Source organism: Anas platyrhynchos, chromosome 24 (genome assembly GCF_047663525.1).
Source record: "Anas platyrhynchos isolate ZD024472 breed Pekin duck chromosome 24, IASCAAS_PekinDuck_T2T, whole genome shotgun sequence".
Taxonomy (NCBI): Eukaryota; Metazoa; Chordata; class Aves; order Anseriformes; family Anatidae; genus Anas; species Anas platyrhynchos.
Genome location: NC_092610.1, coordinates 455447 through 706955, shown reverse-complemented (window position 1 = coordinate 706955; position 251509 = coordinate 455447). Strand labels below are relative to the sequence as shown.

Below are 251509 nucleotides of genomic sequence, written 5' to 3'. Positions count from 1 at the left end.
GAGGACGAAAAGGCTGAGTTTCTTTGTGCACCTGACAGCACTTTGTTGGCTTTCTGACCGTGACAATGCAATGAGACCTCTGCTCTAGTAACCAGGGGAGTTTGGGGTAAATATGGACACATAAGGGGCTTTAGCAGAACTCAAAGGTTTGGGTAAAACCAAAACTGCTCCATCCCGTCTGGGAACAGCTTCCCATTGCTGATGGGCTCAGCTCAGGCACGGGATCTGCACATCACCTCCAAAAAAAAACACTTTAACCATCCTGCGTGCCTTCAGCATGAACAGAAAAAGCAAACCTCTCTGAAAACCGTACTGGGTGGGTGAGCTAGAGCCGAAACAAGGCACCGGGCTGCGAGTCGCAGCGCACACACCACGGAACTGAAGGGCCGGGTACATCGGGGCTTTGTTTCCTGCTCACGGGCGAGGTGTCAGATTTAGGTCACCCTGCTCGGTGCTGAAGCTGCAGCTCCCACGAGCACCTTTCAGTACAGCTCTAACACGCTCTGACATGGCACGATGCAACGCGCAGAGAGCGTGAAACATCGCAGGAAGCGAAGGGAGCGGGCATCCACGAGCTGCTGTGCAGAACCGCTGTGTTTTAGGGCTGGTTTCCCCTGGGGGACCGCGGCTCCTGCAGCAACCTTCCCAACGTCTCAGCGGTAACAGGATCCCGGGTCCCTCCTGCACTTAGAGCAAGACTTTTGCCGCCAGCATGAATAAAACCCCGAAGCATGGAGCCCAGGGAAGGGGGGAGCACACACACACACACATATATATAATTTCACCCACTCGGCAGATCCAGCTGTACGAAGTTCTCCCAGGCCCCTGGAAGCGAGGGGGTCGCCTTCCCCTCCCGGCTCACCTCTAGGGTTACGCAGCCCCAGCAGCGAGCACCAAGCCGGCCCCGAGCCCATTAGAGGGGTGTACAGTTACAGCAAGGCCCCCAAGCCCAACGCAGGATAAACCCACTTAAAAGGAGGAAAAAAGCCAGGTGTTTCGTCACCCCAGCCCCACCACCACAGCCACTCATTTCAATAGCCAGGAGAAAGCCGGGACACATCTCAGCGGGGCTGCCAAGCCCTGGTGCAAACCCCTCTGTGGGTTTGTGTGGGTGAGCAGTGGGACCCCCCGCAGCACAGCACCCCCCCCCAGCACAATGCATGGAAACCCGCAGCCACCTGCACGGAAAAAGCCAACCCGGGCTGTCTTTGCAACTTATTTATTTATGAAGTGTGAGGTAATGAAGAAAGTGCTAAATCCGACCACAGTGTTAACTCTAACGGTTCTCAGCAGGTCAGCGGGACCCGGCGGGGCCGTCCCTGCCAGCACCCCGGGGTGCCCCCCCGTCAGGCACAGCCAGGGATTTTAAGCCGCTGCTGGCCAGGGGGTGCTCACAAGGATGGGGGGAAACGAGGAAAAACCCCGGTTATTGCAAGAGGGTGGGATGGAGAGCTGCAAGGTGGGAAGCAGCCCCTGCCAGGACTCGGCTCAAGGGTCCAGCAGGAACGAGCCCCTTCCTGATCTCCATAAAGTGCAGCAGGACGGAGCCTTCCCCGACAGCAGGAGCCCCCCACCCCTCCAAAAAAGTTTTTTATATATATATAAAAAGCAAACTCTTTACCAATACTTCTCAAAAAGTGGTACAAAAATACAGTATAAAAACACAGCCTCCAGTATAAGACTCGCAGTTACAGCAGCAGGTTCTAGAACACAAAAATCCAAGACAAGCTACTGCACCAAGTGGTAGGAGAGTGAGGTACGGTCCAGCCGAGCCACGGGCACACCACGAGCAAGGGGATCATGGCTGGGACACTGCTCAGAGCGGGTCACATCTCGCTGGGACCCACCGAAGCAGATCGTGGTGCTTTGGGGTGTTTAGGCAGGGTGGGGGCCTGGTGCAGCTCCCAGCAGGGCTGTTAGTGACCAACAGCTGGGGGCTGCCAGCGAGGTGGAAGAGTGGAGCCCCTGAATCAGAGAAGTCACTCGAGGAAGCTTCACCAGGAGATGTCTCCCAGCTCCCAGTGCCCACAGGCAGCCTCTGGCAGGGGGGTGCCCCGGGGGGGCCCCACCTCCACCAGCAGCGCCGCAGCCACCCCCTGTGCAGCGGCCACCACGCGCTCCTGCCCCCAGGAGCGAGAGTTCGACAGCTAACCAAAAATCAAAAATGTGCAAATTGAGAGGGACGCGGGGCTGGTGCGAGGGCCAGGGTGGGGGCGGGTTCATGCTAGTGCCCCTTGAGGTGAGCAATCCGTCTGAGCAGCTGGCTCTGCTGCAGCCGCAGCTGCTGCTTCTCGGCCGCCATCCTCCTCTCGGCACTGATGAGCGACTGCAGGTACTCGGAGGACTTGCTCAGGATCACCACCTTGGGCGTCTTGGGGCAGCTGGCCAGCCCGGGCACCTGGTCCCGCAGCGCCAGGAAGCGCGAGCGCAGGTCGTTGCGCCGCTTGCGCTCCAGGTAGTTGTGGTTTTTCCTCTTGGCCACGTCCTCGCTGTCGGAGCCGGGGCTGGTGCCGGCTTTTGGCAAGCCGGGCTCGGGCAGCGTGCCAGGAGGGGTCGGCTCCGTGGTGCTGAGCGGCTCCTCCTCATCCTGCTGGGGTGGCTCCGGCTGGGGACAGGCGTCCGGCGGCGAGCGGGCGGCGTAGTTGTGCTGCTGCTGGTGGATGGAGATGTGGAAGCGTTTCATGCAGGGGTCCAAGGGGTCGGCGCGCAGCGTGATGGTGACCGGCTGCCTCAGGCTGAGCGACTGCCTCTTCTCCACCGTCACCACGTCGATCTCCTCGCCTTCTGCTCAGAAGGGACATGGCAAAGAAATCCCCGTGAGTTGGGAGCCCTTTGTAGGCTCCCCACAGCACCATTCACCCACCCCACCAAAATTCAGTGATGCTCTGCAAAAGAATCCAACAACCTCCGGCAGGGATTGCACGACTTGGGGGCTCTCGCAGTGCCCCCACACCGTAGGATTTCCCTGCACATCCCTGCACCCAGACCCCAAACCCAGGCTGGGGCCTCGCTTCTGCACCAGGAGCAGCGCGTGCAAAGCAGCAACAGGCGAGAAGTGCCCGAGCCCACCCGCGGGAGGGGTCAGCGGGATGCTGGGGGCCAGGACGGGCCCTAACCCCATGAGCAGCCCCCTCTGAGGCCCCCCCGTCCCATCGGGGCCGTGGGGCAGCGCTGCCCTTTGTTCCCCCGGCTCCTGCGACCCCCCCGGGGCCCTCCCAAGCCGCGAGCCCCCTCGCAGCCGGGGCCAAGCCCCCCGGGAGGCCAAGGGGAGCCCTTGTGGAGGGGGCAGCGGCGAGGCCCGAACACCCCCATGCCCCCAACCCGTCCCCGCGCGGCCCCGCCACGTGCGCGCCCCCGTGCCCCCCATTCCATTAATAAAAGTCGGGCCGCGAGGCCCCGCCCCCGGGCGGCTCCCATTGGCTGCCCGGCGGTGCCGGCCCCACCCCGCTGGCCCCCCATTGGCCCCCGCGCCCGCCCATCAGCGGGCATTGTTCGCACGCTGTTGCTTTTTGTTCGGCGCCCACGTGGCGAGGCCGGGCCGGGACCCCCGGCACCGGGACCTCCGCGCCCCCGGCCCCTGCCCCCGCCGGGCCGGGCTAAGCCTCTTAGAGCCGACCCGCTTACGGCCCGCGGGCCCCTAATGCCATTAGTGCCCGCCCCGCGCGGGGCGCCGCCGCCGGCAGATTTCTTAACGGGGTCACGGCACGGCGGGGCCGCGCTACCGGGCGGCTAACGGCGGGGGGGGGGCGGAACAGGACCGGTGCGCATCCCCCCCGGCCTCGGGAGGGGGCGTAGGAACGTCGGAGCTGGGGGCCCCGCACAGCCCCGGGGGTGCCGCAGCCGTCGGGGAGGTCCCGCCCCCCCCGAGCAGCCCGGGGCAGCCTCGCCTTTTGGCCCGGGGGGGCTGCGGCGGCTCCCACCGGCTGCTGAGCCCCCCCCGCAGGGCCGGGGAAAACTTTCCCGAGCGAGGCGTGAGCTCGCCCCTCGCCAGCGGGGACGGCGAGCGGGGGGCCGGGGGGAGCACGGAGCCGCCGAGCGGGATCCCCCGGGCAGGGGAGCGGCCGAAGGACCCCGCGTGGGGGGAGCCGGGCCCGGGGCTCGCCCGCAGCCCCCCGAAGGCGCTGCCCCGCTCCTTACCGGAGTCGCTCTGCCCCTCGGATCCCGAGGATGCGGGGACCTTGCTGTCAGCCAGCGGGCAGAGGAAGACGGCGGCGGGGTCCACGCAGTCGCTCACCGAGCTGCTGAAGCCCAAATCCTGGCCGAAGGAGGGTTTGTGGGGGGCCGCCCTGGGCGGGCCCGGGGCGAGTTTCTCCGTCATGGCCTTCTCCAGGCGCTCCCGGGCCGAGAAGCCGCTCCACATGCAGTCCCGCAGGATGAAGGCGCTCAGGTTGCCGAAGATGGGGCCGGGGCCGAGCAGGTACTCGGGCTCCTCGGCGGCCGGGCCGTGCCGTGCCGGGCCACCCGCCCGCTCCTCCGCGCCCCCTCCCCAGCCTTTATCGCCGGGGGAGCCCAGGGGCGAGCGGGGGGGCGTGGGGACGAGCTCGAACTTCTTCCAGATGTCCTCGCTGGGCGCCGTGGAGCGGTGGAAATCCTCCCCGGCGTCGTGGTCGTAGAAGTAGTGCGGGGACGGGTCCCGCTCCATCTCGGCATGGGGGGGGGGGTGGGGGGGCGGAACGGGGGCACCCCCGGGGCTCCCCCAGCCCAGCTCAGGCCGGGGGCGGCCCCCCCGCACCCAGCTCGCCCGGCGCTGCGGGTGGCGGCGGCGGCGCCGGCAGCGGGCACCGAGCCGGGACGGCGGGGCATTGTTCCCCCCCCTCTCTTATAGCCTGTCTGCGGCCGGCGGCCCCGCCCCTCGTCCAATCACCGCGCTCAGATTTGCATAAGGGGCGTGGCATCGCGGCTCGCCCCCCGCCCCCCCGGCGGCCGTGCCTCAGTTTCCCCGGGCGCGGGGCGCGGCGGAGCCCCCGGTGCGGCGGGGCCGGGCGCAGCTCGCTGGGGGGCAGATTCTTGCCCTGGACGTAAATTTGCCCGATTCCCAACCAAATCGCGGCGCGGGGCGTGGCAATGGAGCAGGGCGGGCCTGAGGGGAGCGAGAGCATCACCGCGAGCCGCGGGGCTCCTGCATCCCATGGACCCCCCCGGGGCAATGAGCTGCACCGGGCAGCACCGGGCGGGCTGCGGGGCGCTGGGGGGGCCGGGGCTGTCCCGCTGAGTGCAGCTCCCCTCCCGGCCCCGGGACAGGTTGGGGTTTGGGGACCCCCTTACCAGCACTGCGGAGCTGGGATCCCTGCACGGAACATCGGGGCTGGGGGCACCCGGGCCGGGGGGGGGCGTGCAGCCCTGCCACCAACCCGGAGCTGGGGACAAGTCGTGGGAGGCTTCGCCCGCTGCCGGACAGCCCCGGGGGCCCCTTCCTGCCCACCTCGTACCTGCGCAGGCTGAGCCGGGAGCTTCGCCACCAGCTCCCACAGAGAGGAGGCCAAAATAATGGGGGGGGGGGGGGGGGGCACGGGAATGCCAGAAAACTGTCACTGGGAGCCGCAGAGATCGGCTGGAACCTGAGAGGCAGCGCTGGGCACTCTCTGCCTCCTGGGGACACCCCCGCCGGCAGCAGGGGGGGCACAGAGCCGGGAGCCGGGGGCTGCGCAGGGTGCAGCAGAGCTCTCTCCACTTGCAGCTCCCCCAGTTTGTGCCTCTCCAGCACCGAAGTCCTTCTAGAAAGGGCTACGAGCACCACGGAACGACAGCAGCATTGTCACAGGTGTCACCGCACAGCCTGGGATGAGCAGCTCCCACCAGCACGCCCCCCCCACCCCCTGTCCCCGCAGCGTCCCGGTCCCACTGGACCCAGCCCCATGCAGGGGGCGGCTGGCAGTGCCCTGCTCAGCACCCAGGGGTGTCAGGGCTGCAGGATCGGTCCCAGCCAGCACCGCTAGGAGCCGTGGGGCTGGGGACGCGTCCCTGGCTGCATCCCTGGCCCCACAGGGAGCCATCGCCCCTGTCCAGGACCAGCACGGACCAGTGAGACCAGCCCAAGTGCGGCCCCGCGTTGTCCTGCGTGGCCCGGTACAGCCCAAAACGGACCGGCAGAGCTCAGCGCTGCCCAGAATAGACCACAATGGTCCAGCACAGGTCGGCATCAGCCAGTACAGCCCAGGCCAACCCCACACGGACCTCCCCATCCCTCCCCGTCCCGTCCCGCCCCGTCCCGGTCCGTCCCGGCCCGTCCCCGCGGGGCTCAGCAGCCGCCAGCGGCGGGCGCCGGGCGCCACCTGCCGGGACCGGGGCTCGGCTCCAGCCCCCAGAGCCCAGCTCCAGCCCCCAGAGCCCAGCTCCAGCTCCCAGCGCCCAGCTTCAGCTCCCAGCTCGGGCTCTGGGTGCCCCCAGCTGAGCAGGAGCAGGGTCTCGGGGGCTACGCACGGCTCCGTGCCTCAGTTTCCCCGCTGCCAAACCGGGGGACAGCCGGGGGGAGGCGGGGAGCAGGGCCTGCAGTGGGCACAGGGCTGGTGCCTGTCCCACTGCCCCAAGCATGGGGGATGCCCCAGAGCTGCCCCGGCCCCTTCCAGGCTGGGTTGGGGTGCAGCTGCACCTACAAAGCTTGGCCAGCCCCAAGCACCTGGCCGGCACAGTAAGGGGGTGCTGAGCCTGGCAGGAAGGGGCTGGCAGAGGGAGAGACCCCACACACTGTGCTATGGTGTCCCCATGATGGCCCCAGCACCCCACATACCCTCTCACCCATGCAGAGCAGCCCTGAGCATCCCGATCCCCCCCACAGGCCCCGCAGAGCCCAGGGAGCGCAGGGGAAGCCCCCCCTTTCTCTCCTAAACACGTCTCCTTCAGCAGGCACTGAGCTGCCAGGGGGCTGCGGAGCCTCCTCCTGCCCCTGTGCCACGGGGGCAAGCTGGGGATGGGGGCTCAGGGCTGGGGACAGAGCTGGCACTGCCCGGAGGCACCAGCAAGGCTCCTCCGTCCTACAGCTCACGGCCACGTCTCCGTCCCCCTCCCATCTCCTTCCCCTCCCCGGTGGCCTCGGGACCCCTCCAGGTTTTCCCAGGGCGCGGCAGGAGCTCGGCCCAGCTTCAAGGAGCTGCGGATGCTTTGAGGGTGCGGAAGCACCGCTGGAGAGGGGCTGGAGGGGCCACGCAGCCCTTTGAGCCCGGCCTCACCAGGTGCTCAGCAAACACGATCTGAGAGCTTCTCGTGGCGCCAGCCCTGTGCCAGCTGTGCAAACAGGGGCGGGCGGGCGGGCGGGCGCTCCGGGGCATCCAGCAGGGTCAGGAGCTGCCATGGGCTGTGCTGGCTTCTCACCACGCTGCCCTGGGTTGGCACGGCTCTGTGGGGGCTGCTGCAGCCCAGCTGGCAGCTGGCACGGCTCCAGCGTGCAACACAGGTCCTCGGTGCCCTTTGGATCCCCGCTGACAGCAGGGCTGGACTTTGAAGCTCTGGACACCAGCGTTTCCCTGCAGGGCACCCCAGTGGGCACCCTGAGCTCCAGGCTCTGCCTCTGGCCAGCCCCATCCTGAAGCAGCCTTCGAGCCACCCTGCTGTCCCCATGGGGCTCCCAGGTCCCCAGGGGCAGTGAGGCTTTCAGCTCCCTGCTAACGTGCACCCCCAGCCCCCTCCTGTCCCCCCAGGGTTGCGACACGCTCCCCGGGTCCTGCGGGAGAGGTTTGGGCAGCGCAGGACGAGAGCTGCGTGCTGCCGTGCACCACATCCCCTTTGTCCCCGTGGCTGTGGGGGCTGGCCAGGCCCTTGCGAAACGCCTGTCTGAGGCCCTGCGGGGTGCAGGAGCACCACAAAACACAGCCCATGAAACACGGCCTGGCTGCACGGGGCCAGCACTCAGAGCCCCGGGGAGCTGGGGCTGGGGCACAGCAACGCGCCCTGAATCCTGCAGGCAGCAAAGTCCAGTGAGCATGGAGGAAACACGGCCTCAGCCCTGGCTCTGGCACCTCTTTGCCCCCCCAGGACACATCGTGCCCATGGCACACCCTGCCCCATGCCAAGAGGTGCCCCAAGCTCTGGGGGTGCCCCGCAGCTTGGCTGGGCTGTGCCCGAGCAGGGGAGCAGTGCCACTGCCAGCAGCAGCCTGTGCCCCCCGAGTGGCTCCAGGCTTGCTGCGTCTGTCCCCAGCCACCCTTCCTGTCCCCTGTCCCCTGTCCCATCCCGTCCCTGTCTGGTTTCGGGTGTGCTCACACTTGCTCAGCCCGGCTCTGAGCCGTGCCAGACCCGTGACACACGCAGGCAGGGCGGCAGGCGTGGTGGCAGAGCCAGCACCCGGCAGAGCAGCCCTCAGCCCCATTCTTGTCCCCATCCCTGTCCCCATCCCCGTCCCCGTCCCTGTCCCTGCTGCAGCCACATTCCTCAGGGCTGGCCCTCAGCAGCTCCTTTATTGTTGTGAGGATTCCCCAGAGCATCAGCCTGGGAGGAAGGTTCAGCATCCCCCCTCCCAGATATTGTGCGGGAGAAAATCCTCCTAATCCCGGGAAATCCTGCTCTTTCTGCCTCTCCTGCTTCAGACACGAGGCAGGGCTGCGCCCACCTGGCAATCCCCCACAAAAGGGCCGCTCATTGTTCTCCGGCACTTAGCTCAAGGACAGGAATGCCGAAAGTGTTGGGAGTGCTCGGCCCCTCCAGGCCCCCCGTGAGTGCCCTGTGCTCCCCCGAAAGGCGCTGTGGTGAGGGAAACTGAGGCACGGAGCAGGGTGCTGCAGGTCCTGGCTGATCACCCCCCAGAGCAGATCCCTGCTTACACACGGCCGGGGAGCAGAGCACCCCTGGCATTGATCAGGCCATGGTGCTGCTGTGCTGGGTGCTGTGCCAGGTGCCACGCTGGGTGCTGTGCCGGGTGTCACCTTGGGTGCTGCTCTGGGTGCCACGCCAGCTCTGCTGTGTGGCCCCATCCCATGGCGCGGCTCAGCGCGATCTTTGGACCCGGATGGCCTGAGCAGAGCAGGGCTGGCAGCTGCCACAGAGGTGACACGGCGCCGGCACTTTGGTTTTTTGGAAGGGGCCACCAGAGGCCACGTCTGAGCCCCTGCCCTCGGCCTTCCCCTCGTGGGACGCCGCAGCCCCCCGGGGCTCCTGGTCCCTGCTGCTGGCACCTCTGTGACTCCCAGTGCCAAGGCTGCTTCTGGAGCTCTCAATGTCTGAAAGTGTTTTAAACAAACAAACCACAAAGCCAAGTTCCTCACAGCCAGGCCACTCCAGGAACTGGGTTTTTAAGAGAATGAACTAACTGGGGGCTTCATGGCAAAATCGGGGTCCCGGATCACACTCACTGGTTTGGGAGGAGGGCACCTTATTTAAGTGAGTGCCTGTGTCTGCGCGGGGGCTTCGTCCTGCTGCTTCTGAAGCGCCCCCACAGCACCATTTCCCCTCTTGTTTCCGCCGTTTCCTTACAAAACGCCGAATTCGGGGCAATTCGAGCTGGAGGGGGCTTCTGAGGGGCAACCCCTGCAAGGGACGGGGACAAAGGGGGGCACAGGGGCTGAGCGGGGGGGGGGCAGCAGGAGGGGACTGGGGGCTGGAGGAGGAGGAGGAGGAGGAGGCAGGGCCGGGGCGGGGCGGTCCTCTAGAAGCCGGCCGGGCGGGGCGGCCGAGCTCCATTCATCGCTCTCGGCATGGCCGGGGGCGGCGGCGCGGAGCGGGCCGGGGTCGCGGTGGCCGCCGCGGGGCTCCTGGCGCCCGCCCGCCGCCAGCCCCGCCGCAGGGTGAGCCCCGTCCCGTCCCCGTCCCCTCCCCGTCCCTTCCTCCCTTCCCCGTCCCCGTCCCTTCCTTCCCGGTCCTTTCCCTCCCCGTCCCGTCCGGTCCCGGTCCCGGTGCCGGTGCCGCTGACCCCGCCGCGTTGCAGGAGTGCCGGGAGCGGCTGTCGGTGTGCAGCAAGCTGTGCTACGCCGTCGGGGGGGCCCCGTACCAGACCACGGGCTGCGCGCTCGGCTTCTTCCTGCAGATCTACCTCCTGGACGTGGCGCAGGTACGGGGGGGCTGGGGGCTGCGGGGGGCTGGGGGCGAGCGGTCCCGGTCCTGGTCCCGGTCCCGGTCCGGTCCCGGTCCCGCCCGCGGCCGCCCCGTGCCTCAGTTTCCCTGGGCTGGGCCCGGGACACGGCCCCCGGGGAGCTGCGGGACCGGGGGGGGGGGGCCTGGGAGCCCCAGTACCAGCTGCTGGGACCCACCACGGGGCTGTGGGAGCGGGGAGGGCCCACGCTGGTGCCCCCGGCCCCACGGGGGGAGGGACGGAGGCCCCGGGATGTGACCCTGCTCCCCAACGGCCACCGGGTCCCACAGGGGGGCGGCCGGGGGGGTCTCGGAGCTCGGTGGGGGCAGCCCGGGGGCTCTGCCCTCACGCAGGAACTCGTCCCTGCAGCTGGACCCCTTCTATGCCTCCATCATCCTGTTCGTGGGGCGAGCCTGGGACGCCATCACGGACCCCTTGGTGGGCTTCTTCATCAGCAAAACCCCATGGACCCGCTTCGGCCGCCTCATGCCCTGGTAAGAGCCCCCTGCAGCGCCCGCTGCCCCTGCCCAGCGCCGCCAGGTCCGTGTGGGGCAGCCCCTGCCCGCAGCCCCCTCACCCCGGTGGGGTGCTGAGTGCCCCACAGAGCCCGAGGGGCTGCCAGCAGCGGGGGGTTGCTGTGCCCTGTTATCCCCCCCGGCCCCATATGAGCTGCACGGGGTTTTCCTCTGTTCCACTACTCCTGGAGCTGCTCCAGCCCCCTGGAGCTGCCCCGGTGCTGTGCTCGGGCCCTGGGCTTGGCTCGTGTGGCAGCCACCGACCCGTGCCCGGTGGCAGGGACACGTTGCCAGCAGAGCAGGTGGCATCGTGGCCGTGGGGAGGAGGGACAGGGGTGTGTGTGCCGACGTGGGGTGCTGGGGCACCAGCTGATGGTCACGAGGACGCGGCTCCAGCAGGAACAGCAGCGGTCCGGCCCCGGTGTCTGCACGTGGGTGCTCACACCACCACTGGGAGCTAACAGGGGGCTAAGGGGGGGTCGGGGCGGCTGGGGGTGTTCACAAAGCCCCAAAGGGACGAGGCAGGACGTCCCCAAACACCTGCCCTGTGCGGGACAGCGAGCGTTGCGGTCCCAGGAGCAGGAGAAGGGCTGCAGGGCACTACTGCCCGAGTGCGGACCTGGTGGCGCGTCCCGGGCCGAAATAACGCCCGCGGGATCGCCGAGATCCAGCGCAGCGAAGGGGCTGGGCACGGGGGGTGCAATTGGAGCCCTTTCCCCCGCAGATTATACCCTCTGCTTCCAGGGCTCCCAGGAATAGCTCCGGGCAGCGGTGCCGGCTGTTGTTGGAGGCAGGCTGGGCGCGTGGCCCGAAATAGCTTCCCCCCAGCCGCACGGGTCTGGGGCCGGAGATTAGCGCGGGGCTGGGCGTGCAGGATAGCCGCGCTCGGCCGCGGCTCCGCGCTCCCTAATCTCAAGGAGGGGGTGGGGACGGAGCCGCCGCATTCCTCCAAATGGCTCTCGCCTCGTTAAAATTAGCCAGAGCCTTCGCTGAGCGCCGGGCCCCTCGGCGGAGCCGGGCGAGGAGCGTGCAGGTGGTGGTCGGGGCTGAGGCCGACCTGGATGGGGCTGAGCTGCCCCCAGCCGGGTGGGTTTGGGGTCCCCCAGCCGTGTGGGGACGGGGCCGCCCTGGCCGCAGCCCTGCCTCAGTTTCCCTGTGTGTGAAGCCAGGAGCGTGGTGCTGTGGGACGTGGCTGTGGGACGGCCTCAGAGGCTGCTGCCTGTCCCCGAACCCTCGGTGTGACCCGGTGTGGGTTTGCTGCCCGGTGTCCTGCTGGGCTGCCCGGTGAGGCTGAGCCCGGCCAGGTCCCAGTGGCTCTGGCTCAAGGCACGGGGCTGCTCAAGATGGAGAGCGAGCCTCAATCGCCTCCCAGCCCTGCAGCTTTCTTCAGAAGTTTTCTCATCGTGTTTCCTGCCGGAAGCTCATCTCCTGGCTTTGCTCTCCCCTGCCCCATTCCCGGTGCCTTTTCCTGCTCCCCGACCCCCTCCCCGGCTTCCTGGTGACCAAACTTTCCCTTGACGTGGAGGTGACCTCAGAGTTTTCCCGTCAGCTTTGACCCCCTGCCAGCTCCCCCCTCCTCGTTTACAAACGGTTAAGCGGTTAAGCGCCAAGAAAGGGGCGGCAAAGGGGCGGCGTGCGAGCACCACAAAGGAACACGCCATCACACGCGGCCAATGAGCGGGCGAACGCGCCGGGGCTGCCTCCTCCGAGCCACCCAGCCCGGCCAGGGGTAACTCGCAGTCACTCGCCCCCGCGCCCTCCGGGGCTCAGCCGTGGCTCAGTGCCCTGGTCCCAGCGCTGGGGGCCCACCAGGAGGTCCCGTGGGGGCTCAGGGCCGTGCGCCCGCCAGCAGCGTGGCAGCCGTGACGTGGTTCCCACGTGTGGGGTGACTCACCGAGACCCTCCCCATGGCTGCGAGCGCGGGAGAGGTGTGGCTGGGGCTGCTTCGCCCCTGTCCTCCCCCCAAGGGTGACGTGCACGTAAAAAAATGTGCATGTGTTGGGTCCTGTCAGGTCCTGTGCCTGCTCTCCATCCATGGAGATTTGGTTTCGCACCACCCCCCCACACCCCCTCCAGCTTTAAATTTAAACTTTGCGTCCCGTACGTCAGCGGGGTGGAAAGATCTGCCTGTACGAGGGAGAGCCCTGACCTCGCGCAGCCCTGTCCCGCATCTGCTGGCTTAATGCTTGGACACAGCCTCCCTTCAGCAGTTTGTGGGGCACAGGGTGCTGGCAAATCCGCGAGCAAAACCGGCCTCCTAAACCGATCTGGACGCGGCCTCAAGGCTTGGATCAGTTCCTCAGGAGGAGGAGGAGGGATTCCTCCCACCCCAGCGCCGGGGGACCCGGGAGCTTTCCCTGAGCCTTCCCCATCTGGGCTGCAGCAGGACGGGGGCTGTGGGATGCTCCGGGCGGCTTCTCGCTGCCACCCCCCCCGCTGGCTGCCCCGCCAGGGCTGCCAAAAGCTCGGTGCTTGAGCAATCCCCCGCGAGCCCCAGCTGCACTTTGCAAGGAGGGAGGAGGCAGCTCGCTGCTCGCCCCGTCCAGGGCAATGGGGTGACGGGGGGGATGCGGGCTCAGGGTCCCCAGCCCTGCGGGCAGCAGGAGGCGATTCCGTCCCGCTGCCTGCGGGAAGGGCCGGGGCCGGGCTGGAAGCTGAGGGCAGGAGCACGCTGATCCCCTCGGCTGCGGGGGGGAGGCTGCCCCGGCAGAGGCTGCTCTTCCCTGGAAGTCTGAGTCAGCCCCTTCCCCTCCCAGCCCCTGGGACCTGGGGTGCTGCCCGCAGCCGGGCTGCGTCACCCCCTGGCACCCGCCTCCTACTGCGGGTTAGAGCGAGGGGGGCTGCCCGGGGCAGCTCGAGGACCCCCAAAATCAGGTGCCCGAGCCCCCACTGTTGGTGCAGTGGTGGGGGGGGCTGGGCTGATGGGTTTGCCGTGCGCTGGTGCGGCTGACGCTGTGTCCTCCCCAAGGATCATCTTCTCCACGCCGTTCGCTGTCATCTCCTACTTCCTCATCTGGTTCGTGCCGGACATCTCCAGGGGCCAGGTGCTGTGGTACCTCGTCTTCTACTGCCTCTTCCAGACCCTCGTGACGGTGAGTCGGGCTCTGCGCCTGCTGGAGCGGACGGGGCACACGGAGGACACCCCCTGAGCCCCGCGGTGCCCCCCGCTCCTGCCCTGAGCTGTCCCCGTGCCGCCGCAGTGCTTCCACGTGCCCTACTCGGCGCTCACCATGTTCATCAGCAGGGAGCAGAGCGAGAGGGACTCGGCCACCGCTTACCGTAAGCATTTCCTTCCCCTCCCCAACCTGCCCGGGGGGCAGCTGCTGGGGGCTGCCCTCGGCCAGGAGCTGGCAGGGGTCCCCTATCGCACCCCCACCCCGAGCTCTGGGGGGGACCAGCATCACCCAGGGCTGCTCCAGCCCTCCCCGCTCCCCTGTCCCAGCTCCTCCTGCTCGCAGCCAAGTGCCCGGAGCAGGGGGCGGCAGCCCCGAGCCCCTGAGATTTTCCTGCTGCTCTGCCCCGTGGCAGAGCCGGGCCCTGCTTCACCTCCCTGCCTCAGTTTCCCAGCAGCTGCTCTCCCGCCCTGCACACGCGGGGCCTTTCCCTCGGGTTCGGATGGGGCTGCAGGAGCGCTGTGCTGGCTCGGCCCCGCTGGCACGGGGCAGCAAATTGGGGAGGGGGCAGCTGGGGGGGACTGGGAGCCCTGCGCTCAGTCCCGCTGCCTCTCCCCAGGCATGACGGTGGAGGTGCTGGGCACCGTGGTGGGCACCGCCATCCAGGGCCAGATCGTGGGCAAGGTGGTCACCCCCTGCATCCAGAGCCCCCTCTTCGTCAGTGAGAGCAACGCCTCGGCCTCCATGGGGGACGTGAACATGACGCACTACAGCGGCTCGCTGACGGACATGGTGAGCCCAGGGCCCTGCCCTGCTCCCGGGCAGTGCCGGCTGCCGGCACGAGCCCCCCCTCACCGCTCCCCTTCTTGCACAGAGGAACGCCTACATGGTCGCCGCGGGGGTCATCGGGGGGCTCTACATCCTCTGCGCCGTCATCCTGTCGGTGGGCGTGCGGGAGAAGAGAGGTGAGGCTACAGGGGTGCGGGGAGGCACGGGGCTCCTGGAGGAGGGCGTCTGCACCAACCCGGCAGGAGAGGCAAAGCCTGGAGCCTCTCATTCAGGGTCCCTCGGCCCCAGGGGGGGGGGGACAGGCAGCGCTGGGGTCTGCCAGGAGACCTGGGGAGGCTCTGCAGAGTGGCAGCGCTGCGGGCAGGAGCACAGAGCATCCCCGGCATGTTGCAGCATGGCCCCGAGGACTTAGCTCTGTGTGCTGGCAGATAAAGCTTATCTCGCACAGCTTCAGCTGGCCAAGGTCGCTGGTGCCAGCTGGGGCATCCCCGAGTGAGGTGGGGTCCAAAGTCCAGAACTTTGTTCCTGATGCCTCTGCTCTGCGCCTGCTGCTTGTCCTGGGCAAATCAGCCCGGCCACCCCACGCCCCCTGGGGCCGAGGGACCCTGTGTGAGGGCGGGGGGTCCCTTCCCACGTTGCAGGGAACTCAGCCACGTGGGGTGCTCTGCGAGCTCGGGGTGCTGCACCCCAGGGTGCCGTGCCCGTGGGTCTAACGCTGGGCTCGCTCCGCTCCCCAGAGTCCTCCGAGCTGCAGTCGGACGAGCCCGTCTCCTTCTTCCGGGGGCTGAAGCTGGTGATGAACCATGGCGCCTACATCAAGCTCATCACCGGCTTCCTCTTCACCTCGCTGGCCTTCATGGTGAGCGCCGCGGGGCTCAGGGGGCAGGGGGAGCCCAGTGGGAGGCTGGTGGGAGCCCGGTGGGCCGGGGATGTGGGGGGGGAGCAGCCGCTGGGCTCTGCTCGGGGCCGGGGGTCTCCCCCTGACCGCTCTGTGCCTCCTTTGCAGCTGCTGGAGGGCAACTTCGCCCTCTTCTGCACCTACACCCTGGGCTTCCGCAACGAGTTCCAGAACATTCTCCTGGTCATCATGGTGCGTACGCTCCCCCCGGAGCCCCCTGGCTGGGGCTGTGTCCGTGGTGGCATCCAGCATCTCCCCGGGGGCTGGCACGGGGAGGGAGGCCGGGGGCTGCGGGGACAGCGACCGAAGGTCCCCCGGGAGCAGGGGAGGGAGAAGGAGCCGCCGAGTGTCCTGCGAAGGCCGTGCTGGCTGGCAGGAACAGCATCGCCTTTGTTCCCGCATAAAGGCGGCCAGAGATGGGGAGAACAGGAGCCGTGGGGGCCTTTTGTCTGAATCTGGCCACTTATCTCCCTCCCCCCCCGCCTGAGAACAGGAGCTCGGTGCTGGTGCCAGGACAGGGCACAGCAGCTCCCCGGAGCCCTTTCCACCCTCCCGGCCCCGTGGGGTGGGGAGGTGCGAGGTGCCAGAGCCCTGCGGGACCTGGCTCCTGGCCACGCCGTGTGCGCGGCGGTGGCCAGGTCGGGCCCCTTCCCACGCCCGGGATCAGCCGAGCCCTCGCCCGTCCCTGCGGGCTGGTGCTGGCCTCGTGCCCATGCCAATCCCCGGCTCTCCTGACCCTGCATGGGGCAGGCGAGGGATGGGGTGAGGGATGGGGTGAGCACGGAGCAGGCGGTGCAGCCACATGCCAGCACCTGGAACCCGGGGTGCTGGGTGGGGGTGGGCCCGGGAGCTGTGCCCCTGGGGGGACCCAGGCGAGTGGGTGACCCCCCGGCCCCTCTTCTGTAGCTCTCGGCCACCTTGACCATCCCCTTCTGGCAGTGGTTCCTCACCCGCTACGGGAAGAAGACTGCTGTCTACGCGGGCATCGCGGTGAGTGGGCGCCCTCCAGCACGGCTGCGGCCCAGTGCCTGCCCCTTGTCCCGTGCTGTCACGGACGGGGCTGAGGCCGGTGGAGGTGGCTGCAGGCTCCGGCAGCACCGCTGCTCCTTGGCCGTGCCTGGGCCGGGTGCCATGGAGGCTGACCTGGGATCTGTCCCCCCCCCGCAGCCTGCCATCCCCTTCCTCATCCTGGTGGTTACCCTGCCCCGTAACCTCGTCGTCACCTACATCGTGGCCGTGGCGGCTGGGATCAGCGTGGCAGCCACCTTCCTCCTGCCCTGGTGAGTGTGGGTCCCGGTGCCGCTCTGTGCCAGGAGCGGGGCAGGCGCTCCCCGGTCCTCGGGGGGATTTGGGGACGGTTTCAGCCCCAGAGGGGGGGGTCTTGGAGGGGGATGCTCCTGGCAGGGACGGGCAGAGCGCTGTGCTCAGCACCCTGCCCTGCGCAGGTCCATGCTCCCAGATGTCGTAGATGACTTCAAGCTGCAGCACCCCGAGTCCCGCGGCCACGAAGCCATCTTCTTCTCCTTCTACGTCTTCTTCACCAAGTTCACCTCGGGGGTCTCCCTGGGCATCTCCACGCTCAGCCTCGAGTGAGTTCTTGTGCCGAGGGGCAGGGAGGTCGGTCTCGTGCCCCCACCCAGGGGTCCCTGCTCCCCAAAGGGGGTGTGTGTGTGTGTCGGGGTTGTGTAAATCCCACGGAGCTCCCCGCAGGGATCAGGCTGCCTCCTGCAAGCCTTCTTCCTGAAGACCCCTTTGTGCACAGCTTCGCAGGGTACCAGACCCGGGGCTGCTCCCAGCCCAACGAGGTCAACATCACGCTGAAGATGCTGGTGTCGGCCGCGCCCGTGGGCCTGATCCTGCTGGGCCTGCTCCTCTTCAGCCTGTACCCCATCAACGAGGAGAAGCGGATGGAGAACAAGAAAGCCCTGCAGGACCTGAGGTGAGCGGCGGCTCCGGGACCCGGTGTGGGGTGTGCGGGGGCAGGTTCAGGCCCGGACCGGTCGGGAATGCTGCGGGAGCCGTGGGCGGTGGGGTGAGCGGCGCTGCCTCTCCCAATCCTGGCCTGCAGAGAGGTGGCGTGAAGGGCTCGGACCAGTGCGGCGCCCGCCCCGCTTGTGAAGGGCTGCACGGGGCCGTGAGGCAGCGCCAGGCCTTGCTTCACGCCCCCATCCCCATGATTTCTCCCCACAGGGAGGAGAGCAACAGCAGCTCCGAGTCGGACAACACAGAGCTACCCAGCGTCGTGTGACGGCACCGTGGTGACACCAGAGCCACGCGGGGCACCCGCGGCCCCGCCAGCTCTGCGCCCGTCTGGGCCTGGGCCTGCAGAGAGCCGGTAGTGTACATTACACAGAGACCCCGGGGGGCTCCCCTGCCCTATGGACGGTGCTGGTCCCACAGACGGTGCTGGTCCCAAGGGACGGCCCCGGTCCCGGGGGGCACGGGGCGGCGTGAGGCCGCGGCCGGGGGATGGTTGGTGTACATTACACTGTCGGTGTGACCGCGCCGAGGACGTGGGCTCACCTCTGCTGTCTGTACATACGACACTAATTTAGAAAACTGTTTTTTTTATGGAGCTGAATTAACTTAATGATGTAAATATTAAACTGGTTTCTATTTGTACGTGTCTGTGCAGAATCTGAACTCCAGGGGCTGTTAATATGGGTTCACACAAACGGGGGGGGAGGCTGCAGGCTGTGGGGAGGGGTCTGGCTCCTGTTCTGGGGGTGTCAGCCCCAGCCGGGTCCCGGTGCAGGGATTGGGGTCGGTGGCTGTGCCCGGCAGCCCCTTGCCCCCCTGCAGCTCCTTGCGTGGTGCCTGGCCGAGCAGCCCAACAAAGGCCCTATTATTTTCCCTCTTTCAGGAGGGAAGGGGGGCGGAGGGAGGGATGGTATCAAAGTGCTGGCTGCGGGATCGGGGACCTGGGGCTGGAAGCAGCTGGGGAGCAGGGAGCAGGGCCTGCGGGTGACACCCAACACTTCCTCCCCGGCACTGATCGCTGTGGGTATTTATACCTTGCTCTCACATTCCCCTCTCCAAGCAGAAATCCCAGCCCCGCCGTCCCCTCAGCAGGGGCAGGGAAGGGCCCAGCAGGGCTGGGTGAGGACAGCTGGGAGCTGGGTGCTGGGGCTGTTGCCTTGAGACATGTCACCAACGGGGAACGAGTGGGGTCAGCGCCCAAGTCCCTCCACAGGGCCCTGGGGCTCGGGGCTCGGGATTCCTTCCACTTGTGGGTACCGGGATGGAGCCGGGGCTGTGAAAGAGGGAAAGGGCGACAGGGCTGGGAGTGCTGAAAGGGGGCCTGGGCCAGGGGAAGGAGCTGGAGGGGACAGGTCCCAGGGAACCAGGGGAGGCTCCAGGGCCCGGGTCGGGTGTGCGCGGAGCCGAGCTGCCCCTTGGCACGGCTGCTGCCGGGGGCTGCGCGGTGCCACCGTCCCCGGGGGTTTGAAAAATCGCCGCTGCTTTGCTCATTCCGAGTGTTCTGACAGAAAGCAGGGACGTGCCGTTCTTTGCCTCCTATGTTCTGTCTCTGTGGGATTCTCGAGGAGTTTCTGCTCGGGATTTTTTTTTAAAATATTTTTGCAGCCAGCTGAAAGGACCGAAAGCATCCCGAGCTTGAACCCGGGCCCGGACATTCCTGGCTGAGCCTCCTCCTCCCGGGGCTTGTAAGAAAATGGATGGGGAGGAACAAAACGGCCCCGGGAGGTGCCAGCACCGAGCCCTGGCAGCTCCCCAGCCCCGAGGCCAAGCCCCCGCCTGGCCGTGAGCACCGCGGGCACCCCCGGGCAGCGCCCCCGGGGCCGGGGCTGGGCTGGGGGGAGGCGGCCGCGAGCGCCCCCCGCGGGCCGGGCCCGGCCCTGCCGCCACCGCGAGGCCCCGCCCCCAAACCGAGGCCCCGCCCCCGGCCCCGCCCCTCTCCCCCACCCGCCAATGGCGAGGCGCGGACCGCCGGGGCCCCGCCCCTCCGCTCGCGCCGCGCCGGGCCGTGCGCACTTCCGGCGCGCGGGGCGGGGGCCGGAAGCGGCGGGCGAGGGGGGCGCTGGGCGGCGGCGGCGGCGGAGCGGCAGCGGCGGGAGGTGAGCGGGGGGGGGGCGGGGGGAGAGCCCCGGGCAGGCCCCGAGCGGGCCCCGGCGGCGGGCGCGGAGCGGGGCGGATCCCCGGGGCCGTACCGGGGGGGCGCCGAGCCCCTCCTGGGCCCGGGGGCGGCGGCCGGGCCCCGCCTCGCCCCCGGCAGCGCCTCCGCGGGGAGCGGAGGGGCGGCCCCGGGGCCCGACGGGGTCGGTGCGGGCGGCGGCAGCAGCCCCGGGGGCAGCTCGGCCTCGGAGCTGCACCGGGGGCATTTAACGGGTCCCCCCCCTGCAGACCGCCCGGCCTTGGAGCCGCCCGGTGCCCGTGCTGTGATTTTTTTCCCCGCTCGGTGCCGGTCCCGGGTCGCAGGCCCCGGTTGGCGGCGTCAGCGGGGCTCCGGCCCGGCCCCGGCCCCTTCCTGCTCCGCCCGGGCGGGGTCCGCAGCTGGGAGCGGGGCAAAGAGCGCGGGGAGGGCGAGGCGGGGGGGAGCGGGGCTGGTGTCAGCTGCGGGGCCGGCACTGCCCTGCCCCCGGTGCCCGTTTCCCCGGTGACTCTCCTGGCACCTCGTCCCGGTGCTGCCCGCTAACCAGAGACGAATCCCCCGGGCGGCAGCAGGCTCGCACCCAGCCCTGGGCTCGCTGCTTCCGCCAGGGGAACCCCCGGGGGCCCAGGAAGGACGCGTGGGGGGGTGGGGGAAGGAGCCGGGGGCTGCAGGGTCGCTTCCTCTTCTGAAGGCACCGATCCCGCGGCACGGCCGGCCCCGGGGCTGCGCTCACGGCAATCCCGGGCTCACGGCAGCCCCTCTGCCAGCCCTGGGAGCTGCCCCACGCTGGGCGTTGTGCTCCCTGTAACCCCCCCCCGCGGTGTGCAGCTCGTGACCAGCCCCGGGGCTGATTAGATTAGAGCCCGGCGGGGATCAGCAGAGCAGAAAGCAGCTCCCTGCGCCCCGCTGGCCTTCCCCATGGCCCCGGGGAGCTCCCTGTGCCCTGCCGTGCTCCGGGGGCACGCGGGAGCTTCCCCAGCGGGCGGCTCTTTGGGGACAAAATGCCTCCTTTAGTGAGTGGGGGGGGGCAGAGCCCTGCTCTTGGCTGCGCTCCCGTTGTGGACGTGGGCCCCGCTCCGGATGCGTCCCCGGCTGCAGCAGAGCGCTGACGATCCTGCGGTCGGGGTTTCTACACTGTGCGGAGCCAAAAAAAGAGACTTTCATTGCTGCTGATCGCACGGGCGGCCGCCCACGAGGTCCGGCCCCTCCGAGCTCGCAGCTCCTGGAAGCTGCTGCTGCCCAGTTCCGTGCAGGGCAGGGAAGCGGAGCCTTCCCCCCGGAGCCTTCCCCCCGGGGCCTCGCCGCTGCCGTGGGCGGGCAGGGCTGAGAACGGCTCCTTTGGTGCCGCTCGTGCCTAACACCAGGCTGGGCTGAGGGGGCTTGGGAGGGAGAGCCAAGCAGCAGCAGGAGCCACGGGCACAGCTCGTGAGGGAGAGCTGCTCTCAGCTCCTTGTGCCAAAGCAGCTTTCCTGCTCGGTTCGGATCCCCCGGCTGGTGGCGGGGAGGCCGAGCAGGGGCAGCACATCTCGGTGCGTGCCAGCGCTCTGTGCCGAGCTACAAACACCCCGGGGAGGCTCCGGGAGGTCCCCGCGGGCTCCTTTGCAGAATGAAAGCACCTCGGCCCCGCAGAGCCCCGGGCTCCTCCCAGCGGAGCGCTGCTGTGTGATTTGCTGGGCGCTCACAACCGGGGCTTTGCCCAGAAAGCAGCTGCGGGAGGCTGGGCGCAGACCTTTGTTTCCCTGCGCGGTGTCAGCTCAGAGCTCCCGCAGCCTTATAAGGGTAACGAGCAGTGGGACGGGGAGGATGTGGCCTTTAAGCAGCGCCTGCAGCAACACCAAACGGCCGCGTGCATGGCTGCTCACGGCCAAACAGCCCTGCCAACGCCCTGCTGCGTCACCGGGGCTCAGGGCCGGGTGGGATCCCTTCTGGGGCTGGCAGGGCTGGTAGCTGGCAGCTGACAAACACCGGGCACGCGGCTCTCCTGCTGCTGGAAGATGCGAACACGTTGTGTGCCTGCAGGTCGTGGACAGAGCAGGCATGGAGAGGCTGGTGGAGCGGCTGGAGAAGGCCGTGCAGCGCCTGGAGACGGTGTGCCAAGGCCCCGGCATGTGCGGAGACGGCTCCCCCCAGGGTAAGGCACCGCGGGGCTGCTGCGCGGGGGGAGCACACGAGTGCAGCGGGGCTGCGGCTGCTGCCTGAGAGGAGAACTTCCTGCAGGTGCAGCGCTTCCCCTGCTGCGCTCACTGTGCCTCGGGGGGCGTGCTGGTACCCACATGGTGATGCCCGTGCTCTGTGTCCCTCCCCGCAGGTGTGGCTCAGTACGTGCAGGCGTTCGATGCCCTTCTGGCCGGCCCGGTGGCTGAGTACATGAAGATCAGCAAAGAAGTTGGCGGGGATGTGCAGAAGCACGTAAGGAATCGCTCTCTTCTCCCTCCACTCTGACCTTGCTGCTTGCCCCTCGGGGCTGGGTTTGCTGTCCGTGCCCGCATTCTTTTAGCGCTGTGTTGAGGGATGCCAATAACCGTTGGGGAGTTGGGCACCTGGCCCTCTCCTTGCAGGCCTTGGTGTGTTGTAGGCAGCCTGCACACTGCCCAGCCACCGCTGCTGAATTCCCCTTAGCACTCCCCGAGAGGTGCCTCCAGGACGTGCTGCTGTCAGACAGACACATCACACGTGCCTTCACTACCAGAAATCCAGAGGCCAGAAGAACAATCTGGCCCAGCAGCGTGATGTGTGTGGGGTTAATGGTGGCAGCTCTGCACTGCTGGCTGCTAACCTCACCTGCCCAGCATGCCCGGGGTCTGGGATCAGCACAGCCGCTTCCCTGTAGGCAAGGAGCGAGGGGCAGCAGGAGCTCGAGTGACTGCTGGTGTTAGGCTGGGTACGAGGGAAGCTCTGTCACGTTTCTTTGTTCTCAGGCTGAGATGGTTCACGCAGGCTTGATGAGCGAGAGGTCTGTGCTGGTGACGGCATCGCAGCACCAGCAGCCAGCAGAGGTAAGTGGGAAATCACCTCAGGAAACTTGGGTGCCCCTACCTGAGGGTGGGGGGTGGCTGCGGTTTGGGGGCGATCTGGGGCATTTTGGTTGCTCCAAAAGAGGAACCAGAGGCTCGGAGATGCCTGGATCCATGCGGCACTTGCTGAAGGTGTGAACTGCTGTGGGTGCTCGCCCAGTGCTGGGCAGGATTCCAGAGGCTGCTGCTGAGAGCTGCAGAACTGGCATTTCCCAGCCATTAAAGCACGAGGCTCTGTCTTGTCAGCAGCTTGGGAACATCACCTCGCAGCTTCCATCCCTCTCAGGTTCCACCTGGCACCAGGCAATCTCTGCTCCCTAGGATGCAGAGCAGCCAGGAGCCAGCGGGGTCTGAGAGGTGCTGCTCGTTCTGTGGCACTCACAGACTTTGAGGTGTGAAGCTCCTGAAGCAGAACAGGCTCCTGTCTCTCTCAGTGTCTGGATGACAGCCAGGCTTCTAGGGTTCGTTTGTCCTCAGCAAATAATTTAACGCTGCCCTAGGCTGCCACCTCAGCAGGATGTGTGACCAAGCCTCTGATTCTGCCTGCGTTGGCTTTTCCCTGCTGGGAATTGTTTCTCCATGAGCTGCAGGATCCCACCTTGCTTTTCTTTGCAGTCATTGCCTGGCTCAGTCACGGCTTCTTGATCACTTGGTAGTGGTGCTAGGCTGGAGCTAGTTAAAGCTGCTCAAAGTGTAGCCTGGCCAAGGGTTCCTGGGACCTCTCTGTGTTTTCATCTGAGCAGCACGACAGATAGCAAAGAGGAAGTCGAAGCTCACAAAGCAAGTTTTGCCCAAATTTGGCCCTCACTGCTGCCACCGCAAGGACACTTCCTGATCTTAAAGGAAAGAAAAGTCGCCTAAAAGGCAGCTCTGGAAACGTGTAGCTGTTTGCCCTCAAAAGACTTCTGAGCACTCGCATCCATCATTCTGAGTGAACAGCATGTAAACAATTCTTACCGTTCAAATATTAAAGGCTTGGATCGACTTGAGAAGTAATTTGGATCCTGAAGTCTGGCCTGAGAGGTTTGTGGAGAATCTCCTGTGACTCTGACTAATGCAGGCTGCAGGTCTCAAACTGCCTGCAGAGCACCCCCTGCTCTAAGGGCTTAGGAAGGAGAGGGAAAATTTGACAAACTGTCTTAGAAGAAAAGAATACAGGAAGGCAAATGCTATTTCTGTCCTTGTTACTAACGAGCTTTGTCAGTGTTTCTTGGATTGCACATGAGTCACAGTTCTTGGCGTTCTCCCATGGTGCCAACCCAGCTGGGAGCTGTGACTTCAGCCCTGGAGGGGCTGGGCCGTGGGACCATGCTGGGCTCAGGGGAGGGCCAGGCCTGGGCAGGAGCCGTGGCAGCACCGTGGCCCAGTTGGAGTCTTCCTCTGAATGACCAGCAGCCTGGCTGGGCCGCCCGTGAACACATGGAACTGCTCCAGAGCAGCACTGATGTTCTTAATTGTCCCTCTTGTTGTGCAGAATGTGTTCTCGACACTTCTGAAGCCGATTTCGGAGCAAATCCAGGCGGTGCAGAATTTCAGGGAGAAGAACCGTGGTAGCAAACTGTTCAACCACTTGTCGGCAGTCAGCGAGAGCATCCCAGCACTGGGCTGGGTGGCCATGGTAAGGGCTGCGCTGGGAGCTGCTCTCCTGGGGCGGGTGGGAAGAGTGGCTCCCTGCTGAGCCAGCCCCCTCAGCTGCTTGGTGCCAACGTCTTCGTTCTTCTTTAGGCTCCGAAGCCTGGTCCTTACGTAAAAGAAATGACTGATGCTGCCATGTTCTACACCAACCGGATCCTTAAGGAGTACAAGGATGTGTAAGTTCTCCTTTTCTCTTACAGACATCACTGAAACAGCTACGGGCTGTACGGGGTTCACTGCAGTACCTAACCACAGCTGCCTTGGGCTTCAGTCCATTCCTCTTGCTTTAAGGGCAGGGTGTGTTTATAAAGCCTCCTTCAGCGGTTCTCTCCTGATCCTTAGGGCCAAGATTCCTTGTGTTCACATTGCAGCTGGAATCTCAGCAGCAGCCGTACTGCTCTTCTTGCCTCAGCATCATCTGGTGGCTGAGCTGCTCCCCAGGGCAGTGAGCTCGGGGCAGTCTCGTTAGGATTACCAGAGCCCTCAATTAAAATACGCCACAGTGCAGAGCCAGGCCTCTGGCCTCCTGCCTGCAGGAGTGAGATTAATCCTGAACCTAGAACTCAGTGCTCAGGTGTGAGGTATCTGTGCCAGTCCAGCTGGGTCCTGCCTGCAGCCCGAGAGGGAGGGATGTAAAGATCCCTGTATAGCCCGTGGGTTCTGATGGTAAACGTGCCTGCTGCCTCCTCACGATCTCCTTGCATCCTAGAGATAAAAAGCAAGTGGACTGGGTGAAAGCTTACCTGAGTATCTGGACAGAGCTGCAGGCCTACATCAAAGAGTATCACACCACGGGGCTGACCTGGAGCAAAACAGTAAGTGCTGCCTGCGTCTGCAGGGCTCCCCGGGCGGCTGTTGCGTGGTTATTGCAGCAGACGTGGAGCTTGTGCAACGGCCTTTCCTCTTGCTGGCCTCTTACAGGGTCCTGTAGCAACAGAAGGGGCTAAAGCGCCATCCGCTCCCCCCGCAGGGGCTGCGCCGCCCCCCCCGGGCCCTCCTCCCCCTCCTGCTCCTGCCCCCACGGGCTCCAGCAGCGACGACTCTGCCTCCCGCTCGGCGCTCTTCGCCCAGATCAACCGGGGGGAAGGCATCACGGCTGGTGAGTGGCGCAGGGCAGGGCAGGGCGGCCACCAGCAGGACGCTGCTGTGCTGAGGGTCCGACCAGGCTGGCCTTTCGGATCCCTGTTTTGCTGCTGGCCCTGAACACACCTGCATCTGGGAGGGAGGCTGAAAACAAAAGGCCATCTGCTCTGAGCGGGAGGCTGGGAGCCAGGAGCGGCCCTGAGGCAACTCACAAGGACAAAGGGAGCCCGGCTGAGTTGTTCTCAGCTTCATCTGTCAAGGGGAGCAAGAGATTAATTGCTATTTGGGATGGGGGGGGCTCTCCAGTTGCATACCTGTCCTGTGTCCAGCACCAAAGGTGCAGTTTCACACCTCACATCTGCACAAACCTCCCCTTGGTGTGCTGCCTGGCTGGCATCAGGACAGATGTGGCACAAAGGTGAGCTGCTTGGCTCAAGGCTTCTTCCAGCTGCAGAGTGGAACAGCAGGGGGCCTTCTGGTCCCACACAACGTCCTCATCAACGTGCCTCAGGGTTTCTGGCTTCCTCTTTCACTTGTCACTTGTGGCTGGGCTCAGCTTAGGCCCAAACTCAAGAATTTATCTGCCATCTGAAAAATGTCGTCATGCTGCTTACTGATCTCTGGTGTTTGGGAAACTGCACTACCAGTGGAGAGCTGGAGCTGAGGCTTGATTTCTTTTGCAGGCTTAAGACATGTTTCAGATGACATGAAGACCCACAAGAATCCAGCACTGAAGAACCAAGGAGGTCCCATAAGAAGCGGACCCAAACCTTTCACTGCTCCCAAACCAGCCTGTAGTGCTAATCCTTCCCAAAAAGCCTCTCCGAAGCAACCTGCATTGCTAGAATTAGAGGGCAAAAAGTGGAGAGTGGTGAGTGCCAGGCATTGGTATGTGCGGGTGGGAGGGATGGGAGCTTACAGCAGGGAAGGGGGCTCCTGAAGACCTTTTGTGTAAGATTCATCAGCCCGCTGTTGCATGCAATGAATTCCCTTTTAAAAGGGCTCCACTACCCTGCTGTGCTTATGGATGAATTGGTCTCTTCTAAAAATAAAGCACGTTTTCCTCTCCTTTTCAGGAAAACCATGAGAATGCCACTAACCTGGTAATCAGCGATACAGAACTGAAGCAAGTAGCTTACGTCTTCAAGTGCACGAATAGTACACTCCAAATCAAAGGCAAGATCAACTCCATCACCCTTGGTAAGCAGAGCAACCCTGAAAACTGCTGCTCCGTGCTGGTCTGTTTGCAGAAGGCTGAATCTCCCCAACCTTTTTGTGAGCTGCTCTGTCTTGTCTTTGCAGATAACTGCAAGAAGCTAGGTCTGGTGTTCGATGATGTGGTGGGCATCGTAGAGATCATAAACAGCAGGGACGTTAAAGTTCAGGTGAGCATCTGCGTCCTGCTCTCTGCCCGGGGAGTGATGCTGCACTGCACAGCAGGGCTCTGGTAGCATCTGCTGCTCTCGGTAGCTGAATTTCCAGAACAGGAATATGCACCTGTGGAGAAGGCTCATGAAATGCCTTCTGTCCTCCTGCTCTGCAGCTGAGCCTGCCCAGCCCTCGGGAAAAGGGCTGAGATTTGTCTCAATGAGCTGCTTCAGGGATCTAAATAAAAGATCTGTCTCTGTGAGGCAGGCAGCAGGATCTGGCTGCCAGAGTAGGAGGCGAGCAGGAGAATGAATGTGTTCTGATTCCAGTTTTGGTATCTGATTTGGGATGGGCAGCTTGCCCAGCCTTTCCTTTGGTTTTGTTCTTAAAAGACCAGAACAAGAAATAACCCTGGGTTACTGCCAGAAGTGTGGGTACTTGAGCTCAGTGTGACGCTGGTGGGGAACTGGAGTCAGACCTCTTGCCTTGAAAACCGCTGCAAAAAGAAAAATGTGGCTGCCCACTTCCTGCTGGTGCTCCTCTCACTGCTGCTTTGTTCGCCGCTAGGTAATGGGTAAAGTGCCAACAATCTCCATCAACAAAACCGACGGCTGCCACGTGTACCTGAGCAAGAACTCCCTAGACTGCGAAATCGTCAGTGCCAAGTCATCGGAGATGAACGTCCTTATTCCCACGGAGGGCGGTGACTTTGTAAGTGTTATTTGTGCACTTGCTGGGGATGGGGGGCTGCTAGAGGAGGGGGAAGGCATGATGCTTTGAGACCTGAGGGGAATAGCAGCTGCAGTGAGGTCTGGAGGGTACAGTTCTAGCCTTGGGGGGTTGTGGATGGTGATTGGAGGCTAAAATAGCAAATCAAGCTGTTTGTCTGTACGCTGGGACTCCTGCTGTTTGGTGAGGGTTTCCTCTGCCTCAAGATCCCTGGGGGGCAGAACAGGAAGCGTTTGGTGCAGGAGGGGATGTGGCATAGACATAGAAGTGCCTAAAACAGTGGGACCGGCTGCTAGTTTCGGTCCCAAAGGAGATGTGTGACCACAGATTTCTGTTTTCACCCTCCAGACTGAATTCCCTGTCCCAGAACAGTTCAAGACGGTGTGGAACGGTCAGAAGCTGGTTACCACTGTGACGGAAATTGCTGGCTAAGCAGAACGGCTCCAAGGCTCACGCCCTCCCCTGGCCCTGCTGTGGGACAAATCTGCTTTCAGATGATTCTCTTAGATTTCTTGTACCTTTCTGCTCTCAAACTGCTTCTCTTCTACCCGAGAGACACAGCTACCTGCCGTCACTGAGATACCTCTGGCTGGGATGTGGTACAGGTGGCGGGTCAGTTATTGTCCACATCTATTAGCAGGAAGGTGTATTTCCCCCCTCCCCTCGTCTGATCTAACTGCACCAATTGATCGTGTCAGATTTTGGGTGAACTTCACAGCCAGTACTGGCGGTTGGCTTTCAGAGTGTTGTTCGGGTTTTGTTTTAATTTTTGTATTGCCTTTAAGCAAACTGTTCACGTGAGAGAGGAGTGTTGTCCCCTTTTTAACAAATACTCTTGTCTGTTGGGGTCCAGAAGTACGCGGTTGCCATTGCAAATGTCTGAAGCTCCTGGAAGCTGCTGCTTCCAGCCCTACCTACTCATCAGTGGCATTACAGGACATGGCAATGGCTTTGTTGGACCAAAGGCTGAGGACTTGGGCCATAGCATTCTACCTTGGTTTCCCTTTCATCATTCCTACTAGCTCAGTGCGTTTCTGACGGTGCCATGACAGGAGGCTTTTTATTCACCAGTGCCACAGGAAGGCTGCGGTGGAGCCGCTGCAGTTTTCCCCCCCGGCAATCTGGCTGGTAGCTTGGAGCTGAGCTCTCACCTCTTCCCATGAGCCCTCCACCCTCAAGGGAATCTTTACCCCAGGGCTTCCTGCTGGGAGCAGCTGGACTCAGGTTCAGCGTTCCAGGACGGTTCCGATCCCGGCCCCTCCTGCGGGGGCAGGGTCTCCTCCATTCCAGGTCAGTAGTGCAGTGTTACCCGCACCCAGGTTGGATCACGGTTCATCGCTCTCCTCCTCCTCTGCAATCAGTCACCACTGCGTGACTCCCCCCAGCCTCCCCTCCCCCCTTGCTTGGCTCTTTCCGTTGGTGGAAGCTCGCAGCCTCTGTTCCAGGGCCCTGGAGCAGAGTGATGGATCCACCCCACAGTACTGTACTGACCCACAAAGGGAGCTGCACGTGCTTTGACCTTCATTTTTCCAATGCCTCGGGTGGCATAAGCATATCGTAAATGCATTTCCTTGGTAAAGTGTCAATGTTCTTTTTCTCTAGGACAAAACTTACAAAAAAAAATATGCAATTTTTTATTTTAAGACTGTCCTGTGACTTGTACTCGTCTTCTCCTGAGGCTTGTGAAAAATAAAAACCTTTCTTATGTACTTAAGATTATACAGAAGATAGAATAAAGTTAATGCCAACTTGCTCATTACAGCGTCTCCTGCTTGCTCTTCTTGGAGGCAGAAGATGACTCGGGGGGATGCAATGCCCCTTGCTGCCCGGCCCTGCCTGGGTTGCCCCGGGGGGTCCCGGCCTTTCCTCAGCTCTCCTTGACTCAGGGCAGCAGTTGTCACACTGCACCTCTTGTGTCAGGTGGTTAGAAGTAAAGTTCTTTATTGATTTCAGTCGTACAAAAGTGCATAAAAGAAGCCATTAGTTGAAAATGGTTCAAGCTGTTAATACCCACTTAAAACTCCCCTTTCCCCAGAACCCATAAATGTGGTCTCTTTCCCCAGCCTGACTGATCTCTCCCCTGTGTACAGCTACATGTGTTGGGTTCTCCCCTCAGGAGGGGCTGCGTTCCTGCACTAGTGCCTGGTTAATACTGACAGTGCTTCTGGAGAGGAGCAGGGAGCTGGGACTTAAACCTCTCAAGCAGCTCGGTTCTGTCACTGTCACCACCTGCCCAGCCCGACCACTGCTCCGGTTGGGGCACTGAGTGCTTCAGCAGCAGTGCGGGGCTCAGCCCTGAGATTCATTTCCCCACCCCCCCACCCCTTCCCCCATCTCCCTGCAGCCTTGTCCAGCAGTGCTCGTGCACAGCAGCAGCTGCATTAACTACGGAGAGCCCCCCAGGGCGCTCCCCTGCGGTGCCTCCCCCCAGGCTCACTGGAGGAAGGGGAGGATGGTGGCGCAGAACCACTGCTCCGAGAACTGCAGGTGCTCCCCCTCCACCCCCAGGAACAGCAGCTTCCCAGCTTTGTCCATCTCCTGCAGCCCGAGGCGGTCCTGAAAAGAGAAATGGGCTGAGAGCATCCCGAGGGCTGCAGCAGCAGCTGGGGAGCCCCTTGGGGAGCCCCTCAGGGAGCAGCGCTGCCAGCCACAGGCTGCTGCAGCACGAGGGGCTGGCCGGCTGGAGCAGCTTCCACCTCTGAGCTTAAAGTTTCTCCTCAGAGAGGGGAAAAGGTCACTTCTGATTTACAACAAGGCTTGAAAAAGGAGCAAAGCTCATTAAACACATGTGGAAAGGGAGCTTGAGCCAGGTGTGAAACCACCACCAGGGACCGGCCTGGAGGGAAACAGCTCCTGGCAAGGGGAGGCCGTGCCCCAGGATCAGCGGAGATGTGAGAGGAGCAGGACTGGGGGGTTCAGAGCTCCTGAAGGCCCTGGGGACACCGTTCCTGGGGAATCGAGTGGCACCTTCAGAAAGCTCTGCCCCAGCAGAACCTACCTCTGTGTACAGCGACGTCTCCCTCAGCGGAATCGTCTCCTTGGCTTGGCCACTTTTGTAAAACCCAAACCACTGCCAGGAGAAACAGAGGGAAACAGTCACCAAAGGGCTCCCGGAAGGCAAAACGGACTTCCTGGCTTCCTCTGCGCTCAGCCTGCCCCTCAGAGCTCTGCCACTGAAGGGCAGAGCAGAGCTGAGCAAGCAAGAACCAAAACCCGCCTGAAAGCAGCCCCCGCCCTGCTGCCTCACCTCAGAGATCGGCGGGTCGACCATCGTGTCGTTGAGAAATTTCACCATCACAAACCTCTTCAGAGCCATCAGGTTCTTCTTGTACGTCTCATTGATGCCCTGGGTGAGAGCAGCACAGAAGGGCCCGAGTCACCGAGCAGCCCCCGCGAGGGACAGCGGCGGGGAACCCGCCTGCTCCAACTCGCACTGCAGCAGCAAAGGGAGCCCTGGCCCGCACCATCCCAGGAGGCAGGGAGGTGCTGTGCTGTGCTCTGCCTCTGCTCTGCTCGTGGCGTTCAGCCCCGTCCCCAGGCTGTAAGGGGCCGGTGCTCTGCTGCCTGCCAGGGGAGGGGTCGCCCCGGGAAAGGTGCCGGGTGGGCCGGGCACTTGGTGCGTCCTCCCAGCCAGCAGTGCCAGGAGCTGCTCTGGCTCTGGTTTCTGTCACAGGGCAGGGCAAAAAACGCTCCCTCTGAACTCTGTGGAGAACACCAAGGAGCTCGCTGCTGCTGCTGCCCTGCTGGGGTTAACGCACGGGGCAGCTGCGTACCCTCTCCTGGTTAATGTCAGCCAAGAAGATGCTGCTCTTCCTGTAGTCCTCCTCCCTCAAAGGGTCATGCCAGTACTCCGCCTGCACCAAACTGGGAAGAGAAAGCAGAGATCAGGCCAGGAACCCGGAGCTTCTCACGCCCCTGCAGCCCAATGAGCGTACTCACTGCTCCTGCACAGCCGGCGTGTAGGCGCCCAGATCCAGCGTCTTCCGGATCCAGTCGCAGATGTGGGAGCTCTCCCCAGGGCAGCGCGGAAAGCCGAACACGCCTGGGGGACGGGGACATCACGTAACAGCCCGCTGAGCCGGGCTGCAATCCCTTAATCCCCCCGGCTGGTAAAGAACCGGCCTCTTACGGAGGGGTGGCAGGAATTAGCAGGGGATCAGGAGGCCGTTAATCCTCCGATCTCATTAGACAGCCCTCCTGCCCCGGGCACTAACGAGCAGAGGCAGTGGCTGATGTGCTTGGGCTGAGGTTACTGCTCTGGAGGCTGGGGGCATGCAGGGGGGCAGAACATTCTCCAGCTTCCCTGGGGGTGTGGGGATGGTTCCCTACAACACCCCCGCCCCACGCTACAGAGAAACAGACCCAAGCCACGGAATGTCCCAGGGGAGACCACGTGAGATCTATCACCAGCTACCCTTACCTGCACACTCCCTAAATACGCCTCACGCTGCCCTTCCCCGGGGCTTCAGCCTTGCACGTGCCAGTTTTAGAATACGCCGAGACCCAACAGGTTTAGGGGCACCAAGGCTTCACTGTGTACCCAGACATTTCTCCAGGCACAACTAACCCCACGTGCTTCCAAAGCATGTGGGAATCCTCCTGAGCAGCCATCCCCTTACAAACGTCCCTGCTCATCGCCACTCAAGCCAGAAGATGACAACTGAGCCAAAGGCGGCCACTGTGTTTGGAGAGCAAAGGGACAGCCTGATTCCGGAGGGCTGCTTCTCAGGAGGAGGTCACACACCTCGCTCCTGCTGCCAACAAGAGCCCCCCGCCCCCCAGCAGACAGGGTAAGAGGACGCTACCTTGGTGCTGCCCCCCAACGGAGATCAGATTGAGCATGGGAGGGGAAGGACACCTCTGGGCCACCGCCCTCCTGCGGAGAAAGGAGGAGCCGAGTCAGCGCCGTGAGCACCCCGGCCAGGATCACTGCTCAGCGTGGGCTCAGGCACCCCGGCCATGTCTGCCTGGGGAATCACGCCTTGCTGCAGTCTCCTTCTGGAGTCTCCCCTCCTTTAGAGGGCTCCTGCCTTTAGGAAGGGATTTGCCCATCTACATCCACTCAGTAGTTCAGGAGAATTCAAAATCAAAACCGAAACCCCACCCCAAACTCCATCACTGGAGGCAGAACAGAAACGTCAGCTTACAGGAACTGCCCTCCTTGGGAGAAGCCGATGGCGTTGTAGCCTCCTTTCAGGTGAGGGTCTGCGGCGAGCTGCCCGCACACCTCCCTCACTTGGTCGTTGGCGTTCATGAAGAAGCTGTTCTCCACGTCCTGGCAGCCAGATGAGGAAGCACAGCTGGTACCTTTACCATGGCTTAGGCTATTTTCATTTCTGCAAACTGAGCACTAAAAGCTCCAGTTCTGAAAGAGCCCTTCACCTTCACGAGATGATGGAAAGGAAATTCGGGACTTCCCATCAGCACAGCGTTCTTCCTGCTCTGCCTGCAAAACTGCCTCCTCCAGAGCAGGGGCACTTCCCCAGACTTCTTCCCAATTTCAGTTCCTTCAGATCGTGTCTTACACACGTCATGTACAGATCAACCCCCACCTGCCCCTTCCAGGTCCCAGTGAATAGCACACACTGCTCCTTATTCTGACAGACCACGTAAAGGAATTCAGTGAGGCTCCGCAGAACGGACACAGAGGCGCAGAGCCCGTGTCTGTCACACTGGAGCTGTGCAGTGAGCCCCTTGGGATCAGACGGGTGCCGGGACGAGGCTGTAACCGGGGCGTTCCCCACGCCCTGCACTGCCTGGGCCGGTTCCAATCGGGCCGGTTCCCTCGCGAGGCGCCCAATTACCGGGGGTACCCAATTACCAACAATCACCGGGCCTCCCCTGCAGCCCCCCCCGGGGCCGGGTCTCGGCCTGCACCCACCCCCCACCCCCAGCCCCCCCCCCCCCGCTACCTGCAGGACCGAGGCGCCGATGCGCAGGGACAGCACGTAGGTACCGGGCAGGCGGCGCTGCAGCAGCCCGCGGATGTAGCCCATGCTGCGGGGGTTGCAGCAGCTGTCACCTGCAAGGGAACGGCGCTGTCACGGCCCGGCTCGGCCCGGTGCCGTGCCCACCCCCCCGCGCCGTGCCCACCCACCCATGCCGTGCCACAGCACCACGGGCGGGGCCGCGTGGCCCAGGCCCAGGCCCAGCCCCAGCCCCAGCAGCAGCGGCACCGCCGCACCGAGCGCCGCCATCTTGAATGGTCACGTGACACGCGCGGCGCGCTGGTCATGCGGCGGTGGGCGGGGTCTGAGCAGGGCGGGGGGGCGTGGTCTGAGGAGATGGGCGGGGCTTGAGAACGGGGGCGTGGTTTGAGCGGGTGGGCGGGGTCTGAGCGGATCGAGGGCGGGGCCTGTGCCGGTGGGCGGGGCCTGCAGCGGCTGCACGTGGCAGCTCCCGGCCCCAGCCCCGCCCCCAGCCCCGCCCCGCCCCGCCCGGGGGCGCGGAGCCCGGAGCGCCGCGGGGGGGGGCACCGGGAGCACCGGGAGCACCGGGAGCATGGAGCGGCCCGGGGGGAGCGCGGAGGCCCCGGACGAGGCCGCCCCCCTCCTCCCCCGGCCGCCACCGCCCCCCAGCTCCGGTACGGCCGGCAGCCCCGGGGGGAAGGGGCCAGGGGGAGCCAGGGGGGTCCCGGTGCCGTCCCGGTGTCCCGGTGCCCCCCGGTGACGCCGGCTCCCCGCAGGGCTGTGCTCGGCGCGCTGCTCCCTGGCCCTGCTGGCTCACGGCTCCCTGCTCGTGGCGTACGCGCTGCGGGCCGCGCTCAGCATCGCCATCATCGCCATCACCGGCGGCCCTCCCAGCGCCAACCGCAGCGCCCCCGGCCCGCGGCTGCCTCAGGTGGGAGCGGGGGCGGCCAGGGAGCAGCCGGACCCCCCCTGCCACGGCACGGCCGTGCTTCAGGGCAGGCTCGGGAGCAGCCGAGGGAAGCCTCGTGCGGTGGCCTCGGTGGCCTTGGGGCCGGCTTCGTGCTGGCTTCTCCCTCCCGGCACCGTCCGTGCCCGGCAAGGAGAGCCCTGCCCGACTCCTGCTCCTCGTCCCCACCAGGCCCCTGCCTACAACTGGAGCGCCGAGACCCAGGGGATCGTCCTCAGCTCCTTCTTCTATGGCTACGGCCTCACGCAGGCGCTGGGCGGCTACGGCGCGGGGCTCCTCGGGGGGAAGCTGGTGCTGGGCAGCGGGCTGCTGCTGTCCTCCGCCCTCACCCTGCTCGTGCCGCGAGCTGCGGAGCTCGGCGCGGGTTTCCTCGTGGGGCTGCAGGCGCTGCTGGGCTTGGCGCAGGTCGGTCGTGGCGCTGGTCGGCCCTTGGTGCCGCTCCCCATGCCCCTTCCCTGCACGCTCCCCGTTCTCCGTTGCAGGGGGTGATATTTCCAGCCCAGTACACGCTCTGGGCAAAGTGGGCCCCTCCGCTGGAACGCAGCCGGCTCATGAATATCGCTGATGCTGGTAAGGCGTGAGGACGTTCCCAACCAATTCGGTCAGCGCAGGCCCTTCCCTCACCCGCTTCTTCCCTTTTTAAAGCCCCTTTAAAACACCTTTTCTGGTGTCTGGTCCCTAGGATGCACTTTTGGAACTTTCTCTGCTCTTCTCGTGGCTGGATTCATCTGCCAGAGCCTGGGCTGGCCTCTTGTCTTCTACATCTTTGGTGAGTGGTGACCCACCCCACCCTGTCCCTCTTCCAGCCCCGCCGCAGGGCATTTGCAGGCAGAGCTCCCAGGGCTTCCCCCCTGAGCCCTGCAGAACCAGCCTCTCCCTTTGACCTCCCACACAACCCCAGGCTCCCCTCTCACCCGCCAGGCCAGGATGAAGCCCTTTTTGCTGGGGTTCTGTAAGGAAACATGCGGAACCCATCGTGCCACTGAGCCAGCCCCTTCCTCCACAGGCAGTGGGTTCGGGGGAGTTTGTCCCTTTCCATCCTTTGCGCCCCGTTTCACTGACACCAGCCTCCCCCAGCGGCGCTCAGCTCTGCTTCATCGTACCCACCGAGAGCCCCACTCCCCACAGGTGGCGTGGGCTGTGCCTGGTGCCTCTGCTGGTTCCTCCTCGTGTACGAGGACCCCGCGAGTCACCCGTGGATCAGTGCCGGGGAGCGGGAGTACATCGTGGCGTCGCTGGCTCACCAGGTACACACAGACCCTTTGGGCACACTGCAGACACCGGTAAGGGGACTGCTGTGGTGCTGCTGGGCTTCACACACAGCCAGAGCTGGTCCCAGCCTCAGCAGCAGGTGGAGAGGCCGAGGAGAGCCTGGGCAGCCCACCTGTAGGGGACGGGAGAAGGGGAAGCCCTGAGCGATGGCTGTCCTTCCAGGGCAGCTCTCATGGCCTCTCCCTCCCGCTCGGGGCCATGGCCAAGTCGCTGCCTCTTTGGGCGATTGCCATTGCCTGCTTCTGCACAGACTGGTTGTTCTACATGCTGCTCACCTCCATGCCCACGTTCATGAGCAGCGTCCTCCACTTCGACCTCAGCGAGGTGAGTGCTGCCCTGAGGCTGGTCTCCGCAGCAGCCATGGGTCTTGGTTGCTCCCTAGGCTGGAAATACGCAGTTTCCTCAGGGATATTTCTTCCCGAGGACCTGTGGCTCTGGGACCAGCAGTGCCGCAGCCTCCAAGCCCCTGGCTGTGTCGTTTTGCTCCCTGCTGTGCAGAACGGGCTCCTCTCCTCCCTGCCCTACATTGGGAACGGGCTGGGGCACATCCTGGCGGGGCTGCTGGCCGATTTCCTCCTGGCCCGGCGGGTGCTCGGAACAGCAGCTGTCAGGAAGCTCTTCTCAGCACTGGGTAGGAACAGGCTTTCATCTGCTGTGCAGCCTTCCCAATGTGCCCATGTGGCACATAATAAAACATGTTCCCTTCTCTGCAGGGATGCTGCTCCCCTCCATCTTCCTGGTGGCTGTGCCTTACATCGGCTGCAGCTCCACGGCTGCGGTGGTCCTCCTAACGCTGGCGTTGACGATAATCAGCATGACAGGGGCAGGCATCAACATTAACCACATCGATATAGCCCCCAGGTAAACGGGGCTGTCCTTCGTCCCCTCCCCGGCTTTGTGTTCTGCCTGTGCCCAGTCCCCCAAAGCTTCTGCAGCTCCTCCTTGCTTCTCTCATCTCCTGCAGTGAGTCACTTTGTAAGCCAGGGAGTAAAATAATGGCTTTAAATCCCCCAGACTTGCAAGGAAGATGTTAGCGTTGCTCATCCTGGCAGGCGCTGCTCATGCAGATGAGTTTAAGATGTTTCTGCTGGCTGAGGATCTCGGTGGCCTTGTTCACTGCAGGGAAGGGGCTGGCAGCACCTGCTCCTCTTTCCAGTTTCTTCTCTGTCCCGCTCAGGAAATCTTTGCTTCCTCCCTCCAGGTACGCAGGGTTCCTGCTAGGAGTCACAAATACCCTTGGCATAATCTCAGGGATTATTGCACCTACTGCAGTCGGGCTTCTCGTCAGCCAGGTAATTTGGGGCCACCACCCACAGGCATATCCCTGGAAGAAAGTGCAGCTTTGCTCTCACAGACTGCTTCCTTTGCACTGCATCAGAATTTAGCCCCAGCCAGCCCCCTCACAGCACACGCACACCCCGCAGCCCCCTGCAAGCCAGAGCCCCGTTATGGGGACGTGGGATGAGTCGAGCAGGCGGAACGGCCCCACATGGCCCCGTCCGGGTGTATTCGGGGATGGGGTGAGGGCAGAGCTCTGCGCCGAGCAGGAACACTTCCTAAATCCAGCCCGGCACATGATGTTTCCAAAGCTGCCGAGGCAGGAGCTGCAGGAGATGTGTCCGCAGGCAGCGGCTCTGCGTACGCCCGGCGCTGTGGTGTCGGTGGCAGCAGGGATGGAGCTGAGCGTGGTGCCGGCCGTCTGGGGGGCAGCCGCTGGGTGATCGCTGTGGGGAGGTGACAGTGGGGTGATGGCATCGGGGCTTTTTTGGGCTCCCCCAGGATCCCCGTGCCGGCTGGAGGAACGCCTTCATCGTGGCTGCAGCCCTCAACGTCTTCGGCCTCGTCTTCTACGCGGCGTTTGGCAGCGGCAGCCTGCAGCCCTGGGCTGGGGGGGAGCCCCCAGAGCCAGCAGGGCCGCCCGCTGGGGGGCTGCCGGGGGGGCCGGAGAGAGGGGTGGGGGGCGGCGGGGGGACGGGGCGGGGGTGTTAGTGCTTTGTCACGGCCACACAATAAATTTTCTCCACAACAACACGGGGAGGGCGTGCGGGTCCCTTCTCGGGGGGGGTGCGGGTGCCCTGCTGGGGGGGGGGTGCCCAGTGCCAGGTCCTGAGGATCCCGGCGGCCCCGCGGGGTAGGAGGGTGCTGGGGGGGGGCACAAAGCGCCCCCAGGACCCTGCGGGACCCCCCCGAGCCCCCCAGGACCCTGCGGGACTCCCCCAGCTCCCCCGGGACCCTCAGGGCCCCCTCCCGGGGCGCGTCCCCGCGCCGCCGCCTCACGAAATGGCGGCGGGGGCGCGCGGTTGCCGGGCAACGAGCCGGGGGGGGGGGGGGGGGGGGGGGGCGCGGGGCGGGGCCGGCCTCCGGCCGCCAGGGGGCGCTGCCGCCCCATAAGGCCCCGCGGCGGGGCGGGGTCCGCCTCTTCCCCGCCTCCGCCATGGCGGTGAGTAGCGGCCGCCGCGGGCCGGGCCGGGCCGGCAGCCGCCATCCGCCGCCATCCGCACTCGGCGGGGCCTCTCCGTGCCGCCGCCCGACGGGAGGGAGCGGGGGGAGCCGCGGGGACGGAGCGGGGAGGGAAGGGGCTGGTGGAGAGCCCCGCGGGGCCGGCCGCCATGGGTAGGCCGCGGGGGCGGGGAGCGGCCGGGCCCTGTGCCCGGTGCCCGGTGCCGGTGCCCGGCCTCACCCCGGCGCCGTTTCTCCGTAGCAAGACCAGGGTGAGAAGGAGAACCCCATGCGCGAGCTGCGCATCCGCAAGCTGTGCCTCAACATCTGCGTCGGGGAGAGCGGCGACCGCCTCACCCGCGCCGCCAAGGTGCTGGAGCAGCTGACCGGGCAGACCCCCGTCTTCTCCAAGGGTGAGCGGGCACCGGGGGGCGCCGCCACGGCGGGGGGGGCTGAGCCGGGAGGGGAGCCCCGCTCCCAGGCCTGCCGGGGGGAGCTGGGGGCCGGGCAGCTGGGGGCTGTGCCCGTCAGGCCGGGGCTGGCTGCAGCTCTGCCCCCGTCGCACAGGATTTCCCGTTCTCGTGGCGCTTTTTGCCTCTCAGTGGTTTTCCAGGTGCCTGTGAGCCAGCTCCGAGTCCCCGGGTGGGGATTCTCGGAGCAGCCTCTGAGTGTGGTTGTTGCTGCCCGCAGCGCGGTACACCGTCAGGTCCTTCGGCATCAGGAGGAACGAGAAGATTGCCGTTCACTGCACGGTTCGTGGGGCCAAAGCAGAGGAGATTCTGGAGAAGGGGTTAAAGGTGAGGAGTGGGGCCGGGTCTTTGGGTTGTGAAAGAACAAAACTTAAACTGTTATTGGCTGAAAAGAGGCTTTGAAATGCTGCAGCTGGTCTGGTTACGGGGCAGTCGTGGGTTTAAGGGTTGGGGTGGCATCTCTGATCCCCAGGCTGCTGCGTTTGTGCTGGTTCTCTGCTTGGCTGTTGTTCCTTATTAAAGAGCGGGTTGGTGCAGTTGCTGTTATCTGTGGAGATTTTGTCTTTGCTGCTGTGCTTCCTGAGCAGGCTGTGGGATAAAAATCTTGGGGGTGAAGGTTTAACAGCATGTAAGCAAGCTGTTGGTCCGGTAGCAGTTAGAACGTGCAGGACTTGTGTCTGCAGTCAATAACAAAACGCTGACCGGTAACGTGTGTTTCAGGTGCGAGAATATGAGTTGAGAAAAAACAACTTCTCAGACACTGGGAACTTTGGCTTTGGCATACAGGAGCACATCGACCTGGGCATCAAATACGATCCCAGTATCGGTATCTACGGCTTGGACTTCTACGTGGTGCGTATTACCCACATCCTTGTGTTCACCGGGTTTGTGTGAAAGCTGCTGACAGAACCTGGGCTGGAAGTTGGCTCTTGTTAACGCTGCTGGATCGTTAGCCCTGTGGGTGTGGAGCAGCGCGTCTGCCCCGTGCACGCTGGGTTAGCCGTGTCTGTGTGCGGGGCTGTCCGGCTGAGGAGCTGCCCCCATGGGCTCAGCTGCCTGCTCGGAGTTACTCACACTTCAGTTTATGTTGGGGGTGGGGAAGATGATGCTTTATGTCCTGAACATGACCCAGAGAGCGAGACGTTGCAGGTTTGGGAGCTCTGGGCTTCCTTCCTAGCACTGTTTGTGTTAATGAAGCAAATCAATGCCAGAATGACGCGGTGCCGCTGCTCTCCTGGCAGGTGCTGGGCAGGCCCGGTTTCAGCATCGCTGACAAGAAGCGCAGAACCGGCAACATCGGAGCCAAGCACAGGATCGGGAAGGAGGAAGCCATGCGCTGGTTCCAGCAGAAGGTAGGGCCCGGCCTCGTGGCTTTCAGCCCAAGAGATCCCAGCGAGTGTCAGCAAAACGTGTGGCTGCTCTGCCTTTCCCTGCGGAAGGGGTGCAGCGAGGCTCTGGGCAGGGCGCTGATCGCTGCTGAATGATTTGGATGGAGCAATCCAATAAAACCCGCGCTGGGGTTTGGCTGCCCACAGCCCTCCCTGCCTGGATTGTGAGTGGGGGATGCCAAAAGGTTGAGATTTGTGGAAATGGGCCGCTGGTGGCTTTTTTCCTTTTTTTGAAGAGGTGGAAGGGGTGAGCAGCCGGTGTGGTAGCTCTTCATGAGCCACGCTGCTCCGACCTGCGCTGGTCCTGCCCTGCAGAGGGGGAGCCCAGCCCGCTCCTGCTGAGCCACCAGATGAGGAGCTGTAACGGGGCTGAGTTAATTCTGCTCAGAGCCACCTCACTTGGCTGGCCCGGTGAGCGGGGTCAGTGCTCTTCTGAACAAAGCTCCCCTGAGAAACTCACAGTGGAGAGAGCTGGTGCTGAACCTCCAGGCTGCCTGCTTGTGGTGAGGCTGGTGCCCATTTTTCCTGGGGGTCCCGTGCCTCTCCCTGCCTCACGTGGTTCTTTCTCCTTTCCTCGCAGTACGATGGCATCATCCTTCCCGGCAAATGAAGAGCTCCTGTTACCAAAAAGCAAATAAAGTTTTATAACTCCCAAACTTTTGTTATGCACTTTGTGGGGGCTCTTCTGACCTGGGAAGCTGCTGAAGGGGCAGCAGGACAATAGGGACTGCGACACCCAGTGCTTGAGGGAGCCTCCTGGTCCCGAGGAGCGGTTGTTGGGCTTCCGCTAGATGTGCTCTCTGCTGCTGTACTGCCCTGCGGCACGGGCACTGCAGAGAAATGCCCCAAGAAAGGTAAAAGGGGAGAAAATTGACTACAAAAAAAACCACATCCAACTCTTGAGTGTTCCTAGATCCCGGTCTGATGCTTGGCAGTGGCCTCAGCCCCAACGCGTGGGGTAACCGAGCACCCCGCGGGTATTTGAGGCTGGGCACAGAGGGGGGGGCACCGCGTGCTCCTCTAGGCCTTCAGAGGCCTCCACAAAACCACGGAGAAAGAAGGAAATTCGGTAAAAGCCCCGTGCAGGAGGGGTGTGGAGGGAGCAGGGGCACGGAGCTGCCGGCGGGCCCCGCGCAGGACCCGGGGGGGGCAGGAGGGGCCCCGTGGGGTGGGGGCGGCAGCTCCGGGACCCCCCTGTCTGCCCCCAGCGCCCCCCGTGCCCAGGCCCCGCCCCCCGCCCAGGCCCCGCCCCTCGGCGCTGTTGGGGGCGGGGCCGGGCTCTCCCCGCCGTGGCGCCAGGCCCCAAGATGGCGCCGTGGCGGCTCTGCCCTCAGCCGCCATGGCCGCCGCCGCCGGGCAGCGCGACGCCACTTCCGCTCCCTGCCCGCACCCAAGATGGCGGCGGCGGCCGGGAGGCGCCGTGTGGCGAGCGGGCGGTGAAGCCGCTTCCGGCGCCGCGGCCCGGCCAGCAGTCAACATGGCGGAGTCGGTGCTGGAAGTCGTGGGCCGGCTGCAGTCGCGGCTCGCGGGGAGCTCCGAGCCCAAGAAGGTGCCGGGGGAGGGGGCCGGGGGGGGCCGGGGGCGGCGGGCGGTGACACGGGGGGGCGGCGGGGCCGAGCCCGGTGCGCGGCGGGGCCGGGGGCCGCGGGAGGCGGCGGCCCCGGGCGGAGCGGGGCCGGGCCCCGGCTGGGGGGAGGGTCCCGGGAGGCCCCGGGGGTGCTGCTGGGCCCCTCCCGGAGCCCCGCTCCCGGAGCCCCGCGGCCGCCCCTGGGGCCCTGCGAGCCGTGGGGCCGGGCCGGTCGCCCCCCGCCTCCCCCCAGTGCCCCCGGGCCCGTCTGTGCTCGGGGGGGGCCCGGCCCGGCCCGGTCCCGGCCTCCCGCGGCGCTGCCGGAGCTGTGCCCGGTGCCGAGCGGGGTCTGTGGGGGAAAAGAACGCACGGAGCTGGGGAAGCACCGCCGGGCGCTGCCAACGCGGCTCCGAGGGGGTGCCCGGGGGGCTGGGGCTCCCCGGGGTGGTCTCTGCCCACAGCGGGGCGGTGCCGCGGGGCTGCGGGGGGGGGGCAGAGGCAGCACGGGCAGGGGGGTGGCGGCATGGGGGTGGGATTGGGGACCGGCCCCTGTGAGAGGAGTGCTGAGAGCAGTGCCGGGGGCTGATCGAGGGGAACCGATGTGCCCAGCATAAAGCTCTGTCGGAGCTGGCATTAACTGCGTGAAGTTTTCACAGCTTCAGTTTTTGGCTGATTGACCGGAGCTTTACCCCACGCTGGGTTTCGGAGCCCCTCGTGTGTGCGGTGAGCTGCCAGCTGTGCTGCGTTTTGCCTCCCAGCTGCAGGGGCTGCACTGCCCAGCTGGGCACGGGGTTTGCTCTGGGTGCAGCTGCGGGCAGGGCTGTGCCCGTGGGCAGGCAGCGGGAGGCAGCTCGGCTCTGCAGCACCCTCACGGCTCCCTTTGGGGGCCTCGTGCGCCTGCAGCCAAGGATTTGCTGCGCTGGGTGAGTGCCGCTCCCAACCCCGTCCCTGCCTGGTGCTGCCGGGCTGGGCTCCTGCACGGTGCCAGGGCAGGTCCGGTGTCACGGCCGTTAGCTCGGTGCCATACGGGCGATGCAGGCACCAGGAGCCTGGTTTCCTGCGGCAGCCCCAGGTTTGCAGCCTGGCCGAGAGCTCTGCCAGCTCCCAGCTGTGTGAGCACTCGTGGTGCAGGTGTGAGTGCTTGGCACTGACATGGAGGCAGCGGCTTTATTCCGTTCCCATCACAGTTTGTGGCTCTGTGACAAGCCTGAACCCTTCCCTTCTTGTCTCTGCAGCTGCTGAAAAGTCTGAAGAGGCTGTCGGAGCTGCCCATCACGGTTGATATCCTCGTGGTAAGAGCTGTGAAACCCCTCCTGCTCTCACTGTGTCAGCCGGGTGCCGGTAGCTGCGCTCCTGGAGCAGGGCGTGCTGCACGAGCCTCCTGCTGCACCGTGGGGTCCCAGAGCTGCTGCTGCTCGGGTTCTCAGGATGCCAGGCACAAAGCGAGTGCGGGGCCACAGGGGGCAGGGCGTGGTTCTGGTCTCCCAAAAGCTGGATTGGGGTGTGGGGGGCAGAGCAGTCCCTAACTCCGTGCCACTCCGGTCACAGGTAGGAGCTGCCAAGCCCTGGAAGCATCGATGCCTTCAGTTACGGGAAATAGAAAGGTAGCTTATTAAAACTAAGTCATGAGCGTTTGATTGAGGCAGACTTGTTTTCTTTACAGAACTGTAGTAAAGTGTACAATGTCTGCTGAAACCGTAACGCGTTGCGTGCTGCCTGTGCTGCTCCTGCAGGGAAGCTCGGTTCTGCCTCGCGGGGATGGGTAGCGCTTGGGAGGACGCTCAGCAGAGGTGAGGATGGGTTGTGCCGGGGTGAATTCACGTCTTGGCTCTCTCTGAAGGAGACGGGCGTGGGGAAGACAGTGAACGGCCTGCGGAAACACGAGCTGGTGGGAGACTTCGCCAAGAACCTGGTGGCCAGGTGGAAGAAGCTGGTGCCGGTCCCCCAGGAGGCAGACAGGTGGGTGAGCCCGCTCGGTTGGCTCGACGGGGGAGCTCTGTAGGGGCTTTGCAGTGGAGGTTACAAACTGCTCTGGAACAGCTTGTAGTGTGCAAGCTCTGCGGGCCCTTCTGCCTGGGCTCAGGGTACAGCTCCTGCCTGCGGCAGCCACGGGGCGCTGGGTTCTGGCAGCTGCAGCTCGGGGTGAAGGCAGGGCCCCAATTTCACGTGGGAGCAGTTTGATGGGGAGATTAACGGTGAGGCCGAGAGAGGCCCTCACTGGGGCAGGAGGTGCAGTCAGCTCGCTGCCCACTTCGCCGTGCCCAGGAGAGGGGAGGGAGTTCCAGGCCCAGGCTGGCTCTGGGAGCAGGCTCCTGTGTGCCCGAATCCCGTGGAAAAGGAAAGCTGAGGCCAGCAGCCACGCCGCGGTAACAAAGCCGTGCTGAAAGCTGCAGTGGGATCGTTGTGTGGCTGATAAAGAGCCGGTTACGGTGGCTTGGGCGGCTCCGGTGTCCCTGCAGGCTTTCACTGGTGACCTGGAGGCCGTGCTCTGTGCGTGCAGCCAGGGCTGTGTGGGCGCTGAGAGGTCTCCTGCACGTTTGTCTCTGGCCCTAATAAAAGTGCTTCCCCAGCTCCTGCTCCAGACGTGTAGTTCCTAAAGCCCTGAGCGCTGCCGTGACGGGGACAGGAATGCTCCTGCCACAGAAGTGCCAAACACAATTTTAGTCCCCTAGAACAGATTCCCAGCCCTGCTGTCCGTGGTGTAGCTCTTTTTGTTCACACTGGGACCTTTCCCTCACTCGTTTGTTCTCCCGTCCCTTTAGGAATAACCTGGATTCTGAAGACCGTGACTACGAGAGGAACAGCTCAAGGAAAAAACGAGAACCTTCCCCCAGGGAGGATGAGGAACATGACCAGGACTATTCAGAGCCTTTCCAGCCCTCCTGCAGCCAGTCCTATAGCCCAGACCACAGGGAAAAGAAGTCCAAAAGGTATTCGGGGCCTGAGAGGGCCCACGAGACTTATGACTATAGCAGCCAGGAGGATAAGGGATGGAGCAGATCTTCCCCAGTGCTCTCTTCAGATCAAGAGTACTCAGACTATGGGCACGCTGTGTCTCCTGCGCCCAGCGAAAGCCCTCAGGACATGGACACGGACCCGTACGGCTCCGAGGAGCAGGAAGAACCTGCGGGATTTCATCAGAAGGCTGGGAAAGGCCACGGCTTTCAGGAGAAGCTTGGGGGAGGCCGAGAGAGGAACCCGGGGGAGTTCCACGACAAAGGGAGCGTGAGTCGGAACAAAGAGCACAAGGCTTCTCACAAGGAGAAGCAGCGACTCGACGGCCGGCTGGAGGACAGGACCTCTGCCTTCAGCCCCGAAAGGTCGCACAAGGCTGCCTTTAAAGAGCAGCTCCGAGAGAGCCCCGTGGCGGGGTGCAGCAAGGAGAAGCAGAGGACGTCAGATGGCACCAGGAAGGAGAAGGGCCGAGAAAGCAGCTCCTCCAGGAAGGAGAAGCTGCACGTGCAGCCGCACCTGGAGGAGTCCCCGGACAACCACGTGAAGAAGAGAAAGCATCAGGACCCCGAGAAAAGCAAGGTGGAAAAATCCAAGCCAGGCCTGGAGACATCGAGCAGAGAGCGGGAGAAACGGAAAGCTGAGAGTGACTCCTCAAACAGGGTGAAGGAGAAGGGGGGTTCTGGGAGCTTAAAAACTTCCGAGGGGAAGCACAAAGCCTCTGAGGCGGACAAAAAATCTGTGGGCTTTTCCTCAAGTTTTGGGGAAGGGGAAGCGGAGGATGAGTTTGAACAACCCACGATGTCCTTTGAGTCGTACCTCAGTTACGACCAGCCCCAAAAAAAGAAAAAGAAAGTGGCCAAGCCCTCTGTGCCAGCCGGGGAGAAAGACCAAGGGCACAGCAAACAGAACGGATCCAAAGCCAGTACCAAGAGCTCGAGCTCGAGTCGGAAGAGCCCAAGCCACAAACGGACGAGTGAGAAAAAGGCAGAGAAGAAACAACCTGAGGCTCCTAAACCCAACAGGGTAAGGCTCGGAAGGGTCCCAGAGTGAGGGTGGGGTCGGCTGTCCTCGGCCCTCTGCTATCTGGGGCTCGTTATCTCCCCCCGAGGTGCTGGGCAGCGTCGTGCATCGGGCTCAAACTGTCAGTTTGTGTTATCTTGGTCAGTGCTGCAGTTTTGTTAACTAAATCTGTTGGTCCGAAGAAATGGGAGAATTGGTGTTACAGTGCAGCTGGTTCTAGAAGCCTGAGCCTGTGTGAGAACCTGACAAAGGTGTGATTCTGTGTTCCTTGCCTCCTGGATGCCAAGGCTGTGTATAGAAGCACGGGTTAGAGTGTAAAACCAGTACTACTTAACCTTTTTACTCAACTTTGAAACTTTTTGGAGTAAACTCCTCCAGAAGTGTTAATCTTAGCAGCATTTTACAATCCTCCCTTGCTGTTCGCTCTAACAAGCACTCAGTGCAGAGGCTCCAGCTTTTCCCCTGGTGCGTGAGGTTCCCCCCCCTCCGTCACTGCTGAACCTTCTGCAGGAGGGGAGGAGGAAGGAAAGAGACGGGACAGGTGAGTGAGTGCTTGGGTCAGGAGCTTTTGGCAGCTTCTCTTCTGTGTTTCTGTTGTGTTTTTTTTTAACCTTTGCATCGTTAATCTGACCGGGGCTCTCGTCAGAGTCCTTCAGTGCTGAATTCAGCAGGTGGGGCTGTTACCAGAGGGGTGGTTCCTGTCCTGCACTTTGGCTCCGTGTGGCAGCGCAGGCAGTCACAGCGATGTGGCAGAAGCACAGCCCGCCCGGGCTGCTCCCTGGAGCCGGCTGAGCAGCTCCGTGCTTACCTGGGGCACCGAACTGAGTGCGGGTCCCGCTGGTGTGCAAGGCCTAACGCTCACAGCTTACTGCGTGTCCGTCCTCTCCTCCCAGATCCTCATAGACGTGGTGCCAACGCTGCCGGACATCCCGCTGCCCCCCATCCAGGCCAACTACCGCCCTCTCCCCTCAATCGAGTCCATCACCTGCTCCCAGACGAAAAGGAAAGGTACGGTGGGAGGAAAATGGGTTTGGGACGGGCTGCAGGCAGGGGGAGGGTGGCAGCTGGGCTCGGCTCGTGCTGGGTCCGGTGCCCTGTCTGATGCCCGGAGCCTGGGCTGGAGCAGTCGAACGCCTCAGAGGGGCCTTCAGAGCTCCCCCTGCCCGACCACCTCAGGGAGGTGTTTGCTGACCCTTCCTGGGGATTTGGCCTCGCTCTCCCTGAACTGGTGGCAGGGCTCCTGGAGGACCCGGTCCTTGTTTGGCCCCAGTCTGCTTCTGGCTGGCTCTGGCTCGTCCCCTGAGCCGTTCATCAGGGTGGGAGCTTCGTTCCTCTGAGCCCTCCTCACCCCGAGCCTTGCTCCTTCCAGCAGTGTCCTCGCCAGTGGAGGAGAGCGAGGCGGGCTTTACGGGCCGACGGCTGAATTCCAAGATGCAGGTGTACTCGGGCTCCAAAACCGCCTACCTCCCGAAGATGATGACTCTGCACGAGCAGTGCATCAGGGTCCTCAGCAACAACATCGACTGTGAGTATGGTTCCTGCTCTGTGCTCCTCACCCTGCCCTGCACACACCCTGCCCTCGTGCCCCACTGAAGTCCCGGTGCCTCGCGTGTGTCACACCTGCAGTTCCTTTTCCCTCCCCCCGTGCTGGGTGGCAGCGTGCAGCGCTGCTGGCTTTTCTACTGCATTTCAGGGTATCGAGCCCTTTCCTTAGCAAGGAAGGAGTGGGATAAATACTGTGTGCGTCTTGCTTCTCTCTAGCTATCTATGAAGTGGGTGGTGTCCCCTTCTCCGTGCTGGAGCCAGTGTTGGAGAGATGCACCCCAGAGCAACTGTACCGCATCGAGGAATGCAATCATGTGAGTGCCTTGGCCTGGGGCAGGGATGCTGACACGCGGACGAGCTGTTCTGTCTGTCTGTGGTAGCAGAATGGCAAAGAACAACGTGCTCCAAACATGTGAATTCTGCTCGAGTCACAACTTCCCAGATTCGCCATCTGCTGTGGGCTGGCCCCAAGCCCCCCGCCTGCTGTGGTGCTCCAGTGGTGCTGAGGGAGGGGAGGGGTGGCGGGGACAGGGAAGCGGAGGTGTCAGGAAGGATCCCGGGTTACCTGTGGGTGTGTTTCAGGTTCTCATCGAGGATACGGATCAGCTGTGGCACAATCACTGTCTCCGAGACTTCAAGAACGAGAAGCCAGAGGAGTTTGAGACCTGGCGGGAGATGTACCTCCGCCTGCACGACGCACGAGAGCAGCGGCTGCTCATGCTGGCACGGAACATCGGCTCAGCTCACGCCAACAAGCCCAAAGGTGGTGTGGGGCTGGAGGGCCTGGGGAACAGTCGGGTGCCTGGGAATGCTGCTGGGGGGTCCTTTGTGGGGAAGGTCTCTCAGGGTGGCTGCTTTGAATCTAGTCCAAGTCAGGAGTTGCTTAACTCCTGTTCAACATGTGGCGGCCCTTGCTTAATGGCTTAGGTTCCAGAGCTCTCCCATGGTGTGGGCAGGGCAGTGTTTTACAGCAAGGACAAATGTGTTTTGGTGAACAGAATGAGAACGAGTGGCCTCCTCGGTCTGACCCGTCACAGCAGGCAGTGTGACTGCAAGGGTGCAGACCTGAGGAGGAGGCTCTCAGCTGAGCTTGGGGATGGACGAGCTGGGGAAAGGTGCTGGGAGCTCGCTGCAGTAAGACAGATACCAAAGAGCCTCCTTTGTGTCAGGCTGGATCTCAGCACTGTTTCCTTCTGGACGCCTGTAGGTAGAGTGGCCAAAATGGCCTTTGTGAACTCCGCGGTGAAGCCACCTCGGGACGTGCGGAGACGACAGGAGAAGTTTGGAACCGGAGGGGCTCTTGTGCCGGAGAAGACCAAGTGAGTGTTTCCCAGTTTCGGGGCCTTTTCTCCTCTGGGCTTCTGCCAGCTTCCCCCTGAGCCCCTGCCTCTTGGCAAGAAAGGAAATTGTGTGTTTGGGGGATCCTTCTGCAGTAAGCTTGTGACTGTAACAGCCTCTTTCTTGCTGGGAAGGGCTGAGGTCCTGATTGGTGCTGGCTCCACGCCGTAGCAGCCTTGCTGCTGTCAGCCATGGGGCTGGTGTGTGAACAGCTGCAGCAAATCCCAGGAACACCTCCACTGAGATGTCCTGTCTCTGCGTTTCAGAATAAAACCAGTCTTCTACACCTCTGGCAAAAGCCACGCTCGTGTGAGCGAGGAGCAGTCCTACGACGGGCCCAGCACCAGCAGTGCCCATTCTGTCCCGTCGTCAGGGAGCACCTTCTCCTCCTACGACCCCAGGAAGCCACCAGTGAAGAGTGAGTACCAGCCACGGGACGTCCCTGGTGTCTGCAGCTCCTCCCTTAGGCGTGCAGGAAGCTGCTGCAGGGAAATGCAGGCTGTGCCGGGGGTTGGTGCTGGGAGCCTCCCCTCTCCACGAGGGGGAGCAGGGTGAAGTCTGTTCAAACTTCATTCACAAGAAGCGTAGGGAAACAGCTGGAGTCAGGGTGTGGAGGTTTGGGTTTGCTTTTGGGCTCTCCAGAAGTCCTGGCAGCACCTAAGGAAGCCGATGCTCCCGTGTGTGTCTGCCTTACTCACCTGCTTGCCCCCGATGGCTGCATCAGCCTGTCCCTAAGGGTCCCAGTGAGCCAGGAGCCCGCACGTTCCCCTGTGCTTTGTGTCCATGCAGCTCTTTGTAATAAGGACACTGTGGAGAGGCTCCTCTGGGGAGGCAGCAGCGAGTTTAACCAAGGCTCTGTTGCTGCGGTGCAGAAAGCAGCGTGGGCCCTCCTGGGTCTGAGACCCGAAAATAGGATGGGAGCCGTCAGGGCACAGCGCTGCACGCCTCACCTCTGCTTTCCTCGCCTCACCTCCGCTTTAACGTTGGTTTCCTTTTCTTTTGTTTTGCAGAAATTGCACCCATGATGGCAAAGACTATCAAAGCTTTTAAAAATAGATTCTCTCGGAGATAAGTTTGCAGCGCAGAGCTGGGAAATTCCCTCTCGTGGGGAAGTGGCACTGAAGGGGAAGCAGGTACCCGAACAGCCCAGGTCCCTTGAACTCTGCGGAGGCTGCAGCTGCTGGGAGAGGCTTCGATCTGCACAAGATGACAGCACAGTATTTTATCTTTTATTCTTGTCCCTTCCTCTGTGTCAAGCCCACTTCCCTTCTCCCTGACATCCCGTTTCTGGCCTTGTCTTCTGTCAAAAGAAGGGTGTACAGAATCTCCAGACATGAGAAAATGTGAAGTCTTGGCACCTGCTGAGAGTGGGAAATCCAGAGACTATTTACTATTTAACCTCTTAATAAATTATGAAAAGGTTTTAATTAATCCCTTGCCCCCCTAGCCCACCGGTACTATTTATGTTGCTCCCAGTAGTCTCCCCCCTCCCGCCCCAGTCCAAGGGCCGCCCTTCCTGGCCAGCGGGCAGGAATCGGCCGGGTGGGCGCTGGGAGCCGCGGGGAGCCGCTCCCCAGGGCCTTTCCCCGCAGCCCCGTACCTGCAGGGCCCCGGCTGCCCCCGGGCCCTCCGGGACAGGTGGCACTGGTGGCACTGGTGGCACTGGTGGCCCTTTGCTCATCGCTCCTTTGGCAAGCGCATCAAGTCCCGAGGCTTTGCTCTCTGATCGTATATCTTAATAAACTCGTAGCTCTCCACCTTCTCTCTGCTGGTCCTGTAGATCTCGTACAGAGCTCCCGGTGCTGCGCAGGGGGCCGGCAGCCCCCGGGGCTCCTCCTCTGCTGCTGTCGTCTCCTGCCGGCTGCCGGGAATAAAACCTGGAGGGGCTGGGGAGAAATCTCTGTGCACCGATGAACATTTTAACTTTTTTAATTTGGAGGGAGTGGACTTTGTCTGCCTCTGGAACTGAAAATGTTTTTAAAATATTACCGCAGGCATTGTTTGCCTCTTTTAATGAAAGAAGGAATAAATTTATCTTGTTTTCTGTGTGGGACTGGGCAGGATTCATTGTCAGGGTGGGAGCTGGCGCTTACAGCCCCTGGGAGCAGCGAGGGGCTGGGGGGGCTCAGCCTGAACCGAGCCCCGCTGGGGGGGGCTGGGGGTGGGGAACGGGGAGGTGGGGGGGGGGGTGGGGGGGGTGCCTCTGGGCGGGGCCTCGGGAGGGGGCGGGGAAATTGGGGTGGGCGGGGCGTGGATGGGGTGGGCGGGGCTTTGGGGGGTGGGCGGGGCTTGTGGGCGGGGCGTGGCCATGGCGCAGGGTCCCGCGCACGGCCCCGGGCGCTGCTGCTGCTGCGGGGCGGGGGGCGTTGGGGCGGGGGGCGCGGGCTGGGGGCTGCACCTGCGGATCGACCGGCAGCGCCTGCACTGCCTCAACGAGCGGCGCGACGGCAGCGGGGCCCTCGTCTTCCGCGCATGGGAGGAGCGCGGAGACCGCGACAAGGTGCGGCCGGGCCGGGAGGGGGGGGCCCGGGAGGGGGGGCCCGGGGCTGCGCCGTGCCCGGGTCCCGGTGTGAGCCCCCCCCCGCCCCGCTCCTGTCCCCGCAGTTCGTGGAGAGCGATGAGGACGCGGAGCTGCTCTTCAACGTGCCGTGAGTGCGGGCCCGGCAGGACCGGGCCGGGGAAGGGCAGGGTGGGGGGCACGGGGGGGGCAGCGCCGAGACCCCCCCGCGTCCCCCCCCAGGTTCACCGGCAGCGTCAAGCTGAAGGGCGTCATCGTCATGGGTGAGGACGACGGCTCGCACCCGGCGGAGATGCGGCTGTAAGTCCTGCGGGTGGGTGCTGCCAGGGAGCCCCCCGGCACGGGGGGGCTGAGAACGGAGCCAGGACCTGCACGGGGTGACTGTGGCTGCTCGCTGAGCACTGCTCCAGAAACGGAGCGCTAATTGGGATTAGAAATCAATGGGCATAACATTAGAAATCGATAGGTGTAACGCTGCCTGCGTGCCCCAAGGGGACCAGCTGCTGGGCTGCAGGAGGGTGAATGGGCCGGGGAGGGGAAGGGTCGTGCTGCAGGAGGGAGGGCCGTGGCAGTGTCCTGCCCCAGGTGAGGCCTGCGGGGCTCTGCCCAGCCCTGCAGCCCTGCCTCAGTTCCTGCAGGGGGGGGCTCCTCACTGCTGCTTGTTTTTTTTCCCTATGAACGAGCACTGAGCATGCAGTTCTTGCTTGGGTTGGGGGGGGAGCCACCACTGTCAAGTTGTTGCCCTCACTGTGCCATGAACATGGATGTGAAGCGCCGTCAGGGCTTGTTTTGCACATGGGAACGGAGCAAGAGGCTCCTGGTCCTGCTCTGGGTCTCTTTTACTCCTTTGTAACAACCAAAAATGCCCCCACTGCGCTCGGCTGTAACTCGCTACCAGCTGAGGAGCAGGAACTGGTGCCCAGCCCCGTACTGGGGTGGCCGCTGCCCCGTACCAGAGCCTGGGCTCCTTCAGGGTCCCGCGTGTGCTGACATCTGCGTCTCCTCAGCTGTGCTCCTCGCTCTCTAGCTGGGTATCTCTGCAGGGCAGTGAGTGTTCTGGAACATGATGATGCATTGTGGTGGCGTTGGTAATTTCTCCTGTAGTAGGCAGAGCAAGTCCGGCGGGTTACTGCTGAGAAGAGTCCGGGTAGTGCTAATGAACGGGGAGGAAACCAATTAGTTGATGTGCACTTAATAACTTCCTGGCCTTCCTTCCTCTCTTCCCAGGTTCAAGAACATTCCTCACATGTCCTTCGATGATGCAGGCAGGGAACCGGACCAGATGTTCAGCCTGAACCGGGACCCCACGGGCGAGCTGGAGTACCCCACCAAGTACGGGGGGGGTGGGCGGGTGTTGCCCCCTTGCAGCCCGCTGCCGAGTCGCTGGGCTTCAGCAAAGTGTCAGTGGGGGTAGTTCCCTCCCTTGCAGAACTGCCCCAGTGTCCTGCCCCCAGTGACAGCTCATCGCTGCCCGGGGTGACACCTGCACAGCCCAAGGACGGGGGAAGCTGCTCCCTCCTCCTGCCCCCTCCCTCATTTGCCCCCAGGTCTGACTTGGATGTTTTAGGAGTGATGCTCAGAGCCCAGCTGGGGCCAGGGCCTCACGCTGGGAGGAGGCAATAGCACAGCACACGGCACTGTGCCTGTGCCCGTACCTGTGCCTGTGCCCGTACCTGCAGGCAGAGCTTTTCAGGCCGCTTTTCCTCGCAGAGTTGCCCGGTTCTCCAGCGTGAGCCACCTCTCCATCCACTTCCCGAAGAACTTCGGGGCAGAGACAACAAAAATATTTTATATAGGCCTCAAGGGAGAGTGGACAGAGGTAGGTGTGGGCAGGGCAGGGCTGGGCTCGGGGTGTAAGGGGGGAGCCTTAAGGGGGATACTGGGGTAAAGGGGGAGCCTTAATGGTGGTTACTGGGATAAAGGGGGACCCGTAAGGGGGCTCCTGGTGTAAGGGGAGCTTGAAGTCACAGCGGGCTCTGGCTGAGGAGGGGGCGGGTGGCACGGTGAGGGGTGCAGGCCGGGGGTGGGCAGCGGGTGGGGGGCAGCGCCGGGTGCCGGTGGGTGCTGGTGTGCCCGCTGTGTCGGTGCCTCCCGGCCGTGTCCCCGCAGGCGGCCCGGCAGGAGGTGACGATCTGCAGCTACGAGGCGGCGCCCAACCCGGCCGACCACCGGCTGCAGCAGGTCACCCCCCAGGCGCACCTCATCTCCTAGCGGCCGGGCTGGGGGGGGGCCCGGTACCGGCCCCGGTGCCGCCCCCCCCTCGCTGCCAATAAAGGAACCGGGCTCGGAGCCGCCGCTGTGGCCTCGTCTCCCAAGCGCGGGGGGGCCGGGAGAGGGGGGGGGGGGGCAGGGGCAGGGGACCGGGGGGGGGGTCCCGGTGCCGGCCGGGGGCGGGGCCCGGAGGCCAAGATGGCCGCGCCCAGGGGGGGTCGGTGCGTCGTTTCCGCCGCGCTGCGGGCGGAAGTTCCGGTGGGAGCGCGGCGGCGGAGCCGGGAGCGCGGCGGGGCCCGGGCCGAGGTGCGGGGGGCGGGGGGGGGGGCACCGGGGGGCGGCGGGCACGGGAGCGGCGCTGCCCCCTCCCCCCCCCCATCCCCAACCCCCCCACAACGGGCCCGGGGCGCCTCGAGCAGGGCCGGGAGCTGCGGCAGGGCCGGGCCGGGCCCCCCCCGGGGCTGGGCCCTGCCGGGACCGGGGAGCCCCGGGCGGGGGGAGGAAGGAAAAAGAGGGGGGGGGCGGCGCTGCCGGGGCCCGGCCGGGAGCGGGGGGGGGGGCTCCGGGGCTCGGGGCCGTGCTGCGGGGGGCGCGGCCGGAGCGGGGCCGTCCCGGGGCCGTTCCCCGGCCTCAGCCGCGGCCCCGTCCCCGTCCCGCAGGTGCCGGTGTGGCCGCGCGTCTCGGTGTATGTGCGGCAACAACATGTCTGTCCCCCTGCTCGCCGACGCCGTCACTGTCTCCGGGGCAGAGCGGGAGACGGCCGCGGTGAGCGGGGCGCTGCGGGGGGCGCGGGAGGGGGGGGGGTCGGAGCCTCCGGGAGCTGCCGAGAGGGGCCCGGGGGGAGCGGGGAGGGGGGGGCCGACCCCTGGGTGGGAACTGGGGCCCAGCCCAGTGCAGAGGCAGCACTGGGAGCACTGGGGGCACTGGAGGAGGGGCTCTGTGGGGTTGGGGTGGGCGGGGGGGGGGCGCGGTGCTGGTGCTGCTGTGCCAGTTCCGCCCGTAAGGCTCAGAGCTGCCCGGACGTGTCAGCAGCTCCGGCTAATTGCTGCCTGAGCCTCTGCTAATTAGTGACTGCGTGGCCTTTTGCCACATCCTGCAGCACCCCTGCCTCTCTCCCGGCACGCCAGCTCATTTTGTTTTCCTGCTTAATTTTCAGGTCATTTTCCTACACGGCCTGGGAGACACGGGGTGAGTGCTGCTGGAGCCGCGGCGTGCTGGGGGTGGGACGGGGGCAGCTCGGGGCCGGGGATCTCAGCCTCTGCAGCCCAAACGATCCCTAATGGGGACCCTCTGCCCGGCGGCTGCCTGCACTCAGCTGGAACATTTACGATGCCGGCAGCCCCCCTGTGGGGACTTTCTGTGCCCGTTAGGACAAGCAGATAACTCTGTGGTGTCCCCATCCCTGGAAGGGCTGGGAGCTGGCAGGACCAAAAGGCTGCTCCCTGCACGGGGGGGTTCTCCCCGCTCCTCCCTCGCTGATGGCAGCCCCTCTGCCTCCAGCTGCTGGGCTCTGCCTCTGCCCTGCTGCTGAGGGCTGGGCTGGGGGCTTCTGAGGGCTCCGGGCTGTTGGGGGAGGTTGGAGCCACTACAGCAGTGTCAGAGCCGGGCGTTGGCAGCTTTGGAGAAAAGCTGTCCTGGGGGAAACCCCTCAAATTCGCCAGTGTCCTCCGGAGTGCTCAGGCCAGCCCTGATCTCCCTTCTCTTCTCTCTCCCCCCAGGCACAGCTGGGCCGATGCTCTCTCCTCCATCCGCCTCCCCTACGTGAAATACATCTGCCCGCATGCGTGAGTGCTTGGCCAGGGGCTCGGGGGGCTTGAGGGTCCCAGCTGGGATCCCCCAGGGACCTGCGGGTGCCCCCCATAGCCCCCACCTGCTGCAGGCCCCTGGGGCAGACGTCCTGCGGCCCCTGCCCCCGTTTGTTTCTCTGACCTTGGAGCTGACCCCCCCCAACTTCTGTCCCTGCAGGCCCCGGATCCCCGTAACCCTCAACATGAAGATGGTGATGCCCTCCTGGTCAGTGCTGGGGGGGTCTCCCGGGGCGGGAGGGAGCCTTTGGGGGTGTTTTGGGGAGTGAGGGGTGGGACTGAAGAGCCGAAGCCCAGCAAGGGCAGAGCCCCAGCTCCCTCCTGCCCCGTGCTGGTGGCTGGGTTCGGGGCTGACCCCGCTGCTCCCCCCAGGTTTGACCTGATGGGTCTGACTCCAGATGCGCCCGAGGATGAAGCTGGGATCAAGAAAGCTGCAGAAAACAGTAAGAGGTTTGGGGGGGGGGAGCAGGGGGGTGCCCCTCAGCACCTCCCCCATTTACCTCTCCTTTATCTCTCTGCCGTACCCAGTTAAAGCAATCATTGAGCACGAGATGAAGAACGGGATCCCAGCCAACCGCATCATCCTGGGGGGCTTCTCGCAGGTGAGCGGGGCTGCGGGGGGGGAGCTCGGCCCCCTCCTCCCCCCTTCCCGGAGCCCTGGGGGGTCACTGACACCCCCGTCCCGCTGCAGGGCGGCGCACTGTCCCTCTACACGGCGCTCACCTGCCAGCACCAGCTGGCCGGCATCGTGGCGCTCAGCTGCTGGCTCCCGCTGCACAAAGCCTTCCCGCAGGTACCTGCACTGCCCCCCGGCTCTGTTTTGGGGTGGGGGGGCTCCCCTCGGCTCTCCAGAGCGGGAGGCGCGAGCTGCCCGCAGCGGGGGCTTCGTCTCACCCCCTCTTTCCCTCTCTCCCCCCTGGCGGCAGGCGGCGAGCAGCGGGGTGAACAAGGACATCGCCATCCTGCAGTGCCACGGGGAGCTGGACCCCATGATCCCCGTGCGCTTCGGGGCCCTCACGGCCGAGAAGCTGAAATCTGTCGTCACCCCCGCCAAGGTGCAGTTCAAAACCTACCCCGGGGTGATGCACAGCTCCTGCCCGCAGGTCAGTGCCCAGGGGACGGGAGGGGGCGGGAGGGGGCTGCCGGGGGTGGGGGAAGGCCCCCGGCAGCCCCCAGCCCGGGCTGTGCGCTCGCAGGAGATGCTGGCGGTGAAGGAGTTCATCGAGAAGCTGCTGCCCCGGATCTGAGCGGAGCCGCCCCAGCCCGGTCGCAGGGGAGGCCGCCGAGGCCACTGCTCTGCCCCCCGGGACCCGACCGCTGCACACGGAAGCCATGGCCCCCCCCGGCACCCCCCCGAGCCCCCCGGCCCCGCTCCTGGTGCCCGGGGGTGCCCGTCCCTCCCTGCCGAGCCCGGAGCTCTTTGAGGTGCGGTTCCCGTGGCCTCCCCTCTGCTCCTCTCGCTGCCGGTGGTGTCGGGGGGGGGTTCCCGTTCAGGCACTGCCGGGCAGGGGCCGGGTGCGTTTTTTTTGTTATTTGTTTTCTTTTGTACCAGTGTTAGGGGCAGCGGGGGCACGGGGCAGGGCCGGGCACCCTCGGGGGCTCCTCCTCTGCCCTCGGCCTCCCTCAGGTGACTCCGCGGGTTTTCGGTCAGAGCTCAGGAACCCGGGACTCCCCTGCCAGCGCCCCCAGGCCCAGGGAGAGGCCCTGCCCCGGGCTGGCAGGGGGGTGTCTGGGGGGCTCCGGCCCCGGCCCTGTCGCACACGCACACTGCCCCGGGCTCACCCTGCAGCCCTGCAGATAATCACCTCCCTCCTCCTCCTCCTCTCGTTGCTTTTACAATCTTCTCCTCAGCCCAGGGGGGGGTCTGGGGGCTTCTCCCCCTCCCTGTGCCCAGCTCGGTGCCCCCGGCCAGCTCCCTGCCCTCTCTTGCTGCTACTTCTCCTTCTCCTTCCCCTCGCAGCCGGGCTGGCTGGGGGCAGGGGAGAGGCGAGGGGGGGCTCCCGGCCATGGCTCCCAGCCCTCCCGGGGGGCTGCCCCGTGCCCGGGCCGAGGCCGTGGCCCCGTCGGCTCCCCGCAAACAATCAGGGGCTGCCCGGGGCCGAGCCCCTCACCCAGCTGGCTGGGAGCGGCCGCCCGGGCTGGGGGGCCGTGGCAGCCCTTGGGGGGCTCCGGGGGGGCTCCCGGCTGCCCCCTGCCCTCCCTCTGGCTGCTGAGCAGTGCTGCCCCTCACCTCTCCTCTCACCTCCCCTCCCTGGGCTGAGCCCACGGCACCGCTGGGCCCCGCGGGGCTGGAAATGTCTTTTAACAAAAATAAAAAGAGAAAAAAGCCCCCCGGGGCTGGGGGCCGCAGCTCTGCTGTGCCCCCCAGCTCTGGGGGGCGATGCCCGGGCCCTGTCAGGACCAGGCAGGCACCTCCCGGGGGGGTGAGGGCTGTGGGGGGGCTCCAGCCCTGCCCTCCCCGCCCGGGAGGTGCGAAGCAATCCCCCCCCAGTCTGGGGAGCCGGCTCTGCCCGACCCCCCCCCAATTTCCTGGGTTGTTTTGGGCTTCGTTTCCCTGGGGAAGTCTCAAACCAGCAAAGCTGCTGCTGGCAGCGGGGGGAGCACGGCCCCTCCCCGTGCTGGGGCTGGGGGCTGGGGGCTGGCGCCTCCTCAGCTTTGTGTGGAGCTGCTGCAGCCCCGGGGCGGGGGTAGCGAGGGGCTGGCAGGGACGGGACCACAGCTCCCCCCCCCCCCCCAAAACCCACCTGGGACCTGGAGCCGTGCTGGGACCACGGGAGGGGGGCGGCTCCTCCATTTCTCACCACCGCTTTCTTCTCCCCTCCTGCCCCCCCCCCCCTTTTTTTTTTCCCCCCTCTCCTCCTTGTCTTCCTTGTACATGTTTGGGGTTTTTGTGTGTGTTCCACAGCGTCAGACACGGTTCAATAAACCAGAAACCTCTCCCAGCTCCGTGCCCTTTGTCCCCCGCGCCCTCTCGGTGCCCCTCCCGCCGCTCCCCCCATGCCCCCCGGCACTGAACTGCCTCAGAAAGTAAGAAAGTTTATTTAGCAACAAATCAAAAGCTGGACTCATAATTTACCATAAGTTATTAATTGAAGGGGCAGCGCGCCAGGCTGGCCACTGCCCTAATAAATAGGATCCGGATTTGCCCGCAGAGCTCAGCCTCGTCCCTTTGGCACCGTGATTCCTGCAGAAGCAGAAGGAGCCCCCGGAGCCCCCCCGGCCGTGGGCAGGGGCTCCCCCCGGCCCCACCACAGCACCTGGGAGGCGAGAGTTGGTCCCCAACACCACAGGGGAGGGCAGGAGGAGGACGGGGAGGCCCCCGGCAGCCAGCAGGGCCCCGGGGCAGGAGGAGGAAGAGGAGGAAGGGGGGAGCCCGCGGCCGCTCCTGCCCCCCTGCCCCGGGTGTGGGGCGTTTGGGGGGGGCAGGACCCGCAGCCGGGCTGGGGGAGCCCCGCGGCAGGGCTCAGTTCTTGCTGAAGCCTGTGGGGTTCTGCAGCTGCCACCGCCACAGGTCCTCACCTGCACCGGGGGGAGAGAGGCAGTGAGAGAAGGGGAGGGGGGCACAGTGCAGTGGGGAGGGGGGCGCAGTGAGGGGGGGGGGGGGGTCTCTTACACATCTTGTCCAGGCCAAAGGCCGCCTTCCAGCCCAGCTCGCGCTCGGCTAGCTCGGGGTTGGCGTAGCACGAGGCCACGTCGCCCTCCCGCCGGGCCGTGATCTTGTACTTGATCTGCAGGGAGGGACAGCAGCGCCGTGGGGCTGGGGGCTCTGCGGGGGGGGCACTGCTGCACGCAGGGGGGGGCTGGGGGTGGCGAGGGAGCCCCCCAGGCTGTGCTCAGCCCTTACCTCCCTCCCCGAGGCTTTCTCCATGGCGCGGACCATCTGCAGCACCGAGTAGCCGGTGCCGGTGCCGAGGTTGTAGACCTGGCAGGAGGATGGGGGGGGCTCATCAGCTCCCGCCGGGGGGGCCGGGCCCCTCTCCTCTCACCCAGGGCCGAGAGCCCGGCCCAGGCCCAGCCCCGCTGCCGGTACCTTGCAGCCGCAGTTCTCCTTCAGCTTCTGCAGCGCGGCGATATGGCCCTTGGCCAAATCCACGACGTGGATGTAATCCCGGACACCTGCCGGGACAGGCGGTGAGCGCGAGGCTCTGCCCCGGGAGGGGTTGGCTCTGCCCCCCCCCCCCCCCCCTACGGGGACGCACCGGTCCCGTCGATGGTCTCGTAGTCGTTCCCAAAGACGCTCAGGAACTCGCGGCGCCCCACTGCCACCTGCGCCACGTAGGGCATGAGGTTGTTGGGGATGCCCTGAGGATCCTCCCCGATCATGCCGGACTCGTGGGCACCGATCGGGTTGAAGTAGCGCAGGATCACGGCGTTCCAGTCCTGGGGGAGCACAGACGGGGCTGCAGGTCTCCGGGCAGCCCCTTTTGGGGTAGAAACCCCCCAGGTCGCAGCCCCGGGCTCCCTGCAGCAGCCCCTCACCTTGTCTGCCTTGCAGAGGTCTCGAATCATCTCCTCGATGAAGTACTTGGATTTGCCGTAGGGGTTGGTGCAGCCCCCCACCGGGTGGTTCTCATCCAGGGGCAGGTACTTGGGGTCCCCGTAGACGGTGGCGGAGCTGCTGAACACGATGTTCTTCACGCCGTGAGCTTTCATGGCCTGTGGGGGGGCACCGGCCGCTGCTGAGGCTGCCGGCCCCACGCCCGGCCCGGCCACGTGGCGCTGCCCCCGCTCACCTCCAGCAGGCGGATGGTGCCGGTCAGGTTCACCCGGTAATACTCCAGCGGCTGCTGCACCGACTCGCCCACGGCCTTCAGCCCCGCGAAGTGCACCACAGCCGAGAAGCGGTGCTGGGGGGGGGGGGAGGCACCGCCTGAGGGCCGTGGGGCAGCCCCCAGGGGGGGTCCCACTGTGGCCCCACGGCTGGGGGATGTGGGGAGGGGTCTGCCCCACCGGGACAAAGCCCCCCCCGAGGCAGCGGCCACCCGGTGCCCCCCCCCCAGAGCCTCCCCCAGCAGTCGCAGGGGCCATTTGGTGCCCGCAGCCCCCCGAGCCCCCCAGGCCCCAGCCCCACCTTGCTGAAGAGCTCCTGCAGCGCGGCCCCGTCGGTGACATCGAGCTGCTGGAAGGCGATGGGGCGGCGGGCCAGGACCTGCACGCGGCGAAGGCTCTCGGGGAGCCCATCCGGGCCTGGGGGGGGCGGGAGGTAACGGGGGGGGCGATGGGGGGAGTAATGGGGTAACGGGGGGATAACAGGGGGAAATGGGGGGGTAATGGGAAGGTAACGGGGTAGCAGAGGGGCACCGGGGGGGTAACGGGGAGGTAATGGGGGGATGGGGGGGGTACAGGGTGGTAATGGGGGGGTAGCGGGGGGGTAATGGAGGGGTAATGGGGGATAAGGGGGGGTTAATGGGGGGGTAATGGGAAGGTAATGGGGTAACAGAGGGTAACGGGGGGGACTGGGGAGGAGTGGGGGTAACGGGGGGAACAGTGGGGGGAGGTAACACGGGGGGGTGAGGGGGGGACGGGGGGGTAATGGCGGTACCGGGGGGGTACCGGGGGTAACGGGAAGAGGAGGCAACACGGGGGGGTACCGGGAGGTACCGGGGGGTGCCGGGGTCCCGGCCCGCGCCGCACCTGCGATGGCGTTGTGCAGGTTGTCCACCACCACGGGCTCGTACCCCGCCTGTGCGAGTTGCAGCACGCAGTGGCTGCCGATGAAGCCGGCGCCGCCGGTGACCAGCACGGGGCCCGCCATGGCCGCGGGGCTGGGGCTGGGGCGGGGCCGCCACGTCCCGACCCCACCGGCACCGAGCGGGGCGGGGCCGGGGGCGGAGCGGGGCCACCCACGGCGCTGCACGGAGCCCCCCGCCCCTCCCCAACCCCCTCCGCGCCCCCCGGGGCCGGCCCCGGCCCGTTCCCCTTCCCCGTTCCCGTCCCCCCCCCCCCGGTGCCGGGCGCGGCCCCTTTAAGGCCCCCCCCGTTCTCCATGGCAACGTGGCACCGCCACGGGTTGCGCATGCGCAGATGACCCAGCCCGGCGGTGGCAGCGCGGCCCCGCAGCGCCCCCTGGCGGCCGGAACCGGAAACGGTCCCGCCCCCCCCCCCTCAGACAGCAGCAGCCGGAGCCGGGCCGGGGGCGGCCCCGCGGGGATCCCGGGGCTTTTTATTGCCACAAACACCGCGCACAGCGGGGCCCTGCCCCAACCCCCCCGGTCCTTCCCGTGCAGCCTGAGGGAGGCCGCGGGGGGCCCGGGCCCGGAGGCGCCTCAGCAGGGCTCGGCCCCGCGCTGCGGGCACCAGAGGCTGCCTGGGGCCGGGCCCTGGGCCCTGCTCCCCCCCCTGAGGCAGGGCGGGGCCGTCCCGGCCCACCGGGCGTGCTGAGGGCGCAGCGGGGCAGTGCCCGTGCCCGTGTCCATGTCCATGCCCGTGCCCGTTCCGTCGCAGCGCCCAGCGGCTGCTCTCTGCTGAGTCCAAGGCACACGGAGGAGAGGTAGCGGCACACACGGGAGGCTCGGCCGGCTCCGGGGCCACGCCGGGTCCCGCCTCACAGCCTGCAGGACGCCTGGGACACCTTGGAGTTGGTTCTCCTGTTGAGCGCGTTGCAAATGAACGTTCCCGTGTCCATCAGCTTCTGCAGGTCCACACCCTTCAGGGAACACGAGGCAGCAGGGGGTTGGTGCCAGCGCTGCCCCCTGACGCTGCCCAGTAAGGACTGGCACCACTGGGACAGAGCAGCAGGGGCCAAGGGAGGCTGCAGGGCGCCAAGGCGAGGCCCTCGCTGTGAGTCTGACAGATCAGATGGCACAGCACGGGAAAGGGGCCAGGATGCACTCCCAGCATGGAGCCAGGCTCTGCAGCCCCGCTCCAACCCCCACAACCACCAGGCAAGAGGCCCTCGCTTACCGTGTGGATGCCCAGGCCGTTCAGCATGTACACCAGGTCCTCTGTAGCAACGTTTCCCGATGCTCCCTTGGCATAGGGGCAGCCTCCAAGGCCAGCAACAGAAGCATCGACCACGCTCACACCCATCTGCAGGCAAAACCATTCTCAGGAAACTCCCCTCGACTAAAGGGCAAATCAGTTCTGCTCCTGAATCCTCTGGCTCAGAAGCAAGCACAGAAGAATCCTGAAGGAGGATGCAATGCTGCAAGGTGAGGAGCTCACCTGAAGTGCTACCAAGATGTTGGCAAGAGCCTGCCCGTAGGTATCGTGGCAGTGGACAGCGAGGGCCCCCACTGGCACCTCCTTCATGACCGCCGTCAGCATCTCCCTCATGCTCCCCGGGGTCCCGATGCCAATGGTGTCACCGAGGGAGATCTCGTAGCACCCCATCGAGTACATCTTCTTGGAGACCTGTCCCAAAGCCGAGACTCGTACTGAGAGGGCAGCTTGTTGTGACTTTCCCCCAGGCTGGATGCCCACCATGCAGAGCATGCTCCTCTGGAGCACAACAGCTGAGGTTCCTCTGGGAACTGCACACTCCGGGTCCACCTCCCGGAATTCCCCGTCCGCATCAGCCAGACCACCCTTCTGTGTGGCAGCACAGACTGGGGGCATTCACAGCTTCCTCCCATCTTTGGTTAAATGGCTCAATGCATTCCCCAGCCCCCAGGGTCCCATCCACGTCTTTATAACTGAGTCAAAAATCTCACGGAAATTCTGGTTCGATTTATCAGCTCACCTCTGCAACTTTAGCTGCAGAAATCTTCCCTTCATAGGGACACCCAAGGACACAGGAAACATATCTATAGTTAAAAAAAAAAAAAAGTAACTTTTAACCAGAGAACTGAAGTGAGATTACACCTCATAGCCACGTGCAGCACAAACTGTGAAGCATTTTGGGCTCTCAATGCACAGCGGGACTCCTCACCCCCGGACGGGAATGCTGGCAGCTCTAGCAGCACTCATCACTTCACTGAACCTCTCCAGGCTCTCCTCTATGGAGCAGTTGATGTTCTTCTTGGTGAAGAGCTCAGACGCTGCTCCAAAGATGGACACCTCCTTGGCCCCTGCTGCCACCTGCCAGCAGAAAGCATTAACGTGAGATGATTTCTCTTTCAAGAGAAGTCACCAGCACGACCAGCGCTGCAGTTCTCCCGTTTTATAAATAAGTTTCTCCTCCCAGTTCTTCCCTGGACAACCTAATTCGTTCCTCAGCTCGTTCCACACCAAACACACGAGACAGCCTGGTTTTTACAATGACTTCAAGGAAAACGTCCTGAGGTATCCTCTACCACAGCCAACAGGTTTCTAGTTCCCCAGCGGAGCAATTCCTCGCTCAAGGAACTGTAAGATGAAACTGCTGCCTACGGGAATGCAAGGGGCTGCCCAGCCTCCACCCCAGCTGAAATGTTCCTGCACAGGGAGCCCTGCACAGGACGCTGCCAGCGGTAACGCTGTGAGCTCTTACCGCTGCCTGAAATCCTTTCAGGTTCGGGGTCAGCACAGGGTAACTGACACCAGGCAACTTCTTGATCCCCTGCATGACTTCAGTGTGGTCGGCCATCTGCAAAGGGAACGCCGACAGATCTCTAAGGGTGTCAACACGCTTGTCAGCCACTTGCACAGGTTAGAAAACACTTTCTGAAATTCATTTTTTAAGAACGGGAACAGCGATACGCAGAACGGGGGGAATTTGGCCTCTAGCGAGCCCACAGCACTGCGCACTTGGACGGGCCAAAGGGCAGCCACCGGCACGGCCAGGGTCAACATGCGGCTGTGTGAGAGCCTGCGCTGCTCCCCTGGGAGCAAAGGGAAGGGGCACAACACCACATTTTTTTGGCCTTTTTAAGCCTTTATCTGGCTTTTCTGCTCCTTTCTTGTCACAAGACGCGGTGCTGAAGGTCCGAGGGGCAGGGGGTGTCTGCTCCCCGCGCTGCCGCCCCCCCGGGGCACTGACCTGGGGCACCCAGCGCGGCGACACGAAGCTGGTGGCCTCGATGACCGGCAGCCCGGTGTGGGACAGCATGTCGATCAGCCCGATCTTCACCGCCGTGGGCACGATGCTCTGCGGGGAAACGGGGGGGTCAGCGGGGGGGGGGTCAGCCCCGGGGGGGGGTCAGCGCCGTGCCCGGTGCCCGCCATTACCTGCTCGTTCTGCAGCCCGTCGCGGGGCCCGACCTCCACCACCTTCACACGGGCCGGGAGGGCGCCGGCGGCCGCGGCGCTGATCTGGGGGCAGGGACGGGAGCGGCGTGAGCGGAGCGGGGCCCCGGGGCTCGTCCCCGTCCCGGTGCCCGGTCCCTGTCCCCCTCCCTCCCTCCCGGTTCCAGGTCCCCGGTCCCCGTCCCATTCCCCTGTGCTTGTCCCAGTCTCGTTCCCGTTCCCGGTGCCGCCCCCGCCCCGCACCGGCCGCACGGCCCCTGCCCATCGGGGCAGCAGCAGCCTCCGCGCCGCCGCCATGGTTGCCGCCCCCCACGTGACCGCGCCGTCACGTGTCCCAGCTCGGGGGGCGGGGCGGTCACGTGGCGGCGGCGCGCTCCGCTCCCCGCCCCTCCCAGTCCCGCCCCGCCCGTACCTGGCCCCGGGCGGCTTCGCGGGGCGGCGGCGGCACCGGGCAGAGCGGCATGGGGGGGGCAGCGGAGAACGGGACCGGAGAACGGGAGGGCTGGGGGCTGGGAGCCGGGACCCGCTGTGGCTGTGGCTGCTGCCGCCGTGTGCTCGGGGTCCGGCCGTGCCGCTCCCGGTCTGCCCCCGCCGCCCGCAGCCGCCCCTTTATAGGCGGCCCCGGTGCCGGCGGCGCTGAGCAAACAGCCCCGTGTTTGCACGGCCACGGCCCCCGCCCCCCGCCCGGGCAGCGGCCCCGCTGCGCCCACCCCGCGCCCGCCCTCCCCCTTCACGGCTCGGCCCCCCCCGGAGCGGGCACGGCGGCGGGGCCCTGGCAGCTGCCGGGGGGCTCGGCTGCAACCCGACAGCCCCCCCCTGATCCCCACCCGCTGCCCCCCGCCAGCAGCACGCTGCAGAAGGCAGCCCAGACAGAGTGACTGACGGACTGACAGACAGACAGAGCGGGTAGAAGCGCAGTTCTCTCCAGAGAAAAGCAATTTATTCAACAGTGAATGAAAAAACAGCTTAGACTTAACCCAAAAGGCAGGCGGGGGGGAGCTGCGGGCAGGACGCGGCCGTCACTGCACCCCCTGGAGCCTGAGGGCCCAGCCCGGCTGTGTGGATAGGGGAGATGGGGCCAGGGGCGGCAGCTTTACGAGCAGTCCTTTACCCGGGGCCTTCTGCCACTGCAGAGCCCCTGCAAAACCCAACATCGACACCTGCAGAGAAGGGCAGGGCACACACTCAGCTGGGGCTCCCACAGGCGCTCCCCATTTGGTCATCCCGGTACCCCCAGCGCGTGGTTCAGGCCGTGTCACACTCCCCATGTGTTAGAAGCAGCCTGCACACTGCCACCCGTCGCTCACTGTGTACAAAGGCAACACGAAGGGTGTTTGGGGGCCAAACCTTTGACTGTAGTTTGTTTGGTTTTGGGTGTTGTGTTGTGTTTTTTTTCCTTTCACCTGCGAGGCTTCACCTCTGTTTGTCTAGGGCAAAGGGCACCCTGGCATTTGCGTCACTCCCACACTCACAGCTCAGGGGTCAGTGTACCCGATCCCAATTGGGGATGTAATGCCCGTGATCCCTGCTATGTGTGAGGCTTCTCACTGACCTCATCTCCCGAAGGGGAGAGGTGTTCCTACCTGTTCCATGGCAGGGCACAAGCCTCTCCTGCCCGGTCCTACCCACTGCTCCGTGCTGCACAGTGACAAACCCTGCATGGCCCGGGATGCTGCAAGAATCTGGGTGAAGCCATCCCAGAGCAAGGAGTAAGGGATGCCACATGCCGTGTTCTCCCCAGTTTCCCAATGAAGTCAGGCTGGGCCTTCCCACCCCACAGCTTCCCAAGAAGGGCTCTCAAAGTGCACTCTCTCTCGTTTCCTCAGGTTCCTTACTTGTGTGGCTGGGGATGGAGTGGGTGAGGACAGCTGCAGCACGTTGTCCTGAGGCCAGACCAGAAAAATGGCATAGACAACTGGTCCTTTCGAAGTGTACCTAGGAGAGCAAGAGTTCAGCTAGGTGAAAAGTCTGCAGGGGAGAGAGCCCCACAAGCCTGACCTTTCCCCACAGCACAAGAACAGCAGCTCACCTCCTGGCACCATGCAGGGGTCACCTACTTTCCCCTCGTTCCAAAATCTGTCGCTTTGAACCCAACACTTAGCCAGCAAGCACTGGCTGATGAAACCTAAACAAAGTCCATGCACGCTTCCTAAAAGCGAGTGTCATCTGTCCTTTCATCAGACTGAGGTCAGCAGAGCAGACGTGCTGTCGTGTGCTGATCTTTTCATTGCTCTGCATTTCTAGGCTGAACACACTTGAGCACACTCAGAACTAACAGCTCCGTTCTGTAGCACCTCTGGCTCTTGATTCGCTCACTGTGCTCTTCTCGGCAAGCACAACAGTTGGGTAACAGTACGCAGTACTATTATATAACAACCTAAAAGCAAATATCACTGCATTTACGGACTACATGCATTTAAACAAACCACATTTGTGCAATTCCAGCTAGCCACGAGCGCTACTTAAACAGTCCTGACAGCAACAGTGTAGGAGTTTTTTTCAAGGGAACAATTGTTTTGTAAAATCATGTAAGATGGCTGAAGCCCTGATTTTCATCCTTTCCAGCAAGATATTTCTTAGGCAACACCCTGGGGCAGTAACCCTGGGGCAGTAAGTGCGCACCCCAGCTGCAGGACATTACCTAAAAGCCATCTGCACCTGATGGCAATGCTTCAGCAAGTGCCAAGTTTAATGACCAATAAAGAAAGCCCAGCTTCTGTAACCCGAGCTGGAGCAGCTGCAGGATGGTCCTGAGCAATGCAGTCCTTACCAGACAGTGCCTGTGTCCTCCACCTGTACTCTCCATGGCTTCGATTCATAAATTGCCTCCCCGTTAGTGTCCAGCCACCTCCCGAGGGCCAGAAGCCTTTCTTCGAAGATGGGAGCTATCACTCCTTCCTTTGTCGGGCCCACATTGAGAAGGTAGTTGCCTCCAAAACTCACAGTTTTCACTAGCTCCTGTGGCAGATAAACAAAGGTAACAAACTGAATTATCTTCACTTCTGACAGCAAAGAAACCTGAGGAGTGCTTTGTCCTCCTCCAGCACTCCTTTATCTCCACCTGCTTGTACGAAACACGGCAACTCCTTCTGTGAGTAACAGGATGAAGAAAATCTGCAATTCTCAGTGACTTCCCTACACACACGATTTTAATTTCAGGTTTCTTACCTCGATGATACTTGCTTCATCCATTAACTCATCAATGTGCATGTTGCTTCGATAGCCCCAGGAAAGCTTGTCAATGGAGGAGCACATCTCCCACTTGTGAGCCGGCAAGGTCCCTGGTTTGTATTTGTCAGCACAATTGTAGTAGCCTCCATGGTGGCAAGAGCAGTTATTACACCAACGGTCGTTCACAACAACAGTGTCCTAGAAGAAGGAAACACAACTCAGCAGGAAGAATGTTTTGTCTTGGATGTTCCAGTTTGCCTTTATCCCTCCCAAGTTACTTTAGGCATCTAAGCTAGGAGCCTAAGTACTTAACATACACACGTGCATAAGTGATCAAGAGAGAGTGAGAGAGGATCCTCCAGAAGGCTGAATGCCTCTCTGGAAGAATGTCTCTCTATTCACTCAAGCAGAAATCAAGGGAATAAGGTTCCTGGTCTCTGAGCCTTCCACACGTGCTGTAAAAGAAAAGGCTTGTGTTTTCTGCTTCAGGTTATGATTTGGATCCAAGAGGCTTCTCTTGGGAGCAGTGTGGACTTTCTACTTTTGGCGAAAGAATAAAAGAGGTTTGGCACCTGTCAAGAAGGTTTCTGATCGCATTCATATCTCACTGCTGCCAGGCCTTCCATACCTATAGAATACCACAGGCAGCTGAAAGAAGTACCTTGACAGGACTGTCATTGTAAAGCCAGGCAAGGAAAGAGGTAGAATTCCAGTACGAGTCCGGAGCTTCCCAGTCTCCATCTGACCAAATCAAATCTGGTTTATACCTGACAGAGAGATGAACATCACTTCAGAACGGCTTATTTGCTCCTACCCCAAAGGAAGTGTGTCACAGCACGGTGTTTCTTGCCTCTGGAGTCTGCTTTCACTTCCTATTGTCTGACATTACCAGGAGGTTCATGCTGTCACTTCCTGCTTCAGAAAAAGCTTTAAGTGAAGCTTTTGCAGCAGCACAGAAAGATAATCACAGCTCAAAGTACAGGATGCAGTTCTTCCAAAACGAGAAGAGTGCATCTCAAAGGCAATTATGAGGCACGTTCTCTACTTGGTACAATGGGTACTGTGAGCAACAGGTGTCCAAGCCGGGTATTCTAATCAGCATGGGGAAGCAAAGCAAGGACGTAAACTCACAGTGAAATCGCTCTCCTACTCTAACAAATAGCTTGCTCCACTTTCAAAGCTACTCTGCAAAAGGTAGTATGAAAGGGCATTTCTCTTGCACAAAAATTTGCCCCTACCTTACTGTAAGTCAGACTGCCAAAGAGCAAATGTAAACCCTTTTTCTAATTACCTCAAATCATCGCTGCTAAGTAAATAGATTTGCCTTGGCAAAAACTAACATTTGTCAACAATCTTCTCCGCATCCACTTTGCAACTTTCTCTACAGAACGGAAACCAGGAAATGTTCTTGAATCCTGACTGGTTACAGCTCTTACTTTAGGACAAGATCATAAAGTTCTGGCATTGTCTTCTTCAAAACGAAGTTCTGGGTCTTGAAGCCACTTTCTTTGTCAGCTAGGTAGAGTGGATTAAACCACTCTAACAGAGAATGATACAGTCCGTAGCGTATGTTGCTGAAGAATAGAAAACAGAGAGGAAAGAGTTAGTCTGGCAGTAAGGACTGAGAACCAGCGGCAGATATATGATATAGTGGCAGTAAGAATAATTACCGTCAATATTATTTCAGTTTCATGACTTTGCAAGCACTGTTTTCATATTAAACATATCATTTTCAGCTGTTTGCTGAGAACAGCCATGAGAATTCAGTGCAGACAGACGACAAGAACAGCAAAGCTTGGCTCTACCTCTCCCTGAGGGCTTGTCCCAGCTCTCCCACAAGGTCACGGTGGGGCCCCGTATCCACAGAATTCCAGTTCCAGGACACGGGTGACCCCCAGTTGGTGAAGCCTTCATGATGCTTCGTGGTCAGCACCACGTACCTGGGGGGAAATGGCAGCTGATCACGGTGACAAAGGAGCTATCTCAGACATTTCCAGGCCTCACAGGCAAATCTGATACCTATACAGGCAAGGGACGGAATAACCGTGCTGTGAGGAGTGCTCTTTACAAGTCCCTTTCATTGCCCTTAACATGTAGGAGAAACGACAAGAACAGGAGATGTTTTAAATGGATTGTGATGCTGGAAAAGGCTGAACAATGAAACTTGGCAAGTTTCAACTTGCAACGCCTCCGCACCCTGGGCACGACCTGCCCGGGTGCTGCTCTGGGCCCCCGTCCCCTCAGGGTGTTCAGACACAGCCCCCACGCCCTCGGGGACCCCCAGACACAGCCCCCACCCCCTCAGGGACCCCTGGCCCCATCCCCTCAAGACCCCCCATCCCCGGCCCCATCCCCTCAGGGACCCTCGGCCCCATCCCCTCATGGCCCGCAGCCGGTCCCGGCGCTGACCTGGCCCCCGCCCGCTGGAAGAGCCGTGCCCAGCGGCGGGGCTGGAAGTCGTGTGCGGTGAAGCGGGGGGCGAAGTCGGCGTAGTCGGTGCGGGGCGGGTAGCGCTGCCTCACGAAGCGCTCGTAGTCGGCGCGGTGCTCGCCCCGCCAGTGCCACCAGAACCACTCGGAGCCCCAGGCGGGCACGGAGAAGACCCCCCAGTGCACGAACACCCCCACCTTGGCCCGGTCGAACCAGGCGGGCAGCGGCCTCGCGTCCAGGCTGCCCCAGTCGGGGCTGTAGCGCCCCGCGGCCGCCGCCGGGCCCAGCGCCGCCGCCAGCCACAGCAGCGGCCCCGCCGCCATCCCCATCCCCGCCCCGGGACGCGGCTCCGAGGCGGCGGCCGGCCGCGGGGTGGCGGCCGCCTTCCCCTTCCCCTTCCCTTCCCCTTCCTTCGCTTCCCTCCTCTTCAATTCTCGGCCCGGCCCCCTCAGCGCGCCCCCTCCTCGGCCCGGCCGCGAGCCCCCCGCCCCCCGGGCAGAGCCCAACGGCCCCGGGGCTGGGCCCGGCCCGGTGGCGGCCCCGGCGGTTCCGCGGCCCCGGCTGCGCCTCGAGGAGCCGGCCCGGGCCTCCCCCAGCTCCTCCTGCTGGGTGGAAGCCCCCGGGGCTCCGCGCCGCAGCTCGGGGAGGTTGGGACGAGGCTGCAGGGCTCGAGCAGGGTCTCAGGTTTAATCACACAGCAGCCAACGCTGCGAGGCACAGGTCGGCTTCGTCAGCTGCCTGCAGGAAACGTGCCCGCAGCATCCCGGCGGTGTCACGACTTCACGGACAGTCCCCGAGCCCGCTGTTCCCTCCTGCCTCTGCAGGGACACCAAGGCCTCTTGTCACCTTTTGCCACCCGTTGTCACTTTTTGCCACCTCTTGTCACCGTGCTGCTACCACCGAGTGCCCCGGCACAGCACACGAGGCTGTTTCCACAGCTGCTGGGCTCCCAGCGAGGTGCTGTGAGTGCTTTGCTGGTGGCACTTGGACAAATCACCCAGGGGCACTCAGAGGTGTTTGTTGCGGCTGGGGACCGCTGGAGAACCTGGAGGTGTGCGGAGTGTTGCACCTGAATACAGCTACATTTTAAGGGAGATATCACTGAATGTAAGAAAAATGGGTTAGGAGGCTACTGGTGGACAGATTGGGGGCCGGGCAGGACAAGCAGCCACCAAACACCTGGATTTGCTGTTTTGGGGTCTGGCGTTACCCACTGCCTCGCTGCTCTCACTGTAGTGCGGCACCAGCAGCCCAGGGACTGGCAGTCCGAGCACTTCATGTCCCAGTGTCCCAGAATAACATCAGCAGGAGCTGGGGCCATGCCAGGCACCCCCCAGGACCTCCATAAGAAGAGAAAAGAAAAGCAATCCAAGAGAAAAATGATGCAGAGGCTCCCCCCAGCCTGAGCGCTGACTTCCCCCTGCTGCCTCCCTACGTTACGTGCACGTCATCCTCGCAGACGGTCTCTGCCACGGAGGACTTGTGGCCACTGTCCCCTTCTGGGCTGTCGTCCGTGCCCCTCAGCCGCCTCTTGAAGCGGAAAAAGACCGCCCTGAGGGAGGAGAACAGCTCCTTGCTCCGCAGGGCATAAATGATGGGGTTCACCATGGAATTGAGCAGGCAGAGAGTGCTGCAGAAGGCAAACACCTTGCGCAGGTGATTGGTAAGCTTGGTGAAGATGCTGTAGATCATGAGAATGAGGACCGGCGACCAGCACAGCACAAGGACGGTCAGCACCATGACGAGGGTCTTGGCCAGCATGACATCCATCCTCATCCTGCTGTTCTGCTTTCCCACCTGCGCCTGGTGCTTCCCCATGTAGGCCACGTGCTGGTGAGCCCTCCACAGCACGTGCGCGTAGGCGTAGACGATGCACCCCAGCAGGGCCATGACGAGGCAGACCCAGCTGGACAGGTAGTTGTCATCCACAAAGGGGAACAGCTCGGAGCAGGTGGAGTTGAGCGTGCAGCAGTTCCAGCCCAGGATGGGCAGGGAGGCGGTGGTCACGCACATCGCCCACAGCACCCCCAGGGCTGCCCACGCTCTCTTCCTCGTCACAAGGAGCTTGTATTCGGAGGGCCGGCTGATGGAGACGTAGCGGTCCAGGGCTGTCAGCAGCAGGCTGCTCAGGGAGGCTGTGAAGGACGTGTTGACCCCTCCCAGCTTCAGCAGGAACAGCTCTTTAGAGGAATCGGTTCCATTAAGGACGTGGAAGTTAACAAAACTGCTGACAAAGATGATGCTGGCCAGGAGGTCAGCCAAGGCCAGGCTGCTGATAAAGATGTAGGAAGGCTTCCTCCTGGTCCCAGGGGAGGAGAAGATCAGGTACAGCACCACAGAGTTCTCAAAGATGCACAGCGTCCCAAAGAGGCCGCAAAGCGTGGCGATGCTTATCTTCTGTGCCTGGGTGCTGAGGACCATGAAGCACTCCATGGGCGTGCCGTTCACACTGCATTTGGAGGCGTTTTCAAATGTTTTACAGATATCCATTGTAGTCAGCTGGAGCCAGGAGCTTGCAGGGAGCGTTTCAGCTTCCTTCTGCACTTCAGGTGCTCTGGAAAAGACCAAGGGCAAGGTGAGGGACAACACCTACAGGAGCACAACGAGCAATAAGCTCAGCCCCCAGTGACATCCCTCTGTTTATGCAGGAGAAGAGCCTGGTGCAAGATGCTTTCAGGTCCCCAGACCAAATGTGGGAGATGACTTCCAGCCATTCCCAGCTGAGATTTGGGCTTTGTCCCGCTGGGTGCAGCCACCACAGCTCTGGGCACTGCATCTGTCTCCTCACCGCAGGAGGCAGGCGGTGGTGCTGAGAGCTGCTGGTGCCCTGGGCCAGCTCTGAGCGGGGCTCCGGGGCTCGGGGCTGGCAGCACGGGAAGGGGCTCCCGGTGGTGCTGGGCTGTGGCCGGGACAGGCTGGCTATGAGACATGCTATGGAGGTGGCTCTGGGACACGCTGCCACTGCCTGGTTAGCAGCGCGGGGTGCTGTGTGCTGATGTGCTGCCAGCTCGTACCCCGGCGGTGTAAAAGCCCTCGGGACAGAAACCCCAACAGCACCCGGCTGGCTTCCCACAGCCAGGATCCCAAATCCAGGCCGAGAGGTCAGGAGTTGCCACTGCTGGAGGACAGCACCGCGCTGGCAGTGTTCCCCTCCTCCCAAGGCAGAAAAGGCACCGTCACTGCCTGCCCTCGGCTCTTTCAGAAGGGAAAATGTCCAAACAGCGCGAGGCAGCGCAGGCCGGCCGTGGGACAGCGGCTGCCGGGCTCCAGGCAGCGGTAACCAACCGCCTGCGGCTGCTCCGCGTGGTGGCCGGGGTTCAGCAGTGACGGCAGCCGCCCCTGGAGGCTACAACCACCAGCAAATGACCACCGTGCTGGAAAACCCTGCCTGCAGCGCAGCGGAGTGCCAGGTGTGGTGTTTTTGCTACTTCCTTCCCCTTGGTTAGCCGGTCCCTGACCGCCACCACTGTTCCTGTGCTGCAAACCCCTGCGAGGCTGCCTGGGGCTCGCTCAGAAGAGCCCAGCCTCGCACGTCAGGGCTCGGACATCAGCGGCTGCAGGGCCTTCGGTCGCACGTTGCAGCCGGAACATTTCAGTCCTGATGTGCATTTCTTGGCACATCGGAGCAGGGGGGGCCTGGACTTTGGGCAGCCGTGTCGCCCCGCATTGCAGCAAACCTCCCTGTGCTTACGTCAGGCCCTGCCATGGGGCAATCGCACGGGAGCAGAGATGTTGCACTCCAACCCAGCGCTCCTGCTTCCTGCAGCTCTTCTCAGAAACGTTACAAGCGCAGCAGTAATTAGTAGTTGCTGGTGTTAAAGCTGAGCACCAGAGAGATGCTGCACAGCCAGAGGCACTGCGATGTATCTCGGGGCTCACCGGGGCAGCAGCTGCCTCCCCGAGTACTCCAAACTCCCCCGGCCAAACCCCAGCATCCAAACCAGGACAGCTCTTAATTAAGCAAACTCCGGCATCACCGTGCCACCTGTTCACTGCAGCCAGCACTCCCAGGACTACCTTAAGCTCCCAGCCTCTGCACTTATTCAGTGTCCAAAGAACACACCGAGGAGCTTGGAAACAAGCGAACATTGGGCAAGGGATGGAAGGAGAGCAAAATGCTGCCCCTCGTGTCACGGCGCTTAGGGAGGGAATTTGGTTGTAATGGCAAACCAACTCCTGCTCTGCCTGTCCTGCACAGCTCTGCCACTGAGCTGACATAATGCAGGTAAGCCCCTAGGTTCAAAACGCAGGTACTGTGCTGGGCTCGTAGCAACCGGCCCCGCAGCCTGGACCTCCTCTTCCCACATCTGTTGTGTCTCAGGCTGAATGACAAGGACGAGGCTCTGCACTTCTGTCTGAGCTCCCGTGTCTGTGAGGGAAAGCACAGGGCTTTGCTCCAGCACAAGGTCTGCTTGCTGGCAGAGGCTCCACGACCTCAGAACATGGCCGAGCCAGAGCCCATCTCCTTGTGCGGTCTGGCCCTTTTTCCATCACCAGTATTTCTGAGAGAGTTGGTCTTTACAACAAAATGCAGCACTCACATCGTATGAACAAGTGAAGTGATTTATCTGAAAACCTCTGAAATTAATTTCTTTCACATTTCACTTGCTGAAAAAGCAAAATATTGTTTGCTTTACAAATATTCCCACTTGTATACAATTTCTTGTTTTAGTGGCAGAAGTTTTGGCACGGTAGCTGCTCACCCCGGCTTGTCCCTCTGCCCGCACCGAGCAATGCCCCCAGCTCCCTGCCTGAAGCCAGGAACTCTCTGGCTCAGGTGCCGCACCGAGGACTATTTGCTTTGTTTTCAGAGTCACGATTTGTTCACGTGTGACTGCACAGTGACAGCGTTCAAAGCACACAGGTGCACGGCCACAGAGCAATGACACGAGTGCCAGCGCCGGTACCAAGCATGGCAAAGCTGCTGCTGCCCTGCTGAAACCACCCCGCGCGGAGCCACCACCACCAGCCAGCGCTGAGCGCTCAGCCCAGGAGCTCAGAACCAGACTCAGATTTGGGAGGCAAGCCTCTGGCATAGCCAACGTGAACGTGTCCTAAAACCAGCTCTAAAGAGTCAGTCTGCAACCCGCTGTTTAAACACTTACCTTCCTTGTTCTTGTTAAGAAAGCATTCATCCAAAAACCGTTTTTGCGCTCTGTGTTGTGCATGGCACTGCGGTTCATCCCCGGTATCAGCGGGAATCTCCCCGACAAGCCCTCGGTGGCAGAGCCTCCCCAGGCTGCGTGCGTGCGTCAGCACTGCGGGCTCCCAGGTAGGGTGCCTGTCACCGTGAGAAAGAGGATCCTGGGCTGCAGGATGTCCCTTGGGGCAGTGAGTGCAGCCACTCACCTCCTCACGCCTACGCCTCGGCTGCAGACGGCCGGGGGCTTCCCACCCTCGGGCTCCCAGGGCAGCTCGTGCAGCTGCGGACGGTGCCTGCTTCCCCCTCCCGTCACATCGCTTCTGGTTTCATCTGGGCTCCTGGGCACCATCCCCTCTGATCCCCCCGGGCTGCGAATCCATCAGTGCAAACCCTGGGTCTGGTTCTTGCTCTCTCTCTCTCACCCTGTTGCTGTAAGTGTGTTTCTCTCCTTCCCACTTCCCCTCTGGGTCTGGTGTTCTGCCTCTGCCTGGCAGCACCTCGCGGCCCCGGTTTGCTCAGCCCCCAGGTCCCCGTGCACACTCTCTGAGGAGAGCGCCTTCCAGCATCTTTCCCTGATTTCTAAGGGAAGGTGGGAGAGGAGGGGAAGGACGAGAGCCTGGAAGCAGACATGGCACAGGCGGTGTGCGTGTGGGTGCGCGGGGCTGCGGGCAGGCTGGGGAAGCCGCGGGCCCGGCCCCACCGGCAGCCGGAGCCCCCCCGGGCCACAGCCGCTGCTCCGTGCCCGCCGCCGGGATGCGCTCCGGGGGGGTTTCTCTCTGCAAACACCTGGGCGAGGAACCGGGCTCCGCCGCACCGCCACGGCCCGCGGACCCCCGGGGGACCCCCCCGGACCCCCCCCGGCTGCGGAGGGCGAGCCCCGGCCCCGGCCGCCCCCGCGCCCCCCGCAGCCCCGGGCGCGCTCCGCGGCGCTCGGCTGCCCCCGCCCGGCGGAGCGGGGAGCACCGGGCCCCTCCGGCCCCCCCCGGGCCCCTCCGGCCCCCCCGGCCCTTCCCTTTCTGCCCCCAGCAGCGCTCAGGGCTCCTTGGAGCGGCCCCGGGCTCCTGACCCCCGCTCGGGGGCCGCAGGGACTCCCCGAGGCAGAGCCGTGGGGGCAGCGCAGCTCCAGCAGCCTGGGGGGGGGGGGGGGGGGGGGCGCTGCCCCAGCCCAAGAGGCCGCTTAGGGTCGCACAGCGCTCTTCACGGTGACTGGAAGGAGATTATTGCTGTTCCACAGCGAGCTTCCCACTCCTCGCAGCCCCAGGGCGATTTGTTTGCCTGCACCCTCTGCCCACGGAGCTGGGGGGCTGGGGGGCTGGGGGGCACCGCACGGCCCCCCGCGTGCCCCGGTGCTGCCATGGGGCTGTGAGCTGGGTCTGGCTCGGCAGCCCAGCCACTTGTGGAGCACCACAGGTTTTTATTTCGCAGAATCTGGTGTGTGCCAAATGTGGGAAACGAAGAGCAGCTCATGGCTGGGGGGAGAGGCAGCGCTAGCACTGATAAGGGGTCAGAGAGATGGGGTGGCTTCGTGCTGCACCCCAAGAGGAAACGCTTAGAGGAAAAACCAAATTACTGCCTTCTGCGTGTTGTGGCTCACACGAGTGGTGTGGCTTCTCTGCTCTGGCCATGCAAGCAGAGCCTGTGCTGAGAACCACCTGTGTGTGTGTTGTGAGGTGGGCTGGGGGTGAGAACGCTTTTCCTGCTGATGGGACGTGAGAGCCGGATTGATTTAACCGGGCCGGGGCCTCTCCGGGCCTTGGTGACTCGCTGCCGGTGTGGGTTTCGGCAGGGAGCTGTCAGGCAGCGAGTGGGACGGGTGGGACTGGGGAGGCACCCCTGGCTGTGCCTGTACAAAGCTCCGACACCAAGCCATCACGAAGCTGCTTCAGAGCAGCCTTTTTAACCTCCCTGGGCACCAAACCTCAGGGCCTCAGCGAGCGGGGTGTGTGCGGTGCTGCTGCTCGGGGGCTCGGGTAGTGCTGGACATGGACCTGGGTCACATCCACAGCAGCTTGTACAGAAAGTACCTTTAGGTATCCTGCCTCTGCTTTCCTTAAAAACTCACAAGGAGCTTTGAGCTATTGGAGTAAAAGGTTTCGTTAGACTGTTGGGCTGCTTGCCTTGTACCTCCCAATAGCTCTCTGGAGAAATTCAAATACCCGTCTAGTTCCCGTGGATTGCTTTGAGAACCAAAGGTCCTCTGCCCAAATAGAATACAGGGTATTGTAAACGTTACCCCGTGTTTAATATTTTCATGTGGAATTTTAAGAAAAGATAAACTGAGCAATTCCCACACGAAAAAACAAACAAACAAACCAACCCCTTAGGTTGTCACCCTGGTTAACGTTTGCCTCAGGTGACACCAATGGGGACGTGGCCCGGTTCCAGGTGTGTCACCGGACACTTCACAACCCCCAGATCTGTTCTTTTTGGGGCACTTTTAAAGCCAAGCGCCAGCGGCAGCCGTCACCCGTGGGGTGAAACCGGGGCAATGGCTCTCCGGGCACACAACAAATGATTCATCCGCCTGTTCCGCCCCCGGGGAAGCTTTTTTGACGGTTTTTGATGTTTTTGACACTGAAAATCCCCCAAACCCCTTCTGAGGGGCCGGGGAAGGCGCGCAGGGGAGCGCAGCTGCAGCCCCCGCCCGGGACCGCCCCGTGAGGCGCCCTCAGCTCCCGCCCTGCCCCGCGGCGGGGGGATTCAAAGGGGGCCCCGCCCCGCCCCGCCCGGCTCCCCTCTGCCCCCGTCGCCCCGGCAACGGGCGGGGCGGGGCCCGCATTGGCTGAGGGCGGACGTCGCGCGCTGCCATTGGCTGGCGCGGGAGGGGCGGGAGGGGCGGGGGGAGCAGGGCGCGGCGCAGGGCCGCGGCCGCCATTTTGTGTGGCAGAGCGAGCAGCGGCCGGGCCGGCGGAGCGGCGCTGCTGGGGGGGGCGGGACGGGACGGGACGGGACCGGGACGTGGCGGCGGGCGAGCGGAGGAAGCGGTTCCGAGAGGCCCGCGGTGTGCGCGGACGAGGCGGACAGAAGTCGGTAAGGGCCGGGGGCGGCGCGGCTGGGCCGGGCGCTGCAGCCGCCATGTTGTGTGCGCCGCGGGGCCGGGGCCGGGGCCGGGGAGCGCCGGGACCGGCGGCACCGGGGTCTGGGGGGGCGGGGGGAGGTGCCCCCTTCCCGCGGGGCTGCCCGAGGCCCCGGGTGGCCACACGGCAGCGGGGGGCGGCGGGGCGTGTGGGATGAGCGGGAGGGGAGGTAACGGCGGGGCCGGCGGGGAGCCGGGTGGGGGCCGAAACCGGGAAACAGCGCGGGGAGAGGCGGGGGGGGGCTGCAGGGGGCCGGGGCCGGGCGTTCCGGGGGTTCCTTTCCCCTCGAGCCATGCTGAAGGGCCGGCCCACAAGGATTTCATCCCCAAGTGGTTTTCGTTGTACTTCACTTTTTTTTTTTTTTTTTTTTCCGCACATACCAGGAAGAGGGTAAGGTTACTGCTTGCCTCCCCTTAATATTTATTAGCAGTTACCTAGAGCGTGATTGAAATGTTGTTTTCTGGGGGATGTGAAGCACAATGGTGAGGTTAACTTACATAGATGAATATTACTGTGTTTTTTTTTAAAAAAAAACAAGTGTTTTAAACATATGGTCAGCTTTAACAATGAAGGTGCAACTGACTGTTAATTCTGTGAATTTCAGCTGCTTTTGATAACTTTCACCAGGGAAAACAGTTTTCTCCTAATCTGATACCAACTCCTTTCTCATTTATGCAGTTGGACTTCTTCCCTTGGAGCTTCAGTGCCGAGAATCCGATGTTGGGCTCGGCTCCCTGGCTGAATACAGCAGATCATCCCATGAAAACTTCTATTCCTAGCCAAAGGAAGGAGTCCAGTGAAAGGCACCACCTACTTTTTCAGGCTTGGAAGCAAGAAAGGGGGCAAGAGTTGGACGGTGTGGAATCTGAGAAAGCCACTGAAAGGTAAATGGGGCTTGGAGGAAATAGTATGTTGTAGGAGAGTCAGCATGAAGGTGCCATGTGTGATAGCATCTGTCTGTCTGCTTCACAAGTCCAGTTCTGACCGGCTGCTTTCCATTTGAGCTTGTTTTCAATCTGTCTTCCCCAAGCACGCTCAAGTCTGTCTCTGGACATTACCCTCTACACTACTGCCCCCATCTCCCTCCAGAAGAAGTTGTTTGGGAAGTGGATTTCCCCCCTTCCTTGCTGCGATTTCATCACCTTGCTGTGGTTTGCTGTGTAATGCCTAAGTGAGTATCAGGAGTCATCACGGTCTCTCTTGGATTTACCAGAAAGACCGGGGAGTGGCTTTATCAGTGCAGACTTCATTCAGATCTTCAGGCACAACAAAAGCTTGGTTTGAATGTCTTCAGGATTTAACACCAGTGCCTTACATCTGCTGCTGTGTTTTGTGAGCAATGTTTCTTTCACATTCTCCCAGCAGCATCTCTTGCTGTGGAGAAGAGCAGCATTATGTTCAGCTGCACTGTCTGGAAGCAGCTTTTCCATAGCCAGGTGGTCTGCAAGTGCTGCCGAAGGGAACTGGTGTACACAGGGTTCCTGAAGGTTTGATTCACGATGTGCTGGTCAGCTGGTAGCAGCAGAATTGTCAAGACAAGCCCTTGTAGCCACTTGGTGTCTTCCGCTGGGAAGATGTGCTACACTGTAGTTTTTTTTTTTTTTCCTTAAAATTTATCAGTTTTGAAAAACAAAAATCCAAACTTTTCCTTGTTTTTTTGCAGGTGACATTTAAGTTGAAGATGGGTGGTGGAGAGAGATTCAACATTCCAGCTCCCCAGTCCAGAAATATTACCAAGAACCATCAACAACTTAAAAACAGGCAGAAGAGTAAAGACCAGAATTCGCAAATGAAGATGAACCACATGAAGAAAGAAAGAGGACATGGATGCAATTCATCATCTGGTGCATGGCAGGCCATGCAGAAAGGGGGAAAGAACAATGCTCATTTCCCCAAAAATCAAAATCGGAGTCCTAATTTATCAAATCGTAACCTGTTTTTCACTCCTCAGACCAATCAGAACTATGCTGGAGCAAAGTTTAGTGAGCCACCCTCACCAAGTGTTCTTCCCAAGCCACCAAGTCACTGGGTACCTGTTTCTTTTAAACCTTCTGATAAAGAAATGATGACATTTCAGCTTAAAACATTACTTAAAGTCCAGGCTTGAGATGGAAATCTTCATATTTTAAAGTTATTTAAAGTTATTTAAATTTACAGGGTTTCACATTTGAGAATAGTTATTTGTAAATGTAGAGGCACAGGTAAGCAGAATTAGATGTTCTTGTTACATATAGTTAGTTGCAACGGAAGGGACTGGGTAGGGAAGTTTACATTATTCTAGTGTTTTACCTCAAAAGTTAAGTGCTCTGCAATAGGCATTTTCCCTAGAATCACTTAAACCAAATCCTGAGCTGTCACATTTATTACATTTACTGTAAATGGGACTGTCTCCCAAAATTGGAATTATGACTCCTTTTTGTTTAGGGCATTAGAAAACCAGCTTGTACCTAACTTAATGCAGCATTAACTGAAAAAAAAAAATGCACTGAAAGCTTTAGTCAGGTATTTTGCCATTCAGACTTGTGTCAAATTTGCTAGTTAAAACTGCAGAGCAGAATTTCCTAGCAGAGGGGAGTGAAAATAACTACTAGTACCGGTGATTATTGTTCTTTCAGTAATACCTGTGAGCTTTATTTGGCACTCAAGCCTGTGACTGAAATTTAGATCTAGGAATCTCAAGCATGTTCTCAAAAAGATGGAAGAACACAAGTAGCAGATGTGTATTTCAGTCTCTCTCCAGCTGTAGCTGTACTTCATTGGAATCTCGAGTCAGACTGTGCCAATTAGGAACATACTTTGCTTTGCCAGATGACTGCCAAAAAAGTCCAAAAAAAATTGTTCATACTGATTGCACTGCTAAGTTCTAAAATATGTTTTTGTATCATTTTCTAATTGTGAAAAAGCTGGAGCAATTCTTAAGTGAGTCTTCAATGGGTTGTCCTTAACAATTGCTTTCAGTTGCCGTATCTTGTGGCAGGTATAAGATGTTCTCATAGGGAAAAAAGAGCCATGTAAATAAATGTAAAACGTTGTAGCATATGTAAATTTATGCTGGGCTTTCCTGCACAGAAGTATTTTTAGTATAAAACCACTGAATGTAAGATGACCATGCTGAGTACATGGCCTGATTTAAAAAAAAAATATTTTGTTAAAAAGAAATACAAACTGTAAAAGGACATTTCTTCACTTGATACACAGTGAATGCATACATTTTATTTTGTTGTGAGCTCATTTTTAAAGTAACTCAGTGCTAAAGAGGCTTATTTTTAGTTTTGTAGTAAAATTAAAAAAGCTCACTTTTCAGATACTGATTTTTGAATGCATAGGAGAAGTACTGTTAAAACGTTAAAAAAAATGTTTAAAATGTTAAGGTGCTGTTAAAACGTTCATTTCTAAAGTTAATGCTACAACATTTTATAATAGTATTTACTAAAACTTGTGAAGTTTGAATGTCAACATGCAGATTTCAGTGCTGTCACAATTCAGTTGATCTTGTAATAGAAATAAACTGAACTGTGCTAGTCTGAGGTTCTGCAACAATCCAGAAAGTGGTTTAGTTTGAAAGGGAGCTCTGCAGATCGTGAAATGTTACTGAAGATGTTTTCCTATGCATTCAAAATGTATTGGCAGCTGGTTGAATGTTTACAAATCTATTCTTTCATTGGCAGTCTTTAAACTTTGTGACCTGGACCTTCACCAGTGTAAGAGCTGTATCCCAGTTAGATTGTGTATGCTCTATTTCAAATTGTCAATTACTGTGTATGTACAAATTGGTAACAAAAAAAATAAATAAATTCTTCTTCCCCCACCCTCCCAAGCATTTATTTTCAGACAGTAGTAGAGAAATGGGATTGCATTGTTCTGGCATTCAAAGAGCTCTATAAAGCACTGACGTTTAAGAATACCAATTAATGTACCCAATGCCACCACTCTTACTGGTAAGCGGCCCCAAACCAGAGGATTGCAAAAAGCATCAGCAACCTTAGAAACCCCAGGTGAGCGTTCCATGTGTCTCTTTAGGCTATGACTGTCTGAAGAACCTGGAAATTACTTAACAATGAAGGAGGTTTCTTCAGTGCCAGGCCTCTCATCCATTCCTGCCAGCAATTGGCAAGCAACAGGCTTGAGAATTACTGCCCAGGAAAGCTGCACTCAGGAGCAAGAGGCGCTACTCTGAGAGTGCAACTGAGGCACAGCTGAGTACAGCTGCAGTCCTGCTCTGCTGCCTCCAGTCACTGGCTCAAGCCCTCTGAGCTAGAGGAAACACCCTTGGTTATTTCAGTGCTTGGTTGACAATCTGCAACAGACTACAGCTGTATTAATTAAGTCAGAAGGTGCTCTCAAGATATAGTCAAAACTTGTACATTTTATTCCCAATTCACAGGGTTATTTGCACAGATGGAACACAAAACTCAAGAAGAAAGGATGTGTATGAATAAAACAGCATCTTTTGATCAAACACACTACAGGGTACATAGTCTTCCCTTCCTATAATAGTCTCATCAGTAAGAGCATCTGTAGACAATTATTATAGCAATGGACTACAAACTTTTTAAGCAAGTTACAAGATAAATGGAGAAAACCAGCAATTATTAATGGGTGATTATGTCCTAAAAATGTGTAAATTTATTCCTTTGTATTTCAAAAATGCTATCTGCAACATTCCTGCCAAAAATTACGTAGCAGTGCTGCAATGTGTATCAATCCAATTACCCTTCTCTGAACAGACTTCAAGCTGTTACCCCAGACTAAACAAGGAAAAAGAAAAAGCTCTTTCCAAGAGCAGAGCTCAAAATAACATTTAAATTGAAGATTTCCACTTTGAATAAAGCCATTATACTGTACATTTAAACATCTTTAGAAGACAGAAAGGATAACATTTAGCTTTCAGAGACCAGTCTATCATAGTCCCTAATTTAAACACCCAGCTACTTAACCACTAAATTTAAGATTTTTAATTATCAGTTGGGTGCGTGGACTTTTAGTGAAAAAGAAGTTCCAATAGAGCCTTCTATTACTGCTGAGATAAATCAATACGCTGCAGACACTTTGGAGCACAGCATTACTTTCAGCAGAATTTGTACATACTACTTCAATTCTACAAATTTTGCAGGAATGACAAAATCTAGTTTACCACAGAAAAACATAATTCCCACCATTCTTGAGACTCCAAAAGAAAGATGCCTATACATGATCTTTTGTAGCCTGCTTATGTTCTTGCATTCCAGCTGTGCATAACCTGCGGGTAGCTTGCACAAGACAGGCTACTGCTGTTTTAGAGCAGGCACAGGATACCTGCATCAAGGAAGGGAGATGTTATCTAGATGGGCTGTGGCTTGACTTGCGTGAATGCGTAAACATTCCCTGCCCTTTTGGCCACATCCTGCTAACTCGTCCCCAACTGAAAGGCCCACAGAACAGCTTCTTCACAATTTTTCCATGGGAGCAAGAACTAGGACAACATCTTTATTCATGCACTCTTGAAACATCGTGGGTTTGTGTTCGGCTTTTCTGGCTTGTTCATATACACAAGTCAAGTCAAAGTTTAGTCCTACCTCTGGGAGAGAAAGAAAGAACCATCAGAACTGTCAGATACTACATTATACTTGCAATGAATTGGATTTTTAAAACAAAAAATAAACTGTGCTATACACAAATGTTGAGGCACACAATATAAGGACATGCTGACACAATAGTTAAGGTATGTCACTGTTACTCTTCAGTCACAAATCAGAACCTCAGCCTGGACCACAAAGATGTTCTTCCTCCCCACCGATCCAGCTGCAGTTCTGGCTGGACTAACATGGGAACCCTGATTACAGCAACCCCCTGCAGGTTGCTGACTAAAGCATTACCACACACTCCCAAGAGATCGGTGGACCACTTCTAAGTGGAATTTTAGTTCCGAAGACTGTATTAATTCACAGAAGCCTAAAGAGTGTGGGTTTTCTGCTGTTACAAGACACTTCTATGCACAGCTACAAGAAAATCACAGCTCAGCTTCGGAAACGTAAGAGTGGGCTTACCAAAGCATTTAAGTGTTCCTCAGAATTGTTTTATTCAGTGGCTCAAGAAGGACTAGCTGTATGTACCACAGGTGCCAAGAGGCAACTCGAGTTCTAAATGTCAAAGTTTTACAACTTTGTAGAGAACCATTGCTGGCACTTTTTTAGGCAGCGTGTAAAATGATGAGCTGTTACTAGAAATTTGATTCTAAATGAATCTTCAATCATTGACTTCTAGTAATTCATAACCTGTCTGTTAACATCTGAATTATAACCATAGGGAAGTTCATCCAGCAATAATGGAAGTTAATGGAAAAAGAAACGTCAATATATTAGACTGAAACATTTGCTTGTTGTTCTTATTTTGTCTAACACCCCTTTAAAAATATGAAATATTTATTCAGACATCAAACAAATTCCTGACTTTACTGAAATACCATAGTAAGGATTTTACTCCGTAAGGGATGCACAGATCTATGCCTAACCATGCTCTGGAGTCAAATTCTAAAGCTACAATAATTCCAGTGGATCAGCATTTCCTTCATTTTTTTATTACAGCATGTTTGCTAAATTTACAGCAAGCAGAAAATAAGCTAGGTCTTTAGTTATTTTGATCAAAACATTGATGTTTTAAAGGTAGTACACAATATTTGTTAAAAAGAACATATAAAAATACCTTTTTAGAAGCCTCTATAAGAAAGGAAATACAAAGTTTAATCCCACAACTTTCCTCTGCTAGAGCTGCACACTACTGCTACAGTTTTAAATAGACTTTATGCTGTTTTTAAACTATACATCCAGGAAAGTCTACAAAATTAAAGGAACGTGCATATAAATGATTGCATAGCAGAACATGAACATTAACTGCAAACAGTAAAGAAAAAAGTTAGAAATACTATCAAACGTACAAAGGTTCCTAGAATCAATTCCCTAAGCACGTTCCACTGCTAATATTTAAAAGCCATCTGCATTTCTTCAAAGGCCCTGCTGAACACACTAGAACCAAACCCTAAAACATTTCTCTAAAAAGGAACTTTTTAAAATCAATGTCATTATATGCTACTACACAGACAGCACAGAACACTAGGTGTTTGATGCTGGCTTTTGAAGGTAAATAGAAAAAAATGCCAAAAGCCATTTTCATAACAAAATATCTTGCCTTCTAGAGAAATACTGGTAAGATTACACACTGGTTTTGTTATTTTTCACATTCAATTTACTAAATATACTGTATTAGTGAAACTAAATATCTAGAGATGCAGCTCTTGTTCATATCCAACCTTAAACACTTGTTCTTAAGTAAAACGAAACCTTGTAACCAGTCCACTAGTCGTTCTGAGGAAGAAGTGATTTAGACTTGCTCAACTAAATACTTTTTGATGTGTAAAAGCAAGCCTTTGTTACCCAAGAAGAGAGATGGCTACAGCTTCATACCTATGAATACACCAACTAACCACAGGAGTCATTGGCATAGAAGTTTAGTTCTTATATACTGTACACACACAACTTGAAACAATCTACTTGTATCTAACAGCAGGAAAACTAAGCAATTTCATGGTTAACTGCTCACTAAAATTTAGAATAGATACAAAAACTGCTTAAAATGTACACACAACCTAATATTTAGTTGCTCTGTCATTTGCTGAAATCTGAATTTAATTTTCCATTTCGAGGTGTTTTTCCCCCCTTACACGCTTAGCAGCCAGGCCCAAAGCAGTGAAGCCTCTATGCTGACAAGTCACAACACTGCACGCTCTCTGAACGAGCTTCCGAGACTAACTCTCTCCTTGTGTAGTCTATGCAACGTTAGTACCATCTCTCCAGATGGCAGGGTTGAAGAGAAATTTCAAAAATCTCTCTCCACAGAGCTCCATTTACCAACCTACTTGTGTCACTGGGCATGGAGAACACAGAAACCTGCCTTTGAACAATGGAAACATAAAATTACCAGTCTGCATTTCACAGCAGTCAGTGTTGCACTACAGCTGTCCAGTTTTCCATTTCACCACAAAGTTCAGCATTAAAGAACAAGTTAAACAGTTGGTTTAACTGTTCAGCACAACTGGTACCAATTTCTACGGGTAGGACATTTTCAATAGGACAATGTTGCAAATTACGATCAATCAAGTCATCACCAATATCTAAGCATTAAAAATGCAAATCTTTACAAAAATATACATAGAGACACCACAATCAATTCAGTAGCTGCCCATAACATGTAACCAGGACATTCTTTCTCTCTCTCTCTCTCTCTCCTTCTCTCTCTCCCCCTCTGTCTCAGTGGCTTCTCAACACTGTTTCAATTTTAACCATTGTCTGCTACAGGGAAAACTGACAAAAAGTTTTTTCTTGTTGTTGTTTTAGCACTGTTGCAACATTGTATTCCTGATAATTTAAGTAAACTGAACTGTGTGTAAATGAATCTTACATGCCTAAAACCAACATGGATACAGTTAGTGGCCACTGGACTTGGGACTAGTCCAAGACCTTGATCTGGATTTTGACCTAGATCTAGAATGTGATCTTGACTGTGATTTGGATCTAGCTGGTTCTTTTTTTCTCGACTCCTTTTCATATCTTGAGCTGGACTTATAGTGTGTTTTAGAATCTGTTTTAGAGGTGCCTCTAGATTTGGTGTGAGATGCAGACCTAGACCGTGATTTAGCCTTCATTTCTTTCTTGGGCTGTGACTTGGATCGTGATCTTGAATTGGACTTAGATCTTGAAAAAGATCGATTGCGGTGTTTGAACCTATCAGAATAAAGGGGAGAGAGGAGATTTGAATGTAAAAACACTATTCTTAGACATCTAGTACATTAAAAATTGTTTACCATTTTTTGCAGGAGAAACTTTTTTTAAACCTACAGTTAAAGGAATACAGTGCTCTAGTTTTCAATTTAAATGGTGTAAAAATTATTTTACCTATCATTGTCCGAATGGCTCCTGCTACGACGAGGTCTTCCAGTAGGTCTACTGCTAGAAAGGTATATCAGAAAAAGTAAACGGTGACAAATACCTATGTATGTATGCATGCAAGTGATTAATATATATTTTTTGAAATGTGCATTTGCTTTTAGTTATTCTTCAATGAAGCAGAAAATAATTTCATTCAATTATTCTGATTTGATGTAGCATGCAAGTGTGCAACTCCCACAAGCAATTTACAAAGGGAATACAGAAAAAGAATATTAAAATTTTAATGACTATTTAATATAATATTCAGTGTGTTGGTTCTCCTCCAACAGACTGCCGTGTAGTTGAAGCTGAACACACACTGCACTTACTTTCTGGGACTATATGATCTTCTATAGCTGTAATCAAAAGAACGACTCCTAGATCGTCTCCTTTCGTAACTCCGACTTCTGGATCGCCTGTATCTGTCATAGTCATCGTAACGAGAAGAACTGTACAGATTTCTCCCTTCCTTGGCTTTCATTTGATTTGGTGCTGTAAAAAATAGCAATATTTAAAGTTTCAAGTTATAGTACCCTGTTTTCCCTTGAACGACAGTACTAATGCTATTCATATACACTTTATGTTTAGTAAAAATCCTCATTCACGTCTCTAGAAAAGATGATTGTAAAAGGAACAGGAAAAAACAGATGAGAATGCTGTACAGCACTTGGATTTTGCTGCTTTAAATGCTGCAGCTTTGTGAGTATTATCAACCTAAGAGGGGAAAAACAAACAAAAAAACACAAAACATCCACCGAACTCAAACCAGAACAAAACCCAGCAAAAGCAGCAAGAGAGCAGTGCTCCACACTGCCAGAACACAGACTTGACTGAAGTGATTTGAGGCCACCTGACAAACCAAACCCACGACTGAAACATTCTAGCATTCCTGAATTTCCTTAAGTGGCAGCTACCAGTGAGTTAAACGCCCGTTTTTTTGACTACACAGTGCCATGCATTACACTTGACCCAGCCTTCTTTAATTATTGAAAGCCAACTTATACCGAGGCAGCAATCGATGCCACACAAAGGAGCTGGATTCTAAAAGTAGCCCTCTTCCCTATACAACACTGCACATTCACTCTGTAGCTTGAATATTAAAATAATCAGAATTAATTAAATTAGAAGTCTTCTATTTTCTCAAAGCAGCACAGCTTTTCTTTTGTCTGTATTAAATCTGATTTTCATTCAATTGCAAAAGCCACAGTCAATGTATTTTAAATACATCATGCTATAATAAACATTACCTGCCCTATCAGCTAAAGTTTTTATGTTTGAACTGTTCCAGTTGACAACAGGAAAGTAGATTTAATTATTTTTTTGTTTAGAAACTTAAAAGAAATCCCAGTGTTTACATATAGGACAGAAGTTTCTTCTTCAGAGCATGATTTCCACTGAGTTCAATAAAAGTTGAAATGGTACGTTCAAGGACTACCTTGACAGTTTTAACTGAAAGATCTTTATGGCACTCTTATTCCTGAGCTGAACATGAATATTACAGTCCTGTTTTAGACCAACAGGTATCTGTTATATAAAAAACAAACACGCTTTTGGTAAATATATGTATCTATCTCTATATTAAGAATACATACATGAATAACAGATAAAAGATGTAAACTGCCTTTACAATTAACTTCAGAAAATAAGACTTCTCTTCCAAGTTGAAATGAGATACCTTGTCTTTTTTTTTTTTTTTTTTTTTTTTTAAAATATCCTGAAGCCAAATGAAAATGAAGACATTACCTCAATCCTGGAAACTGGACTGCACTGGGAAACGTCAAAGAATCACGAACACACTTCAACACAATATAAACATCACAACACATTACAATTGAGCTACTCATTTTGACAGGGAGTTTTTGACAGCGTGTTCCTGCAAAATAGCTTGACAAAGCTGCACAGAGAGTTAAGTATCTTCAGCTAGCAAGAATCATACTGCGTTGACTGCTGTACTTAGTTATCTGTTTTTAATTAAAACGAAAGACGTTAATAAGGTCCTTTTAAATCCAAACCATCTTATGATTCTATAACAGTTATTGGATAAAAAGCAAAACCATCTACACACTATTTATATGCAAGTAGAAACTTTTCCCAGCAATTACTAACACGTGTAATGTCATCTGGCACTAAACACATCCTGATGAAATACGCACGAGGAGGCACTTACTCTTCCGATCACCCTGCGCAAACTGGATTTCTATCTGTCGACCACAAATCCACTTTCGGTCCAAATTATGAAGAGCATCTTCTGCATCGCGGACATCTTCAAATGTGGTGAGTGTTAAGGTACTTGGGAATTTGAGTAGTTTACAGATTTGGTATTCAAAAAAAAGTCAGATATCTTCTAGTTTTGCAGCCCATTATTTCTGGCTATTTTGTTCATACTAGCCCACACTGTAGCAATTTTTAAATTAGCCACCAATGATTGAGAACTACAATAAAAAAACCCCTCACAATATGGCCATGGACTTATCCATCAGCAAGCAATTGCTATGCAATATCCACATGTAAGGAAGAAAGAGAATCCTTCCCAAGATACATTATTTGTTAATGGTTATTCAGTTCTCTGTACTACATCCACTTTATGGAAGAAAATAGTTCTGAAATTGGTAGGCATGCTAACAGGAAGCAAATCGATACATGTCTATTCATTTTAGAATTGTGAGGAAGCTTTTCTTTTTAGCCACCAGTTGATTTTTAGGTTCAAGTTACATAATACCAAGGACATATATACAGACTTCCAGCAGCTTGAGATAAAAGCATGTAACAGAACTACCAACTGCTCTACCAATCAGGCCCAAAGCTCAGTAACACGATCATTACTAATTTTGGTCTGTGCGATTGATCACTACTTCAATTCACACAACTTCTAGCAATGTGGTCTGGAAGAATGAATTGCCTTCCTCCTGATAGCCACTCCGCTCATGATCAGCATCATCTGTGCAGAACACAAACTGTAGGAACACGCATCTGGATAAACCAAAACGAACGCATTTTCAGTCAAGACCACAGTTACAACAGTACCCACCAGAGAAATATTACAGGTTTTGTCAACGGACTAAACCAGAATCATTCAAATTACTGCTTACGTGACAAACAGAAGAAAAACTGTTATTCTGTAGGATACATCAGGTATGACTCCTTTAATCTTGGCCACCATTCAACTTCATCTTGACCTTTAACTCTTTAAGGGCTTGTCAGAAGGACTTGTCATGAGATGCTTGGCCAAAAATGACAGATGGCTTTATCTTTAACTTTGAAAAACAACCTTTTCCCCCTTTTGCAGATAAAGCGAAGCTTTGTCTCCCATTATGGCTTGTCCTTCTTCCAGCTTTTCTGTATTTTTTCTTTTCCCAAACTGTCCCTTCTCTTCAAGCCTGATCCTTAAGAGGTCTTTGGCTTGTCTACTTGCCTCAATTGTTGAACTCTACTCTAAAGGTTCTTTCATGCTTTCTCTTTGGGGTCGCCATTACTGTACAGCTTTACACTCTGAGGCAACAACAGAGGACAGCAAATTAGGGGACAATATTAAAGAAAGAAGTTCACCTCATTTTTTATACAATCTGCTTTTGATTGATTGCAGTTCCCATTTGTTAAATTAACAACGAATACTAGCCACAGTTTGCTACGCACAAGTTTACTTACATAGCAGTTATAATAAAAACTTGGTAGACAATTCTGAATCAGCGATAAATTTTCATTTAAATCACATCATATCAATTTCAGAGACATAAGCAAGCTTTTATATTACTGGACTTGATTTAAGTTTTGCAAAAAGGCAAAGCAAATGGCAGATAAGTTAATCTTCAAAAATAATGAGACACCACAACAGAAGACACTTATCAGATACAACACAGAAGTAAACTGCTTTTTCATTTAGATTTGTTACCTCTTACACAAACTTGAATTTCAAACTTCAACACCCCTCACTAATCAGCCATCTGAAGAAAGGATATTGAACATAAGCAAATCCTCTGGGACGACGAGTGTAGAAGTCAAGTGGAACGTATACATCAACTATAGGCCCGTAACGACCAAACTCACGGCGCAAGTCTTCAGACCTAGAATATCACAAATATCTCATGTCTTCTCACTATTAAAGGTGTTAAGAAACATCTGCTAAGTAAATTAAAAAAAAAATAAAAATCTACCCCCAGTACGACCACCCATCTTTTTGCAAGCTCCTGGTACAGAACGCATGTAAAAATATATTCGGGGGGGGGAAGCGTTTTAGTCATTCGTTGTTAAGCAACACACCGGGCTTTCCTAAGACACTGTCAAGCCTCAGGATGCTTGAGGTGACCCTGGTATTTTCAGTCCTGTGTTCAGCATAACTCAGTAATCGAAGTGCAAACTGAGATGAGAAGTGACAGGCATTAGCAAGTTCAGTGCAAAGATGGGCAGAAAGTCCAAAGAAGGATCTAAGAGTTAAGCATGGCATAACCTATTAACGTGGATTTTACAGCACGTAAACATTACTTGTACCATCCAAAGAAAAAGCTTAATAATAGTTCAGTGGCACGAAATAATTTCCATAGGATTATCAATACTCACAACCACTTCAAACAGAACAGAACCGAGTGAGCAACCACTCATGCCCTCAGGTCAGCTGTTCCGAAGATGTGGCTTTAGAGAGTGGAGTGCAAAACCCTTCCCCAGATCCGTAACTGCACTTGGAATAACTCCCGTCTCTTCACTGGGAAGGTTTCTTAGTTACTTCAGCTTCTTTACATATCTATTCCCGTGCCATTTTAGGACAATAACCCATATGAGGGAGACTGATGCATTATGTTATTTATGTGACAGGGAAGAGTTACTGATGTTTCTCATCCGTTAGGAAAAAATCCATGCTGTTCATAGTCACTGACTGCAGAAGGCAACTGAAACAACCAGCTTCAGAATCCCCCAACGAGACCATCTCTAAAAAGAACGCACCATTTCACTGAAGCTTAAAGCCTGAATGGGAGGCACGCTGTTTTTAAAAAAAGTTTGAAAGTCTTCTTCCCTGACTCTGCCCGTAAGGAAAAGTTCTCCTGGCACTGAACGAGAACTGACCCAAGAAATACCACTCTTAACTTGAGGCTATTTATATTTTTAATCATTATATGGTTCCTAGTTCTTTCCATTATGCCTTCGCTGTTGTTATTTGCCGAACACCTTTGGTGCAAGCGGCAGGTTTAAGAACTGGGGCTCTCATGGTAAGCACCGCGGCCCCGCAGGACCCTCCGCAGCAGCTCCAACTCGTGCGCCCGCTCCGGACCGCGGCGCTCTGGGGATGCCCCACGGGCGGTAACAAACGCGGAGGGGAGCCGATAAACTGCAGGGGCGAACAGAGAGGCCCAGCAGCGTACCGGGAACAGCCGAGCACCGAACCCGGCAGTGCGGGCTCTTTGACTGTCCCGATTCGTTACAAGTCCCCGCCCCGAGCCGCGAGCCGGGGCAGGGGGCGGGCGGCGAGCGGCGCCCACGGCCGCGGGAACGGCGGCGGCCACGCGGCCACCCGGGGCCACCCGCCCGGCCTCCCCCCCCCCCCCGCCGGGGGCTCGCTCCCAGCTTTGTTCGCGGGGGCCGAGCACGGAGCGCGGCGGGCGGGGGCCGCGGGTCCCGTCCCCTCCCCGCCCCCCCTCTCCCCTCACATCCCGCCCCGCGGCCTAGCCCGCCCGCCGCAGCCCGCGCGGCCCCGCGCCCGCCCCCCCCTCACCGGGTGTCGTCGGCCACGTTCCGCACGAAGAGCGAGGTGTTGGGGGGCCGCAGGTAGCGCGACATGGCGGCGGCGGCGCGGCGGGGGGGGGCGGCGAGCGGCAGGGCCCGGGCGCTGCGGGGAGCCGAGCGGCTGAGGCGACCCCTGCGAGCTGCACGCAGCGCCGCCGCCGCCCGCCCGCCCGCCTCTCGCGAGACTTCCCGCGGGGCTTCCGGCGAGAGCTCGGCGCGAGGCGCGGCGCGCGAGGGAAGGGGCCGCCGGCGCCAAAAGCGGCCCCGCCCGCACTGCGCATGCCGCCTGGGGCCGCCGGGCGCCCGCGCGCACGCGCGGAACGGCCAGAGCGGGAGCGGCCCCGCCCGCCCCGCGCATGCGCCTCGCTCCGCCCCGGCGGCGGCTGGCTTTTCCCGCCCAAACGGGGGGAAGCGCGCGCGCGGCCCTGCTGGCGGCGGCGGGGCGGGGGCTGCGGCCCCGCCCCTACGAGACGACCACGCCCCCATGACTTGGCCCCACCCCCACGACTTGGCCCCGCCCCCATGGGATGGCCCCGCCCCGCCCTGAGGGGCGGCCCCACCCCCCGCGGCCCGCCTGTGTTTGGGCTGAGATTCGGGGATTTTGGGGCTGTGTTGTCAAAATGTGCCCCTGCCCCTGCGCACGGAGCGCCTCGGCTTTGTTTACCCCTCTGTGCGCTGCCGCAGCCCCTCCCTCACAGCCGTGACACACTGAGCCCTCACTGCGCCCCTGTCCCTGTCCCCACACGGTGTAAACACGGCAACGGGAACTGAACCCTTTTACTCAGTGCCTGAGGAGGGAAGACACGTTCATCTCCCCGCTGCCCTCACCCCCAGCAGGGCGCTGACGGAGGGGCTGGGGGCTCGTGGCAGGACGGGGGGGGGTTGGTGAGGACGGGCCGGCCGCAGCACAATGTGCAGATAGCAAAGAGCAGGCCTTACGGAAAGGGCACTTTATTTTGGGTAGGGAGAGGTGTCACGAGGAAGGTGATCGGCGATTAAACTCTCTTGCTTCTTCTGACGAGCGTTACTCCACCAACAGTTATAGTCTGTAGGGGACAAACACAACTTGCTTTTCATTTGGGCTTTAGGATGCCTATTTATAGCTACGTGACTAGAAGTTTCTGTATTTCATTTATAAATCCATCTTATTCCACAAGAATATTCCACAGAGCCTAGCAGAAGTCTCAGTGCCTGCCTATAAGTACAGGTATAACAAAGTATATAGTATATAGTGCAGGAAAGACAGGCTTCCCATAACAGAAATCCACCATCCCAGTGATGTGTTATTTTGCCACGTGTTTTGCTTAGTTTTAGAAAAGTAGTCTGAAACACTCAAATCGATCTTAGGAAGTTGCATGTCCAAAAGACATAACCTTCATGTAGTCAGCTCGCATGCTGGTAGTAGTCTTCTCTAAAAAGGTCTGCTTGGGTAATGTGATGAGCTTAACTCTATAGAGAAAAGCTCTTTGTCAGTGATAAATCATCTAGAACTTACTAAAGGACTTTGAAGAAATGTCAGTGGACCAGCTGTATTGTCATCTACAGGAATTTATAAGGAGTCTTTCTACCTAATGCTCCCGAGCTAAAGCCTTTCACTCTCCAGTGCTTAGAATTGTTCCCAGGATAATAGTTCTCAAAAGCATCTGCAAGGAATTCTGCAAGTAATAAAGCAGTTCGGGGGCCAGCATTTTTTTTTTTAAATGTGTTGAGCCCACGCTTAAGAGCTAATCAACACAGAATGTTTTCCCTTCAGCATTCCTTTAATGCACCGCTATTTTCTAACACTTACCTCCACCATTTCATTTCCTTTAACTTCTTGCTCATGAGAGAATTTATCTGATTTGCACACAAGCTTCCCATTTACTAGGTTCACCGTGCACTGTTGAAGCAGATAGAAAACATAAAAAATTGAAGATTTAGTGAAATTCAATTAGACATAGATAGGAAATCAATGCAGATGATACCGATGCTTCATAATTACATCTGCTAATTTAAGCAGGAGATCGCAGTATTTTAATAAGAGTTTTAAAAGAAACATTTCTGTTTGTTGAAATGATAGATGTATGCATGTTTTTTTTTGGTAATGGAAGTGATACAAACAGGCTTCACTCATGCACAGAAAGTGAAGTATAAAGATGAATAGAGATGCACTTGTTCCTGAAATTTGTTACCTTTAGCTTTTTGCCATCCATAGTAGTAATGTCAGCTTCTTTTCCAAGTGTAAATGAGTTAGTTACAGATTGCTTGGGTGTTTTTGACGTCACCACAAAGTCGTCTCCTTTTTGCTGTATTTCAACAACAGGCTTAATATCTCTAGCGACTTTGATAATATCTTCTGACAGTGCTGTGAAAAAAGGTAAAAAAATTACTTTTTCTGTTATGACGTAGTGCATCAATATGAAATAGCCAATTCTTTTCTCTGATCAAGGTGCAGAAGGTGCAAACCAATGACAGAAAATGATGTCCAAGGTAAAAGGCAAATCCTGTTTTGGATTCCTCACTTCTCGATGGACATGCTGTTCCATTCCATCTACTCTGTGCAGATTTAGATACTGTAGTGATTAATACTGTGTGACAATGTTTTGTTTCTTTCAGGAATGGCTCCTCACAGCGTGACATTTCTCTGTGACTAACACTATGTGTGTTATTCAGTTTCCCTCATCTCTTTCCAGGGACGCTGGAGATGACGGTTATCTGTCTGGCTGGAGCTGCAACAGTGCAGGTACCTCAAACTACCTTAACAGGGTGTCTCTAGCATGACTTGAAGGTGTCATCTTTAGCAGAAAAAAATGCTGTAGGCATCACACTGCAGAGCTAGGCTTGTCAACTGTATCTGAGTTTTTTCTACTGAACATCTCTTACTTTTAAAAACATGTGAATCTTTTTGCCAAGACTGTCAAGAGGATAAGCGCATTTTTATTAATGCTGGCACCTATGAAATCATAACTACGAAGTCAATTCTTTCTAGATTATGAAACAGCTATCACATACATTAATCAGTAATGCTAGGGAAAGCGCCCCCTCTACTAAAGCACATTGGAAATCTGTATGTCATTGACAAATTGATTCTAGTTAAATGTATTTGTAAAATTATGTGTTAACCAAAATAAGTCTTTTTCTGATATACCTCTTTTTTAATGAGGGACTGGTGTTAAGATTGCTTCTTTTCATTTTCAAATCAAATAGACTTACCTGATAGGGAGTAGTTTGTAGTTTGCCACACAAACAAAAGAAAAAAAAAAAAAACAAGCACATAGAAATACTGTAATAAAAGATGCCATGCAAAACATGTGTTGCAAATCAAGGAAATTGTTTCAGAAGTAACTTGACACTTACCAAGAGCTTTCAGAAACTCTTCATAGTTCTCTTGTGCATAGACCTGCCAGGTTCCACTGAATGCCATTGTGGAAGGTACAACGCAGTGTGGGGGCAGTGATGCTAGCAGGAAAATGAGGGCTTCCCCTGGTCACTCAGATGCTATTTATGGAAAGGGTAAGGCCAGCCCAAACTGTGAGATGATCAGCTAATTATTAACAGTGAAGTAACAATTATTAATCGTTTATTTGTTCTTAATGATCATAACCTCTAGTTCATTCTGCTTTCTACAAAGTTCTACCTTGACCGACCCTTCTGGGATGTACTGTTTATTGTGGGTCACTGAACTCAGGTAATTATTCATAATTGTTGTATAGTGTTACATCGATTAATTTGTTTTCTTTTTGTTCACAGCTTCTAAATTAAATGCATTTTCTGTGGTTTAGATAGAATTCTTCAGATAAAATGGCATAATGTAAAATAGATGTGAGGTAACTACTGTCGTAGGGTAGGAACCTCCTAATCATCACAATATTCTGTACTACAGGCACTTGGAACTTACAAGGTGGGAATAAAACCCACAACTATTTATTCCAAAATTATGGTCCTCCAATCACTGGATGGCAGGGAGTCTCGTTGGGGTGGGACAGTCAGTTATGACTTTGTCCAGTAGATGTCAGTAACGTGCATCTAAATCTGTATTAAATGTAGTTTTTTTTTTTTTTTTTTTAATAGTCATTGCATACATAGAAAATTAAAGGTAAAATAAAATATGGAACATTGCTTAGAGACTGAAATTAAAGGAGTAAATGGAATGTGTTACTTTTCTTCTCACCAACTGCACCAAGAATTCTTCAGTCATTATAGACAGTGAGTGATATTCCTTGCTGTCTGTGCAAGAATGGTTGTTGATTTTGGAAGGCATTCACTAGATTGTGTGTCTTGCAATTATATTGCTTAATTCAAATAGAGCCTATATCCCAGGGGTAGCTGACCTTTCTAAGTTAACTTTTGTTACTCTATATGGGTCAGTAATAAGAATTCAAATAAGAATTCAGACACGAAGAGCCAGTTGCCCTTAGTGTAGGAAATGGTTATGTTCAAGCCTATTTTACTTCTAATTCTGATTAGCAGACAGCATCTGAGGCTCTAAGAAAACTTGTGCTCTAATTCTGATCTATTTGCTGAATAAATGACTGTAGCTGTATGGCTCTGTCAGGAATACAGTCAGTCTTTCTCTCTCCCAGACATGGTTTTACTGGTAGGAGCTGGGAGTGTAGATATTGCTTTAGAGCATTTGAGAGCCCACACTTTCTTCTGCATTCGTAACAGTCCAACATAACTAATAAACATAAAAATGTTTAATTCTAAAGAATATAGGCGTGCTGGAGGATGGAAGGATCTGGGTCCAACTTTGTGGACTTTCACTCAGTCCTCTTGTGTAAGCGTATTGCTGCGTGTCAGTGCGGAGAGAAGCTGAACGTGTTCCTCCGTGAAGCACCAGGCCTTGTTTCCTTCCCGTATGGCTTAAGTCTGTGAAGGCGAATACTTCAAGACTTTCACACAGTACTTATGAAAATTCTTCACTTTTAACTCATTTCAAAATAGATGTACTGATGACAGTGCTAAGGTGTCACTCAGGTTATAAGTTTAATAATATAGACGTAAACATTTCTCAGCTACAAGATAATCAGTAACACATGAGGATTTAATACAAAAACAAGCAAACAACACACACACACACACACACAAAAAGAACAAAAACCCTCTCCTAAAGGCCTAGTTTTCATGCGCGTGAATCCTCTGGAATTTCCCACACAACAGAATTTGGCAGGAAAGAGTTTTCTCTGTAAAGTGAGCATGCAAGTGTGTGCATGCACCCACACACAAGTGAGAATTGTTTTCTAGCAACCATCAAAATAAAAATACTAAAATAATACTGAAATAAAAATGGAGATATGAGACTGAATTTTAGGGTGGAGACATTCGAGTGAATCCAAAGGAGTCAAATTCCTTTTAAATTCAATGAGATATAGTTGCCTAATTCATTTAGGCTTTCTCATTACAGTTTCCACCTGGGTCTTTTCATCTGTTCCTACTGGTATCTCTCCATGCTTATAGACACTGATAGTAACCTGCCCTGTTTCAGAGCCGTATTTGTTCTTGACATAGATGCTGTATTTTCCTGTGTCTTCATTGCAGACTTTCTCTATGGTAATTGTGACAACTGTCCCCTTCACATCCATTTTGTAACGATCTTTAAAGACGATAACCTTCTCATTTTTGAACCAAGTGATTTCTGGGTAAGGATCTCCAGATACACAGCAAGTTAAACACAGGGTCTGTTGTAAAACAGAGAGATTACAAACATGTAATTGAGCAAAGAAATTCACTGATGTGAGATTAAGAAAAATAAAAATCAAGGTTTTTAGTAGGTGAGATTCCAGGACTGTCCATTTCCTTTTCCTGATATCTTCCAGGATAATCAGGATTAACCTAAGTTCACAGGGCCTGACTAATATTTGTGCTGCTGTCTTTTTACGACTTTCTTACACCACAAAGTGGCACTTAAATAGACACGTGGTGAATTTGCAATTACTTTACAGACTTGTTACTTATTTTGCCTGTGTAGTAGTAAAGGGGAATGTGACCCAGAAATGTAGGTATCAGGTTTCTATGATGGGAAAAATCAGGTTCAGCACTTAGCCCCTGGTCTAGTTGTATTTAATGGGAAGACAACAGAAAGGATCTAACTGGGAAACAGACCTAGAAAGCATCTGTCACACCTGTGACCTGGCAGAAGATTCTGTGCCAGGGCAAGCACCTGTAAGTGCAGAAGCACGTGCACATTCGGAAGCAAATCAACAGCAAACGGGACTGACACAGGTGGCACAGAGGGTACCACTTTGCTCCTTCAGCAGTAGTTCTGGAAAGCTCCTGGAACTGTACAGGAAGGAGACAGCAGGAGCCTTCTCCCAGCAGTCCTTCTCGTGTCTGTGCAAGGCCCAGTTACACGGGCAGTTACTCAATATTACCTTGTCCTCCATGATGGTGGCAACATCTGGCAGACCTTGAACAACTCTGGCACGACCTGGGAATAAGCAAATACGACCTTTTAGTTTTACTTATCAGTGTACCACTTGGCTGTGTTTGGCAGAAGGAAGGAAATTCATTTACTTACACTTTTCTGCTACTGCTGCTTCTCTGAAAATGAAGAGAGAGAGATAAAATTATAGCGGTTTTATTTATTAGGCATTGTATTCTCAGTATAGAATATGACACCTGAAATAGATTAGTTTGGCTGTGAAAATAGTTAGGCAGAAACTTACTTTAGCCTTCTGTGCTCAGCCAGGGCATCTTCAAAGGCTGCAAGGAAAGAAATGTTTGTAGGGAAAGTTGCTGTTTATTTCTTCCGACAGTAGGTTTAATATAATGCATCGGGTTTGGAAATGCAGGTATTTGTGTGCACAGCTACATCTAATTAACTATCACTTATACATTATATATGCCTTAAGGAAGTAAGAATGTACTTATAAAGTACTGAAATAAGTGAAGCCTGATATTCCCTTTCCTCAGAAGAAAAGAATCCTTTGGACTGTTTGGAAAAGCCTTTGTAAACGTGAAGCAATGTTCTCTTTTCCAGGGTGCTGCCTGTAAGCTCTGGCAGCCTCGGGGGAACCCCGCATGTCCCAGGAGCAGCTGTCCTCCCACTCATCCTTCCCCCTGCAGCTCCTTATGCTCTGGCAGCAAGGTGCCCTAAAGACTTGGGTCCCTTCTGCTGCTCCATTCTCCTCTCCTCAGGTTTCCTTTGACTTTTATGGGCAGTTCATTGTCTTTCTGAACCCAGTTTCGTAGCATGTTGTCATGGAACCAAACCTCCAGCTCAAACACAAGAGAGGAATTGCTGCCAATGGTTTGAAGGAATCCTGGAGAGCAGCTCAGGTAGATCTGATTCCCGTGGCCGTGCTGTTGACTCAGTTTACCTTGCCCAGACAAGTCCGTTGACAGCTTGTGAGTGTCATTCCCATCAAATAACTCCAGGACGTATTTTCCCTTATCTGCATCTGTGGGGTTCAGGATGTGAAGCCAGATCTGATTCATCGTGCTCCCAGCTTTCAGTCTGTCACGACTTTCCACTTGCTTCTCCCTAAGCAAACAAATTATATAATTTCAATACTATTTAGCAGAGCTGCATAAATTAGAGCGATAACTTTCTGTTAGTCCTAAACCACTTAGAACAAGAAGGTGGGAGTCAGGACCTCACTGCACATTTAGAATCATAGAATCATAGAATATCCTGAGTTGGAAGGGACCCTTAAGGATCATCAAGTCCAACTCTTGACACCGCACAGGTCTACCCAAAAGTTTCATGGAGAGTTACGGACTCACTCACTTGAAAATCTCACTGGGCATCTATCTCTGCGTTTGGGCAGTTTGCCAAAGCTCTACAAACCCTACAACAGACCTCCTGATTCTTATGGATGAGATTAAATAGGATGTAGGCATCATATACGTTTAGCCCTTAAACATCATACAAGGAGGCCAATTTTTCACATGTCTGTAGGAGATGTGTAATAAAAAGGCATTTCTGTATTTGACCAAGATGTTATGAGGCTAAATTAGCTCATGTTTGGAAAGAATGTTGTAACGTTTGCGAATATTTGTTACTCACAGTGGGGTAATATGGTTTATGGAAGTGTAGGATAGTTGACGTAAAGGACTTGGGAAAAAATGACAGATTCCTTTCCTGTTTGTAACCAAGGTGGCTGTAACTGAGCGGTACCTTAAATTATTATTCTAGTAAAGATGACCACTTGTAAATATTTATGCAATGCTAAGATAAAAATAGCATGACTTGTTTATTTTGGAATTCCCAGACATGATTCAGATTTCAGAGAGAGTTGTGGTTTTCAGTCTTTACCCTGATAAATCTCCCATTGCCTTAGAAAATAAGGATTCAGGCCTAAGATGCTTAATTTTTATGATAAACAAGCAACAGTACCCCCAGAAGCCTTGCAAATGTCTTTTGGGGACTTACTTGTGATACCAGGTTGTTTTCATGTAGTCTGTGTAGTACTTCACATCCGTGTAGATTTTGATGCCTTCTTCAGTAGGCTGAATTTTCAGAGGTGAAGCAGAAAGAGCTGGTAGTATAATTGAAAAACTGAAATTGAGGAGGACATCCAAGAATATCCATGCAATTTTACATGCTATGCAAACAAAATCCCAAGCAACATATTAACATTTCTCTCTGGAGAATGTGGCTAGCTGAACGTTCAACTTGCCCAAATTCACATAGCAAGCGCTGTGACAAGGAGCAGGCTGCTGGCACGTAAAGGTCACAGGAATAATTTGTAAGTGCAGAGGGTTTTATGTCCCTGGGCACACGTACTGACCATCCCCACTGACACTTTAAAGGTGCTTTTGATGCCAAAGGAATATGCAATGGGCCGTGTTGTACCCGAGGTGGTAAATATTGCCCTGGTGAGCTGTTTGCCCCAATTGTGGCACCCCACCTTTTCCCCCTGCTGTAATCACTGTACCAGCTGAGGAGAAAGGGACGTACCGCTGATCCTGCACAGCTCCTTCAGGAGGTCTTCAAAGGCTGCAAAGACATAACGATATTTAACTAACCATGCACTACTTAGCAGATCACATCTGATCTACTAAGTAGTGCATGGTTAGTTAGGATATATCAGTTATTCTTTGTCTTCTTCTGTTGCAAAGCTTACTGGGTATGGGGGTTTTGTCACCAGTTTGTTTATTTTTAGATGCTGAGCATTTTTTACTCTATTTAGATGCTCCTATCTTCCTTAGCACTCAACATCTGCAGTTAAAGACGTGGTAGCAAGATATGAAATTTGTTTTTAGATCCAAAATGAATCCAGGCAGGTGTGTGGATGTGTAATATTGCCATATACAAGGTTCTCTTACATCCTTTTGTGAGATCAAGTTGGGTGTAGTCTTCTCCTCGGTCATCTGAAACAAGTGCTTTGTACTGGCCCTCATCTGCTTTGGTTATCTGTCAAATACGTATGTACATAGATAATAATAAAACAGGACAAAACAACAACAAAAAAAGGACAATGGAATCTTCACATATTATTGAAATACGGCAGGACATTGAAAAGGCAGAGAGCTGAGATTTTTGTCTTCCCTGGACTGAGGCTGGACTGATCAGAAAGGATGGCAAAAGAAGAAAGTGGGATTCAAGTTAGCTGTGCAGAGATCGCACCAGAACTCTGCACCACCACGCTGCCTTTCCTCAGCTGTAGTCCCCTGAGGCAGAGTTGAGACTACAGTGGGCATTAGCTCAGCGTGTCTGGCCTTCTCTGCAGGTTAAGCCTTAAATTTCATTCAGTCATTTCAGTAATGAGCACAGTAACTTTTTTTTTTTTCCTTTGACTGAAGTTTGTCTCCAGAATGAGCAACAAATCTTGCTCAGAAAACCTGCAGAGCTCACACTTAAACTTTTCACAGCCACTCACTGCTAAACACATCTAACTTCTAATTCAGCTGGCTATAGCATTAATTCTTCTTTCATTTAGTGGGCACTACCCAAAACAAAATTGAATGTTACATGTAAGATAACCCTATGTTTGCACGTTGACGTGACTGCCAGTGCTGCTGAGTTGCTTTTATGTTTTTCACCTTTTTAACACAAAGAGTTCCTATCCCAGTCTGTGGATCAAACACGCCGCCTGTTCGTGCCTTCTTATTGAAGAACCACTGGAAGCTGGTGTCCTTTCTCAGGTTCGTTGCCTGTTTAAAGTCAAGGTTTAGAAGTCAGGTTCTCAAGTGTATTTTATTTCTGAATGCCAACATGCCCTGATGCAAAACATCACTTGCATTACAGGATTGGTGTAAGAATTCTGGAAACTTCCTTCTTTATTGAAAATTCTGTCCAAGATATGCTATCTTTTACCCTTCATTGGTCTGCAAATAACCATTTAAAGGAGCATTGTTTGTTCCCATCCCTTAAATTTCGCACTTAAAATTGAATGCTAAAGGAATTCAGGCTGTGCAGTTGCATCACAGAGATGTACGTACCTTGCAGGTAAGGAGTACTTCACAGCTCTCGGTAACCTTCCATCTCAAATTCTCTATAAAGTACGGGCCTATAAAAGAAAGTAAATGTTTTTTGCTGCACAGTTCCACGGCTCCTAACTAGCTACAGAAATGCCCCCATCTAGTGGCGAATCCCAGCAGTGGTGCTCGTTGGGAGAGTTTCTTGCTTTTTAGTTTTGCATACACCAGGCACCAGTTTACAGCACACAATTTTTGCTGCTCTTGTAATGTCCTAAGGCAACAGATCTTATGGTTGTTGAGGAATCATACCTTAAAATGATGTTAGTGTTGATGCCTAGGATGCCTTTACTGAATGACAGCTTTGCATGCAGTCGGTGTGGGATATGAGAGAGATTTTCTGAGTGAAGTGCAACAGAATAGACAAGTTGTACACTTTCTAATTTTTCTTCCTGAATATTCCTGTAGGGGTAAACTGAGGGGAAAGTTGCTTTATACACAGCTTAAACTTATCCTGTGCGTCTCTGAAGACAGGCGACTGTGCTCCTAGCCCTCTCTGGTACGGCAGCTGCTGGTGGATGCTTGTATCCCAGTTGGAAGGGGATGATCGTCCTCCCAACTGTAATATTTTTTTTTCTCTGAAACTGTTTTATAAACTTTCTTATCCATGAATGTAAGATGGGGGATAAAGTGAAAGTGGGACACATGATCTTTTTAAACATGTCTAGAGAACCTTGTTTTCTCCTCTGGTAAGTCATTAACCTTCAGCTTATCTTACCCTGCTTTTTCTTCCATTCTCTCCGTTTTGCATCAGCCTCCTCTGCGACTTTAGCAAAGCCTGTAACAACAGTAATTGTCAAAGTCAACAAAAGCACCTGTTTCTTAGTATAACACTAGAGATTTCTGTTTGCAAAGGGTGCTATCATAAGAGCTCTGATAGTTGTTTATAAGGCTTCTCTAGTACCGGTTACCTCTGGCCTCACAGAACCTTGAGCAGATCAGTACCATCCTTTTCTTGATTGTACTGGTTGCTGACTCTGTGATATTTATCGTCATGAACAGAAGGGTCTTTGGAGACCTGAGCATTAGGCATTTAGGAAATGAAACAGGACTTTTGACCATACAAAAATGTAGGCTAGAAACCCTGAAATTAAAATGTTTTAAAAGTAGGAAACACAAAGGAAGGCAGAGAGCATAAAATTTACCTCACTTTTAGACAACTATATGCAACTTGAGGTTTCTCTACTTCTTTCATCATCAGTAAAGAAAAATATGCACTTACAGAGCATAAGTCAAGCTCATTTTCTATTCTGAACTTAACGTGTGCTGGATCACCCCGCGAGAGTCTGGTTGTACAGGGAGTCAAGTGGATGTGACATTTGTACAGACACTTTCTGTTCACAGAATGTGGAAGCTTTGTAAGGTCGCTTGAAATCATCAAACTGTTTGCAAGATGGAGATAGAGAGTGTATGGGGAAGAATTTGAATGCTAATCTCGTTGCTTCCTATTTGTAATTTATTGAAGAGTCTCTCTGTACTAGCACGTACAAGGACCTTGCATGTTTCATGTTTATCTTTGTTGCTTGGACTTGCCTTCATTACAATCGACACTAGTTTCTTTATTGCATTTGGTTTGATGCAACTGACCAGCTGTTAAATACGCTGAATTTTCAACCTGATCCTGTCCTGAAATAAATAGGTACGTATCATAATACTTGCCATACAGTTTGCTGCCAAGATACAGGCAGTTTGACATAGCAAGATAATAATGTAAGACATTTGGAAACAATAACTAAACTAGATTCACTAGATGTTTTACTTTAGCAGATCATTTTTATCATCAGGGACCCTATCTGTAAGACTAAAAGCTTCAATTTATGTTAAAGAGAAGAGAAATACAGATTATTTCTTACACAATTGACTTTAAATGTATGCTAAAATTTGTTCTCCACATTCCCAGTGTGCCAGTATAGCTGTCAGAAATACTTGAGTGCCTCAAAAAATTTCCACTCAGCATGGCAGTCTATATTTGATACTGAATTTCCACTTACGTTCATCCAAAAGAACTAGGGTGAATTGATTTTTAGCTTTTCCATCTTGCAGCTGGGCTGTGTACATTCCTTTATCATCATCACAGAAATTCTGGATTATCAGTTCTACCAGACCTTTTCCTTTGACAAAGTTTATTTTATGTGTCTGTGTAAAACAAAGCAAATATGATAAATTAAATAGCTTTTCCACAGAGGAGCAGTTCGAAGGCTAGATCCTGGCACATCTTTCACAAGACACTCAGACATCAGAGTCCCATTATATCCTCATATATTTCCCTCATCCTACAGGTGTAATGAGGCCACTGCACTCTGGTATTCTGTGTTCTGTGATTCATCTATTCTTTGCTTGTGCACTTAGGCATAGCAGAATTGCATGCAGCAGAACTTTTCTCTGGGAGGAAGTTTCTGTTAGAACCACACGACACAATGCATTCTTTCTTGTTGCGTATTACAGAGTTTTCACCTTGCCAGGATCTCTATGATTTTTAGTATAATGCAAGTAATCACATATTTGGGCAATTATAAGTAATATTGCCACCCTCTGACACCGTGCAACCACTACTGAATCTTTTACACACACACCCCGAAACCTGCCAGACACTTACATGTAAATACCTTAAATGTAAATACCATCCTTAGGCCTCACCTCCTTGTTTGCTCTAGGCAAATATTATTGTTACAAAGAGCCTGGCAAACACTTTGTAATCACGCATTACTATGTCAGTTCTCCTGTGTAGAAAAGACAGTTCTTATAATAGGCAAAAGTCTTCAATAAATTCACTGCACATTGCTTTAAAAAAACAGCCCTCCCCCCAAAACCAGGAACCATTGCAATAAAAGCTCTGAAATTCTTTGGCATACTCCTATCCCTTTGTTGTATCTGTGGTGGTTTTTTGTTTTGTTTTGCTTTTTTGTTATCTTGGCATTGCTACACTGCATTTTAACTGACAGGCACATGATTTATGCTGTTCTTCATTCTCAACTGTTCTCCACTCTGCTCCTGTCATTCCAAATGCTTTTTAAATGTTAAAATATTAACTTGATATGGGAAGACAAGGAAGAGGCTAGAACTCTTTTAAAAAAATATATCAGAAGGTAGGAGTGTATTGTAACATGTGATGCAGTGTTATTTCCAGTTATTTCCAGAGAAATAAATCACTTTCATCTGCTCTTAGAATTCATTATCTGTATGCAGTTCAAAGAGAGAGGGTGGATACCTTGCAGCTTTGCTTGTTAAAATAGAAGAAAAAATATCCTGCCTCATTGTCAGAGATGGTGTATTTCTTTACCATCCTCTTAAATGAGTTCAGATTGTTCACTAAGAGGAAGCTCTCAGTCCTGCACAGGTGCATCTAGTATCAGGTGAATGGGACATGGCTGGGCTTTGTTGGGAAATCCATGTGTAAAAGGGAAATCTGCTGCAGCACGGTTGGCAGAGGCAGCTTCTCACGGTGGGAGGAATGCTGGCTAAGGAGAAGGTGTTCTCTGCATCTTACCACTGAGGTTTCTGCTGGCTGTAGCACTGAGGAGGACTGCCCTGCCTTTAACTGAGCGTCAGTCCTGTGGCTGTGCGTGGTACTAAGGCCAGACAGCTTGAGAAGCAGACAGTTGGCTTTCTGCTTATGCACAGTGGGAAATCAAGGCACAGAGCCTCCCAAAAGCACACATCAAAATGTCTGATGGTAATTTAGAAAATGTGGGATGTGCCCAGTTGGTCGACTTCCCTGTTCACCAAGGGGAAAGTAAGTCAGAATTAAAAATACCCAAACGTACTGGAGTACTTTTAAGCTCCTTCTCATTGAAGATTAAATGCAGTTCTGCGTTTGGTGACAGCTTTTCAACCTCCAGCCACAGCCGCACTTCTCCTTTCTCCAGAACATCAACGTTCCACCCAGATATCAGCTTTATCACTGGAAAACAAAGAACCACCAAGGGGAATTCATATATAAACCACAGAACTTGGCTCAGCCAGGATTATGCCAGAGTTCCCCTTTCAGAATCTGTATATATGGTACTGGCCTCAGCCTGGTTCAACTTACACGGGTTCCTGATTTCATGGCTACGTTTCAGTAACTTGTCCAGGTCTGAAATGCAAAGAATAAGAAATCATTTAGACTAGTACAACTAGGCCAAACCAAAATCATTATATAAATTGGGCTTAATTTGTCAATGAACTTTGTTTACGTCAAGAAGAAGATAATAAGTACAAAACATTCCATAGCAGGGAGGGCCTGAAGTGGTGGTGAAGACAGTTCTTAGTTATGTCCAAACAGAACGTTGGTTCTATCAACTTGAGAAATATTTTAAAGATTTAAATAACTGTGATAGTGTAGCTGTGTGTGAAATCTGAACTCTAATGGAAAAATGACCTTCCAGGACTATGATATCTTTTTGTAGGGGACTGGAAAAGAAACTGCCCTTCGGCCTTCAGGGAATGAGAAACATCTTTCTAATGATACCCCTATCATTAAGTGACATCAGTCACTTAGTATTCCTCTAGGAGAAGCTTTCCTCCAAACATCTCAATACTAGAAAATTATGGCACATTAGATTTTGGTGCTTGTTAATTATCAGTTTTTACCTTCTTTTGTTAAAGTGCAGCTGGCAGAGATATCTTCATCTACATCTGTGACCTCCACTGAATATACCCCCAAGTCCTTTTCTGATGGGTTTGTCAGTATAAGCTTAGATCTTGAAAGTAATAATAGAAAAAATATTTTGTTTAAAATTTATGCTTTTTGTAACAGAATACAATACATTTGATACATGTGTAACATCACATGTATGTGACACTGAGAAGCAAGGCAAAAGCATGAACAATATAAGGGATGTTGTTTCCCTTCTGTGACCTGACCATTTCCCTGCCTGCCCCATTCCATAGACAGCAGAGCTGGGAATCGGGGAGATTTGCAAAAGTTCACCAGTTTACTTGTATATTGGGAGGAGAAGGAAACCTTTGCCCTCACATTTTTCTCTGTGTTTAAGGCATTCTTTATTCCCCAGTCCACAATTCATTTTCTCAGTGTGCATAATATACTCACTTATTGCCCTTCTCTTCAGTCCGAACTCTGTCAGCATCTGGTGGTCCTTCATAGTCCTTTGACCAGATAAATTCAGAAGAGTCATTCTTTTCAGGAGCTTCAAAAGCCATATAAATGAGACCCTCTTCATCAACCCCAAGTTCGATTTCATTTGTGCCTGTATGACAAAAGCAAACAAAGGAAAAAATAACACTGCAAAACATCCCTTACCAAAACAGGTAACATCTGGACATCTGGCTTAAAGGCCAGAGAGTGTACAGCTAGAGTAATTTCATTTGGGCTGATTAATTTGCTAATCTTTATTTTGACTCAGGCTTTTTCTTGCTATGGAACATGTAGCTAATATTTAAAATCTCACCACTTCAGTTTCATACCAGGCTTGGTTTTAGCCACCACAGGATCCGAGGGGAGCGAAGGGGGCCCAATTCCAGCCTTGTTCAGTGCTCTTACTCGGAAAATAAAGCATTTCCCTGTCTCTAGATCTGAAACCTGTAGGAACCAGGGACAGGAATTAACATAAGGCTGAATGAGAAGCGACATCTGGATAGTAAGTGCACATACAGACCTTCATGTGGGTGGTGGCTATGGGCTGCTTGTTTATTTGCTTCCATTCCTCTGACCCTTCCTCACACACATCCACGTAGTACCCTGTAACTGGACCTGCGCCTGTGTACAGCGGGGCTTGCCAGTGTAGCATCAGGGACGAGTCTCTTACTTCTGTGAACTTCACGTCATAAGGAGGGCCTGTCCGGAGAAGAGTGTGCTGTCAAGCAATAATGTTAGAAATGCAAGCAGGTGCACATCATTTGAGTTTGAGATCAGAAAGCAAAGCTTTTAGTTAAAAGGTGAATAGTGGGCCCACAGGTGGTGCTTTCTATGCTATTCAACCATACAGGTTCTAGAAACATAGGTTCTAGGGAAAAAAAAAGCATACATCAGCTGGTTTGATGTTATGTGCTCTGGTGTAATACACAAAGATGTTAGGGTATTTGATCCAGATTCTTCATTCTCTGGAAACAATATTATTAAAAATACTTTGATGCTAGACGTGTGTAATGCAGAAATAATATGCTACATCTGAATCAGAAGGTCCCCAGAAGTGTTTATGTGCATCTGTACACCGGGACCCAGCTGTGTACAGATTCAGTCTTCAGAAGTCCCTCGGAGTCACAGAAGAGTGAGAAGATACCTGGTGTAGCTGGTGATACTCTTCTGCCTGTCCTTTTTGTGAGAGGTACCTGGTTCTGGCATTGTCCATTCCTCACACTTGAACGCGTCGCTGGGTTCAGACACTTCCCCAACACCAGCCATGTTCACTGCACAAGCCCGGAATTCATAGAGGTGCCCTTCCTTGAGGTTGCCAACCTTTGGGTTCAGAAGCACAAAGAGGTTATTGGCATGGCCTTGCATGGTAGCACTCTTATGAGGCATGGGGAAAGTTCTGGACTAGGGGAAGTAGAGGAAAAGCAGCTCATCTCGTGTTGGAGCTATGCTTCCCACTATGCATGAGGAAGCTCAGTGTTATATCTGAAATTCATACCGTGTAAACTCGCTGGGGAATTGGCTGAATGTTGACTTCATGCCAGTCGAGTTCAGACGTATCGTGCTGGTCTAGGAAGTAGCCCAGAAGCTTTGTTCCTCCTCGGCGCTTCGGGGGCTTCCAGCCGATGGTCATCTCGCTCTTCCCACAGCTCAGCAGCACGAACTCGCGGGGTGCGGACGGCCGGGCTGCACAGCGAAGGGAAGGAGGAAGGACGGCGGTGTTCAGTGCGGGCTTGGGGGCTGGGGACTGGGGAAGGAGGTGTACGCATTGGGAAAGCAGGGAGAGGAGAGCCCCGTGTGTGCAGAGCAGATGTGACGCTATTTATATTAAGGCCCCTTAATACCACTTTTACAGCATAAAAGGATTGAGAAGTGAGCGGATTCCTATTCAGATGCCACAAGAAAAGTCATGGAAATGTTTCAGGGCATTTCTTGCATGTCGGTTTATGTTTTGTCTGTTAGGAAAGATGGACACAGTGAGTTGGTATAAAGGTGAGGGCTGAGGGTCGGCTCCTGTCTTAACGTGGTGGGTAGGTCTTTGTGATTGCTCTGGAGAAATTCACATCGCTGATTTCAAGACACCAGTAAAACTGCACTTAAAACGTTCACTTGTACCAGTACCAAATGAATACTGTAAGCGTTAACACACTGCTTTGTCAAAATGCTAATTAACTTTGCTCACCCCTGACATCTATAATTAGTAACAGAACCAGGGGGGTGCAAGAAAATCCATTCCTCTTGCTTTTGTTTGCTTATCTGCTCCCTGTTATTACCACTGTGTGTCACAATAGCTATGTATGATAGATACGTCTTGGAGGGGTTTATTTTTTGTGTGTATGTATATACTATTTACCAATAGCTGGCCTGACAACGATAGGATCCGTCTCTGGTGAGCTTTCGCTTAGTCCTGCCTCGCTGACAGATTTCACACAGAAGACATACTCCTTTCCAGGCTGCAGCCCAGGAACAGTAAATCTAGGAGAGAAAATGACTGTGTTTGTATCTGACTCTTCAGAGTCCAGGTAAACAGTCCTCTGAACAGACAGCAATATATTTTAATAAGGCAATGTTCCTTGCAAAGACATGATTTGCCGTTACAGATTAAAGAGCACTGTGCCACATAAAACGGCTACCAATAAATCAGACAGTAAGTATAGATCAGACACTGAGAGGTGCAATGCTGCTGCCTGGCACTGCGAGTAAAATAAATAGGGCTTCTCATGGACTTTTTGGTTGACATGTGGCCCCCACAGTTAGAGAGGTTTTCCGAATCCCCTGTGTGAGTGACACCAACTTACTCTCTGGAAAGCAGGCAGAAAAATGGAATGTGGTTCTGCTGGTCATGCCACAGGGTCTGTCTTCTGCAGACCCAGAGCCTGCAGATGCACACAGACCTTGCTGTCAGTCTGGCTTTGGATGTAAAAGTAAGACTGGGCATTTCAGCATGTGAGCAATACTTCATGCTAAAAGAGGACGTGGTGTTTGCGTGTGTGCGTGCCTGTGTGTGCAGAGAAGGAAGTTCTTTTTTTATCTGAAATACGACTCCAGCCATACACAGAGGAATCCGAGCTGGCACCCTGTCTTCTCTCAGTGCAGTATAACAACTGAACTCACTCGTTACATGTCACAGGCTTATTATTGACGGTTTGCCATCCTTCTGTCCCAGTTTCCCGACAATATATGTAGTAGCCAAGAGGCTCCAGACCATCCTTTAACTTATCCCACTGCAAAACAACAGATGTCTTGGTGTCTCTGAAAGCTAAAACCTGAGAAGGTGGTGGCAGAGTAGCTACAAAAGAAAAAATGAAAACAGAAAAATAGTTTATAGTTTATAAGTAAAAAACTTATAAATTCAAAGGTTTTCATAAGTGAGTTGAGCTGTATTACGTATTCATCTTTTCCAGAGCTTCACTTTCAAATCAGAGCAAAATACCATAGACATTGTCCTGGTCTACAGCCTAAGTGTTTGTGTTTGGGTTTGTGATTCCTCATACTCATGTACACCTACGTAACCTCTGAATCAGCGTGCAAACGAGACTCATATATTAACTCTCACATGACTCCACTGTGAAACGGGACCTGCTTCACTCTTGACAAAAAGGACAGCATTAATGAACACCAGGGCAGCTTTAATATGAGGATAAATAAAATATAAGAGAAAGAGATAGTCCTCTCTGTGTAATGGAAACATGTGCATGAGTCTTTGCGTCTCTTACTGTTGTCATGTTATTCCTGGGAAGGAAACAGAACAAGTCAGCCCTTCAGGGACTGCTCCTTTCTCTGAAGCCCCCAAGACAGGCTCCTTCAGCAAGCACAGCTGTGTCGTTCCATCTGACACGGGCCTGTGCAGCCTCATTCTTTTTTTTTTTTTTTTTTTTTTTGAGTGCTGGAGCATGCTTGGATTAAACACAGGCTTCAACTGTCCCTTACTTAATTAAATGTAATTCTCCCATCATTGCATGGTTAGATTTACACTGCACTGACCAACTGCAAAGTAATTAAACAAGCATTTAAGGCATTAAGAGATTTCCTGCTATCAAAGCAACTGCTGTGTAATAATATAACATGAAATTTAAAGGAAGCAGGGTGGGGGCAGGGGGAACCCACACATGAATTTCATAGTACATCTCCTTTTCCATATCATTAGTGTAGTGCACATTAGTGAAATAATTACCCAGTTTGGCTCCAGCAGTTATGGGGTCACTGGGCAGGGATGGCTCACTGATTCCGTACTTGTTAACGGATCGCACGCGGAAGCAGTATGATTTTCCCTTAACAAGATCAAAGAGTGCAAATCTTGGGGAATTAACTGGCGTATCCAGATTAACCATTTGCCAGGAGTTGCTGCCTACAATTGACTGTAAGGAAAAAGGTGATTATTTTCAACTTGTGAAAGTTTAAAACCCTTCTGAGGAATAACAAAGTCAATCTTTATAGGAAAGTATTAAAACAACCAACCAACCAACACCAAAATATAGATGATATACTTCTTGTTGGTAAACTCAAACTTTTCTTCCATGGCAACAGAGGGCCCCTTTGCAACAGAAATGGTACAGCAGGTGGGAAATGAATACATATAGAAGGAAATTGGTAGGAGATACTAATTAATTAGCAAAGGGGTTAGAGGGGAACAGTAAAGTGAACTACTGTGCAGTTCTTCACGGCTCTTCCCCTCCTAGGGGCCCACAGGGCAGGAACAGTCCTGTTACAACTCCGCTACCACTGTATGGTGTAAAACTCATTAATTTATTCTTTGCTAATTATTGCTATGTAAGTTGGTGTCAGAGTCAGGATCATGGCTCTAGTAAGCTGTGGAGCTGGAGAGAGGCTGAGAAAGTTCTGCAGTCCCCTTTGCAGTGAGCAGTGCTGGCGAAGCAGAGGCAGCTTCCCCTTAGAGTGGCCTTTCGGGGCGTCTCATCCCAGTAAGGGACTGAGCACATTTCCAGGATAGCAGGGCAATTCAGCTCCTTTGCCTCCCTTCTTCTACTTTGTGCCAAGGTTTTTAGGAGAAACATGATTATTTTATTTTTTTAAGATGGGAGGAAACCTCTCCCTTAGAAGTGGTGACAAATTATTTTCTCTGACTACTGTAAGCATCCACCAGCAGTTATTCACAGTTAATAAATGTCAATAAATATTGGCCTGTGCTATAGGCCATGTGAGAAATAAACAGTTCTGTTCAGGAGTAGCAGCAGTTTCCCTTCCATGTGATAATATTTTCTTACCTTTTCCACGTAGTAATTCAGTGGCTCTCTGCCTCTTGGGTCTGGTTCATCCCAGGCCAAAGCCACATAATCTTCTCTGACCTCACTTGCGTGAACATTGGTGGGTGGCAAAGGAACTTTAATGTGTCCTATGGGAAGTCAGAATAGAATATGCTTTAGTTGTAATGTAGCAGAAAAGTGTTATTTTAAAACAGATTATATTTTCCCACTTTCAAGTAAGATTTTTTTAGTATAGAAGAAGAGACTTTGCTCAGTCAGATAATGACTGGATGAGGGGGAATGGTTTTAAACTAAAAGAGAGGAGATTTAGATTAGACGTTAGAGAGGGTGCTTTCCATTCCTTGTGTGGCTTGCAGTTATGTTTTACCATGTCCTGAGTCATGTTAGTACTGATCTCGTTGCTCTATAACAATCATTTCTCTCTCAGACAATGGCTCAGTATAAATGTGAACATACCTTCCAGGTCATCCTTGAAAATTTCTATCTTCCTGCCTTCGTCATACGGAATAACTGGAATGTTAAACAGGACAGTGTTATCCAGTAAGAGATACAGAACTGTGTCAAAATGCTTGGAGCTTGTCAGAAAAGACAGGTCAGACCGTGTAATTTAATTATGTGCATAGTTGTATACATTTCATCACACATTTAATGAAACGTCCCAAGAGTGGTTGATCTTTTCTGTTGCAGAACAGTACTGAGGTGGGTTCAGCAAACGCACAGCACTGCAGTATGTTGCAATGAGGTTTGTGAGAATGGGGCGAATCTGGACAAACTGCATTCATTTATAGCTGCAGCCTCACACTGTACCTGCAGAGCACATGCTCCTGGTTTCAGAGCGTACCTGTCACTCTCTTGTCCTTGCTGGGGTCATACGTCGTAACTGGAGCGCTGGCTTTTGAAGGATGACTGATGCTGGCTTTATTGACAGCCTTTACTCGGAACTGGTATGTCTGTCCTTCAGTGAGGCCCAGGATCGGGTATCTGCAGGTTTTCACAGGCCTGTCATTGCACGGGACCCACTCCTCTGAGCCGGCAACACACCTGGAAAGGAACACAGCCCGTGGGGTTCCTGCGGGTCTTTGTCCACAACATAACGATGAGCTTTGCTGCTCTGAGATGGCCAACATACAGACCTTTCAATAAAATATCCAAGGATTGGGCTTCCTCCATTATCACTGGGTGCTACCCAAGAAAGAATCAAGCAATCTTTATTTACGTCATGGCATTTCACGTTGAGCGGGGATCCGGGTGCACCAGGCGTTTCTGCTGCAGCGTCTGTGGAAACAGCAAGTTACGGTGGTCAAGGTTTTTTCTTCTCTGTACTAAAACTTGTCCTCAGTAACTTGATTTTAAGTGTGAAAGGGCCTACATCTCAGTAGTGCAAGTCATATTTTCTAGAACCTTAATCACAACTCAAAACAGGATTTGGACATTCTATTAATTGTACCCATGCACATAACTGGGACACGTTTTCTTGAGAATGAGGCTGTGAAATCCTTTATGCCAAGGTATCAGGAAAGGAGCTTTTTGTTCCAAGTAGGACAGCATCCTGATAATACCTCTAACAAACACGTAAGTGGTCTGCTCCTTATATCCATCCAGTGAGGGGACGCGGATAGTGTAAAATCCCTCGTCTTCTTTGTGAGCGCATGACACTGTCAGAGAAGCTTCCCGGTCTTGGTACTTTAATTTATGACATTCTGAGTTCTGCAGCAACTCACCTGTGAAGCATGAAAAGGGGTAAAGGATCTCCACTTGAACTGGTGGAGTCAGGATCACTGTATTTCCAAATGTGAAAACAAAACCAAAAATAACAACAAAACAGAGCAAGAAAAGGAGTCTGCGAGACAATTCTGCTGCTATGATTGTTGTGCGTCTGAGATACAGTCCTGGACTCTGATCCTACTTGGTGGCTGTCTGTACACAAAACACAGCGCAGAAAGAGTGGACCTTATCCTGAGTTTTTTTTTTCTCCGTCTTTTCAGTGACTTAACAGCAAACACTTTGAGCTACCACTGTATAGAACTAGGGCTCTTAAACTATTCTTACAAGCAGAAATAAGTCATTACCTCCAAACCATTGTAGTGCTGTCATCCTTTTACAAGTGAGGAAAGCATGCCAAGTAAATAATAGCACCTATAGCTTGAGAAGAGCTGAGAGCAGCTCATGAATTCAGAATTCTAATTCTCTTCTGTAAACATTAGATCACAGCTGCGAAATTAAATGGTATACTGAGATGTGTATATGTATACAAGCTTACATGAGCTTAGCTATTGAATACAAACCATCTCTGAACCAGGCAATGTCTTGCTGATGTTCAAGTAAATCAGAGGAGAAGTAACAGGAGAGGGTGAATGGCTCCTTTTCTCTTGAAAATAAGGGTTTCATTGAAAAGGCAAAATCTGCCTCTCTGGCGATAAGGGATCCTATGAAATTAAAATAAAATTCAGCATGAGCAAGACTTCACAGTGTCTTCTTTCTTGTATTTTTTTTATTATATTAAGAGTGGTATCTGAGCCTTGCACTTTTCATTTGCAGTCAAGCTAATAGGAAAAACTATAGCGCAGAAAAGCCAGCTTGCTTCAGGATATAAGTCAAAGAAATAATAGTAATAGCCATTTACTTACTTCTGTATATTTCTGAATCAAATCCTGACTCTTTACCATAATATTCTGTAAGACAAAAAGGAAATACCTTTAGGAAATTTCATGCCAGTGTTTATCTTCCCCTCAGATGTGTACAACGATATCAGCACATTTTAAAATAAAATTCTTGAGTCACATCCTTCTGTGTGCGTATGCATCTCCAAATGGTATTCAGATGTGATCAAAATACAGCATGCAAAGAGTAAAGATGATAATAAAATAACCCATGACAGAGCCAATATATTACAGCACCACCAACAAATACACTGTCTATCTAAACCAAAAAAGACCCCTGGGTTTGCAGTTCATTCAGCCAGACACCTCTCATGACATGACCTGTGAGGTCTCCAAAGCAAACCTCTTCACCTCCTATTCGTCTGTTACCATGTAAATTGCTCCCTGGACTCTCAGTCCCACTGGCATTTAGTTGTCTGCAATTCTGTAGGTCTATTTTTTTTTTTTAATGACAAAATTTTTATCTCTATGTGTTTATATTAAGAAGTATGAGCAGCTAAACTATGATCCTTTGAGACTTCATTGCATATTTCTTAAAGCTTTATATAATTTCAATTTTTAAGTAGCAGTGGTTTACTTTTTTCATCACATCTGAATTTGGCTTGTGCCAGTCTCCAGACAGTCTATGCCAGTTGCTGTATTTGCTCCTGGTGGTTACTGATTTGAGAGAGGGGTACGGTATTCCATGCAGTATTGCACCAACAGATCCACATGAAAGCCACAGCAAGTGTTAACCAATTTCTTTCTTAATTTTAGAAATGCAAGACACTCCTTCGAATCCTGTTATGTATTGTAGTCATTGAGTATGTTTGGCTGTTTTAGATCAGTCCAGAAAAAAAAAAAAAAAGTTTCTAAATTTAGTACAATTTCAGCACAGTAGAAAGACAGCTGTGTCCATATGGAATCTGAGAGATTTTGCCTGAGATCAAAAGTGATGGAGAAAGGGAAGTTGTTTTAAGAACCATTACATATTGATTGGTGGTTGCTAAAAATTAGTTTATTTAGCCATGCTTTTCCCTCACTAATAAATGAGAGGAATTTTCCTATCTTATTGACAGAGTTCTCACTTCTTTCTCTGTTTTTCCAGAGTGCTTTTTTTTTTTTTTTTTAATTGATTTATCATATAGAATTGAAACTATTTTGAAGAATTTCAAGGATTTGAAAATTTAAAACTAAAAAACATTTTCTACTTACTCCTGACAAGCACTGTAGCAAATGAGTAAGCCTCGCCGTACTGATTCTTAATTTCGACACTATATTCAGCAGAATCTTCCATGGAGCATCTGAAAAAATATTTCCCCTTCATTTAAGGTTTCAGTCATTATTCATACTTTACAGGACAACAGTTAGAAGCAGATAGTTGCTTTTCATCAAGAAAGCGTCTTTCCTTTTGATTGTGGATATTACTTATATATATATATATTATTATTATTATTATTTTTAATAAGCAGAAGATTTCACATTATGAGCAAGCAAAAGACCTGTAGAACGCTATGAGATTTCTGTAAAAAAATTTAAACCTTCTGAACCGTTGATATCACTCACTGATAGCAAAGGCTTAGCGCAAGTACAACACACTAAAGTCAAGCAGGGTCAGATGCCAGAAGAATTATCCTTTTTGTTTAGCATACACAGAGTGGATGTTTCAGGAGAACAGGTCTTACTCAACTGAAAAAAACACCTCACAAACAAGTGTATATCCATTACCTGCTGATCTGCAGGGTCAACATCCCAAACTTGTTTTTTATCTTGTATTTTCCTGCCGGGGCTAGGCGAAGATCGATAGGGACTCCGTTTTTATACCTAGTTGAACACAAAGGTGACACAAAGGTGCTGAGGAAGGGATGAAGAGACTGGCTGGTAAAATTAACACCTTATTTTAAAATTAGTGACAGTCAAACACGACAGAGGTACAGAGGAGTAGAGGAGTGCTTAGGCAGCCTCTTGCAGTTGTCTGCCTGTGAAGTCAGCAGTAATCCAAAGGTTTGCATGCTTCAAAGCTTCCATGGGAGGAATGGTCAATCACTTTAACAAACTGACCAAAGAACACTCTGCCAATTGTTTTCTGAGGCAATCTTTCATTTATTTCTGTCCTGTTATTAACGGTGAACACTGCCGGCAGGCCTGGTACATAACGCTTCCTCTCCTGCATGCTGATAAATAAGCAGGGCTGAGTAAGTAAAAGAGTTGGTTCGGTTTTCACAAAGTGTAGGACTGATGGCATCAAAGCCAGAACTTGCGTGGTATCCAAGGTAGCCAAGACTTGCTGGTGTGCGTGTGCGGGGTGAATGAGTGCTGGCAGGAGATTCTGGTTTCCGAGCACCAAGGGAAGCAGGGAGATCCATGTGGACATCAGTCCCATCCCCAGGGAGCCCCACAGGACTGCCGACTGTCTTCAGGGCCCACTAAATACCTCACGTCTGTACCAGTCCTAACAGTCAAACTGAAGAAGGGACCTAAACCGAAAGTATTTTCTGTGATCCTTAAGCTCTCCCTTCCTCCTTTCTGTGAGGACCCAGATGTTGCTCCTCCAGCTGCCCCTGAAATGCACACACTTTGTCAACCACGCGGGCAGGACGAGTTGTTGGTATCAGCGGACGTACCAGGTAACCTGTGGTGGTGGTGAAGCCAGGACGGTGCACGCCAGCGTCACTTCCATCCTCTCCCACACAGCGTGTACCCGGAGGGGGATCCAGAACATAGGAGGGCGCCCAGAACGCAGCTCGATGTAGTCCTTCTCCATCTGTGCCTTCTCTACAGCCTGTGACAAAGATAGAATAAATAAAGGCAATGGAAAGGGATTATTTCCAATTACACAAAGTCTTACAAAAGGGACGTGTACAATAACGCTTCAGGGGCAGGAGTATAAGGCCTTGTCCTTATTGCTGATGGTGTAGGGGTTCTCCCAACACCTGTTTAGGATCTTCTCCAGAATGCTACTTCGTGTTGGCAATTACAGCCCTGTTGGCATTTCTGCTACCAATAGAGACATCTTTTCTGACCTTCCTCCGAAGGGCCTTGCGGTCAGCTCTCACACGCAGCAGCCTGCAGTTCCTAATAACCTCCTTTTCCAGCTTTTCCATCTCATTTCCAAACCGAACCCTCTTTTGCCCCCTCTGCTCAAGCTCTAGGATGGCAGCTTCTCTTCTTAGCTTGTGATCTCTGCAAGAGTATATTAAAAGCCAACAAATTTTAGGATAATGCTTTATATTTATTTTTCCATTGTTTTATAGTACATAGTTTTGTTTAAATCTAATCAAGTATTAAGGACAGAAACATCGTTTTTTATTTACAATGGGGTATGATGACAGGCAATCGTGTGTCATAAAAGCGAACAGTGCTACCACGAGAGATAATAGTATAATAACTCAAGAAGGGAATCCACTATTTGACCACTTTTAATTATGGGGAATTGGCAGAAGGATTAGAGAAGAGGGGTGTTGCTCACTATGTAGGTTGTTCAGCCCTCACAGAAGGATGGACAGCAGGATCGCTGCCGAGATTTTCTGGAAAGAGGGGTGAGTTCCTCTGTTACCATTAATATTAATACAGATACAGATATTAATACAGATATAGATATTAATCTGACTCTGTATCTTCAATTTATTCCTATGAAATATAGTTTCTCTAAAGCCCTGACTTATGAGGGCTCATCATCACAGGTACCAAGGCAATGTAATTTAGTTTCCTGCATTTTTGTAGAGGTCTGTTTTTTTTTTTTTTTTTTTTTTTTGTTTAAAGGAAGAACTCTTGATTGAACCTGGTCTTTTTGATTCCAATGAAATGAGTTGGAACCTGTGACCCCTACACAAAGGCGATACAATGCTTGTATTTGAGTTATAATGATTTCTGACTTACTGTGGTATCTCGGAGGTCAGTGCAAGGGCAGCTGCTATGGATAACTCTGAAAGGCTGAATGTCTCTTCTTCCTCACTTCCAGAGGCAGACACACATAAAAAGAATCCAGACAAATGTCAATAATTTCAGAAATTCAACATTCAACAAATCTGTGAGTGTTTGGTACTGAGTGTGATGCTGTAGAAAGTCCTGTCTGGACAGGATTTGCTCAAACTATCCCTGTCTGTCTGGCTTACCTGGTTTTGAACCTTTTCTTTCTAGTTGTGGAGGTCATTTGCAAGCTCTGTTTCCTTTCCTCCTTTTGCTCCTCCTCTCTGTGGTGGAAAAAGGTTCGACTTCCCATGCTGGAAATGAACTTTCTTGCTGGAATAGAGTAAAACACAAAGTGGCTTTCAAAGCTTAACAGTATTGCTTTCAGTTACCGTTAAATCCTTGCTTTGCTTTGATGTTCAAGGACCATGAAAGAAAGTTCATGTAATACTACCTTCTGGCATTTGAACTATGAAAGAAGTTTGTTTTGTGATGGTTCAGTGAAAAATGGAATCAGATGATCAAATTAATAAGTCTTTATAGGCAGCTGAGGTTGTAACAGAACAGAAGGCAGGCAACATTTTATGGGCAGATTTGTTTTCCAAAGGCTGATGCTCTAAAGCTGCTGGATCTTCCAGGGTGTTCCATTAGATCAGACCCCCAATATAGCATGCAGGCAAATGAGGAGCATCATGAGAAGGGAGATCAGAGGGACATAGAAGATCAGGGATAAAATAAGATATGGGACATTAGATAGTGAGATACAGAGGAAAAGTTTAGAAAATAAGCAGATTTTCAGTCTAGAAACTATTACAGGGGTATCTGATGCCAGATAGCCTGTGACCTGACATCCAGATTGCAGTTGCACCATGTTCTGACCTTGCCTGGATGTGCCAGGGGTTGGGTAAGGCAGCACTGCTCCATCACAGGCTGCTGTGTGGGAATTGCTAGGTGTCTGTGACAACTGGAAAATTCAAGTGGGTTTTCTGAAACTGATCTTTTGCAGACACAGAGCACTCCATATATCCCATCTGTGTATCTTAAGCTGCTGGCAGTTCCAGTCAATACTTCCATGGGATAATGCTTTATCCAGTCCTCTGAGTGCCTCCTGATTCTTCTTAGGTCTTGTAAAAAGTTGGTAAATTGTGAAGAGAGCTAGCATCCTTCAAACACTAGCCATAACGGAGTTGCTCAGTAAACAGCAGGACCCTCCCCAGCGGGAGCGGAGAAGCCTGCCCAGAGAGATCCCCCTCTTGCAGGTGAAACGTGGGGAGCAAGCAGCAGCTCTTGGCTGCCTTCCACCTCCAGCATTAGCTGCTAAAGGACCGTGCTGTTGCTGCAGCCCCCCTTCTGGGAATAAAGTGTACTGCTTTTAGGCACTGGAGAATGAGTGGGCATTAATCAGAAGTGATTTTTAACAGGGTATTCCCCCGTACCTCCTTATGTCTTGCAAGAGGTTTGGAAATCAACAGCACATTCTGTAAACTGCACAGATTTTCAAGTTCTAGGAGCTTATGTTACTTTATGAAAGCACATTGGCTCTTTGGAAGTGTAATCATTGCTGAATAATATTCATTCAAACATACTTGTAAATCTTTCCTTTGCTCACGCTCTATTGTTGAAATTTTCTCTTGACAAATTTTTCAATATATTTAAGTTTTATTGCTTTCTAACCCTTAAACAATTAAAAATACACCCCTGACAACTTTTTCCAGGAGTGTGATTTTCTGTTAATGTAAACAAATCGCATAGAAACTGTCCATGGAAAAGCAGAGTTATGGTAAATGCAAAATATTCCCAAATGCATATGAAAATACAGATTTCCTCAGTAGATGCTAACTTTGGATGAAACAAAGAAGCATTTGCAAATATAAAAAGTGAAAATAAAACATCTGTGTGGAAAAAATATCTTTTTAATTTCCTAGAATACTACTCTCTTCCGACTATTGCAGCTGTACAATGACTACTGAGCATCAGGTCTCTGTTTCTACGTTCATGAATAGTTACTGTTCCAAAATCATGATTAATATATACTACATTCTATTATTCCCTGGAAAATTTTCAGTGCTCTATAATCTGGTGTTTGTTACGAAGATACAGAGTTCTGATCTACAAAAGCTTACACTTTTCAATCCAAATGTATGCATTTTTTTCTGAACAGATCAATAAACAGAATAGACACTTGTGAGAAAAAAAAAAAAAATTTTCATAAGAACAACACTGAAAAAACAGTAAAGACTCCCTAAAGCAGATACAATCACAAAGCACAGTCTGTCTCTGAGGTGCAATACAAACAAAGTGATCATACAAAATAGCTGATGCTGCTATAAAGATCTTTTAAAATCTTGCTATAAACAGTAGCTTATTTACAGATAAACAAACTCACCCTGTGAAGACTACAGTGAGAGTGCCTGTCCTCATGCAAGAGAAAGGACAAAGGAGCGTTTCCTTTTCCCTGTTGACGACACTAAGAATGACTCTCCCCAAAAGAATGTTCCCCATGTTTGAGTGCCCATCCTCGAGCCTTAAATATAGCATCCTACCATGCCATCGCAGTGACAATGGGGAGACCCATGCGGGGGTTACACTGCTTGAGCCGTGCACTGCAGTGACAACTAATCACGAACTCTTTTTTGTTTGGCCAAATAATTGCCATTGCCAAATAGTATAAGGAAAGACAGGTGCCTCCAAAATTCAGGCATCAGAGCATTGTATTATCCTCTGCTTCCTTAGGATAGACATTCATGAAGCAACTAAAATGAATAATGAATGTTTTAACCTCCTCCAGGATTTTCCCTTGGGTCAACATTGCCATTGCTGCGTAATGGACTGAAATCATTTATTTTGACATCACTTTAGCGAATGCCAACTGCAGGCAAATTATGTCAGTGTATAATTAGATCAGAGCTAACAACAGTTCATGTGTTTAGGTTGGCTGTGATTATTTTATGTTCCTTTTTACAGGCAAAGGAGGGCTCAATGCTACCACAACAGTGAGCTTACACATCCAGCTGCCCACGGCAGTATCTGGGAGGCTGGAGTAGGGTAAAAGAACAGAGGCTGCTGCTTTTCCACGTGTTTATGATCAGCTTGCAGTTTCAGCAGTTGGAATAAACCCTTCTCAGCAATGTGAGCAGCGGATGGTATTTTCTGTGATATCAGGAGAAAGGAAGGCTTGCAGTGCCAGTTTGTTAGCCAGGTGTTCTGCGTCGGATTAGATGAGAGGGCAGTGCACCAGCAGTGGGCTTTGCCGAGTGGCCAGAATCATAGAATCACAGTAAAGAGGATCTGTAAAAAATAACATTGCTGTACAGGGTGTACAGGTCTGTTCAGCCCAATGCCCTGTCTCTTGACAGAGGCCTGTAGCTTTTTCTGAGCTGAGCACCCACCGTGCTTTATTGCTGCTAATAGACCCATCCCTGTTAATTAGTGTAATGATTCTGGTCTTCACAAGACTTTGTGGAAACGAGTCCCAACATCACATCTGGCAAGGTTTTGAGTCACCCTGATTGTATCTGTAGGATCCACCTGTGTTTGCTTCGCCATCCAAAGGAAGCAAAGCTGAACTCCAGCAGGATTGGCACTGGAACAAGGGCTTCTGTGGGAAAAGTTTATTTGGTGGCTGCCTCAGACATCCAAATAAAGCAGTAAACAGATATTCCTGGGCAGGAACAGCTGAGCACATTTTGATATAAACGAAGCTGTCAAAACGAAGGAACACTTTTCTCATTGGTTTTTAACCATTGCATGGCCATTTGGGAGCTTTCCTGAATTTGGTATTATGAGAAGAAATGGGTAATTATGGCCTGTTCTGCTTAACATTAATAATTTCTTTCATCCTTGTCATATCAACCCTCTGTTATGTGTTTTAAGGAGAAAAGACCGGTCATGCTCTCCTCATATGGAAGCTGTTTCAAACCTTTGACCACTTTGTTACCTTTTTCTTAGAAAAATCTCTTGTCTTCATGTCTCACTTCTCTCATTGTCTCAGTCTGAAAAGACATGCATGGATGTCTTTCATCCTCTGAATGTGCAAGCATAAGGCCACTGCTTAGCACCGAGATCCATCTGTGGTGCAGGCTCCTTCACGCAGTTCTGCTGCACCGTACCTCCCATCTCCAGCAGCAGGACTGCGTGGCCACCGTGATGCTGGAAACAAGCTGTAAAGTCTGCTCTGTCGGGGTCCCGGTGCTTTGAAAGCTGCCCCTCAACTCTGCTTCATCCCGTCTCCAGAATGCGGAGCTCCCCATTTGTTCCTTCAGCAAGGTTTTCCTCAAAGAACATGTTAAAAAATCACCCATGATTTCAGATGGTCTTCCACCAGTACAGCCCCAAAAGCCAAAACAGGTAACAGGGGAAAAAGCGAGCCTCACCCTGCAGCGACGCGTTTGCCCATGTGCAAGCTCCCCGGCGAGCTACGAGCAGGGCTTGGGGAACGGCAAAGTGACAGCTCCCAGATTTAGCTGAGAAGACAAAGAGCAACGCGTGGCTCTAGGGTTACAGCAGCCACCTGCTGCGCCGATGTCCTTGTGACAACTGGAGCTGCAGCGCTCACCTGTCATCATCGTGACATCTGCCTAGGAGCAGGCACGGTCTTTGTCCTAAGGCAGTTCTCTGTTTTGTTATCTCGGGCTATCAGCACCGCTGTCTGGAAACGTCAAGATGAATGAGGAGCAGTCTCTTGGTTGGTACAGATGGCTTGCACGGGATGACCTTTGAGACAATGTTGAAATCATGCTGCTTATCTGGAAATGTTCTTACACCGAATGAGAGGGAGATAATTAGATCCTGCTATAGCTGTTTGCTGCGATGCACTTTGAAACAAACAAGGCCATCAATTTGATTATGAAAAGCAGTGAAGTGGAAGGCAATAAGGTCAGTGTGTGTTGGTGGGGGATGGATGAGCACTTTGCTTGTGCAGCTGCAGTAAAGCTAAATAGCATCAACATCTTTTTCCAAGCTTTTCCAAAAAGAAATGTTTTTAGAAAATATGATCTTCCTCTTAAAACCAAGAGGTGACTCATGAGACAAGAAGCAATCTCCTCCTGCTTAGTACAGCAAGGCCTAAAAGATAAATATTGACGTAGCCATGGTCATGGCAGGAAGTTGAGAATATTGCTGTAGGAGGTCACCTCCTTACGACATGGTGCAGACAGTGCCTCTCTTGACCACATTCCTTGCTCATGCTGTAGGGGTAGAACAGATGAGGACAGGAGAGAGCTAGGCTGTGAGGCTTTAGACCATTCTGCCATACGCAGCCTTTATCAACTTGTATAGTCAAAGGCAATGGAGCTTTTAAGGTATTTAAGTGCCTGAAGAAGAGAGTGACATCCTGCTGTGGCATGCTTTGCATATTTAGGCACCTACATTAAGTCTAAAACTCCAGTCCTAGGTTTCACTGCCTTAGCTGCATGTCTCCTCTTGAGGCACCAAAATGACACGTTTGTTAAGGGCTGTGACATGATCAGGTCCTGTGGTGGGGGCCGCAGAGAGATTGGAGAAGGTTGTTAAGTAACAAATACTGTATTTTTTAGCAGTATCTTCAAATGCTCTAAGGCCCCCTTCGTTTCCACACTGTGCTGCCCATACTGACGCTGCACCAAGGATTGGGTTTCACAACACGAGCCAAAATATTGGCGTTGTGGCATTTGGTTATTCCCTGAGTAGCATCACTGGGAATGTTGTTGACACAGGATACGTAGCCTACGGCAACCCTGAATAAAGGCCCTGGCATCACGGCCTTGAAATGCCGCCTCTCCAGGGGGCAGTTAGCGGGGCAGGACGGGACCAGGCCTCGCATGGCCTGGAAGCCCTGGAAGCTGGGCTGCTGCAGCTCCTGCAACTGCTATGTTTCTCTTACCACATCCCTCATTTCATCTCTTGGCCTCATATGACATGGCCACAGTGCTTTGTTTGTTACTGATGCTGGAGTTAGGGCCTGAATCTTTACCTGTGAAGTTTGGCATTCTTACGGTTAGTTCTTTAATCCTGGGTTGAATCATCAAAACCCCTTTACTTCATAAAGCTACAGTTTATTTGCAAAATCATACCAAGAAAGTGGAATTTAACCTTTGGCCTCAGCTTCCCCAGACTGAGAAAACACCTAAGTGCACTCGTGGTGAGAACAGCTGAGTTTTTGCTTCTGGTCAGTGCTCAGGGAGTGCTTCCAGTGAGTACTTCCCCATACTATTCAAAACCTGGCTTATTCTTACATGTGGTTTCAGTTGTGAAAACCTGAGGTCATCAGACACGTGCACTTATTCACTGCACCAGTGGAAATCGACAGGCTGAACTGCACTCTCCTCTTAATGAAAAACAATTGCCATCTCTGTCCCCCAGGTAAATACCATTTAGCTTGCTTTTGGCAAAGCTGCAGCCCTAAAGGAATTTGGCTGTCAGCTTATGTTGGTTTCACTTCATTTCAGCCCTAGAGGTGGCTGTGCTGGTAACAGAGGTAGAGGAGACCTCTGCAGTTGTAGATTCCTCTCCATCATTCACACGGAGCATGTTCCTCGCTGGTAGTGCCAGGGAAGGATGGGAGGAAGCAGCTCAACACCTCCCTGGTCTCCGTGGTAGATTACAGAGAGTGATGCACTCAGTATTCATTCAGGGTTCATGGGGCTGAACTGAGACTGTTGTAAATCCTTGTGTTCCTGCCTATGTGGAGTGTGAGCCTCGCTGCTTTGTCCCTGGGGTTTTCTAAGGAAGAAGAGAATGGGTGACTATTTCATGAGAAAGAAAGCAGCAGCAGTTGAAAAATATGTCAGGGCTGGGCCAAGACTGCATCATTTTGCTGTACAGATGAAAGTTTTCATCTTTCTACAATCATTAAAGAGCAGAATAGAGGGCATTTAGTTTCTCAGAACTGCTGCATCAGGAGCTATTACCACAGTTTCAATGACTGCTTTAAAGGCAAAGTCCATTCTATGGAAGTAGCTTTGCAAGAATCATACATGTATATACAAGGGTAGAACACAAATATATATTTCATTTTTTTACTGTACCACATTGTTTTAATTCTTTTAGCTTTGCATACATCTGCACTTTAATTTCTTCAAAGCATGGACATATTTTGGACCTGGCTGTTTGGTGTTGGTAAAGAACAAATACATTTTCTATTGTGAACTTAGCCAAGATTTCAGGAAACTGAATCTGGAATTTGAACTTGAATCCTAGCTCAGCTTGAAAGTAGTCCAATTCATAACCGGTCTGAAGAATATCCACAGAGTGAAGATGTACTAATTAAGTGCTAAGATACAGTATCATAGCATACCAGGGGGTAATAATATTAGTGAGGTACCAGAGCCCATGAGAGAACAATAGTGGGAACAGCTCAGTGCCCTGTTACAATACATCCGAGATTAGCTATGTTTATTTGCCTTGTACTGTTTTCAGGATATGTTACTATGTTATGTAAGCAAACAGAATCTGGATTTTGATATTATTAACTTTTCTTAATAAAATTCTGCGTTTTCATCTTCTTGATCCCACAGTACTTTCAGGTTCAGGTCTTTGAACAGTGTAGTGAGAGAAAAGCCATTGCCCCGGTCTGAGATAGTGTCCTGGGACAGAACATTATCCAGTTTAGTGCAGCTAAGATCCTTTGCTGCTGTTAACTTCTGTGTTTCTTGAGTTTCTAGGAAGTAAAATTTATTTTCAGGATGTGACACTGAACCTGATGACATCCACCACTCCATGTTGCTCTCCCCAGGGAAGCTGTTGCCAGTGCTGACCGAGAGGAGGAGAGCTGCTGATGGAGATGGCAGAGATTCGTCCTCTGAAACCTGGTCCCCATCAACCGTAACCGAAGACAACAACAGCGGCAGTTCTGCTGTCTGCTGTCTATAGCATCCTCCTTGTCCCACCAAAGACAGCGCCAGCTGGGGTGCGTGCACTTTATTTTCAGTCCCATCAGTCTGCAACAGCAGCTGCTGCATTTGCCCAGGGCTCTGCTGCATGAGAGCTGGCTCCCCCGCGTCACTGCTGCCCCACAGGGCCACGTTTGGCCTCTGTTCTTTATAACTCCAGTGGCTGCAGCTTTTGCCCAGCACCTGGTTTACAAGCTTCACAGCAGCAAAGCTATCTGGAGAAACTTCCTTTAGCACCTGCTTTGGGTGCAAACTGTTCTTGTCAACATGGTCCGTGCCGTCAACACACACCCCATAGGTCAGGGGGAGGCTGGAGACGCTTTGCTCGGCTCTCTGGGGAGCGTAAGCAGGACTTGTGCTTGCCGGGCAGGGTGGCTCAGCAGGCAGCTGGGACGCCTGCACGTCAGCCTGCTGCTGGTAGGTAGCTTCTGGTGGGCACAGAGGTCGTGGTGGCTCCAGGGCTCTGTCCAGATGCTGGCTGATCTGCGCTAACTGCACTTCAGGGATGAGAAGCGAAGGTTTGGATAAATTGATGGGCTTTATAATATGCTCCACCGTCAGTGTGAGAGGCTGGAATGATGAAATCCCTCTGAAGTCCTGTTGAAATAGACAGACAAACATGAGCTATTAACAAGAAGTCTGCGACTTTGCTTTAGATTCTTAAAAAATTAAAAGCCTTGCTCTTCTTTAGGAACAATATAAACAATTTATTTCATTTGTTAGAATAACCAAGATCCTTCAAATCTGCAGGCATCTTTGGTGTCTTACATTACAACTCCCCACAAGAAATTTTCTCTGTGTGTGTAAGGATGACCAAATTAAAACTGCCAGCAGTCTGCAGTGAATGCCTAGACAATGCCCTCGCATGCACATTCATCCTCCTCAGTTAGTGCTGTTTTCAGGTGCATTTGCATGGTCCTGAGTGGTTTAAAGTTCTGCTGCAATGGTTTAAGAACACTTACCAAAGACATTGGCTGTGCACTGTGCTGCTTGACGTATTTATAGATCACGTAGCTAATTGCAGCAAACACCAGCCCGGCACAGAATCCGAGTGCAACAAAGCAGTAGAGAAGCCAAGTGGTGTCTGGTTAGTGAGGAAAAGAACAAAGTGAAAATGTAGCTTCAGAGCATTGGGTTGGAAAAAATGCATGGCATCATCTAAATGATCTCATAGGACTCGATTTTTAAATTAGGAAACTTTGCATTGCTTCAGAATGTTTAGTAAGGACATGATATTTAGCACCAGCTAAAAACTGGCCTCTTTTGTGCACCCAATAGCCTAGGTAGACTTTCAGCTGAGCAGAATTAACAGCCTCACCTGGTAGAGTTTTCACCCAAAATACTTGGGATTTGCTGCTTCTCTCACGGAGGTGTATGTACACTGTTCCATTATACTCCGTGTCTGGGTCCAAGTTGATAACTTCAAATTCTTTGTTGTGCTCATTCTTTATCCACTATTTAAAATAAAGAAAAATGCTACATTTTAGAAGGATAAAATACATACAATTTCCTCAACTCAGATTGCAGAATTCAGCATATTTAAGTTACTAATAGCGTGCTACAGGACCGTAATAATTCTGTATATATGGAATTCTAAATACACAATTTCCTTTCTACTATTATTGCATTTAATTTTTGCATTTCACTTCATTCATACTTGAACTATGTCACTTTATTTTTCTGTCCCGGTCAGCTTTACTTTTTGTTACTGATACTGTAATTTGGTCGACTTTAGTTTCATTTCCAAAATTTTAGAGGAATGCTTAAAGTTCCTCTTGTCTGCTGAAAGTCAAAGACACAGTTTCTTTCCCTTGTGCATCAGAAATCTCCTCTATCATGTACCAGTTCTGACGTCCTTCTCCACCTTATGCAAAATGTGATTTACAAAAGTCAGTGGCTAGTGGCCTGAGGTTGTACCTTACCTTTTGGTGTGTCCGTTGGTTGAACAGTGTTAAGTGATAATCAACAGGACCAAATTTGCTATAAATGTCCTCTATGGTTAGCTGGTGGCCATCCTCACCTCTCAGCGGAGTATAGGGGGGCCGTATAAGAAACTTTATGGACCGTACATAAGGAATATACTCTAATTCTGGTGCTCCAATAACAGCTGGAAAAGACAGAACAGGAAGTGTCAATTGTTAGGATTAAAGCTAATACGTTATCAGAGTGTTTTATACACATCTTATGCACACAGCAGACTGACTGTAAATGATTATGCCTGTGTATAATCAAAAAAGCATTTGGGCTGCATTTTGTTGACCACAGAAAAATCAGGAAAAGGGGGTTAATGCCTTTCCTCAGGGTTCTGCCCCGTTTAGCCAGTGTTTGTCTCTAGAAATTCCTTCCTCAGGCTTTTCCTTAGGACCCTGCTCTCACTGTTTCTGTGTTGGTTCCTTTTCCTGCACAGAAGCATCCTCCCTCATGTGTTTGTGCTGAGCTGAGTGTGGAATCCCACCACAGGGCACTCAGCTAACTGCTACCTACGTTCCTATTCCCATCCTACTTCAGATTTTGCCTTTAGAGCAGTTCAGGTCTTGGATATTGAAACTTATCTTTAGTGAAGGATATGCACAATGCAGAACACAGAGGTTTAGCACAATCCATATGTAGAAGCAGCACTCAGTACTCCTTCAAGGACATGTAGCTTAAAATAGTCAAAATAATGGCTTTGGGGAATAGGGTCACCTCATGAGGAGCATTAAAGCCTATGCTGCAATGAGAATGATTCGTGATCAAAGCAACTACGTGGCTCTTTCATGGCTTATTTCACGCAAAGATCTGAAGGCTCTTCATAGCCACTGACTGCTAATGCCACCCTGAATTATTCTTGACAAGTATTCAGTACACAGAGCAAGCAAGCGGACGTCCAGAGGGTGTGGTGTTTGTGGTGCAGCTCACTTGGGGCTGGGAGCACCGAGCATCAGTTGGTCTGGCTGCTTACCCCGGCGTGCTGGAGTTCACATTTCCTAGCTCCTATGGCTGCATTACTGGCTGTCCTTAGGTTGCCCATCACGTCTCTTACTAAGTTCCTGCCTGTCTTCAACCTTAAAAGCAGTTCTTCCTTCTAGCACATTTGGCTTTTCCCCTTCTCTAATTGCACTCTGCGTCAGACCTCAGGGCTGGCCCTGCCCATTTGCTCACTTGTCTCTTTGCCCAACAGCAAGCCTTCTTCAGGACTGGAAAGCTTTCACTCCCATCCTAGCAAGCACAGAGTCTCGCAATACTAAAATTAGAGGAAACACTGTCCTAAACATCAGTGAGACTAGAGATGAATCCCCAGCAAGCAGGATGTAGTGGATTTCAGCAGAGGTACGTACTCTCTTTTCTGGGTTCAAATCTTTCTGAGCGCACCCAGCTGGAGGAGCAGTAGTTCTGGCCAGTGGCCCTCACCCTGGCGTAGTAGTGCTCGGTGAAGTTTTCTGTTTCACGAGTGAGATTGCAGAAGGGCTGTGTGATGTTCTGGCACTCACGCTTGTTAAGCCAGGCTTTCTCTCCATACCTTAGACAGGACAAAATAGTTTTTAGTCTGATTGGTATAGCAGATGCAGTACAATCCTCCGGAATGATCCAGACAGGCTGCTTGGCCAACTACTAGTAGTTTTTAAATTAATTATTGCGATTAACAAGTGGCTGGGAATGAAATGGCAGAGAAACCTCCCCTGGCCTATAGCCCTTAATCCATTCCCACTGGTGTTTCTGTGTGGATAAGGCTTTGAGGAAGTGCAGCTCCTTTCAAGGCACACACAAGAGCGTCCCGCAGTTGGTGACTCCGGGGTTTTTTGCTCGGTCTGGCACTGAATGACTGCATGCAAATTCATTGCTGACTTCGCAAACTACCCAAATGCAACAAAGCTATTGTGTAGCACTGGTCTGATTTCTTTTAGCTCTAGTGACTGACCTGGAGGAAGGCAATTGCTATTACCTGTATTTACAGGTGAGGAAACTGCAGAATAGAGAGAAGTAAGTTGCTGAAGACAAAGCTCTGTAATGGAGTAAAACGGGCGTAAAAGTATTTGCTTAACTAAGCATCATCCACCAGTTTAAATAATCCTGTCCTTTACTGAGTTCTTGCCTAAGCAGAACCATTTCCATGAAAGCAAGACAAGCAGCAGAAACAGCAAAATCTACTCAGAACAGTGGCCGCAAGAACAACAGAATTCCAAAAAGAAGCAAATTTCACATACTGCTTATACTGGACATCATATACGGTGCCAGGGGGAATATCTGCTTCAGTTTCCCATGTCAGGATGTTCTCAAAGTTTGTAGAAGAAAATGCTGCACGTTTCAGACATGATGACCTCTCTGTAGTCGCAATGCCTAGGGTAGCAAAGAAACTGGTATTAAAATGCATATTCTGGCATCTCAGCCCTCAGGTGAGCATGGATCCAGCACTGCTCAGCCATCTGGTGAACAGAATCATATCACAGAATGTCTTGGGTTGGAAGGGACCTCAAAGGTCATCCAGTTCCAACCCCCCTGCCATGGGCAGGGATGCCACCCACTAGATCAGGTTGCCCAGGGCCTCATCCAACCTGGCCTTGAACACCTCCAGGGATGGGGCAGCCACAACCTCTCTGGGAAACCTGTTCCAGTGCCTTACTGCCCTCTGAGTGAAGAATTTCCTCCTAATCTCTGGTCTAAATCTCCCATCTTTTAGTTTAAAACCATTCTCCTTTGTCCAGCCATTATCTGATTGAGCAAAGAGTCGCTCTCCATCTTTTTTATAAGCGTCCTTTAAGTGCTGAAAGGTCACAGTGAGGACCCTGGAGCCTTCCCTTCTGCAGGCTGAACAGCAGGCACACCACTTCCAGGTCACTAGAGAGGGGCTGCAGAGCAGAAGCTTGAACAAAACAGGAACTCAGATCACGCACACATCACCATGTAGGCTTTGCAGATTGTTGGCTCATCCCAAAGGAATCTGTGTCAGGAATTTTTACAGAAGGGCCTCAAAAACTAAGACTCAGAAAGAGAACCCAGGATTTTCTTATCAGGTTTCTTTTAAAGCAGTTAAATGGCTGGAAAACTAGGAACAATAACCTGTTTCCAAGCTAGATTCAAATCTGTGAATGCCACCACTTCTGCCCAGACTCAGGGAAGTAGTGTGTTTGGATCAGTCTCACATCACTGCAGAGGTGATGGCCATTAGCCGCTCATGGTCCATGTTTTATGGGATGGAGACTGCCTGTGCAGAGCGACACTCGACAGACCTGGGACCTGGACTCTGATCTGGGTGTGCCAGGGTAAGGGCAAACAGCTCCCAGCTCCCTGCAGACCAAGTTGCCTGCCTCTTCCCACAGAGGATGGGCTCTAGATTTACGAAGCTGAAATGTCCCTTGCCCTGGCAAACATGCCCTTGGCAGAGCAGAACGCCACCGTGATCCGCCTGCAGCACCGGGCTATGAGCAGCTGCTGCAGTGTCCTGGAGACTTTGGGGTCCCTCCTGTAAGCAGAACACACGGTGCCACATTTCCTCAAGGCTGATTCACAGCACCTTGGGCAATAACCTTCAGAATCTGATCCAGTCCCTAGATCTTCCCCAAGCTTTCCCTCCAGCTGCTTCCATGGAGAACTGTGTGGCAGCAGTTTGACCTATTGTGCTGTACGGGAGGAGAATTAGTCAGAAAGACACAGATCCAGTTATCAGTCTTGTTGGGTAAGTCATTTTGGCAGGGAAGCAACACAGAAATAGGCTCAGGTCTACTCCAAACGCTAGCTGAGCACAGCCTCCTCCTTTGGCAGCACAAAGCGGGTGGGTTTCCCTGTCTGATCACCTTGAGACCGAGTCACCGGTACCCCGATCGTATCAGATGTAGGAAATCTCCATCTTCCCACATTTATCCATACTAAAACATGGTTATGCAAACCAGTGTAACACAAGCACAATCAGCGTGGGCAGGAAGAGCCACGATATTTCGGTGTGAAAGTCCCCCTGCTTCAGAAGTTTCTGTAGGCACCTTCCCTACTGTGTAAGGTCATAGACACATACTCAGAAAAGCAAAGCAGAAGCAGATGAATGCTAAGGTTCCCTGCTGAGAAGCTGTCATTCGAAAACATAGCAAGTTTATGCTTGATTCACCCAGGAGTGGGTTTGCCACATTTGATTTAGGATTGAATGGCTTTTAGGGATATATTATTTGTTTGTACCCCTTTTAAAATTAGGGCTGATTGTGTGCATCTGCGTAAGACACAGGGGGTGATCCAAAATCCCCTGAAGTCAGAGAATATCCTTTACTCCTGTAGGATTTGGGTTGCATTAAGCCAGTGGCAAACACTTTGGATTGAGGGAATCATTTCTTCTCCCTACTAATCCTTCAAGCACTGAGCACTCCAACAATACTTTGAAAATATTAAAAGGAGAGAGCTTTTGAACAACCCCAAACAACTGCTCATTCTCTAGGTCTTGTTTCAGGACAAATGACTGAGCTGCTTCCCATACTACATGCCCAAACTGAAACACCGCGGTCAGTGATAGGAAAGAAGTCAGAACTTACCGACCACTGAACACACAGCCAAGACGATCAGAAATTTCTTCATGAATAGCTAAGCAAGCCGGGCTGGGAGAGCAGGCAGTGGATCCTGTGTGCAGATGAATCACCTTTTACAACAACTAAATTCTTGCTTGTGAGGCTGAGTTGGATTTGTTGCCCAGTAACAGGCTGCGGAGCTGCTATCCCGCCTGCATTCCCATCTGAGATCACCAGCTGAAGACCTGTGCGCATGTGTAAGCACAGGAGAGAGAACAGCAGAGTGACAACAGGAACACCTCACCCCCTCTGAGCATACACACCTAACTGTACAAAGGTGCACGAGCCAGAGGCTTAGAAAATCCCCGGGTTTTTCTTGAAAGAGAGCCAAATGCCATTTTCCTGATAAAGAGCTTCCTGCCTAAAAGCCCTCACTGAGGTTTCTCAGTTTTGGGGTTTGCTTTTCTGGTTGGATAGCTTTGACTGTTTGGAACTCTAGAAGTTAATATTTAGTGCCGTGCTCGTAGCTGATTTGATAACTGCTGCAAAAAACACACCTATTTCCTCAAGAAATACCTTTGGGTATTTTGTTAAGATGAGAGTCGGGCAGATCATTAGTTTTTAAGCTCTTCTATTGTTCGTGCTGGGCATGGGTGGGAGCCAACTGACTAACGCTCAGCCCTGGGCAGAGCACAAGCTCCTCAGGTGTGCCAGGGCCTGCGCACTGCCAGGTGGCTGCAGAGGTTCTTCACGTGGCATAGGAAAGGGGAGGTCACCTTTCTGCAGCAGGAGCATATCTGACCCCAGTTGCTTCATAGCTTTTCTCAGAGGCAGTTGTAGACCTACAGTTAGTTTTAGTGGCTGCTTAGATGAGCAATGGCCAGATTTTTGGAGGACTGGATCATGTCTCTTGATGAGAATGGAGAGCTTTCCTCGTCACACAGCTACAGGCACTAAGCAGGATGGAGGATACGGAATGACTGCTCGAGCAGAGGCAGCTCTGGCTGCCCCTCGTCCCTTTCCAGTGGAAAGCAGGTCTCAAGTCCTGGCGAAAGCTCTAGGAGTGGGATGCTGCCCCCACCAGTACAGCTCTCCTGCCTGCAGCCTTCTCCCCAGCTTCCATCCTGAGAAGACCTGGACAAGACCAAGAACTGGTCACGGGCCCTGTTCGCAGAGCTGTGACATGTCCAAATCATTTTGTAGAGGTTACACAACTTCTGAGCTTCCTGGAAACCAAAGCCTAGGGGGTTTTCTTGATTGCACAAGAAAATGGGTGGTAATTATATTTGGATGATCTATCTCTTTCTAAATTGACAGGAGGCATTACAGTACAGGATGTACCTAAGGATACTCTGGGAGAAACGGGTTAAGAAAAAAAAGGAGAATTCTGGTTGATTAATCTTTTCTACCACCTCCCTTTTTATTTTTAATTTGGGATCTTAGTGTGTCTTGCTTTCCCCTTCAAAGCAGTACCCAACACCTCATATAACCCCCTACCTCTTTCTGGTGTTGTTCTCCCAATTCTCTAAAGATGTCAATATTAATAGCCCCAATCAACACCCTTCCCTCATCTGAGACAACTCTCTCTGAATTAAGGGAATGGCTATTGTGTGACTCCCTCTTTCTGTAAATGCTTTGTTTTCCTCCTTTTACTGGGGAAAAAAATGGGAAAATATGTTTCTGTGGGATGTGAAGGGTGCACATGAAAAATACTCTGCAAAAGTCAGTATCAATGTCAGGAGTGGTCCTGTCCCTCCTGTGACTTTTGTAGGTGGACTTCCAATTTGATTCTTTGCTTACAGAGACAGCCACGCTCCTGGTCGTTCAGTGACCCAGACGGAGACCTGGCCAAGAAGTTTCACAGAACTTCACTCGTACAAAAGCAGTAGAAATGGGACGCCCATGATGGGGACCTGCTTTCAAATATGCTTTTTAAGATGAGCTGCAGTCACCCTTTGCAGTTCTGGGAAACATAAACACACACACACACAGAGTTATCTATGAAAATATTATTTCCTCTGCATGCAGCAGCTCTCATTCTGCACAGCAGGGCCAATCAGTACATATATATACATTTGTATAAAAAAGCAAAATAAATAAACAAACATGCTGCACATTTCTCATTTTGACTTCAGTTCACTCCACTGAAACACAGAAGGTGATCTCTGTAGATTGAGAGGGAGATCTTTTCATCCCATAAAGAGCAAAGGTTGCTAAATGTCTCTGTAAGGTGCTTCCAGCCAAGCAGGAGTGCAGTTTTGCCATTATACAGAAGCAAATGTGATGTTCGGTGTTTTCATCCTGGTTCAAACCAACATGCGGGCACAACACGCTGCATTTTCAGAACCCACCGGATGGTTTCACACAGGGTTATGTTTTTGCCATCTCAGAAACGTTTTTGCCTTTCATAACTCACATGTAAAAGTTATCTTGCTCTCAAGTGAGCACAGGGCGCTGTGTGTTAGCTGTGTGATAGCTCCACGAGGTACCACACATGCCTCACCCGGGCTGGGTTCAGACAGCCTGCCTTGTGCCGTGGTTTCAATGCTGTCTCACATCTGTATTGTACAGAGGCATGGGGAATGTCCATTAGTTACATTGCAGTAAAAACACACCTCCTCTGTCCCTAAAGCCGTATCCTTGATAGGCCGGACATCAATAGAAAAAACTCTGTGTAGACAAATAAATAAATAAATAAATAAGCACAGCACTGACAGTTATTTGTCCTTGCTCTTGTCTAGGTACCCTTGCCCAGGTATCTGGAGCTCTCTACCACTTTCCAGGCACACCACAGAACTTCAAGGGTACTCTAGCTTCTTCCCATGTAATGTGTGTGCTGATAGCCTTTTAATTTAAACTCCTGATTATATTTTCCCTCCATATTTGAAGTTCCAAATGCATCACTTAGTACTGTGGATGCAGGAGGTGTCCCTTCTATAAAATGATCGCTGTCACAGTCACTTGCAATACCTTCATCTTCTGCCACCTGTAAGGTCTGAAAGCAGATGAGTTGCTCCATGCTGGGATCCACACTGAGCTGTGACTTCTCCCTGACGTGGACGGGCAGATCAGTTAGTGGTTCCTGGTGACACGTGGTGACGTGCTGATGCTTCCTGTGCAGGCAGTGCTCGTCCGCTGGAAGGCTGGCACAAATCCTGTTCAGCGGTGTTTGGAGGGGGGGCATTTCCAGGCAGTCCTCCGGGTCTGTATCGTGCTGTTCATGTTCCTCGGGACCTGGGAATCTCACATCGGTGAGGGATATTCTTCCCAAAGAGGAGCTGTGAGGAAGGGATGCCTGTTCACTTCCATGGGATCCTGAGGTGTCCACTTCATTCTGTCTCACTGGAAAGAAAGAGAAACCCGAGGCCGTGAAGTCCAGCACAGATCCGCTGTCCACAGAGAGGCCGCCAGATGTGGAGCCCGTGCCTGTTTCTGGCCCAGCAGTTCTGGACGCCTGGTACTTCAGACATCGCTTTGGAAAGTGACGCATTTCAGTGTATGGGATGAAAGTCCTGCTGTCTTCTTCATCTTCCTCCTCCTCTTCTGATGACGATGACGACAGGAGGGAAGCCATACATGGTGGGTTGTTTCTTGGTGACGTTCTGTTTTTCTTCCCTTGTGACACTGGCTGCTCTGTGCAGGTCAGAGAATCCACGAGGAACTCCTCACGGAGCTCACAGTGAAAGGGTGGTCCAGCAACTTTAAAATTAGATAAATCCTACCAGGGAAAAGAAATAAGACAGATCAGAGAGTTGGTGGTGCTTTTTAAAGAGAAGTTTGGACATAGGAGATGCCAGAACCAAAGCTGCCTTATAACAGTATGTCTAAATGAATGCAGAACTGAGAAATGTGGCACACGTGCAGCTCCTCCACTCCTCCCCAGCCACCCTCCGAAAATCAGCCAGACATCAAGTCGGGCGGCAGCCCAGCCTCTGGGCCGTACCAAAGCACGAGGCAGCTTCTTGTGCTTAGCGTCTTGTTTCAGCAGCCAGGCGATGAAGGAACTTGCCAGAAGGACGGGGAAGACAAACACGGGGATCATGGCAGAGTATGGGAGCTTCCATTCCACTGCTGAAAAAGAGCAAAATAATCTCCTTTATTCTTTGTTATTTTTTTTTTTCTTTCAACATAAACAGGCTGAGTCTAATCTTTTACCAGAGCATGCTATCAAAAGTAGCTTCATTTTCTCCATAATCTCTGAGGAGAAACTGGTTATTTCACTAAGGTCAGAGCTTTGGATGCTGGAACCTGTAGGTCACTTCTGGCATCATCTTCATAGCAATGTTACTAAGTTTTTTTTTCAGTTGATAGCATTTTAAGCAAATTAAAGTGATGGTAAATTTAAATAATGGGCTCTTATGCTTAGCTTTTCTTTTTGAAGTCTCAGAAAATGTTATGGCTCGAGAGCCTTATTTTACAAATTAAGATAACAGATTGGCCTAAGACCAGCCTCTAAGCCAGAGTCACAGATAGAAATGAATGTTGATACCAGCCAGTGCCTTACTTAGAGCAGGTCAAAAATGAGACTTTATTAATTTTTATTTTTTTTTTGGAGAAATTTGAAAATTCCCAAAATTTCAGCGTGACCATAACTCGAGTATAATATTTCAAGATTTTCTGGAAATACATTAGAGGTGGAATTTTTTAACGAAAACATTTCTATAGAAAGCAGTCACCTTTCACCAGAAAATCCAACCAATCTGTTTAACTGGAAGGCTTTGTTGTTGTTGTTGAAAAGCTAGATTTGATGGAAATCTTTGACTTAGCCCTACTCCCATTTGACATCTTAACACATCCTTCCTTGGGACATACCTTTACGGTTTAAAAGCATGCACACTGGTTGGGAGAATTTGCTGTACTTGAAGCCAATGCTTTGGAAGGAGGATCTGGCACTCAAGCAGTAGTTGCCTCTAAGTGCAGTGGTGTCGATAGTCACTGTATTCTTCCTAAAGATACTTTCGTATTGCTTCTGTTTAGAAACAAAAAGAACAGATGGTTAGAAAGATGATTTTTTCATTATTCAGATGCTGCTTCTCTACTTTTTGAGCCTATGATTCTCTTCATCATGTTGCATGGCTCCAGTGGTTAGGTGTGTGGAGTGGCACTTGCTACAAAAAGCAAGCATCTCTCCTAGGCCTCATGGTTTCTTGGGTGGGATTTCAGGTGGGTTATGTTCTTTGCTGCCACAGCTACACTGTTAGCAGTACCTGAACTAGCTGTTTTAAACCTCAGATATTTCTCTATTATGCTGACTGTGGTGTAGCCTCACCACCACATTTTCTCTGATAAAAATAGGAATAGAATAAGAGAGGGAGCTACTGATAAAATAAGAATGCTGACTGTAATGCACTCATTTCTTCTCTGGCTTTAGTTCGACTCCGGTTTGACCATTTCAGTTTCTCTAGGCCCTGGATCCAGTCACTCTCTGCCTAGTATTTTGCAGCCATTTCAGTTCAGCTGGGCATCATTCCTCCACTTCATCTAAGAAATGCCACTTGTACTGACCTTGTCTTCAGACCCAGCTTCCCAAAGGTTCAAGTCATACATCCAGGAGAAACTCTCCACACAGGTGGCCAAAGGGAAGATGGCATTCACATGGAGTACGTTCTCCTGTACGTTCACGTTTAGCACTGGGGGAGCCAGTTCCACTGTAAATGATCAACCAGACATAAGAATAGTGCTTGCTTACATCATAATTTCACAGAAGTAATATTTTATGTGATTGATCTAAACTTCTAGCTAACATCCTGTGATGGACATGAAGGAAGAAAGAAGGCAAAGGAATACCTTTTTAAAAAAAATTGATTTAATATACCCCCGCTGGTGCTGTCTTTCCACTGTGGAGAGCTTGAAACCAGCTTGTTTACCTACAGCACCGATGAAACAAATTCTGATACCTGCTACAAACTTTATTTTCAAATCATTGTGGCTTGTTGTTTGTGCACTCTCAAATCCGGCATTCATAAAGCTGCCTCCTATTCTTTGTCTTTCTGCTGTATGTGGTTTAACTGATTTGCTCAAGCAAGCGCTGTTGTTGGGGTGTCCTTTCAGCCAGGCTGTAACCCAACAGGCACTCACCATCCAAATGGTATTCCTTGAACTGGGATTCTACCCATGGCGACTGGAGTTTTCCAGAAACAGCTTTTACTCGAGCCCGGAATTTAATGAAGAAGTTTGGAAGTACACAAGTCAGGTTGCAAGAGGTACTGTGGATATTTCTACAATGACGAACCTTTATCCATTTGTCCATGCGTTCCTGGCTGAAAGAAGAAACAAACATCACAATATTAAGCATGCTGATTTGTTGTACTTCATAGAGCAAGAGAAGGAAGTGTTTTGCAGGAAAAACACCAAATCTTGCTCAGAGTTCAGAGCACTTTCCAGACAGATAAGGAGTGGTTTTGATGAAAGAATGCAGTCAGGTCACTGATAGTAATGCCATTGCTAAACGTACATCCACAGATCTTTGCATCGTGCCATACTTTCGATGAGACATCCTTGGTAAGCACTTACCTTTCATACCTCACAGTGTATGCCACATCTGGTGGAGATCCTTCTCCTGGAGTCCATGTCAAAATCATGTCAAAATCTTTTGACAGTAATGTAACATTCTGAGGAGGGGGAAGCTGAATATGACCTAATTGAAAGGGACAATTATGTAATGATTAAGCAGGGCTCTGGGGATAGGAAATATCACCTGTTTTTGATCAATTTCAAAATTGTTCTAAGCAGCTCAATTTTTAACTGTAAACTGGTTTTGGAAACAGGTATGTCTGTGTCGTAGTTGTGTTTTCCTCATCTCTCATAAAATGTCTTCATCTCAACAGCTTTCAGAATTAGGACCTAAGTGTGGGAAACCCATCCAATTCTATAATTTTAGCAGCTTCCCCCATGGTCTCATCGGATTTCCCTGCGATCCGGTTTACAACCCCACAAGTTCCAGCCTGACTCCCTTGTGCTCCCACCTCCGAGCCCCTAGACGAGGCAGACACAACTGGGTCCCAGCACTCAGGCCCAGTTCTCCCAAGGCAGACTGGTACAAGTACAGCAAGATGCAGCACGCAGGCTTGCCGGGGTGCTTTCTGGCACTAATGGTTTGCGGCAGGTAAATACATCGCTACTCTTCAACGAGACATATTCTGTAGACAGATTTTGAATTGCCATTTCTTTACAGCAGAATATTTTACTTGATGTGGGTCATTCCCACTCTCACTGCTTAAAACTTCTCTGTGTGTCTTTCCTCTGCCAAGCAAAGCCCCATAGCACGGCGAAATGCAAGTAACAAAGCCAGCAGTACTGTACCTCTCGGCTGCCGCAGGAAGCACAGTGCTACCAGGACTCTGATCCTCCAAGCAGACATGCTGAAGCAGAACTTTTCCACTTGTAATGTATTTCTTTTCTTGCTACCTTTTCATCATCTTTTTTCCTGTATTAAGTTGTATGACTTGTGGAAGAGCATGTAGTTAATTAACTGCACCGAAGCACGCAGCCTCACTTCCTGGTACAACCCACGTACAGGACTGCACAGTGAGCCAAGAAGGGAGCAGGGGTGAAGCTGCTTTTGATGAAAGCAAAAACATCGTAAAGATTGCGGTACAACGCCCTCCCGTGTAACTTACCTGATCTCTCTGTCACAGGCTGTGTGCAAAAGGAACACGGTGCTAGCCTTCTCTTGTGAGGCACTTCATAAGAAAATTGACCTTTGGAATTTGCTTGTTTGGCCATCAAATATTAATAGAAATCAAATAAGGTTTTATTGCATGAAATATCTGATAATAACCTAGCAATAATAAGAACAGTAAGCAGTAGTGTGTGATACTATGTTAGTCTTGTGTTTATAAGAAGCCAAGGATTTTCTCTCAATTTATGTTATGAGGTTAAGGCTATTTTTTACAAGTTATAGATTTACTCCTCTTTACAGTGGGGAAAGCAAAGTGCAGAACTGGGGCAGGGATCTGCCCCATACACAGTATGGGGGAATGAAAGGATGAGGATCCCTTTGATAAAGGCTGTGTTTTGTTGGATGCCAGTGCTGCTGTCGTTTTACTTCAGTTATCACTTACCAATTATTTGTCATCACCCCCAAATTATCAGTCAAGATCAGGACCAGTTGTCAGGACTGTGCCAACACACAGATGGTTCCTGGCCCCTGCACTTCCAAATCGATGAGCCCGTCCGCTGCTGGCCTTGGCATTTGCAGCTACGAAACTCTTGAGGTATTTGTATTTTCAACAACACCTTTAAACTCCAGAGCTCTCCTGGAGCAAAGCCGAGTTCCTGAGTTGCTGCTGGTACAGCCTCACACATCTTCCACCCGCAAAGTCATGGAGACAGCAGTTTTGTTCGGTGCATGTCAGAAACACAGCAGGAGAGGTCCTGGTCCAGCTGTGAGCTACGCCACTGAGTACAGTGTGTGCAGGGCCATGTGCTTGGCCGTGCTGTGCTGCTGCATCCTGTGCGCAGTGAGAGCAGGGAACCAGCCCGACCGCGTGCGCTGCTTGGTTAGCCAGACTGCTCCCATCACAGCCACCTCCAGGCCTGTGCTGTGGGGAAAGGAAAAATGATGTTACTGCACAGAAGATAACAGCAGCACAGAGAAGATGGGCTTTTCTGGGTCTTCCCCAGATGGGAGGCTCCCCAAGCCCAGCAGGTGGCCTCACGCCATCCCCTGTGGCTGTCAGGTTCTGGGTACCAAGTGGGAGAGCGGCTGATGGAGCTGGGGTTTGTACTGGTGGAAGCTTGTACATGTATATTTACCAGGGAGGAACCAAATGCCTCATTTCCCCGAGCACACTATGATTCAAGCCATAGGAGGAGACCCTGCTACAAGTTTCTTTGATCACAACTTTCTCCAAAAATCTGTTTCTTCATAGCACAGGCCTCTGCAACTGTAGTTTTCTTGTTCATTGGCTTTTTTGCTACCTCTGTTTACTTTATATGAAATTTCTCTTTCTCGCACATACACACAAAACCCTACAACACTGGCAGCCTCTCTCTTTTCTTTTCTTTCTTTTCTTTTCTCTTTTCTTTTCTTTTCTTTTCTTTTCTTTTCTTTTCTTTTCTTTTCTTTTCTTTTCTTTTCTTTTCTTTTCTTTTCTTTTCTTTTCTTTTCTTTTCTCTTCTCTTCTCTTCTCTTCTCTTCTCTTCTCTTCTCTTCTCTTCTCTTCTCTTCTCTTCTCTTCTCTTCTCTTCTCTTCTCTTCTCTTCTCTTCTCTTCTCTTCTCTTCTCTTCTCTTCTCTTCTTTTCTCTTCTTTCCTCTTCTTTCCTTTTCTTTCCTTTTCTTTCCTTTTCTTTCCTTTTCTTTCCTTTTCTTTCCTTTTCTTTTCTTTTCTTTTCTTTTCTTTTCTTTTCTTTTCTTTTCTTTTCTTTTCTTTTCTTTTCTTTTCTTTTCTTTTCTTTTCTTTTCTTTTCTTTTCTTTTCTTTTCTTTTCTTTTCTTTTCTTTTCTTTTCTTTTCTTTTCTTTTTCACCAGGTTCTGGTAAAAAAAAAAAACGAACAAACGGGGGGCGACCCGGGGCCGGCCCCGCTCCGAGGGGGGCCTGCCCTGAGACCGGGGCTGTCTGTCGCGACAGGTCTCGTGTCGTGGGGGGCCGTGCCGCGAGGTGTCGCTGCCTCTCAGCTCCGCGCCGCGGTGGCACCACGGAACCCAAGCCGCGAAAATGAAGGAACATTGCTCAACCGCAGCTCAGAGGAGGGAGCAGGCGGTGACCTGCCACCACTCGCAGCACACCGGACATTTCGGAGGTGCTCGCACATTTCCAGCACCACCACGCTGAAGGACTGGGGGAATGTTTTCAGTATTTCTTCAAACATGAACCAACCTTCTGAGCAGCTTCTGCATGGTGTCTTCTCCGGCTGATTTTGTTTCTTTCTGAAATATTTTTCTCTTCCAGCTGTCATTGCCTTGTGCTAGGTGAGAGCACTCAGGCTACGAGAATGTTGCCAGCAGGGAGGTGCGGTTGTCACAGACACGCTGGACACTGGAAATCTCAGGCAATCTGAGTGACATTTCCCAGTAGTTCTTGCTGGGTGATTTGACAAATTTTTCAAGGGAACATGATCCAGATAAAAATTATTTTAAAAGGAGATTTTGGCTGAGAACCTGGTAAATGGGTGACTAAGACCTTTAGTCATTCAGACTCAAAGCTCTTTAAATGGTCTTTTCCTTCCCTGCTGTTTAATTAACGTCTCTGCTTCGCTCAGGGCGTGATGCTGCAAACGCTGCTGGCTGCGCTGCTCCTGCGGCTGAGCTCCCTGCTCGAGGCTTATGGAGCAGCCCTGGCCCCACATGGCATTTCTTCGTTAGCAGCTGAGGTGCCGGCACCTCGCTCCCTCTGACAGCATCCAGCTCGTTGGCAGTTCTGCAGGAGGCTCTGCAGCAAAGGCGTTCAAAGCATCAGGAGCACGAGGCACGGGAACAGCCCCAGCCCCCCCGAGCGGCTGCAGCTGTGGCTTTGGCATGGGGTGCACGGCACAGAGTCTGGGAGAAGGAGAGATGTGAAGTGACAGCCAGAGACTGTCAGTGGCAAGGAGCTCTAGCAGCAAGCCTGGTCTTGTCTTTATTGAGCTAGCTGGGTGAACTTGAACCTTCTCGCTCATCCCTGGAAAACCTTTTTGTTGAAGGCTCAGCTCTGACCTGGAACTGGGGATACTTGAACTTCTGCAGCTCAGGAAGCGTTTTCCTTTTTGTGCTTAGAAAGAACAATTTGCTATTGGTAATTAAGAGGTTAAAAAGTCCACAAGGCTGAGCAATGCCAAATAATAGCATGCAGCAGTGTCCCCCTGACCCAGACAGGCATCTGGGGAACCTGTCATCAGGAGAAAATAAGAGAATGGGCTTGATTTGTTTTTTAACCCAAGTCTGAAAAGACTTAGATTGAAAAGCAAAAGCAAAAACAAAACCTTAAAATGTTCCCCATACAAGTGCTATGAATCATTTCATGATTTTTTTTATTTTTTTTTTCCTAGGGCAGGGTTTTTAAAGGAACTCAGGGCCTTTCCTGTACACAGTAGCCAGAGCTGATAGAGCTCCAGATACAAGGCTCACAAGCACCTGACAGTCTGTTCCTGCAGGGAAAGGGGAGTACAGTGATCCTGTAACGAGCTGGACCCTGGAGGCCAATCCTTGTGTAAATCCTGGACTCGTGTCCCAGCCCCTTACACTGCCGTCCTGCAGTGGGTCCTAGGGGAGGTCAGGAAAGGCCTCGGGAGCTGCCTAAGGAGAGCGCTGCCTCAGACGTGGGGAGGCAGCAGCAGTGCTGGGCCAGCAGGCTGCCCTCCCGTGTAAGCCTCCAAACCGTTAGCACTGCAGTCGGGCAGAGCGGGTGCTGCGGTGGCACCGAGGGAGGAGACAACTTCAGAGTGGTCCCAGCAGAATGCAGGAGCTCAGGCTGGATGGGTCAGGGCTTATCTGGGGGAAAGTGGGGGCTTCACCTGCACCGCTTGGGAGGGAAGCTGCCCAAACCATGCTTGGTTTCGGACGGGTCTTCCCCTGTTTCAGAGAGAGCTGGTAAGGTGCGTGCCTGCACCCGGAGGGTACATCTCTTCTCTTCTCCTGTAGCAGGGATCTTGTCCATCCTACCTGCTTTATCATCTAGCAGGTGCAAATCTGCAGAGATTATTTTCTTCCTCAGCAAAGAGGAGCCTCTGCTGAGTAAGGCAAAACCCCTGTGCTCACGGAGTGAAATCATTCTCTCCAACAGGTTTGTTTGTTTGTTCACAGCAAATGAACACGCAGAAGAGTCTCGGGTGCATGTTTAAGGAATGTCAAGAGGGGTTTGCCCTCTCCTGTCGCAGCGGTTACTCATGCTGCTGCTCTGAGCTGACTTCGTCGTCACCTTCCCGGTGACCTGCTTTTTGTTTGCAGCCCTGTGGTGTGCAAACACAGCGCTGCTTTACTGAAACACTCCTGTCACAACCCTCCCTGGGCAGCTGTGTAACGTTAAAGGCAACCACTTGCCTCTTGAGCAAGTGCAGCAGTTCCGTCAGGTGCCAGTCCGCTGATCGCCCACGTCCCGCAGCGGCTGGCAGGGGCAACGGCTCGTCCCTGTCCCCTTGGTTGGACCTGGTGCTACTCTTCTGCCACAGGTGCATTCAACAGAGCAGTTACGTGGATCTCAGTTAAAGTCCAAACTACAATAAACTTATTTTGGGCCCCAGCCTGAAGTCAGACAGACCTCTCCCATCCTTTCTGCCTCCCTGAGCAGTGGGGCAGCGGTGTGGGATGATGCTGGTAGCCAGTGGACTCGAGTCAATAGACTTTTATGCTTCTTCTCTCGTGTTTCTTGAAACCTGTCCTTTCCCCTTTACAGTGCCTTTTTATTCATGCTGAAAGCAGTTAGGGAGCTTGCCTGGACATGCAGTAACGGCGAAACTCCAGTGCACACAGAGTAAAACATGTGCTAGCCCACAAGGTGCAGATATAACAACACGGGAACCTCCCGGGGGCACCGTGCCTCCCGAAACCCCTAGCTCTCACCGATCAGCGTGGGAAAAGCGGTGGGGACCCTGCATGTTCCAACAGAGAGAGAGACTAATTCTGGCAACCTGTCTGTTGTACTCTCTGAGCCAAACTGTGCTCTTGGGGGTCATCCCACAGGCTTCAGAGCGTGTCCCTCTTTGGGAGCATTTCCTTACTGTGTGCCGTGATGGCACCCTGCCTAATTTGAGAGGTTTCTCTGTGGGCTCAGGACGGCAGGATGCCAGTACATTGGCCCTGGTTGTGAAACTCTTCCCCTGCCTGGCAGGGGGACGCAGGGATCTATCTCAGTGTAGCCCTTTCAAGCAGGAAATACAAAAGTCTTGGGTGTATTTCACCCGGGAGTAGAGTGAGTGCACATGCTGGGTGGGGGAATATGACATGGGGAAGTTGTGTATGTTCTGTGTCTAACTTGAACACCATCAGAAGGTGAGCTGGGGCAGAAGGGGATGTGCAGGAGTCCGAGGAGCACGGCGCCGTGAGAGGTGCCCTCTTCTGCGAGATGCTCCCCTGCAGCCACGAGTGGCAGCAGCTGTGCTTCCTGGTGGGGAGGGAGCCGCTGTTTGAATGTTTGCAATGTTTTGCATTGCAGTATTTGGATGCCAAAGCTATACAGTGCCGTAAAAGTTAATTAGCCAGATAACTAATTAAAGACTTCTCCCTTTTATTGTTGCCAACTTGCAATTCAGAAAGGGGCTTGTGTCAAAGTAGATGCAACCACACACCCCAGTGAAAGAAGCGATAAAGCATTCAAGATCCAATTAACCATTCGGGGGACTGGTGCGGGAAAACCCCATCCCTGTCTGGGGGGAAGAAGTGTCCCAGTCACATGCAGGGCCAGCACAACTGACCTGGCTGTGAATACCTCTCCGGGGAGGCTGCTGCTGTGCAGGGAGGCTTACAGGCTGCAGCTGTGTGCAGGACAGGATTTCCAGGGCCTGTCACCTTTCCACGGGTCACTGCAGAGGAGATTTGTGACATCTTTTTGTTAAACCAAACCAAACAGCAGCGACACGATGTCAATCAAACCAGGCAGCTTTACAGCGGCGTAAGGGTGTGGGTGTGCTTCCCATCGCCCGGCAGTGTCCTGCACGGCCGGTCCCTGGGGTCACTTTGGCCCAGGGGGACACACAGCGAGCAGGTGGAGGGTGGAAGAGCCGCGGTGAGGTTCAGGCTCTCCGCGCTGGCCACCAGCCAGGAGACGTGCTGTAACTCAGTGGCACTGGGCCCAGAATTTCCAGGAGGGCTGAGCTCCTGTCTGAGATCCGGACAGGGGCCCACATTTCCACCAGCGCTTCACACGTGCTGGGTGCACACAGGGTCTGGGCTCTTGTGAAATCCCAGCCTGGTTGAGGGTGGCTGAGTGTTTGAAATTCCACCAAGCTGCCCAGCCCTCCCTCCCCTCTGAAAAAGAGGGGAATTGAGCAATTTCAGCCAGCATTCCTTGTCTGCGGAGCTCACGTACTCTGCAGAGCGGGCTCACAGAGGATGATGCTGGTTTCACCCAGCAAGCTGCTGCCTTGCAGAGAGGGGCAGGGAGCAGGGAGTGTTTTAAGACTCGTAGTTCTGATGACATGACTGCTGAGATCAGTCCCCCAGAACACATTTACACCAGATGAGGATCTGGCCAGAGTCCCGATACTGGGAGAATATGCTTCCCACCCCCGCTGCTATCAGGCCCAGCCCTCAGATGACAAGAATTTAATTTAAAGGCTCAATCTCTTGTCTGAACAGCTCCCTCCCTCCCCCACTCTGATGGGAGGAAAAGCTTCGGAGAGGCATCCAGGCGAGTGGGAAAGCTTTGGAGAGAGCTGTCTCTTGCCCTTTAGCCATCCAGAGAGGAAGAGCTCATCTGAATGAAATGAGGATCAATCAGAGAGAGGCATGGGAAAAGCTGGGAAAATGAGCCTCCAGTGATGTATATTCATGGGGGGGAAAACCTCCCCCAGACATGCAGAAGCTTTGATGAAAACCCTCCCAGCTGTGCTGAGCCTTTGAAGTGACACAGCAGAACTGCATTCACGATTACCCAAGAGATAGAAGCAGATGAGTTCTCAATCAGCTGAATCCTTGTATTTAGGATACACTTTAATGCTTACTTTTTATAACTCCTTCCAAAATTAATGAGAATCATCTGTGCTGTGCCCCGTCATTCCTTTCCCCTGCTTCCTCCCCACCCCACCCCAGATAACCTACAAAGCCAGAATCACATGCCCAGCGGGCAGGGGATGAGGTGGCTGTGGTGTCTTGTGTGCCAAACAAGATCTGGGAAGAGTCCTGAACCACCAGCAGGAAACAAAAGACTAATGGAAATGGGTCACTTTTTTACTGAAAAGTAAATTTCTGTAATCTCTCCACGTAGCTTGTGTAGAAGTATCCTAGCATTTCATCAGCAGTGTGTCCCTACTCCAGCACTTGTCTGTATTTCCTTTCCTAATCATAATCTTTAAAAGCTGAGCCCAAAATCTGTGCTCTGATTTTTGAGCTGAGCAGCGTTAGAGCCATTTTCATCTGGGAGGATCTTTGCATGCAGAGAGATGTATGCAGGGGGTGGAGGGGCACATCCCTGACATGGCACAGCCCAGATCACCAGCATGGACTGGTAGCACCTGCGGTCTGAGGAGCTGAACCTCCTCTGAGCTGAGACAAGCACCCAAATCCTGAGGGAGCTGTTGAAGGTTCTTACTTTCTTGTTGCTGGCAGGTTTCTCCATTCAGAACCACATTGGAAAGGTCAGTTCCTGCTGAAAACTTGCTCAGAAACGCACTTCCACCTGGCCTTTGCTTACCTCGGCTGTGTGACATGCTCAACACAAAGAGCTCCTGCGTTCCTCTGTGACAAACCTCATGGAGAAACCAGGAACCCCAAACCCAGGCCATTTCTCCCTTGCAGTGGCCTGAGGAGCAGGTGGCTTGCTTGCATTTACACTTGATGGAAACAGATGTAGTCAGCCGAGTCGCATATGTTTAGCACACTTTGAGGTGCGTTGGCAGCTTCGGATGATCAAAGCCTGTCTTGTGATGCAGTGGCATCGCCGGGGAGTTTTCTTTTAACTCTATCAGATAAGTTGAAAGAAAGTCAGTCAGTTGGCTTTCGTGTTGTAAGAAACCAATCTGGGAATGGTCAGAGACAAAAAAAATAAAAAAAATTGCTCAAGAGTTCAGTTAACTGAGAGCCTCAGCATTGCCAAGGCTGAGGTGGGACTTGCACGTGTTTCTGGTTCTTGTGGTACTCGTGTTCCCTGGTTTCACTTTCTGAAGTGATTTTATGAATTTGCAGCTGAACTGGAAACATCCAGTGCTAGTGATTTGAAACAAGAGCTCTTAATCCTTGAGAATTAGCCTAAAATCTCCTCTGGTGGCCTGCTGCAAGGATGAGCCTCCACCCTAGAGGATGGCTCTTCCCAGGCTTGCTATTTCTCTTCAGTACTAATGGCAGCTGGGCGCGTGTACCCAGCAATGAGGAAGTGTCTTCACCAGGAGCCTTTGTGCCCCTACGAATGTGTTTGCATTAAAAATACACGTTTCTTACACAGAGTTCTCTTTGCAGGATGGTGCAGGCTGTGTCTAGTGTTCAACTATCAGGCGAGGCAGGTGTGGTGACACGTAACCTTTATGACCAGGCTTGAGGGAAACCTGTACAGGCACTAACTTCAGTCCACAGATGTCTCAGTATGGTTGTGACAGAGCCAAGGAAGTGTGCTGAGAGAGAAGAAACAAAGCTGTTTATGCTGTGAATCCTGATGACTGAGCAGGAGGCAGCACGGTTTAGCAGAAAGGCATCAGCCTCAGGTTTGTCTGAGCTGCATTCTCCTCATGGAGCTCTCATGGCTCTGAGCAAGAGGTGTCCCTGAGCACAGTTTGCCTTCCCTCTTCCCTCTTGTTTCCTACGATTACAGCCAGCTTGGGTGGGATGTGCACCAGAAGAGGTGGGGAGGAGCTCTTGCCTCTGCTGACATCGCTGATACAGGAGTGAAAGTGATGGTGGAAACCAGCCTGTGGTGCAGCACCGCAGCCCGGGGAGCCCAAGCTGTGCCGTGCCCACCTCCCCCAGGAGGTCCAAACGCCTCTTGCCTGGCTGCCAGTAGCCACCACGGGTCTGGCTCACGGCACAGAGACCCTCCTTCCCAGCACGCCTCCTCCAAGCAGGTTCTTTACACCGGGGAGAAGTGACTCTTTGTCTGCCTCGTCTCCCACCCTCTCACAGCATCTGTTGGGAACGGCTCGGGCTTTGCCCTGAGGTGTACTCATGCATGCGAAGATCTTTAGCAAGGCATGAGATACTTTCCCCTTACATGAGCCAACAAAAATGTCACGTCTTGGGAAAATGAAATGAAATCTAATGCGTCATCTTTCCTGCTGGGCAGCAAATGCGGTCCTGGGGGAGCTTTTAAAGGGGCCCCACATCTGCAGTAGGTGGGTGAATTGCTAACTCTTCTTGAAAGGACCTAAGGGGAAAAAACAGGACTCAGTGTTTCAGTTATTTTTGTGTTGTGTTTCTACACACAAAGACAACATTAGATCCCTGCCCTGAGTTCTGCTTAGCCCAAACACAGAAGTGGGGCAGTTTAATCCTCCTCATGTTTGTTCTGAGTTACAAGACTGGGGAGTGCGTGCTCAATCCAGGTGGGTTAGCCAGGGAGGTGAGAGTTATTTCAGCTCCAGGAGAGTAACTTTGTCTTTTGTCAAGTTATTGTCAAATTATCCAAGGCCCAATGGTACGTTTGTATTGCTCAGTACTATGCAGCATCAACTGTAACTCCTAAAGGATCTGTATAAGGTCCTTGAACTCAGGAAAGCTGAGTGTCTTTTCTGCCTGTTTCCTGTAGTCACTGCTAAACAATGTGAGGGATTACAAAATGCCTGCCTGCATCAACAAACAGCAGTAAGCAGCGCTTGACAATGCTGTCCGTGGAAGCCCATTACCTGCTCTAATTAATCCTCACTTCATTAGCCAGAAAGAAGGCCACTCATGGGCGCGTGGGCGTGATGAGGATGCGGCCGCGGTCGCTCCTCTCCTGTTTGCTGTTCCTGTGGCCCAAACAAACAGACCCGCCCCGAGCGCTGCGTGGGTTCGGCAGCGAGCACAGCTGAGCAGAGCGCTCTCACCACTGCATTTTCTCAACGGGGATCAAAATTTGCTTCAGCCGTGGTTCTCCTGGCTTTCTTTAGGCACGGAGAGGAAACCACTACCATGGGTAGTGGTGAGGCTCCCCATGAGCGCAGGTGCTTCCTGAGCTGCAGGAGAGCCCGGTGCCTGCCAGCAGCCCATGCCCTCTTCATCCCATTTAATTCCGCCCTTACCCCAGGAACCGCTGGGGCAGGAGACCTTTTGCCCATCTCTGGCCCCCACTGAATGCTAGTTCGAAGTGAGACGGAGTTTTGCCTGCATTAAAAGTAGGAGCCAGGGCCTTCCACTGTGCTCTCCCTGCGATGATTTGACAACCCACAGGTTTCTGCTCTCAAACCTCTCTGTGCAAAGACCTTGGTGGGCACCTTTGGGAAGGAGCATAGCACCCAGCTGTGCTACAGCTTTCCTCTGGTCTCTGCCTGAAGACAACCACTCGGTGCTGCATGACAGCTCCACCGGAGCAGCAGGATTCATGAAAGCAGCTTGCAATGAGCTGCCTGTTGTGAAAGAGGATTTTTAGCAGACAAACCTGTAGTTATGAAATGAAGTCTGCCTCAAATATAACAGAGGAGGATCATAGAGGCAGTTACTATAATTACAGCTAATGATACTTACACTTACCCTACGTTAGTTCCATATAAACCTTTTTTATTCCCTGTGCAAACAATGAATAATTAGCAGCCTCTATCACAGCCTTTTTAAGAGCTACGTCATGTTCCCTGGGACAAAGACCATCTCTGAACAGCACCTAGCATGCCGGGATTATAGGGTGTTGAGTGCCACTGTAATAAAAGCATGTCAAAATTGCAAGTGAATTCATTAAGAGCAGGAGGGACAAGTTATCTGCAGGGAGAAACTGTTCCCAGTAGACATTTTTGATAGCTTTTTATTGGTAGTGTAGTTTTCTAGGGGGTTATTTCATTCTATAGAGGGAATCTGTTTTAGGCTTGTTTCTTTTGCCACTGAACTTGTAAGGCCTTTGTTTTGGGGCTCTGATGGGAGCCAGTTTTGCTATTTCAGGGCTTCAAAGGGTTTTGGTATTCATCTACACTTGCTTCCCTATCACTCACCTTTGATGCAGTTCCCTCACCTCTGCTTCAGCAGCTGCTCGCATTACGCGAGTGAAATGTCTCTCAGCCCTGACTAGGCATCAGGCATGCACTTGTGAAAACAACACACAATTTTTCTGCCCAACGTCATTTTTGCTCCAGACAAAATTGGATTTATTGCATAATAAATATGTTCACTGGAGCTAAGGTGAGGTGGTGGTTAAAAACAACTGCGCTGTGCATAGCCTTTCAGACCACCAAAGCCCAGCCCTCCGGTTTGTGCTGATGCATTACGGCTGACAGCAGTAATTTTTAGTGACAGCTACAGAAACGTCCTTAGGGAAAATACAACAGTGATGGAAGTTTCCTGTGGGAAAGAAGGCTTTTCTTCTTTTTCTTTCTTTCTTTTTTTTTTTTTAAACATGCTTTCACCTTTATTTTTTTTTCTCTCCTTTCTTTAGATTCTTCGCAGGCATTCAAAACCTTTTAATCCCATTAATTTCACCATGACATAAGGTCAGTCCACGATTTATGAGGAATAATCAGCGTCTTTTAGGATCAGACCTGAATGGCCGTGCTTTCCAACTGTATTGGATCTAAATGGCAAGCCAGCTGCGGTCTGTGTTTGTTGCAATGCTTGGAAGACCACACCTCTGTATGAAACACCGTCTTTTGCATAGCAACTGATACTGTGAGCTAAACTGGATTGCACAATTTAGACTCTAATCTTGACTGGAAAGATAGCATCAGTTCTGAGTCAGAACTATATTTTCCCGTATCTCAGAGACAGGATATTTTTGCACAGCAAATGGCAGAATTTACATGTATGTAAATGTGTGTAGTCCTGGTCCCACCGCTCTGAGTGAGGCCTGGGTCAGGCCAGGCTCCCACTGCATGCAAATGGCTGTTTGTGCGTCGCAGTCTGAACAAAGGCTGGCTCGCGGGATCTCTCAGCCCAAGTGCAACCACTACAAGAAGGAATTGCAGTAAACAAAGGGGAGGAGACTCCGTGGGGAGGAGGAAGGTTACGACAGCAAGATCCTGAGATTCACCTGTTGTTCTAAACCATTTAGTTGGGTCATAGTCCAGAACCAAAAATTTTCATTGAAAAAACATTGCTGGGTGATAACATTACACCTCCTTACATGATCTGTAAATTGTGATCATGTCACAGCAAGGAAATGACTAAGTAAATAAGTGCCCATGGCTTGGGCTGTATTTATGGGGATGGGCGCGAGCCATCCTGAACCTCTGTCCATACCCTGAGCCAACTGAATCTGAAGTCGTTTGAGCCTGGAAGTCCATCAGCCTTATTAGCATCATGGGAACTTGTGTCAACAAGCAAAAACTTGCTACAAATATTAACCGCTTTTTCTCTCAGTTTTTCTAATTGATGAGAATGATCTAGATAAACTTAAAGACAGAGTTTTTGGCCAGGATGTAGCTTGAAATTTGTTGTTTCTGAATCACGTCTAGAGGCGTGCTTGAGGATATTGCTCCCAAAAGCATCTTTGTTTTTTTTCAGCTGCAGCAGCTGGTTTACTAAAGATAACACCTTTCACTACAAATCTTGCCTTGCTTAAGCACACTGTGAAATCCTGGTTCCACTGCCCTCAGCAGGAGCTGTACTGAATAATGCCTCTTGCTGCAAATCCTGCCTTGGTTAAACATGCTGGGAAATCTTGAAATTGGCAGTTCTGCTCTTCACTTCGTGTCAGGATTTCTGCTATGTAGAGAAGGGTACTTCAGTGTCACATCATGTCCTGAACTCTGACTTGAAAATTACTCATCTTTTAAACTGTTTTGGCTCTTACAGCCTTGATATCCTTCTCAAAATATGTTCTTTTAAGGAAATGGTAAAATCAAATAAAACAATTTATAATTTACTGACTTGCCCTTGAGTGTTTTGCTAGTAATGGTGACTATTATCTCTTGATAATAAGGTATGTGTATCTTAATGGGAAACTTAATTGCTATTGTAGTAGTGTGTGTGATCCCAGGACCTCCTGGGCTAAGTGCTGGACCAGCTGAGAACAGAGGGCAGTCCACATCCAAGAGAGTACAGATGCAGCGGGATGTGTCATGATTATGTCCGTGTGGGATTTTTGCTTCTCATTTGAAAAACGTTTTTCTTTGATTATTTTTTTTTTCAGATTTTATTTTGTTCAGGACAGTGACTAAGATATTCATGCTGTAATCAATACGTGTGTTTTTATATTTGATTATAATGTGCTTATAATGTGAGAAGTATAAGGTTAATGGCACATGTAGCAATCCAGTGCTTTGTTTCTAATTGGTGTAGTTGTGCAGAGGAAATGACAAACATTCATGTTGCTGTCACTGTGTGCGTCTGGATTAAGCTCTCAGCTGGTGTAATTGTTGCCCGATATGCCAAGGGCATGCGCTGACTTTAACTCACCTAGAAGGAAGCTGACTTGGGTCTTTTTTGGGAGACATTTTAGCAATGTTTAGCAATGCTAAGATGTTGGCTTTTTTTTTTTTTTTTTTTTTTTTCTCTCAGCAGATACCATGTTGTGGATCCAATTATCAAAATATCTGAACCATCCCTGTATTTTTAACAGGCTAACCTCCAAGTAAACTGTTGCAGTTCAGGACTGGTGTCATGGACAAGATGGAGGAAAGGAGTTTTCCTCAAAATCCTGTAGGAAACTGCAGCAGAGCCCCCGTTAACGTGCTGGGTTAACACTGCAGGCGCCTCACTCCCTCTGGGCTGTAAGCGCTCTGGGTGCAGTTTTACTCAAGGCCTGAGCCCGCTGATCAGGGAATACTACAGTTACTTTAATTGTGACAGCTAAGTGCCCGGATTTCAATGAGGCCCAGGGTATTCATTAGAAATTGCTAGTTATTACAATTAATAATACACTGAAATTAATTACTGGGAAGAAAAATAATATCCATGCTGATCTATACACGTGAATGATGGGAGATGCCTTCAGCGGCACTTTCTTTTGCCATTCATACTGTTTTCCTGGAGAGACTGGGGTTTCCAGGTAATTTCCAGAGTGACATTTTAATATATTTATCTGAGGTAACTCATTCCCCTCTGCAGGCCCATCTCCAAGCAACAAAGCAGGAGAAAATAACTGCTCAACCGCCCCTTAATCCACTAAGAGTAAAGGAATAGGCACTGAACTAGCCTGACAGGAATGATGACCAGCAGAGCAAACAGCTGGGGGCCCTGGGGGGAAATCTGCCAGGCTTTGGCCATAAAACCACCTAACGCCTCTGTATCTGAGTGCCCTCAGTGCTGCTGGCAGTGTTACGGGGCTCGGGATGCTGTGGTGCCCATTTGCTAGACCCGGGGTCCTGTAGTCTGGGTTTGCAGGCTACTCGTTACGGGGGTGCTGGGAGTGAGATTGCAAAGTGGCATCAAATAAATTTAGGTCTGGGAATAAGATTCCCGGGAAGCTCAGCTTTGTACCACTTCAGGACTGTGCAGCCCATCGTTCTCCCAAAAAAAAAGCTCAGAGCCAAAACACAGTGGTTTGGCATTCCCCTTTCCTTTTTTCTGTGTCTGATCTGTCTCTCTCTGGTCCTTGGAAAGCATCCCTGTTGATTCTTTAGGGTCCCAGAGCTGGACTCACCTCTGATGTCCTTTTTATTTCATTATAATGCTGTTGCCTGCTTATGCGTTCTGTATCCTTACCAAATCAAGCCAGTGACCTGTCCAGTGCAGTATCTTTTTTTACCATCAGCAGCCAATGCGTGGTATTTCCACGGATGGTGAAACCCCTACAGAATGCACCCAGCTACTTGAGCAATGCTGTGCATGGGAAGAAAAATTCTTCTGTTGTCCCTAGAGGCCACCAGCACATGCCCTAAAGCAGGAGGTTTCATTACCCCTATTTTTTTTTTTCTTTTGGCTTATATGACTGCCAGTGTTATTTGCAGTCATAAAAATTTCCAGCCCCAGTATGAAACCCAGTCAGCGTTGTTTGTCTCAGTTGTCTTCCTGCGGCTGCAAATTCCTCTGCTCTGCAATGCGCTGGACGCAGCTATTTCCTTTAGGAGCCCGCCATGTGCTGCCCTGTAATTTTACGCAGAGCCCGCTGTTTCCCACAGTCTCTGGCCGAGGGTGCTCAGTGCCTCGTAGGATGGAGCTCACTGCCTGGGGCTGGCCTTAGCACTACCAGGTCCGAGAAGAGATGCACAGGAACAGGAGGAGTCACGGCTTTGGGGCAGTGCAGGAGCTGCTTGCTTTGCCCATCCCCATGGCTCTGCTGGCCAAGGGTGCAGCTTTTGCAGTGCCCGCCACGAGCCGTGCAGCCCTGCTGAGAGCTCCCTGAACGCTCTGTCCACAGCACTTGCCAAGGAAATTTGACTGTATCTCCACCTGTCGTTGTTGGTCTTTAAATGAGCCTTACACATTCAAAAGTCAGGAAATGTACTGCAGAAATGCTGGGGCTCAATTAGTTTTATTTGTTCTGTGGTTCCAGATTTTATTTTTTCAGTTAGCAAGAATGATATATATTTTTTTTTTCAGATGAAATTGTTTTTTCCAAAATAAAAGGTTTGCAGACTCTGGGTCTATATGAAAGCAAACAGCAAATAGCCATGAAACATTAAGACAATCATGTGAAGATGAATCTTGTGAAGGTGACAATTTTGACAATCTTTAAGACAATCTTGTGAAGGTGAAGCACTTCTGCCCCTGCAGCACACGAGGCTTTGTTTCTTGTCGTTTCCCTCTTTGCTGCTGGCAGAGGAGAGCAGAGGGGTGGCTGTCCTCCATCTGCCTTCCTCCGGGCTCTGGCTGATGCTGTGCTGATCCTGGCTGCCAGGCACCGGCTTCATTCCCCCCTGCCTGGCAGGGGAAGAAGTCCTTCTCCCTGAGGTGGCGGGGACATGGGGAGCCCTTGCCTGGCACCCAGCCTCCTGCCGGGGCTGTGCACCCCCTGCCTGGTGCAGCGCGGCCTCGCTGCAGAGGCCACGTCACAGCCGTGCTGGGCTGGCAGCTGGGGGAGATCTGAGGCTGCACTGACACACACCGGGCGAGTCGGAGTGAATCTGAGCCTGGTTTTCCTCTGAAAAGCGCACGTATTCATTGCCAGAGACGCACCAGGCTTCATAGGAGCAGACTATAACAAATCCTAGTGCTAAGGGGGCGTACAGCAGGCAGACAGCCCGTCCTTTCTGTCTTTAGTGCCAGAAGCACAAACAGAAGTACTTGGGTACAATGTTTTTACTTTCATCAGGATGCTACAAATGTGAAGGGGCCCCTGTTAGATGGTTTGCAGAGATAACTCGGAACATGTAAATAAATCCATCCCTGTCTCTTCAGAGATCCCAACTCAGATGTTGCATGCTGTAAACTCCAGCATTTGTAGCTCGCATTTACATGATCAGATGGGGAAGGGAGGCAGGTTAGTAACAAAGGGTGCAGCTGCCTGCCCCACATACTGTCTCCAAGATCAACAGATTCCTTCACCCCCTGAGGTGCTGGAGTCTTTAATCTAAAGCTCCATGGAGATGCTCTGTGCAATTAGCACCTATGCTTATTACTCCCTCTTGCTCCATTCTTACCCCAAAGCTCTCTAGATAAAAGAGAAGACTTTTAAAGCTCAAAGTTTTCTGTGGCAGTTTCCTGCTTTGTGCAGTTTTACCCCGCCTCTCCTTTCCCCATGGCTCTGAGAATCTCCCAGGCTTGTTTGTGGTTTTTCTTTTTCACAGGAAGTTCAAACCCTCCTTTCTCCTATTAGGATTGTCCATAATTCCATCTCTACACATCCATTTTGCCAACCTTGAAGTGTGTTTTTATTTATTTATTTATTTATTTATTTATTTTACACCTTCCTGCATCCCGGTGCCCAACTAGTTATCTTTTTCCCCTCACTGTGTGGCTGCTGATCTGTTTATTTGCAAAACTGGATGGAGGTCTTCTAAGAACAGATATTTTCATTTAATTTCCATCCGCCCTCGCTCCAAAGAGAGGCAGAAACTTAGCATGAGGAAGATTTTAGGAGCTATTTTTTTTCCTAGTCCCAACCAGAATCTGAAAACAGTGTGGCAGGAACCAATAGTGCTTGTTATCTTGGCTCTGCTGCACTCTCACGCTGTACTCTTGGGCAAGATGCTTCACCTTTCATTCTATTTTCCCCAGCTATCGATAGACATAATCATCTGGGTTTATACATCTCCCAGGGATGCTGTTAGCTTTAATTAGATGGTCCCTGTAGAGTGCTTCCAATATGCAGCTTTCTATGGCAGAACTAACTTGCTGGAGCAAAAACATGTTGCTGTAAATCCTGGCTTTTCCTAAGAAGCTGAGTGAAGGGTGCAATATGTGCTGGAGAAGCAATTAAAGGGACAGGAATCATTTCGTTTTAGCCACAGACTCCTAGGAGACTTGTATAACTTCTGGTGAGCCTGCAGATGGTGACTGAGAAAAGGAAGCGGTTGGTTGGTTTAAACTCTGTATTTAATATACAGAATAATGGAAAATTTGTAGAGATTCTTGTCAAAAAATGTTGAAAACTTCTGATAGCTAGAAATAGGTCAACACTGGCTGGAAGAAGTCAACAAAGACTTGTTCAAACTTTCATGTGAGTTCCTTTGTGACTGTACACCTGTGGGGTAGTCTAGGGATGGGTCAGCTCCCGAGAATAATCCTGGAACTAGTGAATTTTAAGGAGGTCTGATTTTAATTCATATACTTTAGTTTCTGTGGTTTACATCAAAAGACACCAAAATGCTGGGAAAACCTCCGGAGCAGCCACACCTCAGTTTTGAGAAGGGCAGTTCATTCACACCTACTTCACTGTTCTTCCTTTTAAGCTATATTAATTGTTTTAATAAACAAAACAGTTTTCTTTCTGGAGCATTCTGATCTTTTAGCTGCTACTCACTTAAGAGGTGTCTCTATATACTGTGAAATTCCCTATCCCTTGCTTTCCTCTGTCTGACTCCATCTGTAGATTTTCATTGAGCTTGAGATGGGCAGGAAAGAAGAGAATTATAGGAGTCCAGATAATTCTGTCCTGTGCATCCTCAGCAGCATTCACTTCTCCCTGAGCTGCCCAAATCCTACACCTGGATGCCCATATTGCGCAGGTAACCATGAAAAGGGGGAATCAGGTGGCTAGGTACCTGATTTGTATGCACAAATGGACATTTTTCTGTGTGAAAGCAGCTTCTTAGAAATATAACTGGTTAAGGGTATTTATTTTTAAAATATTCCATCAATTTCTTCTGTCACTTTCACTTACTGCAAATTAGAGTCAATCCAATTAAGTTGGAAGAGTTGCCTCAATACAAACTATCAAGAGCAAGAAGAGAATTGGGTTTGCTGTCTATGTGATGGTTTTCACTAGAGAAAAAAATCAGCACGCGCCATGCTGGGATAGTTGTCTTTGCATGTTTGAGATATTTCCCATTCTATGTATAGGAAATACTTGAGCAAAGTCAACAAGCAGGTAGTCAGCATGCGTTTCGCTTTAGATGCCACCACTATAGCTGTGTGTTATGCTGACGGAGTGAATTCCAGATGGAGCTTGGAGAAGTGATGATTAATTTCCAGCAGTTCCGAGGAGGAAATTATACTCGTTAAATCAATCTAGGCGAATTTCAGCTCTTGCTTAAAAGACACCCTAATTGCATCGGTGAATTCAGAATGAACTGTAGTACAGTGTGCAGGAAGTTCACACACCCCTTGTACTATCATTAATGATTGCAAAAGAGTCTGAAATGTTTACTCACTCGGCCAATAACATGTTTGTGTTCTTTTTTTTTTTTTTGACCTTATTTAATTGCAACGGTAAGAGGGTGAGTATATGGCTAAACAGCAGCCATCCTGTGCTGTTGAGGCGGGATGATGCACCAAGAGAGCGCTGGCAGGGTGTCTGGTCTTGCTGCCCCACAGCAGGGCAAAATCGGCCATCCCACTCCCTTCATGACACCAATTTGCTGTCTAGCTCTGTGCTTGAGAACATCAGTCACGGTTTGTGCTTATGTTCAGCCTGTCCTACTTTGTGCTGCCATTAACTATGGAGAGGTGATGGGACGGGATGAGCCCTTTGTGGCGACGGGCTGTGCAGCCAGCCCGCACCCCACTCTCATTCCACTGAACCTTTCCTTTCCCAGAAGCAGCGTCAACAAGACATTTAATTTATTAGCTGTGCAGGGTCACTTATTGGCATCAAATTAATATGAGTTCACTTCACTTCACAAGGAGCCTGTGGAGAAGGAAAGCAGCCAAGGAATGAAGCAGCCAAGTTCCATGGCTCTGTGACTCAGCGGGTTGCAATTAGGCCACGCAGGGGAGCGGGAGGGGTGGCCGCTGTCTCTTGCCACTGCAGTCTTGCTGGGGATGACAGCTGAGCTGCTTCAGGTTCCACTGTCGGTGCTTAATTCTACCTGTTGCGCTCTGGGCACAGGCCGGGGGGCGATTTTCCAACAGCCGCTCCCATTCCATCCTCCTGCGTGCCCTCCTGCGAGATGGCAACACGCAGAGGGGCCGAGGTGGGCTTTTGTCAGGGGCAGGCAGGTTGTGTGTGGTCCCTGTCACTTTATGGGGCTTGGGTAAACAACAATCGCTTTGTTATGTGCTGAATAGGAAATTTAGTCCCAAATTAGCACTAATGTGAGGTCATTTAACCCTTATGGGAGGTCTTTGAAAAATCATAATAGAGCCACAGAGGAGTTAGGACAAACCAGCCAGAGAGCCCAGCGAGGTTTTGTGCAAGATTGACAAAGTGCACTATTATTATGCTGAGACAGGGTCAAAAATGTAAATAGTCCGAGACCAGCAGAGAGAAGCTTTCCTCCTGCTGGGATGATTATTTCTGGAACAGGTGCTGCTCCCAAATCCCCATGCAATGGCTACAAACTCCCCATGTTACTCCTGCAGGGTTTCAAGCCAGGAGAATTAGAAGTGAATTGGAGCCAGGGTGAGTGTCAGCACCTCTCAATCCAGCGTATTCATTGACATAATGGCTGCTGGGTCAGGGCAGCTCTTCCTGCAATTTCTTTGTCCAGCCCTTGAAACGAGAGCTAGCCTTTAATTGCCACTGAAAATAACTGTGTGTGGCTTGTCTGGGACATGTAGCAGCCTGCGAGTGAATGGAAGCTCGTAGAGGTGTGCTGGTGTCCTCCTTTCTCGGGCAGCGCTGGGCGAGGGCCGGGTGAACGCCTGCAGCCGGCCTCGCACCGTCAGCAGGAACGGTATTCGCCGCTGGTCCCGGCTGGTGAAGCGGGGTCCAGAGGTGGGGGACGCTTTGCTTTCAGGCAAAGTCTCTGTCTCTGCCTTCATGAGGACTTTTGCACTGTGCCATGTTGTGAGGGAAAGGCGCGTCAGTGCCAGCGGTGGGAGACTTCCCCAGATTCACCATAGCACTGGGTGGGTGAGGCTGGTGCTGCGGTGTGTGCGGGGAGATCGGAGGACCAGGAGCAGTCCAGACCCCTGAAGCTGTGTGCTGGCAATGAGTAGAGCTGAAGGTTTTAACCAACCAGCTCGATTTTGGCAGTATTAAGCGCATCTGACATTTCCATATGGCATATGCCCACCTTAAGTGCAAAACTCATGAGAGAAACCTCGATCACCTTTTTCTGGTGAAAACCTGGCTGTGTTTCCCGGAATGCCAGTGAGTTCTGGCTCTCTAATCCCAGCCTCCCCAGGATGATTCCCCAGGTGCTTGTTGAGAAACACCTTTTGCCAAGGAGTCGGCAGGACCGGAAGCTCCAGATCCCTTCTCATCTGGAAAGGCAATCAGACGAAATGCCAAGCCCAGGGGGCAAAATTTCGGTCCTGGTGCCAGTCTTGCTTATTACATATCTGGGTTCTGCAGCCTGGTAGACTTTCATCATATAATTTATTTGCTTCTCAACATCCCTGCAGTTATTAAAAGCATCGTACTCAGAACTGCCACCCAAGGTTTCTCTAATTAGTACATCTGCCTTTCGGGGCAATTTTGGATTGTTCGTTTTATGGCTTGACCTCAGGCAGCAAATGGCCAGAATTTGATTTGGGTTCATGCTACCCAGGGGAGCTGCCTGGGGTCTGTAGGACACGGAAGAGACGATCTGATGCTGCAGGGACGGGCTCTGTACCAACATCAGCCAAATGTCATGCTCGGGCCAAGGGGGAGCAGTCTCCAGAGGCCCTTGCCTGCACGCTACTACCCAATGCCAGTCCCCTTTGCGAGGCTCTGCAACAGGCAGATTTTCCTTGTGTGGAGGAAAAGAACAATCCAGAGTCCAAAGCCATAGAAAACCTCCCTTGGGAAGGCTCACGGCGGCCCTGTGCTACCCCGTTTGGCCCTTGCCTGGACGTGGGGTTCAGTGCTGCTGCCCAGATCACTGGGATCCCCTAGGTATCCTCTGGTGTGCTGGGATTAAGTAGCTGAATGCAAGGAGGGCTCCTTGGCTTGGGTTGTCTTCCCTATCTTTGGTCCCCCAGTTCAGGTAGACCTGAGGCAAGGAGCAAGCCCTCCCCTGCCTGCCTGCTGAGCCCCTGCAAGTGCAAGAACCCAAATGGAGAGGCAGGTAGGCCAGGCAGGAGCCTTGAGTCTCGTCTGTTTGACTTTTTATTCAAGATTTGGAAAATACATTTGAATTGTAGGTTTTCTAATTGGCTGCTCTCCCATACAAGGCTACCATTTGGCATCCCTCATCTGCACCCAGCCTTCAGCTTTATCTCTCAACTGAGCTCAGAACATGGCTTCTCCCAGGACTGGCCCAAATTGAGTCTTTCTAGTTTGTCCTAAAATGATTTTGTTCTATGCTGAAAATCAGAGTGGCAAGTGCTGACCTCATCAGCAGCAATTAATCTTAAAGCTACAGTAGGACCTCACAGGGAAAGGTCTTGCTGTCATGCTATAAATCCTTCAGGTCCAGATAAAATTGTAACTTCCTTTCTGTGCCTTTCTAGGACTTGGCTGTGCTTGGGTTTGGGCCACAAGTTCCAGTTCCGGCTCCAGCAGAGACACGGCTTACGCTGGCACAGTAGTTTGTTTGATCTTGTTTCAAACTGGGGTAAAAATGCATTGCTATAAGTCACATCTCCACTAGTGGTTTGCGTGGGTGACTAGACACTCAGGGTAGGCAAATTTTTCTAAGACTTGCATCAAATTACTTGCTGTACGGTCATGGCTCCAAATCCCATGAGAGCCCAGGGTGGCATCTGTCCAAGCACAGGACTGCCCAGACAGGCCTCCCGCTGGAACAGGCACAGAGGTTGTGCGAGGCAAAGCTCAGGCACACCGATGTGCAGCCAGCAGCGCTTTGGTCTCTACTTCTATTCAGCTGCCTCAGGTATGAGCTATGGCAACAGGTCCTCCCTGAATATCAGTGTTGAGGGCTGATGCTGCTCAAACCAGCATCAGAGGTTTGCAGGTAAATCGTATTCGCCGTTCCCAAGAAGCCTACCTGGCCATCAGTGCCTGGTATCTGGGTGCTCTGCAGTATTTATGGGAAAATACGGCAGCATCAGCTTAGAAGGGAGGCTGATCCTCAGATCCTGAAGTAAAACAAGATTGAGTGATTTAGAAAAGCTAAAGCAGCAGTTTGTTTTGTAATAGGTATGTGCTTCTTGCAGCAGGCATCTTCTATGGGGAAGGAAAATCCCCAAGCCCCTGAGGGCCAGCAGCCCCTGTGTGCTAACTGCCACCCAAGGTAATCTTGGTGCATCTCTTTAAATGTTGCAAAACTACCTGATATTTTTCCACTCCATGGGACAACTGGTACCTTGCAATGAACTTTCTGTTAATCCCCCCCAGCCTCCTGCCCTGGGAAGGGAGTCCCACCCCTACAGAGGCAGACTGAAAGCAAACTCATCTGCTGGGTTTGCTGTGTAGGAAGGCTTGTGGATTACCAGATGCTGGACAATTTAGAAAGGATCTAATAAATTCATATGAGGTTTGATTAGATTTGTTGTCTGAGAGGGAGATGCACTGGTATGATATGAGTTTAGGTTTCATTTAAGATGGAAAGGTTTTTCACCTTAGATGTTGGATTATGGCCTAGCCAGGAAAAGAACAATTTGAGCAGGTGCAGCGTGTCAGAATTAAGTGGGCCTTTACTTGGTATCAAATATAATAGACAGGTACCAGCTAGAAGCAGAGACCTTGCCCAGTACCAGAGGGTGGAGTGGATGGGTGTCTGTTTTTCTCTCTCCTAGTCTTCAGAGCCATAAGGAGTCTATCTCCACCATGCTGGCTGAGTTTCAGGGTTTTTCCAAGATGCCATGCCCCTTCTCACATACTGTATCTCTGATGGGGAAAGACAAGAAGGAGCCCGGGAGCCCTGCAGCCTTTGCTTCTTTGACAGAGGCGTCAGCAGGACAAGGGCTGCAGCACATCGGCGCTGGCAGGTGAGGACACCTGGCTGGGATTCCCTTCGTCCCTGCCAGGTCACAGATTCATCCAGAGCTGGATGCGGCTGTCGTGTGGATGGAGAGGGGCTGGGCACTGAGGAGGCTGGGCTCGAGGGCCCTCATGAAGCTTTCCCACAGCGTTTCTCCCTGTGGGCACCAAAGTGGTGTGCGGCACCAAAGAGGAGCCAGAGAGCCCCTGACTGACTCGTGCTGTTAAACGAAGATGGCATCCTGCAGCAGCTCCTCTGAACTGTGCTTGCACTATAAGGTAGTCTGAAAACACATTTTTCCTTTTACCAGCCCAGAACTATATTTTTTACGGGAGGCTTCAGCACTACCAGCTTTGCTTGGGCTTTGCTGTAGCACCGACAGGCAGTGGTGGGCTCCGGTGTTTTGCAAGGGGGGCTCTTTTCCCTTTGATGGCAGTGTGTTAGCATGACAAAACTGGAGCCCTTGGGGAGGGAGCAGGGCCAACACTGGGCTTGTTTGCTAGAGATTTTCAAAGGGGAATCCCTCCCTGCCTGTAAATATCTGAGAACAGAGCTCCAGGTACCAGGTGCTTCTCCCACACGAAGCTGCTCAGAACTGTGCTGTGCTACCTGCACAGCACCAGCCAGCGAGACGATAGCTCAGTGACTCACGCAGGCCCTTTGGCAGGGGTTTCCAGTTTTCTCAGTGGAAATGAGATTCAGTTCCCACAGTTGATGTACCAAGCCCCTGCCCAGCCTCACTACTTTTCCCCTCCCTCCACGTTTGCCTTTTTATTTGAATGCTTCGGGAGCGGAAGGTGGCTCTGAACCAGGGCTGGGATCTAAGCACAGGAATCTCAACTCCAGGGACAATTTTAGAGTCAAATCAAGATTGCAGAGCCAACTTCTTCTTCCTTTTCTCTGTAAATAATCAGGTTCAACAGCTGCCTTCTCAGTGTATTGTGGGAAAGTCAGCTCCTGCCAAAATGCTGACATGGAGAAAGGCAGGATGACCGCTGCTGTGTGCCAGTTGTGGCCATCCCTAAACACCCCCTGTACCAGGGTGCCATGACTGGTTGCATAAGGACAGGTACAGAACGGAAGTGAAAAACAATTAAAATTTGCAATGTGCTTGGATGATTCTAATATGACCAGCCTGAGCACTGATCTGTCATGAACTGTGGTCCTGCCTGGACTAAAATCCTGACTCTTTTGCCCTCACAGCCACTCAGCAATGCATTTGCCAAGCACTCAGAGCCTTCCGTAAGTGAGAAAAAGTGAAGCTAAGAGAAGCAGGCTGAGACTGTGGGTCATGTTTGTTTATTTAATCTGAAGGTGGCTGCCCTGAAGACTCTTCGTTGGGTCAGTTGTTTGCAACCCAAACTTGTCACTGCGTAAAAACTGGTAGAACTAGATAAAGACAACAGGAATTGTCCTATAGCCCCGTGGGCTACAACAGGTAATAACAACCTGGCCTGGCTCTGTTAAAAAGACATGTGAGCTTTGGGTCGTGTTGTTCAGTGGTATGGGAACCCAGCAGGGCCAGCCAGCTTCCCAGACACCCTGCAGATACTGGTGTTCACCTAACTGGGAAACAGCTGCTGGGAAGGGTCAGCGAGGGGTTCATCTCTCTCGCTCACTTCAGAAAATTGAATTCTTTTTGTACTTTTCCTCATTATTGCTATGACAATAGCACTACAAAGTGCCTTTTCATGGCCACTGTTGTGCTATGTGTTGTACAAACAGCAAAAGGGCTGTCCTGCCAGACCCAGGCTTGCAGCCCAAGGAAGTTCTGGTTCAGTTTTTTGTTCTGGCTTCTTTAGAAAAAGGATCTAGGAGGCAGGAGCCTCACTGGGTAGCACTGTCTGGTCTGGATATCAAAGGTTTATAAAAACACTTATGGCGCAAGCTATGTTTTCCTTGGAAAAGCACCTGAAGAAGCCACATCTCCTTTGGAGAACAGCTCACTTTAACCTGCTTCAGGCTGCTTCCACTTACTGCGTATTAATTGTTGAAGTATTTTAATAACACTTGGTCAAGCACAGCTGAAATTCCTGGCACATTGCGGGACAACTGGGAAGGATATTTGACAGCTGTCGGTGGGAAAAGCCATGTATCCCAAGGGATAAGAGCCCTTGCTTTGAGGTTACTTACATGTTACATGGAAAAGAAGCCAGACTGGGAACAGGGAGTGCGAAATGACTTATCCAAGGTCACGCTGCAAATTGGTGGAGGAGGGCGAAATAGGACCATCAGGGTGGCATGTCACGGGGCTGCACCGCGCCTCGGGCCGCTTCTGCAGACACAGACCCAGCCGGCTCCTGGCGCAGCAGCGGCATCTGAGGGCAAGCGCTGGAGACCTGGTGAGTGATGCTGTCCTCGGTCATCGAGCTGCTGATCTATTGCTGATGAAATGCAGCTAATCACAGCTTGCCCATGGATGTTTAAAGAGGATTTAACAATCCAAACACAAATGCAACCCTGTTGCTTTAGAGAGGGTGTAGCTGTGAGCAGAATTTGGCCCTCTCTTTTAAACTTTGCAGTTTGTCTTGACTGCTTCATGCTTTATTTTTAGAGCATCATAAAGAGCTTTTGTTCCAAGGTATATTTAACAGGGGAGTGGAAGGGAAGTGGGAGGGTTTTGTGCATAGAGAATGTATCTCTTGGTCTCCTTCTCCTATCCCACCCCCTCACCAGATACTCTTGGAGGGTGGGGTATAAAAAAAATTTAAAAAAAAAAGAAAAAGAAAAAAAATTAAAAATACTGAAATCATAGTCAAAGGGATTGTCTAGGCATCCAGGCCTGGAGGCCTGTCAGGTGCCATGAAGCACACATTATCAGAAGAACACCATGGTGCCCAAGAGGATGGCAGGGGCCAGGCAGGAGCTGGCAGGCGCCTGTCCCTGCCTCCCCCTGGGCACCGACCCCTTGCCTGGTGCCATCCTCCACAGCCGGCAGTGGGGTAACCCTGGCTGGGGGGCAGCTGTGGGGGTCCCTCTGTGGGAATAGTGGTGGTAGCGTTTCACCTGGCCTCAAAAAAGTACCCGAGAGCAAAGCCCAGCCGGCATTGCCGCACAGATAGATGTGTGGTGCTGACACAAAGGGGACGTTTTTGGTGTGAGCCATTTTAACGAAGCGCCGTAACTCCTGGAGGCTGGGAGAGCGCCTTGGTGCTTTGGGTAGGTGCATAGCTAATTGCATAAGAAATAAGACTGCATGCGAGAATGAGCACGCATGTGCCTAGCTAGCAAAGTTTCCCTGTCTGCCATTGCAGTAAGCTCCTTGCAGGAAACAGATGACGTTCTGGGTCAGTGGCAGCAAAGGAAAGGAGAAACTTAACGCTTAAAAACAGAGGCAGGAAAACTAAGAGAGACAGTTGCAGCTGCCCTTTTGGAGCCCCACTGAATTTTTTCAAAGGAGAATCTGTGCTTTTGTCCCTTCTGCCAGTCCATCCCAGCTTCCCAAGGAACCCTGTGGCTTCTCCAGCAGACTCCAGTGACAGTGATGCCGGACAGGGCACGCAGCCACACTGCTGACTGGCAGGCAGTTCCCAGAGCCCACTAAGCCCAGACTGCTCCTGCTTGCCCCTGCTTCCATCTGAGCCATGGCAAGAGAGCTGCAAGTGCAGCAGGGTGGGCTTACAGCCCCTGAGGCAGGAGCAGGGCTCCCTGGCTCTTTCATCAGCTGTTTACAGGGCTTAGCTTCGGGATCCTGCAGGCGTCTGGTGATTTCATTGTCCTCCTGTCCCCTGTCGCAGAGCAGCAGACAGTATCATCTGTGCTGTTATGCACAAAGCAGAGTCTGAACGCCTGAACGTTTCCATCCGGACATGGATTTGACCTAGTCATGGTCGTGCTGAGGCCCACAGGGCACCTTTCACTAAGGCAAAGCGTGTCAGCGTTGTCAGACACATTTCTCCCTTTCTTCTTTGACACAGTTTTTTTCTCAGGGAGGTCAGAATCCCGTGCCCTGCCATCCCCCTGCCTGGTCTGGCTCAGCTCAGTTTTCCCCTCCTTCACTTTTGTTGCTGGAATCTGGTAAATCTCTCTAAAAGGCTTGAAGAAACTTGGAGGTCCCCTAAGGGGATGTTGCACCTCTTTGCACTACCCAGAGCCGGTGGAATACTCCCTGGCTAGATCCAAGTAAAGGACAAGTACCCAGGTCTACAGCCCCAATTTTCATGAACTTGCCAAGGTTTTTGATTCTGGCTTAGATTAGCTTTGATTCAGCCCTCATTCAGCTGGCCTTTGGGTATTGCACTACCCCCTGTTGAAGGCTTTGGCAACCAGTGCTCTCCACACCTTTGGCTTTCGTTCCCTGGATGTGGGCCCTGGCTGCCCGGGTGGCGCGGTGGGGCCGGGGCCTGCAGCTGGCCCCAGCAGCACCAGGGTCCGTCTGGCTGCACTTGGAGCTGGTGTAAGGCCAGGAGTCGTATAGGTGTGCTTGAAGGGTGTTGTACCCAAATTATTATGCTCTCTCCACGTCTGCCTGTGCAGACATGCCTTACGCCTGCCTGAGCGGGCTGGGAAGGCCATTTGCCACCAAGCTGGGGGAGCTGAAGACTTACAAGTGTTCTCCTCTCCTGTATTCATCTGCTGGTGCCGGGCACCAAGTGGGACAGATTCAGTGAGACAGAGTGATGGGGGATGAGAATGAGTGGTGGAAGCCTTTCTTTTTCCCTTTGTTTTAAGGCTTGTATCAACTTGTCTTGTAAAATCCTCTCCTGCCTTCCAAATCGAGTCAACGTGAGTCACCCGCTGGGCCCATCCTTTGCCTCCTCATTGCAACACGGATGACAGAAACCGTCCAACAGGAGCGCTTGAATCCATGATGAGTTTTGTTCTATTGCATAAATCTTTTCACCCCTTGCAGGTGAGTTGCTCCAGAGTTATTGCCTGAGTGGTATTCCTGCAGACAGTTCCCAAATGGCGTGTGTCCGGGCTCCTCGCTGCAACGCTCCCGTCCGAGCTGTGAAGGCAGGACAGCGTGTGCGGGTGTACGGAGAAGGGTTCTCCCACAGACCTGCTCTGTATGTATCCGCTGTAATGGAAAAGATCCCCTGAGTCAGTGGCTTCCCTGCATGTCTTGGCATCTAACAATCTGTATTTTTAAAATTAATTTTTAAGGAAAAAAAAAACACAAACCTCCACAAACTTCCTGGAGTGAGCTGCTAAGAGAAGGTGAGAAAAAGCAAAGAGAAGCTTAGTCTGTAGGTACGATTACCATTTAGGAATGAGAGGAAACAAAGAGGCTTTTCTTCTTCCTTAATTTATTCCTGTATATATATGTATGCATTTTTGTCTGTATATTTATATATAAAGAAACAGCAAAGGACAAATCAGCCCCCAGATTCCGAAAAATGACAGCTCTTTGGCATTGCAGCACATGGAACACGTCCACCAAACTGAAACTAATTATCACAGAGATGAATAACCGAATCCACTCCTTTCTTTATCGCATCTTCTTTCCCCTGGGGGCTTCTCCCTCGTCCCCGCCCTCCTCCGGCCTCGCGAGCCGGCACGCAGAGGGTTACGGGCTGCACCTGTCTAGGTGTACCTGTCCCACGGCACCTGTGCCCACAGCCAATCCGCGCCGCGCCGCCAGCCTACCTGTCAGCAAAATACCTGCACGCGAAACCTCGACATAAATCAAACACTGCGCTTCGCAGGCAATGTCTGTGCTTAGCAGGTACTAGCAGGGAGAAGTCGTCAGAATTTACCGTCCGCAAAGATTTGGAAACGTGGGGAAATATGTCTAACGAACTCGAGTAAGTAGAGGTTGCTTTATTTACCTGGTCCCCCTGCGTGTAGGCTGAGGGCTTTTTCTCAGGCTTGGTTAAGGACTTTAGGTCTGAATGAACTGGACTCCTCGGGTTAATCTGTCCAGCTGTTAGCAAATGGAAGAGAAAAAACGGACGGGAACTTTTTTCAGGCTTTCTGTCCCTCGCTAACCTGTTGCTGCTCTTAAGAGAAATTGCTTCAGATTGTTGTTATTTAAGAGAGTTTTTTAAATCATGATTTTTTTATTTTTTTTTCCCCCAGACTAAAACTTAACACTTTAGGTTTTTGTCTAGAGGCAACTCTGTTCTGCCTCAGTCCAACAAAATCTAACTTATGCTACAGTGATCTTATGTTGTTATTGTTTTTTTTTTTTTTTTTTTTTGTAGAGAATACCTTCCAAAGTATTTACTAGTTTTGGATGAGTTTCTAGCATTTTTTAATATTTTTTTTTTTGGGGGGGGGGAGGTAAGGACATAAGAGAGGGGAGCACATTAAAGTGAATGGATTCACATTATTCTATCAAGTAATAGAATTGTTACAAACTGTAACTGATTGTACTCATTTATTTTGATCTTTTATTATTTTTATATATATATTTTTTGAAATCAAGGAAAAGCATTTAACATTTTGCTGATTCTGTATAACTCTTCCCTCTTATCTTGGGACCTCCAAAATATTTTGGACTTTGGATACTGATGGTTATGCATTTGCCTAGCATGCCTTGCACCTCTGGAATACGAGCAAAGGAATGTCATAATAGCATGACATGATGTGCTAAAGGCTGGTGGTATATTGAACTGTGTTATAGAAAATTAGTGAATGCTGCTGTCAATCTAGTCTTAGAAAGCTATCTAGTTATGTAGCCCCATATGAAATAAATCAAGAAATGTATTAATAATAAAATTTATTAAAAATATACACACAGATATGTGTATATCTGGGTACAGATACAGTGCTTCAGAAGGTTTATTTTGAAAGAAAAAGCACCTACCTGTATATGTTTACAAGCCTGACGGAGGTGTTGTGACAGCTAATCTCTTAATAACTGAGAGCCCTGAAAAGGTGCAGCACTGATTATTATTTTATGTAAATACTGGGATCCGTATGCTTGGATCGATTAAGAATCAGTGACTTAAATTTTCACCTTTGAACTCTTTGAGTAATTTATCGTTGGTGTTTTTTAAACTTAGAGTCAGGCCATGTGGTTTACTCTCAAAATGCTAAAGAGCGTTTCTGTGTGTACACAGAGCATTGCAGCATTAGATTGATGTATTACTAATTACGGACTGGGGCATTATGTTACCTGATGAATTACATGGTTGCTTGACTCTTCTCTTTCTAACGGACTGTTAACCCCTGTGCCTTTCACATGAGAAAGGGGGAACTGATGGGAGTAGCATCCCTTTTGTGATTCAGATCTCAGCGCCAGAGACTGATAAAGATGCAGAGGTTGCTATCTGCTTGCAGTCCTTAGCACAGATCTGCATGGAGCTTTGGTTACCTCGGTAGGTAAAAGGCTCTGCAATGTTAGTCGAGATTGAGCCCGCAGATGCATTCACAGATCTCTGAAAACCCCGCTTTAGTTCAGTAGTCCACAGCTGGGGAAAATTTGTCTGGGAAGTGCAAACAAGTGGGCCCTGCAGGCAGCGTGTGCTGGTGCTGCACTGTGGGGCAGGTACCTGCGAGCTCTCCCAGAAAGAAATCGTGAGCACAAAGGTCCTGAAGGGCCTCACTGCAAAGCTCCGCTGACCAGGGAGCAGGATGCCAAAGGCCCAGCCACCAGGTTTGGGCAGTTTTGGGTGCTGTGCCTCAGTGGGCAGGAAGCACTGGGGGGAAGCCGAGCGCTGTGAAGAGCTGCTGGGCCATGGGGCTGGCACAGTCGTTGTTCACCTCTGAACACCTGGGCCAAAGTCATACAGGGGCAGCTTTGTGGACACCAGTGGAAGGGAAGGGCTCTGGGGACGGTTTCAGAGGATCTGGTAAGGGCAGCAGTGCCTGTCTGTCCGTCTGGCAGAGATGAGGCTCTTTTACGCAGCCCCCACAACGAGCTGAGCTGTGCGTGTGCCCAGATGTAGCCGACTGTCAGGAACCTGTGGTATCCCTGAGGACTGGTGCTGTCACCCAAAATGACAGGGAGAACCATCTCTCATCTTTCCCTTTGCAAGTTTAATTTCTCAGAAAGGACTGGGAAGAGACTAGCACGGCATGAGAGAATGAGATGTTTTGCCTATTATAAAATATTCTAACTGATAATTTCCATAGTCTTCTATATTGAACTTATGTCTAATGCTGCAATGCGTGGGCTTGAAGGAGTTAACCAGGAGTTACTCCCAGTTGTGGTTTTGTGGTCGAAACCATGATCGCCAGAAGCAAATTTTTGTCATGCATAAGGTGTGTTATTAAAACTTGAGTTATGCTCCTGGTGAATGAAAAGTTAAAGCCCTTTTATAAAATCCTGGCAGTAAAGCACACACGGGATAACCGTGCTGAAGCAATGTACACTTTCAAGGGAGATGTGTTTTTTTCTTTCTTTATTTTTTAATTATATAAAGAGAAAGAGAGATTTGTAAATTAAAGAAACAACAACCAAATAGCTGCTATGCAATTCAAAACAAAGAAGTAAAAGCTCTCTGAATAAACTCTAGACTCAAAGCAGAGATAAATCAACATTTACATAGTATCTCTGCTTTGATGCTTTGGGTCACATTTTCAATTGATTGGTACACCAACATAACTCCAATGAAATTTGTTGAACAAAGACAGTTACAGTGATGGGGATCTGCTCCCACTTGTCCAGTCTGGCGTTCGAGCTGTTGATCAGCACAAAGTGTTTATCCGGAAATGCACTGACACGGACCTGCACCTGCGAGCGCTTCGCTTCAGCTGACTGGCAGAGACCGCTCCTGATCTGTGCCTCGGGTCCTCCCGTAGTGTGCTCAAGGATGGCGAAGGCAACAGCCGAAAAGTCCATTAACCGGGAACTGAGTTAACATCTGATTATGTTCTGGCTGAAACTCTGTTGCTAATACCCAAGTTTCAAAGGCTCAGAAGATAAGACAATGTGATGGCTTGTTTGTTGTTATTCCTCTAGGTGTTACGTTTTTCTGGCTGGTGGCTGTGGTTATGTAGCAAGGTGTTAGACACTGTGAAACATATGATCCAAAGTGGTCCTTGTTCATAACCAGAAGTATTCAGAGGAAAGGGGCAGGGGTCATTTACCAAGATACTTGGCTCCCAGGTGCCAGCCACCTACTGTATTAAGTTTTTGTTTCTTCTCTTTATTCTGTCTTTGCCAAGCATCCGAGCTGTGATGCTTACTCTCAAGAAATGCATTATTTAATGGGCTTATACCTAGAATGGAATGAAGCATCCTTGTTTGGCAAAAGCATTGTTCAAAACACATCATGAACTTTTTTGATTAAATAGCAAAGTGAAAGGCTTGCCTGGCCTTGGGGACATATGTTCAGAGGGTACTCTTGTGGCCAAGCACATTACAGGAGATCTTGCCAGCTGAGTGAGAACTGGCCAGCCTGAAAAGTCTCTCCAGGATAGGAAGAAAGGGAAAAGCAAATGGGGAGAGCCGACCTGGGCTGCCTCTCCCCAGGTTTGCAGAGAGATCAGAGTGAAGCTGAAGAAGGTTCGTCTGCTGCCAGACATCAGGCAAGGAGGTGGGCAGGGGAGCGAGGTGCATCAGGTGAGGCTTGTGGCAGCTTTCCTGCCCTGACACACGCTTCCTGTATCCTCTTGGGCAACTCACTGGAGAACTCATCTCACCCACCTTCACCCAGCTGCAGTCCAGGTGCCAAGTTTGTTAGCTGACTGAGTTTGCAGTCAGCAGGAAGAGCCCAGCACAGCCCGGCCTAAAATGGGTGGACTGAACTGTCCTGTTTGCTCTCAGAACACGAAGGAGGCCTGAGACTCAACATGTAACTCTGAAAAAGCAAATTTTTGGTAAGCTTAATATTAGTCTCTGCTCTTACTGCATTCTGAAGTGAGTGCTGAGCATCAGACAGAAAAATGTAACTCCAGGAGACAGCCCCATTATTAAGTGTGTAACTGCAGGATCCTCTGTCAGGATGCGACGAGGGAAGTACAGAAGCTTGAGTAAAACTGGGCTCTGTTCTCTGTCTGGGATCCTAGGCCCTGCTACAGTGCAAACAACACATAATTGCTACATTAAAACCTGATTACCTGAAGAGCAGGAGAAAGCAAACAAACTTTGTCTCAAAAGATTGCATATTACTTTATTGCTACCATTGGGTTTTTTCATCCAAGTCTTGTAAAGCTGTGATTTGTATTTATTTATTATTTCTTAAAAGTCACAGCTCTTGGAGTGAGGTGAGCAGATGAGAATTAAGAAGTAAAATAGCCAGTAGCTAGGTTGTTGGATGTGGAAGCTCTGGAAGGAAATCTGTAAGCACTGAAAACAAAAGCAATAACTGGAAGCAGCCAATTCTCCAAGTTATGAAGCCCTCCTTGTCATTTGTAAGCCTTCTCACGGTGTTGGAAGGACTGGGAGCTTCAATACAGTGTGTGCGTGTGTGTTAGGTGTTGGTGGAGGGGAAGGTTTGTGTTCATGAATACATGTACACACAAGGTGTCTCCTTATCTGTCTACAGGGAAAATAAGAGAGTAGAAGTTGTGTTTCAGACATGCCAGGTGACAGCAGACGTTCACTCAGAGGCCCTTGTTCAGGGCCTGTTTGTTGTGTTCTCCCTTTGAAGGCAGATCACCCTGAAACTCGGGCGCCTCAAAACTGAAGCATCAGACATCACAAAGCAGCTCCCGAAAAAAAAAAAAAAAGTAGTTGCAATTCCTGAACTGCAAACTGATTCTGTGCTGTAATTTGTTATGTTAGGCAGGAAAGGCACTAAAACACGAATCATTTGTGAAATATGATTGTGTGGGTGGATAGCTCAAGGATGATGTTATCAGGTAAAACAATACCAGCTGGTGTCCCCCCAGCATCATTCAACACCGAATCGTCGGTGGAACCCTTCAGGCTAGCAAGGCAGGAACCAGTCCAGTGCTTGTGAGGTTTATAGCAGAGATTCGGATCTAGTTCTGTTCCTTCACCTTCACTGAGCATCCTTGGACAAGTCGTCGTAATGTCAGTTCCCGTTCCTCTGTTTCTCCTCCTGTGATAGTAAATAGCTCCAAAAGCATGGAGTTAGGCTGGTGAAAAATGGAAGAACTTTGAGTTTGGATCTAGGGTTTATGGTTTGTTCCTGGCAAGTCACTCGGGCATACCGGCTCCTGGCAGGTTTGTCTGTGGGCTCAGGTTGCATACCGCTCCAAGTGGCTTCAGCTCCATGGGCGAGCTGGGGAGGGGGCTGCATCCTGGAGCTGGGCAGGGCTCTCAGCCCCCAGTGTCTGCTCACGAGACACGGCGCCTTCCCCCTGTCCTACTGTCTGTGCGTGAAACAGAGCTGAGGGATGGCTAGGAGACATCTGGCTGTGGTGCCAGGCTCAGTGCTGCACTGCCAGAGGCTGATCCTGCAGGTGAAATGCCCCTGAAGAAATCCAGTGGCCCAGGGTGCATTTTCACCCAGTTGCCAGTGAAAATACTTCAGGCCTGTAGGCAGGGGAGGTCAGGGCCCTGAGATTCAAGGTCTCTTAGGGCTTTCACAGCTGTGAATTGACACTGTATTGTACTTGGCGTCTAGGCGACATTTCTCATCGTTAGTCTGTGTGTTTCTTTGTTTTTCTGTCCTGGCTCTGTCTCTCTCTGGATTTTTGCCCGACTGTGACAGTACACATGCAGATAGTTGTACGGCCGCATAGTCTTTAGATATGCTTTTATTAAACTTGTGAAAATAAGAGTAAAAATCAGAATATAGCTCAGAAGTTTGGATTTATAAACTAGGCTGTTCTATGGGATGTTGTTCTTCCTCTGCAAGGGGGCCTGATTTACAGGCTAACATCTCCACCCTGAGAAAGCAGGCATAGTAAATGCTGCTGCTTTTGTCCTGCTCTCCCAGGTGTAGCAGGGATCTACTGATGAGAGACTCTTGAGGAGCATCAGGGTTATCTCATTAGGGAGGTGAGTGCAATGCACAAAACCAGGGCTAGTAATAGCCCCCGTGTGCATGGCCTGGGATATCTCTGAAGTCCTGTGGGCTAGGGTCTCTGTTATGAGGCTTGGAATTCCTGCTGCTGGTTGCCATGGGTTCCCCGTTCCTTTGACAACTTGATGTTTCCCTGTAGCCATCAGCATCTGGCATGGCCAATATTTAGGTTGCAACCTAATCAGTTATGGGGAGAGAACAAAGACAAGCAACACAAAGCTTAAAGGCCAGCAAAACCACCCACTGAAACCCAATAAAAGGCAAAAGGAATACAAGTGTTTCTTTCCTGCTTGGCTGATCTCCCCACCTGGACCCTTTGGGCATATTCTCCTGTTTCAGCATAACCTTGAGTGTTTATTCATAATCAGGAGGCCACTGTTATGGTAGACTTGACAGATAAATTGGGGAAACACGGATTGGGTGGGATGGAGCATGGAAAGGAGGCTGGTATCACCTTATGTCAAATTCTAAACTGTTTGGAAACAAATAGACTGCTCCCTTCCCAAAATCATGCCCCGCTTTGCACATGACCCCGAGGCCCCAGCGGGGTGAGTCTGTGCACACAAGAAGGGCGGCCGCTGGGCCCATGTGTTTGTGTTTCACCAGCCGATCCGCGCTTTGTCTGCACTGCTGCACCAAGGCAACTGCCTGTCCAAGGAACGTTTGTTTTGCCAAACAGAGCAGACAGTTTGCAGTGGACAAACATGGTGTAACCGCATGGAAGAAGCATCACAGGGAGTGATGAAAGTGAAGTTCACATGTGTTTGGATCTGGGTTTGGATCCAGATCTTTCCTGTGTCTCTACTTTGCGTAGATTGCTAATGCTGAGTTGGAGGTAGGGTGTAGAGACGAACCAACGTGATGGCATGCTGTGGCTGCATGAACTGATGTGCATCTGATGTCAAAAAGGTGCCTCTAAACGTGTCGTCATACCTGCTGATCTCCTCACATCACCCTCTTTCTTTAGGCACTGGCTAACCCTGTTGGTTCTTTGGAATAAGGTCAGAGCAGTCTGCTCTGGAAAAGTAAGGTGGGATGGGGTCTGCGTTGAGTCTCATCTGCAGAACTGCCCCAGCTGCAGGGTTCTGTGAGACGATAGTTGGCTCTACACAAATTAATTTCAGTGACTGTTAGGTATCATATGAACTCATATGGAAGACACAAAGTGGAATAAAGAGGATGCCCATAATGTCAACTTGGTCCAGGTCCCCAGCTGGGTGAATCAGTGCAAGCTCCCTGGGACCGATGCAGTTGCCAGAGCGTGGCAGGAGCCACTGTGTTGGCTGGGCTGTTGGCCCCCTGGCTTCCAGGGGCTTTTCCAGTCCCTTCTTTCTGCTGGAGCTTGATGCTTCTGTAATGGGAGTAACATAAGGCAACATGTGCTCACATTCTAGGTCTCCTCCAGTTTAGTGCATGCACTGGGGCTTTAAGAAAGCACCTTTAATTTAACAGATTTCGGGTAGGGTGGGTTTTCTGTTGTGCCACCTCTGCTACAGAGACAGTTTCTCCTAGAAAAGGGATGAGGTATCAATGTCTACAAGCATCATAGCCAGGGCTACCCAGCAAAGCCAGAAATCACATGTGGAAATAAGATGTATGTTCCTATGGCACCGTTCAAGCTTGTATTCTTTGTAAGCCGGACACAGCTGCAAGTGGTTGTGATCTCGAGCTCCCCCACCCATGTTCCTCTGCCTCCAAAGTGTAGACAAGGTGATAAAATCCTAAAGCAGCAGCAGCTCACGCTTATGGTGGTTGTGCCACGCCAGACAGACAAAGCAGGGAGGCAGAATGGAGTCGCAGAACAAGGAGTGCCTTGGTTGAGAGCTTGGGTGAGGGAGAAGAAAGCTCCAAATCATTTTTCCTGGTAATATCTGTGCTTTTTTAAGCTCCTGAATGCTTTGTTGCTACATCCTACCATGGTGTGTTTATCTATGTTGATTACAAGTGATAGGAGTGGAGTCTCACCCTGAGAGCAAGCTCTGTTGCTGCCTATTCTTCCTTGAGAAGATCGGATTGAGAATGGGTGAGGATTCCTGTCCAGACAGGACTGAACAGCCCATCGCCAAGTCGACAGCAGTGAAATCTGAGTCATGCCGATTGCTCGCCTTGGAGACAGCAGCGGCACTGAAGGGGAGGGAGGGCTGCGTGAGAAATGCTAAAGACAACGAAACTCACAAAACACCTGGTGAAGTTTCATGCATGAGGTGAAACCGGTGCTAGCGCATCATCACGGCGTGCGAGGGAGAAGAGGAGCGAGCTCAGCATCGCCGTTATTCCGGGGCGCGATGAGAGCTGGCAGGGGACAGACCTGCCACCAGGAAGCTGCTGCTCTCTCTGCCAGCCTGAGCCCAGGCCCCTGCTGCCACTGAGCCTTGAAACCAGTGGGAATGGGGTGCCCTTACTGGCTTACTGTGCAGGAGCCAGGCTGCCTTAGCTGGGCTCTCAGGGAGGACGTCAGGGTCACGTCTGCACCCCTCCAGTTTCCAGCCCATGAGCATCTGCCGAGCACCTGGCTCTTCACTCTGTCGGCTCACACTAAACGGGCTGGCAGTGCCTATCCTGGTTGGCAGTAATTGGGAGTTTCAGAGATGCCAAATTCCTTTCAAGATAAATTATTGTTCTCCAAGTGATTCACTTAAAATTCAAGCCCAGGCCTCATTACAAACGTATGGAGAGTAAGGTAATGGAAACATCTTATTCCTTATAAAAATGACATTGAAGTGCAATGCTCATTACCTGAATTCCTGTGCATTTTCTTTGCCTTCCCATAGAAAATTTAGCAATTGAAAACTTTCTGCTCTTGGCAACTTTGAAGATTTAAAGCCATTTTACTTCTTATTTTTCTAAGCCTCTTCCACTAACAAAAAAAAAAAAAAAAGATTTTGCCATTCCTGAAAGTTTCCATTTGATGAAAAAGTCATTTCTGACTGCAAAGCTTGTTTGTTTTCTTATGGTGAGTGCAATGAGATGTGGTGGTGACACCGTGTACACGTGGCTGATGGATGTGACAGGAGCACAGCCCTGATTCAGCCTCTCCTGAGTGGGGTGAACCTGCAGCACGGAGCACCCAGGGGATGTGCGGAAGCACTTCTGTGCTGCCTGCTAGTAGAATTTGCTGGAGGAAAGGGAAAGATGACCAATATTTGGGTAATTATGTACCTGACAGTTTATTAACATAAGATGGAGAGACCCAGAGAAAGTACCAGTAGAGAGAAGAGGCAGGACATTTTTTTGTACGTTGCTTCTCAGCACACGTAGTCCCATCTGTCTGTCATGTAGTTTTAGTGGAATGATGTTGTGTTTTGCCTGTCTACTTCCCTCAAAGTGAGATCATTTACTAATGATTGAAAAACAAAACAAAACAAAAAAAACAACAACTTAGAATGGAGCTAAATTTTAAACCCATAAACAGCAAAGAAAAATGAGTTTTGTTTTCTTCTGGGTAGGTCAAGTTCTCTGAACGCTGGGTGATATTTTGTGGTCTGCACTGGCCTTTACCTCAAAGTTCACAGAACAATTTTACAAAGTTTCCTGATCGTATTGCATCCTGGTCACTGACCAGCATCCCACCCTGACAGCACGTGCTCTGGCTGGCCAGTACATGTGTGTATGGGGGGAGCAGTCGCAGATGTTGAGGTGGGTTTTTTTGCATCCTTGGGGCAGGAGGAGGGATGCAGAAGTACATCTGCCTCTGTGCAGCCCGCCAGAGACACTCTGGCCTATTTTTGACAATAGCTACAGGCAGGATTAGGAGTCCCAAGGAGGCTGGGAGTTAAGCACCAGGAAAGCAGCCCTTCACTCCAGCAGTGCCTTTGGGAAGCCCTTCATGTGTTCAGCTGGGTGGCATGGAAATTGCTGTGTAAAATTAGTATTCTTCATCCCTTGCTTCCTGTCTGGCTTAGTTTTAGATCTGTGCGCCTGATGAAGAATGACACCATGAACTTCCAGAAGTTCTCCTACACCAATGAAGATGAAGCCTGGAAAACCTACCTGGAGAACCCCCTGACTGCAGCCACCAAGGCGATGATGAGGGTGAATGGAGATGATGACAGCGTGGCTGCCCTGAGCCTCCTCTATGACTACTACATGGTATGTTCCTATTGGGGCTGGCTGTCTTGGGGGTGTCTGTCCCAGATGGCAAGTGTGAAGGTAAAACACGCTGAGCCACCTGAGGAGAGTACCCACCTCCTGAACTCTTTGTTGTTCGTACAGTGATCCCTGTATAATGCCCACAGGCATAGAGTGCCACTATTATCCCCAGTGCACAGATGGAAAACTGAGGCATGAAAGAGCCTCGCACTGTAGAGCGAAACCAGAACAGGGTGGAAGACTGAAACTGGGTGTCTTGAGTCTCAGGCTGGTGTTCTTTTTACATGACAGCTTTCTTGTAAGAAATAGGTATGCTTTGAGAGACATGAAGTTAAAACAACAATGTGCTTTGCAGACCCTAGCAGCTTAATTTTTTTCCAGTGCTGCTGCAGGATGGGGCTTAGTGAAACGTGGGCAGGATTTACACCTAATTGAAACCAGTAAGACTGATGTTCCTATTCAGCTGGGTGTTTTCAAAAGTCATTCCCAGGACAAGATGGTGTGGCTTGCCTAAAGTTACCTTGGGAGTCCGTGGTAGAACCAGCAGGAGAGCCCAGGTCTCCTGTGTCCTCGCCCAGTGTTAATTATTCACGCAGTGTTTTATCTATGAGACTTCACTTGCCACACAGACAAGGCTAATTTTGCTTCTGCTTTCCATGAATAAAATCTAACAATAAACAAACTCTTTGTTCTGCCTTGTTCTAGGTCCCAAAGGAGAAGAGGATTCTTCCGTCTGGTATGATGGGACGCAATGAACTAGGAAAGAGGTTAGCTTCAGTTTTGCTCTCTATAGCAGTCTAATTCTCCTGCAGCTGCTTGCATGCATGATGGGTCTTTTAGCTTGCATAAAATAAACATCAAAGCACGGTGTTATTACCAGCAACAGTGGAGGTTATTAACCCTGAGACATATATTAAAATTCTTTAGGCCAAATCCCAAGCAGGTATAAATTGAGCTACACCCATTTACACAACTGAGGATCTGTCTAGCTGTGTTCAGAGTAGTTGCACTGATTTGCAGTAGCTAAAGAATTTATTTAAAGAATTTATTTCCTATTTTGTTCCAGTTGGAAAGGGGAAAGGGAGTAAGCATTGGCAGTGAGAAGGGAATGACAAAGTTCTCTTCTGTTCACTGGGCTGATAGGGGTTTCTGTTCCAATTGCTTCTAGTCTCCCAGGATTCTCTTCCAGTGACTCCCATTTGTCCTTTGAGGTTTTCAGATAATTAACTATGAAATTAATAGCTCATTTGCCACTATGAGTTCAGTTCCTCTTCCTGGATGCTGTATACTTTGGCAACCTTTTCTGGTTGTCTGTTTGTAACTATCTGACAGAATAAGCCTCTTAAAAGATACTTCATTTCTTCTTCATAAGTAGGCCGAGTTAAGCTGTTTTCTCCTCTCTGAAAGGCCACTGCATTCTGAACAGTATTTATAGCAGTGGAATGTTTTTTTATTAACTACATAGATTTCACCATATACCTGAAGGTGAAGGTCTCAAGGCAGAGTGGGTGGGAGCTACGCAATCAGCTTTATTTCCCTTAGGAAAGCTCATGCTGCCAAGAGGTGTGGGGTTGATAACGTGGGGATTGGTTTGTTTTCTGAGCATGGTAACAGGGGCAATAAACCACCTCTTCCCACCCGAGCAAGGGCTGCAGAGCCAGCAGGATCACAGTCACTGCTGCAGAAGGGACCAGTTCTTGGGATGCTGCACCAAGGGATGGTTTGTGTGTGCGGCAGGAATGCGTTTTGTCCATGTCTTTATCACCTGATAGCTCCTATACTTGGTCTCTTCTGATTTGAAGCTTGAGCCATACATCTCATTTCTAATATTGCAACCTTTCACTCATCTCATGATCTGTGGGAGTTTTGCCTCCTAAGTTCCTGGAGTTGTGTGAACTAGTGCAAGTCAGCTTTCTTAAAAAAATAAAATAAATTCATTGCCAATGAGCCCTGAAAAGACCACATAGCACTTATATTCTGTATCTTCCCTGCTGCTCTGAGTGTTTAATAGCCTAAATAAAGAAGTGATGGATGTAGGCCCTGGATCTGCAGCTCCTAACAACGTCTAAACCATGTTTTCTGATTCTGTGTGATCATCCTTTATCTGCTGAGCACCTCTGGCTCTTGCTGATTGCACTGAGAGGTGTGTGAGTGAGTGGAGACCCTTGGGCCTGTCAGGTCTCCTGTATCAAGCAGGAGATGTACGCTGCTGACTCAAGGTCAGCTGGCAGCTAGGCTGTGCAGTTTGCTTCCCAGCAGTGCGTTAAGGCATTTGCAGCTTGCTGGGGTCGTCCACCCTCTTCCCTGGTTTGAGACGGGATCCTTTTTCCACCAGGCACTGCCATGGAATGGAATACGACCCAGAGATCGCATCCTTTGATGGCTCAGCCCATCTCATGAAGCTCTTGTCTGAAAACACTTCCATGACCCAGGAATATTGTGAGCCACAGAAGAAGAATGGCTTAAATCTTGAAGGCATCCCTACTCCTCACAAACCAGCCATGCTTCCACCAGGTGTTAGCAAGCTGGATGCCACACCGGACACCTACATGGTCCCTCCAGCGGATGTATACGACAACAGCTCATTGAACTCCCTCTTCGAGACCATCCCTGTGGCCCCAGCACAGCAGAGGTGGCAGCCAGACAGCACTTTCAAAGAGGATCCCCAGGAGGTCAGAGCTGTTGGTTGCATGCTGTCAGTGCAGCCCAGGGGGTACTGCGTGACGCTGTCTCTAATTTGGGGTTTGCTCATGCTGGAGTCAGTGGGAGCTTTGCTTTTGCATTACAAGCTTGATGCCATTTGCATTGAATTACTGGGGGGTTTACACTGATTTTAGAAGTAAGATAAGACTTTGAAATGAGGCTCCATGTTTTAACAGAGGCCTCTGTTGTAATGACTGGAGAAGGTGAATCAACAAAGCAATATAAGTTTCTAGTTTTGACTGTTTTGTTTCCACTTTTCTACAGTCGCTTCTCTTCAGTGATATCCTCAAACCCCAGCCGGAGCCACCTTGCCCTGAGAGTTACGCTACGGACAGTGTTAAGAGGTAACTGCCAGTCCATGACCTTTGGGTTTCCAGGGCACTTGGCTGTGTATGTTTCCTGGGGAAAGACCGCAGCCCTTTCCTTGCCCCAGTACCAGTGTTGGCAGGGGCCATAGCAAACTTGATGTCACAGTTTTTCATGCCTGTCCCTGGTGTCTTTGAAGCAAGTTGCTCTTCCATGACATTTTAGACACAGAAGTTTATGAATTTTAGTGTGTGAAATTTGAAGCAGGGATTAGGATTTGAAATGTTTCATTGAAAAGGGATCAAACCCAGTCTTAAATTCAAGTTACTAGATGGATTTGGGCCAGCTCATGCTTTTAGTGTGGTTCAGATTGTACTCTGTTGGCCAACCTGGTGTAAATCCAGTGCCAACTGTTTTCACTGCTGTGGTCACATCTCCTCAGCACCTTAGCCCAAGTGAAGATGTGGCACTGAGGTCTCCCATGTGAGGGTTTGTTGGGTGCTACAACCCCCTTTCTGGGACCACTGCATGGTTCCTGTGTAGATCCAGGTGGCTGCACCATCTTTCTACAAGCTACTTGGAATGGGGGTAAATGACAAAGAAAATGAGGATGTCAGCTGATAAGGGTGAAAAACAGCCTCCTCCTAATCTAAAGTATAGGTTCTTACTTAGGGTTTAGCACTGTTAGTGAACATTTATTACATGCCTAAAACATGAGAGAGATTCCATCCTCTTCCATCCCTCTCTCAGGCAGAGCTTTTCTGCTCTAGATATCACATCAAATCTCCAAGTAGGTAGCATTATTCCACCTCCCACTTTTTATTTGCCTCCTGAATCACCTGGCTCAGTGACTCAGCTGCCAGACGTGGGGATTTTCACACAGACATCAGCTCACGCTCATGAGTGAGAGGCTTTCTGTTTGCTGTTTATTCCTGTACTGAAGTTCTCTGGCTCTCCTGGCTCTAGATAAGAGGAGTTGCCAAGTCTGTCTTCAGAGATGGCATCACTGGGGAGGTGGGAGCAGGAAAAAGAGTTGGTGACTAAACAGGAATATGATGATCTTCAACTCCCAGGCAGCTCAAGGGCCTGTGTGAAAGCTTGTGTACAGGTGATGGCTTGCACAGGTTCCCCACAGAAGAAACGCTTGAGCTTTAGCATCGTGGTTTGAATGCTCATAGGTGCTGGTGAATGTCCAAGAGCGGGCCTTCTGGAAAAATCAGGCTCCTCTTTTAAATTTGCCTGTCAACAGTTATGCCTTCCTCTGTGTAACACTACTGATATTTTCTGTAAAGACTAAAGGTACTGTCCATGAGACTGAGAGTTACAAGCTGGGCTTCTAAATCGTTTTTAACCACCTGGATAAACAAGCAGATGTCAGTGTCCTGCAGGTCCTCCTGTTTCTATAGGACCCATTAGGACACACTCCTCCTGGGTCAGCCACTTGTGGGTGTGAATTTGGAGACAGTAATCTGAGTTCAGGACATTTTAAAAGTCTCATCACAAGTACCTATTTCGGTTTGGTTTGGTCCAGGCTTTTGACTGTGCAGTGGTTCTGTAGCCATCCTCAGAAGTATACTGGTTACAATAATGTATTGTTTTTTTTTAAGCAGAAACAAAAACAAAAGGTAAAATGAGGATATTGGATAAGTGCTGTTCCCCAGGGTGTTGGAAGGATCACTATGTGCTGTGCTGCAAGGTGCTTGACCACAGCTGTGAGATGGGGAGTAGGGCAGACTTCTACATGTGCGGTGTCTGTTACCTGTAAAGATGGAGACTTGCATTTGTTTTGCTTTTGAAGTGAAACAGCAGTCCGTGCTTATTCATCATACTCATCATTCTCTCTTTGTTCCATACAAGTGACTTTGAATACACTCTGGGGTCGCCCAAAGCAATTCACATAAAATCTGGGGACTCTCCCATGGCCTACCTCAACAAAGGACAGTTCTACCCCATCACACTGCGGACAGCTGGAGACAGCAAATGTTTACACTTGTCCTCAAATAAAGTGAAGGTAAGAGACAAGCTGACAATTTTGCTGACACATGCTATAATCAGACATCCAGCAATTGTGCTGGCCTGGGAACAGACCTGAACATGAAGAGTAATGGCTTTGTGGCTCATGTTGGCTTAAAGTAATGAATGGGACGGATTCACTCATAGCAAACTAATCCTCTGATCCACAGCAACAGCTTGCATGTTACCTGTCAATTGAAACCTTTCAGTCAGGACAGAGATGCACAACATGCCTCCCTAGCTGATGGTTGGCTGGGATCTCTGGTGGGAAGGTTGCCCAGAGAAGTTGTGGATGCTCCATCCCTAAAAGTGGCCAGGCTGAATGAGACTTTGAACAACCTCATCTAGTGGAAGGTTCCCTACCCATGGCACAGGCATTGGAACTAGATGAACTTTAAGGTTCTTTCCAACCCAATCCATTTGAGGATTCTATGAAGACTTCAGTACTGGAAACAAGTGCCCTGTCTTGAGTCTGGGATGTGTGTCAAGGCTTCAGAGTCACCTCCAAGTCTAAGCTGAGCTTGAGCTCCCACCAAAGAAATATGGTCCTCCAACCCTGAGGGGTATCTAAGGGCTAGACTTTGGACATCTCAAGACTTGCAGGGTTTTTGAAACTGAGAATGTGTAGGAAAAGATCTTCTAGAGTGTCTCAGTTTAATACCTACTGCAGCATTACTAACAATTTCCCAATGCAGGATGCTTGCATGCCTTGGAGTTGGTGGAAACGCACAGGCACTGCAAGCAGGGGGCATAGAGGGCACCTTGGTTCTGCTCTTGGCCCTGTGGTTGCCTGTCTGTATGATCATGGTCAAGTCCCTTCCTCTGTCTGCCTTAGGTCCCCCAGCAATAAAACATTAGCAGTGGCACTAAGCTGTCCTTGGCCAGCGCATGTATGCACTGGATGGAGAGGGCAGTGAGGGCACCAAGCATTATCTTGCTGTGTGTACTGATATGGGATATCCTCACTGTGTTTCAGAGTGTTGTGATGATTGTTTTTGACAATGAAAAGATACCGACGGAGCAGCTCAAGTTCTGGAAGCACTGGCACTCCCGCCAGCCCACAGCCAAGCAGAGAGTCATTGACGTTGGTATGAGCATGGCTGTCAGACTGTGATGGCTGGGTGGGGTTGATAACTTCTAGCACCAGTTCACTGAATTTCCAATACACAATAATATGGTTGCAGCTCAAAAATCTGGCCTGGGGGAAATCAGGGAGAAGCAGGCTGGTCTGCTGGCTTCAGATCCTTTCTGTCTGGTGAGCTTATGGGGATTTAAGATGGTGTTTGCCAAGTGTAGGGACATATGTGAGGAGCTCAAGATACATCAAGAAGAGCCTCAGTCAGAGGAACAGAAGCTGCTAAACTATTTTGGCTCTTACAGTTGTGACCTATGTCCTCTTGGAGTCTAGAAATCTGAGCTAGAAAAGGCTTTGGTACTGCTTGTCCTTCACTGCCAGCATACAGGGTTTGCAGTGAGTTTTGCTGGGCCAGACAGATGTTTTGCCTGTCCAGCACAGCATCTTGCTAAGCACCATGCCAAGCACCTCGTGGCTCGGAACAAGACATGTTTGTTTGAATTCAGAACCAATGTATGCTGACTTTGCATAAAATCACTACTCAAATAGCAGTCAGCACACAGGACCTTCGAGTCATTTCTGGCCTTAGTTAGACACACTAAAATTTATCCAGTGGTCAGTCAGTGGGAGGCAGGCATTTGGGGAGTGGAAAGCCTAGGGAATGCAAGTTTTGTAGCCAGAGTATAAGCTGCTTCTTCATTGCATTTCAGCTGACTGCAAAGAAAACTTCAACACGGTTCAGAACATTGAGGAGTTAGCCTACAACGCGCTCTCCTTTGTGTGGAACGTCCATGAAGAAGCAAAGGTACAACCTGCCCGTGGATGGGAAGTGGGAAGCCGTGGTCTGCAGCAAAACTGTAGCCTGCTTTCTGACAGCCCAGCCATGCTCCCCCTGCTTCTCAGCTGAAAGGCAGAGTTTCAAATCCAAACAATGCCATTCCACTGGCCCCAGGTAGTGTTTGTCTGCCAGGACAGCAGGGAAGGACACCGTGCTTGTGTGTGTGTTTAAGCATTGCCATTAGCTAATAAACATTCTAGCTACACCTGAGACTGACTCAGAGATGTTATTTTAGTGCTGATGGATAACTGAAGAAAACTCTTTGCAGGAGGTAGCCTAGATGAGGGCTCTACTCACATGTGGGTTAAAATTATTTGAATAAACCACAGCTTAGGGAACAAAGACCCTCCTTTCAAGGCAGCATTTTGATGCATAAATGACTGACCACCCTTTTGTGAGTTGTGTGATGTGGAAGGGAGCCAGGCAGGTCACAAGATCCCTTTTGACCTTAAAATCTGCAAGGCTTATATTGACATCTTTCCTGTGTAGTGAAAGAAGAGCTTTGCTTTCTCTTCTGCATCTCTTCAGAGTCTCTTGTTAGCGCTTTGCTATCTAGTGTGAATTGAAAAGAGCATATTTAAAAAAAAAAAAAAAAAAGAAAAAAAAAAAAGGAAAGAACTAAGAAAAAAAGAAAAGCATAAATCCTGTCTCTCTGAAACTGGTAGCTTGGGAAAACTCTGGTTTGCTTTGGGATTTCATTAAGTCATTCTTTTAGCCCAAAGGCGACCTTGGTCTTTTACAACCCAGGAGGTTAACAAATGTCTTCAAGGCAAAGTTGTCAGAAATGGAAATATGTCAGGTATGTGGCAAGCCCTCAGGGGTACCTCAGTAAAACTGGATTTAACTCTTAGCAGAAACTCTGTACATGCACTGGCCTGGGGCTAGTGAAGGTGAGACTTCAGAGACCTGCAAGGGCTGGGGGGGTGGATCAGGTATTTGGGTCGTCTGTGGCACCTGTTACCTCTCTTTGTGCAATTAAACTTCACACCACAGATAAGTGGTTTCTTTTCTATATGCAGGTATTGACTAGATCTGACACTAGGTTTCAGGGCTGTAATCTTCAGCCAAAGCCCTGCTGAAGGAGCTGTGTGAGCTTCTCCAGCTGCAGATCTGTCCCGAGAGCCCAGGGGAAATTTCGGGGTCACACAAATGAGTTGGCATTGTGGAGATACAGTGTGAATTATGTCTGTGCTCAGCTTTTCTTCATAAGTTCCCATTGGAGGTAACTCCATTCTAGTGAAAGGAGACCAGTGTAGGATGAATATTTATTTAACTAACAGCAATGATTTGTAATTCCTCGAGTTGAAGCCTAGCCTTGCTCCCTTCCTCCAGGGCATTGCTGTCTGAGGGTCCCTTGTTCAACTGAAAGATCAGAAATATCAGCAAGAATATCCCCAGGCAGACTTTGCATCTGATCTGAAGCTTCCCTGAACTGATGGGAGTGGATAGCTGAAGTGTTAACAGAGACAATCAGGGATGTAACAGTGCAGTATGATAAAGGGTGAGCTGTCCACGCAACAAAGCTCTTTCTCCTGGGCAGCTGGCATAGGTGATGTGGGATAGTGCAGCTAGAAAGGACCTGTAGGTGAGAAACCAGCAGCCCATGTGCATGGCCAAGGCTGGGGGGGTTGGAAGCATGTCTCAGGAGCTGCTTTTGTTCCTATCCCCCATTCTTATTTCTGTTTGAGGCTAATGTTTTAAGCACCAACAAGCTATATCAAATCTGTTCCTATTTGCAGGTATTTATTGGGGTAAATTGCCTGAGCACCGACTTCTCCTCCCAGAAAGGAGTGAAAGGTGTCCCACTGAACCTCCAGATAGACACCTACGACTATGGCAATGGAACCAGCCAGCTGGTGCACCGTGCTGTCTGCCAGATCAAGATATTCTGTGATAAGGTAGAACATTGCTTTTCCACCAGGTTGTCTGAGAGGAATTTTAAACTGCGGTGAATCCACAAGAATAAAAAGAAAGGTGGTTGGAGGTTAGAGCAGCATAGCAGAGAGCTGAAGAACAGAGATTGTTCAGCCCCCTCAGATGAGCGAGACAGGACAGCTGGGATGTGTCTGCACTACCGAGGCCTTTACAGAACAGGGTCCTGAGAAAGTTTTCTTCATATCAGACCTACATAGGACTGTGCCTCATAATTAATGTCTAATTCTGACAAGTTTTTAAAAAGCAGAAAAGATGAGAATCTCCCTTAGAGGTTCTTCCCCAGCCTCAGATATCTTCCAACAGAAACATTTTGCACAGCTATTTTTGTCCACAATTTTCATTCATAAAATTTATTTATTATTATTTATTTATTTATTTTTACATATTTTTAATGTATAAGTATCAGGAAGTGCACGCTTACCTCCTTTTTCTGGGTGGTCTGTAGCAGGTCTCTGAGATGATCATTTTTCATAAAGGCTGCCTTTACTTCAATGTGCTTGCCACCCAGAGATTGCCAGGAAACCCTCTATTGCCAATGCTCTGTTAAATTTTTTCAATGCCCTAATTTTTGCATCATCTTCCCCACAGGGAGCAGAGAGAAAGATGCGGGATGATGAACGGAAACAGTTCAGAAGGAAAGGAAAATGCCTGGACTCCAATAACAATGGTCAGTGCTAGTGTTTGTTACCTGATCTGAAGCACGTTGAAATTCCCGTAGGCCTGTCCGTTAACTTCCATGAAATCTGTCCCTGGGTATTGCCAGGCCTGACGAAATCAGCACCATCCAGAAACAACTTGTCAGCCAGGTCCCCGCCTGGTCTCCTCCTACCAAGAGTCTCAAAGCCTCTTATCAATACTAACCAGCATTTCTGAATTGTCTTGGGGTCTTGGCAGGCAGCCTTCCCAGGGGAGCCAGCAGTGGGCTAACCCTAAAGGCCTGGGTCTGCTGGGTCCCATCTACAGACGGGAGATATTTCTAATATTTCTGCTGGGAGACCTTGGGCGGGCACTTTCCCCACTCTGCATATAGTTGCCTCTTAAAAAGCCATCTGAACAGAGATGAACTGGACTTTCCATTTGTAGGTCTGAAAGGCTGTTTGCTCTCCGGCTTCAGAGGGAATGAAATCACATTCCTGAGGCCAGAGACTGACCTCGAAACCCAGCCAGTCCTGTTTATCCCCAATGTCCATTTTTCAAACCAGCAGAGGTGTGGCACGGTAAGTCCCTTCAAAAAACAACTTGTTGCCCTCATCAACCAGTCACCCCCATCACTTCCAAACTGATCAGTCCCCCAGACATGACTTGCGTTATGTAAAAATGAGAAAATCAAACCACAGCTCTTCATTGGAAATGTGGTGAACTTGAATTCATAGCTTTCAAGAGTGGTCTGGATAGTCATGCAACAGTGATAGGCAAGACAACCTTCCCAGGTACCTTCCAGCCAGATTTTATTCCTGTGATTTACACACATTATCTGGAACTTCCACAGAAGACTGGAGTAGTGGGAAAAATATTGGCAGAGAATAAACTATTGAAAATGCAGCCATATCGGTCCCTGCATGTGTGGGACATCTCTCACTTCTCCTCTGCCCATCTATCTGCCCTTGAGCCTGAGAAATCCTAGACTCAGCCTTCTTCAGAGCTCATGAATGTTTCCTCAGAAAACAATGTCTCAGTTTGTCAAAACTGGGGGAAAAGCCATCTGTGACAATACTTTAGCATCCCATTGCAGTGTCTGCTCTACTGATGTATCACATCAAAAAAAGGGACTGGAAGAATTTGGTTTGCAACAGAAGAACTGACCAAGAAATGGCTGGTCCTTGATCCCAAGAAGATGATGAAATTTGATCTGCTTTTTGGTGTAGCTAGATACATCTTTTAGTGTGTCCTAGACAGAGGAGGACAACCTAGATAGGGCTTTATATCAGTTTTTATTTAGTCTAAGAAACACATATAGATGTTTAATTGCCTTCTCAAGGAAAAATGGATGGATTGGGAGGAAGGGAATCGCATTAAAATGTCACCATGTTGTCCCTTACCAGTGGTACTGTGTATGCTAAAAGATCAATGTTTCCTTTCCATTTCAAGGTGCTCCCTCCTGCTGTTCCCAATTCTTCAAACAGGTAATTTTGCAGCAATTTGCCTTTCCTGTCCATCTGCTACTCTATTGCTTTGGGAACATTATGGTGGTATAATATCTATAGGCAGCACAATATCTATAGGTGTAAAATAACAGAGCAGTGTCTCCCTGAAGCCCTTGAATGTCAAAGTATGTGTGAAACCTTGGCTTAGAATGGACTAAAGGGATGCAGAAACACAGATACACTTCTTCCCCTGCCAGTGTCACACTCCAACATGAGTCTGGTCTCTGACTCTCCTGCTGTTCTTATAGAGACAAAGTTTGAAAGACAAAAAAAAAAAAAATCACAGAACTATCACTGAAGGGTTCACATAACCAGACGCAGTTACTGCTGTAAAAGAATTTGGAATGAAGTAAAAATCACACTTGCAATGTGTTTAGAGTGGGTAGAACCAGATATTTACCGTAGGCTTGATCCACTGTCATTATATCAATAGAGAACAAGGACATGAAGGTGCAAAAGGCTTTTTTTTCTGAATTTAAGAAGAGATTGGACTGTGCGCTTAGTCACATGGTCTGAACTTTCGGGTAGACCTGTGCGGTGTCAAGAGTTGGACTTGATGATCCTTAAGGGTCCCTTCCAACTCAGGATATTCTATGATTCTATGATTCTATGTGATACCAAAACCACTGCCTACATTCACTGACCTCCCTCTATGCATTAGACAGGAAGCTGCAGCTGTGGTAGATACTCTGCTGCCATAATTACAGAACCAATATTTAATTGTGGGATGTTTGTTGGAATAATCAGTTGTTCAATCAAAAGTAGAATTGCTGGAATTGTTTTGTTTGCTACTATTGTTCTGTTTTCCTGAGAGTATTGTGTTCCTTTTGCTTAGGCTGCCCTTGAAACGGAGTGGTACCTCATTCACAGATGAGTTTGACCCGATACCTCCAAAGCAAACCAAGGAAGAAGATCCTCAGAGAGGTAAGCCTTGGGATGGGAACTGTTCTTGAATGCCGTGTGTCACTTGATTAAAGTAACTCTTGATCCTGAGTTATATGAAGCCACATAACTCCGAAAACATGCTGAAAAGAGCCCTGATTCGATGCTATGCTTCATCTGTTTCAGTGTTGTTGTATGTGCGGAGGGAGTCAGAGGAAGTGTTTGATGCTCTCATGTTGAAGACACCAGATCTCCAGGGCCTCAGAACAGCTGTAAGTGTTTTCTAAAAATCGTGGCACACGAACACACTGCAGATAGTAGGGTGCTGGTACTTGACATATAAGAAACTGGATATAAGACTGCTTATATCTGATGCCTGCTTTCTTCTGAGAATGGAAATGGAAATTGTGAGTACAGGTGAATTCTACACACAGCTCCTGGCTCGGGCTATGTGTCGTTAGTGCTCCAGAGGGGAAAAAAACACTTTATGGGGAGATGTTTTTTTCAGATCATAATATGAGTCTCCTCTTGTGACAGCACATTCATATTTTCCATTGTAAAACACCCTTTCCATTCTCTAGCTGTATCTGTGCAGTCTGAAGTCAGTTCTGGCTTTGTGCTGGAATTCCCTGTGTTGTGTTTGAGGAGCACACAGGCATATTTCTGTGATGATTATCAGCAGCGTCCCTGATAACCTACCTCTCTTTGGGGATTACTGGGAAGGAAACAAACAATAAATCTCCCAGATTTGGGATGGCTTTATGGCTGCACTTTAGGCTCTGTTGGTTTTACAAACTTTTAAAAATAGAGTTTGAAAAATGTCAGCACAGAAGATTCAGAGGATTCTTTGCCATTTTCTCCTTCCCCCATTCCTCACCACAGAGAGTCAAAAAACTCTACAGAAAATGCTTGTGCAAAGGCTACAAAACCCCCCTTCCACCCAAGCTTCCTAAGACTGTAACTGTACTTGCCTAGGAGAGCTCTGCAGGAAATCATCGCAGGTCAGATAAAACCTAAGCAGTAGCTGCAGTCAGATGCATCCACAGCAGACACGAACGCTTTCTGTAGCATTTTCTTTCACCTTCAGATGCATTATATACCAAAAAGCTGTTTCTCTATGCCCAGCAGTCCCAAATAGGCCAGGGAATGAAAGAACGAAAACAAAGATTATTTCCCAAGGTTCGTGGCCTGTCAGTAGCCATCAGAAAGAGAACCAAGACCAAGCTAAAGCCTGCTATCTGCTCATTACAAGACACGAACATGTTCAAATTGTCATGTTCAGATCATCGCTTCAGACTTTTTTCTTGAGTAAAAATGAGGGGGAATCCTTTGCTGCTGAATAGCCCTGGCTCAGTGTTATCTTTGGTTTTTATCATAGGAATTTCAGTTTACAAGTACAAAAAATTGCCCTGTTTTCTCTCACAGATTTCAGAAAAATATGGGCTGCCTGAAGAAAGCATTTATAAAGTCTACAAAAAATGCAAAAGAGGGTAAGCTAATCTCTCATCTGCTTTTATGCTGTGCCTCTAAAACCCCATTCTCTTTGGAATCCTACCATAGGCTGAAATAGCATTTTAACAAGATAATAAAAAGTCAAGTCATGTGGGGTCTGTGCTATTTGGAGCATATAAAACTCAGATCTTTCAGGGCTTTAAAGATTTGGGATAGTGCTTGTTTGTATTATATATGTTTGGAGTGTAAAGTCTCTCAAGGAAAGGAAGCTGGATGAAGGAGGAATTGTTTGGGTAGTTTAATGGGTGATCCCTTATGTCTCATTCTGAAAGCCTGAGGTTTTAGAGAACTTATCTTACTGCCATCAGAGAAGTATAAATCTTTGCTTCTCCAAACCAAATGCCTAAGTGTCCCTGGCTCAGAAACAGATCTTAGAGCTAAATAAAAGTGTGGACAGCCCCAGTAGAGACAAGGGGCAATCGGAAAGGATCGTCTGTTCCCAGCTTTGCCATCCAATCCCCAGACCGAGGGGGTCAGTAGGAAACTTGACATTGACTTTGGGAGGTGGATCTGACCCTCCTAGGCACAGGTGGCTCTTGCGCAGCCAAGTACAGAAATGCAGGTCCTGCTTGAGAGACCTGCCATGTGCTGCTAGGAGACAGGTGGAGCTCTGCAGGGAGTGGGCAAATGAGGTTTGCAGTAAATGTGGAATGGCTTCTCAAGTGATTCCAATGTGGTCTTTATTATTGACTGATCCATGTGGATCTCTCCCATGGCTGAGAGGGAACGGTGCTGGTCTGCATGAGCTGAGGACCAGTTGTTGAGTCTTCTGTGGAGGGCAGCAGTCTTGCTGTGGAGCAAAGTGCTACTTTCAGAAATGTTTTCTGGACTGATGAATTCCTTCTGGGTCATGCCTATCTCTGGCAGAAAATTCTCCCTTCAGCTGATGGAAAGGGAAAGACTCATAAATTCCCAAGCTTATTTTCATAAAGCTAAATCCAGAGTTCTTCTTGCAGAACAAGTGTGATACAATCAGGCTTTGCAAGCACCACTGACAGCCTGGGAGATGAACTCATTGTTGTTGCTGGCCTTGGTCCAAATTCTGAGCATGGGGAGAGACAAGCAGAAAAGCAAGGCTGATGACAGGTCCTGCATCGTGCAGTCCCACGTTCTCACTACCATGGCCCCCCTGAGTTTCTCCTCCGTGCTGTGATGTGGTGTCACTGAAGTGGGAAACCAGTACAGTCCCCTCACCCGTAAATCCACCATCAAGCAACCTTTCTGAGTTCAGGAGAGTTCTTAAATGTGGTCTGAATTTTAAGCCTCTTGCACCTGCTCCTGAACTCAGGTCCCTTTGTACTGTCAGATGCTGCTCATCCGATATCCCTAGAAATGGAAAAGACAAAGATCAGCACTGACAGCCCCAAGAGAGGGGTTGTCCCATACACCTCCCAACAGACTGTGCCTCGAGTCTGGGTTCAACGAACAACTGCGAGTGACAAGGTGCTCAGTTTGTTATTGCAGTCTCCAACTTCAGGACTGAGCCAAAGCTCAGGTGTGTCAGCTGTGGTGGTGGCTTGTGATGTGGCCATTACAGGTCATCAGACTGTCATCAGGTTTCTGAACCAGCTGACTGTGAGCCACAGCACTGCAAGAGAGATCCCAGCACTGATGAGTTTGCAGGTGGACCAGGAAATGGCACTGCTTCAGGGGAGAGGCCACCCTTACTTTGTTTTGCTTTGGTTTTGGTCATTATTTGATCTGATAAGTAGTGAATGTGGTTTAATAATGATTGGGAGGGAAAACAGGCAGGTGTCTTTTCCATCTTTTCCACAGAATGGAGAAGCAAAGAAGTATCTCATGAAAAGAAAAGGCAACACCTGGGAATTAGACCCAAAACATATTTTGACAGTTTAATGAAAGCTGGACCTGACGCCATGGATTGCTGAAGTGTGGGGGAAATACAAACTTTTCTCCAGTCTGCTGGATGGCAGGGTCAGACACTGCTTCCTGCTCCCCCAGATTTAATTTTCCCTTGAATGATTTTATCCTGTTGCTCCACCCTAAACAGTCTTCTCTTGGTAATTACAGCTTGAGGGACAGATCTTCATCTGATTTAAATTAGTGAATCTCAGTGGTACAACCTGGGTTGATAGTAGGTGAGGACCTACTATCAGCCTGGGCTTTCTTAGTGTGATGTCCTCATTCAGATGAACTTAATCTCAGGGTTACTCAAGAGCAATAATGACTGATTTAGTATCTTGTTGAGGTTTGGACTGGAAAAAACAATACAGGGCTCAGATTTGTAATCAATACTCCCCTGAATCTTCTGTGGTTTGGAAATCTGATGGAAGCACAGTAGCAAGAGGCACAGGTGACTTCTCTGGCTTCCCGCACTAAGCCAGGGAAGGCTGGAGCTGCTCTGTTGCAAGGCGTTTAGTGATGAGCTGCTTGGGGATCCACTGTCCCTCTCTGCAGGCACCCATCGGAGACCAGACTCCTGGGGCCCAGGGGAAAAGAGAGGCTCCTGCGGGGGTGGAGGAGCAGGACCCCATCACTGGCACATTGTGTGCTTGGGGTTTGGCAGTACAGGGTCAGGTACAGTGGCAGCAACGTGCAGTTGCCTCCCTTCGTCTTGGCCAGCTGCCTTCGTGGGTGAGAGATGTCACCCGGGTGGATGTGGTGTGAGGGCAGAGCTCCCACCCGCACCGCCGCACACGCGAGGCGCGCCGTGCCAGGGCTCTGAGCCTCCCCCTGCGTGCGGTGGTGGAAGGGGAGCAGCCAGCTGCTGCGGCCCCCAGAGGGTCACCAGGGCCCCATGTTTGAGCTGGTTAAACTGTTAGATGCTCGATCTTTCGTTTTTATTGTCTTTAATCTTGGCTTCTGGAGCATTACACAATTAATGCTATTGCTCCATTAATGACCCCAGCAGGAACCTGGAGGGGATTTGCTTTCTGCAAAGAAAGATAATTTGTTCTCTTTGTTTCCTCCAAACAATTACAAATTTCACATCTGATTTATGGGAAAACAGTGGGGTGATGCAAAACTGCCCCGTTACTTCCATTGCAATAACGAAGGGCTCTTGCCTGGCACAGAACTGCAGTCCTGGGTTTAAGTCGGCTGTTGAAATGTTTCCTTCTCCCCATCTCTCCGTGTGATTGAGCCTAGGTCGGAGAAGCTGCACGATCTGCAGCAGGGTTGGAGGTGTGCCCCAGAGCACAGGGAGGAACTTGCCAGCGGCTGGCCCAGCTGGCTCCACACGCTCTCTGCGTGTGTTCCTCGTGGAAAGGGCTCCCAGGCAATGCTGAGGGCATGTCTGCATGGGAGGTTGTTCTGGAACAGAAGGGCATCCTATTCCAAACCACTTACATCTGCTTCCAAAGCAGTCTCAGCTTGTTCAGAATAATGCACCCCTAAAAACACCCAGACAAGAAGTGAGGAGTGAGCAGTTCTGCTCCAAATTCACGCCCTCCTGTAATCCAGATTAATTTGCCTGTGTAGCAAACACTGGGCCTAGGCATGTTGAGGGTAGAATTGCAAAAAGCACTGCAGGATGTTTCTTCGTGTTGTTTCGGAGCTTCAATGCCCTGAGCTTGCCGGACCAGGAGAGGCAGAGGCTGTGGGGCCGTGATGCCGGGAGCGGCCCAGCTCCTGCGGCAACGCAGCGCTGACGGAGCAGTGACGGGGGGTGTGGGTGATTTTTTAACACAAACTTTGTGTGGAGAAATTTCAGGGAGGGCCACCCTGTGCCGCAAGGCTTTGTGGGGACCCTGAGCACACAGTACTCAAATTCCAACAAGGCTTTTCAATGTGCTGTGTCTGACCCAGACATCCTCACTGTCCTGTAGGATCCTGGTGAACATGGACAACAACATCATCCAGCACTACAGCAACCACATGGCTTTTCTCTTGGACATGGTGGAAGCAGAAGACAAGATCCAGGTGATCCTCAAGGAGCTATAAAGAGCCGCAGGCAGCACTTACTGGGACTTCTCTCAAAGACGGCAAGTTTGACCCAATGGAGCTCAGCCTAGGGCCTCGATTTGTTGCCTTTACTTGAATACACTGCCTCTGGGGAGGGACTCGGCCTCACGGTGCCTGGCCAGAGACTGCTTGGAAGATCTGTTACTGATGTGAACGTGGAACTTCTCTCTACTGAGTTTATTATTATTATTATTATTTTATATTTTATTTTATTTTATTCTCTTCTGGCAATGGGCCTGACCTTCTGTTTTACAGCTGGGAACATGCAGCTACACTAAGATGGCTGTCAGAACCCAGGCAGCGGCAGGGGACTGCCTCTGCTCACTGTTTGCCTTAGCCCATGACTGATCCAGCCATAGGCTTTGGCTTTCTCCCAAACCATCAGTCATGCAGAACCTTCAAACCATTTCCAGCAGAGCTGAGCCCAGCTCTGACCTTTTCTGTCCACAGAGACTTTCACAGATGCATTTAAAACTCACTGTTGAACGGACACTGCCTGCTCCCACACCCCCCACCCTGCTGTGTCTCTGATTGTAAATACCACAAAGGCCTCCATAGCCCTTGTTTATACATTTCTGATGTATTGTTCCTTTTATATTTTATATATGTATAAATATGCATTGTTTTATATTTGACTCAGTACGGTGACACAGAGCATTTCAAACACAGGCTGCTTCACATTTCTCCGTGAACTCCTTTTGTAACTGTGTTGTTGGATTTGTTGTTTTGGATATTCCATAATAATAAAGGTTCAAAGACAGAAAGTGAACTGTTTTCACCCAGCTCTGGAGGTCTGAGTTGGAAAGGCCTTCAGGAAGGGCTGGGTAGGAGCCAGGGCAGAGAGGTGACCTTGGAGGCACAGAAAGGGCTTGAGGTTGGTTGTGCATCACATGCTGTTGAACAGCTCAAGAAGACTGTCGGCCTAAACTGCCTCTTCATAAAGGGGTGCGAGGCAGCGAATGCTGCCTGTCTGTGTACAGCTGCAGCAACAGCTCCCGTCAGGCACGCAGACCCACAGCTGGGCTTTCCTCCCAGCTCTGTGCTGGTTGCTGCAGACATGCCGTCACGGTGCTGCGGGTGGGTGGAGGTGACTGAGCAGTTCTGGGCACATCCCTTTGATGGAGGGATAAACACTCAGAGGGGCTACCTGCCACAGATCTGCTGAAATTATAAGCAAGCCAAAAAGAAAGGCCCCTTTTAATTCTGCTCACAGGAGGAGCAGCGTAGCCTCCATCTGTTGGGCACGGCAGTGTTATCAGGTAGCCAGCTGAGTACCTTCCTCCACCTGTGCTGCACTGGCTGCCCAAACTCCTCTCACCTGCTGCCTCTCAAACACCAAGCTTCCACCACTGTGTCTCCTGTGCTAAAAATTGTCTGCAACTGCTTTTTGGTTTAAAAATAATTTATATATATATATATATATATATATATATCAAGGGGGAGTCCTCCATTTTCCCATGAATCCTCTGATGGTTGAGATTTGTGGACTTTCCTCTTTCTTTATCTGCTTCAATCCTCTGCTTTTCCTGTCTATATCAAAGTGAAATGAATGTGAGTCCTATAACCAGACGAGAGAGAAGCTCTACTCCCACTGTGAAGGGGATTTTGAAATGTTGAAATATGTCAGGTTGGTGAATTTTTGATTACTTAATTGTTGTTATCATTATGAGGAGGGCCTCTTAGATGAGACTCAGATAAGTCTGAAGGCTTATCAACCTTTGACGATCTCTTCTGGCACTCTACACTCCTTCATCTTCATATCATAAACTCCTTCTTCAACAGGATTTCTCTGATTCAGTGTTAGTTCTGCTGGTCTGGGCCTACAGTCTTACTATAGCAAAATTTCAGCTCAAGTTAAAAACAGGCACACCGAGAGCTCTCCAGTGCTTAGTAAAGGTGGCTGTGAAACCGACAGGTGCCTTCATCATCCTGACACATCAGGCAGGCCCAGGGACTCGGCTCTGCTGTCCTCAGGGGGATCTCTGCAGCAGGACTCCTGGTGCTGGGCACCCTGCCGCTGCTGTCTGCACAGGGCTCGTCCTGGGGAGGGCAGGTAGGCACTGCCTGACCCATGGGTAAGTGCTGGCTGCTGAGGGAAGAACACAGGTTTATGGCTGCTTGTGGGAGAGGGAACATACAGCACCCCCAGAGACAAATCTCTCCTAAGTTCTGCAGTGTGAGAACTGCCGTGGCTGGTGCTAAGCTTGTCTGCACCATTCAAATGACTTCCCTTTCTGCTCAGGAGACGGAGGCAAAGGACTGGGTAATTCTTCCTGTGCAGGTCCTGAGTTAGCCTGAATTTGCTGGGTTTTAAATCACAGTAACTCCACCGTGTGCGGGGAGTGCTGGTTGATTCATGCCAACGTCAGCGCAGGTACAGTCACCGCCCCCTGCCACCACTGCTGAGGGTGGGTGTTTTGCTGACTGGCTTAGTATCGTTCATCCCTTCCAGCAAAGGCGAGTTGCTGTAGAGGTTGCGTAAAGCAGAGCTCCCAAATATGTGAAAGCATTCTTGACTCTTTGCCCGGAGCCCACCAGTTCCTTTTGAAGATTAAGATACGAGTGATGAAGGCGATTCACCTCTGAGTGAGCAAAGGTCGTGTGAAAGTATGAACCCACTTGTGTTTTGCAAAGGCCTTACACTGACAAATGAGAGAAGCTTCCTCTGGAGCAGTATCTGCTCTGGACAGTCAGCAGCTGGTTTGTGCTGACTCTTGACTGGCTTGTAAAATGTACCTGGCAGGTGTGCAGCAGAGAGTGTCTATGCACACGTGCGTGCACACCCACGCTGGGCTCTGCGTTCTGTGCAGGCACTGTGCTTCAGCTGCACCAAGGCCTGGTGCTGGCAAACCCAAGTGTCCATCCCCTGAGCAAGCACGCAGCAGAGGTGTAGGATTTGCCCACATTCCCCTTTCTCACATATTTCAACCCCAATAATAAAGGACTCTCCAGCCAGGGTGATGTCTCCTATGGGCATGGTCAGTTTCTACCACCTATTTTTTGGTTTATCAGATGATAGCACCAAGAGGAGTTTTTCTGCAACTCCCAATAATTGTAGTAATTATTCAACACAAAGGAAATTGGAAGCTTTTATGTCAGCTTTAGCTAATATCTTCCATTATACAGCATGAAGTACCACCAATTAGCTGCTGGACTATCAGCGAGCCAACCGCGGCAGGCTGAGGACAGCACTGTGAGTTAGCATGCACTTTGCAGAGTTTGAAAGAAGTCCTGTTTGAGGAGCTTTGCTCTGGTGTCTGGGTTCCGCTGCTCACAGCACTGGGACCCACTTCTGATCATAGTTGTAGATGAAGGAATACTTCCCAAGTGCTCTGGGTGAATAAGCTCCTGCAAAGACAGATATGCATTAATGAGAAAAAAAAAAAAAAAAAAAATAGAGAGAGAGAGAGAGAAACATAGCAGTGTGTGAGCTGAATTTTGCAAGAGCTCTGGTATCCACAGTGCTGGGTGGAGGGCTCTGCTGTTCAGCTGTACAAATAACACCCGGTTTCTATGTCTTTATTCATGCTTATTCATTCCTTGCATCATCAACCAAGCAGCTGAGGATCTTGGTGTGTGGTGTGATTCTCCATTGCTATGAAGGGCAAAACAGCATCCTGTGTTTTGTTAAAACACCCACACATCACGTTTGGAGATTCCCTGGCACTGTGTTGGATATCGGAAAGGATCAAAGACACAGGAAACTGAAACTGTTTGCATCTGTTTCACAATGTGGAAAGCTTTAATGAAGTCACTGAGGGGTCCCCTCCACTCTGCTTTTTCACATTTTTCCTGAAAAATTCCTTGTATTTCTATAAAATTACTGATTTATGAGAAAGGTACTAAAATCCTCAGCCTGTGTGAATGTCCTGGTATCTTCTGTAAAGTGTCTCTGGCCATAGAATTAAAATTTTGTGCTAACATTTGGTGTACATAGACTTTGGGGTAGCTTTAGTATGTTGAAGGTTGTCTTGACTGTAAATTTACCTGTGACTCCTATGTAAGGGACTACCCAGATTTCCTGAAACACTGAGCCACTGGCTCCAAAGAAGCCCAGGCATCAACAACTGGTGAATAACCAGCCTTTATTAAAGTTGTTGCTTTTTATCAGCTACCAGCTGATTTAGTTCTATTCCTTGTGGTCTAGTGCTGAATATTTCTGTACGTACTGTGTGTTCTTGTGGGGAAGGGCTTAAGTCACCTCTAATCTCATGACTTGGAGTTTTGATCCTGTGGAATTTTCTTCCCCACTTTTCAGACTGGGATAGAAAGGAGATCTGTGTGTGTTTTGTTGTTGTTCTTGTGGTGTTTGTTTGTTTTTTCCTAACAACAAAGAGAAGACTGCATGCATGGTTATGTGATGATGGTGTATCCTTGTTCTTTTCATGCACTAACATGGTATTGCATAGGTTTCTAATCAATTTGGCATGAAGGACTGATGAAAATGACAGATGGCATTTCTTCACCATCTGCAGAAGGTATTTGTAGTACATTCCCTCCCTCTTTAATTAACTTGGTAACCATCCTCAGTAATTTTGGGCCAGATTTTCAGCGTAAATAAACTGGCCTAGCTCTGTACCTTTAACTGAGACAGACTAATTTACTCTGGCTGGGGATCTTGTCCTAGCTTAGTCAGCAGAACAGCTCTCAGGGAGCTGGCATGTTGACACAGTACCTTGCAAGTCTGGGATATGATCTGGATGGAGCTCCAGTAAAGCCCATTACCCCAGTTTGTGCTGCCTCAAGGGCCCTGGAGAGACTAATGCAACCAGCATGTTCTCTTGCTCTCTGTGGATGGTACAAATTCTGTATCTAGGAACGTTCATACGTCAGAAGTAACAGCAGTATTGCTATTGACTGCTTTTCCAGTCCTTTGGTAACGACCTAGAAGAACTTCAGAATCTTAGAAGAAATAAAAAGGGCAAGAAGTATGAGTCTTAACTGAAAAAAAAAATTAATGCTATTCATGCCTAGAAACAATCTGCCAACGGATACGTTCCACCAGGGCCGAGCTGAGCTCCACCTCCGCCCCGTGACTAGCTCCCTGCCTGTATATGAAAGAACTGCTCTGCACAAGGAGACTGCAGCAGGATTCGTCCCTGTATCTGCCTCCTTTATCATCGCTAATGGCAGAGGGTCAAAATTCGGGCATGCTTCCTGGTGCAAGCTGTCCCTTTGCCATTGAGGAACAGCTCCCACTGCAAGCACTGCTGGCAGGGGTGAGGCAGGGCCCACCAGTCCTGGCTGGACAGACTGGTGGTAATTGTGCCCATGCATGTTGCTGGATGTCAGCCTGGCGTGTTTAACCCATTCCTCAATGGCAGTGTGTCCCTCCTACCCCTTCACCATATGTTTCCTGATTACAAGCTACTGGGCATGTTTCGTTTCTTGTTTTACTCAAGTTTAGATCAGGAAAATTCTGGCAAATCCTTCTGAGGACAGAACAGCCGGAGGGTTATAAAACTAAAGACACTGTGCTGAGGTGCTGCATAACGTTACTCTCTAGCTGGGGCATGGAGGCTTTCTCTATCTTAAGAGGATGTTGTTTCTTTCCTGTTCTCCTGTTCCAAGTGCTCTTCTCTCCCAGTTGAACAGAAAAGTGTTGCAGGTGAAATGTGTGTTGCACCAACAGCCAGAATTATGAGATTATGTGGTAGTTTTACACACGTACTGTAAGTCACAGAACCTGTTTGTAAAATACACTGACAGACAGCTGGTGATATTTTAATGGCCTTTACTTTGAAAACGTGAATTTTTCTATCTTGCCTTTAAAAAATAATATTGTAAAATATGGAACAGCAAGTTGGTTATAGCGCTGGTAGTCAGGACTCCAGTCCTGCTTTGTCCACGTTGCTATTGTGCAACAGAGATCAATTTAGCCCAGATTTTCAATACTAGACCAGTGAAAGGTAGCAGGGGACACTATGCTCTGATCTAAAAAGGATTTAGCTGCTTGGTGGTCATCATAAACCTACGGTCACAATATCCAAAAGATCCTATGTGACACGTGCTACTGAGTAAAGTGCCTTTCAGAAATGGCGTGTGTCTTCAAGTGTCTACATGCCTTTGAAGGTGGGCTCTCCAATTTCTGTGCTTTGTTTCCTTCCTGTTGAATGGGCAATAGTGCTGTTTAGTCACATCTGTAGGCCTCACATCTCTAGCAGTGAGAAGTACTTCAGAATAATTCTTATTTTTACCTGGTCCGGGGAACCCTTCCTGTGATCCACCCCCCATCCATCGCTCCGTGTTTGAGACAAACACAGCACTTGAGCGATTCTGCTTTAGAGATCCTCTGTAATCCACGAGGTTGTACTGCCCAGGTCCAGGAAAAGGTGGATCTTTACAAGGTGGGATTGCTGGAGCACAGAGTGTCAAGCAGAATTTCTGTCTGTCAAGAGAGAAGAGGCTTAAGAAGCTCGTCCCATAGTGGTGGAGTTTTGTCACGAAATAAAAGCTGTTGTTTCTGCCAGGTACCCAGGAGAGGTCAGTGCTTAATCCTCCTAAACCAAAACCTCTGGGGAATTATCTAGGAGGAAAAAAAAAAAAAAAAAAAAAAGTCCAATTTCAATGCTATAGTCAGCCTGCTTTATTTACTGTGAAATACAAGGACTTGTCACTGGTCCAGCTTCTGCAGAGACCTAGCTGCTCCAGAGTAAGCCAGCACTGAAGGCAAAGCAACAATGCCAAATAACTCCAACTGGGAGTTCCTCCCATTCTCTTCCACTGATTGAAACAGGAGAGGGCGCAGGCTCTAACCCCAGCAGCTGGGTGTGAAGTGTTTTTGTGTCTTCCGATGTTACAGACTGGCAATCTTCTCTCCTCATATTTAATTTGCCCTTCCCTCTAGCTCTCTGTCCTTATCAAATGCCACTTGGCATTGCTTCCCTCTCAGCCTACAGCTTCCCACTCTTTATATAAAACCCCTGCTAAAAGATACAGCTGCTGAGAGATGTAGTAGATACACCTGTTGAGTAAGGAGTGCTGTGGGCCTTCTCATGTTCTCATTCTTTTCCATGGTCAGGAATTTATTGTTGATCTTAATCTTAGGCCAGGCAAAGTCACTGCATGGTGACAATAAATTTACTTGAACAATTTGCTGATAGGCAGATTTATTTGCCTTCTCATAAGGATATGAAGGGGAAGGAGTTTCTTTTCATGCCTTTAATCCCTTTGAAACAAGTGGTAGGATGGGATAGGTGGGAATGGCAGTTCTGGCTTGAAGGAAGTACTTGAGAGTTTTATTAAGCCTCTTTTCAGCTCTACTTCCCACCATAGCAGGGGGTAGCAAAATGCCCACGATTTACCCCGTAGGTTGTCTGAGATGCTGTACTGCTGTGAGCAACCCTCAGTGTTCCTGCTCAGTGGTTCCTGGATTTGACCCTTTAAGCCTAGTGTTACTCTGGGGGTGAGTTTAGGCACTGGCAATGCAAAAGAAGCAAAGCCTCGTGCTTAAAATCCCTGCCTGGGTTACAAGAGCTGAAGGAACCTTTTCCAGGTCATGTGTGCTTTGGCTTCTTGCTCTGTAAAATGGGGGTAAGATATTACCCCTACATCATAAGGGTGGTGCAGTATTTAATTACTGTTTGTAAATGTCTGAGAGATCATATGATAAAGGTACCTCTGATACACTGCTCCAGGATGTTATCAGCCCACACTCCCCTTCAAGGCAATGCTCTGTAACACTTCCATCTCTGAGCTAGTTCCTGTAAATCTGTGGCAATAACTGGCCAAATTGGACCGGGTGATATAGTGGGATACTGTGGGATCACTCTGCTGTCTGACCTTGTTTCAGATGTTGCATGGAAGTAGCATGTCTTCCAGAGCTGGACTTACTTGAAAGGAGTTTTCTTTGTTTCCCTGGTGGGTTTATATGGCTGATAGATTGTGGGCTCTGCAGTAATTCTGTCTGTCCTTGTCAGGTGGGAGGTCTTTGACTTGAAGCAAGATGTTATACCCTTGGGAGACACCTTGGTGAGGGAATCATTGATGTTGTAGTGACCTACAAAACAAACAGGAAAGAAATGTAAACACCAAACATGGCAGCAACACTGGTGCTGAGAAATGAGAGTGCAACAGTCAGTGAATGTAACAGAAGGAAAAAGAACCGGTATAACAGGACTGTGTGGGGAAATCAATTCTGGATTTGAGAAGTGCTATCCTGGGCAGAGCTTATTTCGAGGGACACTGATAAGGCAACACCAAACTTTGTCTTGAGCATAGGCACAAATGGAGACATTAGCAATTTTAAAGAATCAAACAGGAGGAGAACTTGCACGTGATATAACTTTGCATGATATGTGCCCTCATGTTCTGGGTCTTAAACCTCAACAGGCTATGGGCCAGGAGTAGGCTTCTTTTGCAGCTAGAGTACCATGGAGCCTGGTACATTATACACTAATGTGGCTTCTCCAGGAACCTCTGGCATCTACACAAGAGTTGCAGGGTTTTTAGTGATTCCTTAAGGCTACTCAAAACTGTCAGGATGGTTTCTGGAATGTTGTCTCAGCAGAGACTCAATGGGATCGAGCCATAGCACTTGGAAGGGAGGCACACTGGTGTTCTGACACCTGCTCAAATCTCATATGCCTTGAAAAGCTCAGAGTGACCTGAATTGATGTGCAGTGGTGCTCTGCACGCTGACGGAACAGAACCAAAATCACCAGCAACATCTTTCTTCCAGCTCAAGGCTCACATACATGGAGAAGGCCATTTTCCAATTTTTTCCAAATTTAATCCTCTTGTGGTTCGCGACACAAACACTGCATGGGCAGAAACATTGTTGCTTTGCTTGCAGAAATCTGTAGATGTCTGTTGCAGAAAAAAGAAAAAGGGCTTGTGAATGTCTTTAATTGACCTAACATGTGGGTAATTACCAACGAAGGAAAACCCACATTTAAAATCCAGTTGTCTCCATCGTGAATGATTCTAATGATGCAACTGTAGGCGGAATTAGGACCAAAATATCAGAGTGCTTACCAATTGTAGGTAGGTCTCTTTGTGACAGTCCAGCATGTAAGGGTTGCATTTACACACACACACACTGAGGACATGAAACTCGTGCAGAAAATGTGGCTTTTGGCTTTAATTGCTATCTCCAGACTTCTCCAATGTCAGCTTTAAGTGTCTTGTTTGGCTCAAGCTGCTGACAGCCCAGAATTTGAGGTGGCACTGCCAAGACACCAAAGGCCACCTGCAATACAGCCCCTGGAAAGTGCTGCAGTGAATAGGGGCTGTCTCTTTGGCTGTCACTGCTGGGACTGCAGTGTGGGCTAGTGGCCTTAAACTAAGCACGACTTGAAGAATCTGCACTTCAGTTCATTCAAGCCTGCAGATAATGCCGGAGTGGTTGTGCCTTCCAGCAGCTTGCACCAAGCTTGGTGTGCAGCACTGAAGTTCTACTGCTAGCAGTCCCCAAGCTAATTAACTTGGACAGAGGTGCCAAAAGTCCCTGGGGGAGGAGGTCATGCTGCTCTCGTGGAGCACTCAGCTATTTGCCACACTCGCTGCCCAGGTACACACAGCAGCTCTTGTACAGAATATACAAAGGAACACATTTAATCCACAGCTCCTAAGGAGCTCACACTCAAAGAGAGAATTGGTCACAGAGCTGAAGATAGCTTTGAGGACAACTTAGGATATTGTTTTCTTGTTGCTCACTCATTTTCCCCAGAACATTTGTCAATTTTCATCTGTAACCACCTTAAAAACAGATCCTCCAGTTCCTAGACAAAAGTTCCTTTTTGCCTAAGAGCAGTGGCTGCATAAAAAGAGCAGGATCTGGCCTTCTTTTCTTCTCAGATGTCTCTTTGTCTATAGTCATAAATTATCAGACACTGCCATCTTTTAAATAGATAGTTTCCTGTTCTGCTTCTTGTAGGTTAGATAGTATCTCCTACAGTAAATCATGAGTCAGTGATTAATTCAAGAAGGCCGTTCCCAGAAGCAAATTCTTACAATGTTAAAAATAATATGATGTGAATCCATTATACTATGATATAGAAAATAATTATGGCCTGCAAACTAGTTTAATCAACCTAGAACATGCCGGGGCAGATACTCAGCTGAAGTGAGTCATCATAAGAAAGTTCACAGTCTTAGTGTATAGGTTGTACGAGCGAACATGATTACTCCATGTCAGCTGAGTCTCAGTAACTCTGTACGTGTGCTCTTTGCACACCCAAATTGTGAGGCAAGACATGTTTGTTTAAGACACCTTTGCTGATGTTTAAACTGTATCAAATTACTTTATAAAAGCATGAATTGCTTCAAGAACATGCATGCAGCCAGTTAAGATGTCTCAGCTGATGAGTAGCAATTTATTAAGCTTATTAAATTGTGTCGTGTTCATTCTGCCTTAAAAAGCTATGCGATGTCATCAAATGTTACGGAGAGTCAACATGTTCTGCCTCAATCACAGTGGATGTATCCTGCATCAAAATATGATTTGAAAGGGAAAAGTTCAGTAGGAAATGGCTGCAATGTAGACATTCTGTGCAGAAAAAAAAAATCTCCCTAAAGAATAACAAAATCAAAAAGTAAATATGGCTAAAGCAGCACAACACTGAAAGGACAAAAAAGTCCATTAGCTGAGTGCGTATTATTATAAACTATCTGACAGTTGTTAATAACACTTTGTGTTTTGTTATCATCTTCCATATCTCAAAACACACTCTGAATTACTGTGGACTAAGGCTTGCAACACCCCAGTGAAGCCTGGTCACTGTGGCATGGGTGGGGAGCATCAGGCATGGAACAGTTAAGTGTCTTACACAAGGGTGAATCAGGAGGAGGTTCAGGAACTGAACCTGAGGGCCAGGTCCTCAGCTGATATAAACTGGCACAGCTCCACAGCAAGTGGAAGGGCACAGCCAATTACATTAGTTCAACATACTCAAACCTGATTCCCAGCTCTGAGGTTGAACCTCAAAACCCAGTACCTGTTAAAGATGTAGAATTCACCTGCCTTGAGCTTCTTGGCAGAAGTTCCCTGTAGCCAACCAACAGAGGCTAGAGTTCTAGGATGAAAACTCATGGGACGTGGTGGGGTCTTCCAGTATCAAAGCCAGTGATGTTGCAAGGAGGGCAGAGGCTGCCACCATCCCAGGGTCAGGGATGTATTTTTCCTTCCTTGGTATTGAAAAGTTACTGCCTGACGTGTGCTCATTTCACAACACCTTGGGGTACACCTGCAGCATGGTCAGAGGTGAGATGGCAGATCGTGCAGAGATACCTGAGCTAGGTTTGTGCTCATTCGTTTAAATACTGAGTGCAGTGGAACAGACCTCAGAGCCATCAGGCACAGGATAAGTGTTTAATGCAAAGCTCTGGGCTGTTACAGCTACCTTGAGAGCTGTACCTAAACTAGCTCAGTTACAGCTAGTTGCTGTGTTTTCTGGAACTTCATAGCATCACCTGGAACATCAAACTGACTTCACCAGCATTAAGTTAGCTGTGCCTTGCTGCCTGCCTTGTCTTCCCTTCCAAATCTCCTTACATGGTATTGATTGGGGGCTGGAGTAGGGATTTTCTCGGTCTTCCTAGAAATAGGTTGTTGAAACACACTGGAGTTTCCCATGCTAAAGTCTCGTCTGGACTGAAAATGTGATAGGATGTTATAGGCATTCGCAGCTGGAAAGCTGGAGATTTTCTTGTGTGCAGTGCGTGGAACCTGGAAAGGGAGGGAGAAAAGAAATTGTCAGTAGGTGAGCTGAAAAGAAATTGTGAAATGACTGAGGCCTGGATTTACCAAATGTAATTTTTAAGGACAAATCACCTCTATCATTTTAAAATAGCAGAAACTTTGGTATACAGCGCTCACAGTTGCAAGTTCTGTGAGATTAAATGGGAATGAGAATGACTTTTTCAAGTAATAAGCGTTGCTGATTTCTTCTTTTGGGGGGCAGATGCTCATCAGCTGGCAAAAGAAACTTTTTTTTTTTTTTAAGTCTTGTGTTAGAGAGAACAGATCGTGAAATTATTCACTTTAACTATGCATTTCAGGTAGCCTGGTACAACGCTCTCAATGAGTCCACAAAGCATGTGTGTATGTATCCTCCTTTACACTTTTGTAAGTTAACAACAGCTCTACCAATTTGGTTTGAAAAGGTTCATGCAAGATGAAAAGGGACCACCTCTGGGTGAGACTGAGCAGAAAAAAATTCAGCCCCATTGGAAACTGAATTTAAAAGAGCACAAAAGATGAAAAAGCAGCTTAGAATAGCCGTTGGACTTCCACTTTAATTATAACTCTGTCTGATGACAGTGAAAAATGATTTTCCTTCTTGGCTGGGTTTTAGAAACATCCCCAGTACAACCCTAAATAGACACTGCAGACAGGCAACAAAGTAGCTTACAGACCAGATCCACAGTCCACTGAAGTCACTACAGAGGGACTATGTGATTTCAGCAGCTTTGGAAATCAGTCTGAAATCAAATGCTTCCTCTTACCAGGGAAGGAAAGTATCCAGTTCCTTTCTTTGACAACGAAGGGCTGTTGATCTCTGGAGACTGATGAGTGACATTATAGAATCCTGGGCCTGGATTTTCACTCTAGCAAGAGAAGTACCACACACATTGACCAAGCTGTATTGATCACCTCTCTCTTGGGGCAAAGGCAATGAAATACAGGCATAGGCTCATACTGATGCTAATGGGACAGCTCCTTTCCCCAGTACCTCATCTTTCTGCCACATACTTGAGGCTCTCCAAATTGTGCTCCATGGAGAAGACGGTTGTGCTGAGGGAAGCAAGTTTGGTTCAATTTGCTAGAACCAGCTATTAAATGTGCAGCGGGTTTCCAAAGCAGATGATAAAAAAAAAAAAAAATTGCATCTGCAAGCTCAATTACCTGGTGTTGCCCAGGCTTGGCTGCTCCTGCTGACCAGCCTGCTGAGGCTTGGATGGAATCCCATGCTCAACCCTGCCCCATAAAGGGGAGTTACTACTCTGACAGCACGTTCGTGATTAGCACCTTCCAGGACAGCACGTGTCAGGGAACCAACTACAGAGCCCTTCTCCCATCCACTGCATCTAGCTCTGGTTTGGCATGCACATCACCACGTCAGTGTTGTTGAAAGTAATTGGAGATTAGACATCTACACACCCTTGGAAATTTACCTCCTGCTACAGTGACTGCACACCTCTGTGTCCTTTGAATACTTTGAACTATATTCTGGTGAATATAAGGGAGGATTTAGCTGTGTGGTAAATCCACCAGAAATGCCTTCCAAACTCCGGTGTTCAGGCACCTGTGGGGCTGTGTGAATACAGTGGTAAACTGGCACAGTTACAAAAGTGGGTCAACTCACTTGGTAATTATTCCAGGTCAGGTACTAAGAAGCAAATAAGCTCTCTACATTGCCTACATTACAGGTGGGTAAACCTCGTGTACTGGTAAACTTCATTTATCCCTGACTACCCTGCTAAAGGAATGTGCTCCAAAATGGCTTGTGCTGAAGAGAACACAATCAAGCACTGGTGGAGGAAAATAAGTCAGTAACTGCAAAAAGGCCTAGTATTAAGCGACCTAATGCTTCCCCTCCCCTACCTAGCACAGTAACTTTTCTCTAGGGTAAAGCTTAAGAAAGAATCAGCCAAGCCCTTGTATAGCTTGTGGTTTGGCTTCCTGCCTGCTCTGCCCTTCAAGCAGGAAATTCTCAAAGGCAAGGGAGTGCTTTGTGAAGCTACCTTAAGACTCTGCCTCTTCTCTTTTACTCAGAACTTAGCATCAGGTCATCTGGAACTCCTGGAAGCTGACCAGACAGACTGATGGCGCCTACTTAAGGTATTTAAGCAACTTCTCTACCTTGATCATTTTCCCTCATCTTTTGTCCTTTACGTCCTTGATTGTTGTTATTCAGTCCCGAGATAATATGTTCCTGATATCACTGAGATGGGAGAGACAAGCAGGGAGGAAGAGATCAAAGGAAGGAGAAGAAAGAGAAGATGCCAAAGGCAAAAGAAGAAAGAGGGAAGAAGACGAATACTTCCGAGATTTACCTACTTTACATACCTGGCACCCAAAGCTTCAGAAATTCAGAATATACTTAGTTTTCAGAGTTCTGGTGTTACCACATAGTCACCAGACCACAGGAAACAGTCAGCGGGGGCCATGGGCATCCTCTTTCCACCAGCAGAGGATGTAGCTTGAAAGCTGCATCCAGAAAGCCCAGGAGGCCCATGGCACCTCTGAGTGTTGGCCAGACTTGAAAAGAAACCCTGCACAGCGCAGCCTGGGAAAACAGCATGGTTTTAACATATCTTTCTGCTTCCCTCTGCTGGCCAGATAACATATACCAATGTAAGTCCTACAAATCAGGGATCAAGGTGAAGTGTCCAAAGATAGAAGGGGTCATATTCTCCTACCATTATACAAGTGGTAACTCTACTGATTTCTTTAAATTTTCTCCTGAATTTCACAATACATGCAAGATATATGTTTGTGTCCATGAGGGTTCAAGACTGGAAAAGGGACCAGGGACAAAGCTGGGTGGGAGAGATGTAGGGGGATGGTAAGGACAAGGGTGATGTATGTGGAGTAATGTTAAGGTTTAAATTAATAACACCGCTTTACCATTTACTTCATACTGTTAAGAGTTGTGATTAAAAAACAAATTTAACAACCATAATCTAGACTTAGTTGCTTATTTGCCATATTTTTAGTTGCAGTTTAGTGTTTAGTGTTTAGTTTTTTATTATGAGGACATGAACTTCAATCATTTTTGTTACTCACCTGGTTATACTGAAATCGCTTTGATTGAGAATTAAATCCATTTTTTTCTGAGTCTGAGATTACTTTACCATGGTGCTTATAAGGACTGGAGGAAATCTGGAAACCTAGAAGGAACAGCCAATAGTAACAAAATTCTGAATATGAAGATACAGGAGGAATGTAACTACAGCACCAGTTTTCTTTTTAAATAGGATGTAGAACTTAAGGGCACATCTAACATCAACGGTGTGTACGAGCCAAGAAACCAGCTGTCATTTCTGCGTCTATTTAAAAAGCAAAGGGAAGAAAAACAAAACAAAACAAAACACGTCGAAGCACTAGTGCTGATAAATGGACTCGACGGGTGACTCCGTGCTGTTTGATCCCTTTTGCAGATTTTCCTCATTTACTGAGGTAACCCAGCACCCCCCTCACGGCACTGACCCCTCCGGAGTCAGACCCCGCAGGCAGAGCCCAAGGACGCGGCGTGCGGCCGAGCTGGGGCCTGGTGCCCCCCGAGCGGCCCCGCGGTGGTGCCGCACGGGGCCAGGCCCGGCCGCACTGCATCGCCTCGGGATCGCTGCGGTTACTGCCGCGCGCGGAGCTGCGCTGCGGAGCTGAACGGTACCGGGGGCTCCGCGACAACCGGTGGGCAGTGCCTCAGTGACAGAGTGCGCGGTGCTGAGCCGGGAGCTCGGTGACTGTGTGCGGGCTCCTGAGGGAGGGCGGTGGGGCCGCGGGGCGGGCTCCGGGCTTGGAGGCGGGTGGCGGGGGACAGGGGCGGGTGGCGGCCTGGCGGCGGTTGCCGTGCCGGGAGCCAGGCGCAGGGCGCGGTGCCGGCCCGGGCGTCCCCAGGAGGGAAGCGGGGCCTCGCTGTGCCTCGGCAGCGCCCCCCCCCCCCTCACCGTACCTCGAGCCCCGCCCATGGCGCCCCCGGCCCCGCCCCGCGGCCACCGGCACCGCGCAGGGGAAGCCCCCGCCCCCCCCTCCTCACGGCTACAACGGCCCGCCCAGCTCTCCTCCAATCGGCGGGCCTGTTCCTTCGAGCCCTCCGGCAGGCACCCAATGGCAGGCGAGCTCTCAGAACCGCCCTCCGCGCGGCTGCTTAAGGTGGCTCGGGGCCGGCCCCTCGCGCACGCGCCTTAAGGTGGCGCTGGCGGCCGGGACCGGGAGCGCCCCCGCCGCCGCCTCGGGGCCTGGGGGGGCCGGGCGCGGGCAGGAGGTGGGAGCGAGGCGGCCGGGCCATGGGGCCGCGGAGGCAGCAGGTGAGTGCGCGGGCGGGCACGGCCCGGCCCGGGGCTTCGCGGAACGCGGGCACCTCCCCGGCAGGGCCCGGCCCTGCCCCGGCTCCGAGCGGCCTCCTCCCCGCCGGCCCTGCCTCGGGCCCGGTGTCCGGCCGCACGGGCCGAGCCCGGCTCCGCTGCCAGCCCCGGCACGGTGCTGGCGGGGCGCTGAGCGAGCAGCGGGGAGCAGGGACACCAGGAGCGGGGCTCGGAGCACGGCCGGGGCTTGCTGAGAGGAGCCCGGTGAGATGCCAGCGGGTACCGCGCCCCTGGGGCTGAGGCAGCCCGTGGGCTGCAGTGAGCAGGCGGCTCTGCGAGCTGCTGTGCGCGGGACTCTCTGAGAAGGCATTGAAACTCCTCTGCTGCTGTGTGCAGCTGTTAGTTTGATGCCGGGGAGTTTTCTGTGGAGTCAGCATCATTTCACTGCAGCTTTTGGACAGTTGAGTTCATTTGACCTGATTCTTCTTTTATTTACTTTTTTTTCCTTTATTCAGCCTCATCTTGGAGGAATATAACGTTACCCCCCACTAACTCACTGGAAATATTGGTTCATCTCCACCTCTGCCTGCAGTGCCTATTCTATCTCAGTGCAGCCCAGTGGAGGAAGAAGAGCAACAGATAGATTACAGAGAGCTTGTTTGTGCCTCATGGATGTAATCGTTTGTCCACGCTAAACAGGATGGATGAGAAGGACTGGTACTAAGTTCCAGATAACATGGTTCTAGCAGAGTCCAAGTTTCTTCTTTAAAGAGAAGTTCTGGCATCTCAGAGGCTGAAAACCAAACACTTCAGTAAACAAAAATGGAAGGAGGCAACAGTCCAAATCTGCAACTTCAGCAACTCCCACTGGCCACAGCAGCGGTTTCTGTGCAGCCACACACAGACTCCTTTTCTTACAAGGTCAGGTTTCTACCCCAGACTACCCCTAGAAGGCCTTAACTATTCAAGTAAGCTGATAATGCCACTTATTTTGGTTATTTTTTTTTGCAGAAAGTGCACAGTCTTTGTATTTAGCCATGCCTGCAGGCCTGAGCATATTATATACTGTGTATATAAGCAGTGGGAGAAAGAAATTCTACGTCTCAAAGAGCTAGACAAAGTGAAGAAAGAATGATTGGCAGTTAAAAGATCACATAGCTGTCTAAAATGGGTTAGGAGCAATAAATTTTGCTAGGTAACTCTTCAAACTATTCTGTACATCAGTGATTGAGACCAGATGTTCTCATCTGCAGTATCTGAGTGCTTACATTTCAGCCCATGATCTCTCAGAGCCTGTAGCCAAGGTAGGACCTGTTGCAATAATTCCTCCTTATTCTCCAACTGTAAATGGAACTGTTCCCAAATCACTCTCCTACAAATCCATCATTCTGAAGGTGCTTGGAAAATCCCTGCAAGAAGGGCTTTCCCTCCTTCCCTCCCCCCTTTTTTTTTTTCTTTCCACTATAAAAAGTACTTTGAGAACACAGTCCAAGATGCATTGTAAAAATTAGTCAGACTGGCATGAGGTTTTCGCAGGCTTGCAAGCTCTCGGTCCAGAAGCCAGTCACACTGCTCTACTTACAGTGCCTCAGCTGAAAGGGCTTCCTCCTCGCGGTCGTCCAGACTGAACCCGGAAACCATGCTGAATTTTCTGTGGCTTTCTCTGTGATCACACAGTGATGTTTTTGGGCCAACTTTACTGTCTTGTGGGGAAAGCATCTTGTGTTTTTGAATGAAACTGCTTGGGTGAATCTTACTTTCTCACAGCCTGACAAAGCTTTTTGTTTCACTGGTACAAACTTGAAACTCTAAAGTCATTGTTAAAATCAAGAACTGTAAATTTACAGTTAAGAGAGGAATACAAATGTGAGCTCAGTTATCCCAAATCAATCAAAGGTTGTACTCCACTGTGTCTTGGTGACCTTCACTGAGATGAAAAGTGCTAGTGACATCTAATGAGATCTAGACAGTTGTTGAAGGAGCACAAGTGTTAAATGGCCTGTCTTGAGTTCATGCTCTTCTGTTTGCTCCTAATGTGTATTTCCTTTGTGACTCAGCTTGCTTTACATTTTTTATTTCAAGCTCTGTCTCTGGACTATGAAAATTACTGCTGAGCTAGTAACGCTTATGTGGAATGTGCTAAGAACTTAATAGGAGTTGCTAGTAGTTACCTTTTAATTTGGAGTGTCTCGTTCATGTAAAAAGCAGCATAAAATCTGTGATAATTGACTGCTCCATTAAATGGGCCGAACTGCTCACCAAACCAGCAGGTGGTATAGGTTGAGAAGAGCAAAATAGTTACTGAAAGGTGACCCACAGAATGCAGAGGTTCCTGATCCATATGCTGCTGAATGCCAGGCCAACCTTATGAAAACAGATTTCATAAGGGTGTTGCTAAAGATATTAAAAAACAGATTTTTTGAAGGGAAGAAGGAGTGAACAGGTTGTTGTGTTTAGCAGTTCGACCTTTCCCTCTAAGAAACCACAAAAATGTGAATACATGCATGCTAATTTGTCTCTCATATAAAGTGTTAGTTGAGGAAGGGTTATCTTTCACTTAAGTTTCATAGATTTGGAACGGAGCCACAAGGAAGTTACTTGAATTATCTTAGGTCATGTAGAGAAGATAAACAATGATTTATTGACAGTTGATCTAGGAACAGATTTTAAAGTGTTCTCTCTTCCAGATTGTGCAAAAAGCCCGAACTCTCTTCAAGGTCCAGTGGGTAAATTTAATATCTGTGTATTTACTTTTTTACAGGAGAACTTGATTGGTGCATTACTAGCTATTTTTGGGCATCTTGTTATCAGTATTGCACTCAACCTTCAGGTGGGTATCATGAAACAAATATTGATCCTGCCTCAAGCATCCTGCATTAAAAAGCATCAAGCATGCCAAAGCTTCTGTACCTTTATTCTGTTTTCTAGAAATACAGCCACATCCGGCTGGCAGGCTCCAAAGACCCCCGAGCTTACTTCAAAACCAAGACATGGTGGTGTGGACTGTTTCTGCTGGTGCTGGGAGAGCTGGGAGTGTTTTCCTCTTACGCTTTTGCTCCTCTTTCACTGATTGTGCCTCTAAGTGCAGTGTCTGTTATAGGTAAGGAAGAAGGAGATGACTGATGTCTGAGTGTGTTGCACTGTGATACTGCTGGTGACTGGGTCAATATGTACATCATCCTGTTTCTCTTTCTTTTTTTTTCCTATAGCCAGTGCGATCATAGGAATCATATTTATTAAAGAAAAATGGAAGCCCAAGGATTTCTTGAGTAAGTTCCACAGTTCCTTTTCATTTTTCCCTTCTGTTTACAAGCTATCATGCACATAGCATGGCCTCCTAAGAGTCACAGAGAGATGGAAAAGTCTGCATTAACTATAGTACCTCTTCAAAAAAAATGTCATCTCATCCACTGTTTGTTAAAAATTCATTTTTTTTGTGTTTTGTTTATGTCTGGTGCCAGGTTTTCAGAACCTCATCTTGCTGTTTCATAGTTTTTTTCAGAATACATAGAAATCATGTTTGTTTGCAAATTTGAGAATCACAGTTCTCTGAGCTGAAGCTGGAGCCAGGGGCCTTGACTCTGTAATAGCTTACACACAACTGAATCAGATGAATTTTGTATGTGTGCAGCTGTTTGCAGAACTGGGGCATTCGTTCTGCTATTTCCTGAAAAATGGGCTGTAGGCAGGCATGACAAGCCCCAGATGTAGATCTGACAACTTCTGTTGGTTTAACAGATGCTACCAGGTGTCCTGGTATGAGTTCTTTTCTCAACTCACACCACACATATTGCTTAGGGTTATTTTTACTTCTAATGTTTTGAAAGTGGGGCATGAATGGCAGAGGAATGAGTCATTTGGAGGAATATGCATGATGTCATGGCCGCTGCGCATGTGCGATATTAGTTCCATGCATCCATACTAACCCTCTAACTGTCCTTTTTTTGTCCTTTGGTCGCCAAAGGGCGCTATGTTTTATCCTTTGTAGGCTGTGGTTTGGCAATTATTGGAACTTATCTACTGATAACATTTGGACCTAATAGTCATGAGAAGATGACGGGAGAAAATATCACTAGGCATTTAGTGAGCTGGCCATTTCTGTTGTATATGGTAAGATGGCCCGTAACATGTGGGACAGTTTTCTGCTGTATGCCTGATTTGGGAGTTTTGTTTAAAGTGTTCTTATTTATGGGGACTAGCAATGTTTCTTATTTGCTAATGGACCGTTTTCAGCTTTTGCTAGTGTCACTTCCACAGCGCATGTGGACACCTGCATGCACAACTTAGAATTTAAATATCTTTAACTTAAAAATTTTAAATAGCCTGCTCTTTCCCTGATTTGTCAGCCTCAGCCTGTGACAGCAGTGTTGGGGGCAGCTGAGAACAGTTTTTCTAGAGGTGCCCAAACATTGTGCTTGCATCTGTTCTTTTCCTAGGCTGACTTCCTCTGGACTCATTGTCTCATTGATAATATTGTGCAATCTGTTGCTCCTTAATAAAGATAAGTTTGGCCGTTAAATAAAATGAGTGCTGTAGGGGTCATTTAAAGAAAGTAGGAAAATAAAAAGTAGGCTGGGATCTGTGATGTGAATATTAAATCAGGATTATTTGATCTGCTTCTTTACCTAGAATGCAATGTCAAAGATGTCCCATGTTTCCTGTACTGCAAAAACCTACTGAATATCTTGTCTCGTTAGAATCTATGGTCATGTTAAATTTGATATGGAACTGCGTCAGATCCTCATTTTCCTTTGATTTGTCCTGTTGTATGATTCTGATATTTGACTGGCTCAGAATCCCATCTGCTGCCAATGCTATTTACTCAATATCTAATGTTTTCTCTTCTGTTTTGTTGTAGCTTTTGGAGATCATCATATTCTGCCTGCTACTGTATTTTTACAAGGAGAAAAATGCAAACTACATTGTAGTTATTCTCCTGCTTGTGGCTTTGCTGGGTAAGTTGATATGGACTTAAAATATCTTTCTACTGTGGCTTAAAACACTAATCTACAGTAAAGTGATGTATCTGTAGCATGTAAGGAATTTTATTGGCCTAATTAATGTCATAAAATGTATCACTCTATTCCAGAAACTTTGCTACAAATTAGGTAAAGCTATTTTACAGTGATGCTTAGGATCTTTGCAAATGATTGTTGAATTGTCACCTTTGTCTTTTGCAAACATCCACAGGTTCCATGACTGTTGTGACCGTGAAAGCTGTGGCTGGCATGATTGTTGTCTCAATACAAGGAAACCTCCAGCTCGACTACCCAATATTTTATATTATGTTGGTGTGCATGATTGCTACAGCAGTCTTTCAAGCAACGTAAGATGCTCACCCTCTCTTTGTCTATAACTGTTGGATTTAGTGGGTCAGTAATTAATGAAATGTTTGTTATCCATTTAAAGAATGCTGATCACATTTTAGCGGGAAGAATTCCTGGTCTCTTCTATGACCTGTACTCAAACCCATGTCACAGGAGCCTGGGATAGCATTTTTCTTTGCTTTTCCATGTAGTGACATGGCCAAGTTGTTTTGATCCCAAATTTATACATCAGAAAAGTATTTGCAAAACAGTGGTATGATTGAAATGGTGGCAAATCAAATAGAGTATCTTTGCACAGGCCAAAATCAGTGCTCTGTTGTTTCTTTCCCCTCTGTTCTTGTGATAACATTAAAAAGTAGGAGCAGTAGGAACAAGGATAAGGAGCTATTCAAAATGTGGGTGGCATTCTGGCCTCAAGGTCAATGGCAGTAATTTCACTGCCTTTAGTGAGTATGGCTAGAAGGTTTATTCCTCAATCATTTGTATTAATTCCAAAGCATGCTGATGCCGGTTTATTGAGAACACTGTTTCATAAACTTACTTGCCATTGATTTGAAAGGTGCTTCCAGAAAGGAGAACTATATGAGTCTGTGGTAACTGCTACACAGTTTGAGTATCTGTCCCAAGTCAACCTGTCATCTGTCATTGTATTGCAGGTTTTTAGCTCAAGCCTCACAGCTGTATGACTCGTCTCAGATTGCTAGCATCGGCTATATCCTGTCCACAACAATAGCTATCACAGCAGGTAATTGCATAAAACAGTGTGTTGGTCCTTTCTAAAAGATGGGCAAGAGATTTTGGAAAATAATTCTCACAGCTGAGGAAGGTGAATACTCACAAGATGATGACTTGTATTTTCATGTCATCTCTCTTCTGGAGCTGGCTTTATTTCTTTTTCCTCTCCCAAGATGTGAATTACCCATTTAGACTGTGTTAAGTTCTGTCTTTTTGTTAAACGTATTTATTTTCCCTTGGAAAAGGTGTTACAGTTCTCTTCCTGATTTTTCTTGTTTGTATTGTATCTAGGATACACAGTTGTATAGGCACTTCTCTTGCTGTACAGATTATTCCAATTTCAGCCCTTGCCCACACAGGAAAAATTTCACCTTTATGAACAAAGATAAGCATTTTAAACCCCCTTAGACTTCAAACCTAAAGATATCCTTTTAAATATCTTGTCCTCAGTAGCTAGATGTATGAGCAAAACTAGAAGGAAAAAAAAATACTGGAGAAATCATTCATTGCAGTCAAGCAGATGAACCATCCACATAAACTAGTAATTCTCTTCTAGGGGTATAGGGGCAATAGCTCCCCCCCCTTAAGTTACACATCGCTTTTTAATGTGCTTCTTCAATGTCGTGAGAGACTGTGGCCTGCTCTTCAGCTAATGTTTATTTCCTGGGGTGTTCGAAGCCATATGCTGCTCTCAGATTCATCAGCTTATTTACTTTACATCAATAAGAATTGTAAAGAGTAACAGCTAGAACGTGTGTACTGGGCTGCTTGTCCTTGTGACATCCAGGGTGCCAAGGATGCTTGCCATCTTACAATTTTAGGCTTTGTATACTTGACTGGGGCCAAGGGTTCCTGTTGGAGTTAGAGATCCAGTCTGTTGTTCAGATGTTAGAAATATGTTTATATGGTAACCACTGCTATATGGTGAGAACTCAGGCTGATTTGCATAGTGACCTGCAGTAGTTCCAGTGCTATTTCCTACCCTACCCCCATACCGAAAAACTTGTACTAGTTGCTGTGTGAAGATTTGTACATACACAGCTTCTGTTAAAGTGGAAATATTAATAGGGCATATTAATCTATTTTAAGACTATAAACAAATAAGATGCTGACAACATAAATAGTAATCTTAATGACTTGATTTCTGGAGGGACCAATGCTTGTCATGCAGCACTAAACGCTCGTGTTAGCTGGGAAGAAAAGCATGAATTATTTCTTTTTCAAGGAGCAACTTTCTACTTGGACTTCACGGGCGAAGATGTTCTCCATATATGCATGTTTGCACTTGGGTAAGTCTTAAGGTTCCTTGATGGAAAACTGAAAAGTGTTTCTTCAGATGTATAAATCTAAAAACTATATGTAAAGTTACATGTGTTTATGTACGTGTGTGAGACGCACGGCCTGCTGGAGAGGAGGATGAACTGAATACACTTTCTCTGGTAAGAGCAGACAGCGGCCCATGGAGTCAGTGCCTTGTCTGAGTAATGGTGCATGCTGTAGAAGAATTTTGTCATGCTAGGTTGTGCATAACTGTAAAAGGTCTGTGCCCCATATTAAATCTTTTTACTGACTGAATGGTGATCAGCCTGGATGTTGAGGCACATGGGCTGTTCCTCCAAATGTAGCCATTCCATGTAAGGTGAGCGGGAATGCTGTCAAGCAGCTTATGAATCTAAAAGAACAGTGAAATAACTAGAAGCAACCATCTGTAAGGGATCTGTTTCAGGTTTTGCACTGAGCCTTCATTGAATTATGGGACTTCAGGAGCCCTGTTTCTTAGGTTGTGGCCATTCACACAATGCAGATATAATCAGTAAAACTCGCTATGTAACTCAGCATTTAGTCCTAGTATACAGCATTTGATGTGATTAACTTTCCATAAGCAGGGGATGGTCTGAAATGTCTTCCCGTTTAGTGCAGGAAAAAAACAATATCTTGGAGTTCAGTATTATGAACTGTGCCATTCTCTGTCAACATACTGTAAAAATCAATCAGCAGTTGTTTGTGTGTATACCAATTGGGAAATATTGGAAAGTTCAGGCTGTTAAATCCTGAAATTTCATGAAAGCAAATCAAATTTTGATATGCTTGCTTTCTACTTTTATTTAAGATCAATTAATTAATATGAACTTTTTTCAGCATTTTTATAGAAGTGAAACTGTGATTGCTAGGTGAATTTCAATACTGTCAAAGAAGGTTACTCTGCTGGGAGTTCCCTGTAATTCTGACTTCATAGACCTTTCTCTTTCAGTTCTGAATTCTTTACTGTGCTATATGATAGGCCTTCAGAAAAATCAACGTGCAACATTCTCCTCTCCCTTTTCACAGTTGTCTCACTAGAACTTGTCTTTTTTTCCTCAGGTGCCTCATAGCATTTCTAGGTGTCTTCCTGATCACAAGAAATAGGAAGAAATCTGTACCCTTTGAACCTTACATATCAATGGATGCTATGCCAGGTAACAGTGGTTTATTGCTGTCTCTTTGGTCTTGGGCTTCACAATGGAAATTCAAGCTTCAGTTTCTCAGGCATCTTGATATATCAGGCAGCTGTTTTGTTTTATGTTTTTTCATTCTCTTAAGTTGATTGTGCAGTGTGAGGGGTACATCCATGTTTTTCATGAAGCAGAGAAGAGATGTTCCACTTCAGTACTCTTTTTCTGGGTCCTCTGACACCAGGGATAGTGTCAGAACAGTCTTGTCTAGGTGGCTGCTGTCTGGGAAGATAACCAATCCCAAGCAAATGCTCAAAATCAGTTCTCATCAAGCAGGGGGAACCGATTACTGGGGATGACTGAGGTACGCGGCAAGAGGTAGAGGCCAGAAAGATCAGAAACTTATTTTTAGGAAGTAACAGCTAAATGTCTTTCTGGTGATCTGTGTAAAAGACATGCAGCATTTGATAAATGACTGCCATCCCTCATTCACTTGAACATTATTTCTTCATTAGTTGTTTTAGAGCTAAGCAGAAGAACACTGTCTTTCATTTAACACTCAGGGAGCTGATGAGCCACATATGTTGCTAACTCCGAGACCATAGAATTTGCAGATTTAATAGAGTGTAGATTGAATGCACTACTTCTGTTCCTAAGCATTTATTCTGTCTCTGTACTTTTCAGGCATGCAAAACGTGCATGATAAGGGGATTGCAGTTCAGCCTGACCTCAAAGCTTCCTTTTCCTATGGTGCCCTAGAGAACAATGACAACATGCCGGAAATTTATACTCCAGCTACGTTGCCAATAGTGCAGGAGCAACATGGTTCCAGAGGAGTTTCTGCTCCACCCTACCGGGTGCTGGAGCACAGCAAAAAGGAGTGAGTGACTGATCTTCAAGGAACTGATTTGAATCATCAGAAGTATGACCTTTATTTATTTACCTGTTAAAACATAAGCAAGTGTAAAACCAACCTTGGTATAGTTTAAAGCTTGTCTCAAACTTAACTTTCAAGGCTGATTATTAAAATAAACAGCTCTCTATAGTTGTGAATTTGAAAGTGGTCATCTTAGCAAGAAGAAAATCCCAGTTCTCCATTCAAGGCTGCTATCTGGGAGTGTGAAATGCAGAATGTGGTGTCGTGGCTTTATGAAATCGATGGGATGACAGACGCTGTAGAAATGCAGAGCTGTGGGAAGAGGAGTGACCGTGCAATTTTTAGCCCTGCTGGCAGAGAGTTTATCTCCAAATAGAAATTTTCAGGAGTTACTCTCAGTGAGAGGAGGGAAGGATTTAATCTCTTCTCCAGAAAACCGTCAGTCTCTCTCTAGAAGTTGTAAATCCTCATGTGTCTAACATAACCACCAAGCTACTACCTTAACATGGCAATAAAATGTAATCACTTTCAAGCATGAATAGTGGAACTTACTCTGTCTTCTTGGGCACTTCTGGTATAACTGTTCTCTAGCTACCATTGAACATATGCACTGAGCACATTAATTATTTTTATAGCACCACTGGATTATATGGCAGTTTAGAACAAAGATTATTTGCCAGTTTTCTGGTTTCATAGCAAAAACTTCAAGTTGGATCAAATGGTACAGAAGGAACATTGTGAAGTACAAGAAGGAGGAAAAGAGAATAGTAACCTGACTAAAGGGTATATTTTTGTAGTTCTTGAAGAGGTCCTAATTCTTTATTTTTATTTTCTCTGTGGTTGAGGCAGGATTTACAATTTTGTCTAGTGATCTTAAATGCTTAAAAGAGGCAACATTCCTTTGGCAGTGTTAAAAAGCTAAGTTTAAGTGTTGTAGGTTGGGGTGCCCTTTTGTGTCCCTTTTTTTCTAAAAAATAAGAAAGGTACTGGCCTAATACTGTGAGTGACCTGGGAGGAAGAAAGAAGCATACAGAGTCCAGCACTCAGTACTGAAAGAATAATGAAGCATTGTGTACTCACAGTATTTATCTTTCCAGCTGCCAAGAGAAGGCTGTAAACTGATACAAAGGGAGAATAGACACAAGGGGGGGGAACTTAGAATCATAGAATCGTATCAAGTGAAGGGGACAAAGTACATAGGTTTACTGGCATATGCAAGTTACTTTGATGTTTTGATATCCTCATTTCTCTAAGAGCAGTTGTTTTACTTGGAAACAGAATTTCAAGTCTGCTTGGTGTATCCTGGACTGTACACATATAAGAGCGTCTCCAAATGACCTTAGAAGGCTTAATTTGAAATGAATAGTGAATGTGTTTTGTGCATTTTTAAGTGCTTACTCTGGTTCCAAAGGGCTTGGAAGGATGTTGGGCTTGCAACAGTGGCTTTCTGCATTTCTTTTATTTTATTTTTTTAAATTGACTCATGGCCAGGTTCTGTTCCTACTACCAAAAATTCCCAAGAGCTCCACTGACTTGTATATAGCTATTCCCAATTCCTGCTGTTGTAGATGACAACAGAACTATTCTTTCGCATGTTTGCCTTGCCAGCTATGAATACCAATTTAATTTGGAAATACTTGAGACTGCTTTGGTGTTCTTGTGCAGCTTAAAACAAACACCACCACCTTCCTCTGCGAAGAGCAGTTGCTTAGTGGCCGTACATGTGTCTGTATGTCTGTGAGTTTCCTCACCAGCTTGGTATATCTGACAATTTAAATCTCATCAGTGGCATCACATACACCACAGCTTACGAAAACTAAAGAAAGATCAGCTTTTCTTTTGCCCACAATACTTTGTGTGCTTAAGTAAGATAACAATGTTAATGGGCTAATATTACCAGTACATTAATCTCGTTGAAGTTGCAGTGACACTGATTTTCTACCTTTGGCTCTATATCCCCAGTAATCGATTTTGTGAATTTACGTGCTGCTTCTGTTCATTAATTACAACCAGTAGTACAGTGGAGTCTGGCTGGGCAGGGTACAAGTATACAGGCTTTCCCTTTCTCTCACCTTTCAGTCAGAGGCTCTGGGTGAGGGGGCAGAACCTTAACTTTTAAACTGCCGTGGTACTTGGTTTCTTTCCTTTCACAGTCTCTGCAGGCAAGAGCCCTGCTACTGCGTTTTACGTAATCACGTCTCATTTGTTTGGTTTGTGCGTGTTTCAGTAATTCTACCTGAAATTCTACCTGATAGTGACCGTTACCTTTACATTCAGCGAGGCTTGCTTTTCGAAGCTTTCTGACAAAAGATTTCAAAGGAGGTGAAGTTTATTTGTAGAGCACGTAAATCATAATATTTCAGATCATTCAGCTGTGCCACATCAGCAGAGCCTGAGGTGTTCCTTGGGCTGTCGGCCTCAGTGGTGCACTGATGTTGTGAGAGCTGCATTCTTGCCAGTCTGTTAGCCACTGTAAGCGTGGTGCTAGGACTGCCAGGGCGTACCTCGCCCCTGCTTGCTGCCTATGTTCAATACTTGAATTTTAGATTTTGTGGGTTTTATTGTTTATATATTCTCCCTTTCTTGCTCATTCTCCAAGCTTTCAGAAGAACTTACTTTCTGCTCTCCAGCACAGTTTTACAGCTGCTCTGTTGCTGAGCAGGAATGAGTAGGAGTTCCTAGGATGCTATTTGTACCCTCAGATCTATACTTCTAACAGAGTATTTGTAGGGTTGAGGTGACAATGGTGCCCAGGATTGCAGCAAACACAGCTAAACTACATGTGAAGATTTAAAGGAGAGGAGCCCATATCACATGCTAATTATTCTTGCAGCATGAAAAGTGATCAGTTGGTGTAAAGCACACTTGAACATGTGTATGTCAAAGCTTCAGTTTATCAAGAACTGATCCTGAGAGAGGCAGGGCACTGTAAACAGCGGAGTGTGCTTAGATTTCCAAATATGCAGCATTTTTTCAAAACTCAAAAGCTGAAAAAGTGAGCACAGAAATCAGCTGACTGTCCCCTTTACTAATCTGGGAGAATATCTCCTTGCTCGCTCTCCTAGTTTCCTTATCAAATGTGAACTGACATCTATTGCCTTTACACTGTGTGGCTTTTCAATGCACCAGAGCACTTACTTTGTTGTCACTGCATATCTTGCATATAACTTTATGCTGTGGATTACAACTCCAATGTTGGCTGAATGTACAAAATGATCTGCTTATGATGTTCTCTTGTTCACATTAAAAAGTACATATAAGTCTTATGGTCCAACACTGTAAAGCTAGGATGACTGCTTAATTTTTCATAAGCAATGTTGCATGTCTATTTAATTTTGTCTTTTTGGTGAGAACTTTGGAAATGGAAAATTAATAAAAGATCTTTATGAAATCTATAGAATTCTGGTCTGCTAAGTGTTCTTGCTATAGCTTTCATGAGTTTGTAAGTAAAGGAAAGTTAAGACAGTAATAGCTTGTAACCCTAGGTACTATGTTCATCCAAAGTACCATCTTTAAAAAAAAAATAAAAAAATTAAAATGCAGGTTGCTACAACTGATCTTTGGGGCTGCAGCACTACTAAGGCTTGCAAATTTACATGACTCTAAGTGTTTACTTAGAAATATTGGTTTTAGAGGGCTTTCAAGAAATCTTACTGTTCATTATATTTTAGAGAAGAGCTTGAAAATGTGACCTAAGTATAACATAAAGGAGTGAGGGATTGAGGAGATCAGACAAATCACAATAACAAAATCGTTGTTATTGGCCTGACTCAGGAGTTTTGCATGCCTGCCACCTCAGTGCTGAAACTGAGACACGAGCGTGTTTCTGCGAGACAGCAGAGGCCTCTGCTGCTAGCTGGGAACACCACGCTGCAGGAGCTGCCCTCCCTCCGGTACAGGACATGGTGTGGGTGATTGCAGTACTAGACGCTTAATGGCATTGTTAGGAAATGGCCTTAAGTGAAATAGGCGGCCATAAATTTAGAATACTGGCATTGTAGCTTAATTGAATGCTTGCCAACCTAATTAACACTCACCATCTGGGTTTTAGTCCAGAGGGATATGCAGAAGATAACCCTCAGGATGCTCCTCGTTAAATGCATCTCCTGGGGTCCCAAACCACGCGTGTGGTGTAGCACCAACACCTCACCCACAGGGGCGGACGGAGCTGCTCGCTGCGCGTCAGGGGAATTCAACAGGGTGTGTGTGTGGGTGCGTGTGTGTGTGTGTGTCTGTCTGTCTGTCTGTCTGTCTCTGTGTGTGTGTGTGGAGGCGGCTCTGCTGCTTTCTGAGGGCGATGCGCGCTCCCGCCCGGCCACCCCGGATCGGGCCCGGGCTCGAGCGCGGCCCCCCCGACCCCGGGAGCGCGCTGAGGCGGCGGCCGCTGCCCCCCGGCCCCTGCCGCATGCGCAGAGCCGCCCCCATCCGGGTCACCGCCGCCCCCCCTCCCCTCAGCTCCCCGGGGAGCCGCGGGGATGCGCACGCCTGCGCGCTCCCGCCCCGCGCCGCTGCCTTCCCGCGGCCGCAGGCTCCGCTCGGCGCCGCCGGGGAGCGCGCGCGGCTCCCCCCCCCCCCCCCGCTCTGTGCCGCCTCTCCCCGCCCTGCCCCGGTGCCGCTGAGGGGATCCGTGACGGTGAGCGGCGGGCGCCGGGTTCCCTCCGTGAGTTTCGGGAGCTCCGCCCGGGGCGGTGAGCGGGCAGCGCCTGCTGCCTCCGGGGTGTCCGGGGCGGCCGGAGCCAGGCGCTGCTCCGCGGGGAACAGCGGCGGGGGCAGAGCCCGGGGGGCTGCGGGGCTGGGACGGGGCCGGTGGGGGCCGGGGGCTCGCTGTGCCGCCCTTCGGGCTCGTCGGTGGCAGCAGAGCTTTGTCGGGCTGCCGGGCACGCTCGTGTGGTCAGTGAGAGAATTCCCCCCGGCCTGGGAGCACGGCCTCGGGCTGCTGCTCCCCATAGCGCTTCCCTAGTGCCCGGCAGCCCCGTCCCTGTCCCAGGGGAGCTGCTCGGTGTTCCTGCCGTGCTCGGGAACCGTCGTGCTTCAGGGCTGGTGTGAGTGAAGTCAGGAAAAATTGGTAATCTGAGGAAAAAGCAGCGTTAGCCTTGGAGGATTCTGATAAAACAGTGCTGTGGCGTGTTCTCATTTAAATATATATGTATGTATATAACTGAAGTAGCTCTTATAGATCTGTGGTCTCTAGAAACTTTCCAGGTTTTGCTTTTATGCTCGCAAGAAGTGCTGCACTGTACCTCCCGCAGCACTGTTGAACTTGTTGCTGAAATGGTTCGTTACCTTTGATGGGGATGGCTCCTGTTGAATCCCTTTCCCTCCAGGCTGCTTGAAGGAGTTAAGGGAATAACTGCGTTCTCGTGGCTTAACAGTGTGCGAGTTTCTACTCTGGTTTTCTAAAGGAACGCGGTGATTTCTCTGGTAATTCGATTTGTGCTATAGAAAAGCAACGCCGCTTCACGGCGGTGGGGATGGTTAAGCTGCCCCAGCTGTCCAGTGTTGCTCAGGCAGGGTATTGGAGGCTGGCTGTTGTTGGAGGCTTGCTGTCATTTCACAGAGCAGAAAGCATCTCGCAGTAATGCGTTGTGTTGCTGTAATTAAATGGTGCAGCATGACGAACTGATACATGATGAAACCTGAAGGCAGTGTGTAGAAGCTGGGCGCAGCGTGCCCAGCAGGTGTGTGTCATCTCGGGGGGCTGCAACTTCTTTGCAAAGCTGCAGAGCACCTCTCACGGGCTGCAATGTGCGCCTGTGTGGTGTTTGGCGTGGGTCATAATACCACAAATTGTTTGTGAGGAAAGCGCTGCTTTTGCTCGTTACAAGGGTATTTGTGCTGTGGAAGGTTTGCTGCTGAGCAGGCAGCAGGCCTGCAGTGCCATCGCTCCATGTGTCTGAGCAACCACGCCACGGTCACTGGTGGTAATCTGCGTGTTCTGAAGGTGGGAGCACGCGGGTGGGGAGCGGCAGGCGCTGATTGCCTGCGTAACGGGGCTGTGGGTGAGACGTGGCAGCACGCTGAAGGTGTCTGCGGGTCTGCAGGTTAACTTCCATCACACCAGCGGGGCTGTTTTACTCAAGTCTGGCCGATTCACCTCTGGTAAAAATCTGGTGGCCAGCGCTTTATCTCCGTCTGCTTCGTTACCTAGTTGAATTGTTTAATGGTATGTAAAATTGAAAGAAGTTAGATCTTGGGGCTTTTTTGTTGCTTTTCTTTTTTTTTTCCTTCTTTTCTAATGGTCTGTGTGGCTCTGTGATCTCCTGGCATTTGTTTGCAAGCATTTCAGTTTGTAATTGATCCTTCTCAAATTCCAAAGTTGATTTGGCAAAGACTTTTCCGTAGGTGTATTGTTTACATCGCTTTCATTCTTGCCTTTTACTGCTCCTTACCGGATGTGTTGTCACTGTTTCGTTTACAAAATTGTCTTATTCTGTGATGCCAAGCACACATGGAAAAAACATGGATGTCTTTTTTTCAAAATACCAAGTAATTTTCAGAGTTTTAGACCCTCCTCACGCGTGAGATTTGAACTCAGTCTGAATTCTCTGAGTTATTTTAACCAAATTTGGTAAAAGAAGTAAAAACTGGGATTATTTTTTTCCCACAATGCATTCCTTATGGCTTTAGCTTAGTGTTTTAGCCCCTTTTATTGTTCTTCTTAAAAATATACATCCCATTTTGTTTTCAAGTAGATATTTGCACACTTGCCTCGCTGCTGGGAAAAGGATTGCATCTATTCAAGGAGTCTGTACAAAGTCTCATTGCATTTCTGGCTGATGCTCTGTACAGAGTCGGGTGTTTTATGTGTATAAATACAATCCCAGCTCTGCCTTCATTTTGTCCATCTCTTTGCGCATTCTTTTCTGAGGTGCCCTTCTCTTGTGCTTGCATGCTGACCAAGGGAGCATCTCCGTGGGCCCTGACTGCTGTGTTTGGTGCTGGCAACCTGCAGCTGGAAGCTCCTTAAAGGATGTGAAAGCTGGTAATGACTTCAGAGGAGGGCAGTGGATTCAGCTGATAATCAGTGGATTAAATTCTTGCTCATTTCAACTGCGATTTCTGGCTCTCCAGCGCTGTCAGCAGGGCGCGGGGGGAGCGCCGCAGGGCTCTCGGTTAATCCTGTTTCTGTGGAGCCTTCGCCTCGCTCCGCGTGCTGTGTTGGTGTCACCTCATAGCCTGCGGGGCCCAGCTTGGGCTCACAGCTCTTCAGTGTGGCCAACTGGGCCGTGTTTTGCATTGGTCCCTATTTTACCTTATTTCCTGTCTTACCCATCGTTAGTCTGGGGCTTTGAGTTTCGATGGGGAGTTACCAAGCTCTCCCTTCCCGGTGCCCCTTCTCCCTCGCCCTGGCTGCCAGGCTCCCTGCTCTGCGCTGGGTGCCACGCGGGGCCAGGCCTGTGCCTCCAGGCCAGATGGTGGCTTCTGTTTTCACCGGGCTGGCGTGTTTTCTTTCCCTTTTCTCTTTTCTTTTTGAATGAATCAGCAAGCACAAAGCCGAGTGTTTCAGCAGCTCCGTGTTGCCTTGCACTTGCATCCGTTGTGCAGTGCTGCAGGGCGCCTGCGGTGTGCCCCGGGAGCTTGCTGTGCCCCAGTCACAGCTCAGCGGAGGCGAGATGCTGAACCATGCCACCAGGTGCTCACGCTGCCTCAGACAGCTCGGTGTCCCCAAGGTCACGTTGGTTTGACCAAATTAAGTTAGCATCACACCTGGGGAGTCTGTGTGTTTGCAGACGTGGCCATGCACCCTGCTGGTGCTGTGACTAAGCAGTTTGTAAATACCTGAAACAGGTACCAAATGATTTTTTTCCCCATTTTCATGTGTTATTTTTCCTTAAATATGGAGTATTGAGAGTGTTTGGCTGTTGCTAATTAAAATACTGATCTTAAACCTTTTCCTGTGTGAGCATGGATTGTTTATGCTTTTTTATTGTGCATATTGGTCTCAGTTGATGGTGTTTGTCATGATCCTGCTTTGAAGGAATGAACTAGTTAGGCAAACACTTGAATGAGGTTGTTGCTAGTGAAACATAACACGTTTGTTCACCCTTTGTTTCAGGGCTGTATCACAAACTAACACCCTCCCACCGAACCTAAATGCAGTACAGACTTGCGTGTTCTCTGTCATTTACATTGGAATATCTGCTAGTGCAGTAACCCGGTGATTTTTGCGGTGGGAGGTGGCAAGGTATTTGCTGTTGAAGTGTTACGTGCTTTTGTTTTGTGACGGTACAAACTATTTTTTTACCTAAAATCTTTTGTTTAGCCTCTTGCTTGCTTCCTCTGTTCTCCCCTGACACACATGCAGTATCCACAGCCGTAAGTCTCCTGCATGTGGGGAAGGTGTTCCCAGTGCTTGGGACAAGGCAGCGTCCTCACGCTGGGTGACGCCTGGCTTTGTTCCTGTGTCTGCTGCTGGCACGGAGAAGCTTGGACAGATGATTCAGCTCTTCTGTACATCTGTTCCCTCTGATGAAATACTGATGTTCCTTCAAGTGTCAGAAGACTACTCTGATTATTTGGAAAGTGCTTTAAGAAATTGCTATTGACTGAAAAATGTCACAGAGAAAGGCTTGTAGAACAGTACAGCAGTTCTTGTTTTATGTCAGAGTAAAAGGAGGAGAAATGTCATGACCTGACTGAATGACTTTATGCTCCTTTTCGTGGGTTTACAGAAAGGGGATACAGTCTTCTCTTGTGTGGATGAGAGAGCAAGTTTCATGTTGATTTCTGTTCTCTTCTGTAAAATTATTTCCTTTAGGGATCAGACAATGCAAGATGTGGCACCTTGACGCTGTTTTTGTTTTGTTTACATGGCAGGCCCTTACTGGAAACTGCGGAACGTAAAAGAGTTGCCTTGGGTGGATGATGCTCAGAGATACTATGAAGTCTTGGAGCGACAGCCAGTCAGACCTCTACAGCAGTGACCAAGAAGAGGAAGAACAGATGATTTTTGGAGAAAATGAAGATGATTTGGAAGAAATGATGGATTTAAGTGACTTGCCTACCTCCCTGTTTGCTTGCAGCGTTCACGAAGCGGTGTTTGAGGTACAGGAAGAAAAGGTAAGGTGGAGAGGGGCATATCTGGGGTACAGTACTGTAAGTATGGATAAGGCCAGAGAATGCTTTTGTCTGGATCTCCAGTGTATTGTTGCACATTATGTGGGAGGGGTGGAAGAACAAACCACACGAATTATTTACCAGTAAGCTCAGATCAGAATGAGAGCAGTTGCCAAGGAGCAGGTAACGCTGCAGTTTTACGGTAGCTAAGTTGCTAATAGATACGTGCTTCTTCCACGAGAAAACAAGCTCTTCTGGTTTTTCTATTTGTCCGTGGTACCAAGTCTAAGGGAGGAATTTAAATAAAATTTGAAGGTAAACTTAAATTAATAATTCTTTTAAGGCAAAGATGCTGTTAAAAAAAAAAAAAAAAGGCATTACACATTTTCAGGATGCATGGTCTGATTTGAGTTAAAAAAACACCTTAGAAATGGCTTAAGACCTTATAACAAACTAAATCATCTCGGGCCTGCTAACATCTGTGTTCAGTCAAATCTGTACTTGCCCTTAGCTTCCAAGAGCATCAGGAGTAATTATCAAGAGTACGTGAGCTGTTGAGGAAAAAACGGAGGGGCCAATACGAAAGCTTTGGTTTGCAGCTTTTGTAGTTTACAGAAATCCTTGTGAAGTGTTTCACACTTGTGCAACAGTGGTGTCCCATCACTTGTTGTGCATCTGGTATAGAAGTGTTGCTAAATTATTTTACACGTCTACCAGTGATCTGTCATTTCCATACGCACATCTGCTCTTTCTGTGGAGGTTTTCTCATGGTATGTCAGGGCACATGAGGTGCATCTAGGCAGATGTGCTAGCTCTTCTTCTGTAACAATCCCAGGATAATTAGATGTCACATGGAACCACTTGTGAATTTAACCACTTCTGGTTAAATTTTTCTTATCAAATGGAGTTTGTGAAGTGTACTGATTGTACTGTCAGCAAGCTCATCTAAGCTGATTTATTGTCATAGCCAAGATGTTGATTCAGGATAGGGCAGAACTGTGTGCGTTACGTCTATAAATGAGAAACCTACTACGCAGGCTTCTGCCTAGTGCTCAAAAGAACAGAAGGGCTTTGCTATATAATATGGCTTTTATCTGTGTTCTGAAATTGTGCTTAGTCAGCCCCTGGACACACATTTCAATGGCTTGATGTACTTCTGCATTACATCTGTTTTTATTAAAGGCTGAATGCACAGCAGTTACCGAATCAAATGCAATTTGTGCTGTCTGCACACATACAGAAAGCTATTTGAAAAATTGTGGTGTTCCTTGGTTTTGTTTTGTTCTGTGTTTCTGTTTGTTTGTTTTGGTGGCGCTTAGGGTTTTCCTGTCAACATTCTTCTAATTTGTTTGGTAACAGTAGCACAGCTAGCAGCACTTGCTGGAAGACTGCATCAAAATGAATTTTTCTCTTCCCTGATTTCTGTAGTAGTCACAATTGTAACGAATAGATTGCCTGGTTCTGTATGTAGACACAAATATTTTGTCCTTAGCATTTTTATTTGTGAAATTTTGCATAAGCAAATAACGATTAATGTTCTGATTAGAAGAAATGGTTAAAAAGATGCTGTTAATTTGAAATCTGGATATTTAATTCTTATGAAGCATTTTGCTCAGGTTCTATTTCTCATTCTTTCGTCCCTTTTTTGACATTTTTCAGCCTTTGGAGTTTTTTTTGTATTCTGTTGATTAGTTAAAGCAACACTTAAACAGTTCACTGCTGAATTAGCTGCATGTTTAATTCAATGCTCTCTTTTGCTTAAATGTTTTAAGTTAAATGCCCGGTACGTTTACAGGAAAAACTGGAAGATGTCTAAGTTATCTTGTATTTTCTAATAATTTTGTCTTTTACATATCTAAAAACATCTTTTCAAGCGTACTTCTAATAGCTAAAGGTTACGAATTAAAAGAGTAAAAGTACATATTGTCCCTTTCTCAAATACTAAAAATAACTGCATTTAAAACTAGGGCAAAGATATGCAAATTATCTTTCATAGAGAACTATTGAATTAAAATTGATTCAATTTTGTAACAATGCAATTGTTAATTATTGAAAAAAATGAGGATAAGATTCCGTATTCAATGGAACGTGTTTGTGGTGGTGTGTTTTTTTTTTCCAAAAAAAGTGTTCAGTAAAAATAGATCTTTGTCTCTTCAAAAGTAGTCTTACTCGTTCATCCTGTGAATGTTGACAGTTTTTAAGCACTCTCTGCTTTAGCTTATTCAATTTAAAAATGAACTGACCTGCATAGTATTTTTGGAGGTGCTTGCGTGCAAGGTGCAGCTACTTTTGTTGACTGCACTTTTGGGAAACTGTCACTAGATGGCAGTTCATCTTTTGAGTTACATGGGCTTGTTCACATCAATGTACTCTTGGAATTCAGATTTTAAGCAGTGAGATCAAGCAGTCAAAGAGCAAAGTATGCAATGCGCAGGTTTAGGAGATGATTAAGGGAAACGCATGGGATTTGAGAGACAAAAATGAAAGGAAAACGTGTTTTCATTGAGTGAAAATGTTCATTTTATGTTTAAAGAATCTTTGTACTTCATCTCTAGGAAAGGTTTGAAGCTCTTTTTACAGTCTATGATAATCAAGTCACATTCCAGTCGTTTAAAAGCTTTAGAAGAGTAAGGATAAACTTCAGCAATCCAGAGGCAGCAGCAAGAGCACGGATAGAACTTCATGAAACTGACTTCAATGGAAAAAAGCTGAAGCTATATTTTGCACAGGTATTACAGAACACTAATTTGTTCTGCATGTGTCCCTGTTTCTTTCTTTCTTGTGTCACATTTGCCCCTGAGTTTCATTTCTGAGAAGTTTTGAAGCTACTGTTGACCTCTTGTTCTATACTATCATGTATTATTTCTACTCATTGAGAAATTCATGCTTTAGGAGATGGTTTTACTTTTCAGCTTGAACTTAGAGAACTGTGTAGTGACGCAAACCACCTTCTCACATATATAAATAGAAATGTGTTGAAAGTAAATGAATAGGTCCAAAGATCTCTTCACAACGGGTGCTCTACATGTATATTCTTTTTTGTTGGATTAGCAGCTCACGTTATCTACAGCTACATTGTCAGTGCTTACATAGACCAATTTCTTAGCAGCATCATTTATCTGAGGCGTTATACCACGAGAAATGATAGTAGTTGTACTATTATTTTTAAAGCTAGACCAAATTAAGCACTGTTAATGCAAAGATTGGCCATGCAATACTGGGGAAGCAGACTAAATAAGAAGAATTAATATTTGTGATTTCATTCTGTGTCTCCTGGCCTTTGTCTTCAGGTGCAGGTGTCCAGTGAAGTAGGAGACAAGTCCTACCTTCTTCCTCCACAACCTGTTAAACAGTTTCTGATATCACCACCTGCATCTCCACCAGTTGGATGGAAACAGAGTGAAGATGCAACTCCGCTGATAAACTATGACCTGCTTTGTGCTGTCTCCAAGCTGGGACCAGGTAGGGATATTTACCTGCTTTTGCTGTGTTATTTAACTTCAAAAATACTTATTCAGAGAATTTATGTACTTGTCTTTTCTGTGAGAAGAAACTGAGTCTGTCTGACTTGACATTACTTGAATAAAATGATCCATCACAATTTACTTCATTCATTAACTCATTGAAAGTATAACGCAGAACTAGACTATGTGGCACTGGTTCCGTGACGTCCATTTACTGAATTTTGCTATAGCCTTAGTATTAACTAACATACAACAGAGCAATGGAAAGTTCAGTGTCTTGCAGACGAACAGCCGCAGTTGTTAATGAAGCAGTATGCACTTTTTTGTTGGATTGTCAAACTTTTTCAGAGTTTTCTTACTCAGAAAAACACTGTTTTCCCTGAAAAGGAGGTTTATCGTTCTCACATCAGAAGTGCTTTGGTGTGTAATCGCTTGAATTGGGTCCAGTATTTTTTGCAATGCCCTCTTACATCTCCCTCCTTCCCTTTGAAGATCAATTAAAAGACTGTATTTCAGAGAACAGTGTAACAGATACAGGAGCTATTTTCAAAACATGAAACAGGTCTGGTGAATTATGAAATTTGAGCAAATTAAAGTTGAGATGGGAGTAAATTAATATTTGGTTGTATACTGCAGCTCTGAAGGATTTTCTGAGATAAAGTTGCTTAGTATTGCTGGGGATGTTCTTAGTATGATCTTTGTTTGCCGCTTTTCAGGGGAAAAGTATGAACTTCATGCAGGAACAGAATCAACTCCTAGTGTAGTTGTCCACGTCTGTGAAAGTGAGACAGAAGAGGAAGATGAAATTAAAAATCCCAAACAGAAGATAATGCAGACAAGGCGTCCAGAACCACCTGCAACAATACTGAATGAATCTAAAGCGTTTGATTGTACACTGGAGGTAGGGGGTACTATGCACTGTTAAACTGTGATGCTCAGGATAGTATCAAAATCAGACACTTAATGAGTACATGTGTTGATGTCGTAGTGCTGCTATATATTACATATAGCAGCAATGGATTTTACTTGTAGTTGTCTCTCATGTTCAAGATTTTGGATGCCAATGCTCTAAAAAGCACTTTAATTATAAGGACTAGTGCCCCAAGTGTAGCAAATCCACCTGACTTGCAATAGTGAAAAATAGGAAGTTTAGATTTTTTTGAAGATGTTACATTCTCTTTATACTGTGAAGTGTGATGTACCAAGTGCTGAAATAATATCTTACTGTCACTATTGGATTCAAGAAAGTTCTTTGTATACCAATTAAAACCCGATTTGTGCCAGTACAACAACTTCTAATTCATGTAAAAGTTAAATGGAAGCAAAGAATACTCTTTATGCTAAAATTCCTTCCCAGACAGTAACCTTCTGAAGTGTGAAAGTTAATGCTTGCTTTTCTCAGATGTGTTTAATTTGACATGAGGCACAAATACACGTATGGAACTAAATTCTGTGTAGTTCGCAGAACTACTTGAAGAGTACAGGAGGAAGAACCACAGACCACTAAAAGACAGACTGGGAGTCTGTCCCCAACACTACTGCTGCTATCTGATGGTACAATGGTTTGCACTGACATCTAATTAAGAGTGAATTACAATATGCAGAGTGAAATAGGGATTCAGCTATTGAATGTGTTGTCTCTGATCCTCTCGAAAAGTATGGTAATGTTTGTTCCTCTCCAGTTCTAGAGGTGGCCTCCATTTATAAATAAATTCTATGACTGTTATGTTATGACTAAATAATGTTAGGAGATAAAACACCTAGGGTTAACTTTTAACCTGTGGTCCTAAACTTCTCTAGTCTTTCTTTTTGTTACTTTTTTTTAAGAAGACAGTCAGTTGCCTGGCTTAGCCAGCTTTTATGCAGTTTGAGCCCTTGTTTGCTGTTTTTCATTAGGAGTTTTTCTGTGTAGCATCCTGTATGTCTGATAGAGCATCCACTAATTTTGAGACCAGGATGCATCTTTTAAAATACAGAACTTTAATTTTGTAAACTCATGTTAAGTGTTTTAGTAGGAGGAAAATATGCCTCAGTGTAATGACACATGCTCCTATGCTTTTACGCTATTTTATAATCAACCTTTTTTAGTCTACCCAGATTCTTTTTCTATAAAAAGATTACAATTTTCTGAACAAGCCAGGCTGCTTATATTCATATATATATATATATAAATCATTCAGAAATTGGGCTTTTTCAATTCATTTTATTGTATTTTAATTCTATATGAAGTGTTTATTGAACTTTCAAAAGTATTTTCACTTGATTGACGGTGGAGAGAAAAAGCAATGGTCACGAATTTGCATAGGCGCAGTAGTTTTCAACCCCGTATTGTGCCAGCTTGTGATCCCTTCCTGCCACCAGCTTCGAGTTGCAAAATGGGATCCTGCAGGCAGGTCCTTGTTCCAGAGGTAGGAATAGTATGTATTAAAACGGCAGGAAAATGTTTTTGTTCATCTTGCCTCCAAAGGCATGATATTTATGTATCTCTTCAGGTATTAAAATCACTTAAAGTCTGACTTTTGTCTCACTGTTCTACAATACAAAAAAAAAAGGAGAAAAAAAATCTTGTATTGTCCATGAGGCCTGTGTATTTTAAAATTTTCAGAAGTCCATTTTGGATTCTGTGGTGTTTATATTTTGTTAATTGTTTAATTTCTACCCCATTGTAAAAGTTTGTGTAAGTAGGGATAAGTGGAAAACCTTCAGAAACAGTTTTATAACGCAAATCAAGTAAGTGATGTTGTCAATGTATCTTGTGTAAAATGTGTAAGAACCTGCATTCCAACATCTTTCATTGTGTAAAGAGGCTTAAAATAAAAACAATGCAGTGCCATTCGTATGGTTTTCTTTAACTGTATTCCATATCAATCCGAGTTTGTTTTCTAACAGCATTGTACTCTTGTGCCACTGAGAGAACAGTCAAAAAATTTTTCTTACTAAACAAAACCCAGAAACTATCACTAAGCAAAAATACTTCTGAGGAAGTTGGGAGACTTCCACAGATTTTTTATGGTGTTTTTGTGTGCCTGTGGAAGCAGAGTTCCATGTGGATGTTTAGCTGGCATTACGTTTGAATGGGCGTTTGACACATATTTAAACGGCAAGTATGATGTAGGTGAGAATGTCTGGTCTGGGTTGCAGTATAATGACCAAATAAAGTTTGTGTTGTAATAAAGATAGATAATTATTTCCAAAAATCTCTCACATTTTAATACTTCGGCAAGTTGACCCTTGTAGAAGGGAATGCTTGATTTTCTTGGTGAAGCAAACGTATTCCCATTGCAATATTGGTTGAAACCCAGATCTCAGCAGTACTTGGGTGAGGTAGTGAGGAAGATACTAATGGGAATCTGTGTTTTTGCTGTGTTACCTAAAACAGAAAAATAACAAATTCTGAGTCTTTTCTGATTCTGTAGGCAATGGCCATGTTCCTGTTCAAATAACATGGCACAGCAAGCCAGGGTTGGGGAGGAACAACCAGGTTTATATGTGACCTTCTGCTGGGGCAGGTCACTTCATCTCTGCATTTCAGTTCCAACCCTTGCAGGTGTGGTTGGTATTTGCTTTTCTGACTTGGGAGACAAGAGGGGCAAAAAGCATGTGTGGGTATCTTCAAAAGTTCAGTCCTTTTCCAAAACTCACCTCGAACTGGATCTTAGCTTTATCGAGGCAGCCAACAGCTTCCTGAGCAGCAAGATTAGGTAAGAGCCCATTCTCCTGGGTAAATCCAGCTTCTAAGGCTTGGCAGCGAGGTAAGGGTGTGCCATGCTTATGTATTTGTATAAGCTCCTAAATGCTTTGAAAGGTTTGTTGCAAAGATAGGCAAGAAAGTGTTTGCACTGAATCTTACCTTGCCCAGTGGGCTCTATGCAAGGCACAGACTTGAAGATCTTTAGAGGTCTCTTCCAACCTAAATGATTCAATGATTCTACCAGCTATCTACAAAGGACAGCCCTTATGTTGCACCTGAATTTAACCCAAGCTGAGCTGGAGAACTTCTGCTCCTCCCTTTGAAGTGTTAGAAGTGGACAAGGAAGGCATCTGCTTGCCAGCTTCTGTCAGTAGTATGTTCTCTGGCTGTGAAAATACAGAAGTGTGAGACCAGATCTTTTGCCCCCTAGGTCCTTGTTGTTTTATCCTTCCTTCTTTCTGGCAGATGCAGCTGTAACAAGCCAGTGCTCTATCTTAGCCCTGCCTCTGTCCACCAGTGTTTCATTGAAGAGCTTGTTTGCATTAGCAATGCCTCATCAGTGAAATGCTTAGAAATGTACCCATGCTTGGGTGAGAGCCGGGCTCTGTGGCTGCAGGCACCTGTGCACAGTCTGCACAAGTTTTGTCCTCCGGGCTGCAGGAAGCAAAACACACACGGGTTTCTAGGGTGAGAAATGCTGCGGAGAGCAAAGTGCTGCTCCCCATCGGGTTCAGCGGGGGGCTGCCAGTCCTTGCCTGCCTGCATCAAGGTGCGGAGGGGGGGCTGCAGCAATCCTCACTGCTCTGAGCAGGCACAAAGCATGCATTTGAAACTCATCTTGACAGGAGCACCACCTCGTGAACCGTCCCCAAAGGGAAGCTGTGAACATCGCAGGACTCGGCTCTGTACTAACGGTGCCGGTTGTCTCCCATCAGTTCCGTGCCCACCCAGAAGCGCAGGTCCAAGAAGCCAGCCCAGCCCCTCAGCCTGTGTTGGCAAAGCAGAGCCCGGTTCGAGTGGGGGCGTTTCACAGATCGAAATCACCACCAAGAAATACTCATGTACAGATTCATTTCCAGGGAAGCGGGGAGGCGGCGCCGGGGGCCGGGCCCGGCCGGGGGGAGCCACCTGCGGCGGCACCGCCCGACCCCGGCTCGGAGCCGGGCAGCGCCCGCGGCGGGGAGCGGGGCCGGGGGGCTGAGCCCGGGCGGTGGGCGAGGGAGGGGAGGTGGGAAGGGAGGGGAGAGCCGGGGAGAGCCGGGCCGCGGGGATGGGCCCGGGAGGACCCCGAGGCTGCCGCGTCCCCCGGGAGTAGCCTCGCTGCGGCTCTGCCCCGCTGCCGGGCGCTGTCCCGGCGGAGCCCCCCCGGGAGGCGGCTCCGTGCGTGCGAGCGGGCGAAGTCAGGCGTCCCTGCGGCGAGGCGTTTGGCTGGGAGCTAAAGCAGAAGGAAACGCAGCGCAGCCGCCGCCGACCTGCTCGGCTTTAGCACGGCCCGGCCCGGCCGCGAGAAGCCGCTGGGGGCCGGTGACCGGCGGCGGCTCCGAGATGCCCGAGCTCCTGCCCTGACAGCCCCCTGCAGCGCCATCAGCGAGGTGGGTTTTGGGTTTTGTTGTTTCTTTTCCGAAATCCGCCGAGCCACGCGTTGGGAAGGGCTGGCAGGCTGCTACCTGGCCTGACGCGGGCAGCCCTTGCTGAAGAAGCTCAGCATTTTGTGAGCAAACCCAGCTAACCTGGTACCCTGCGCTTGGCGGAGTGCTTGGGCTGAAGGATTTGGTTTGGTGGTGAGAAAGCAGAAGATCAGGTCAGCGACTCGGTGGCTCGCTGAGGGTTGCTGCGGACAGGTAACAGCGCTGGGTGCCAGGCTGAGACACTGAGACACTGAGACACCGAGTGCTTGCCCACAGCTTTGGGAGTTTCTGGTCCGGGACGGGCTGCAGGTGTGGAGCGTGGCACTGGCTGCGGGTTTATCTGCACGGTGCCCTGGGAAGAGGGGAATGGATGTGCATTGCCACTTCAGCGAGTTTGTTGCAGTACTTGAAGAAATCTTGTGACCGCTTTCATTCTGCTGTCTGCAAGGTGAACAGAGTTCCCAGTTTACTAACAGTCTTAAATGCATTTTAATATAGAAAAACACTCAAGCTGTGAGACTTGCAGAGGTTCTTGCAACAGTATTGAGATTGGCGTTTCTTGGTAGATGAACAGTCTGAATTGCAGAAGACACAGCCCAGCAGCTGGGAAGCTGCATACGTTAGCTGCAGGCAGAGAGCAGCAGCCCTAAACCTCAAATCCACAAGTGGCAGTAGACTTGGCTCCGCTGTTCGCAGTAAGTCATGAAGGTTTCCTGTCCAGCCTTGCTCCTATCTGCCTGCTGAGACTGAAGGTGAGACATTTATTAGTTGCAATAAATTCTTTTTACTTATGGCAATAGTGAATAAGTGAATAATAGTGAAAAATAAACAGTGAATCAGTTGGGAACAGGAAGCTTATTGCACAAAGGAGCTGGGAAGCCTGTGAGTGGTATGCTGAGAGCCTACAGCCGCCGATTCTGAAATCAATGCCTGCTGTGCTCACAGGGTAAATCCAGAAACACTGAACCTGCAGGGTGCTGGCACCTGCCCAAAACAGTTCTTGCTCCCCAGGGGTGGTAACTCTGTGCTGGGTTCTCATGCCTTTGTGCAAGGCTGGGATCAAAAGTGCTGACACACGGCTGGGTTGGGAGGGGGCTTGGTCGGGGCTGGCAAGTTAACCATGAGCTGGCGTATCATTAGGCATGGGAGAGGAGAAAAAAGTGTGGTGTCAATGACTGTGCTGCCTTTATTGAGAATCACAGAAATCAGGAAATGCAACCAAAACCTATAGACCTCTTGCAGGGAGAGATGATGTGAAGCATGAATGGAGATCACAGAGGAGAAAAGCAGGAAGAAAAAAAAAAAAAAAGGCTGCTGGGATGTCTGAGTCATCCAGTTTCCCACTGACATACATAACTTAATGTTTTCACAACCACCTCCGTGGAGCAACAAACTTATAGCATAACGTAATTCCAGGGCCCCTGCAGTCACGGTGCTTCCTCATGGTCAGCTGCGAAGGGCTAGCTACGAGTCAGGCATCCCCCTACCAGGCTTTGGGGTTAATGCAGATGCTTCATGTGCCAGGCTGGGGGAGTGGGCAGAGGAAGGGGTCTCCACCTTTATCACATCCTCCTAGATGGAGGCCCTTGGACCAAACACCTAAATCGCCGTACCTAACACCAGCATTTAACCACCCGGCTGTGTGCTTGCAAAGACACTGATTTTTTGGTGGGATTTTGCAGTGCTCGGGCCGAGGTGGCTGAAACGAGCACATAGACCACTGCAGCAGCACTGGGAGGACGTGTCCTGCCCATCCTCTGCTGTGCTGCTCCAGAGTGCCATGGCCTTGTGTGCTGCACAGCTGCTTGGTGCTTCTGCTTGGAGCAGAGTAGAAACCCAAATAATTACTTGGAAAGACAGAATTTCCTACGTGCATATTAGTCTGTAATGGAAGCCTCAAAACTCTTGACCTAGCAAATGTATTTGTAAAGTAAAGAAAAAAAAACACCCTTCTGCCAGCAAACAGGAGCTGTGTTGATTCATGTGCTACGGGTTGTGCTGATAAATGCAGGGCTGACATGAAAGGCAGCTGAGGGTGCAATCTTAATCCAGCCGGCTCTGCAATCACCGCGTGAGCAGCTGGTGTTTGCTCTGTGCCATGTGAATCTCAGTGTAAGGTAGATCCAGCAGTAGCTGTGTTGATGTCTCTGATTCTGTTGGACATAGCAAAGAGTGCCTGAGGAGCACATCTGGGTTTGCATTCCTTCTTGGATTTGTTCCTGGTGTACATGCCATTGGGTAAGTGACTTGCCTGCAGGCATCAAAGAACTTGGAGAACAGAAGGGACTGGCCAGGAAGGTGTGCGGTGGTATCGGAACTGGGAGAAGTGGTTTTCTAGCCTGGGAACCCAGTCATGGACTGGGCAAATCATTCAGGAACGGTACTGAACTCCAGCCATGGTTCAGTTTGGTTGGAGGTGGAGGATATGCTATATATTTCAAAGCCACTCTGACCACGTGTGTGAACACGTTCTGTCCAGGCTTATTTCATGGTGGTGCTTTAACTCTCTGTTAGAGGAAGGTATTTCAGCATGTTGATGAAAAGCCTGTCTGTACTGCTGTTAATATTTGACTAAGAGGAGGCTGTCAGACTCAATCTGCTCAGCAAACAAGCAGCACATCAACATCCCCTGACCTGTTTTAAAAAGTGTGTTGAAATCTGCCTCTGCTGCCTAGTCTCTTATAAAACAGAGTGGTGAAGTCTTTCTGCCCTGAAGGTACACGCTGGCTGCCCAGTGCAGCTCAGCACCTGCAGGACATCAGCTTGCTGGGGACAGTGGCCGCACCGCGCAGCCTGACCCCAGGATTTCCAAGCCCATTGTCACACCTAGAAACGGGTATGGGCTCCTCATCCCACTCTGGCTCCTCTCTCCTGCCATTTCCTCTTCACCTCTGGGTTCTCCAGATTCCTAGTTGATGTGTAAGGTCCTTCCGAGTGTTCCTGTTCACACCGAACAAGTGCCAGGTCTGGCTACAGAGCAACGAGGGGTGGCAGAGGTCCTGCCTGGCTGGACTGCGTCCTTGGCTCAGCAGACTTCTTGTGGTAGAGTGTAGCTGCAATACCTATTTCAAAAGGTCCGAAAGGCTCCATAAGAAGGTTTACACTTCCCTCTGTGAAGCTGCCACCAGTGGGAGGTGTGGGTGGAAGAGCCTGGGAGCTGGGCTGACCCGGGTGCACAGCAGGCACCCGGTGCTTCCCCCTCGCTCCTCCTCGCCTGCTCCGTGCACAGCGAGGGGTGGGCTGCTGAGGATGCTGGATGAGGATTGGGATGTCTGCGCTCCTCCTGGGCCCAGGTCTTTGTTTCCCTGAGGACAGGTGAAAGGTGTTTCTGTGACATGTTTCAATGAACAAAAATAAATGTTTTGTTTAGCAGGTAGTTCAGCTGAGCGGAGTCGTGGCATTTCAAAGGCCCAGGACCACAACAGGACAGAGGTTTATCCAGCTCAGAACTAGGAGGGAAATGCTCCTTTCTTTTCTGTTGCTGTCATCTTTTTCTTTCCCAAGCAGTCTTTTGTGTTGTCATTTCTGAGGAGCTCTGGAGCTGTATAGGAAGCATGCAGAAAGTGCACCTCTCACTGCAGGACATAAGCACAGGATTCAGACCAATTCAGTCAAGCAGGTTAGATTGTGGGAATCAGGGGGGTTGATCACTGGAAGTGGTGGAAATGTTTCATTTTCTAGGTGATTGTAGTCACATACTTCATTTAAAGTTACGTTTACCAAAAACTGTGAAAACCTTGGCCCTAAATTAAACCATTCTGTGCTTCGATTCCTTTATCGTACCACAGTCCCTTGGACGTTTTGTGTGTGTGTGTGTTGTTTGTTTGCTTTGTTCCGTTCTGTTTTTCTCTTTTCTAATTGGGAACTATGTGGGACATTTCCTTTAATCTGGCAAGAGACAGCGATGTGAACTTTGAGAGAGGTGCCTGTCTCTGATGCTTAAATGAAAGAGTTAATGCTGCAATTCCCATGCTAACAGTATCAGTCCTGATCTCCTCTGTTGGGCTTTGGAGCATTTATACAATTTTTGACTGGACTAAAGCAGATGCCTGGACAGAAAAAATGAGCGAGGCTTTCTACAACAGAGTAATTTCCTGAACTACTCCAGCCTTTCATTAAATGGCACATCCAGCAAGGTCTAAAGCCTGTTAATCATTTCTGCAAAAGCATTACTGTATCTGGAATGTATTTTTGAACTCTGGCGTGGAAACCCAGCTCTATACATGCATTGTTGGACTGCAGCTGAAACTCAGGTAGTTCGAGCTTCATGTTGGAGCAGGCATTTTCCTTCTGTGTAATTTGACTGCAATTAGCAGGGTCAGAAGATCCACCTGGATGTCACTGTTACTCTCTTGAGAAACGTGGCTCCCTGTTCCTTGCCAGAGAAGCTTTGCAGTGGAGCTGGATTTGGAACTGTACAACTGTTGCATGCAAAAATCAGCTGAATTCTGTTCTCCAGGACTATGAATTTCTGTAGAGAGTTTTCCAATGATATTGCTGAAGAGCTGAAATTAGTCCAGTAATAACAGGGCCATTTCTAGAGCAACACTTACAAAGCAGGGTTGACTTTCTGCTGCAAAACTGGAGGCAGACCGTGCTCAAGGAAGCGCAAGATGTTTTTTTGTGGTTTATTTGTCCAGATCCATTACCTTTCCCACCAGCATGCAGTTTGCTGGGGCTTCCTTGAACACCACTGTCCTAGCAGCAGAGACAAACTCCCGGGCAGTGTGATCTGAGGGATGTGCGACGTGTTGCTGTCGATGACTGCCAGCCTGGTGACAGAGGGTTCATCTCAGATTAATTTTCTTCTTACCCAATCTTACTTTCCATCTGAGTGCACACGTTGATGGTTTCTAAAATTTCTGTCACCTTGAGACTCATTCACCCTCTCCCATGAGTCATTCCTACCTTGGTATTCACAGTGGTGCCTGAAGGCATTTTTCTTCTTTCTGTATCAGTTTTTCAGGGTAATATTTAACTGATAAATACATATCCTTTCTTCCTGCCCCCCAACCTGTACTCCATAGCCGATGCACGGTGTGTGGGATGTTATCAGTGTGCAGTGGGCAGAGCCACGTTACTGTCAGCAAAGGGTCTGAGCTGTTACATTTGGGGAGCTCAGGTGTGCTTTGGGCTCCCGTGAGGCTTTGCACATGCTGAAACACCTGCATTCACTCACATGGCAAGGAGAAGTGTGTGTGGCCCAGCATTTTAAGGCAGAAGATTAGAATTGGGAAACACGCAGTTTGCAGTCAGGTTTAGGTACTGCTGCTGGACAAGTCAATGACAAAGTCTGTTTGGTTCAAATTTCCAGGAATGCCTCTCAAAACAAGTGCGCTCCTTCCTGGGGACCTGCCTTCAGCTCCTCACTTCTTGTCCGCCAGGTGAGCTGAGGCTGTTAGCACTTCTTGAGATCAAAGCCACACAAGTAGACTTTTTTTTTTTTTTTTTGCCTTTGAGCTGTTACTGCACAGTAGACTTGCCTGTAGTTTGAGTAACTTTGTCTCGACAAAGAAATTAAATGCTTTTAATACGTGTTTTAACAGCTAAATCTGGAGAGCTCGTGCCAGAGCCCAGGACAAATGCTTATATAAAGGTGCGGGTCTGACATCGGGACATGTGCTGATACAGATGCTCAGTACAGAGCCGCGTTGTTTGCCTGAGGCCACGTTTATGCCTCAGCTCCTGGTAGCCAGCTTGAACTTGTTTTTTTTCCCCCTTTCCTCCCTCTCAGAGCCTTGCAAGGTAAGTTCAGGCACATTCAGGTCTCACTGAAGCACATTGTGTTTTTATTGCTTTTTGAAATTACAGTTTGCCTCAAAACCCAGGCAATGTTCCCAGTTCTCATGGCCTACGCTGCTGTAACATGAGCTCGGTAGCACATGACTGACCTGGCAGTAGCGTCTGTTTGGATTGCAGACGGATGGTTTGTCAGCTTATGGGGAGCTGAAGTTGAGTTTGTGGCTCTTATATTTAAGCCTATTTCCTTTCTGCGCTGTGCCATGAATGTTCAATTGATCCCCGTGCCCCGCCGTCAGAGCATAATTGGGGACAATAAAACGCTCCAGCTCCAGCCACTAAGCGCTCACCGTGATTAAACAAGGCAAACCTTGTTGTAAGAACCGACGCTGCCAGGCCAGGCTGCCTGCAGAGGCAGGAGCAGAACTGAAAAAAGCATCTACTTCCACCAGCAACTGCTCACAAGCCAGGTCCTTTTAGGTTACTAACCTGGTTGCTTTTAGGAAGAGCAGAAAACTCTGAACTTCATTAGGAGGATTAACTTCTCTCTTGGATGAGAGTGAGCTCGCTGCTTCCCACAGATATTAGGTTGACGGCTTTGGAAGGAGTGTGAGCTGAGCTGAGCCTCAGACAGATGTGCCTTAGCACAAAGCTCCAGGCTCTGTAGCAGTGGGACGGGGGACGTGGATGGTAGCTGACTCCTCACCTGCTTCTTTTGCAGGATAAAGTACAATTATGGTTCTGTGATTTGCTCTTTTTGCAAGAGAGAATGAATCTGAGACTCAATCAGCTCTTGGGACGTAAACCATTTATGTAGTAGAACTCCTTTTACCGTTATTTATTAGGATTTGACTGCCTCGTGGGATTCGTAGATGACATCTTGGCGTTTCTTTACTGTAATTGTTTTTCAGCTGGTGTTTGGGCACAGTGTAAGATGTTATCTGTGCAGCAGTGCCAGTGAAAGGGTAAAACACTTCTATAATTAAGATCCTGGGCTGAAACTACATCTTGATTCAAAACTACTACTGGAGAAATAATAGATGATTTTGTATTTCATTTAAAGCCTGCCACAACCTGATGCAAAGACCACCTTTTTCTGAGTGGCAAAGTGCTGAATTTGTGTGTCTTCCTAACCAGCACCTGCCTTCCCTGGCAGGAAGTTAGCTCTGCAGGTCCAGTTCTTATGGAAAAATTCAAACAAGCCCCTCTGTTCCCTGTCACCCTCTCCTGCAACTGCCAGGTTGAGCTGAGCTCTGACCCTGCCCTCGCTGTGAATGAGCGTGGCCATTCAGCCTGAAATTCAACAGGACAGGGGGAGGCAGGAGGGCCTCATAAATGGGGGCATTGCTACCACTTGCCAAAACAACCTATACGCTGTATCTGTAAAGGTGTTTTAAGTGGAAAAATGCCAATGCTTAACTCTGTGGAAATATTTCCAATTCCCTCATACGTGGATGCAAAAATAACCAGCAGTGTGTGCCCCCACCCGCCTGTAGAGCTGTGTGTGAATTGCTGGTTCTCCAAAACTAGGGCAGGTGTGTGTGCACAGGGGAGGTACAGACTGTGTCATAAAGAAAGAATGTCCTGCGATTGCCGTAGCAAAGTCCATTTCTTCTCCCCTGTTGTTTAGCTCCTATGAAGCACTCTTCATTTTCCAAATGTTTTTCTATACAGAGTAGGATCTGGTCTGCAATACCCTGAAACTGGTATTTTCCCATGGATCTCGCTGGACTTTGCTGGATCCTTGACCCTTGTAAGGCAGGCTTGGGCAGGCGTAAATAGTCCTGCTGATTAATGGGTGAGGAATGGCGCTGGAGGTAAAGCAGAACTGAAGACTGACACCTCCCATCCTGACCGAGACACAGACCTCAGACCTTTCCAGTTGCTACAGAATACACAATGTGGGGAAAAAAAAGATTTTTTGCATTTTTCATTTTGCATCTTAAGACTGTTACAACCTGTGAGACAAATTCCTCCTTTTTGTAAGCGGGCAGTTTCACTGACAACGATAACTCTGTGGCTGTGGTGACTCATACACAAATAGCTCGCCCTTACCAAGGTGGCTTGAACCAGATGGAAGTTATGAAGTGTGACTGCTGGAGGGCTTAGTACCTAAATGTTCAGCCACCTTTATTTGGGATTTTTATTTTGGTAGTCAGAGAAGATAAAAATGCTGCTTTGAATTTGGAGCTTGTGTTGTGGAGCAGCAAAGTGGCAGTTGGACATGGCTTTTTCTGTACTGTGCCCATAGCCAAAATACTTGCTTAGCTTTCCCCAGCTTACAACACAACAGTGAGTCTTGTCAACCTGTGCTTGTGTGCGGTACAACCTTGGTACAACCAGTGCGATTTCACATGGATCGGCCAGGGAACAGCTGCGGAGGGCGCTGGTACCAGCACTCGGTGACTTCTCACAGGTTCCACCAAGGCACGTGTAAATCATTTCACTGTGCTATACAATAACGCTGAGCAAACTCTTAACACAAAATATTTCTTTTAGCATGGAAAGATCTGCGACGACAGTAGATGATCGTGTTGCTGTATTAACTTGGCACTGGCTAAACAAAGGAATCATTCAGTCAGAGGAGAATGACCCAGTTACAGATTCTGAGACAGTTATTTTTGCTTTTTAATTTAAAAGAAAAAGAAAAAAACCTCAAACCCCTTTTGACCGTAGGAGTATCGAAGTATCTGACTAAATCAACCTTGCAGTTCTAATCTTTCATACCCAAGCAAACATCAGCTTTTTCCTTCCTGCTGGTTACTGATCTCTCATTCCTCATGTATTAAATGGAGCCTCCCAAGTATGCACTGTGTGTTGACACAGCTACTGGTCTCCTCCCCGCCTCGAAACAAAACCCTGCCTGTGAAGAGCAATCACAGTCATATCTTCTTTGCCTCTCAAAATTTTACTTTGTGACTAAATTAATTTTATTTGATAGATGTTACTTTGAAGTAACCTTTAGGAAAGTCTTAATAAAGGGGAAAGGAAGAAGGCAGAGTAGACGCGTTAGCTGTGAATGGGTATTTTCAGTAGTTAACTAGTTATCTGGCTGTGTCCCAGGAGGCTGATTTGCAGTTCTTTTTACTGATAATTTCTATCCACTTCATTTTCTGGCTATTCTATGTTGCATGCTCTGTAAAACTTGAAGCTACTTAAGGACATGCCACAGGTCCACAATATCCCACTGGAGTATAACAGAGGGTAGGGCAGAGTCCTGCTTGTGTGTATACGGGGCAGCAGCTGAAGCAGGAAACTCAAATGCAGTATCAGTTTTCGGTTGATAGTTTGAGGGTATTAGCTCTCTGAAGCTAGGAGCTGAAATGGTTTCAGAGGTCTGTTTGAAGTGGTATTCACACCATGAAGGATTCTGAAGGATTCTTTTGGTAGCTAAGGTTACTAGTCACATTTAGAAAACATGGGAAATGCTTATAAAATCAGTAAACATACAGGCTGTTCTTTCTAGATCTACAGTTTTACCCTACTGAAATACAGAAACAGGTGTATGTTCAGCTATCCGCTTGCAGGCTTGTCCTCTTCCAACAAGAGACCTGCAATGATGCTGGTGTGAGTAAGGTTACTTCCCAAAACTCAAAGCAAACTGTCGCACTTGTGTTGCTTTTATTTTTCTTTTTCTGTTGTGGCATAGCAGTTGTTTGCCATGTAAGTTTGGAGCTTCAATTTAGGTAATTAAACTGTTTTTCTTCTCTCACCTCCTCCTGCTTTTTTTAAGGTATTGATACTTGGTATGAAAATCTCTCACTTTGTTGTGATTCCCACCAGTAAGTATCCTTACATCACTTGGCAGCAATGACGTAACAGAAAACCTGTTTTTATTTTTTGCCTTCCTTTATATTGCTGAATATCAGATACGGGACTCTTCACAGATAAGCATCTCTATAAATCAACTTGGCAATGGAGGAGTGGGGCAGGGAGGTCGAGTACTTTCTCCTCTTAGCCCTGCCTTGCCTGCTTATTTTCCCAGTGACCTGAATCTCATAACCTGGTGTGATAATCGAAAATCCTAAAGCACTTAAGATGCATACATTTGTCCAAAAAATGTGTAACATCAGTAATCTGTGGGTAACAATGCATCATTGTGTCGGTATCTTGTTTTATCCTATGAACACTGAACAGTGTATGTTGTAAGGCACATTGCTCACGACTAGATTGTAGCAAAACTTCCATTGACTTCCACAGGGCCAGATTTTCACCACTAAGAAAATATTAAGAACCCCTTAGTAGAAGGTAAATAGAGCTCAGAATCTTTAATAGGCAGTTGCCTAATTAATGAAGCATTGGTAGCACAATTCAGTGATAATAGTTGATGAAATCACTCTTCTTTTTTCTTCTGTAGCCCAAGCAAGATGACGACAGCCGCACCACTGATCAATAATACTCAGTTCTCATTAAATGTGACCACAAAGTCTCAAGAACAAAGTCTTTATCAAAGTAAGAAAAGTAGTGGGGTGGTGGCTTTTTTTTTTTTTTTTTGTACTGTAATTACCATACCTTGATTAGATCAGTA

At 50.6% G+C, this 251509-nt stretch overlaps 24 protein-coding genes and 3 long non-coding RNA genes across 56 annotated transcripts in view; 14 read left to right on the top strand and 13 right to left on the bottom strand.

The window, feature by feature from the left end:
- Nucleotides 1-1203: 1203 nt before the first annotated feature.
- MYCL (MYCL proto-oncogene, bHLH transcription factor) lies at nt 1204-4810 on the bottom strand. Its single transcript, XM_038167423.2, has 2 exons — nt 4138-4810; nt 1204-2784 (listed from the first exon to the last, which is right to left on the bottom strand). Exons 1-2 carry the CDS (start codon nt 4640-4642, stop codon nt 2225-2227), a joined length of 1065 nt encoding a protein of 354 aa, XP_038023351.1. The 5' UTR covers nt 4643-4810; the 3' UTR covers nt 1204-2224.
- A 4746-nt stretch (nt 4811-9556) lies between these two features.
- On the top strand, nt 9557-17934 carry MFSD2A (MFSD2 lysolipid transporter A, lysophospholipid). The gene is made up of 14 exons (XM_072027331.1): nt 9557-9713; nt 9854-9976; nt 10367-10491; nt 13481-13604; nt 13713-13791; nt 14245-14417; nt 14500-14590; nt 15152-15273; nt 15421-15504; nt 16219-16302; nt 16480-16592; nt 16758-16901; nt 17075-17251; nt 17503-17934. Exons 1-14 carry the CDS (start codon nt 9624-9626, stop codon nt 17558-17560), a joined length of 1587 nt encoding a protein of 528 aa, XP_071883432.1. The 5' UTR covers nt 9557-9623; the 3' UTR covers nt 17561-17934.
- Nucleotides 17935-19255: 1321 nt separating this feature from the next.
- Nucleotides 19256-29011, top strand: CAP1 (cyclase associated actin cytoskeleton regulatory protein 1). Its single transcript, XM_072027323.1, has 13 exons — nt 19256-19388; nt 21443-21554; nt 21732-21832; nt 22342-22419; nt 23912-24055; nt 24163-24248; nt 24782-24887; nt 24994-25171; nt 25839-26026; nt 26232-26355; nt 26458-26540; nt 27091-27234; nt 27601-29011. Exons 2-13 carry the CDS (start codon nt 21461-21463, stop codon nt 27682-27684), a joined length of 1410 nt encoding a protein of 469 aa, XP_071883424.1. The 5' UTR covers nt 19256-19388; nt 21443-21460; the 3' UTR covers nt 27685-29011.
- A 165-nt stretch (nt 29012-29176) lies between these two features.
- Nucleotides 29177-33504, bottom strand: PPT1 (palmitoyl-protein thioesterase 1). Its single transcript, XM_038167325.2, has 9 exons — nt 33350-33504; nt 33165-33274; nt 32400-32527; nt 32058-32128; nt 31192-31294; nt 31026-31116; nt 30500-30598; nt 30251-30322; nt 29177-29808 (listed from the first exon to the last, which is right to left on the bottom strand). Exons 1-9 carry the CDS (start codon nt 33447-33449, stop codon nt 29686-29688), a joined length of 897 nt encoding a protein of 298 aa, XP_038023253.2. The 5' UTR covers nt 33450-33504; the 3' UTR covers nt 29177-29685.
- A 151-nt stretch (nt 33505-33655) lies between these two features.
- On the top strand, nt 33656-37697 carry LOC119713626 (sodium-dependent phosphate transport protein 3-like). Of its 5 annotated transcripts, none has more exons than XR_005260840.2 (11): nt 33657-33835; nt 33938-34092; nt 34300-34533; nt 34611-34698; nt 34811-34897; nt 35135-35375; nt 35651-35724; nt 35899-36031; nt 36114-36261; nt 36602-36692; nt 37180-37227. XR_005260840.2 is itself a non-coding variant. In XM_072027320.1 (11 exons), exons 1-11 carry the CDS (start codon nt 33754-33756, stop codon nt 37533-37535), a joined length of 1842 nt encoding a protein of 613 aa, XP_071883421.1. In that variant the 5' UTR covers nt 33666-33753; the 3' UTR covers nt 37536-37550. The 5 variants fall into 5 exon arrangements, 4 of the variants coding, with proteins under 4 accessions (XP_071883423.1, XP_071883421.1, XP_038023251.1 ...); XM_072027320.1 differs by having other exon boundaries at nt 33666-33835; nt 35257-35375; nt 35563-35724; nt 36415-36692; nt 37180-37550; XM_038167323.2 differs by having other exon boundaries at nt 33669-33835; nt 35257-35375; nt 35563-35724; nt 37180-37404.
- A 44-nt stretch (nt 37698-37741) lies between these two features.
- RPL11 (ribosomal protein L11) lies at nt 37742-40353 on the top strand. The gene is made up of 6 exons (XM_038167326.2): nt 37742-37840; nt 38102-38252; nt 38530-38636; nt 39030-39161; nt 39551-39661; nt 40278-40353. The coding sequence occupies exons 1-6, from the start codon at nt 37835-37837 to the stop codon at nt 40305-40307; spliced, it is 537 nt and encodes a 178-aa protein (XP_038023254.1). The 5' UTR covers nt 37742-37834; the 3' UTR covers nt 40308-40353.
- Nucleotides 40354-41064: 711 nt separating this feature from the next.
- ELOA (elongin A) lies at nt 41065-50170 on the top strand. 2 transcript variants are annotated; one of them, XM_072027547.1, is made up of 11 exons: nt 41065-41246; nt 42500-42556; nt 43105-43223; nt 44027-45242; nt 46133-46247; nt 46612-46764; nt 47001-47098; nt 47367-47547; nt 47992-48103; nt 48389-48540; nt 49133-50170. In XM_072027547.1, exons 1-11 carry the CDS (start codon nt 41175-41177, stop codon nt 49192-49194), a joined length of 2337 nt encoding a protein of 778 aa, XP_071883648.1. In that variant the 5' UTR covers nt 41065-41174; the 3' UTR covers nt 49195-50170. The 2 variants fall into 2 exon arrangements, with proteins under 2 accessions (XP_071883648.1, XP_038023292.2); XM_038167364.2 differs by having other exon boundaries at nt 41066-41246; nt 46609-46764.
- Nucleotides 50171-50404: 234 nt separating this feature from the next.
- PITHD1 (PITH domain containing 1) lies at nt 50405-52929 on the top strand. The gene is made up of 6 exons (XM_038167321.2): nt 50405-50622; nt 50727-50770; nt 50863-50940; nt 51868-51972; nt 52351-52459; nt 52750-52929. Exons 1-6 carry the CDS (start codon nt 50431-50433, stop codon nt 52849-52851), a joined length of 630 nt encoding a protein of 209 aa, XP_038023249.1. The 5' UTR covers nt 50405-50430; the 3' UTR covers nt 52852-52929.
- LOC119713624 (uncharacterized) lies at nt 51459-52452 on the bottom strand. Its single transcript, XR_011804856.1, has 2 exons — nt 52314-52452; nt 51459-51793 (listed from the first exon to the last, which is right to left on the bottom strand). It is a non-coding gene; the product is annotated as an uncharacterized lncRNA (long non-coding RNA).
- Nucleotides 52403-57598, top strand: LYPLA2 (lysophospholipase 2). Of its 3 annotated transcripts, XM_072027551.1 has the most exons (11): nt 52403-52459; nt 52750-52821; nt 53511-53616; nt 54008-54039; nt 54570-54635; nt 54817-54864; nt 55029-55099; nt 55185-55258; nt 55348-55449; nt 55583-55759; nt 55853-57598. In XM_072027551.1, exons 3-11 carry the CDS (start codon nt 53539-53541, stop codon nt 55901-55903), a joined length of 699 nt encoding a protein of 232 aa, XP_071883652.1. In that variant the 5' UTR covers nt 52403-52459; nt 52750-52821; nt 53511-53538; the 3' UTR covers nt 55904-57598. The 3 variants fall into 3 exon arrangements, with proteins under 3 accessions (XP_071883652.1, XP_071883653.1, XP_038023248.1); XM_072027552.1 differs by lacking the exon at nt 52750-52821 and having other exon boundaries at nt 52413-52459; XM_038167320.2 differs by lacking the exons at nt 52403-52459; nt 52750-52821 and adding an exon at nt 53054-53157.
- Nucleotides 57599-57679: 81 nt separating this feature from the next.
- Nucleotides 57680-60532, bottom strand: GALE (UDP-galactose-4-epimerase). Its single transcript, XM_038167316.2, has 9 exons — nt 60291-60532; nt 59728-59843; nt 59390-59503; nt 59136-59312; nt 58856-59036; nt 58687-58772; nt 58501-58578; nt 58270-58384; nt 57680-58175 (listed from the first exon to the last, which is right to left on the bottom strand). Exons 1-9 carry the CDS (start codon nt 60409-60411, stop codon nt 58120-58122), a joined length of 1044 nt encoding a protein of 347 aa, XP_038023244.1. The 5' UTR covers nt 60412-60532; the 3' UTR covers nt 57680-58119.
- Nucleotides 60533-60787: 255 nt separating this feature from the next.
- Nucleotides 60788-64359, bottom strand: HMGCL (3-hydroxy-3-methylglutaryl-CoA lyase). 2 transcript variants are annotated; one of them, XM_038167318.2, is made up of 9 exons: nt 64174-64359; nt 63744-63827; nt 63556-63663; nt 63067-63162; nt 62527-62675; nt 62338-62401; nt 61821-62009; nt 61560-61685; nt 60788-61302 (listed from the first exon to the last, which is right to left on the bottom strand). In XM_038167318.2, exons 1-9 carry the CDS (start codon nt 64222-64224, stop codon nt 61201-61203), a joined length of 969 nt encoding a protein of 322 aa, XP_038023246.2. In that variant the 5' UTR covers nt 64225-64359; the 3' UTR covers nt 60788-61200. The 2 variants fall into 2 exon arrangements, with proteins under 2 accessions (XP_038023246.2, XP_071883650.1); XM_072027549.1 differs by lacking the exon at nt 64174-64359 and adding an exon at nt 64005-64157.
- Nucleotides 64360-64668: 309 nt separating this feature from the next.
- Nucleotides 64669-69712, bottom strand: FUCA1 (alpha-L-fucosidase 1). Of its 2 annotated transcripts, XM_038167315.2 has the most exons (8): nt 69342-69706; nt 68738-68872; nt 68369-68506; nt 67594-67699; nt 66930-67130; nt 66532-66719; nt 65597-65696; nt 64669-64921 (listed from the first exon to the last, which is right to left on the bottom strand). In XM_038167315.2, exons 1-8 carry the CDS (start codon nt 69689-69691, stop codon nt 64781-64783), a joined length of 1359 nt encoding a protein of 452 aa, XP_038023243.2. In that variant the 5' UTR covers nt 69692-69706; the 3' UTR covers nt 64669-64780. The 2 variants fall into 2 exon arrangements, with proteins under 2 accessions (XP_038023243.2, XP_071883649.1); XM_072027548.1 differs by lacking the exon at nt 68738-68872 and having other exon boundaries at nt 69342-69712.
- Nucleotides 69713-70026: 314 nt separating this feature from the next.
- Nucleotides 70027-74631, bottom strand: CNR2 (cannabinoid receptor 2). Its single transcript, XM_038167317.2, has 2 exons — nt 74468-74631; nt 70027-71916 (listed from the first exon to the last, which is right to left on the bottom strand). Exon 2 carries the CDS (start codon nt 71850-71852, stop codon nt 70794-70796), a length of 1059 nt encoding a protein of 352 aa, XP_038023245.1. The 5' UTR covers nt 71853-71916; nt 74468-74631; the 3' UTR covers nt 70027-70793.
- A 2744-nt stretch (nt 74632-77375) lies between these two features.
- On the top strand, nt 77376-81390 carry PNRC2 (proline rich nuclear receptor coactivator 2). The gene is made up of 3 exons (XM_038167188.2): nt 77376-77535; nt 78261-78466; nt 79246-81390. Exon 3 carries the CDS (start codon nt 79264-79266, stop codon nt 79687-79689), a length of 426 nt encoding a protein of 141 aa, XP_038023116.2. The 5' UTR covers nt 77376-77535; nt 78261-78466; nt 79246-79263; the 3' UTR covers nt 79690-81390.
- A 538-nt stretch (nt 81391-81928) lies between these two features.
- SRSF10 (serine and arginine rich splicing factor 10) lies at nt 81929-92523 on the bottom strand. 6 transcript variants are annotated; one of them, XM_038167185.2, is made up of 7 exons: nt 92244-92517; nt 90499-90603; nt 88710-88813; nt 86872-87034; nt 86510-86563; nt 86237-86338; nt 81929-83139 (listed from the first exon to the last, which is right to left on the bottom strand). In XM_038167185.2, exons 1-7 carry the CDS (start codon nt 92306-92308, stop codon nt 83121-83123), a joined length of 612 nt encoding a protein of 203 aa, XP_038023113.1. In that variant the 5' UTR covers nt 92309-92517; the 3' UTR covers nt 81929-83120. The 6 variants fall into 6 exon arrangements, with proteins under 6 accessions (XP_038023113.1, XP_038023115.1, XP_038023114.1 ...); XM_038167187.2 differs by lacking the exon at nt 86237-86338 and having other exon boundaries at nt 86510-86560; nt 92244-92514; XM_038167186.2 differs by lacking the exon at nt 86237-86338 and having other exon boundaries at nt 92244-92510.
- Nucleotides 92524-93189: 666 nt separating this feature from the next.
- On the bottom strand, nt 93190-95708 carry LOC101793493 (fatty acid-binding protein, liver). Its single transcript, NM_001310410.1, is given in 4 exon segments — nt 93190-93300; nt 94044-94133; nt 94426-94598; nt 95591-95708. Coding segments are annotated over 4 exon segments (381 nt in total). The 5' UTR covers nt 95658-95708; the 3' UTR covers nt 93190-93249.
- A 1487-nt stretch (nt 95709-97195) lies between these two features.
- Nucleotides 97196-122127, bottom strand: MYOM3 (myomesin 3). The gene is made up of 37 exons (XM_038167349.2): nt 121889-122127; nt 119709-119835; nt 119473-119547; nt 118617-118776; nt 118218-118375; nt 117322-117417; nt 116809-116897; nt 115582-115626; nt 115240-115380; nt 114514-114675; nt 114088-114229; nt 113796-113995; nt 113411-113464; nt 112955-113082; nt 111904-112087; nt 110844-111018; nt 110083-110204; nt 109228-109415; nt 108926-109052; nt 108253-108431; nt 108062-108176; nt 107688-107844; nt 107228-107337; nt 106686-106730; nt 106420-106556; nt 104647-104791; nt 103374-103433; nt 102620-102687; nt 102221-102331; nt 101504-101591; nt 101136-101174; nt 100608-100713; nt 99553-99716; nt 98899-98935; nt 98751-98773; nt 98605-98660; nt 97196-97911 (listed from the first exon to the last, which is right to left on the bottom strand). Exons 2-37 carry the CDS (start codon nt 119813-119815, stop codon nt 97615-97617), a joined length of 4290 nt encoding a protein of 1429 aa, XP_038023277.2. The 5' UTR covers nt 119816-119835; nt 121889-122127; the 3' UTR covers nt 97196-97614.
- A 4356-nt stretch (nt 122128-126483) lies between these two features.
- IL22RA1 (interleukin 22 receptor subunit alpha 1) lies at nt 126484-134159 on the bottom strand. Its single transcript, XM_038167351.2, has 7 exons — nt 133862-134159; nt 131555-131687; nt 130688-130869; nt 129293-129477; nt 128689-128824; nt 128333-128454; nt 126484-127967 (listed from the first exon to the last, which is right to left on the bottom strand). The coding sequence occupies exons 1-7, from the start codon at nt 133902-133904 to the stop codon at nt 126957-126959; spliced, it is 1812 nt and encodes a 603-aa protein (XP_038023279.1). The 5' UTR covers nt 133905-134159; the 3' UTR covers nt 126484-126956.
- Nucleotides 130462-135776, top strand: LOC119713638 (uncharacterized). Its single transcript, XR_005260845.2, has 3 exons — nt 130462-130679; nt 135152-135199; nt 135637-135776. It is a non-coding gene; the product is annotated as an uncharacterized lncRNA (long non-coding RNA).
- Nucleotides 135777-135828: 52 nt separating this feature from the next.
- Nucleotides 135829-141357, bottom strand: IFNLR1 (interferon lambda receptor 1). Its single transcript, XM_072027365.1, has 7 exons — nt 141137-141357; nt 140348-140471; nt 139913-140094; nt 139340-139482; nt 138647-138803; nt 137778-137905; nt 135829-137552 (listed from the first exon to the last, which is right to left on the bottom strand). Exons 1-7 carry the CDS (start codon nt 141192-141194, stop codon nt 136644-136646), a joined length of 1701 nt encoding a protein of 566 aa, XP_071883466.1. The 5' UTR covers nt 141195-141357; the 3' UTR covers nt 135829-136643.
- Nucleotides 141358-166942: 25585 nt separating this feature from the next.
- Nucleotides 166943-199317, top strand: GRHL3 (grainyhead like transcription factor 3). Of its 4 annotated transcripts, none has more exons than XM_038167205.2 (17): nt 166943-167152; nt 169663-169819; nt 180541-180727; nt 181433-181494; nt 183063-183399; nt 183695-183774; nt 185594-185747; nt 186726-186837; nt 187535-187629; nt 189402-189560; nt 190186-190264; nt 190681-190814; nt 191686-191720; nt 192577-192665; nt 192810-192895; nt 194049-194113; nt 197924-199317. In XM_038167205.2, the coding sequence occupies exons 1-17, from the start codon at nt 166951-166953 to the stop codon at nt 198036-198038; spliced, it is 2148 nt and encodes a 715-aa protein (XP_038023133.2). In that variant the 5' UTR covers nt 166943-166950; the 3' UTR covers nt 198039-199317. The 4 variants fall into 4 exon arrangements, with proteins under 4 accessions (XP_038023133.2, XP_071883632.1, XP_071883631.1 ...); XM_072027530.1 differs by lacking the exon at nt 169663-169819 and adding an exon at nt 169482-169662 and having other exon boundaries at nt 167045-167152; XM_072027531.1 differs by lacking the exon at nt 169663-169819 and having other exon boundaries at nt 167020-167152.
- Nucleotides 199318-201134: 1817 nt separating this feature from the next.
- On the bottom strand, nt 201135-213837 carry STPG1 (sperm tail PG-rich repeat containing 1). Of its 4 annotated transcripts, none has more exons than XM_038167210.2 (8): nt 213680-213723; nt 212791-212894; nt 210507-210608; nt 209554-209727; nt 206756-206867; nt 205893-206058; nt 204257-204447; nt 201135-201407 (listed from the first exon to the last, which is right to left on the bottom strand). In XM_038167210.2, exons 1-8 carry the CDS (start codon nt 213693-213695, stop codon nt 201331-201333), a joined length of 942 nt encoding a protein of 313 aa, XP_038023138.2. In that variant the 5' UTR covers nt 213696-213723; the 3' UTR covers nt 201135-201330. The 4 variants fall into 4 exon arrangements, with proteins under 4 accessions (XP_038023138.2, XP_038023140.2, XP_038023139.2 ...); XM_038167211.2 differs by lacking the exon at nt 201135-201407 and adding an exon at nt 203036-204165 and having other exon boundaries at nt 213680-213837; XM_038167212.2 differs by lacking the exon at nt 210507-210608 and having other exon boundaries at nt 213680-213837.
- LOC119713595 (uncharacterized) lies at nt 210113-212842 on the top strand. The gene is made up of 2 exons (XR_005260783.2): nt 210113-211842; nt 211919-212842. It is a non-coding gene; the product is annotated as an uncharacterized lncRNA (long non-coding RNA).
- A 48-nt stretch (nt 213838-213885) lies between the features above and the next one.
- NIPAL3 (NIPA like domain containing 3) lies at nt 213886-226802 on the top strand. Of its 5 annotated transcripts, none has more exons than XM_038167209.2 (12): nt 213886-214034; nt 214547-214952; nt 216793-216861; nt 216960-217131; nt 217241-217300; nt 218020-218141; nt 218890-218986; nt 219222-219357; nt 220015-220103; nt 221319-221382; nt 222455-222549; nt 223210-226802. In XM_038167209.2, the coding sequence occupies exons 2-12, from the start codon at nt 214854-214856 to the stop codon at nt 223407-223409; spliced, it is 1203 nt and encodes a 400-aa protein (XP_038023137.1). In that variant the 5' UTR covers nt 213886-214034; nt 214547-214853; the 3' UTR covers nt 223410-226802. The 5 variants fall into 5 exon arrangements, with proteins under 5 accessions (XP_038023137.1, XP_038023135.1, XP_071883636.1 ...); XM_038167207.2 differs by having other exon boundaries at nt 213887-214034; nt 217996-218141; XM_072027535.1 differs by having other exon boundaries at nt 213887-214034; nt 214547-214999; nt 217996-218141.
- Nucleotides 226803-227885: 1083 nt separating this feature from the next.
- RCAN3 (RCAN family member 3) lies at nt 227886-238756 on the top strand. Of its 3 annotated transcripts, none has more exons than XM_038167215.2 (5): nt 227886-228035; nt 232220-232462; nt 235015-235188; nt 235750-235921; nt 236640-238756. In XM_038167215.2, exons 2-5 carry the CDS (start codon nt 232265-232267, stop codon nt 236846-236848), a joined length of 753 nt encoding a protein of 250 aa, XP_038023143.2. In that variant the 5' UTR covers nt 227886-228035; nt 232220-232264; the 3' UTR covers nt 236849-238756. The 3 variants fall into 3 exon arrangements, with proteins under 3 accessions (XP_038023143.2, XP_038023142.2, XP_038023144.2); XM_038167214.2 differs by having other exon boundaries at nt 227903-228062; XM_038167216.2 differs by lacking the exon at nt 227886-228035 and adding an exon at nt 230299-230384.
- Nucleotides 238757-240831: 2075 nt separating this feature from the next.
- The window catches only part of NCMAP (non-compact myelin associated protein), a 12031-nt gene continuing 1353 nt past the window's right edge, over nt 240832-251509 (top strand). The window contains exons 1-4 of one of the 4 annotated variants that reach the window (XM_038167287.2): nt 240832-241206; nt 241809-241994; nt 246557-246626; nt 251339-251433. In XM_038167287.2, the coding sequence (XP_038023215.1) occupies nt 246559-246626; nt 251339-251433 (163 nt within the window). In that variant the 5' untranslated portion in view covers nt 240832-241206; nt 241809-241994; nt 246557-246558. The remainder of the gene's footprint in view (nt 241207-241808; nt 241995-246556; nt 246627-251338; nt 251434-251509) is intronic. The other 3 variants (XM_038167288.2, XM_038167289.2, XM_038167290.2) reach the window with 3 other exon arrangements.

What these genes read in the sequence shown, in the direction of transcription:
- MYCL (XM_038167423.2), bottom strand. Translation starts at nt 4,642, where the DNA reads ATGGAGCGGGACCCGTCCCCGCACTACTTCTACGACCACGACGCCGGG. An exon ending in CGAGGGGCAGAGCGACTCCG is followed by an intron (nt 2,785 to 4,137) that starts GTAAGGAGCGGG and finishes CCTTCTGAGCAG; the next exon opens with AAGGCGAGGAGATCGACGTG.
- MFSD2A (XM_072027331.1), top strand. Translation starts at nt 9,624, where the DNA reads ATGGCCGGGGGCGGCGGCGCGGAGCGGGCCGGGGTCGCGGTGGCCGCC. An exon ending in GGACTCGGCCACCGCTTACC is followed by an intron (nt 13,792 to 14,244) that starts GTAAGCATTTCC and finishes GCCTCTCCCCAG; the next exon opens with GCATGACGGTGGAGGTGCTG. An exon ending in GGGCGTGCGGGAGAAGAGAG is followed by an intron (nt 14,591 to 15,151) that starts GTGAGGCTACAG and finishes TCCGCTCCCCAG; the next exon opens with AGTCCTCCGAGCTGCAGTCG.
- CAP1 (XM_072027323.1), top strand. Translation starts at nt 21,461, where the DNA reads ATGGAGAGGCTGGTGGAGCGGCTGGAGAAGGCCGTGCAGCGCCTGGAG. An exon ending in CGGAGACGGCTCCCCCCAGG is followed by an intron (nt 21,555 to 21,731) that starts GTAAGGCACCGC and finishes CCCTCCCCGCAG; the next exon opens with GTGTGGCTCAGTACGTGCAG. An exon ending in CTTAAGGAGTACAAGGATGT is followed by an intron (nt 24,249 to 24,781) that starts GTAAGTTCTCCT and finishes CTTGCATCCTAG; the next exon opens with AGATAAAAAGCAAGTGGACT.
- PPT1 (XM_038167325.2), bottom strand. Translation starts at nt 33,449, where the DNA reads ATGGCGGCGCTCGGTGCGGCGGTGCCGCTGCTGCTGGGGCTGGGGCTG. An exon ending in GGTGCTGTGGCACGGCATGG is followed by an intron (nt 33,275 to 33,349) that starts GTGGGTGGGCAC and finishes GTTCCCTTGCAG; the next exon opens with GTGACAGCTGCTGCAACCCC. An exon ending in AGACGTCGCTGTACACAGAG is followed by an intron (nt 29,809 to 30,250) that starts GTAGGTTCTGCT and finishes TTCTCTTTTCAG; the next exon opens with GACCGCCTCGGGCTGCAGGA.
- LOC119713626 (XM_072027320.1), top strand. Translation starts at nt 33,754, where the DNA reads ATGGAGCGGCCCGGGGGGAGCGCGGAGGCCCCGGACGAGGCCGCCCCC. An exon ending in CATGAATATCGCTGATGCTG is followed by an intron (nt 34,699 to 34,810) that starts GTAAGGCGTGAG and finishes TCTGGTCCCTAG; the next exon opens with GATGCACTTTTGGAACTTTC. An exon ending in TGGCGTCGCTGGCTCACCAG is followed by an intron (nt 35,376 to 35,562) that starts GTACACACAGAC and finishes CTGTCCTTCCAG; the next exon opens with GGCAGCTCTCATGGCCTCTC.
- RPL11 (XM_038167326.2), top strand. An exon ending in ACGGCTTGGACTTCTACGTG is followed by an intron (nt 39,162 to 39,550) that starts GTGCGTATTACC and finishes CTCTCCTGGCAG; the next exon opens with GTGCTGGGCAGGCCCGGTTT. An exon ending in TGCGCTGGTTCCAGCAGAAG is followed by an intron (nt 39,662 to 40,277) that starts GTAGGGCCCGGC and finishes CTTTCCTCGCAG; the next exon opens with TACGATGGCATCATCCTTCC.
- ELOA (XM_038167364.2), top strand. Translation starts at nt 41,175, where the DNA reads ATGGCGGAGTCGGTGCTGGAAGTCGTGGGCCGGCTGCAGTCGCGGCTC. An exon ending in TCACGGTTGATATCCTCGTG is followed by an intron (nt 42,557 to 43,104) that starts GTAAGAGCTGTG and finishes CTCTCTCTGAAG; the next exon opens with GAGACGGGCGTGGGGAAGAC. An exon ending in TCACGCCAACAAGCCCAAAG is followed by an intron (nt 47,548 to 47,991) that starts GTGGTGTGGGGC and finishes GGACGCCTGTAG; the next exon opens with GTAGAGTGGCCAAAATGGCC.
- PITHD1 (XM_038167321.2), top strand. Translation starts at nt 50,431, where the DNA reads ATGGCGCAGGGTCCCGCGCACGGCCCCGGGCGCTGCTGCTGCTGCGGG. An exon ending in CACCCGGCGGAGATGCGGCT is followed by an intron (nt 50,941 to 51,867) that starts GTAAGTCCTGCG and finishes CTCTCTTCCCAG; the next exon opens with GTTCAAGAACATTCCTCACA. An exon ending in GAGCTGGAGTACCCCACCAA is followed by an intron (nt 51,973 to 52,350) that starts GTACGGGGGGGG and finishes TTTTCCTCGCAG; the next exon opens with AGTTGCCCGGTTCTCCAGCG.
- LYPLA2 (XM_072027551.1), top strand. Translation starts at nt 53,539, where the DNA reads ATGTGCGGCAACAACATGTCTGTCCCCCTGCTCGCCGACGCCGTCACT. An exon ending in AAATACATCTGCCCGCATGC is followed by an intron (nt 54,636 to 54,816) that starts GTGAGTGCTTGG and finishes CTGTCCCTGCAG; the next exon opens with GCCCCGGATCCCCGTAACCC. An exon ending in TCCTGGGGGGCTTCTCGCAG is followed by an intron (nt 55,259 to 55,347) that starts GTGAGCGGGGCT and finishes GTCCCGCTGCAG; the next exon opens with GGCGGCGCACTGTCCCTCTA.
- GALE (XM_038167316.2), bottom strand. Translation starts at nt 60,411, where the DNA reads ATGGCGGGCCCCGTGCTGGTCACCGGCGGCGCCGGCTTCATCGGCAGC. An exon ending in CCTGCACAACGCCATCGCAG is followed by an intron (nt 59,844 to 60,290) that starts GTGCGGCGCGGG and finishes CGCCCCCCCCAG; the next exon opens with GCCCGGATGGGCTCCCCGAG. An exon ending in AGGAGAACTGCGGCTGCAAG is followed by an intron (nt 58,579 to 58,686) that starts GTACCGGCAGCG and finishes TCCTCCTGCCAG; the next exon opens with GTCTACAACCTCGGCACCGG.
- HMGCL (XM_072027549.1), bottom strand. Translation starts at nt 64,058, where the DNA reads ATGGCGGCGGCGCGGAGGCTGCTGCTGCCCCGATGGGCAGGGGCCGTG. An exon ending in GGGCAGGGGCCGTGCGGCCG is followed by an intron (nt 63,828 to 64,004) that starts GTGCGGGGCGGG and finishes CCCTGCCCCCAG; the next exon opens with ATCAGCGCCGCGGCCGCCGG. An exon ending in CTGCAGCTAAAGTTGCAGAG is followed by an intron (nt 62,010 to 62,337) that starts GTGAGCTGATAA and finishes GCTTTGGGACAG; the next exon opens with GTCTCCAAGAAGATGTACTC.
- FUCA1 (XM_038167315.2), bottom strand. Translation starts at nt 69,691, where the DNA reads ATGGGGATGGCGGCGGGGCCGCTGCTGTGGCTGGCGGCGGCGCTGGGC. An exon ending in TTCCAGCGGGCGGGGGCCAG is followed by an intron (nt 68,873 to 69,341) that starts GTCAGCGCCGGG and finishes ATTTCCCCCCAG; the next exon opens with GTACGTGGTGCTGACCACGA. An exon ending in ATGAAGCAAGTATCATCGAG is followed by an intron (nt 66,720 to 66,929) that starts GTAAGAAACCTG and finishes TATCTGCCACAG; the next exon opens with GAGCTAGTGAAAACTGTGAG.
- CNR2 (XM_038167317.2), bottom strand. Translation starts at nt 71,852, where the DNA reads ATGGATATCTGTAAAACATTTGAAAACGCCTCCAAATGCAGTGTGAAC.
- PNRC2 (XM_038167188.2), top strand. Translation starts at nt 79,264, where the DNA reads ATGGGTGGTGGAGAGAGATTCAACATTCCAGCTCCCCAGTCCAGAAAT.
- SRSF10 (XM_038167183.2), bottom strand. Translation starts at nt 92,308, where the DNA reads ATGTCGCGCTACCTGCGGCCCCCCAACACCTCGCTCTTCGTGCGGAAC. An exon ending in AACGTGGCCGACGACACCCG is followed by an intron (nt 90,604 to 92,243) that starts GTGAGGGGGGGG and finishes GTGATATTCTAG; the next exon opens with GTCTGAAGACTTGCGCCGTG. An exon ending in AGCCATTCGGACAATGATAG is followed by an intron (nt 86,339 to 86,509) that starts GTAAAATAATTT and finishes TTATTCTGATAG; the next exon opens with GTTCAAACACCGCAATCGAT.
- MYOM3 (XM_038167349.2), bottom strand. Translation starts at nt 119,815, where the DNA reads ATGGGAAGTCGAACCTTTTTCCACCACAGAGAGGAGGAGCAAAAGGAG. An exon ending in CACTTACGTGTTTGTTAGAG is followed by an intron (nt 114,230 to 114,513) that starts GTATTATCAGGA and finishes CTGTTTCCACAG; the next exon opens with ACGCTGCAGCAGAAACGCCT. An exon ending in AAAACAACCTGGTATCACAA is followed by an intron (nt 99,717 to 100,607) that starts GTAAGTCCCCAA and finishes TTGTTTGCTTAG; the next exon opens with GGAGAAGCAAGTGGAAAGTC.
- IL22RA1 (XM_038167351.2), bottom strand. Translation starts at nt 133,904, where the DNA reads ATGAAGAAATTTCTGATCGTCTTGGCTGTGTGTTCAGTGGTCG. An exon ending in TATGATGTCCAGTATAAGCA is followed by an intron (nt 130,870 to 131,554) that starts GTATGTGAAATT and finishes GTCCTGTCTAAG; the next exon opens with GTATGGAGAGAAAGCCTGGC. An exon ending in TTGGGTGAAAACTCTACCAG is followed by an intron (nt 128,455 to 128,688) that starts GTGAGGCTGTTA and finishes CTCACTAACCAG; the next exon opens with ACACCACTTGGCTTCTCTAC.
- IFNLR1 (XM_072027365.1), bottom strand. Translation starts at nt 141,194, where the DNA reads ATGTCTGCTTGGAGGATCAGAGTCCTGGTAGCACTGTGCTTCCTGCGG. An exon ending in TACACTGTGAGGTATGAAAG is followed by an intron (nt 140,095 to 140,347) that starts GTAAGTGCTTAC and finishes TTCTTCTTTCAG; the next exon opens with CCAGGAACGCATGGACAAAT. An exon ending in CAAGGAATACCATTTGGATG is followed by an intron (nt 139,483 to 139,912) that starts GTGAGTGCCTGT and finishes GATCATTTACAG; the next exon opens with TGGAACTGGCTCCCCCAGTG.
- GRHL3 (XM_038167205.2), top strand. Translation starts at nt 166,951, where the DNA reads ATGGAAAAGAAGCCAGACTGGGAACAGGGAGTGCGAAATGACTTATCC. An exon ending in GCTACGGACAGTGTTAAGAG is followed by an intron (nt 183,775 to 185,593) that starts GTAACTGCCAGT and finishes GTTCCATACAAG; the next exon opens with TGACTTTGAATACACTCTGG. An exon ending in TCCAGGGCCTCAGAACAGCT is followed by an intron (nt 192,896 to 194,048) that starts GTAAGTGTTTTC and finishes TTTCTCTCACAG; the next exon opens with ATTTCAGAAAAATATGGGCT.
- STPG1 (XM_038167210.2), bottom strand. An exon ending in ACAAAGAAAACTCCTTTCAA is followed by an intron (nt 204,448 to 205,892) that starts GTAAGTCCAGCT and finishes CTCTCTTGACAG; the next exon opens with ACAGAAATTCTGCTTGACAC. An exon ending in GGAAGGGTTCCCCGGACCAG is followed by an intron (nt 201,408 to 204,256) that starts GTAAAAATAAGA and finishes CTGTCTTTGCAG; the next exon opens with GAGCTTATTCACCCAGAGCA.
- NIPAL3 (XM_038167207.2), top strand. Translation starts at nt 214,854, where the DNA reads ATGGAAGGAGGCAACAGTCCAAATCTGCAACTTCAGCAACTCCCACTG. An exon ending in GAAGCCCAAGGATTTCTTGA is followed by an intron (nt 217,301 to 217,995) that starts GTAAGTTCCACA and finishes TGGTCGCCAAAG; the next exon opens with GGCGCTATGTTTTATCCTTT. An exon ending in ATCAATGGATGCTATGCCAG is followed by an intron (nt 222,550 to 223,209) that starts GTAACAGTGGTT and finishes TGTACTTTTCAG; the next exon opens with GCATGCAAAACGTGCATGAT.
- RCAN3 (XM_038167215.2), top strand. Translation starts at nt 232,265, where the DNA reads ATGATGCTCAGAGATACTATGAAGTCTTGGAGCGACAGCCAGTCAGAC. An exon ending in TTGAGGTACAGGAAGAAAAG is followed by an intron (nt 232,463 to 235,014) that starts GTAAGGTGGAGA and finishes CTTCATCTCTAG; the next exon opens with GAAAGGTTTGAAGCTCTTTT. An exon ending in TGAAGCTATATTTTGCACAG is followed by an intron (nt 235,189 to 235,749) that starts GTATTACAGAAC and finishes CTTTGTCTTCAG; the next exon opens with GTGCAGGTGTCCAGTGAAGT.